Source organism: Nycticebus coucang, chromosome 4 (genome assembly GCF_027406575.1).
Source record: "Nycticebus coucang isolate mNycCou1 chromosome 4, mNycCou1.pri, whole genome shotgun sequence".
NCBI classification, from domain to species: Eukaryota; Metazoa; Chordata; class Mammalia; order Primates; family Lorisidae; genus Nycticebus; species Nycticebus coucang.
The window spans coordinates 72,626,158-72,914,515 of record NC_069783.1 but is presented as its reverse complement, the minus strand read 5'-3'; the positions used below and the strand labels follow the sequence as shown (position 1 = coordinate 72,914,515).

The 288,358-nt window shown below is 45.4% G+C and overlaps 5 protein-coding genes across 15 annotated transcripts in view; 3 read left to right on the top strand and 2 right to left on the bottom strand.

Moving 5' to 3' along the window:
• Positions 1–11,701, top strand: part of MOB1A (MOB kinase activator 1A) — a 23,334-nt gene extending 11,633 nt beyond the window's left edge. The window contains exons 3-6 of the mRNA XM_053587019.1: positions 2,143–2,236; positions 4,784–4,917; positions 5,859–6,022; positions 8,024–11,701. Of these exons, the coding sequence (XP_053442994.1) occupies positions 2,143–2,236; positions 4,784–4,917; positions 5,859–6,022; positions 8,024–8,101 (470 nt within the window). The 3' untranslated portion in view covers positions 8,102–11,701. The remainder of the gene's footprint in view (positions 1–2,142; positions 2,237–4,783; positions 4,918–5,858; positions 6,023–8,023) is intronic.
• Positions 11,702–15,953: 4,252 nt separating this feature from the next.
• On the top strand, positions 15,954–27,185 carry BOLA3 (bolA family member 3). Of its 2 annotated transcripts, XM_053587021.1 has the most exons (5): positions 15,960–16,113; positions 18,181–18,304; positions 20,325–20,413; positions 25,740–25,799; positions 26,944–27,055. In XM_053587021.1, the coding sequence occupies exons 1-4, from the start codon at positions 16,060–16,062 to the stop codon at positions 25,755–25,757; spliced, it is 285 nt and encodes a 94-aa protein (XP_053442996.1). In that variant the 5' UTR covers positions 15,960–16,059; the 3' UTR covers positions 25,758–25,799; positions 26,944–27,055. The 2 variants fall into 2 exon arrangements, with proteins under 2 accessions (XP_053442995.1, XP_053442996.1); XM_053587020.1 differs by lacking the exon at positions 25,740–25,799 and having other exon boundaries at positions 15,954–16,113; positions 26,944–27,185.
• A 32,816-nt stretch (positions 27,186–60,001) lies between these two features.
• TET3 (tet methylcytosine dioxygenase 3) lies at positions 60,002–185,366 on the bottom strand. Of its 6 annotated transcripts, none has more exons than XM_053587013.1 (11): positions 184,638–185,366; positions 165,832–165,885; positions 123,622–125,755; positions 96,605–96,695; positions 87,750–87,843; positions 79,673–79,881; positions 77,538–77,688; positions 75,468–75,557; positions 74,794–74,931; positions 68,577–68,913; positions 60,002–67,868 (listed from the first exon to the last, which is right to left on the bottom strand). In XM_053587013.1, exons 1-11 carry the CDS (start codon positions 184,938–184,940, stop codon positions 66,085–66,087), a joined length of 5,385 nt encoding a protein of 1,794 aa, XP_053442988.1. In that variant the 5' UTR covers positions 184,941–185,366; the 3' UTR covers positions 60,002–66,084. The 6 variants fall into 6 exon arrangements, with proteins under 6 accessions (XP_053442988.1, XP_053442989.1, XP_053442990.1 ...); XM_053587014.1 differs by having other exon boundaries at positions 68,595–68,913; XM_053587015.1 differs by having other exon boundaries at positions 79,715–79,881.
• A 6,129-nt stretch (positions 185,367–191,495) lies between these two features.
• LOC128583118 (60S ribosomal protein L36-like) lies at positions 191,496–191,829 on the top strand. Its single transcript, XM_053587022.1, has one exon. It carries the CDS (start codon positions 191,512–191,514, stop codon positions 191,827–191,829), a length of 318 nt encoding a protein of 105 aa, XP_053442997.1. The 5' UTR covers positions 191,496–191,511.
• A 53,664-nt stretch (positions 191,830–245,493) lies between these two features.
• On the bottom strand, positions 245,494–285,040 carry DGUOK (deoxyguanosine kinase). 5 transcript variants are annotated; one of them, XM_053588305.1, is made up of 7 exons: positions 284,826–285,034; positions 271,879–271,991; positions 265,865–266,052; positions 261,675–261,822; positions 249,467–249,582; positions 248,355–248,454; positions 245,494–245,533 (listed from the first exon to the last, which is right to left on the bottom strand). In XM_053588305.1, the coding sequence occupies exons 1-7, from the start codon at positions 284,965–284,967 to the stop codon at positions 245,507–245,509; spliced, it is 834 nt and encodes a 277-aa protein (XP_053444280.1). In that variant the 5' UTR covers positions 284,968–285,034; the 3' UTR covers positions 245,494–245,506. The 5 variants fall into 5 exon arrangements, with proteins under 5 accessions (XP_053444280.1, XP_053444279.1, XP_053444283.1 ...); XM_053588304.1 differs by lacking the exon at positions 245,494–245,533 and adding an exon at positions 247,563–247,920; XM_053588308.1 differs by lacking the exons at positions 245,494–245,533; positions 271,879–271,991 and adding an exon at positions 247,563–247,920 and having other exon boundaries at positions 284,826–285,040.
• Positions 285,041–288,358: the final 3,318 nt, after the last annotated feature.

Sequence of the window (288,358 nt, the reverse complement as noted above, 5' to 3'; positions counted from 1 at the left end):
AATCCTAGCATCTGGGAGGCTAAGGCAGGTAGATCACTTGAGCCTACGAGTTCGAGACAAGCCTGAGCCAGAGCAAGACCCTGTCTCTAAAAAAAAAAAATAGCTGGGCATGCCCATAGTGCAGTGGTTACAGTGCCAGCCACATACACCCAGGCTGGTGGGTTCAAACCCTGCCCGGGCCTGCTAAACAATGACAACTACCAAAAAAAAAAAAAAGCCAAGTGTTGTGGTGGGTGCCTATAGTCCCAGCTATTTGGGAGGCTGAGACAAGAGAATCACTTGAGCCCAAGAGATTAAGGTTGCTGTGAGTTGTGACTGCACAGCACTCCACTGAGGGTGACGTAGTGAGACTGACTCAAAAAAAAAAAAAAAAAAAATAGCTAGGTGTTATGGCAGGCGCCTGTAGTCCCAGCTACTTGAGAGGGTAAGACAAGAGAATTGCCTGAGCCTAAGACTTTGAGGTTGCTGTGAGCTGGGACTTCACGGCATTCTACAGAGGGTGACAAAGTGAGACTGTCTGAAAAAATTAAATAAATATAATAATAAACCCATTACATGTTAACATAAATATATTTTTATGAAAAATGACTACTTTCTGAAACAAACTTAGTGAGAAGTAGGGCATTATTTTATATTTTGCAAATTTTATTTGATGACAAGCTTAATAGCTATTTCTCGTATTTTCTTCTTCATTTAATCTATTGTGATATCACACATCATAGAACCTGTAGAAAAATTCGACCATACCCTCTGCAGAGAATGAGAATGAAAAGCTCAATTAAAATAGTTTTGCTCTCACAATTTCCTCTCTGAAACGGGATTACTGCACCAAAGTTTGAGAACAGCTACTTTAGACCAGCCACTACCTGGGCATACTCTGTTTTGATCACATATCAGATGCCTAAGTGTTGTATTATTTTCTTAGAAACATGGCTTATTAAGAGGAAGGATTATAAGTGAGGGAGTTTCGTAAAAATTTCCTTTTGGCAAGATGGAATTTTTTTTTATGTTTGCTTTTTAAGAAACTTGGAAAAGCCCTAGTTGAGTTTTAGATACTCCTTTAGTAGGAAACTGAAACTTTTTTTAAAACTTTCCAAGGCCTGTGTGGTTCTCATTGCTGTATACTTCATTCAGTTAAGCTTATTCCTCACCCCCTTCCTCTTCCATTTCTTCTAGATCTAGCTGAAGCTCCTTTAGGAATTACTTCCTGACTGTTTCACTCTGTGTGACTTTAGCTTTTATCTGAACTCTCTAGCACTTATTGTTGGCCTATGGATCCTGTCTTCCTGTGTCTTGTATTATTCCTTTTTTAATTTTGTCCTTTTGGTTAGCTGGAGACTTCAGGGCAATGGATTTTAGTCTGAAGTCTTTTTTTTATGGTCTCAATATCCCATAGGCCTCAGATGTTTATGATGAATTATATATTTTAAATGCCTGTAGATACAGCTGAATATATCGTCTCCCTCAGTATGTTCCACCATACTTTTTCTCTCTCTCTCTCTCTTCTTTTTTTTTGAGTCAGAATCTCCCTTTGTGGCCCATGGTAGAGTGCTATGGCTTCATAGCTCACAGCAACCTCAAACTCTTGGGCTCAAGTGATCTCCTTGCCTCAGCCTTCTGAGTAGTTGGGACTATAGGTGCTTGTCACAACACACGGCTGTTTTTTTTAGAGACGGGGCCTCGCTGTTGATCAGGCCAGTCTGAAACCTGTGAGCTCAGGCAATCCACCTGCCACTGTCTCCCAAGTACTGGGATTATAGGCATGAGCCACGACGCCCAGCCTTTTTTCTCTTTCTTAACATAGTTGGTATTGTCTGGTCCAAATTGATAAGAAACCATGGGATTTTTCCTTTCCTTTGATGTAATTATAATATATCTAATGCTGTCATAGTAATCATTAAAGTTAGAATTATCTCCAGTATTTTATTTTCCTGCTTATATGCTGAAGAAAAGCTTAGTACTATGTTAAAAATGTACTTTTTATAGGTGTGATGACTTAGAATTTATAGTATCATTATATTATTGAATCTTCCCAGAGTTCAGCCAAGAACTTAAATGCATTGTCCATTTTTCTTTAACTGAGAAGTCTTTCACATCTTGGGTTTACACAGACATTTTAATTGAATTCTATTATCTCTGCAGCTGTGGATTTCTTCAACCAGATCAACATGTTATATGGAACTATTACAGAATTCTGCACTGAAGCAAGTTGTCCAGTCATGTCTGCAGGTCCGAGGTACATACATATACTGCCTATTATGTAGATGTTTGGATTATTTTTATTTTATCACTAAATGATATAACTGAAATAATAAAGACTTTTTTATTTTTGAGACAGAGTCTCAAGCTGTTGCCCTGGGTAGAGTGCCATCACAGCTTACAGAAACCTCAAACTTTTGGACGTAAGCGATTCTCTTGCCTTAGCTTCCCAAGTAGCTGGGACTACAGGAGCCAGCCACAACACCCAGCTATTTTTTGGTTGTAGTTGTTGTTTGGCGGGCTGGGGCTGGATTCAAACCTTCCAGCTCTGGTGTATGTGGCTGGCACCCTAGCCGCTGAGCTACTGGCACTGAGCCAAGACTTTTTATTTTTATTATCTGTTTGCTTACATAAGGCAAGTCAATTTTATTAGTTCTTGAATGCTAACTTAAAGGCTTTAGTTATTGCTAAATATTTTGGTATGTGGGTACTCAGTGTTTCGATTTTATATTGTATCATAGTAAGTCTGAATTTTCTATTATAGGAGTAAAAGTGTAGAAATTTGAGTTATGTTTATCTTGCATCACAAAAGTCTTTTTCAAAAAAAAAAAAAAATTTTTTTTTTGAGACAGAGTCTTAAGCTGTCACCCTGCGTAGAGTGCTATGCCATCACAGCTCATGGCAACCTCAAACTCTTGGGCTTAAGTGATTTCTTGCCTCAGCCTCCCAAGTAGCTGGGACTACAGGTGCCCGCCACAATGCCTGGCTATTATTTTTGTTGCAGTTGTTGTTTTAGCTGGCCTGGCCAGGTTGGAATCCACCAGTCTCTGGTGCCCTACCCACTGAGCTATAGGCACCGCCTGCTTTTTCAATTTTAACATTTATGGTTCCCATTTCTAGCTTTTAAGTGAATTTCTTGGAATAGTTTTCAGTTGGCCTTTTAATATTTGATTGTTTTTCTTGTGCTTATTTAGTGTTAATTTAGAAGTAATTATCTGGTTTTAAAATGCTAGATTAAAAATATTTTGACTATAATACATTTCTAAAGAAATACTAAAAAAGAAATGGAACTCTTTTATCATTCATGTTAAATCAAGATGTGCTAGGATTCATTCTTGAAGTGTTTCCTTCTAGTCTTTTTTTTCTTATTGGCGGATCGTATGTGATGATAGATGGTATCAGGATGTTTGCCTCTCAGCCTGAGCCAAAAGTAGCTGGGCATTGTGGCGGTGCCTATAGTCCCAGCTACTTGGGAGGCTGAGGCAAGAGGATCACTTGAGCCCAAGAGTTTGAGGTTGCTGTGAGCTATGATGCCATGATACTCTACCCAGGGCAGCAAAGTGAGACTCTGTCTTTTTTTTTTTTTTTTTTTATAGAGACAGAGTCTCACTGTACCGCCCTCGGTAGAGTGCCGTGGCTTCACACAGCTCACAGCAACCTCTAACTCTTGGGCTTACGCAATTCTCTTGCCTCAGCCTCCCAGGCAGCTGGGACTACAGGCGCCTGCCACAACGCCCGGCTATTTTTTTGTTGCAGTTTGGCCGGGGCTGGGTTTGAACCCACCACCCTCGGTATATGGGGCCGGCGCCCTACTCGCTGAGCCACAGGCGCCGCCCGAGACTCTGTCTTAAAAAAAAAAGTTTGCCTCTAGAAAAGATAGTCTTTTCTGACTTTGCTACAGGTAGAGGAGGAACAAAGATCCTGAATGAGTTTTTGTACTATTTGTATTATAATATTTTAAGAGGAATGTTTATAGTATTTCATGTTAAGTTTTTTTTTTTTTTTTTTTTTTTTTGTAGAGACAGAGTCTCACTTTATGGCCCTCGGTAGAGTGCCGTGGCCTCACACAGCTCACAGCAACCTCCAACTCCTGGGCTTAAGCGATTCTCTTGCCTCAGCCTCCCAAGTAGCTGGGACTACAGGCGCCTGCCACAATGCCTGGCTATTTTTTGGTTGCAGTTTGGCCGGGGCCGGGTTTGAACCCGCCACCCTTGGTATATGGGGCCGGCACCTTACCGACTGAGCCACAGGCGCTGCCCTCATATTAAGTTTTATTCCTCAAACTTTAAAATAAAATAAATAGGAAAATTAAATGCTCTGAAGTTTTACATAAATCTTGTTAATATTTCTAGCTCAGCCAAGGTACGGGGAGAAATATGCATGTCAAAGGGTATTTCTCTAACACCCTATTCATGAAACATGTTTTATAATCTTGACTCCACTGCTGATAATAAATTGATAGCCGAGGATCCCAGAATGTAGTGGATCTATGAGCTCCTTACCTAGTCCTTAGCACCCTTCTGCCTTACAGACAGGAATCCAAATCCTTTATCTTTCCCTGGGTTGTGTTGTTTATAAAACATCTATTCTGGCATTCCCAGTTGCCACATTATCTCCCATTCTCTTCCAATTATAGCCAGCACATTTCAGAATAATTCTACAGGGTACTTGAATAGTAGAACTTTAGGTGACTTATTAAAGTTACACATAATTTGTATTGATAAAATGTGAGCCTGCTTTGATTACAAGTTATACGTTTGTTAATATTTTTGAAAACTTTATAAGTAAAACTTTTTTTCTCCAGATATGAATATCACTGGGCAGATGGTACTAATATTAAAAAGCCAATCAAATGTTCTGCTCCAAAATACATTGACTATTTGATGACTTGGGTTCAGGATCAGCTTGATGATGAAACTCTTTTTCCTTCTAAGATTGGTGAGTTCATGTTGTAGAAGTATTTTTCATTTTGAATGATAAATGTGTTCTTTTTAGCACTGTTACTTTAAAAAATATATAATAGGCTGCCACATTCTCCTATAAAAAGTTTGTACCAGGGTGTACTTTCGCCCATATTTGTGCCTGGTTGTATTTCTTCACCAACAGTGGTTATTTACTTTTTAATCTTTTCTGATTTGATTAAATAAATTTCTGTTTTAATGCACATTTTAAAAATATATATGAGATTTAGCATTTTTTTTGTTTGTTTTTGTTTTTGTATTTTTTATTATCATCATGTGTTTTCTGTTTATATCCTTTGTCCATTTCTATGTTAAGGATATTAGCTCTTTGTCATACATGATGTATGTATTTTTCTCCTGGTTGCCTTTTTGTCTTATTTTGTTCATGCGGTATTTTTGCTATATATAATGTTATTTTGTCCGTTAATCATTTGCTTTGTGACTTGGGTTTTATGTATTCTTTTTTGAGACAGAGTCTCACCACTCTTTCACCCTGGGTAGAATGCTGTGGCATCATATAGCTCACAACAACCTCAAACTCTTAGGCTCAAGTGATCCTCTTGTTTGAGCCTCCCAAGTAGCTGGAACTTTAGGCACTCACCACAACACCTGGCCCTTTTTCTATCTTTAGTAGAGATGGGTCCTTTGCTTAGGCTGGTCTCGAACTCCTGAGTTCAGGCAATCCACCTGGCCTCAAGTGATCCTCCTACCTTGGCCTCTTAAAGTACTAGAATTACAGGTGTGAACCACCATGCCTGGCCTTCCTTGCCTCTTAAAAAATATACAAAAATAGGCTTGTATGTCTTTGTAAACGTGTGTTTATGTGTTGCAGTTACTGATTGCTGTGTCTAAACTTTATACCATTAACCATTTAGTTAAATAAAGGACTAATTAAGATATATGTGTATTTGATTACAGGTGTCCCATTTCCCAAAAACTTTATGTCTGTGGCAAAGACCATTCTAAAGCGTCTGTTCAGGGTTTATGCCCATATTTATCATCAGCACTTTGATTCTGTGATGCAGCTGCAAGAGGAGGCTCACCTCAACACCTCCTTTAAGCACTTTATTTTCTTTGTTCAGGTAAGTTGAACCACATTGATGTCTTTATCTTTGACAGACTTATTTGGATTGGTACCTTTAATAAAGAGTGGAATGTAGAGGTAAGTATAAGCAAGACTTTTTTCTGATGTTTTGTTTTTTCCACATTGTTAACTTCATTCATGTGTGCAGCAACATAAAAGGCATCACCACCACCCTTTGGGCCTTCTTCCTCTGGCTTCCCAGGTCTCTAGTTAGGGTATATCACTCGGGGACATGGCCTGTTGCCTTTCTGAGCCCTTAGTTAAAATTGGAACATTCTTTTTGTTTGTTTGTTTGTTTGTTTGAGACAGGGTGTATAAAAGGTTTACTGCCCCAGAGGTGGCCACTATTAAAGGTTTAGTTTGTAGTTTTCAAGTAATTTCTATGTAAATTCCAATATATATACAGTTTTGTTTTTTAAGAGATAGGGTCTCTGCTACATTGCCCAGGCTAGAGTCCAGTGGTGTGTCTGCATGACTCACTGCAACTTACAACTCCAGGGCTTAAGCAGTCCTCCTTTCTTACTGTCCTGAGTACCTGGAACTACAGGCGCATCACTATACCAGGCTAATCTTTGTGGTTTTTGTAGAGATGTCATCTCACTCTTGCTCATGCTGATCTTGAAGTCCCAGAATGTTAGGATTACAAGTGTGAGCCACTGTGTTCAGCCCATATATACAGTTTTGATTTTAATGTTTAACACAGTAAGGATCATACTAATACCTAGAGTTGCTTTGGTAATAAGTCCCCTATTGTAAGGATATAAAAAAAAACCCTCAATATCTCCTGCCATACCCTCACAACACAGAATGCTTCTGTGACCTTATGTGTGGTGATGTTCAAGCAATCAGTTCTACAATGGACACCATATGGTTGTCCTCTAATTCAATTCCGTTCTGATTTTGTTTACCTGGAGGTAGGGTCAGATCCCACAAGTTGACTAGACTGTCACCTATACTTCTGACCAGTCAGCTATAAGTTAGGGTTTCCATGACTCCTTCTTTGGGTGCAGTTAATTTGTTAGAGCAGCTCAAAGAACTCAGGGATACATTTATTTACATTTGCCAGTATATTATGAAGGATATTACAAAGATACAGATGAACAGCTAGCTGGAAGAAACGCATAGGGCTAGATAGGAGAGAAGGGATGCAGAGCATTATGCCTTCTCCAGGCTCACCACCCTCCAGGAACTCCATGTGTTTAGCTATCTGGAAGATCTGTGAACCTTGTTCTTTTGGGTTTTTATGAAGTTTCTTTATTTGGCCAATATTGATTACATCATTGGCCATTGGTGATCAACTCAATCTTTAGCCTCTTTTCCCCAGAGGTGGAGGTGTGGGACTGACTGTCCCAACCCCCTCTAATCAAGCTTTGGTCTTTCCAGTGACCAGCCCCCATCCTGAATCTCTCTAAGGTCCGCCAAATACCAGTCATCTCATTAGCATACCAAAGACATTCTGGAGATTCCAAGGGTTTTAGGAACTATATGTCAGGACACAGGGGCAACCAAATATATGTCACAATGTCACATTTATATTCCTAAAATGAGAGTAAATAATCCTATTTTTAAAAGTTTACAGAAATTACTTCATCATTCTTTTGGGTTTCAGAAAATGAGATTGGTGGCACGGCACCTATAACTCAGTAGCTAGTGCGCCAGCCACATACACTGGAGATGGCTTGTTCAAATCCAGCCCGGGGCTGCCAAATAATGATAACTACAACAACAACAACAAAATAGCCAGGCGTTGTGGCGGGCACCTTTAGTCCCAGCTACTTGGGAGGCTGAGGCAAGAGAATCGCTTAAGCCCAAGAGTTTGAGGTTGCTGTGAGCTATGACACCACAGCTCTCTACCCAGGGCAACATAGTGAGACTCTGTCTCAAAAAAAAAAAGAAAGAAGGAAGGAAAATGAGATTGGGAATCTCATCTCTAAAAGACATTTAAAGAGTTTTAATTTTTTAGATTCATTTTTAAATTTTATTTTTCTTCTCTTTTTAGGAGTTTAATCTGATTGATAGGCGTGAATTGGCACCTCTTCAGGAATTAATTGAGAAACTTGGATCGAAAGACAGATAAATCTTTCTTCTAGAACACAGTTATCCTCTTGCTTCATCTCCTGCTAGAGCTATTTCATTGCTATCTATTATAGACTAGTGATACAAACTTTAACAAAACAAGATAAAAACATACATTGTCTACTGATAAAATTGTCCCAAAGGTAGGTTGGACTAATAGCTTCAGCGTGAGACTTTTAAGGCACAGCCAAATTTGATGTGTACTATGTAATCACTCCTGTTACTGTCGCAGTCATACTTGTTTGTAATATGGGACGACTAGCCTGTAGTTTGTTTCCTTATGATTCTTTTCCTCAAGAAAATGATTGAGTCTGTTTCAGGTGATGGCATAGTGGACTTTAAGAATTTCCACCAATAATTTATGAGTAAGTTTCCAGGACAAATTTCCTAATAACACAATCAGATTGATTTTGTTATTTTATAAATAGAAAATGTGTTTTCAAATTAACCTTAAGATTTAGAAAGTATCACTTTGAATAACATTTTAGTTTGAAGTTTGTATGCTAGTATTTTTATGGATAAGATATACATATATTTTTTCAAAATCCATGATTGTAGTTTAAATCATTATATGGCACATGTGAATGGGAATAAGCAGAACTATTTTCAAAGTGACTTATTTTTTAATCTTTATTTGGAATTTTATCCACACCTATCTAAATTATTAGGACTCTGTGTGTGTGTATCAGAAGTAATTTTTTTATAGCTTCTGAGGATGGTCTTATAGGTTTTTATTTTGAAAGGCTTTATTCAAATTAATTTAATATGTAGCTTTTGGCTAAGAAAAAGAAAACTTCCTCCAAAATATGACAAACTTAGGCCTCAGTGCCATTATTTTCCTTCATATTTTTTTTCAGATGCCTTGAAATTCTGGATAAGAGAATGGAACAAATTACTCAGAGTACTTGATTATTTTGTTTGCTTTTATTACAAAATTACTTCTATGTTTTTATTGTGACTTGAGCCTTATCTAAAAGTAGTGGAGAAATGCATGAACTTTATCCCAACAAGGATAAGACTTAAGGAAAACCACAAATAAGGAACCTTGAAGGTGTACACATTTTGTAACACAGCTAACAGTTTGGTGTGCTGCAGATTCTTTAGAGAGAGAGGGTGTGTGTCTGTGTGTGTGTGTGTGTTTATAGGAGACAAAATGGGAGGAATAAGTTAAAAAAAAAAAAATCTTCCTTCATTTTGTTAATATTCAAAGGATGGATTGAGCTCCCATAGGGGTTTTATCCAGTTTTAATTGTTTTTGAAATTCTTCTATTTCTATTGGGACAAAAGAACCTTCCCCTTTAGTGAAGAAAACACATCTATTTTTCATTTGGCTCCTCGGATTTAGTAAACTGTAGCTGGCTATTTAAATATACTGTGTCTCAATAAGTTATACTGGAGGACTTACCCGACTGGCAGAGCTTTTAAGTTCATGAGCATTCTGTTTCAGAGTTGTGGGTTTTCCAAAGTACTCATCAACCTCCTTGATGCTTTAATAAAGGTTAGTTTGATAGGATTCTGTTATTTTTTTATTCCACTAGACTATAAAGAAAAGAATTGCTTAGAAACTCCATTCTCAATTTCAATCAATTCTTAAATATACACAGAATTTTAAAGGAAATAAAACATTCAATCTAATTTAGGCTGAAACTATTACATCACTGAGGAATTGAAGAATGGGATGATCACTTAAGAAAAAAAGAGAAAAGCCCTCCATGAAATATTCCAAAATCCATGTTTTAAGCTTATTCAAAGTCCCAAATTCAGCCATTTCTGCATGTTTATGTTGATCATTTGTGAAACAAGAAAGCAGATTTCTAGATAGCACCTAGCATGTAACTGCCTTTTCAACGCTAAATTCTGTTGGCTTTACTTTTTTTTTTAAGTCTGCAAGGAACAAATTTATGTTTCTCAACTGGAGTTGTACTTTTAATCATCATTTCTGATATTTCAAAAGAGTTTTCACTTTACTCCATTTATTTTCAGTGGTGGAAATCCTCCCTTCATGACTAGGCTCCAAAACAAACCAAAGATGATCACATGCTAGGACAGTAGTAAAGGCAGCTTATAAATGGGACATAAATCAAAAAAATTGTTGCTAATTTTGAAACTAAGAATGTCCTTTCAAAAAAATAAAAACATAACCAGGTTCCCAAACCAGTCTGGTGTAAGCAACAATGTACCTAAACATTAGGGTCAATATTATTTGTTTACTTCTAAGGCCATGGAGTAGAGAGCAGAAGGAGAACTGGAGGAAAGGGACAGAATAAAAAGGGGATGGCACCTTCCTGACTTGGCTGGGGGCCACGAGTTTGAAGAAATCAGTCTCTCTTACTGACTGCTTTTGATTGATCTCCCCATGCCCAAGGTCTGCCGGCTCCACAGCACTTGTTCCCCTTCCCCTCCTAATCAGAAGACAGCTCCTCTAGGTGTCTGATCTCTACTGCTTACACATGATTACAGTCAAGGAGTGGAGAGTGTCTGCTAAATTAGACAGTTGATCCTATGGTGCTTTAATTTTCAGGCATTTTTAAAAACTTGGACAATGATGTACAGATTTTTTTTTTAATATTCAAACTTTCCTATACTAGAATTTGTGTATTGACAGCCAAATGTATCCTTTATTCTCTTTTCAGATTGTGAATAAAGTGATTTTACAGGGCTGCCAGCTAACAAAATATTCCTTTCTTCATAGATTGTAGAGCCCTAGCTCATACACCTGCTTACTTGAGAAATGCAAATTTGTATTCACCATGACTTTAATAACAAAGATGAAGTTTTTCTAGTAGTTCAGAGGCAAGATAAACAATCCTTTTAGAAATGTTATAGTTTTCTGATTATCCTCGTGGGCTTCTCTCTAATCAGTAAGATTACACTCGAAATAGAGCTTCTCTAACATGATGTCATTACCTCATAATCATTAACAAATTGGGCCCAAAGAGCCCCAAATATATCAGTCCTAGAAATGTGTTTCTAAGCAGCCCTAGTCATGGTGCTACTGCTTCCTTGTCACAGGAGACTGTCTCCTGTCTGTATGAAACCTTGGCCTGAAAAATGCTGGCATTGACATCAAACATTGAGCACCTTCAATAGGCAAATTACCCTCTCCCAAGTTCAGTTCAGAAAGTGGATTTGTTTTCTACTATTGTAGAATTCTGGCAAAGAGGGAAAATAGTAGTCCTTTGGTTATCCTATTTTGCATTCAGTTTTGATATCTTGTACTGTAAAAGGCTTTGGAGGACGATACTGCATGTGGTAGCAGTAATTTTATTAATGCAACTGCACTGAAATTCACTTCAGTTGTCTCTCATTATCAGATACTATTCCAAACAAGTATTCTGTAAACCCAAAGCAATTACCAGTTTGCTATAGACCTATTATAGAACAACATTCTTTGGTCTACATTAAAAATAGTTTTGCATAAGTTAGTCTTGGTTACCATCTAAAATATTTTTAAATGTTCTTTACATAAAAATTTATGTTGTATTTTTAAACCTTTTAGGGGCTTTATCTATTTTTCTAAGTCAGTTAACTGTACTTTTAAAGAAAGTATTTTTTATCTACTTTTGTAACTTCATCAGAATAAAATATATTGAAAGCAAAATATGACTGATTGTTTGTGTCTCAACATACTTATTTCTACTTAAACTTGATATTTTTGCAGGTTCTATGAATTTTTTAATACAGCTTAAATTTGGAAAGCTATCTTTGCCTATAATTTAGTAGGTAAAATGTTTTCTTAACCCTTACAAAAAGAGAAGTTCTTAAATGAGCTAAATATCTGGTACTACCAGGACTCACCTAAGAAACAAATGGTGCCTCTTATGATAGTGGCTAAAACCTTTCCCAGACGAAAGTAAGTTGTCTTCTTCCTACCATGCCAATCAAGTTCTGGACCTCTGGACCTTCCTGGTTTTGAGGTTGAGTAAGGGGAAGAGGGACTGGACTAGCTAATTTTCTGACCTTAAAATTGAGTACTCAGCATATAACCTTAAAACATGCCCCCACCGCCCCAAAGAGCCTTTTTTTGTTATTACAGAAGAAATATTTGTAGAGTTAAGTTTTGTTTTTTTTTTTTTTTGGTAGAGACAGAGTCTCACTTTATGGCCCTCAGTAGAGTGCCATGGCCTCACACAGCTCACAGCAACCTCCAACTCCCGGGCTTAGGCGATTCTCTTGCCTCAGCCTCCCGAGTAGCTGGGACTACAGGTGCCCGCCACAACGCCCGGCTATTTTTTGGTTGCAGTTTGGCCAGGGCCGGGTTTGAACCCGCCACCCTTGGTATATGGGGCGGGTGCCCTACCGACTGAGCCACAGGCGCCGGCCCTGTAGAGTTAAGTTTTGAAGGTTCACATTACAGATGCATTTTAGGTCTGTGTAAAATAGTAGTGGTAGAATTGTTTTGGCATTTTTTGAGTAGAGTTAAATTTTAAAACTTAATGAATGTGGTTGAATAGAACAGGTTAACGCTGTGTAAGACATGGGTAAGCTAGCAATCAGTTTTTAATTTCTTTAGACATTTTCAGTAAGCTTAAAATTGATAGCAAAAATGGTAAGTCTGAATCTAATGGCTAAGCCTTTGAAAGCTAGAGTAGTAGAATAACCCAGATAATCTTTGAGAGGGCCAGAGTCAGGCTTCTAATCTACTCAGGCAGAAACAATGTCCAAACCATGCCTTGGACCTCTCTAGCAAATACCGCATCAATGTTATCCCCACTTGGTATGGACACTGCAGCCTGCACAGTTATCACTGGCCACTAGATGTCAGTCTCTGCCACGTCGCCAGATAAAAGCTAGTTTTTGCAGGTAACCCTTTAGGTTATCTCATTTAATCCATACCCAGGGAAGTGGTGTGTTATTCAGACCCTGTCACAAAAGCTTGGACAAATTCAAAGAGTACATAGTAAGCCCTCTGTTTCTCTGGATTACATTTGTAGAAATTCTGTATGCTCAAGTATACTAGGAGGCACTGAAAAATAAAATGACTGCAATTAAAAATCATCCCAGGCGGCGCCTATGGCTCAGTGAGCAGGGCGCCGGCCCCATATTCCGAGGGTGGCGGGTTCATACCCGGCCCCGGCCAAACTGCAACAAAAAAATAGTCGGGCGTTGTGGCGGGCGCCTGTAGTCCCAGCTACTCGGGAGGCTGAGGCAGGAGAATCGCCTAAGCCCAGGAGTTGGAGGTTGCTGTGAGCTGTGTGACGCCACGGCACTCTACCGAGGGCAATAAAGTGAAACTCTGTCTCTACAAAAAAATATATAAAAAAAAAAAAACCATGAAAAAAAAAATCATCCCAGGGTTGGTGCCTGTGGCTCAGTGAGTAGGGTGCTAGCCCTATATACCAGAGGTGGTGAGTTCAAACCCTGCCCTGGCCAAAAACTGCAAAACAAAACAAAATAAATAAATAAAATATATAGAACAAAATGTTTAAAAAAAAAATCATCCCAATGAGGTTAAAAAAAAAAAAAAGATGCATACAAAGAAATCCTACCTAAGGAGTTTTCTGCAGTCAGCATATATGTAACTATTGTATACATGAAAGGTAGGAGTGATCATGGACGATAGAAGTGAGGGTAAGAGAATCTCAAGTTCACAGCAAAAAGTGCAGAAAGGACTGATTATTTCCTAGGAATAAAGGCATTTCACTTGTAACAAAGTAAATTACACCTTATACTTTCGTTGTAAGAAATTACACCTGAACTTTCATATTGAACAAATTTTGGAAGTCCAAGATTGTTTAGCATATCCTTTCCAAAAAGGTTCAATTCTAACTTGTGGAGCTCAAATTGCTAAACCTGTCAGTTCTGTTGAGTAATCCAGAGCATGCACTTTTTGTCCCATGCTGGCTGTTGACATAGATGACAAGCAAGGCTGTCCTCATGGAGCTTATAGACCAGAGGAAACAGACACATACATAAATTGATAGTTGTAAATGGCCTTAAGTGCAATAAAGGTGTGGTAAGCTGCAAGCACTTAAGCTTACTGTGGGATGGTCAGAGTGGCTCTCTGGAGAAGACAAGGCTTTAACTGGCTGAAAAAATGGGCAGTTGCATAATCAAACTCAGCTTGTGCAGACAAGTACAAGGAGTTCAATATTACTGAAAGGTGGTTTCATTTGGACAGGTAGATGGGGTTAAATCATACAAAAGAACTTACAGGTGATGGGGAGTCTGAAGAATTTTGAGTAGTAAATGTTTCCATTTCAGATGGCTCTGGCAGCCTTGTGGAAATGGTAGTGGGAGGAGGATGGGACCGGGAGTAGTTCAGAGGTACTACTCTGATAATGTGGACAATTTTTAAATTATGGAGAAAAGTAAAAAAGTACCATTTTCAATAAAGGAAAGGAGAAATTCTGCAAATACCAATCTGAGCACGACATATGACAAAGCCAACTAAACTGGATTTAGTGTTGATTTCCAAGTTGCACAAGCAAAGTCAAACACTTTTCTCCTCTTAGTTCTGCTTTCTTATGTGTCTACCCACATGGTTGCAAAGATGGTTGTCAGCAGCTCCGGATTTCTACCACCTTAGCAATACAATCGAAAAAGATCATTTAGCTCCAAAAAGTCTCTGGACGAACTTCTCACTGGTCTGGCTCAGCACATGTTGTCAACCCTAAACCAACCCCAAACAAACCCCTATCTGATTGGCCAGCCCTGGATCATTTTTCCACCTGGAACTGGAGAGGGGTCTTCCTCCCCTGAACCATGTGGTTTGAATAGCAACCTGGTGGTACACCACTACTAAACAATGGAAAAAATACTTTTGACAGTTGTAATTGGATCATTGACACTAATGAAGAAAAAAAACAAATTATCCCTATTGATACCAATGTAACTTTTAAGGAATCAAAAAATGTGGGAGAGGCTATTAATAATTTAAATTATGAAGGTCAGAACAAAAGTCACTCAATTAAGAGTGGAATAAGCATATTTTTAGTCAATCACTAAAGAACACTGAAGTCCAATCCACTCTAATGCAAGACTGAAAGAAAGGATTGATCGTAAAGGCCCAAATGCAATGGCAAAAAGCTAGTTAATTCTGAAGGTTACCGCCAGACTACAGGCTGCAAACAAATACAGATACAGAGAGGGCTTGGTTGAATTTTGGCTGCGACAAGGCTGGCAGTACTCCAGAGGTGGGTGGGTTTGCTTGCCCATCCATTCCTCACGGCCTCAGCTTCTCCTGCATTCTCCTAACTCCACAGCCTGTGGTCCCTGCTAGGCCGCCCGTGTTCTGTGACACAAAAACTTGGGGGTCATCCCAAGATACTTTCCCCACCCCGAACCCCATATCCAGTCACTATTCCATTAACCTCTCAAGTGTCTTAACCCACTCTTCCCACCCTCCTGTCACTGGCTTAGTTCACGTCCCTCAATTCTCACCGGGACCATTGCAGTAGCTTGGAATGTCTTTGTATCAAATTTCAGGCCCCTACAGTCCCGGCTCACAGGAGCCAGAGTGATCTTTCTAAAGCGCAAATCTGAAAACGACTGTCCCCCACCCGCACCCCCGTGAAATCCTCCCCGATCCCCTCTTACCTGGAGAGAAACCCGAGCTCCTCAGTTGAGAAGCCAGGCTGCGGGATGGGGAGTTGGGAATAGAGAAGTTCCATCAAGGGCAAGCGGGATATTCGAATGCGGGACAGTCAGTGTTGAACGCCGAGAACCTTGGAGTGTTTCTAAGCTGAGGAGGAAGGAGACGTTGGCCCTATGGTGGAACCAGGCCCCCGGGAGGGAGGAGGAGCCGTCGCCGGCTAGGGGAGAGTGCGAGGTCCCGCGGCCATCGCACGCCGAGCGCTGTGAGCTGGCGAGTCCCCGGGGCCCGCATAAAGCCAGGGCGGGGCAGAGCGGCCTCCGGGCGGCAGGGGGCGGCCTCGCGCGCCGCGCCGGCTCCACGTTCCTGCCTCCGCGCCTTGCGGGCAACACGGCGACCTCGGGCGGCGGGTCGCGTCACCGGGGATGGCAGCGTGGAGCCCGGCCGCGGCAGCGTCTCTGCTCCGCGGGATCCGCGGGGTGAGCGCGGGCGGGGGACCGGGCTGCTCACGCCAGGGCGGGAGCTGCGGAGGGGCCGCGGGGCTGGTCGCTATCAGGGCTGGAAGGCTGGCTCCCAGAGGGCCAGGCGCAGGGCCCGAGGGGCCTCCCTTCGCCTTCCCTCTTCGTGCATTCATTCACTCTCTGACAGCCGCATTCGCAGAAGTATCAGGCCCCGGAGCGCTCTGGGGGAGCTCCGGGGCAGGGAGGAGGTTGGGGGTCGGGGAAGGGGTGGACACGTGAGTAGACATAATACCTCGGTCACGAGATCAAGAAATGTTAATTTACCAAGCCGAAGACAGGGATCAGCCGGGAGTCAAGGGGTGGGCTGAGGGCACTGCAGATAGGGCTGGACCTTGGGGACTTTGGCTGGGCCTCTGACCTTGATCGTCCGCAAACCCCACACCGGAGTAGGAGCCCAGCAAGGTGCACTTCCCACTTAATCCCGATCTCTCCTGTTTTCTGGTTCATCCTTTGCCTCACCTCGTCCACTTCTTTCTCTTTCCACTTGCACCTGCCTCCCCCATGCATGAAGAGAGGATCTTCCACGCTGGTGACTTTTCAGAGTGGACAGCTGTCATTTGGGATGTTGTCAGTTGATTGTTCTGTAAAAGGCTGCCCACAGACCAGCCAAAACAAGAGAAAGGCTTCTCCCAAGGATTCTGAATGCTAACCACCCACACCCCTTAGTGATTGCCATTCTGCCTGCACTCAGCCTTTGTCCCCCAAGGTTCTGTCCCCACTCTGGCCCTCAGCAATCCTATTCAGGTCACATCATCAAGTTTCTGTCCTTCCATACAGCAGACAGTCTAACTCAGGACCTTTCTCCTGACCTGTGTCTGGACTGCTTGTCAGACACCGTGCAGGTGGCTGGCAACACGCACCTAAGCCAGTAGTTCCTATCTGCTCATTCATTCCTCTACTGTCAACAAGTGTCCCCAAGGGCCTCTTCTGGGGTCAGCCCTGGGATGTTGCTGGAACAGGACAGTCTCCGTCCTGGCCTTAAAGACCAGTGGTGAGCTGTTCCACAGCTCATTTTAAAGAGGGTTCTCTGAGATTCTGTAACATAAGACTCTGCTCCCGGCCATCAGGAAAGGCTTGAGGATGGACAGGACTGAGGGGTGAAGGGGCGGGGCTTTCAGCACCAGCACCCAAGTGTCCTCCCGCCTGCCATCCACATCCAGTCAGGGACATGTGCCTCGTCCTTCTTCCTTTGTAATACTTCTTACTCAGGCATCTTTCCTGACTAGCCCTGTAAGGCACTGTTTCCTGCAGGTTACCAAGAGCCCAGATCACATTACCTGGGGTCACATCCCAAATCTTTAGTCTGGCATTCAAGTCCTGCCACACTTAATTCCTGGTCTCCCATTCCAGCATATGCTTGACCCAGCCAAATGGCTACCGACCTGGTTTTCTGCTCCTTGCACCCAAGGGTTGACGTGTTCCACCAGAAGCACTGGCTCCCTGTAGTTTCCAAGGAGGGGGTGGTCATTGCCAATGGCAAATAATCTAAAAATGTTTGTTCTTCAGGTCATTTAATAGAATTTTGGCTCTTCTCCCCAGTCAGGATTGGTGTGTGCTACAAAAGCTAGCTGGCTTATTGAGCTGTGTGTCGTGAAGTTACTTCCCCCGGGGAGGGCATGGCATGATAATCAGGGCTAAGAAGTTTGTTATCTGGCCCCACCATTCAGGGCAGTGTGTGGCCAATGGCACAGCAGGCTACTAGGGCCTCTCTCCTGGCTCTGCATTTACTAATAATGGATCCAACCTTGGGCATGTTACTTAGTGCCTCAGTTTCCTCATTTATAAAACTGTCATCATAATAGTGTTTTTCTCACAGCATTATCATGAGGAATTAAACATCTATTGAATTACATTTGGGGCCTTGTCTATAGAGTCAAATTGAGTTATTTACAATCCCGGAAGGACTTACATGGACACCTGACACCACAGTCCCTCTGACTGGCCCATAGCAGTACAACCTCAGCCCAGCCTGGGGGCAGCACCATCTTGCTCTGGCCTGACCCTCTTGTCTCTGTTCTGTGGCAGCTGCCTCTTCTCCACTCTGTCAATCGGAAGTTTGCCTCCCAGACTGAGGGGGAGCTCAAAGTGACCCAAATTCTCAAAGAAAAGTTTCCTCGAGCTACAGCTATCAAAGTTACTGACATTTCAGGTAAGGTTTTCCCATCTTTCCCACAGAGCTTTGGTGAGATTTTGCCCTGTGGAGGAGGGGGCAGAGGCCAAGGGGCTTACAGCAGGGATTTTGCCACCCATGAGTAGCTTCTCAATACGTGTAGCTTTTACCCAGATGGAATTTGAGTGCCTTCACCAAATGGGGTGGAGGTGAGAATTCAGAAACCTCAGAGGGAAACTGGGGACAAGGGGACAGCTAGGAGGACTCAAGGTTGCCAGCCTGGCCCAGCTAGGACAAGGTCACTCTAAGTGCCCCTGGAGTTCAGGACCATAAGTCTTTTATTTGACAGCGAGATGGGCCTTAATCTAATTTCCTCACATTCTTCTGACACCCTAGAATGTCAGAGGTGGAGCAGACCCCAGGAGGGTTTTGTCCAACTGCCTTACTTTCCCCAGGAGGAGACGAGCCCAGAGAGGCCAAAGGACCTACCCAGTCCCTCGTGGGAAGGAGGCAGTAGAACTGGAACCAGAGCCAGGACCCAGGGCAGACTCCATCCTAAACCCAGTTATCAGGCCCCGTCTTTCTCAGGCAGCCAGTGGCATCTCGGAATTCAGCTGGCTGTGTTAGGAGCAGGCTGGAGAATCAGCTTCTGTACCTACGGGAAGGGGAAGACAGGGCCTTTATCCCGGCACACACATGGAGCAGTGTAGCTGTGGACAGCCAGATGAGCATCAGCCTGAATCTCTCCATACCCGCAGATGCTCTTTGCCACTCTGCATTGTCACGAGGGCTCACGGACTTCATTGAGAACATAGCATTTTAAGGATTTAGGAGAAAGTTTAGCAAGCAGATTTTATTCTGGAAACTAGAAAATTAATCAATCTAAAGATCTAGAATGGGGCGGCGCCTGTGGCTCAGTCGGTAAGGCGCCGGCCCCATATAACGAGGGTGGTGGGTTCAAACCCGGCCCCGGCCAAACTGCAACCAAAAAAAAAATAGCCGGGCATTGTGGCGGGCGCCTGTAGTCCCAGCTGCTCGGGAGGCTGAGGCAAGAGAATCGCTTAAGCCCAGGAGTTGGAGGTTGCTGTGAGCTGTGTGAGGCCACGGCACTCTACCGAAAAAAAAAAAAAAAAAAGATCTAGAGAGGGCACGGTAGGGTACCTGGGGCAATGCTAGGGCCTTGATGTCACCAGTCCTGCACCTCCCCAGGGCCAGGATGGGACTTGACCCCTTAATCTGGCTCTTCTCAACCCTAGACAGAATGCAGAAAGGGAATCAAGGCTGGATTTAATCAAAACTGGGGCTCCCATAGCGCATTATAAGAGAAGCAAAACTAAGCCTGTTGAGCAAATTGCATTTCTCATACAATGCCCTGGTGTTAACAGTGCAGGGGATGTTGTCATGCTAGAGCAGTCATCACAACAGCACCAGCTCGCCAGCCACATAGAGGCAAAGCTTGGGCAGGGATAGGGGGTCAAAAAGCTTCACCAAAAAGCTTCCTCCTTCCGAAGTCTAGGATGAAATCCTGGATGCTCCACTGTAGACCTGGAAAGCCCCAAGCAGCCCCGTGGCCAGTGCGTTTGCCATGTCCCTGTCTCTCTCATGTTCCCTTGCTCCTTTCTTTTGGATAGTTTTACACACAGTTTTCATACCAAATTGTAGTGTATTTTTGTTCTTTAAAAATACCAAGTGCTGGTCCTTTGGAAATTCAGTCCTGCCCACCTTCTGTGGCATTTGTTAGCTAGTAAAAGGAAACATTCTATAATACATCTCCTAGGTTTCCTGTGCTTTTGTGTCTTACTTTTCCTGTGAGAAGTGATAATCTGAGCAGTGCAGCTTCCTTGCAAAAGGAACAGTCCCTTTTGAGTTGAGGCAGCCTGTCAGGAGGAATAGGTGGTCACCTTGGAAGTCATGATCTTTTCCTAACAATCTCAGCAACTTTCCTTTGTGCTGAATAATAATATTCAGACCTTTGGATTGTGCAGTGCTTCAAGCACATGAGGGACCATGTCTGCCATAAGATAAGAATTGAAATGCTTTTGAATTGTGTTTATTTTAGGAGGCTGTGGGGCCATGTATGAGATTAAAATTGAATCAGAAGAATTTAAGGAGAAGAGAACTGTCCAGCAGCACCAGATGGTGAATCAGGTCAGTAGAGGCTGAAGTACTTCTTTGCCACGGGCCTTTAGCATCTAAAAGGGCCTGCCAAGCAGACTTCCTGTAAGTACAGTCTTTCTTTCCTAAGAATTTTACTATTTGTAAATTTCCTACAATTTTACTATTAGTCTTAGGAAAGAAAAATGCAATACTACAATCAGGCATACAGGACTTGAGACCTGAGAAAAATATAATCTGGGTCTATCTGGAATCAGATTGTGGGCAAATTTGAGTTTTCTTCAAAATTGAAGCCATCCAATTACTATTTTGCATTTCCTTGTATACTGCTACCAGTGTTTACTGTTATTGTCATATATTGATTAGTACGTCTAAACATAGTGCTAAGAGATAAATACTTTTATAAATTTGAAGATTTTTTTGTATGTGTGTGACAGAGTCTCACTTTGTCACCTTTGGTAGAATGCCGTGGCATCGCACCTCACAGCAACCTCAAACTCTTGGGCTTAAGTGATTCTCTTGCCTCAGCCTCCCAAGAAGCTGGAACTACAGCGACCTGCCACAACGCCCAGATATTTTTTTGTTGCAGTTATCATTGTTATTTTTTTTTGCTGGCCCGGGCCAGGTTTGACCCCGCCAGCCTCGGTGTATGTGGCCAGAGCCCCACCCACTGAGCTACACATGTCACCCGAAGATTTTTTTTTTATTAGCCTCTCTTTGGGACTGCTTTACAGATGGGTAAATTGATGCACAGCCTGACTGAGAACGGCTTCAGCTGCCCCAGACCCAGTGACAGAATGTTTGGGACCTGGGACAGTGTGTTCAACCAGACTTAAGGCCCAATTTATATATCCATGCTGATTTTATTTTTTTTTAGCCGGGGCTGGGTTTGAACCCGCCACCTCCGGCATATGGGACCAGCGCCCTACTCCTTGAGCCACAGGCGCCGCCCAAATTTTTTTTTTTTTTTTGTAGAGACAGAGTTTCACTTTATTGCCCTCGGTAGAGTGCTGTGGCGTCACACAGCTCACAGCAACCTCCAACTCCTGGGCTTAGGCGATTCTCCTGCCTCAGCCTCCCAAGTAGCTGGGACTACAGGCGCCCGCCACAACGCCCGGCTACTGATTTTATTTTTTTTAATTATTTTATTTTTGTTGTTGTTTTTGAGACTGACTGTCACTCTGTCATCCAGACTAGCATGCCATGGTGTCATCAGCAACCTCAAAACTTCTGGGTTCAAGTGATCCTCTGGCCTCAGCCTCCCCAATAACCAGGACTACAGGCATCTGACAATGCCCAGCAAAGTTTTCTAGTTTTTGTTTTTTTCTTGAGACAGAGTCTCACTTTGTTGCCCTGACTAGAGTGCAATGGCATCACAGCTCACAGCAACCTCAAACGCTTGAGCTCAAATGATTCTCTTGCCTCAGCCTCCCAAGTAATTGGGACTACAGGTGGCCCCCATAACGCTTGGCTATTTTTTTAGAGACAGGGTCTCACTGTTGCTCAGACTCATCTCAAACTTGTGAGCTCAGACTATCCACCCGCCTTAGTCTCCCAGAGTTCTGGGATTACAAGCATGAGCCACGATGCCCAGCCTGTTTTCTAGTTTTAGTGGAGACGTGGTCTTACTCTTGCTCAGGCTCCTCTGGAACTGCTGAGCTCAAGTGATCCTCCCTCCTCAGCTTCCCAGAGTGCTAGGATTACAGGTGGGAGTCACCACACCCGGCCATGCTGATTTTAATTGGAATTTATACCAGCTTTGACCCTTGGACCTGTGTCTGTAAACTCATCCCCTTCAGCAGGTATGTTTGACATCATTCTGGAAGCGCTTACATCTTGTGAATTCGTTTTATTTTTGTAAAGCATAGTGCTGGTCACAGGAATCTCTTCTGTGGCCCCTTGTACTTTGAGTTCAGGTGCCCAGACTGCTGTTGGGAGATCTCCCCTGTCCTCTGCATGCACCCTCCCCACTGGCTTCTCGCCTGCTGCATCTGGACCTTTGCCCAGATTGTACCTCCTACTGGGTCGCCCTTCCTCCCCTCTTCTGCCCAGCGCACATGCTGCCTTCCCTCCCACCTCGGCAGGGAATGAATGCCCTTCCACCCTCCAGCTCCCTCTTTTGGCTGCCAGTGTTTTCTTTTCTTTTCTTCTTCTTTTTTTTTTTTTTTTTTTGTTTGAGAGAGTCTCACTTTGTCACCCTCGGTAGAATACCATGCCATGGTGTCATAGCTCACAGCAACCTCAAACTCTTAGGCTCAAACGAGCCTCATGCCTCAGCCTCCCGTGGCGGTCTTGGCCTCCCAGGGATTACAGGCATGAGCCACCGTGCCTGGCCTGCCAGTGTTTTCTGGTCTTAGATCCTGGATACTTATGTCCCTGCTGTCTGTCCCTTGCAACAGGAGCCTTTGTGAACTGGTTCCCTTTGGCATCCCACTTTGTATTTCTCATGGAGCCTAGTCCTTCCCCCTGAATACAGCTGTAAGGTGTGCTGGTAAGTCTGAGCGCAGGCTGGAGTAGAATGGCAACCATCAGGCTCCTCCACCTGGTCTCTTTCCATCCCATGTAATCTCAGGAATTTGGATCAAAACTGAAGTCAAGATAAGGAAGACCTAACTGGCCCAGATCATCCCCAACCAGTGGGGCTTTATGTGTGTGTGGCAGAATGTTGCTCTTTCACCCTGGATAGAGTATAGTGGTATCATTATAGCTCACAGGGATTCCTGGGCTCCAGTGATCTTCCTGCTTCAATCTCCCAAGTAGCTGGGACTATAAGCAGGTGCCACCAGGCTTGGCTAAGTTTTCTATTTTTAGTAGCGATGGAGTCTCATTCTTTCTCAGGCTGAGGGCTTTGGGTTGGTTTTGATCTCAAACAGAATTACGCAGCCTCCCAATGTGACTAAGCTCCTGAGGTGCTGGCAATTTTAGTGTATCACTTGGCCTAAAGCCACAGTTAAAGTGGTTAAAGCACCACATTCTGGAGTTAGACTAACCACATTTCTTTTTTTTTTTGTAGAGACAGAGTCTCACTGTACCGCCCTCGGGTAGAGTGCCGTGGCGTCACACGGCTCATAGCAACCTCCAACTCTTGGGCTTACACGATTCTCTTGCCTCAGCCTCCCGAGCAGCTGGGACTACAGGCGCCCGCCACAACGCCCGGCTATTTTTTGGTTGCAGTTTGGCCGGGGCTGGGTTTGAACCCGCCACCCTCGGCATATGGGGCCGGCGCCCTACTCACTGAGCCACGGGCGCCACCCTAGACTAACCACATTTCAAATCTGGGCTTTGCCACTTTATAGCCATGTGACCTTGAGCAAGTTTTTCTACTTCCTTTTGCCTCAATTTCCTGATCTGCTACTGGGGAGAAATTATCTGGTTTCTGGCATGTCTAGATTCAGGGTCGTAAGCAGGTTCATATACTTGCTCTCTTTCATACTCTTTCTCTCTCTGAGCTTTCAGTCCTATGTGTTGGCTTCATTTTCTTTTCCTGGCTTTCTCTCCTTGGTGGGGAATGTGGCCCCCAGGCACCTCCCATTGATATTACTGCATAGTGACCCAAGAAACAAAGCTGTACTCTAAAAAAAATCCCAAAAGAGATTCTTTTTTTTTAATGTTTCCAGACGGAGCCTCACTGTGTTGCCCCAACTAAAGCGCAGTGACACAATCATAGCTTACTGCAACCTCAAACTTCTGGGCAGAAGTGATCCTCCCATCTTGGCCTCCCAAATAGCTGGAATTATGGGCATGAACCACTGTGCCAGCCTCCCAATTCTGACTGGCCCAGCTGGATCATATGCCATCCCTCAGCCAATCATAGGCTGGCCCAGTGCCATATAACTACCTCAGTATCAGACCAATTGATAGTCCCACCAGAAACAGAAAAGGAACTATTTACCAAGAGAAGGGAGATTGCTGACCAACTAGGGGGAAAAAGTGCCCATTGCCCTGTGGTTATCAGATTTTGGCCAGTGTAAAAGGACTTTGTTTCTTCCTCTGCACTGATTATAAACTTGAGAGGTCAAGCCTCCCCCTGATCTTGTAGCCTCTCTCCTGGTGCTTAAGGGGCTGAACATCTATTTGACTGTGGTGCCTTGTTCAGATTTGGGCCCTCAGACCATTTGTAGCCTTAAACAAGTCTCATAATTACTTTGTGATATTATTTCCTGTTCTGAAATAAAATTGACTAATTTGTATTAATTGGTATGGTTTTAAAGAACAGCTCATTTTTAAATGCTCATTACTGGCTCGGTGCCCATAGCACAGTGGCTATGGTGCTAGCCACGTATACCGAGGCTGGCAGGTTCAAACCCAGCCTGGGCCAGCTAAACAACAATGACAACTACAACAAAAAATAGCTGGGCGTTGTGGTGGGCACCTGTAGTCCCAGCTACTTGGGAGGCGGAGGCAAGAGGATTGCTTAAGCCCAAGAGTTTGAGGTTGCTGTGAGCTGTGATGCTACGGCAGTCTACCGAGGGTGACATAAGTGAGACTCTGTCTTAAAAAAAAAAAAAATGCTCATTACTCAAAGTACCAAAATATAGGAGACATCATCAGAGGATGGGTTGAAATGTGTGATACATCCATATAATGTACTTCTATGTCATTACAAACAAGAGTGAGAATCCCTTTATTGCCTAACATAGGAAACTCTCCAAGATAGATGGTTAGGGGGAAAAGTGTAGAGCAATGTTTGCAATGTTCACCATTTGTGTTTTTAAAAGGTAATGGGGGCTCGGCACCTGTAGCTCAAGCAGCTAGGGTGCCAGCCACATACATCAGAGCTGGCGGGTTCGAATCCAACCTGGGCCCACCAAACAACAGTGACAACTATAACAAAAAAATAGCCCAGCGTTGTGGCAGGCGCCTGTAGTCCCAGCTACTTGGGAGGCTGAGGCAAAAGGATCACTTAAGCCCAAGAGTTTGAGGTTGGCTCAGTGCCTGTGGCTCAAGCAGCTAAGGCACCAGCCACATACACCTGAGCTGGTGGGTTCAAATCCAGCCCAGGCCTGCCAAACAACAATAATGGCTGCAACCAAAAAAACAGCCGGGCGTTGTGGCAGGCGCCTGTGGTCCCAGCTACTTGGGAGGCTGAGGCAAGAGAATCGCTTAAGCCCAGGAGTTGGAGGTTGCTGTGAGCTGTAATGCCACAGCACTCTACCCAGGGCGACAGCTTGAGGCTCTGTCTCAAAAAAAAAAAAAAAAAAAAGAGTTTGAGGTTGCTGTGAGCTGTGACACTACGGCACTCTACCCAGGGCAACAGCTTGAGACTCTGTCTCAAAAAAAAAAAAAATTAATTAATTTTTTTAAAAAAAGGTAATGGGGTGGGATATATGTTCATATTAGCTTTTTTAAATCCCTGCAGAGATATATAAGAAACTAACAGCTGACCAGGGGCAGTGGCTCAGCACTCTTGCAGGCTAAGGTGAGTAGATGCTTGAACTCAGGAGTTTGAGACCAGCCTGACCAAGCATGGGACCCCATCTCTACTAAAATAGAAAATTATCCAGGTGTTGTAGCATGTACCTATAGTCCCAGCTACTTGGGTGGCTAAGGCGGGAGATCTCTTGACCCCAGGAATTTGAAGTTTCTGTGAGCTAGGCTGAGGTCACTGTACTCTAGCCTGGGTGACAGAGTGAGATTCTGTCTCAAAAAAAAAAAGGCCAGGCACAATTGCCAAGGTGGAGACCAGCCTGAGCAAGAGAAACACCCTGTCTCTACTTAAAATAGAAAAATTAGGCTCAGCGCCCATAGCACAGTAGTTACGGCGCTGACCACATACACTGAGGCTGGTGGGTTCGAGCCCAGCCAGGGCCAGCTAAAACAACAATGACATCTGCAACAAAGGGTAACCGGGTGTTGTGGCAGGCGCCTGTAGTCCCAGCTGCTTGGGAGGCTGAGGCAGGAGGGTCACTTAAGCCCAAGAGTTTGAGGTTACTGTGAGCTATGATGACACGGCATCTACTGAGGGTGACATGGTGAGACTCTGTCTCAAAAATAATAAAATAAAATAAAATAAAATAGAAAAATTGCAACAATTCTCTATTTGGAAATGGGGGAATGGCAGACAGGTCAGGGAAGGAGACTTCATTGGATGCCTTTTACACCTTTTGATTTTTAAGCCAATTTAGATGTTATTTATTCAAAAATATTAAAAATTATTTTCCAAAAAAGGGAAAAGTAAGCTTCCTTTTTATTTTTATGTTTTGAGACAGAATTTCAGTGGCATCAACCTAGCTCACAGAAACCTCAAACTCCTGGGTTTAAGTGATCCTCCTGCCTCAGCCTCCCGAGGAGCTGGGACTGCAGGTGCCAGCCACAAAGCCCGGCTGATTTTTCTAGCTTTAGTAGAGGTGGAGTCTCACTCTTGTTCAGGCTGGTCTCAAACTTCTGAGTTCAGGCAATCCTCCCAACCTAGCTTCCCAGAATGAGCCACTGTACCCAGCCAGAAAAGTTGCTTTAAAGTATGTAGTCGCCTTAAGATATAGAGCTATGTAAAATAACTCTCAGAGAATTACTGTAATCACTGTCAAATATACAAAAACTGACATACTCTTTTACTTCCTTAGGCACTAAAAGAAGAAATCAAAGGTATGCACGGATTGCGGATATTTACATCCATCCCCAAACACTGACCATGCCCTGGCTGTGTAGATGCTGCTACTTAAAAACTTGGATGAAACTTGACTGACACCATTCTTCTCTTGGCATTTGCCAAAAAATATATCTATTTTGTTCATAGACATTTCCATATTATAATTATAGAAGATATGTTATCTATTTAGATGTTAATTAAAGGTACCAGACAACTAAAGCTTTTGAAGAGTCATTAGTAATGCTTCAGGTTCCTTTATTTTGGAAGCAATGTCCTTGCACAAAGGGGTCTTATCACTGGACAGTCTGTTCTCCTGCTGCAGACAGGATGCAATGCCAGCTTTCGGTTCTGCTGTTCTGTTAGTAGAGTGCCATGGTGTCATAGCTCACAGCAACCTCCAACTCTTAGGCTCAGCCGAAGGAGTTGGCCTCGAAGAGATAGGGATCTGTCTTTGCTCAAGTTGGTCTCAAACTCATGAGCTCAAGCAATCTACCCACCTTCGCCTCCCAGAGTGTAGGATTACAGGCATGAGCCAATGCGCCTGGCCAAGAGATTTTCTTGTTTCTTCTCCTTTATGAAACTGCTCTGGCTTGGTAGCGCCCGTAGCTCATTCGGGAGGGTGCTGGCCACATACACCTAGGGTGGCGGTTTCGAACCCAGCCTGGGCCTGCTAAGCAACAATGACAACTGCAACCAAAAAATAGCCAGGCGTTGTGGCTGATGCCTGTAGTCCCAGCTACTTGGGAGGCTGAGGCAAGAGAATAGCTTAAGCCCAGGAGTTTGAGGTTACTGTGAGCTGTGATGCCATGCGCTCTACTTAGGGCAACAGCTTCAGACTCTGTCTCAAAAAAAAAATAAAAAAAGAAAAGAAAAAACTAAACTGCTTTGGCCTACAATCTTAGCAAAAGAAAGAAGAGCACCTTAGTTTTATCACCCTTGTTTTTCCTCCAAATTTTCCTCCAATAAGAATGATCTTAGACCCTCAATTTCCTCTTCTCTCTCTCTCTCTCTCCCTTCCTCTCTCCCTTTCCTCTTCCTTTCTCTTCCCTTCCCTTCTTTTTTGAGACAGATTCTTATTCTGTTGCCCTGGCTAGAGTGGCTAGAATATATGGATGGCATCATCATAGCTCACTGCAACCTCAAACTCCTGGGCTCAGGTGATCTTCCTGCCGCAGCCTCCCAGAATGCTAGGATTTATAGGCATGAGCCACCCACACCCAGCTGCTCAATTTCTTACATTCTGGGATAGATTCAGGATTTGGAGGGTGCCAGCATCTGGATCCCCTTTTTGTGTTTGAAGATCCTCCACCCTTTGCATCTAGGTAAAAGGCAGGACCCAACTCCCATGCTGGCAGCTAAAAAGAGCTGCTTTCCCACCTCCCTTGCAGCTATGGCACAGGCAGGTGACCTAGGCTCAGCCAACCAGATGGGTCTGCCCTGTGCTAGGGGAGCAAGTGACTGAGAAGCAGGGCAGCAGAGCATCCATTCCTGCAGCCATGTTGTGTTGAAGCATCTGTTAGTCTGGGCAGCAGTGGTGACAGCAGCCAAGTCAGTGTCATAAGCTGCAGTCTCTGGAGTCCATAGTACTGTTGCAGTATCTAGCTGTGCAGCATGATTTGGGCTCCAGCCACAGAGCCTTCCTTATTCCTTCCTGCTTTCAGAAACTGGTTCACCAGTGTTCTAGAAATTCTGTGATCACTCCCTTCTTTCACTAAATTCTTTGCTGTTCACATCAGCCAATGCCCCTGTCACTGCAGCAATGGAAGGGTGACCATCCACTCCTACCTCAAACCCTTCCTTTGTCTTTCATGGAACTGAACACCAGGTAAGGGGTCACTGTCAGTTCTAAAGGTACCACCCTAGGAAATGAGCATATATTGGTAGAACAACTTGGGTCGCTGGTTTTGGGGGCAGTACAAATTTCAATTATCTTTTTTTTTAGAGACAGAGTCTCACTTTATTACCCTCAGTAAAGTGCCATGGCGTCACACTGCTCACAGCAACCTGTAGCTCCTGGGCTTAGGCGATTCTCTTGCCTCAGCCTCCCAAGTAATTGGGACTACAGGCACCCGCCACAACGCCTGGCTATTTTTTGTTGTTGTTGCAGTTTGGCCAGGGCCAGGTTTGAACCCACCATCCTTGGTATATGGGGCTGGTGCCCTACTCACTGAGCCACAGGCGCCGTTCAAATTTCAATTATCTATTCACACTATACCCCCATTTTGTGGTTTAAAAATATTCTCCTCTACATAGGGCTTGGGAGGGATTGGTGTCCTGCCAAGACAGAGTTGCCTCTTAGATGTAATAGAATCTCTCGGTTGTGTTAGACCTGAGAAGACAGGACAAAAGTAAACCGCTTCTAAAACCCAGAGCCACCTCTGAAAGAGCTGACACATTGGCAGATAGGTGGTGTAGTGAGTAAACACTTAAGACTGGACTCTCAGAGGCCAGCAAAAAGGCAGTGGTCAGTGAAAAAGGAGAGACCACAAAATTAGACACACGTCAATTGCTTATGTGGAACCTGTATTCCTCTGAAAGGTGGGCTCGACATAGTGATCTGCTACTGAAGAATAGAACAAAGTGTCAGCCACGGTGGCTCACACCTCTAGCACTCTGGAGGCTGAGGTAGGTGGACTGCTTGAGCTCACAAGTTTGAGAGCAGCCTGAGCAAGAGCAAGACCCCATCTCTACCAAAAATAGAAAAACCGAGGCAAGAGGATCACTTGAGCCCAAGAGTTGGAGTTTGCTGTGAGCCATGATGATGCCATGGCACTCTACCCAGGGGAACAGCTTGAGACTCTGTCTTCAAAAAAAAAAAAAAAAAGAATAGAACAAAGTAGAAGTGATAGGCAGTTTCAGAGACTAGGTCAGAAAAGGCCCTTGACTTCCTCTCTGTGCTCTCCCTTGGATTCTTGCTGTGGGGGAAGGTAGCCACCAGGTAGTGAAGACACTCAAGCAGGAGAGGGCATTTGTGGCCAGGCGCGGTGGCTCATGCCTGTAATTCCAGCACTTGGGAGGCTGAGGTGGGTGGATTGCCTGAGCTCACAGGTTCGAGACCATCCTGAGCCAGAGAAAGACCCCATCTCTAAAAATAGCCAGATGTTCTGGTGGGTGCCTGTAATCCCAGCTACTTGGGAGGCTGAGGCAAGAGAATTGCTTGAGCCTAAGAGTATGAGGTTGCTGCGAACTATGACACCACGGCACTTCTACTGGGGGAAACAAAGAGAGACTCTGTCTCAAAAAAAAAAAAAAAAAAAAGAGAGAAGACCTTGTGAGAAACTGAAGCCTCCTACCAACAGCCAGCAAGGGATGGCAGCCTCTGCAAAGACAAGAGCCATGTGGGTGAGTCAACTTGGAAGTAGATCTTTTGGCCAGTCAAGTTTCTTCAGAAAACTGCAGCCTCAGCTGGCATCTTGTCTGCAACTTGAGCCAGAATCACCCAAACATGGCATTCCTCAAATTTCTGACCAATAATAAAACTGTAAGCTAAATAGAATGTTTGTTGTTTTTAGCTGCTAAGTTTGAGGTACATGTTTACGCAGCAATAGAAAACTAGCGCATGTTTGTGCATTACTGCAAGGACACTGGCGTCTCCCATATACTGAAGGAAGGGATGAAAGGCCAAACTGCAGAAAGGACAGGGGGACAGCTGAGTGTCAGGAGCAACAGTGACACCAGGTCTTCTCTTCACCTCCTGTTTGTCCCTATAGATCTGCTTTATTATCTCTCCTCCTGACTGGCATCTGTCATAAAGTGGTGACTTGACTGCCAGTAGCTGTTAATTTTTTTATCTTTTTATTTATTTGTTAATTTATCTTAAGACAGGGTCTCACTTTGTCACCAAGGCTACAGTACAGTGGCATCAACACGGCTCACAGCAACCTCAAACTCTTAGGCTCAAATGATCCTCCTGCCTCAGCCTCCTGAGTAACTGGGACTAAGGGTGCCTGACACCATGACCAGCTACATTTTTCTATTTTTTGTAGAGACAAGGTCTTGATCTTGCTCAGGCTGTATTTCTTTTTTTTTTTTTTTTAATTTCTGTATTTACTAATCTCTTCTGTATTGTTTCTTTCTTTTTTTTTTTTGAGACAGAGCCTCAAGCTGTTGCCCTGGGTAGAGTGCGGTGGCATCACAGCTCACAGCAACCTCAAACTCCTGGGCTCAAGCTATTCTCCTGCTTCTGCCTCCCAAGTAGCTGGGACTACAGGCGCCCGCCACAATGCCCAGCTATTTTTTGGTTGCAGCCGTCATTGTTGTTTGGCAGGCCAGGCTGGATTCGAACCCACCAGCTCAGATGTATGTGGCTGGCACCTTAGCCGCTTGAGCCACTGGCGCCAAGCCATTCTGTATCGTTTCAATTTTAGTTTATGTACTGCCAAGGCAAGCACCTTTTATTTCTTAAGAGATGGGGTCTTACTATGTTGTCTAGGCTGGTGTCAAACTCTTGGCCTTAACTAATCCTTTTGCCTTAGCTTCCCAATTAGCTGGCATTACAGGCATGAGCCACCATGCCTGGCCATTTTTATGCCTTCATGTTCAGGCCAGAGGGCGGACTTTCCCTCCAGGTTCCAGGGAAGGCCTCTGTTTAGCTCATCTTGAATCAGGAGCCACCCTGGATTAATCAGCTGGCATCCAGGAGGCATATAAAATTGCAGCCTCTCACTGGACTCTGGTTTGGAGTGGAGGGAGTAAGAGTTCCCAAAAGAAGTATGGGGTTCTGGGCGGCGCCTGTGGCTCAGTGAGTAGGGTGCCGGCCCCATATGCCGAGGGTGGCGGGTTCAAACCCAGCCCCGGCCAAACTGCAACCAAAAAATAGCTGGGCGTTGTGGCGGGTGCCTGTAGTCCCAGCTACTCGGGAGGCTGAGGCAAGAGAATCACTTAAGCCCAGGAGCTGGAGGTTACTGTGAGCTGTGTGATGCCACGGCACTCTACCAAGGGCCATAAAGTGAGACTCTGTCTCTACAAAAAAAAAAAAAAAGAAGTAGGGGGTTCTGTTCTCTAAAGGGCTGGGGGCAGATGTTCTTAACTGAAAGAAAGTTAGGTCTTAGTGGACCAGGCCTCCTACGGGTCTCCAGGGACCAAAGGATAGCAGACTCCTCCCCCTTTTGGGCCATGAAATGTGCAATCCTACCACTTTCCAAATGGCTGCTCCTAGTCTGGCAACAAGCAGCACCCCACCCCAGTTGTTCTTCCTCTAAAATTAAAAGGAAAGTTGGGAGAGGCATCACAGTGTTTCTTTTGAATTTGAGAGAGGATAGCCGAAAAGGGTCAGGTCTTGGAGAACAGGTCTTCTCAAGGACACCACAAGGATGCACCTGCAGTGTCCTCTCCATGGTGACTCAGCTCTTGGGAATTTCTAAACTTAACTTCCTGGAACTTGGAAATTTCCAAGTTCTGTGAAATCCTGTAGTTCTGTAGGGGCTAGAGTAGCATCTCTCGCTTGATTCAAACTGGCCAATGAGAAGGGTACCTGTGGGTTGGAACTTTTTAACTGTTGATAAAAAGGGAAAGACCAAGCCAGTCGGGGAGCTCGGCCATTTGGAATTCTTCTATGCCGTAAGCTCCTGGCTGGTGAATAAAGCCCTTCCTCTTATAAACGTGGTGTTTGGGTGCTCTTTCTCTCCGTTGGGCCTCATCTTCCTGCAACACTCTGATCAGAAAGCAGTCTGGTGAGCCTGTGGTCCCACTGAAAGGGTGGCATTGCTAAAATAACAGAAGAAAAATATCTAACCCCCCAATCTCTCACTAAACGCTAAGGTCAATCCTTTGAGCTCATATTTATTTCTGTTATTTTAGCAAGACCATGCTGTCACCCACGGGCCAGATTCCAATCACAGGGAGGACCTGAACACAGAGAGGCTAAGCTAAGGGGATGGGACAGGATTGGGCTTCCAGCCACTGCTGAGGAGCAGCAAGCAAATTCCACTCTGTGCTTCCCTGGGACAACTCCGTAAGAAACTCTGATGGCTTAGTCAGTAAGAGAAACCCCAACCCATATCACGTGCATTCTCACACCTTTCAGCTTTGCTGGGATGGCTGGAACTCCACTCTGATGAATGATCCCAACTTTTGTAGTATTTGCACTAACGCTGAAAAATCACACAGGATTCAGCTAAGAGTCAATGCTGTCTTTAGGCGCCTCATTTCAGGGAGCTGATATCATCTCTTAGCTTATGGTAAGTTACTCTGTGACCAGGAATTTTAAAAAGTGTTTATGTAAAGTTTTTTAGGAAAAGATGTTTATTAGAGAGGCAGATGAGAAGGTACCACTAAAAGATGCTACACAGATTATTTTCTTTTACAATAAAATTAGAAAGCAGAAATCATAATGACCATAGTCAAATAAAACTTAGTGAGAACCCCGTTGTCTCTTCAGTGAACAGCCAGCAGGGAATTTTAACTGGACCTCCTCTGAAGTTATTAAAAAAGGGTCATTGGGGAGCAGACAAAACAATTAAAAATACATAAAAGTAAAAAGCTGATGTTCAAATAATGCCTTTTAGTTTTGTTTTTTTTTTAATAATTGCCTTTATTGTTTTAGAACAGTTTTAAATTTACGGCAGTATTTTGAAGATAATAGAGTTCCCATACACCTGACATACAGCTTCCCTGATTATTAACATCTTACATTAGTATGGTACATTATAATTAATGAGCCAATAATACTACATTATTATTAATGAAAGCCCATCATTTATTCAGATTTCCTTAGGCTTTCCCTAGTGCCTTTTTTTTTTTTTTTTTAAGACAGGGTCTCACTCCATTGTTCAGGCTAGAGTGCAGTGACATTGTCATTGCTCACTGCAACCTAACACTTCTGGGCTCAAGCAATCCTCCTGCCTCAGCCTCCCAAGTAGCTGGGACTACAGATGCCCACCACACCCAAGTAATTTTCTTGTTTTTTGTAGAGATGGGGGTTATCATTCTTGCTGAGGCTAGTCAAACTCTTGCCCTAAATTAATCCTCCCTCCTCAGCCCTGCAAATTACTGGGATCATAGGCACGAGCCACTCACTGCACATGACCCCTTCTCTAGGCATCCCCTCCACATTACATTCAGCTATCATATCTCCCTGGCTCCTTCTGGTAGTGGCAGTTTCTCTGATTTTTCTTGTTTCTGGCAAGGCTTTAGTGTTTTCATAGCAGTCTATACAAATATATTCTTTTTTTTTTTTGTAGAGACAGAGTCTCACTGTACTGCCCTCGGGTAGAGTGCCGTGGCGTCACACGGCTCACAGCAACCTCTAACTCCTGAGCTTAAGCAATTCTCTTGCCTCAGCCTCCCAAGCAGCTGGGACTACAGGGGCCCGCCACAACGTCCGGCTATTTTTTTGTTGCAGTTTGGCTGGGGCTGGGTTTGAACCCGCCACCCTCAGCATATGGGGCCGGCGCCCTACTCACTGAGCCACAGGCGCCGCCCTACAAATATATTCTATGGGGGAACTGTGGGTGTGCTTAACAGACAGCAAGTTTGTTTGTTTGTTTATTTAGACAGAGTCTCACTTGTCACCCTCAGTAGAGTGCCCTTACATCACAGCTCACAGCAACCTCAAACTCTTGGGCTCAAGCGATTCTCTTGTCTCAGCCTCCCACTAGGACTACATGTGCCCACCACAACACATGGCTATTTTTAGAGACAGGGTCTGGCTCTTGCTTAGGCTGGTCTAAAACTGAGCTCAGGCAATCAACCTGCCTTGGCCTCCCAGAGTGCTAGGATTACAGGCATGAGCCACTGCACCCAGCCTTAGAAAGCAAATTTGAAAACAAAACCAAAACCACAAAAGAAGAAAGCCACAATCAGTTGAAAGTTGCTCTATTCCAAACATTTTGGGAGGCGTCAAATAATCACATTTTAGACACCACACTAGAAAAGTGCACTGGGATTATTAAAAATAAAACAACTGCCTTGAGTTATGGACATCAGGAAGCAGTAGATTTGCCCAAAGAGGATGAGTTTAAAGAGGACATTGTTTGAAGTGAGGTTTGGTAGATTTATAAATGTGGTTAGGGAGAAAAGTCTTCTACACGTGTATTATTAACCTATAAGTGTATCTCTAAAATAAAGGAAGAAAGCACAGATATTTCCTTCTTTAATCTAACAGAGAACTGCTAGAAGAAAATACAAACTACTTTGTGTAGAAACAGAAATTCCTGAGGCTTTCGGAAACGTTTCAGTGCTTTTTAGAATACCAGGCATTGAATAGAGGAACCGAGATTAGAAAATACCTTTACTTGTCACCATAGAGCAACTTTACTAGTCACCATCATTATATCTTCATCTGTTCTCAGAGCTGAGGCATAGGATTTAAATAATAATAAATTCATGCACATAAGCCCTCTCCCATACTTTATACACACCAAATGAGCTATTTTCTCTCTTTTTTTTTTTTTTTGAGACAGAGTTTCACTATGTTGGCCCCCGTAGAGTGCTGTGTCATCACAGCTCACAGCAACCTCAAATTCTTGGACTTAAGCGATTCTCTTGCCTCAGCCTCTCAAGTAGCTGGGACTACAGGTGCCCACTACAATGCCAGATTATTTTTTGGTTGTAGTTGTCATTGTTGTTTGGCAGACCCGGGTTCGAACCCACCAGCTCCAGTGTATGTGGCTGGCGCTCTATCCACTGAGCTATAGGCACTGAGCCCAAATGAGCTATTTCTAAATCAGATTTGTACAACTGTAAAGAAAAAAAATTCACAGAAGTTTTTAAGCTAAGCAATTTGCCATTTTAGGCTTTTTTGGTGTTTGCTTTCCTGGGTAGTTGGTCTGGAAATGAGTCCATCATCTGATAGGGTGGTCAAATTTCAGCATCTCCAGTCTCCCATTCACTTCCTTAAATGCCTAAAGTGGGTAATCTGTTAGTGCTAAAGGAACAGGAGAGCATTTGTGGTTCACTAGAACCAATCCCCATGGACTCCTGGTGGGCTGATTTCTTCCTACGATACTTAAAAAACAAGACTAGTAGCCTTATCAAAATCAAGTCAGTAAAGGCATTAATAGTTCAACACTTTTTAATTACAAACTATAAAAAAACTGTATAGCTGCAAATCAGCCTGTCATGAAGTAAAGGCCTTGTACAAGGTTAACTCACTGCTGGAACCTTGAAACAGGACCATTCAGAGGAACAAGCATGAGTCCCCCTGCCAACTCCTGATCCCCTGATTTGAATTTATGAAATGAGCCCATAATGGAGAGGCAAGAAGCTGCCTTTCCTAAGACTAAGCCTCAATCTGCCACTTTCCTTCTGACCCATTTATAGCTGGTTCTCTGAGATCTTTGCTTAGACCCTCATTACTGGGTACCATTCGTACTGGCTATGGTAGCTGCCTGTGCATGTGGCCAACTTCACTATCTATCCACCTGCTTCAGTGCCAATTTAAGAATGCAAATTTCTATGTGGCCAGATTTCTTTAAAGATGGAGAGGAATTTTTATTTTATTCTGGCTAAAGTTAATCATATTATTTTCTAAAGTGAGCCTTTATAGTCACTGCTTCTAAAAAATTCCAGCAAACTCAAAATTTAGATCTTAAAGATGCCGGTGATTTAAAAATCTATACAGATCTAGGATCAGTGTCAATGTGACTGTAGCTATTGCCACACTCCATTCTAGTTACATCTCCGTCCAGGGAAGTGAGAACTGAATACAATTCCCCTTGCCCCCAAACTTCCAGCTGAAGCAGAACCAAGGGATTGAGAAGAAGACAAGCACTGTGTTTTGTTTTGTTTTGTTTTGTTTTGTTTTGTTTTGTTTTTTAGAGACAGAGTCTCACTGTACCGCCCTCGGTAGAGTGTCGTGGCGTCACACGGCTCACAGCAACCTCGAGCTCTTGGGCTTACGCGATTCTCTTGCCTCAGCCTCCAGAGCAGCTGGGACTACAGGTGCCCGCCACAACGCCCGACTATTTTTTGGTTGCAGTTTGGCCGGGGCTGGGTTTGAACCCGCCACCCTCAGCATATGGGGCCGGCGTCCTACTCACTGAGCCACAGGTGCCGCCCGACAAGCACTGTATTTATATAAGCTTCTCTTTTCGCCATTAAAACAGATGATCTATCATGTCAGTCTGGTGGGGGGGAACATCAGTTGGTGTCACATGTAAAAACCAGCAAGTTAATTGACCAAACCTTCCCAGAATTCAGTTGGCTCTTGGGATCAAATACACATGACAGGACAATCATGACAAAAACAATGATCTTAACCACCTTTCAGGAAAGATAGAAAATTTCAGTACTTATTTCTGTACTAAAAAAAGGTTGAGATTTTATTTTGTTTGTGATTTCCTCTAAGTGAAAAATGGTAAAATTTAACAACCTAGCATAGTTCTATTGATTAAACTACAAAATACAACATTCTGGCCAGCAGATAAAGCTGGCACACCTGTAATCTTAGTACTCTGGGAGGCCAAGGCAGGTGGATCTCCTGAGCTCAGGAGTTGGAAACCAACCAGAGCAAAGCGAGACCCTGACTCCACTAAAAATAGAAAAACTAGCCATCTGTGTGGTGGGCTCCTGTAGTACCAGCTATTCAGGAGGCAGAGGCAAGAGGATCACATGAGCCCAAGAGACTGAGGTTGCTGTGAGCTATGATGTCACAGCACTCTACACAGGGGACCAAAGTGAGACTCTGTCTCAAAAAAAAAAAAAAAAAAGAGGGTGGCATCTGTGGCTCAAGGAGTAAGGCACCCCGTCCCATATGCCGGAGGTGGCGGGTTCAAACCCAGCCCCGGCCAAAAACCACAAAAAAAGAAAGAAAGAAAGAAATACATTCTAATACACTTCAATTTATGGTAGGGCTGAAGTCTTCTGCACCCCCATGATGCCATACTTTTTGAATCAGAAGGAATAGTTAGAAGTTAGAATCGAACTTTTTTGTTATTTATAGCTGCTGCCAAAAGAAGAAAAGTTTATCTGATTTCAAATAACACAGTAGTAAATTTAGCAATTGACAGCTTTCCATGTAAAACTTCATCTCAGCACAAGAAACCTGATTAGAGGCAAAACTAGCCAAGGAAAATTCAAGCCTACAATGCCTAAAAGTCCACTGTGAGGCTGTCCAAAATCTCATGTTATATCACAATGCTATCCACTCATCCATTATTTTGAAGAACTGCCTATAACAGTCACTATTGTGAGGAGAAAAACACCACATTTTTTTTTTGAGACAGTCTCACTTTGTCCCCCCCGTAGAGTGCTCTGGCCTCACAGCTCACAGCAACCTCTAACTCTTGAGCTCAAGTGATTTCTCTTGCCTTGCCTCCCAACTAGCTGGAACAACAGGCACCCACCACAACGCCTGGCTATGTTTTGTTTCTTTATTTGTTTTTTAGAGATGGGGTCTTACTCTATTTCAGGCTGGTCTTGAAGTTGTGAGCTCAGACAATCCACCCATCTCGGCCTCCCAAAATGCTGGTATTACAGGTGTGAGCCACCACACCAGGCCAAACTCCACAATTTTTTTTGGCTGGAGCTGGGTTTGAACCCGCCACCTCTGGCATATGAGGCCGGTGCCTTACTCCTTTGAGCCACAGGTGCCACCCCAAACTCCACAATTTTTTAAAATGTGATATTAAATATACATTTTTTTTTTTTTTTGTAGAGACAGAGTCTCACTTTATGACCCTCGGTAGAGTGCCGTGGCGTCACACAGCTCACAGCAACCTCCAACTCCTGGGCTTAAGCAATTCTCTTGCCTCAGCCTCCTGAGTAGCTGGGACTACAGGCGCCCGCCACAACGCCCGGCTAGTTTTTGGTTGCAGTTTGGCCGGGGCTGGGTTTGAACCCGCCACCCTCGGTATATGGGGCCGGCGCCCTACCGACTGAGCCACAGGCGCCACCCTTAAATATACATTTTAATACCTGTGACTTTTTTTTTTCCAAAATCAATTTTGACAAAGTAGGAACTGTTTTCATCTTCATTTATCCAAATGCAGATTCTCCCTTCACTTTTGTTTTCCTCCCTAACATACAGTGCCTCTGCCTCAACTACAGAAATGCTTCCTTCATTCTGACCTTCAAACATGTAGAGGGCTTTCCAAGTCCCCATGACAGGAAAGGGTTCTTTGTCATCAAATTCATTACCAAAATTCATAGCCTGGAACTCCTAACCTCACCCTCTCAACTGGCTCCTCTGTATATGTGGCACCTGAGTCCTCTTAGTCCTGTGCAAAGTTCTTTGGAGACTTGAGTTTTTGTACATTCTGCTCCTTTGTCAGGCCTGTTCACTTGGTAGCAATAGCCTACTTCAAACTCAGACAACCAGACTTCAAATTTCTGGGTCTCAAGTCATGGTTTCTTTATATTTTTGTCCATATTTAGTTAATTTGTGACCCAAACTGGCTGGGTCTGCTATTTGAAGATTCTTTAAGTAGATGTTTTTTTTTTTTTTTTTGTAGAGACAGAGTCTCACTTTATGGCCCTCGGTAGAGTGCTGTGGCCTCACACAGCTCACAGCAACCTCCAACTCCTGGGCTCAAGTGATTCTCTTGCCGCAGCCTCCCGAGCAGCTGGGACTACAGGCGCCCACCACAACACCCGGCTATTTTTTTGGTTGCAGTTTGGCCGCGGCTGGACTTGAACCCGCCACCCTCGGTATATGGGGCCGGTGCCCTACCCACTGAGCCCCAGGCGCCGCCCTCATTTAACTTCTTGATTATCCTTTGCTGCTTTTTCCTTCTCTGTTGAGGTGGGAGATCTCTGAAATCCTCTGGTGTCCCACCCCCACTTCAGACTTTTAAAGCAGCCCATGTGGGTTTGAGAATCATGAGCTCATTGATATAAACAGTTCCCTTTGATGCTTGGGAGACTTACTTATTTATTATTTATTTTTATGAACCGCCACAACTTTCCTTTGGATTTGTTACCACAATTGACCCCTTATTTACCTTCTCCTTAGAAATGTGAAAGACTATTTGCATGCACTGCATTTGCTGAGTGCAATCCTCAGATGTTTCCAGGAGGCTCAAACCCTGACTTGAAAGTTCACACTTTCACAATGTGCAGCATTACCGAGAGAGACCTTATGGAAGCGTTTTTTGTTTGTTTGTTTGTTTCTTTGAGACAGGGTCTCGAGCTGTTGCCCTTGGTACAGTGCGGGGGGGTCACAGCTCACAGCAACCTCAAACTCTTGGGCTCAAGTGATTCTTTTGCCTCATCCTCCCAAGTAGCTGGGACTACAGGTGCCTGCCACAACACCCAGCTATTTTTTTGTACTTGTTGTGGAACCCACCAGCCCCAGTGCACGTGGACGGCACCCTAACCACTGAGCTACAGGCACCGAGGCAGCAATTTGAATCAAGTACAAGAAACCTGAGTGAGACTGCAGAAAGGCTGACAAAGCAAAGCACTTTTGAGAAAATGATGCTGACATACATGTTTTTAAAAGTAGATGATGAAAAAGGCACACTAGCAAGCTCAGAAACGTCTCTAATCCAGAAGACACAACAGATTACTCATTAACTCTTCATGATTTTTGACCATGAGCTGCATGCATATTACCATCCTCATATTTCCAACATCTTTCGGAAAACACAAGAGAGGGGGGAGAGGAGGAACCTGAGCATCAGTTCTTAACCTGTGCAGAGGTTGCTCAGCTAGTGACAGCATCAATGGGGAATACTGGGTCAGAACAATAAAGACAGTAGAGTCAATTATCCGAAAAATGAAAATTGCAATGGAAGAGCTATCTCCTCTCCTGCTCTGGGCCTTGACCGTGGTCTGTAACTCCACAGTGATCTAGAAGTTCGAGTTCTCAAATAGGGTAACTTCGAGCTGCCTACCTTGATCGCTCACCTGGTTGACAGGGGGGAAAGGGAAGCTTCACATCCTGTACACCTGCGTTCTGCCTCCTAACAGTTCTTTTCCAGGTTGGTATGAGGTCAATCTCAGTGGTTTTCTTGATAAAAGTGACGAATGTCTCAAGAATATCAATTTCACGCTGTGGGTTTTCTAAGTTTTCAACTGATTCTCAGCTTCGGGTGCAAAGGCAGGCAAGGAGATACACCGGTCCCCACCCGGCCAGGCCAACCCGACTCGCCGCTCCGCCCCTTTGTGGCCCTCGCAGCTCCTCCTCCCCAGAGTGGCCTGAGGAAGCCGCTCGGCTCCCGCCGCCTCGCCACCAGCCCGCGCCCCCTGCGCTCTAACACGCGATCACCCGGCCCCTGCAAGCCCTGCAGCGCACACGCGCGTCCCTCCAGGGCAGGAACGCACAGCGCAGGGGGCCGGTCGGGACCGGGACGACGCTGGGGCCTAACACTGCCTGACCACGGCCCGGAAGCCCCGGGACCCCGGCAGACAGTCTCGCCGAGTGGTCGCCCCCTAGCGCAGCGGAGGTCCTGGGCCAGGTCCGGTTCGCGGCTACCGGAGGAGGAGCCTGGAGCCCCGCCCCGCAGAGAGAAGGGGCGCCCATGCTTGGTGCCCGCGCTCCTGTAATAACAGAGGCCTGGGGTGTTTAGTGGCCTTCCCTGCAGACACGTCAGGCCTGACCTCCCTCTCGGCCTCCCCTAAACTAAACTGTATCCTCTTCACCTCCTCACCCTCTTACCGGTAGAAATGAACCAAACACAAGCAAGGCATGTCACAAAATGAATGTGAAGTCAAGGTCCAGCATGAATTTGAGTGCCATGATCAGAGACTTCACTTCAAAGATACAATAGTATGAAATTTTATATTTAAATTGTTAACCAAAAGTTAGAAAGTGGTGTGTAGACAGTGCCTCAGAAGTATTGGATGTAGCTGACTTCTTGGGGGCTGGGGGTGGGGGTAGGGGAAGACAGGTTCTCACTACGTTTCCTAGGCTGGCCTTGAACTCTTGAGCCCAAGTAATCCTGGCTCCTCCTCCTCCAGAGCAGTTGGGATTGCAGGCAGGAGCTACCGAACCTTGCTTCTGTGGTCTTTTTTTTTTTTTTGTAGAGACAGAGTCTCACTGCAGCCTCACACAGCTCACAGAAACCTCTAACTCTTGGGCTTAGGCGATTCTCTTGCCTCAGCCTCCCGAGTAGCTGAGACTACAGGCGCCCGCCACAACGCCCGGCTATTTTGTTTTTTTTGTTGCAGTTTGGCCAGGGCTTGTTTGAACCCACCACCCTCGGCATATGGGGCCGGCGCCCTACTCACTGAGCCACAGGCGCCGCCGATGCTGCTTCTGTGGTCTTAATGCTACACGTTTGCCATATAAAACAAATGCTTGTGATTACAAGGTATATTTAATGATATCATTAACCTCAATTCAGGAAGGATATTTTTCAGTAAAACTTTGTAGAAGGAACTTTGTTCTAAGGATTCATAACTTGAATGGAAGTTAAAAACCCTTTGTTATTACTCCAAAATAGTTGCCAGGCTATAGCTATCTTTTATTTGTGTAAAACTTTAGCTTCCTCAAAAACCTAGAAGAACAAATTTAACAAAATAAATAAGGAAGGAAATAATAAGCATAAAAGTATAAATTAATGAGGTCAAAAATAAAAGATAGTAGAAATAATCAAAATGCTGGTTGTTTGAGAAAAATTAACAAAACAATAGGTGAACTGCCTAAGAAAAAAGACAAAAATACTAAATAAGAAGTGGCAAAATGCAACAACCATTGGAAGAGGAAATTTAAAAAAAAATAGACATTTCTTTGTTCAACTTCATGAAATACTTTTGAAAACATAAAATGAGTAATTTTTGAGGAAAGCACAATTTGCCAAAATTTACCCAAGATAGAAAGCATTAACAGACAAATCTCCATAAAATAATTCAGAAATTCATCAAATAATATTCCATATAAAGGATAACTCTATCAAATCTTTAAATACCAAATAATCCACGTAGGAGAGAGTGGAAAAAAAAACTCAAATCCAAAATGTGTTTCTATTCTCTGATTAAACAACAATCAAAATGGAAGAATTCTGTGACCAAATGTGTGGGACTTTCTCCCCTCCACCAGGCAAGCAATCAATACGGCAGTGGACACCAGCTGAGCTTCCTCTAATTTGATTCTGATACTCTCTACCTAGAGTTAGTGTCAGATTAGTTGAATTAATCTCTGTTGGTGGGCCTAACAAGGGCACACACTCATAAACCCTCTTCCAAAGCATTTAGCCCCAGTGGAGGGACAGGCTCCCGGGAGGTCTCCTGATTGGTCAGATTTCAAAGCTTCATTTGCATGAAAGGGGCACAGTGCTTTGGGGTGCATGCGTGTATGATGCTGCCTTGTCCGTTTTTAACACCTAATTTGCATTAACATGGACCAATCAAATTCTTAGCACCCTCTTTCCTGCCCTATGAAAGCAACAGTTACCTCAACCAGCCTTACAATTTATTAAACTTGAACTGTTCTGTTTCTTCCAGGAACCTGTGCAACATTCGTTCCTCCTGGGTGTGGACCAGGACTGTTCTGAAATGAGGGTCTTGTGACCTACAAGCTAAAAGGCAAGGGATGGCTGGGCAAGGTGGCTCATGCTTGTAATCCTAGCACTCTGGAAGCCAAGGCGGGTGGATCGCCTGGGCTCAGGAGTTGGAGACCAGCCTGAGCAAGACGGAGACTCCTGCCTCTACTAAAAATAGAAAAACCAGCTGGGCCTTGTGGCAGGCACCTGTAGTTCCAGCTACTAGGGAAGCTGAGGCCAGAGGATGGCTTGAGCCCAGGAGTTTGAGGTTGTTGTGAATATGATGCCATGGCACTCTACCAAGGGAGACAAAGTGAGACTGTGTCTCAAAATTAAAAAAAAAAAAAAGGCAAGGGACAAATAGAATCCTGTCTTGAGTTGGTGAAAGGAGTACAGAAGGTCAAAGACTGTTTTCTGAAGCCTGCTTCTAGGGCCTAAAGCATCCCAACATTATAACAAAAGACTATAACAAGGACTATAGGAGTTATGAGCCAGGAACTATGGATGAAAACCTATACACACACACACATGCCGCACCCACGGCACCACAGCCGTAGTGAGGCGGCGCTGTCCGCGTTTTAGAACGCTGGTAAGGAGGCTTGTGCTCCACGGAGCTTCGCCCCCAGCGACCCCTGCACAAACGGCATCAGAAACGGTGCTCACACACATATGCATATGTATATAGGTGCATGTACACATACTTGTATATATGTATGTGTGTGTAATATAATATCACAGTGTACTACATAAATTTTTTCAGAGATGGTCAGGTGCAGTGGCTCATGCCTGTAATCCCAGCACTCTGGGAGGCCCAGGCGAATGGACTGCTTCAGCTCACAGGTTCGTGACCAGGCTGAACAAGAGCAAGACCCCAACTCGAAAAATAGCTGGGCATTGTGGTGGGCACCTGTAGTCCCAGCTACTCGGAAGGCTGAAACAAGAGAATTGCTTGAGCCCAAGAGTTGGAGGTTGCTGTGAGCTACAATGCCACGGCACTCTACTGAGGGTGACAAAATGAGACTGTCTAAAAAAATATATTTTTTTAGAGATTAGAAAATGAAAAAAACCTGCCAAGTGTAAAGCAAATACAAAATTATTATGTATATCTGATGTAGCTATTACAAAAATGAAAACTATAAAGCAATCTCACTCAAGAATTAAACAAAATATTGTACTCTGAATTCAATAGTCCATTAAGGAGATGAATCATCATAATCAAGCAGGTTGTACAAAGTAAAAAAAGATCAGATATAGTTCGTATTTGGAAATCCATTAGTATAATTCACCATATTTTCCCTACATATGCCAAAAAGGCCTTTCAAAAAAATGTAACACCCATTCCTGATTTTCAAAAAAATGTTCAGTAAAATAGTAATTGATGGTTTGAGTATGGTGGGCTCAAGCCTGTAATCCCAGCATTTTGGGAGGCTAAGGCAGGAGGATCGCTTGAAGCCAGGAGTTCAAGACCAGCCTAAGCAGGTATGAGACCCTATCTCTAACAAAAAAAAAAAAAAAGGAAAGAAAGAAAACAACTTAAAAATTAGCCTGGTGTGGTGGTGTGCACCTACAGTCCCAGCTACTTAGAAGGCTGAGGTAGGTGGATCTGCCAAGCCCAAGAGTTTGAGGCTGCAGTGAGCTGTGATGAAGCCACTGCCCTTCAGCCTGGGCAACAGATCGAGACACTGTCTCCAAAAAAAAAGTGGCTCCTAGCACTCTGGGAGGCTGAGGCAGGTGGATTGCTTGAGCTCAGGCATTCGAGATTAGCCTGAGCAAAAGCGAGACCCCATCTGTACTAAAAAAAAAAATAATAATAAGCCTAGCCTTGTGGTGGGTGTCTATAGCCCCAGCTACTCAGGAGGCTGAGGTAGGAGGATCACTTGAACCCAGGAGTTTGAGGTTGGTGTGAGCTATGACACCAGGACACTCTACTCAGGGTAACAGAGTGAGCCTCTGTCTCAAAAAAAAAAAAAAAAAAAGTAATTGGTGGATATTTGTTAACTTGATAATACATATATATATATACATTCTAAGCCAGCATGTTAGTTAATGGGGATCAGGAACAAGGCAGGAACATCCATTATTTCCACTACTATTAATATTTAGCATTGTACTGGAATTACTAGCCAAAATAATTAGAAGAGAAAATAATTAGAGCATAAGAATTGGAAAAAGAGAGGTAAAACTATCGCTTGATGCAGATGACGTTGTATATCCAGAAATCCCAAAAAGAGTCTATTTTAAAGCTAACTCAAACAATAGAAGAATTCAGTGACGTAGCAATATATAAAATTAACACACAAAAATCAATAGCCTTCATATATTAAAAACAAAGACTAGTTAGAAGAATTACTGGGCTGCGCCTGTGGCTCAGTGAGCAGGGCGCCGGCCCCATATACCGAGGGTGGCGGGTTCAAACCCAGCCCCGGCCAACTGCAACCAAAAAATAGCTGGGCGTTGTGGCGGGCGCCTGTAGTCCCAGCTACTCGGGAAGCTGAGGCAGGAGAATCGCCTAAACCCAGGAGTTGGAGGTTGCTGTGAGCTGTGTGACACCGCGGCACTTTACCGAGGGCAATAAAGTGAAACTCTGTCTCTACAAAAAAAAATTAAAATAAAAAAAAAAGAAGAATTACTGAAAGAAAAAAACCATTTACAATGCAAACTAAAGAGATAAATCCTTAATTGAATGTTCGGTGCTGGTTTAAAAAAGATAAATACTTAAGAATAAATTTAACAGAAAATGTGTGAATCCCATATGGGGAAAATTTTAACACATCCTAAAATATACAGAAGCAGACTTGAGCAAATGGAAAATGTAATCTTATCCTAAGATAGAATGACTCAACAGCATAAAAATGTCAGTTCTACCTAAGTTAATTTATAAATTATAAATTTAATGTGACTCAAATAAAACTATTAGCAGTGTGTTTTTTTTCTGGCACTAGACAAGTTCATTCTAAAGTTCACATAGAAAGAAAAACATGTAAGAATAGCTGGGAAATTCCTGAAAAAGAAGAGCAATGATGAGGCACTAACCCTACTAGATGTTACAATATACTACACATATTAATATTAAATATAATTAATATGGAATATAAATATTAATATTAAAGTATACTATAAATATACTAAACTATTAATACAGTGACCTATTAGCACATGAAGAGACTGAGGAAGCTACAGTTGTCAAGACAGTGTGGTAATTATATAAGGATAGAAATATAGGTCAATGGAATAGACTTGAAGTCAGAAATCCTTACATTTATGGTTAATTGCCTTTCAACAAGGGTGCCAACACAATTCAATGGAGAAAAAATTGTCTTTTCAACAAATGGTATGGGGACCACTGGATAGTCATATACAAAACAAGAACATTGGACCCCTTCCTCACTCTGTATACAAAAATTAAGTCCAAATATTTCAAAGACCTAAATGTGAGAGCTAAAAATACAAAACTCTTAGAAAAAAAACATAGGAGTAGATTTTCATGACTTTGTTAGACAAAGTCTTCTTAAATATGTCACCAAAAGCACAAGTGACAAAAAATAAATAAATTGGATTTCATGAAAATAAAATACTTCTGTGCTTCAAGGGACACCATCAAGAAAAGTAAAAAAGGGTGGTGCCTGTGGCTCAGTGAGTAGGGTGCCGGCCCCATTTGCCGAGGGTGGCGGGTTCGGACCCAGCCCCGGCCAAACTGCAACAAAAAAATAGCCGGGTGCTGTGGCGGGCGCCTGTAGTCCCCGCTGCTCTGGAGGCTGAGGCAGGAGAATCGTGTAAGCCCGAGAGCTGGAGGTTGCTGTGAGCCGTGTGACACCACAGCACTCTACCGAGGGCGGTACAGTGAGACTCTGTCTCTACAAAAGAAAAAAAAAAAAAAAGTAAAAAAGACAACTCAGGGTGGCACCTGTGGCTCAGTGAGTAGGGCGCCGGCCCCATATACCGAGGGTGGCGGGTTCAAGCCCAGCCCCGGCCAAACTGCAACAAAAAAATAGCTGGGCGTTGTGGCGGGCGCCTGTAGTCCCAGCTGCTCCGGAGGCTGAGGCAAGAGAATCGCATAAGCCCAAGAGCTGGAGGTTGCTGTGAGCTGTGTAAGGTCATGGCACTCTACCGAGGGCAGTACAGTGAGACTCTGTCTCTACAAAAAGGAAAAAAAAAAAAAGACAACTCAGGGAATGGGGGAAAACGTTTGCATATCATGTATCCTATAAGGGACTTAGTTCCATTTGTCCCATGATATACAAGAAAAATATGCAAATGATCAGAGGTCTAAATGTTAAAAATGTAATCACCCAAGTACTAAAAGCAAGCATATATAAAGAATTCATACAATCCAGCAATAAAAGGTAAATAATCCAATTTTAAAATGAGCAAATATGTTGAACACATAAAGGCAAATAATCCAATTTAAAAATGAGCAAAGATTTGAACACATATTTCTCAAAGATACACGGATGTGGGGCAGCACCTGTGGCTCAAGGAGTAGGGTGCCGGTCCCATATGCCAGAGGTGGCAGGTTCAAACCTAGGCCTGGCCAAAAAAAAACCAAAAAAAAAAAAAAAAAAAACAAAGATACACGGATGACCCAAAAGCACAGGAAAATTATCTCAACAAGATTAGCCCTTAGGGAAAGGAATATCAAAACTACAATGAGATACCACTTTATACTCATTAGAATGTGTTGGTTATTATTAAAAATTTTTAAAAAGGATAATTGTGATGCAGAGAAATCAGAATCCTCATACATTGCTGGCAGAAGTGTAAAATGATACAGTCTCTTTGGAAAACAGTCTGGCACATTCTCAAATGGTGAAACAGAGAGTTATCATATGACCCAGCAATTCCACTCTGAGATATACAGCCAAGTGAGGTGAAAACATATGTCTGTGCAAAAAATTGCACATGAATGCTCATATAAGCTTTATAATTGCCAAAGAGTGGGAACAATCCAAATGTCCATGAAATGACGAATGGGTAAACAAAGGGTGGCATATTAATACAATGGAATATTATTAATCTGTAAAAAGGAATAAAGTACTAATACAGGCTACGATGTGGATGAGCCTTGTAAATATGCTAAGTGAAAGAAGCCAGATACAGAAAGCTACATGCTCTATGATTCCATTTATATAAAATGTCCAGAAAAGGAAATTCCATAGAAATAGAAAGTAACTGATAGGACAGAGATAGGGAGTGACTGCTAATGGGTATGGAGTTTCTTTTTTGTTGGGGGTGAGTGATGAAAATATCTTGGAAATTAGAAAGTGGTGATCCATGTACAACTGTGTGAATATGCCAAAAAACACTGACTTGTGTACCTTAAAAGGGTGAACTTCGTGGTATGTCAATTGTATCTCTATATATTTTTTAATGTATAAAAGGGGAGGGGAAGAGAGTGAAAAAGAACTCCATAAATTGATAACGAATTATTTCCAGGATACATTGTTAAGTTAAAAAAGCAAAGTACAATCAGCCAGGCACAGTGGTTTATACCTGTAATCCTAGCACTCTGGGAGGCCAAGGCGGAAGGATCACTTTAGCTCAGTAGTTAGGAGTTTGAGACCAGCCAGAGCAAGAGTGAGACCCCATTTCTACTAAAAATAGAAAAATTAGTTGGGTGTTCTGGTGAGTGTTTGTAGTGTGAGCCACTTTAGGAGGCTGAGGCAGGAAGATTGCTTGAACCCATGAATTTGAGGTTGCTGTGAACTAGGCTCATGCCGTGGCACTCTAACCTGGACAACAGAATGAGATTCTACCTTTAAAAAAAAAAATTCAAAATTATAATACCGAAAAAAAAAAAGAATTAATACTTTTTTTTTTTTTTGTGAGACAGAGTCTCACTATGTCACCCTCAGTAGAATGCTGTGGCTTCACAGCTCACAACAATCTCAAACTCTTGAGCTTAAATGATTCTCTTGCCTCAGCCTCCCAAGTAGCTGGAACTACAGGCATCCGTGACAACGCCCAGCTATTTTTCTGTTGCATTGTCATTGTTGATTTTAGCTGGCCCTGGCTGGGTTCGAACCTGCCAGCCTTGGTGTACGTGGCCGCTGCCCTACCCACTGAGCTACAGGAACCTCCAAGGATTAATACTTTTTAATTACCCTAATATATATCTTTTTTTTTTTTTTTGAGACAGAGTCTCACTTTGTCACTTTTACCTTTAATAGAGTGCTGTAGCATCATAGCTCATAGCAACCTCCAACTTTGGGCTCAAGTGATTCTCTTCCCTCAGCCTCCCAAGTAGCTGGGACTACAGCTATTGCACATGCACAGCTATTTTTTTAGAGACAGGGGTCTTGCTCAGGCTGGTCTTGAATCTGTGAGCTCAAAGCAATCCACCTGCCTCGGCCTCCCAGAGTGGAGGGTGGATCATCTGGGCTCAGGAGTTTGAGACCAGCCTGAGCAGAGTGAGATCCTGTCTCTACTAAAAAAAACAAAAATACAAAAACTAAAAATTAGATGGGTGAGTGACAGGTGCCTGTATTCCCAGCTACCCAGGAGATTGAGGCAAGAGGATTGCTTAAGCCCAGGAGTTTGAGGTTGCTGTGAGCTATGCCACCATAGTACTCTACCAAAGGTGACAAAGTGAGACTCTGTCTCAAAAAAAAAAAAAAAAATGGATCTTTGGACATTCATGTTCGATAGACTGTACAGGCAGCTCTATCTGCAGTGAGTCTATCTTCACTCACAGCTTATTGAAGAAGAAAGATACAAATAGGAAGAGTTGCAAACAAATGGATCATTAGAGCTGCCGTTTCAGTCATTGTCATTTCAGATGTACTGTTTAAGGCAGGATGCAGGCACAGCCCCACAGCCCTTCAGGAGGCTTGAAGAGCATGTCATGCTGTGTGAAATAAGCCGGAAACAAAAAGGCAAACGCTACGCGATTCCACTTACATGAGGTATGTAGAGTAGTCAAATACATAGAGACAGACAGTAGAACCGTCGCTGCCAAGGGCTGGGAAGTGTTGTTTAATGGGTACAGACTTTCAGTTTGGGATAAAAAAGAAGTTCTGGAGATGGCTGGTGTTTGATGATTACACAGTAAGAGTATAGCTAAGCCCACTGAATTGTACTTGAACATTTAACTCGAATGTGGCTAAAATGATCAATTTTGTCATGTATATTTTACCACAATAAAAAATAAGTTTAGGGTGGCGCCTGTGGCTCAGTCGGTAAGGCGCCGGTCCCATATACCGAGGGTGACGGGTTCAAACCCGGCCCCGGCCAAACTGCAACCAAAAAATAGCCAGGCGTTGTGGTGGGCGCCTGTAGTCCCAGCTACTCGGGAGGCTGAGGCAAGAGAATCGCTTAAGCCCAGGAGTTGGAGGTTGCTGTGAGCTGTGTGAGGCCACGGCACTCTACCGAGGGCCATAAAGTGAGACCCTGTCTCTACAAAAAAAATAAAAATAAAAATAAGTTTAAAAAACATGAAATGAACAAAGCAAAAGAAAAACCTCATTTTAAGCCAAATAACTTTTAAAGCATGCAGCTGAGTCTAAGTGTGTCAGAAGCTGAGCTGGATTAATTTGGCTATAGAATTTAATGCTTCTTAAATAGTAAGTAAAAAATGTGCAAACGTGAAGGTTAGATATTAAAACTAAGCAGTAACCACATCAATTGTTAGCGCTTAAAGATATGGGTCTTTATCAGAGCCCATAAAATGTACACCAAGTGAACCCTAATGTTAACCATGGACTTTAGTTAATAATAACCTATCGCTATTGGCTTATCAATTGTAACAAATATACGCACTAAAGTAAGATGTTAAATAAGGTGAGAAAGGGGGTGAGATGGTATATGGAAACTGTACTTCCTGCTCAATTTTTGTATAAACCCAAAGCTGCTCTAAAAATAGTCTCTTAGGTGGTGCCTGTGGCTCAGTGAGTAGGGTGCCAGTCCCATATACTGGAGGTGGCGGGTTCAAACCCTGCCCTGGCCAAAAACTGCAAAAAATAAAATAAAATTAAATTAAAATTAAAATAAATTTAAATAAAAAAATAGTCTCTTGATTTAAAAACCAAAAAAGTGTTGATTCATTTTTCCTCTTTTTTTTTTTTTTTTTTGCTGTGATGTTTATTTATTAGGTTAGCAATGGCATTGTTTTGAATTGCCAGCACAGGGGGATAATCAAAAGCAGCCCATCCTTTTAGTCCCCAGTGTCGTCCTCTGCCTGGAACTGCCAGGTGTCTGATCAGATCTCAGATGCTCCCTGCGCAAAGCTGAGCTCTAGCCTTTCTTTTCCCAGACTTGCCTTTCCCATAATTTGTTGTCTGTTAATGGCCAGTCTTTTCTTCCAGTTGTTCAGACCAAAGCTTTGGAGTCATCCTTGACTCTTCCTTTTGAGACCCACATCCAATTCCAAAACAAATTCTACCTACTTTCAAATTTACCTACTTTCAAAATGCATGCACATGGCTCAGCACCTGTAGCTCAGTGGCTAGGGTGCCAGCCACATACACTAGGGCTGGCAGGTTCGAACCTGGCCCAGGCCTGCCAAACAACGACAATTGGTGGGTACCTGTAGTCCCAGCTACTTGGGAGGCTGAGGCAAGAGAATTGCTTAAGCCCATAGAGTTTGAGGTTGCCATAGCACTCTACTGAGGGTGACATAGTGAGACTTTGTCTCAAAAAAAAGAAAAAATACATGCATAATCTGACCACTTTTTATCACCCCTATTGCTCCCAACCCCAGAGTACCCACTGGATTCTCTCACACACTCCCTGCTGGTCTCCTATGTGTCCTGTGTCCATTGGAAGTATCCCCTGCCCCTTCTTTGGCTGCTCCCCCTGGTGACCTCCCCAGTGTCTGAATTTCTGAGAGCCCCTCCCCAGCCGCCTCCTCCCTCCCTGGGGCAGCTCGCACACAGCCTGCTGACAGCATCATTTGGGTCCTGGGACCCAGACCTGGAATCCATCTCCTGCTAGGTATCTCCAACTCTGTTTTTGTTTTTTTTTTGTAGAGACAGAGTCTCACTGTACGGCCCTCGGGTAGAGTGCCGTGGCATCACACGGCTCACAGCAACCTCTAACTCTTGGGCTTACGCGATTCTCTTGCCTCAGCCTCCCGAGCAGCTGGGACTACAGGCGCCCACCACAATGCCCGGCTATTTTTCTGTTGCAGTTTGGCCGGGGCTGGGTCCGAACCCGCCACCCTTGGCGTATGGGGCCGGCGCCCTACTCACTGAGTCACAGGCGCTGCCCGGTATCTCCAACTCTTATATTCCAAATGGAGGAATGCTCATAAACTGTCTTAGAGAATGACACCACCACCCACCATCCTGGTACCCAACTCAGAAACCCAGGAGTCACCCTAACTTCTCCCCCTCTGCCCCTCCATATCCAATCACCAAGTCCTATCCTTTCCACCTCTACATGATCTCACTAGTCACTTTCCCACTCTCCTTGCCACCTTCACCCAGGTTTCTGGCTTAGCCTTGTGACGTCCAGCCTGGCCCCACCAATCCAGCCTTCTCAATTGAAGCTAACTTGCCTCTCCCTGTACAAACCCTCTCAGGGGTTCTCACTGCCAAATTCTCAGCAAGGTTCACAAGCCCTTCTTTGTCTAGCCCTGCCCACTTTCTCATCTCTTCCTGTCCTCTTCTCTTCTCTAGCACCAAAGGACTTTCATTTTCTTGGATGGTCTATACTCTCTCTTCTGGGCTTTTGTACACACTACCCCTTCTGCCTGGAGTGACCTCCCGTCACTTCTGCTGCCTGTTCCCTACTCAACCTTCGGCCACCCATGGGAGCTAATGACACAGTCATGGAATTTAACAACAGTTATCATATTGAGCCCTATAGCATGTCCCACACTGTATCAGGTGCTTTATAAGTCAGTTTATCACATTTTTACAGTAATCCTGAGAATTAAGTATAATCACTCCCATTTTACAAATGGGAAAACCAACATTCAGAGAAGCCAGGTGGATACATTGCTGGAGATCACAGCTTGTGGGGCAGAGCTGGTTCCTGGCTCCAGGTCTGTTCACGTCTCTAAGCTGAGCTCTCTCCTCTGACCTAGGAGACCCCTTGGCTTCAGGTTGTCTCCTCTAGAAGATCTTTCTGACCCTCTCACCTAGGCCTGGCTCCCTCCCTTGAGTTCCCACTGTCCCACCCCATGTAAACTCACCTGTTCACTCACCTCATGGACTTCAGCTGTTCCCACTCTCTGTCCCCAAAGGCAGGGCCTGGGTGTCATGGGAACAGCACCCAGCGCAAAACCTGCTGAGAGTGTGGTACTTGGTGCCCGCTGTCGAGTTTCTGGGTCTCAGGCCTGTGGCTGTGGGGCTGCAGCTTTTGCTCAGATTTCAAATGAAAACATGCCTGGAATCAAGAGGCCTTTGAACAAATGCTTCCATAGCTGATTAGGGCAAGAAGTTAATCTGCAGGACTCTCCTTTCTTGATGGAATGGGCTACAGCCTACTATACCTTGGAGACTTGAATTCTCATATGGTCTCGTTGAAAACATTTTTCTTCCCATAGATATTTGACCACTGATTCTGAAACATTTATTCTGTGTCCTTTGCTGGGAACTCCCAGTGTTCACAACAGGCAGTTCTGTGCTGTATTCTCAGAGTCTTTAATGGCTTCTTCCCCTGCCTATATTTTCTTTTTTTCTTTTCTTCCCATATATTTTCTTTCACGTCTACAGCTGTTTCCTGGTCTTCTACTTTTCTTATTCTGTTCTCTTAGCACCCTTTGTGTTTTAGGCTAGATAGGTATTATTGGGTCTGTTATCCAGTAATCATGCTTTTGTTTAGTAGGCAAGATGTTCTTAGCTTGGCACCTATAGCTCAAGCAGCTAAGGCGCCAGGCACATAGGCCAGAGCTGGTGGGTTCGAATCCAGCCAGGGCCGCCAAACAACAATGACAACTACAACCAAAAAATAGCCGGGCGTTGTGGCGGGCACCTGTAATCCCAGCTACTTGGGAGGCCGAGGCAAGAGAATCGCTTAAGCCCACGAGTTTGAGTTGCTGTGAGCTGTGATGCCACAGCACTCTACCCAGGGTGACAGCTTGAGACTCTTGTCTCAAAAAAAAAAAGATGTTCTTTTTAATCCTCTTGAAAGTAGATTGCAGTCACATTCTATCTCTTGTATTTCTTGGAAAGCACTCATTGCTGTCTCTGAATTCTTAATGTTTGTTGTTCTTTATGTAGTAAACCTTTTTACTTGGTTTCCTGTTTATTCATACTTGAGTAGAATCTTGCTGATCTTTTGATAATTTTCTTTATTTGGAGTTTATGTAAATATTTCAGTGACACAGTGTCATTACTGGCACTACCACCAGCTTGAGGCCCTCCGTATTTGAGAGGCTACTGGGGGAGGTGCACCAAGGAAGTAATTATATATATAAACATACCATGTGGCCTGCAGTGGTACTAAAGATGCAAGCTGAGGCCAGGTCTTTTGGGGCCATGGGAGAAAATTAAAATATTGTACTTTATCCTGAGCGCTATATTAAAGTGGGAATATTGAGGAGTGTTACAGGGAAATGGTATCATCTAATTTGGTTTTTAAAAAGATTATCTGGGTAAGGAGACTGGCTTTGGTGAGCTGGGCAGGGTGATCAAATTTGGGGGTTAGAGGGTATAGAATCCAAGCATTTCAAATAAAGATACCTGTTGAAAATGCTCTAAAGAACATAAGTCTTACCGCAGAACCACTTTGTTGTAACCTGTGTCCCATCCATAGTCCTGCAGGCTAAGCTCTGCCCTAAGCTCGGCTTGTGTGTAGATTCCCACCAATGAAGATAATATTTGTCCTTTGGTTACATAGGTCTTACGGCATGGAAGAAACAGGGGTATATTTGGATAAGGCACAGATATTGGCATCGGATGCACTTGGGCGTGAGTCTAGGTTTTGTCACTTCCTAGCTGATGGTCTTGAGCAAACCATTTCATCTTTCTGAATTGTTTCACTTTTAGATCGAAGTATGAGAGGCCTCTACCCTGGGCCCCTATCTTATAGGGCCCTGCTTTGGGCCTCCTACAGCATGGCCCTATACAAGGGGGAGAGGTGCCTATATCAGTGATTAAGGCTTACATGTTGTCTATAGGAACAAAGCCCCCAGAGATGTGTAGTGCACAGCCTGCACAACTGTACAATGTGGATTGCTAATAATAGTGGCAAAGAGAAGCAGGTTTGAGGTTAGTGAGGGGTGAGAATCTAGACTCAGCAGAATGTGACCAGGAAAATAGTGGGAAGTTTTGTAGGGAGTTGAGAGGTCAGTATTAGTTGTGTTAAGACTTTGGTCCTGCCAGATAGCTACCTAGAGCTATACAGTAGCCTAAACACATAAAGGAGGCTGAGCGAGGCATGGTTTTGGAAATCATTGGCATTAATGTCATAGTTGAGGCAGGGCGGCTCCCCAAGGCCTCAGGCTGTAGAGAAGGGTGAGTTGATTCTCTTGGGGTTGTGTTTAAAAGCCACAAAGGGGCCCCCGAGAAGGCTTCAGGATCTTGGGACAATGGAATGTTACTGGCTATGCAGCCCAGGAGCAGTTCCAAGGTTTCAGAGATCAGTGAGGATGAGGATCCTTGGTCTAGAAGACAGGTCTTTCTGGAGAACAAGGGGACAGGCAAGCAAGTGGTGTAGACGTTAAAGCCAGGGGACACTGGCAAGAATGTGGTGGTGATGAGTGGGAAAGTTATGAGCAGGAGGAAGTGTAGGCTCAGACCAAGGTGGGCCTGAGAGCACGTGAGGGGGAGAAACTGCAGAAAGGAGTGATGGGTGAAGTGTGTCCCACAGAGGAAGCACGTTAAGAGTGAAGCTGATGGGATGGGGTAGGGGGTGGGGTTCCAAGAAGTAGAGCTTAGTGTGCAGAGGAAAGGGTGAACATGGCCAGGTGTGGTGGCTCACATCTGTAATCCTAGCACTCTGGGAGGCTGAGGCAGGAGGATTGCTTGAACCCAGGAGTTTGAGGTTGCTGTGAGCTATGATGCCACAGCACTCTACCCAGAGCAACCGAGTGAGATTCCATCTCAAAAAAAAGGGGGGAGGTATGAACATAGAAGAAGATAGTTTGAGGTGTGGAGAGGAAAATTAGGCAAGCCAGGCAGGCCTGGGTTTGGGCTCCTCAGCAGAGCAGCACAGCAAAGCAGGACCCTGCCAAGACTTCCAGATGTGGGAGTGGGGCTGGGGCTGGAGGCGTCTAGACTTTGACAAAGCTTTGTCATTCAGGTCTTCCGTAGTGACCTCACGGCTCTGACAAGAACATACCCTGGGTTATAGGTGTTGGGTATGATTTCAGGGCTTTATTCCTCTCACACACTCATGAGCACCTATTATCTCCAGAGTACAGTGGGAGATAAAAGACACTAACAGCTCTCCAAGCTCAACAAGCCTACAAGAGCATCAGTAGGAGAACATGTAACAAGGCTTGGACTGAGTAGCGTAGCTGGAAGGGTAAACTTCATAGTTCAACAAAATGGAGGTTCAGAATAAGTAAAGAGGATGGGTTAAATAGTCCAATTAAGACAGGTAAATGTTAGGCTGCACACGGTGGCTCACACCTGTTAATACTAGCACTCTGGATGAGGCAGGAGGATCTCTTGAGCTCAGGAGTTGGGAGACCAGCAACAGCAAGAGCCTGTTTTCTCTAAAAATAACTAGAAAACTTAGCTGGGCATTGTGGTGTGTATCTGTAGTCCCAGTTACTGGAGAGGCAGAGGCAGGAGGATCACTTGAAGTTTCTGTGAGCTAAGCTGACATCACTGCCCTCTAGGCTGGGCAGAGTGAGGTTCTGTCTCAAAAAAAAGCTAAATGTCAATGCGAAGCATGAAAAAAAATTGCATAAAGACTGGGGTTGGGGCCTGATTTGGCAGTAGTTCACACAAGAAGTCACTGTGTGGTCTAAGACTAGCCTTGGACTCTTTTTTAGTGACCTGAAGTTTTGTCTACATCAAGAGTAATAATAGCTTTTATTACCTTTCATGTTCTAAATGCCTGGTACTTTTACTTCTATAGTATTTTTGTGATCCTATCAATCTTATGCAGTATTGTTAGCCTGTTTCGTAGACAAAATGACCTAAGAAGATAAATGGCTCATCTCATATCACACAATTAAGAAGTGAGGGAGCCATGTTTTTTTCAGAACATTAAGAGCTGTCAGTAAAACTCAGATACCTGAAAAGCTTTAGTAAATCTTGGCATGCATTAAAAGGGCATGTCCAGATCATGGGGCTCCTTGGTGTCTCTATGGTTGGCTTGCATCAGCCAGATCCCATTTGGAACAAGTTGTTCATTTTTAGAGATCTCCATGTGAATAATGATGCTCTGGGTGGGAACAGATGAAGGGTGATGGGGTTGGTGTGGTTAGGGTCTGAACCTGTTACAAGAAGGTTCAGGGAGTTAAGGGTGTAGTCATATGGTGGAGGGGGATTTACTGCGCTGCTTCTTTTTTTTTTTTTAGAGACAGAGTCTCACTTTATTGCCCTTGGTAGAGTGCCATGGCATCACACGGCTCACAGCAACCTCCAACTCCTGGGCTTAGGTGATTCTCTTGCCTCAGCCTCCCAAGTAGCTGGGACTACAGGTGCCCGCCACAACACCTGGCTATTTTTTTTGTTGTTGCAGTTTGTCTGGGGCTGGGTTTGAACCCACCACCCTCGGTATATGGGGCCAGCGCCCTACCCACTGAGCCACAGGCGCTGCCCTGCGCTGCTTCTTAAATTAGAAGAAATTCAGTGGGTAGGACTTACACGGAAGCAGATTTAGGTTAGTTCAATTTATAATTGTGGAAAGTCTGATTGCTTCTTGACTTTTGACTAAGATCAAGTGTAAAAAATCAGAAACATTGATAAATGCTTGTCTATAGGCAACTATTTAAAAAGTTAGAGCTTTGTATTAGTGATAAAGATATTTCAGGGAAAAAAGGATTACTATGTTGTATTATTGTATTTCATTTTAAAAGTGCATATACACATATGGTCATATTTACACAATATAGAAAATGTTTGCAACCAACGAGTGGCTTTCATGTGGTGCAATTTTAGATAATTTTAAAAAAACTTCTGTGTTCTGGCTCGGTGCCCATAGCACAGTGGTTACAGCGCCAGCCACATGCACCGAGGCTGGCAGGTTCGAACTCAGCCTGAGACAGCTAAACCAGGACAATTGCAACCACAACAACAAAATAGCCAGGCGTTGTGGCAGGCACCTGTAGTCCCAGCTACTCGGGAGGCTGAGGCAAGAGAATCGCTTAAGCCTAAGAGTTTGAGAATGCTATGATGCCACGGCACTCTACCAAGAGTGACGTAGTGAGACTCTGTCTCAAAAAACAAACAAAAACCGTGTCTTCTAAGCATTCCACATTTAACATGGAATTTGTATAAGAGATGAAGGTATATTTATAGCTAATCAATAGTGAAAACAGCCCTGGCTGAAGCAGGAATGTCTCCAGACCTTCCCTCAGGTCCTGCAGATGGGGTCACGAAGACACAGAACTAGGTCTCTCCCGCCCTCAAAAGAGGAAGAAGCAGTCTATAAAACAGTCCTGGCGTGGTGGGTGCCTGTAGTCCCACCTACTTGGGAGGCTGAGGCAAGAGACCTAAGCCCAGGAGTTGCAGGTTGCTGTGGGGTGTGATGCCATAGCACTCTACTGAGGGAGATAAAGTGAGACTCTGTCTCTAAAAACAAACAAAAACCAGTCCTGGCATGAGTTATGATCATGGAACCTTCAGTCAGATGCCCTCAGAGATGAGCTTCTTATCTAGAGCAATCTAATGGGATGTTGGCACATGGCTAAGCCTTCATTTTATTTTTTGAGGCAGTCTCAAGCTGTCACCCTGGGCAGCCTCTAACTCTTGGGCTTAAGCTATTGTCTTGCCTCATCCTCCCGAGTAGCTGGGTCTATAGGAACTCGCCACAATACCTGGCTATTTTTTTGGTTGGAGTTGTCATTGTTGCTTAGCAGACCCGAGCCAGGTTTGAACCCACCACCAAGGTGTATGTGGCCAGCGTCCTTGCCACCTGAGCTACGGGCACTGCGGCTAAGTCTTCATTGACACGGGATTGGTTTTCACTCAGAAACACTGGATTAATTTCAGTCGGATGTTTTAAGCAGGAGGAAAGAGAGAAAAAATGGCTCCTCCCCATTTACCCTTCTGTCTTCAAGAATTCACATTCCCTTTTCAAAACCAGCCACCAACAGAATTGCCAATCTGAGTTGGAAGAAGGTAGCTCCAGGCATAGGACCTTATGGGAAATCTTTCCCCAAGGACGTAAGACACCAAGGTTCCATATCTGCCCTTCCCTACTAGACTTAAGTTATCAGAACCAAACAAGGTTTAGTGATCCTTTACCAAAGGTAACATCAGAAGTTAATTTTAATGGGAGGGGAGTATCTCCAAGTGGAATGAAAAACAGGGACAAAAAGATAACAGAGAAAGAAAATAAAAAGGGAAACATAGGTGAGAAAAGGGCCATCTTTACTCTTCCCCTTTATACCTAGTTTTGACAACCAGCAGTCTTTGAACATTCCATTATCCAGGCAGCAGATCAAACAAGGACAGATCCTGCCATCGCTATATTAGTGCAGCTACTTGTGCAGCTACTACCTAGGTGGGAGGTGAGATCACAGAGTACCTGATGTAGCACAACCCAGTCCTGGTAGCTGGGGGAGGACGGAGGGAGGGAGGGAGAGAAAAAAGGACCCACACCGAATTTGAGTGCAAAAAATAAATATAAAATTTATTAAAACACCCACAATATTTTAAAGATACCAGGAGTAATACAGTTCACAAACCCAGTTGTTTGTGTAAATTATAATAAGATACAAATCAAAAAAGGATACATACTTGCAATTTCTAGGCACCCTAAAATTAAATTTACTGAAACACTGGGGAGAAGGGAGGGTCAGGAGGGGTAGCTCAGGAGGCAAACCAATAAAGTAGAAGGAAAAAATATTAACAAAAAGATAAAAATTATACAAAATAAAATTATCAGCATAAATTTACTGTACTAAGAATATCTACAGTTTAATAATACACATCCTATTGCCTTGAGACATTGCAAAAATCTACCATTCATCCATCAACCCCAGATAAACTTCATTTCAAGTAGCCACAGTTTACAAAGTCAAGACGGAATATTCAAGTATGGTTGTTAAGTTCACCTCCATTGGAAGCCAAGTAACCAAACAGGAATTCAAAGAGATAAGAAATAAAACACATCAAAAAGCTATAAGGGTTCTAGATTAAGTCTAACATATTAATATGCCACTATATGACCTGCCCTTGTTTCTTTAAGTGGAATACATGAAAAAGAAATGACATCACTCCTGTTTTTCTCCCCCCTTTTCCTCTCAAAAGAAAAAAAAAGGTATTGGAACCAATTAAATTTGGATTGCTCAAATGAGCCAATCAGTATTTTAATTTAAATCTCCACATGAAGAGTGATGAGTTACCCCTGAATGTCGGTAGTCAAAATGAGAAGAGGGAGCAAACAATACCACTACAAAAAGCATCCCTGATATCAGAATAGAAGCGAATGAGGAAGTAGGCCAAATTGCTTGCTGATTCTTAGGCAAAAAAAGCAACTTTAGACCTTGCATTTCTGTGCAGCGGTCTGCTCAGGGAGAAGCCTATTGCTCTGCTCTCGCCAGCAGCTCTGCAGAAGGAAGGGCTGGGAGCACCAGAGAGGGGCCCCCTGCACCTGTGGAGAAAGCTCTCTATGCGCTCATGGGTGTAGGGTTGTATAACCTATGCTGGGGGTATGCACCTCAAAATCATTATTTTGGTCCAGAGTATACTGAAGTTGGCCATGTCCTACAGCAGATGCAGCTGGCTAATGAAACTAGGTTCTGGGGGAGTCACTTAAAATGACAGCAACAATGACTGAGAAAGCTCAACGAGATGGGCATAAGAAATTCACATTTTATCCAAAAGCAAGAGTTAAAAAGAAAATGAAAGAGTCAACCATGCTCCTTCCTCTAGGCATTCTGCCATTTTAACTGCTGAAGAATGAAAAACAAAACCACCCCAGATTCTTCAAGGTCAAGTATGTTCACCAAAGGGACAACCTACAGGTCTCAGACCCTCACGGAATCTACTTTACTGAAGTTGTCACAATGTCCTGTTTTTGAGGTATTAAAAAAAAAATTGTGACAGTGGATGACACAAAATGGAGCTTCCTGTTGAGTTTTTAAAATAACTTCTGTGGACCCAAGAAGAACTTTAGATTAGCACCAACTAAAAAGCAGCCTCAGTGGCATCGAGTGCGCAAAGCAAACTCCTTCCTTGAGTCTGACTGAACACAAGGGATTACCAACAAGAGGCAGAAACGCACGCTGGGTCATGGGCTGTGAGGAGCAAAGAAGTGAAGCCCCTGGCCACTGTGCTCCTGGCTGGTGCCAGGCAAGGAAGGGCATCTCCCTGGTTTCCTTTGGCATGCCCTCAGGACTTCCAGAGATGTCTGCTTAGCACCCTGGGCTACAGGGGGGAAATGTGTTTCCCTGGCTATGAGAATGCCTGCCGTGCTAGAAGAGTTAGCAGTACCCAACCCTCCTTCCAGAAAACAAGACAATTAAACCCTAATCCCTCCACCTTTTCTTTTTCATTGGGCTTGAGAAGACAGGTATGCAATGAAAGCACCTGCCAAGCCAGGCCCCAGCTCACTTCCATCCATAGCGAGGGAGCTAGCTGCCTTCTCAACTTGCCTAGCTTTGGCCACCAAGGGAAGAACAGTAACACAAAACAAAAAACTGCTCAGAGCAGATTACAGCACGGTAAACAGGTCTAAAAAGACAGCACCAAAAGGGGTGGGTGGGGGGAGGAAGCCAAGAGAGACTGGAGCCACCTTGTTTTTGGTTGGTTGTGGTTTCAGAACGTTGATAGCACCTCAGCAAGACAGGACCAGGGACAGTCACATTAAAACACCATAGCACCATTTTATTTAGACTATTTCAATTCATAAAAATGCTTCCTAGTCCATAAAACACACTTCAGTAACAAAAGGAAAGAGACATTGGTTGAGGCACGTCAGGGGTATCATATAGTTTTCCACCAGCTTTGCCTTGGTTTGAGATCTTGTGGTGGTTAAACTTAAAAGTCAGGCTGGATTTCTCTCAATGAAATCAGGTTATGATCTACTCATCGTCAACCATCCTCTCACATCTACCACTGTTTGGTACAAAGCAATTAAGCTCTGCTACTGCTGTCCTTGCTTTAGAATCCCTTGCTCTGCAAACTGTTTCCAAAAGAGGCTGGTGGAAGGACCAAGAGGGGGAAGGGTGTTATCTCTTCCCATGCACACCATTGTCATCTTGGTGAGCAGGCAAAGCAGTACCCATGAAGCCAAGGTGTGGGAAACTCAGGCCCCCACTAAAACCAGACCCAACAACAAAAACAAAAACACCCAAATCCATGCAACACCTTTAGTCGAGATTTCTGATGGTTAGATAATGGTTTCTTGAGCTAGCACCAGTTATTTTGTGAGAACCTGCTGCAAAGCTATTTTTATTTAAAAAAATCTCAGCACAGAGCTTTGCAAGTAACTTCCCTTGAATGAAACAGGCAGGGAAAACAAAAAGCAAAAGAGGAACTGAATGTTTGCACTGTTGAGTGGATGGTATCCGCGGACAGGGCACACAGGGGAGAGGACTCTTAAGACCCCATCTTTTTCTGTTGCTATAATATTACTCCTAAAACTTGGTCATGCTGTTAGGTTCTTTAGTTGCAATGGCTTTATTTTTCTTCTCATGATAAAAATGTCTGTTAATCATCTTCAGGACTTAAAAAATGATAGTGCCAGTAAAAAATAAAAATTTGATTTTTTTTCTCTTTAAGAAACCTTCAGCAGCAAGGGCGAATAAAGAACTGTGCATAGTTACTTTTTAAATATATGTCTAAAGCATGCTAATTTCAATGACTGAGATTTGAGGTAGGTTATACATGTAGTATGTAAAAATCTAAAAATCAGCATGGGCTTGAGCATAGCAACAGCACCACCTAACTCTTGAAACACCACTGAGGGTTGGGGGACATCCAATGGAGACCACCTCTTGACTCGCCTCTCAGCAGCCTGTTTGCAAATCCAGAAATTTATGAACCAAGGCTGTTTGGGCTGGTGGGGGTGGGGGTGGGGGCAGACGTTGCATGCTTTTAGCTTGTATTGGTTGGTTTCTCCTTTCATCTAATGGCTTTGCTACCAAAGGGTGATGAGGGGAAGAGTATACTTAACATACATTAGGAAGATTCACACACACCAAGTATCAGAATCACCTGGGTTACACTCGGGATCTTCCAAACCAACAGCCAACCTGGGGCTTCCACGGGTCATACAGACGGTCACATTCTCCACATGTTTTGTAAAATATTGTATTTCTTGCTTAAGATCATTTAAAATGAAGTTTTCAAGGCACCCCCGCATCTACCTAAGCACGGAGTCAAATGAGACCTGCGTAAAAGTACTGATGCGATAAGCAAAATAGCATTTAAAGGACCCAATTTTCCTCGAAACTAGAAAATTAGCATGCTCATTAAAGACTCTGCTTCCTTTAGCTTGTCAGACTGAAGGTCAGAGGTTTTCCTATAAATCTGAGTTCTGAATAATTCTAAATCCTGATAAGCTCTTGGGTATTTATTTCAAAAGCAATAATATTTCATTTTTGTCCTGTAAAATAAATGCAACTTTACAGAATATGGTAAAAGTGGAGGATAGACAAAGCACGTTAAATATTCAGCTACTATTTACAATTTCTCCCACAATTACATGTTAAAACATACTTTTTCTTTTTCAAGTTGCTGTTTAAATCTAGGCAAAAGTGCTTAAAAAAATCTTTCACTATTTACATTTAAAACCAGACCACATAGATGCTCAGGACGTCTCACAGCAACTCTCCACCAGTGCTTCCAAACAGTTACAGCAAACATCCAGCAGGCTGGTTCTTAGCTCTTACACAAGGCACCTGGAAGCTCAGGAGCTTGCCTTTAGCATTGTCAACCTATTGCTAAACTCGGCAAAGACCCACCTCTGAATAAGACTGCTCTATAAATACCAGATGTTATCTTAGGGCTCGGTGGTCATTCACTGTGTGGCCACATTCCCCTGTGTGTCCTGATGAAGTCCCCCATTTACCACATGCATCCATGTGGGTAGCCTGATATCATTTCTGATAATACCACAGGAAAAACCAACACTCCAAGAAGTTAGACTTTGCTGTAGATGAGTGTTGCTTCCCCGTCTGGCCCAACCTCTCTTAACAATGTCACAAAAATTAAGCACCACATTCTCATTTCAAAGAACCAAATGAATGCACCAGAATTTTAGAAGGGGCATATTGAAGTGGGTGGAGAGGGTAGGAAGGAATAAAGAAAATGATCAAATGGAGAAACAAATGGCACCAATTTGGGAGGAACATCATAGCAACCTGCTGAAAAAGTTTGACTCTTGCACTTTAAAACTGTGAAGTGTAGGCCCCTGCCCTCACACGGTAGCATGGAGGGGTGGGCTCAGGTGTGAGGCATGCACCATTGTCCAATGTGGAAATCCAGGAATAAGGATAGATGGATTAACTGCTATTACACTGGTCTGCTGAGCTCCCTGCAGGATGCAACCTGCCCAAGAGTCAAGAGTCCCAGCACAATACTACAGCACCAGGCTCTGCACAGTGCAGCACAGCAGTGCACCAGCACCGTGCACAGAGCACTACCATGCACAGAGCACCGCTGGCTTTTCACAGCTTGGGTTCAACTTCCTGTTTTTAAAGATACAGTAGCCCTTTTTCAGTATTAGCATAGACTTTGGGGCCTTAAAAAAAAAATGCCACTGAGACAAATTCCTTAAGCCTAGGATGTACTGACTTGGCAACATGGTGGATGTGGCTTCCAAGAGCCTTACAACTCCAGCTCCATCATGAGGTGCTGCCTAGTGAACCATGACATAGTGTGACTTGGTAAAAAACAGACAGAGAGGATTCAGTGTGGAGACTAGCAAGCTTGAAGCTGTCTACTTCTAACCTGGTTTCTGGGGAAATCTACACCAGCATCTCCGGGGCCAGGCCTGGGATGCATCTGCCCCCTACGACTCCAAGCTAGAGGAGGGAAAGGGACCCCAGATGTTTTTTTCTATAGATTCTCCCATCCTACTGAGAGGACAGAGGCTGTCCTGAGGACTCCCTTCCCTGAAGGGAAGGTGTATCTGTCGGGAGGGTTGGACTGGGTGGCTACAATCTGCACTTGGCTCGTGAGGGGCAGATGGCTGAGGACCTTGTCAGCGCCCTAGAGGCTGAGCTCACTGGGCCCAGCAAGGCTGGGCATGGGTGAGCACTGCTGGCCTTTCCTGCCGATCCTTTACCATTACTATTGTCGCTTTAAAAAATCCAATAAATACACATTTTAAATGGAATTTAAAACTACTCCTTTGTGAAAGGACACTATAAACTTTCTTTTTCCATTATTGTGATATACAAGGATAGAGTTTTAAAAACAAAGAGAAAATAAAATCCCCCCCACACAAATGGGGGTGGAAAAAAACAAACAAACTTGGAGATATAAATATTAAGATCACGGAAAAAATCACCCGACAGCCGTAGTTTCTTCTTCAAAGTGCTGGGGACATGGGGGAAGGGAGGGGCGGGTCAGTTCTGAGGTTTGGACCATAAATACATATATATGATATGCGTATCTATATATGTATATATAGATAAAGACTTCTGCACCCCCAACCCGCCCCCAGGTGTAAGGGCAAAAGCACCACAGAGGCAGCTCGGGCCGGGCCCGACGCTGAGGTACGCTGGCTGCCGGCACCTAGATCCAGCGGCTGTAGGGGCCAGTGACCTTCGTGTAGGCGTAAGAGGACACGGTGACCGCCGAGTCTGTGGGCATGGCCAGCGCCTGCCGAGTGGGGACAAACCCCTTCTTCTCCTTCTGCTGGGGCTCTGCTACCATGGCACCGCCCCACTTGCGCTTCTTCCCATACAGCTTGGCCTCCTGCTGGCCCAGGCCCAGGCGGGCGGCCTCTTCCTCCCGCTCCCGTGCCCTCTCTGCCAGCTGCTTCATCTTGGCTTCCCAGAGGGCCAGTCCGTGATTGGGCTGGTTGAGGTTTTTGTGCTGGTAGAAGACCAGCGAGATGCGAGTGGGGTGGCAGCGGTTGGGTTTCTTGAGCGGCGTGGTGGCATGCAGCTCCCGGCGGGCACACTCGATGAGGATGGAGCCATGAGCAGGGGCCACAGCCACGCCACCAATGTTCTCGTCCAGGAAGTTGTGTTCGCTGTCTGACCACAGCTCCTCCTCCTCCTCCTCAGCACCAGCTCTGCTGGCCTTCTCCTCCTTTACTCCTCCCTTGCTAGAGGGCTCCTCAGCCGGCCCCTCCTCTAGGCCAAAGGGATCCCACAGCTTTTCCTCGGACTTCAGGGCCCCAAACAGCTTCTCACTGGAGCCCAAGGGCATGCTGAAGGACTGCCAGGCTTTGTCCAGGTGGCTTGCCCCTGGGGTCGGAATCCTTCCCTCCTCCCCCTTCATGGGGTTCCACAACTTGTCTTGGAACCCAGGACCACCTTTCAGAGCAGAACTGAAATCCCCTGCCCCTAGCCCCCATGGCTTCTCAGTCAGGCTGGGCCCAGTCAAGGCTGAGGTGTTGTTCCCAAACTTGCAAGGGCTCCATGGTTTCCCTCGCAGCCGTCCTCCAGGATGGGGCGATGACTGCTGTCTCTCACCAGAGAACAGCCCCCACTGGCCATCTGAGAAGTGGGAAGGGGTCAAGCAGCTGGCCCCAAAGGAACTGAGCTTGTCAGGGACGATGGCAGGGCTCTCTCCAGAAGGGAACACACCCCAGCTGCCACCCACACTGTTAGTCCTCTTGGGGGATAGGCTTGGGCCTCCTGCATACTGTCCCCAAAGGTGACTAGGGCCCCCATTCTGAGATGCCTCGGGCAGAGGTGTTCTGCCCATCTTACCAGGGTCTCTGGGCACAGATTCGGCTTGGATCAGTGGGTCTACTGGCTCTTGCTTGATGGATCTGTTGTAGCAGTTGGAGCTCTGAGCAAAGGGAGAAGGGTCCCTGGACACTGGGTGGATCTGGGGGGCCTTGGAAAGCAGATACTCCTTGGGGCCTGAATAAGCAGGCTGCTGGTGGTGAGAGGGGTGGTGGGTGTCTGTGGGAAGAGCCTGGCTGGGCAGCTCGGCAAACTCAGCACCACTGTAGGCCGGGCTCAGTCTGTTGTGCAGAGCATGGAGGTCTGGCTTCTTCTCAAAACTACCACTGCTGCCACTGTGCCCCCAGGCACCAGAACCCAGGAACTGAGAGGGGTAGATGGTGTTGCTGGATGGGAAGCTGTAGTAGCCAAAGGATGGGAGAGTATACTTGGAGTGAAACCCGTTGACGGGGGTCAGGCTGGGCTGTGCATAGTAGGAGTGGTAGGAATACACGCTGTTCATGCTGTATGGGTCGGAGGGCCGGCAGTTGCCCAGCACCGAGTAGCTCTCCACCACTGTGTTGCCACTGTACTTGAAGGAGCTAAAGTGGTTCTGCGGCTCTATCTTGAGGGAGGGCTTCAGGCTTTGCTGGGACAATCCACCCGTTAGCGATAAGCCTGGGAAAAAGAGAAGGCAAGATGGCGAAGGAGCAGCGAACCCCATAGCAGAGGACTAGGGATGGAATGCCCTCTTTCTTTGAGGAGTTTCCTCTTTGGGGATAGGCAGGGCAGGTGAAGTGCCAAGGCGATGCCCAAGTCTCGGCCTGGACTTGTTCGCTGGGTGCCAATAGCACAGGCCCAGCCCCACTCAACCCCATCCACAGCAGTTGGATGCTCTGAGCAAAGGGAGAAGGGTTCCTGGACACTGGGTGGATCTGGGGGGCCTTGGGAAGCAGATATTCCTTGGGGCCGGAATAAGTAGGCTGCTGGTGGTGAGAGGGGTGGTGGGTGTCCGTGGGAATAGCACGGCTGGGCAGCTGATCCCCCTTTACCAATGCCAGTGGTTCTCACTGAATGATTCCCACCCCCCACCCTGGCCTGGTGGAGATCACTGCAGGGATGGGCCTGGAGAACGGGAATTCAAGACACCTGACACATCCCCACGAGCCCTGAAGGAGAGGCTCAGCACTGCTCCTCCACCAAGTTCAGCTCCTTGCAGACACTGAGCCCTCTCTGGACTTGCTTCCCCAAGTGCCTCTCACCAGGTGTGGGATCCTTTCTGACTTGTAGGTACCTTTCTGACTAACATAATCAAGCAGAGGTCCCAATTCCTGACATAAGGTGGGAAATGGGGGTAGGGCAGGTTGGTGCCCTCTCCCCACAAACCTGGATCGGTTGAGACACCTGCCAGCTCCAGGGCCTCCTGCTTGATCTTCTCAGGAGTGCTTAGCTTCTCCTTCTGAAGCTTCTTCTTCTCAGCTGCTGCCTTCCTGGCTTCTAGCTGCCGCTGGCGACAAGACTTGGCAGGCTCAGGCAGGCGCCGGACCTCGCGGGGGAAGGAGGTGAGCACCTGGATGGCTCCGCTGCCCACCTTGGCGTTCTGGTTCTCCTCGCTGCCAAACTCATCGGTGTTGGCCATCTTGTACAGGGGGAGGACGTGCAGTTGCTCGTCTTCAGGGATCTTGCCCACGCAGCGATTATCCTCCTTGGTCAGGGTGCAGACCTGTTCCACGCAGGGTGGAGAGAGGACACAGGGATTGGAGAACTGAGTGCTGGGAGGGAGGCCTCTGATCACTCCAAATACACAACCTCGTCTCTCCCCCCACAGTCTGAATGCAAGCTAGCTCTGACATTCGCCACTATTCCCAGACTTCCGTAAGCACACATATCTTGGCTCAGTGAGGAGCAGCATCACCAGCTTCGAGTGTGTGCTCTCCAGCTTCCTATGCACATCATCCCATACAATCCTAGCAGGGCTGGGGCCACCAGGCCTGCTCTGCCCTCTGGTACAGAACTGCTGCCATTCACAACACCCCATGGGGCCGCAGACCTTCTACCATCATCCTCCTAGTTCTCAAACTGTGCTTGCTTCCTTTTGCTCTTAAAATATTTTTCTTTTTATTAGAAACTATGTGTTGGGTATAGAAAATTTAGGCTAGCAAGAAGAAAACAAAAATTGCTTCTTTAATCTCTACCACCCAAAAATTATCACTGTAAAATCTAGGGCCATATATTCATACTTAAGTACATAATTATCTTCTGGTAAATTCAAAGGATATGGTTGTTAATAAATTCACTTTTTCTCAACATAGTATGAATATTTCCTTGGGCCATAAATATTCTCCCAATGTGATTTAAAAGCTGTGCAAACAATTCTATATTGTTGTGTTATTTACTTTATTGATTATCAAATATTTCAAACTCATGTCCAATTTTTTCCCACCCTAATACCTTTTGAAATATCTTTTAACTAAATTTTCTAAGATGCTTAATTCCATGGAATAAATTCTGTGAAGTAGAACAGCCACATACTGCCAAAGCCTTCAAAAATGAGTTGGTTTTTCACTCACACCAGTAGAATGTGAGTTTCAACTTTCCTATTATTTTTGCCTATAATTTTCCTATTAATTTCTCTTAAAAGTTTTTGCTCAGTATTTTTTTTTTTTTTGAGACAGAGCCTCAAGTTGTCACCCTGGATAGAAGGCCATGGCATCACAGCTCACAGCAACCCCCAACTCCTGGGCTTAAGTGATTCTCCTGCCTCTCAACCCCCCAAGTATTTGGGACTACCAGCACCCGCCACAATGCCCGGTTATTTTTTGGTTGTAGTTGTCACTGTTTGGCAGGCCTGAGCTGGATTCGAACCCGCCAGCTCTGGTGTATGTGACTGGTGCCTTAGCCACTTGAGCTACAGGCGCTGAGCCAGTTTTTGCTCAGTATTATTAAAAGCTATCTTGTTGGTATACATTTCTCAACCAGGTTTGCTTTTTTTCCAACTTTACTCTCCACTCTACTTTTGTATTGACTTTTTTTTTTTTTTTTTTTAATTTTGAGGTAGGGTCTCACTCTGTCACTTAGACTGCAGTGGCAGAGCAGTCGTCACAGCTCCAATTCTTACCCTCAAGTGGTTCTCCTAAATAACTAAGATTACAGGTGTGAGCCTTATTTTCTATATTCTTGATGGTCTGGCACTCGGGATCTTGACTACTCCTCTCCAGGCTAATTTACAAAGTTAGTACACCTCTGATACATGATTGACTATCCATACCCCCAGTCATCTCCTCCATCAAACAAGTCAATAACCCTCTACCCCAAATCACGCCAGGTCCAGGTTCTCAGCAATTAGAAACCACCCATCGCCTGGACCATTTCTTCCCACAAAAACCCAATGAAGACTCAGAGGGTGGGAAGGAGACTCCAAGCCATGCTCTCCACTCTTCTTCAGCCTCCTGACCAACCCAGGTGCTTCCCACGTCTCCCCCAACCCCTAGAGTAGCACCTGTGCCTCCTGTTTCTAGAGATCTGTAAGCATAAACTTCTTTCTTCATGATAATCATTCAGGGTCTGCATAGCTTACCAAACCTGATTAAAACAAACCCTCAGTACACTGTCTTCCTTCTTTGGTAAGTTATATGCCTTTTGCTCATTTTCATATAAGACTTTTTATCATTTATAGTCATCTTTGTATATTATCATTCCTTTGTCATTCATTAGAAATACTGCAGCAATTGGAGCTCTGTGCACCACTAGCCACTGTTAGCACAACCATCCAGACACCTGAACGTAAATGCATGTGTGCACATGTACAGCTAGACACAATCCCACACATCCTACATACATGTTGTTCCATGATCTACTTTTCTTTAATCAAGGATAGCTCAAGTTACCCATTTGTATTAGCCTTTTGATTGTGGTGTTTTATCATTAAATAGTAACTTTACATTTTTATGACACCAACTTTACTATCACTCGGAGTTCTTCCTTTGCTGATGGCTCTACCCATCATATTTCTTTCCACACTATGCATGGGTCTTCAACTTAAATTGCTATGACCAAACTCTTGTGTACTTTCTGGGTTGGACTAACCATCAGTCTTGCTTCTTACCATTCTCTAAGCCCCAGTACCATAAACAATGGACTAACGGTAAAATGCAAAAGATAAGGCAGAAATTGTATTTCTATCTCTAACTTATAAAAGATACCTTTCAAATGTCAAAAGATATGGCCATCTCAACTAAAAAAAAAAAAAAAAATCACCAAGAGACATCAATAGGATATTCACAAAGATGAAATTAAAACAGGCAAAAAAATAGAAAAGTTCAATCTTTCTAGTAATTAAAAAAAATTAAAATGAGATATGTTTTGGCAATTAGGCATGCAAAGACTAAAAAGACTGACAAAATCCATTGTTTGCAAGTAAGCAGGAGAATTAGGACACTAAGCTTATAAGTGTTCAGTGTAATCTCAAGGAGGTCTCAAGGAGGTTACACAAAGATATAAAAAGGGTGGACCCTCCTCCAAGTTTATGGAACAGAAACTAGAATCTAAAGTGCTTACTGTCCATCAACACAGAACTGGTTAAATGATAGATACATGTATGTATATACATATATGTGTAGTCTCAGAAAATTAAGTCTATATCCATTGACAAAGAACACCTGAGTTACCCGTGAGTTAAGAAAAGCAGGTCAGAGAACAGTATGCATACATGATGTGATCTCATTTTGTAAAAAACATGATATAGCCATACCATCGAGTACACACATGCTGGTATGAATGGATGGTCATCAAACTGCTAACAGCAGTGTTTTCTCTACAAGATTTCAGGCAATCTTTTTAAATTTTATTTTTTGAGACAGACTCACTACAGTGCTGTGGCATTAGCCTAGCTGACAGCAACCTCAAACTCCTGAGTTCAAGCGATACTTCTGCCTCAGCCTCCTGAGTAGCTGTGACTACAGATACCTACCACAATACCTGGCTAATTTTTCTATTTTTCATAGAGATTGGGGGGGGGGGGTCTCTACTCCTGGTCTCAAATCTCTTGTGTTAGGTTCTCAGAGTGCTAGGATTATAAGCGTGAGCCACCATGCATAAACGTTATTTGAGACAGGGTCTCACCCTGTTTCTCGTGCAAGAGTGCAGTGGCATCATCATAGCTTCACTGCAGCCTTTAACTCCTGAGCAGAAGTGATCCCCCTGAGTAGCTTGGGACTACAGGTACATGCCACCACACCCAGGTATTTTTGTTTTTTGTAGAGACAGAAGCTGGCTATGTTGCTCAGGCTGATCTTGAACTCCTAGATTCAAGCAATCTTACTGCCTTGGCCTGCCAAGGTCCTGAGAATAAGGCTTGAATCACTTAAATAGGCACTCAGCCTATTTTTTATCTTATTAATTTTTTTTACAATGGTTATTGTTTAATTAGAAAAATGCCTTTCATTTTTGGAAAAACATTTTTTTTTCTTTTTACTCTAGAAACTCTAGAATCCAAATCTCCCACCGCCCCCTCCTTCCCTGTGTGTCTCTAGCCCTAGCGGTCCTGCCTTTCCTGTATATTTCAGCTAGAAACCCTTGCACTGGAGGGCAGGCACTGCCTGCTGCTTGTCTGACTTGGGCATGGAGATGGAAGACAGGTGGAGAAAGGAAATCCTAGGGAGGGGCCAGCAATCCCCAGGATCAGGAGCTAAAACCTTTTCAGATGTGCTACTGTCCTCGCCTCTTGTTCAGCCACAGCCAGGCCTGTCTGCTCAGAACCCAACTAACAAGCAGGCCAGAGCACTGTACCTTCCAGGACACCCCGCTAAGCCCTGACCTCCTCTCTGCAACATACACATACACAATCCTGGTGATCACACCCAGCCTCGTGATTTACCTGTGAACTCTGCTCTCCACAGCCTCCCTCACCCCTGCCTACTCCACACCCATGCCTATACCTCTAGCAGGCATATCAAAACAGAATTCTTGATTTTCCTCCCCAAACCTGGCCTTCCCCTGTTACACATCTCAGGAAATGCTCCCAACACTTGCCCACTTGTTCAAGCAAAAAACCTTGGCAAGGTCCTCTAGTCTTCTCTCTCCCATCGCCTATGGAGCCCATCAGCAACTCCTCTCAGAGGTCCTTTCAACATCATCTGACATCTGTTCCATTACACACCCAAGTCCTGCCTGAGTCCTGTCACCTCTGGCCTGGATGCCTGCCCACCTCCTCCTAACTTCTCTTTCCTCCTATTCTCTCCCCTCTGCCCCGCACCCATGATCACCATCACATGCTTCATCCTCCCCCTGCAACTGTCTAAGAGTACACTTTTACCGTTTTTTTTTTTTTTTTGAGACAGAGTCTCAAGATGTTGCCCTGGGTCCAACCTTTGGGCTCAAGTGATCCTCTTTCCTCAGTCCCCTCAGCAGGACTACAGGTGCCTGCTATAACACCCAGCTATTTTTTTTTAGAGATGAGGTCTTGCTCTGGCTCAGGCTGGTCTCCAACTCCTAAGCTCAGGCAATCCACCCACCTTGGCCTACCAGAGTGCTAGGATTACAGGTGTGAGCCACCACACCCAGCCTAAGAGTGCACTTTTAACTCTGTACTGTGATTCACCATTGCCTGGCTAAAATGCTCTCCAGAGGCTTCCCACCACACTCAGCAAAACCCAGAGCTCCCCTGGCCTTGGAAGCTCCCTTGTGGTCTCTGCCAGACTCTATGATCTCATTCTCCCTCTTCCCCACCTGCCTCATTGGCTTCCCGAACACACCCAGACTGCTCCTGTTCCAGGCCTCTGCCTGGGGCACCCCCTCCCCACACACTCTCACTTTATTCATTTCTCTGCTCAAATGCCCCCTTCCTCAGAGAGGCCTCTCCTCTAAAATAGCATCTCCTGGCCAGGTGCAGAGGCTCTTGCCTGTAATCCCAGTGGTTCAAAACCAACCCAAGGAAGAAGAGTGAGAGCCCCTACTAAAAATAGAAAATTTAGCCAGGCATTGTGGTGGGTGTCTGTAGTCCCAGCTACTCAGGAGGTTGAGGTAGGAGGATCACTTGAACCCACGAGTTTGAGCTATGAGCTAGGCTGACACCATAGCATTCTAGCCTGGGTGACAAAGTAAGAATGACTCTGTCTCAAGAAGAAAAAAAAAAAAAAAAAAAAAAAAGCGTCTCCTATCAGTTCAATCCCTTACTCTACTTCATTTCTTCTTCATGGCCTTCATTGCCACTGGACACTGCATCACATACTTGGGCAGGGACTTTGTGCATTTTAGCCCTCAGCAATCAAGAGCAATACCTGGTCAAAACTGGTACTCAGTAAACATTTGTTCAATAAATGAATTAAAGATTTGTTTGGATTTAAATCCAAGTGTCCACAGAGACTTGGAACCATGCTTTAGATAACTGGGAACTCCAAGTGTCCAGTGGACTGCATCTGTAGCATCTACCTAAGACACATGCTGGCCTTGTCCATTCACTTTGCAGGGCACCTCCCAGAGTGCTGGGTGTCCCGTCTCTATTCCCCTCCCTGCTCTCAGCCTGTCTTTCTGCACACACCATAGGCAGCTCCCCCTTCCTTGATCGCCCTGCAGGTGGGCTGTAGCCGGACCCAGGCCTCCTTACCACAGTGCACCCGTTGTAGAGGTTATGCTGGTCCTTGTGGGCGTGGGCACAGAAGTCCATGCAGGCTGTGACCCCTGCAAAGGGGCGCCCTTCCTTCAGCCCCAGACGGCAGTCGATTGCTATTTCCTCATTGGTCACCTATGGGGATGGTAAAGGAGAGCTGTTCCTGTGACCTGAGGTGAGTAGTCCTGATTCTGTTGGGGTGGGGAGGTGGGTCTTAGAGGGAGGGAGGTTAAGGATCATGGCTGCCTTGTACTTGGATGGCAGGAGGGAGGTTTTCTGGCTAAGAGCCCCCAGTTCCAAAAATGTTAGTTTCAGGCCCCTGTGGAAGTTGCTTCCACCTGGGTTGTCTCAAGTCCCCTGGGCTCATCTTGGGGATGCAGGGGTTGTCAGGGGATAGAAACTTGGGCCTTACCCATGGAAAATCAGACCTAAGGAGGTAGAGGATTACAAGGGGAAGGGGAGTCAAGACCAGGGACAGAGGTGAGATACTGAGGGATGCAGTCAGCTAGATGCAAACACGGGGGGCCTAATCAAAGAACTACATCATTGCTTTACATGCCTAGGCTGGGTTCTTCCCATAAAAGCACACAAGAACCCACCGTCTAGTGTCCCCACCGTCTAGTGTCCCCACTGCACAGAGCCTGGGCAGAGAAAGGCCTGGGGCCCACTACCTGGTTCTGATAGGCTTGAGGGGCCAGCCGCTTATACAGGGGTGCAACTTCGGTAGCCAGGTCCTGGAAACTCTTCCGGAGTACTTCTTCCTGCAGAGAGAAGAGCAGTCACACACACGCAAAGTGCCCTGCCCGGCATTACTCTGTACCCTGGCAATGAACTGCCATCCCAGGACCACCACAACGGTGTCACCGGAAAGGTGAGAAGTAAAGTGTCAATGGGTGTATTTACGGCATTCTTTTTGGGGCGGGGGTATGGGTACATGTCCATTTGGGAACCCTTTTCTCAGGAAAAGTCACTGCATGAAGGTATAGTCACCTTGGCTGCCCAACTCCTCCTTTTAGGCCCTAGCCCAGGCCTGAGCACAGGGACACAATTCATGAGGGAGAAAGGCAGGCAGGACAGACAAAACCAAGCACACAGAATTAGAAATGGAAGATGGAGACCAATGGCTCAGCTGCCAGCCACTTCCAACCAATCCAGCCAGGGCCAGCAGGGCTGAGCCACCTCCCTGGCTGTTTTCTAGATGCTGCCACCAGCATAGAGGACCTCAAGCCAGTATGAGGCTCCTGAGCTACAGAGAAACACAGGCCTGGATTTAAATCTTGCGTTCACTTTAGCCACATGGCCTTCAGCAAGCCACTCACTTATCTGTACAGTGAGGGCAGACAGATCACTGAGAGTGGTGAAATTATCTGAGACCAGGAGGTGCTTGGCACAGGTCCTAGCTAAGCTCACCGGAAGTGGTGGCTGTCAGAACAGGGAACGTATTTGTGAGACATTAAACCAAGGCCTCTTCATTCCTGGTAGTTCTTAGGTCAGTGGTTCTCAACCTGTGGGTCGTGACCCACAGGAACTGTATTAAAGGGCCACGGCATTAGAGGTTGAGAATCACTGTTTAGGTCCTGGTGACCCTGGGGTTCCTCTATTCACCAAAGCAACTGCATTTGCTGCTTTGGGGCGGTGGATAGTAGGTCCCAATTGTAAATAAAAGTCTAGTATCAAATTAGAATTAACTCCCACATAGTCTTAAAGCCACACAGTCTAAAGAAGGAGACCTAAATTTTAATGTTTTTCTTTTACTTATGAAGATCAAAGCTTAGATGTCAGAGCACAGAAGGTAATATGGGCTTTGGTGTGCAGAAGATGTTCCCAAGGAAATGTCCCTCCCCAAGGGGTGAGGCGGAAGCCCTTCTGGGACTAGGAGATAGAGATATGGAAGGTTGAGACTGGAATCAAGATGTTTGCCTGGACCCTAGAAAAGGGTCTGGGTACCCCAACTTCCCAGATGCTCAGGCAGGAAGGACATGGAATGAAGGAGAGCCCAAACAGGCTTGCATCTTCTTTATACTCAGCTCTGAGTGAAGACCACCTCTAAGGAGAGCCTTTATGACATGAGCAACAGGCAGAAACGGCAGGGAGCAGGGGGCCTAAGCTGACCTTCCTGGCTGCCTGAGCAGGGCCTCGTCCTGTTGTCATGGAGAAGTAGGGAGGCTCTGTGGGTGAGGTCCAGGAGAGGAGCCTGAGTGAGAAGACCTCCTGCTTAGTGGTTGTACTGTGTGGATGCCAGCCCGAGCCCAAAGACCAGGCCAGGCCCACAGCATGGAGACCACTGCCCAGAGACATCTGCCAGCAGCGAGGCAGGATGAGAGATGCCTTGGAAAGACCCAAAGGGTGGCCCAGATAGGAGGCTCCTCTTCCTATAGCACCCTTTACCCCCAGAAAGATATCCTGGGAAGAATAAAAGAAAGGAATAGCCCTCTGAGAGGGTCAAATTCTGATGAGGAATTTGAATATTTAGAACATTTGCCTTAAACAGATTAAGACTAGAAGAACCTTCGACTCTATAACTGGTAAGCTTAATTCTTCATACTTCATGCCTGTCCACATGCTGCACCCCTCTTGTTTCACAGCAAGATAAGGTCAGTTTAAAAAATAAAGTAAAGCAAGTTCCCCTTCCCATGTGTCTGAGTCATGGTGAGCCAGTCCTGCCTCCCAGTGGACTACTGAGACACCAGGCAGGAAAGGGTGGGAGGGATGGTCCCTGCATTCCCTGCAGCTCCACTCACCTCTTTGGGATTGTCCCCTGCGAGGCGGAACTTGCGAGGTGTCTTGCTCCGAGCGTATTTACAGCCATTGAAGTACATACTCCATGAGCAACCAAAGGAGAAGGAGGCACCGCAGGTGTTGGGGTCTTTGCCTTGGCAAGCGCAGGTCCGGCTGCAACATACATCACACAGGTCAGGCCTACAAATTCAACACTCTTATGTTCTGGACTCTTCCTCCTCCTTCAAGGGGTAGGACCGTAAGGCCTGGCATCCACCAGATACCCTGTAACTGGAACTCATCCGTCCCTGCCCCTGACCCCTTGCTCAAATTTCCTTGTGTAGAAAGTCAGCTCCAAGCAGCCTCCTCTGCCCTCACCAGGAGCCTGGAGGTTTAACCCAGAGTCTGCTGTTGGGAGAAGCACATGGGTTGTCTGAGATAAAGGGGAAGAACCTATTAAGGTTTATAGGTGAAAACCTATTAAGGTTTATACTTTTTCTTAACTCTAATATCTTCACTAGCTCCAACAGAGACCATACAAACAGGGAAATTATGTGAAACCCAGAGTTTGAACATGCCCATTTCCTATAGCCTAGATGCTGACAGGCCTTTCAACAAACACTGATAGGAAAATTCAGTGCTTAATAAAATCTAGAAACAACCCAAGTGCCCCTCACTGGGGAATGGATAAACACACTGCCATACATCCACACAGTGGAATACTACTTAGTGATAATAGGAATGAGCTACTGACACAGTGGTCATCAGAGATGAACCTCAAAAATGTTATGTTTGGGCTTGGTGCCTGTGGCTCAAGCGGCTAAGGTGTCAGCCACATACACCAGAGCCAGTGGGTTTGAATCCAGCCTAGGCCTGCCAAACAATGACAATTACAACCAAAAAATAGCCGGGCGTTGTGGCAGACACCTGTAGTCCCAGCTACTTGGGAGGCTGAAGCAAGAGAATCGTTTAAGCCCAGGAGTTGGAGGTTGCTGTGAGCTGTGATGCTACAGCAGTCTACCCAGAGTGACAGCTTGAGGCTCTGTCTCCAAAAAAAAAAGTTACATTTGGGGGAAAAAAGGTTACACACTGCACGATCCCATTTGTGGGACAACCATGCAAAGCAAACCAGAGACAGGAACACACAAGGAAATTTTGAGGGATGATACAACTATTCTGTATCTTAATTGTGACGTGGTAGCTACATGACTGTAAACATATACCAAAACTCTCTATAGTATACACCTAAAGGATAAAAAAAAAATTTTTTTTTGTTGAGATACAGTCTCACTCTGTCACCCTCAGTAGAGTACCATTGCATCATAGCTCACAGCTCAAACTCTTGGGCTCAAGTGACTCTTGCCTCAGCTTCCAGAGTAGCTGGGACTATAGGCATATACCACAATGCCCAGCTATGTTTAGAGACAAGATCTTACTCTAGTTCAGGCTGGTCTCGAACTCATGAGCTCAGGCAATCTGCCCACCTTGGCCTCCCAAAGTGCTGGGATTACAGGTGTGAGACACCATGTCCGGCCTAAAGGATAAATCTTATTGTAAATAAATAAACGTGCACCTTAGTTTAAAAAAAAAAAAAAAAAAATAGGAAAACCCTTAGGCCAGGCACGGAGGCTCACATCTGTAATCCTAGCCCTCTGGGAGGCCAAGGCAGGTGGATTGCTTGAGCTCAGAGTTTGAGACCAGACTGAGCAAGAAGCGAGACCCATCTCTACTAAAAATAGAAAAACTGAGGCAAGAGGATCACTTGAGCCAGAGGTAGAGGTTGCTATGAGCTATGACGCCACTGCACTCTACCCAGGGCAATAGCTTGAGACTGTCTCAAAAAAAAAAAAAAAAAATTAATTAATAGGAAAACCCAATAAGGGCAGGTTTTATAAATATCATCATCAATACCTTATATTTGAGAGGCACATATATGTACTGCCCCACACTTGTTGACATCATTATCATCGGGATAGTGATCTGGGCTTTAACAGTGAAGCTGAGCCACGTTAATGGTCTCTTTCGAGCCAGGGCCGAGAACCCAGATCAAGACCTCTGTGTGAGCATCTTCACACCCCACAGAGCTTTCCCTAGGGCTGACTGGGGTCCCTTTAACCCCTCACTGGGGCCCTCCCACACTCTGTGCCCTGCCACATACTCATCGTTGAGGCCGCATCTCCGGGTAGTGGGGTTCCCATACTTCCGGAGGGTGTCAGTGAGCTCCTGGTACAGGGTATCTCCAAGGCTACGGGGGATGCCCTCCCAGGCCAGGATGAGGATGACGATCACAGCGTTCTGGCAGTGGTGGCCTGCCCGGTGCCGCACCAGGCAGAGCAGCTTCTCCTCCAGCGTGTGCCTGCGGATCACCTGCAGAGACAAGGGGTGGCTCCATGAGTCAAAGGGGCCACCCATGCTCCTTTATGTGGGTGCCACCACCCATTTTCTGCCACACGAACCTGGGGGTGCAGGTCTTTAAGGCTATGTCCTGGGGGTGTTACAGTGTGGCAACAGTAACCACACAGACTAAGAGAACATATCTAACTAGGAAATGAAAAACAAAAGTTATAGGGCGGCGCCTATGGCTCAAAGGAGTAGGGCGCCGGTCCCATATGCTAGAGGTGGCAGGTTCAAACCCAGCCCTGGCCAAAAACTTCAAAAAAAAAAAAAAGGAAGAAAGAAAAGTTATAAATATATTTTTTGAGACAGAGTCTCACTTTGTCCCCCTTGGTAGAGTACCGTGGCATCATAACTCACAGCAACATCTAAATCTCGGGCTCAAGTGATTCCATTGCCTCAGTCTCCCATATAGTTGGGACTAGGGGCACCCACCACAACACCAAGCTATTTTTAGAGACAGGGTCTCGTTCATGCTCAGGTTGGTCTTGAACTCCTGAGCTCAGGCAATCTACCTGCCTCGGCCTCCCACAGTGCTAGGATTATAGGCATTAGCCACTCACCTGGCATAAAAGTTAATTTTTAAACAATGAAATAAACTATAAAGTATACATTATTGATGACCTAAACAGGCTTAGCAGGAAAAATACACTGATAATAAATATTGTAAATCAAAATGTAATCAGAGTTTGGTTTTTTTTGTCTATCTTTTTGAGACAAAGTCTTGCAGTGTCACCCAGGCTGAAGTAGCATAGTGTGGCCTCAGCTTAGCTGACAGCAACCTCAAACTCCTGGGCTCAAGTGTGATCCTCCTGTCTCAGCCTCCTGAGGCTCACACCACAATGTCAGCTTATTTTTCTATTTTTTTTTTTTTTTTAAGACAGTCTCACTTTGTCGCCCTCTGCAGAGTGCCTGTAGTCATAGCTCACAGCAATCTCAAACTATTGGGCTCAAGCAATTCTCTTGCCTCAGCCTCCATAGTAGATGGGACTACAGGCACACGAAATAATTCTCAGCTATTTTGTTGTTGTTACTGCTTGTTTATTTAGCAGGCCCAGGCCAGGTTTGAACCCATCGGCTCTGGTATATGTGGCTGGCACCCTAATCACTAAGCTATGGATACCGAGCCAATTTTTCTATTTTTAGTAGAGATGATGTCTTGATCAGGCTGGTCTCCACCTCCGGACTTCAAATAATCCTTTCTCCTTGACCTCCCAGAGTGCTAGGATTACAGCCATGAGCCACTGTGCCTGGCCACAGCCAAAGAATTTATGTTGTCTTAAAGCATTTGCAGATAAGATGCTGAATACCTGTGTGTTTTTAGTTAAAAAGCCAGGGGGTTGCCTGTGGAAAGCAGTTTAGTGGTTCCTCAGAAAGAATTGTTGTATGACCCAGCAATTCCACACCTAGGAATACCCTGGCGTACTGAGAGCAAGGACCCAGATCCTTGTACATCAAGTGCACAACAACATTATCCACAATAGCCAAACGGTGAATGGATTAAAAAACAGGGTATATCCACATAGTGGAGTATCATTCAGCTTTAAAACAGAATGAAATTCTGACATATTACAACATGAATAAATCTTAAAAACATGCTATACGAAATAAGTCAGACATAGAAGAGCAAATTTTGTCTGCCCCACCCATAGAGGTACCTAGAATAGTCACACTGATAAAGTAAGTTAGAGCTTATCAGGGGGCTGGAGGATCAGAGAATGGGGACTTGTTAATGGGCACGGAGTTTGAGATTACGAAAAAAGTTGGGAATAATCTGTGGTGACAGTTGCACAACAATGTGAATGCACGTAATACCACTGACCTATGCACTTAAAATAGTTAAAATGCTTCCTTTTTATGTTTACATATTTTGCCACATTAAAACAAATAGTGTAACATGCCAAAGCCACTGAACTGTACACATGAAATGGGTGAAATGTATGGCATGTGATTTACATCTCAATAAAGCTGTCAAGTAAGAAAAAGCAGAGGCCCAGACATGAACTGCTTCGTTTCTCAGATCTGGCCATTCCCTGGAACCAGGTCCTCATTCAACTCCCAAAACACTGTCCTGGCTCACACATAGGATGATGTATCAGGGCAAAGGGGTAGCTTAACTTCCCAGAGAAGAATCCCAATTCTGGGACCAGATAAGATATGCAGGCAGGGGCAGGGATGGGGAGATAAGGTCAGACTGAGGGGCAAGGCCTTGAGGAAGGGACACCATAAAGGACCATGAACTGAGGGCTGCTGCAAAGAGTATCACACTTTAGAAAGGGGTGGCAGAGAGTCAGGAGAAAGACTAGACAGGGACATCAGCTGGGGTGCCATTGAACAGAAGGGACTCCTGAGACATTTAGGAGAAAAAACTGACTTTAGGACCAGCTGACAACAGGGGCTGAGGACAGGGAAACATCTTAAGTGACATCCACATTTTATAGCTAGAGACTGGGTGGGGGTTGCTTACTGGCAAGTTAGCTGGGAGCATGCTGGGCATCCGAGTGGCTTCTCCAGGAGAACCTGGAGATGCCTGGGCTGCAGACATAGTCATGAGCAGGTCCACGCAGGTAGATGTCCAGAGGGGTAGCCAGGTAGGCAATACAAACACAGAAAGGGACCAGATACAAGCCTAGGACATGATGTGGACCACAGCAACGTGAAAGCCTTTGCCCATCAAAAGGGGGAAGCCAGGCCTTCCCCCATTGACCATTGCCTGGTGGGAATTCAAGGTTCCTGAGCCTAAATTCTTCCAATTTTGCAAAAATAAAAAAAAAAGGTAATCCAAATTTTTACATGAAATCTCCCCTTTCAAAAGGGTGAGCACAACATTTCTTTTATGAATTGTGGTAAAATATATATAACATATAATTTACCATTTCAACCATTTTGAGCATAGTTTAGTAGCATTAGGTACATTTATACTGTTATGCAACCCTCACCACCCATTTCTACAACTTTTTCATCTTGCAAAACTGAAACTCTGTTCATTAAACAATAACTCTCTATTCTCCCCTCCTGCCAGTCCCTGGCAACCACCAATCTACTTTCTGTCTTTGTGAATTTCACTGTTCTCAGTAAGTGGGATCATACCATATTTGTCCCTTTGTGATTGGCTTGTTTCATTTAGTGTAATGTCCTACACATGTTGTAGCATGGGCCAGGATTCCTTTCAAACTTTTTAAAAGTAGGCTGGGTATGGTGGCTCCTGCCTATAATCCTAGCATTCTGGGAGGTCAAGAGTTGGAGACCAGCTTGAACGCAGAGAGCGATCCTACTGATACTAAAAAAATAGAAAACTTAGCTAAGCATTATGGCACACATCTATAGTCCCAGCTACCCAGGAGACAGAGGCAGGAGGACTGCTTGAGCCCAGGAGTTTAGGGTTGCTGTGAACTAAATAGCACCATGACACTCTAGCCCAGGAACAGCATAGGACTCTGTCTCAAAAAACCAGAATAAAACCAACAAAAAAATTCTAAAAAATACTTTGCATGGGCGGCGCCTGTGGCTCAAGGAGTAGGGCGTGGGTCCCATATGCCAGAGGTGGTGGGTTCAAATCCAGCCCCGGCCAAAAACCACACACACACACACACAAAAAAAAATACTTTGCATGCTGAACAAAACACATCTCTGACCAAGAGTTCCTGCTTTGAGGCACAGTGATAATGGTGCTTCCCCAATGAAGCATCAACCACATCCTGATTTTTTTTAAAAACCGTATTTTGGGAATCAGTAACACATGAACACAGAATTAAAACAGACATGTGTTAAAAACTCCCTGTGTAGGCTAGGTGTCTATAGTTCAGTGGTTAGGGCACTGGCCACACACACTTGGGCTGGCAGGTTCAAACCCAGCCCGGGCCTGCTAGAACAACAGTGACAACTACAACAAAAAAGTAGCCGGTCATTGTGGCGGGTGCCTATAGGCCCAGCTACTTGGGAGGCTAAGGCAAGAGAATTGCTTAAGGACAAGAGTTCAAGGTTGCTGTGAGCTGTGACGTTACAGCACTCTACTGAGGGTGACACAGTGAGACTGTCACAAACAAACAAAAAAACCCAAAACTCCCTGTGCAATTGCTAGGCTTCCTGCAGATGAAGCTGGGCATATCATGGCATCGACACATACTTGTGGACACTGAGAAGTTAGCAGTCCCCATGACTAGAGTTTTAAAGGGACTACAGTCAAAATCTGTTCCCTGCCCAAGCCAGCTCACTGACCAACTGCACTCACAGGAGAAGTGTTCAGAGCACACCCAACCAGTCACAACTGTGACTGAGGCTATGCCATTTTGGTTTCCCGAATGGCAAACACTCAAATGTCATCAGGCACAAGTAGATAGTCTTCACCAGCCTATGGTACACTCAAAAAACTATAAGAAAACAGCAACATTCAAACATTCCTAAGAAGGAACCCAGCAGGATGAAATGCACAAAAGTGTAAAAGTCAAAGGCCAACAAAGGCATGAACACATCCATACCTGAGCATAGCCACAGAGACGATTCATTGTTCCATCACAGAATCAAACACTTCACCCAGTTTCTAGGCAGAAATTCCTGATCAGTGAACCACAAGAAGCACGAAACCAAACAGAAACCAAAATCCATCCTCCCATAATTCTCATCATGGTGCTTAGTCCCAACCTTCGCTGTTTTTCTGAGTAAGTCTGTTCCACCAGGTCCCCCTGGGCCTTTCAACCGCTGTGGTGGTTGTACCAGTGCCCACGTTGCTGTCCTCAGAGTCTGCTTCTGGCAGGCTTCCTTTATTCCTTCTACACCTCTGCAATGCTATCAGGGCCCCTCATTCCCACATTTTCAATCTTAAGGTAATTTGTACCTTAAAAATCAGATGACCATGGGGCTCTCTGGGACAGCCTACTGCTTTTTAGATCATTCTTTTAACATGCACATGTGCTGGGCACCCATGACGCACCTTAACTTTGTCCCCCAAACACTGGCCGGTCAGAGCAAGCCTATTCTACTTATAGCTGAAGGTACTGGCTAAGGGATGAGGGACAGGCTGCAGAGACATGAATACTGGCTGGAAAACCAAACTCAGGCTTCAGACACATGGCCAGGTAGATAAGGAAACCCAGAGATGGTGTCCACTCTCTCGTGGCCACAGAGAACTACTCTGGGCTTGATGCCACACTGTCACCAGAAATACCTGTCCTCAGCATTTCTGGGCCACTTTCCCAGTGGGGCAAGGAATACCCATCATTTAGCTTCCAGTGAAGATGGAACTCTTTACATAGAAAGACACAGGGTATTTGGCAGCTGTGTAGCTAAAAACAACATAAGTCCACCACTCCAAAGGAGATGACCAGAAAAGAAAAACAGAAAGTCCTCAGCACAGCCATTTTCATGCCACTGTAATACTTCTGTGATCTACAAACCATTTGCTATTGTCATAAAAAGTGATCACTTTCCTCTCCTTTTCTCTGCATTCATCAGACATGGGAATCTCCCACCTCTGCCAACATTGTCACTATGTCCAATCTATGCTCATCCACCAGGGCTCAGTCATAGCCATGAGCTATGTCTTCCTTTGATGTGACCTTGTTTGCCATGCTTCATGTGCTCTGTCTGGGTGTCTCTCCACAGGCCCCAGAAGACTGCTGAAAGGACCCGGTTCCTCCATCATTGTTCTGCTATCCTCCACCACCTCTGGCTGGCTGGTGCCAGACAAACGTGCTCTTCCCAGCCCACAGCAGAGCCACACAAGCCGTGGCTGGGGGCTAACGTTTTACTGTCTGTATCTAGGTTTCAAAGCACATTATCTTTTCTTTAATGCTATCCACTCAGCCAGATGTTCTTTCTTTAAGGAGCCAACTTTTATGAAGCTGGAAAAGTCCCTAACTCTGCCCTCTACCTGTGCCCTAAGGATTTTTTTTTTTTTTTTGAGACAGAGTCATATTATGTCGCCCTCGGTAGAGTGCGATGGCGTCACAGCTCACAGTAACCTCAAACTCTTGTGCTTAAGCAATTCTCTTGCCTCGGCCTCCCAAGTAGCTGGGACTACAGGCGCCTGCCACAAGGCCTGGCCATTTTTTGGTTGTAGTTGTCATTGTCGTTTGACAGGCTGGAGCTGGATTCGAACCAGCCAACTTCGGTGCATGTAGATGGCGCCCTAGCCAGTGAGCTACAGGCGCTGAGCCATGCCCTAAGGATCTTTGTTTTCATGCCCAGGACATTGAAATTCTTCAACTACATGAATTAGCAGAAGGGGACAGCTGGCACTGTAGCTGATGTCATGGTTCTGATAGATTCTCGGGGAGAGCTAACACCCCACCACAACCAGCTGCATCAGATCTCCTGTTGCAGTGAACGTCTCTCACGAGGGTGGGGCAACCTGCTTCTTCACATCTGTGACTGCACTAAGCACACGCCCAGATTATTTTCTTATGTATAATTCAGTAATGCTCACGAAAAATTGCTAACAATAGATATACCAGAGCTTAAGTTCAGACACCTTTTACTTTCATTAAACACAAAGATGGAAAAGCACAAGATAAAAATGAGCAGGTGTGCAGATGGACATGTGCTGACAAAGGTCATGTTACCAGTCTTCCTCATGCAAAGTCAGCGACGTGTGTTCCACCCTACCCTTTGCCCAGGTGATCCTCCTCACCAGGAATGCATCTACCTCTCCCCAGCCCGTTTAATATGGCCCCTAGGACTGGCCCTGTGCATACCCCTCTTCTTGGATATCCTCCCACTCAGAACTACAGTCCGCCTCGCAATAGTAACCTAAATTATTTCTGTCTCCACAACTTTGTTTGACATATGTCTAAGGCACCTTGAACACAGAAACAGCCCTCCGCCCCCACCGTGCCCTTCCCCTACAAAGCACTGGCACAGTGCTAAGCTCACAGGTGATGACAGACCTCGCTGTCACTCCTGAGCACTATTCTGCAGATGCATGTACTCTGCTATTTAAAGATCTTTCTGTGGCCTGGAAGAGCGAAGTCAGAGGGACTTTGTTTTGGTGACTTGGGGTCTGAGTCATTGAGGCTATCTCTGCTTAGGCTGCCTAGTAGGAAACAGGGGCTTAGAAGCCAGACAGGAGCAAGGCTGGTCTACAGGCATGCCCAGAAGCCCAGCCTCTTCCCTTGCGTTCCGTCTTAGCATGCTGGCCTCCAACTGCAGTCCTGGCCTCCAGGCAGGAGACAAGAGCACTGGCAGCTCCAAGAAACATGGAAGAGTGCTCAGTGCCTATAACTTAGCTGCTATTGCGCCAGCCACATACACCCAGGCTGGCAGGTTCGAAACCAGCCTGGCCCTGCCAAACAGTGACAACAAAAACAAAAAAAATAGCTGGGCATTGTGGCGGGCACCTGTAGTCCCAGCTACTTGGGAGGCTGAGGCAAAAGAATCACTTAAGCCCAGGAGTTTGAGGTTGCTGTGAGCTGTGATGCAATGGCACTCTACCGAGGGCAACATAGTAAAACTCTGTGTCAAAACAAACAAACAAACAAACAAACATAGATGAGGAAGGGGACTCAAACAGTCTGTAGTGGGGCCCAGTGGGGTAATGATAGCATCTCTACTTCCCCTTTACCTACTCCTGTGCCCTGAACCAGGGGGACAGTATGAGCTGGCTGTGATGACTACTATAGTCCTGAGGCCAGCCCAGGATCCAGGGACTGGCATTTAAACAAAATAAGGACAAACACTGAGGCTAGGAGAAAATGACCCTAACCAAGCACCTGACACCAGCTCCAATGTACACCTGGACAGTAAAAACGTCACTGCCTACGTCCCTGCCCCACCCCCAGCCCAGTCCTGCAGTCAGCTCATCTACACAAAGCAAGGAGGTGAAGAGGGTGAGACTGGACACTCACCCACTTTGCAATGGGGCAGCCGCGGGAGCTCTTCCCCTCCTTCCCGGTGTATATGACCTTCTCAATCCGAATGGCTTTTCCCTTCTCTCCATACCTGCAGAGGAAGACAGAAGCCACCATTAGCACAGGAAAACCCCATAAGAGAACAACTTTGGTAAGAAGGCAGGCTCAGTGGGCTTCAGTTTGGGTTTCTAGTTACTGTGGGGGCAACAGGGAAGAAAGAAGAAGGTTTAAATCAGAGATTCTCAACCTGTGGGTTGAGACCCACAGGAACTGCATTAAAGGACCACAGCATTAGGAAGGTCGAGAACCACTGGTGTAAGTGTTTATTCTGGGCTTATGGGTTCTGCAGACACAATGGCCACTTCTAAGTTCCCAGGCCCTGGAACTCTTCTCTGTTCCATCTCTGTTCCAGGGCAAAGAAGCACTCAAGCAGAACGTCCTGGATTATTACCTCTAAGCTTCCAGGAAGGGAACCAAAAGCCAAGGCTAAACATAGACCCCCTTAGTTGAGGCACTCTGAGAATTAGCTATTTATAAACATAGTAGAGGGCGGCGCCTGTGGCTCAGTGAGTAGGGTGCCGATCCCATATGCCGAGGGTGGCGGGTTCAAACCCAGCCCCCACCAAACTGTAACAAAAAATAGCAGGGCATTGTGGAGGGCGCCTGTAGTCCCAGCTACTGGGGAGGCTGAGGCAAGAGAATCACTTAAGCCCAGGAGCTGGAGGTTGCTGTGAGCTGTGATGCCATGACACTCTATCAAGGACGGTAAAGTGAGACTCTGTCTCTACAAAAAAAAAAAAAATATATATATATATATATGTGTGTGTGTGTGTGTATATATATATATATATATATATATATATATAAACATAGTAGATAAGAGAAAATAAATAAATGGGGGAAATCCTTAATCTTCTCTTTGAATAACCCCCAGCTGATGTCTGACCATGATGAGGACATAAAACTAAGGCTGGGGAGAAGGGATTCCACCAAGCACAAATGCTTGCTCCAAGGTTCCAGTAAACATACCTGGTTCCTGCACATACTCCCCACCCTGGCCCAAAATGTGTGCACATACACTCAGGACATCAGCACCTCAGGTCTCTGAGATGAGCTAATTGACCACTATATGTTCACAGGTGAGGAAGACACTATGGCCCCAGAGTTGAAGTGATTTGCCGAAGGCCACACAAGTATATGGCGGTAATAATGGTTAAATTATAGCTTCAGAGGTCAGACAGACTGGGTTTGAGTGCCAGCCCAGGCACTTTTTTGCTTAATAACTATAGTCAAATCACTGATCTTTTCTTAGCCTCAGTTTTCTCATTAGCAAAATGGAGATAAAAATGGGGCCAGGTGCAGTGGCTCACATCTGTAATTCCAGCACTCTGGGAAGCCAAGATGGGAGGATTGCTTGAAGCCAAGAGTTTGAGACCAGCTTTCATAACATGGCAAGACTTCAAATTCATCTCTACCAAAAGTTTTAAAATTAGCCAGTTGTTGTGGTACCTGCAACCTTAGCTACTCGGTTGGCTGAGGCAGGAGGATCAACTGAGCCTAGGAATTCCAGGTTGCAGTGAATTGTACCCTAGACTGGATGACAGAGTAAGACTATCTCTTTTTTATTTTTTTAAAAAAGCTCCTACCTCTTAGGCTAGGTAAAAATCAAATGATAACCCACATAAAGTACATTATTTGAAGTGCTTCAAAGTTCTTGGCATGAGGGAAGAACCTAATAAGTATTAATTATTTTTCATAATGAAAAAGCTATCTTTATTCAATCACTTTATTTTAGGTACAATATCACATCATCTGCAAATAATGGCCATTTGCCACCTTCTCCTTTTTGCTCTTTATACATCTACTCTGATCTCTCCTTCTACTGGCCAAGCACTTCTAAGGTAAAAACAGACTTCTTTGCTTCTCGACTTTACTGAAAATGTTTCCAACAATTCATTACAGATCATAAAGCTGGCTTTGGGAAAGAATGAAGGGTATCCTGCTGTAAGGATTTTTAATCAAAAATTGATTATTTTTATCAAATACATGATTGAATGTTTTCTTCTTTGACCAATTAACATGGTGTGCTATTTTAACAGATTGTCTAAATGAAACCATCCTTTTTTTCCATAATGAATCCAGTTTTATCCTACTCAACTTCTAGAAATCCCTACTTCACAATTAACCGTACAAGGCTGGGTGCAGTGGCTCAGGCCTGTAATACCAACACTCTGGGAGGCAGAGGCAGGTGGATCACTTGAGTTTAAAACTAGCCTGTGCAAGAGTGAGACCCTGCCTCTAAAAATAGCCAGGCGTGGTGGTGGATGGATGACTATAGTCCCAACTACTTGGGAGGCTGAGGCAAGAGGATTGCTTGGGCCCAAGAGTTTGAGGTAGCTGTGAGCTGTGATGCCATGGCACTCTACCACGGGCAAGAAAGTAAGACTCTGTCTCAAAAAGCAAAAGTAAATAAATAAAAATAACTGTTTCCAGATTTAGGAACAAGATATTCACTGTTGCATCAACAGAAAAATTATAAACAACTTAAACGTCCAGAGTAGGACTGGCTATAAGCTATAATAAATTTTATAGTAAAATCAACTTCTATACAATGGGAAACTACTGGCACCATCAATTAAGGCGGCTGGCCCCAGTGTAATCCTAGTACTCTGGGAGGCTGCAGCATCAGCATCCTGTGAGCTGGGAAGTTTGAGACTAGTCTGAGTAAGAGTGAGAACCTGATTCTACTAAAAATGGAGGAAAAAAAAAAAAAAAGGAAAGGAAAGGAAAGGGAAAACTATCCAGGAGTGGTGGCACATATCTGTAGCACTGGCTACTTGGTAGGCTGAGGCAAGAGATCACTTAAGCTCAAGAGTTTCAGGTTGCTGTGAGCTAGGCTGACACCATGGCACTCTATACTCTAGCCTAGGCAACAGAATGAGACTCTATCTACCCCTGTACCCCAAAATAGGCAGGCTTATATGTACTGACATGGATGGGAAGAAATTAAGTTGGGGGGGGACAGCAAGCAACAAACAGTGGTTGTACTTTGGTTGATCCCATCTGGTTCAAAATTTCTGTACATATACAAATGTATCTGTGTAAATGCTTAGAAAAGACTGAAAGATAAACTTTAGAGCTTTATTTACACTTAGACTTAAAAAAAAATCTTTTGTTTCATTTCTATAATTGAAAAAGAGAATCGCTTCTTGGCCTTTTGGGTAAGATCAAGTGAAAAAGAAAACCAAGATTTTCTTAAAATGCTTATCTACTACAGTTCCTTCGAATTCTATGTTCTCTATTTCACTCAAGATCTTAGCAAAGAGATGACCAGTGTTTCTGATAATTACAACATTAAAACTCTAAGGCTCTATTAGTCCCTTATAGAAAAGTGGAGCCAGGACTCTGTGGAGTTTATATAGCACGGTCTGGGTGAAGAGGAAAAAATCAGGTAGTGCTGCTTTTGTTTAGTCCCTGGACAACTTTCATTTCAGCAAACATTTATCAGGAAGCCACCCACGAGTGCAGGGCCTGGGCCCTTGGTGTGTCCTGGAGATCCCTGTCAGGAAGAACAGTCCAGAGAGACCATACTACTCTCACTGAGACAGAGGACTCTCATGTTCCTCACAGGAGGGTGAGCTGAGGACATGGACACTGGCTTTCCAATCAGGTCCTTCTCCCCCATCCTGCCCTTGCGAGAAACATGTCCTACAGTGAACTTCATGTAAGAAAGCAAATAAAAGCACCAAACACAGTCTGACCAACTAGATATAAAACAACAACAAAACAATAGAACTGTGTTTAAAGATAACCAAACAACACTTATGTCAGCTCTTTCTTTATTCTTTCTTTCTTTTTTTTTTTTGCAGTTTTTGGCCGGGGCTGGGTCTGAACCCACCATCTCTGGCATATGGGACTAGCATCATACTCCCTTGAGCCACAGGCACCGCCCACCAGTTCTTTCTTTTTAAATATCTTACTTTCTCATGAAGAGGCTCTAACAGTGTGTGTGTATACACACACACACACACAGACAAGCATATATTTATATTTATTTGAGACAGAATCTTGCTATATTGCCCAGGCTGGACTCAAACTCTCGGGCTCAAGTGAGCATCTCACCTCAGCCTCCCAAGTAGCTGGGACTACAGGTGTGTACCACCATGCCCAGCTACTTCTAATAAGTATATAAACTAACTTCTAGAATATAAACTAAGTCTACAAGGATAGGTTAAAACCTTATTCTAAAAGGTTAACTGAAAATCTTAGCCAGTGGTTCTCCAAGGGTAGTGCCAGGGTCAGCAAGACCAGTACCATCTGGGATTTGGCAGGAACAGAACACAGATTCTTGGGGTTCCACTGCAGACCTGCTGGGTCAGACTCTCGGGTGAGGCCCAGCCATCTGTGCTTCCATAAGCTCTCAGGAAATTCTGATGCCTGTTTAAGTTTGACATCCCCTTCTCTAAGCTGTGCTTCTTTAGTGTTATTTCTATCACACAGAAATGAGACGGGTTTGCCCAGAGCTCAGAGGACAGCGTTGGTTCTTCATTTCTAGAACAAGCATTTTAATGAGCTCCTAGGCTGCAAAGAATCCCTTTCCCAGATAGAGCACCTGAGGCTCAGGGCCATGCACCACTCTCAGATACAAGTTTAACAACTGACTCCAATTATCTATGACAATTAGAAACTGGGGACCCAGGAGGCATGAATCCTAAATTAGAATATTTTAGGATTTGCTTTCAACCTCCCCCTCCTTTCTCTAAACCTTACCAGAAAAGCTAAAAGCACTAATGTCTCCTTGATTTCAGTCTATTTCCCCTCTCTGCCTTTGGCCAACTCCTGAAAATAGAGTGGTCCTGAAGAGCAGGGGCAGAAAGAGAGAGGTCTAGAAAAGAGACAGCCTGGACAAACTAGATCCTAGCCAGGGGATTTATCTATCATTCATTCCTCTCTTTGTTCCAGGAAGGATTTTTAAAAGACATCTATAGGATAAAAAGAATAGGTAATAAAATCAAAGTAAAGGGGGAGTGGGGAAGATACCAATGGGGTCTTGTGTATGTTTGTGAGAGATGAACCTGGAACATCTGTCATATGAAAAACCAAAAGAGATGAGCCTGGAACATCTGTCATATGAAAACCAAAAAGCTATTAACGGCTTGTTAGGGTCATTTAAAAAAAAAAAAAAAAAAAAACAACCTCAGGAGTGAATCTAAATAGGCTCCCCGTGGGCCAAAGATGAGAAATTACCTTCCTCCTGATGGTGGTACACAAATCTGGCTCTAAGTTTACTAGCAGCCAATATAGAGATAGAAAGGCAATCTGTTCCACGATTTACAAGGTCCCTAAGATAAAAATAAACCAGTTGCTAAGGAAAAACACAAGTATTCCTGGTCTTGAGAGGAATTCCTCCCTTGGATCGGTTTACAGTTGGCTGTTATTTTTTAAAGCAATGTGGGGGGAGGGAAGGTTGGGGGAGAGAAGACAAATCTTAACTTTATCACTGTCTCTTGATTCCTGTTTCAAAATGTACTCTTCTGTAACTAAAAGTTGTTTAAGAGAGCTGTCTGGAAATATTATAAAATTATTACCAAAAACCACAAATTAAAAAAAAGAAGACGACGACTGCCCCAGATCAAACTTGTACATTTGACTCCCTTGGAGCAAATGATAGTGTCAAGATTCCTTTACAAAAGTCACTGCCCCAAATGCTGCCTGTCCCAACCTGAGAACCACAACATACACACAAGCAGGCATGGACAACACACGCAGTTTTTAGTTTGTTTCATTCTCACGGAATCAGAAGGGACCTTTTAAAATCAGGTTTGAATTCACTGATTGGGTCTTAACCAAATACTTTTCCGAGAGGCTATTCTGAATATAAATGTTTCCACATAGCATAGAAAATTAAGGGTGATTATCACAGATAACTGTCCTCCACACATCTTACTTTTTACTCATTCAGAGAAGCCATTAAAAATTGCGGTCCCTGTTACAGTGACAATACGATTAGTTTGGCTGCTCTGATCAGACAAAAGATGGCTCCCAAATCTGTGAGATCTCTAAGCCACTCAGCTTTCCACATATCTGTATGTGTATATATGGGCAAACATATGCTTAATTATATGACCGATTAACATATTTAATAATAAAGGCTAACATAATCTTACCCTTTATTATTAAAATTCTAGTGCTTGCTATTAAAAACAATCAGTGCATACATCTGAGGTAGATAATAACTGTCCACTCTTTCTGTAGTACTTATAACAAGCATTATGTGTTTTCCATATGTCAATTCAGTTTATTTTCACAACATTCCTGTGGCCAAGTATACTTTTATCATCATCTCTATTTTGCTGATAAGAGAACTGGGTCCGGTGCTGTGGCTCATGCCTGTAATCCCAGCACACTGGGAAGCCAAGTGGAGTGCCTGAGCTAAGGATTTCCAGACCAGTCTGAGCAAGAGTGAGACCTCATCTCTTAAAAAAACAGCTGTGGCAAGCACCAGTAGTCCCAACTACTCAGGAGGCTCAAACAAGAGGATTGCTTGAACCCAAGAGTTCGAGGTTGCTTTGAACTATGATACCATGGCACTAAAATCAGGACAACAGAGTGAGACTTGCAAGAAAGCGGAGAGAAAGGAAGGGAGGGTGGGAGGGAGACTGAGTCACAGAGGAGCAGAGCAACTTACCAAAGACTTAGCATTAAGTGGCAAGGCCAGAATTGAACCTTAGTCTGGCTACAAAATCCATATGCTCAGCCACCAAGCTATTACCTCTTCATAGACTATAATTCAGAGTATTTACTTCTCTTCTGTAGAAGAGCACAGAATTTTGGTTTCTGGGGGTTTTTTTTGAGACAGGGTCTAGCTAGCTAGGTTGCCCATGCTAGAAGCTAGAGTGCAGTGGTGTCATCATAGCTCACTACAACCTCCAACGCCTGGGCTCAACCAAATCTTACCTCTGAGTTGAGATCTGGGACTATAGGCACATCCCACCATTTCCGACTTTTTTTTTTTGTTTTTTGGAGATAGAGTCTCACTTTGTTGCCCTCAGTAGAGTGCCAGAGTGTCACAGTTTGCAGCAAACTCAGACTCTTGGGCTCAAGCAATTCTCTTGCCTCAGCCTCCCAAGCAGCTGGGACTACAGATGCCCATCCCGACACCAGTCTATTTTTTTTTTTTTTTTGACACCAGTCTATTTTTTAGAGACGGGGGTCTCACTCTGGCTCAGGCGGGTCTCAAAACGCCCGAACTCAAGCAATCTGCTGGCCTCAGCCTCCCAGAGTGCTAGGATTACACAGTGAGCCACCCTTGCCTGGGTGGCTTATTCTGTTGTTTTAATTTTTTCATAGAGATAACGGTCTTGCTATGTTGCTTAGGGTGCTCTCGAACTCCTGGTCTCAAGCAATTCTCTTGCCTCGGCCTTCCAAATTTCTGAGATTAAAGGCATAAGCCACTGTACCCTGTCTGATTTTAAAGTCTCCACTATATGAACTGCTTTAAAAAAAAAAAAAAATCCAAAACTATGAAATAAAAATTTTATAACCTTAAATTTATTTTTAGAGACAGAGTCTTACTATATCACCCTCGGTAGAGTGCCACGGCGTCACAGCTCACAGCAAGCTCAAACTCTTGGGTGCAAGCAATTCTCTTGCCTCAGCCTCCCAAGTAGCTGGGACTACAGGTGCCCACCACAATGACTGGCTATTTTTTTGTTGCAGTTGTCATTGTCGTCGTTTAGCAGCCCAGGCTGGGTTCATACCAGCCAGCCCTGGTGTATGTGGCTGGTGCCCTAACCACTGAGCAATGGGCACCTAGCCTATAGCCTTAAATTTAAACTGAGATCATTAATATAAACACATGATATATTTAATCATTAAGTAAATAACAAGAAAAAAAAATCCAGATTTGGGCGGCACCTGTGGCTCAGTGGGTGGGGCGCTGGCCCCATATACCGAGGGTGGTGGGTTCAAACCAGGCCCCAGCCAAACTGCAACAAAAAAATAGCCAGGTGTTGTGGTGGGCACCTGTAGTCCCAGCTACTCGGGAGGCTGAGGCAAGAGAATCGCCTAAAGCCAGGAGTTGGAGGGTGCTGTGAGCTGTGTGACGCCATGGCATTGTACCGAGGGTGATAACATTAAGACTCTGTCTCTACAAAAAAAAAAAAAAAATCCAGATTCAACATAGCTCTTTCTACTGAAATGGCCTAAAAACAACGAACCCATTATAGCAACAAATAACCTTATGTAGAGTCTGTTTTCCAACATTCAATAAATGTACATCGTGAGCCAGAGTATCTTGTCATGAGAAATCAGGGAAGTGATTAAGACTCTAGGGTCATATCAAAAGGACTCAAACCACTCAAATAGGCTCCTACGGGCCAAGGTGAAATACTACATTCCTCCTAATAGAGATACAAAACTATCGCCTATGCAGTAGTTTTAGAAAAACAAACACAAAACCAACAACTTGATTCCAATCAGGCCCTTAGATCTACCAATTTATAGGACATACAGAGGACACCTTAAACAAGTTAAATATTACCATGGGGAAGCTATCAGCAAAATTCAGGCTATAGGAAACTAACCCTATAGGATAGACTCATAGAACCACATTTCTCCAATAAAAGCATTTCAAGAATGAGGGGATATGTTGGACAGACCTATCGAAAGAAACAAACCCCAAAACAAGGAAAGTGAGAATTCCACATTCAACCTTCCATAATCTGGATATAAGATGTCCTTTCTACACTGTATGCTGCCTAGTACATGGCTATGAAAACTGACAGGTACTTAAAATCCATATTGCGTTAACAACACGCTCATTTCTCCTTGGACATCTGTTCATCACTCACCGCTCTTCCATGAGTTCCCGAATAGAGGCTACCGTGGGGCCAGATCCCAAGTGAGTATAATATGGACCTTCATCTTTCTCCACTATTTGTTCTGCAGAAACAGAGTAAACATTATTTGAAGGTATCAATTAGTAAACATTAATTTAGAAAGGCAAACCACCAACAGGAAAATTAATAGGCAGTTACTAAACAGGAAATCCACATTGCTTATAAACGTGTGAAATGTGTTCAACCTCCTTAAAAATCAGGAATACGAACTAAAACCATAATGAAACACCACTATACAAAGATCAAGTTGGCAAAAAAATTAAAATCTGATAAACCCAAGTGTTGGCGACCATGATCTAATCTTATAGCTTTGGAATTCAGCTTAACATTATCCAGTAAAGCTAAATAGTTGCATCCTGCATGACTCAGCAATTCCATTTTTAGATATATACTCTAGGCCTGGAGTCAGCAAGCTACTCTATTCCTAGCTGAACAATCCTCCCAAAGATCTGAAAACAGAGACTCAAATAGAAACCTATGCCACTATGTTCATACCCGCATTTATTCACCCCAAAGCAAAGGTGAAAACAATGTAAGTGTCTATCAATAGGTGACTAGATAAATAAAATGTGGTATATATTCGTATGATGAAAAATTACTTAGTCATTAAAAAAGGAATAAAGTTCTGGCATAGGGTAATACATGAAGGAACCTTGAAAATATTACGCTAAGTGAAATAAGCCAGACACAAAAGGACAAATACTATATGATTCCACTGATTATGAAATACCTACGAGAGACAAATTCATAGAGACAGACCGTAGATATCAAGGGCTGGGAAATGGTGAGTTCTTGCTTAACAAGTAGAGAGTTTCTGTTCAGTTTGATGAACATTTTGGAAATAGTAGGTGACAAGTGCACAACATTGTGAATGTAATTAATGGACCATCTACACATATACATATGATTTAAATGACAAATTTTATCTTGTATATATTTAATGACAATTTTTAAAAAGGACATAAAGTAGTGATACATGCTACAATGTGGATGAACCTTGAAAACATTATGTGAAATGAAAGATGCCAGATACAAAAAGGTCATCTGTTATAGGAGTCCATTCATAAAAAATATCCAGAATAGGTAAATCTATAAAAATAGAAAGCAGACTGGTGGTTGCCAGAGACTGGGGGCAGGAAGGAGGTATGGGGAGTAATTGCTTAATGGGTAAAAGGAGGGTTTTATTTTGGAGTGATGAAAGGGTTTTGGAACTTTGCATAACATTGTCAATGTATTCAATGCTACTGAAACGTTCACTCTAAAATAATTGGTTCTGGCTGGGCATGATGGTTCAACTAAGATCATGAGTTCAAGGCCAGTCTGAGCAAAAGTGAGACTGTGTCTCTACTAGTAACAGAAAAACTACCTGGGCATTATGGTGGGTATCTATCATCCCAGCTCTTCAGAAGGCTGAGGCAAAAGGATTGCTTGAGCCCAAAAATTTGAAGTTGCTTTGAGCTATGATGCCATGGCACTCAACCCAGGGCAACTGAGTGAGATGGTCTCAAAAAAAGATTAATTCTGTTATGTAAAGTTCACTCCAATTTTTAAAAAGTGAACAAGCCATTCATGTAATAACAGGCATGAATTTTAAATGAATTTTCCTAAGTCAAAGAAATCAGACCCAAAGGCTATATAAAAGTAACTTTGGAAAACAATGTTTTGACTGGATATGACAAGCTAAACAACAAAACAGAGTAGGTATACTGTACTATAGTTGGTAAGCCTGCTTCATGTCTAAGAAGACATGACAATTAAATGCAGAATTCTGCATTGGGTCCAATTACAGAATAAAGACCATCAGTGAGAAAACAGATAAAATCCCAAAAGTCCAGCCAGTCACACTGGCTCACATCTGTAATACTAGCACTCTGGGGGCGGTGCCTGTGGCTCAGTGGGTAGGGTGCTGGCCCCATATACTGAGGGTTGTGGGTTTGAACCCGACCCCGGCCAAACTACAACAAAAAAATAGCCGGGCATTGTGGTGGTTGCCTGTTAGTTCCAGCTATGCAGAAGGCTGAGGCAAGAGAATCGCCTAAGCCCAGGAGTTGGAAGTTGCTGTGAGCTGTGATGCCATAGCACTCTACGGAGGGTGATAAAGTGAGACTGTCTCAAAAAAAAAAAAAAAAATTATTATTGCAGCCCAATTCATAATAGCCAAGACATGGAAACAGCACAAGTGTCCATCGACCCATGAATGGATTAACAAATTGTGGTATATGTACACCATGGAATATTGTGCAGCCATAAAAAAGATGGAGACTTCACATCTTTTATGTTTACCTGGATGGAGCTGGAACATATTCTTCTTAGTAAAGTATCTCAAGAATGGAAAAAACATATCCAATGTACTCAATACTTCTATGAAATCAATATATAACCACCTACACACTCATACGAATAGCAAAACATGACCATGGTCCAGAAAGTAGAAGGGAAGAGGAGAGAAAGGGGAGGAGTGGGGTGATATGGGAGGAGGGAGGGTATTTGGGGGGACCTCACCTAATGTGCACGATGCAATGGTACATTTCAAAACTATTCAGAAATGAGTATAATTGTGATGGATGTGTTACTTAGTTCAATGTAAGCATTTCACATTGTATATCGAAGCAGTACCCTGAACCCCATAAATGCATCAATGTACAAAGTTATGATTTAATAAAAAATTAAAATTAAAAAATCTCCAAAGTCATCCTATGTACTCAATCTTGATATGAGGACAATTAATGACAATTAAGGTTATGGGGGGGGAGCAGAAAGAGGGATGGAGGGAGGGGGGTGGGGCCTTAGTGTGTGTCATACTTTATGGGGGCAAGACATGATTGCAAGAGGGACTTTACCTAACAATTGCAATCAGTGTAACTGGCTTATTGTACCCTCAATGAATCCCCAACAATAAAAAAAAAAATCTCCAAAGTCCGTAGTTAATAGTATTATGCCAATATTAATTTCTTCATTTTAAATATATCACAATAATGTAAGATATTTACATCAGAGGATGGTATATAAAAGCTATATAGGAACTCTGCACCAATTCTGCATCTCTCCTACAAATGTAAAATTTCAAAATAAAAAGTATTTCAAAAGTTACAAAAATAAAATTTTAATTAACAAAGAGAAAAACGGGCCAGGCAAGGTGGCTCCTGCCTATAATCCTAGCACTCAGAGAGGCCCAGACAGAAGATCACTTGAGCTCAGAGTTCAAGACCAGCCTGAGCCAAGAGTGAAAGGCTCATTTCTATCTAAATAGAAAAATTAGCTGGGTGTCATATCACGGCAGCTGTCTGTAGTCCCAGCTACTCAGGAGGCCGAGGCAGGAGAATCATTTGAATCCAGGAGTTTAAAATTGCAGTCAGCTGGATGATACTGTGGCACTCTAGTATGGGTGACAGAGTATGACTCTGTCTTACACACACACACACACACACACACACACGGCAGTGAGTCACGATTTGCTGATCCTGTCCTAGAAGAAACTTTAGACACACACATCAAAACACACATACCAGGATTTTCACCCCAACACTGTTCGCAATAGTCAAAACTAAAAACAACCTGCTGAATGTTTGTTTCCCCAGATTCATATGATGAAGCCTAGTCCCCAGTGTGATGGCAGTTAGAGGTGGGGCTTTGGAGAGGTAATTAGGTCAGAAGGGTAGAGCCCTAGTAAATGGGATTAATGCCCCAGGAAGAGGGCCCTCACCAGACACCAGATCTGCTGGTGCTTTGATTTTGGAATCCCAGCCTCCAGAACTGTAAGAAATAAACATTTGTTGTTTTAGCCACCCAGTTTATGGTATTTTTGTTATAGCAGCCCAAATTGACTTAAGATATAACCCATAGTCCAGCAACAATGGAATGGACAAACAAAACGTAGTAGTTATATAAGAGAACGTATCCAGCAATGAGAATCAACAACCTGCAACAACATAGAGAGTGAAGAAGCCCAAAAAAACACAGAATACAGTAAGATTGCATTTCGTTAATATTCAGTGGCAGGCTCAAGTAAACTTAGTCTTCAGAGAGCCATACTTAAAGTGATAAAAATTACTAGTTAAGATATAAAATTGAAGATAGTTAATGATTTTTGACCTATAAAAATGGCAATTTCTTATGGCTTGACCTTAATATAAAGAAAACCAAAGAAATCATTGTCACAAAAGTCAAGAGAGTGGTTACTTCTAGGGGATGGGAGAGGAATGTGATTAGGAAGGGTATACAAGGGACTCCTGGGGCGCTGGAAAGGAGCTATTTTTTGATGTAGGTGATAGTTTACAAAGCTGTGCACTTTATAAAATTTCATTAAACTATACATGTTTTGCGAACTTCCCTATGTACAGAAATCGCAATTTTTTAAATATAAAAAATAAATTTTGGGCAGCGCCTGTGGCTCAAGGAGTAGGGCACTGGTCCCATATGCCAGAGGTGGCAGGTTCAAACCCAGCCCCGGCCAAAAACCAAAAAAAAAATAAATAAATTTCAGACTGAGTATGGTGGCTCACGCCTATAATCCTAGCACCCTGTGAGGTCAAGGCAGGGTTGCTTGAGCTCAGGAGTTCAAGGCCAGCCTGAGCAAGAGCCAGACCCTATTTCTACTAAAAACGGAAAAATTAGTGGGGCGTGGTGGCACATTCCTTTTAAGCTCAGCTACTCAGGAGCCTGAGGCAAGAGAACCACTTGAGCCCAAAAGTCTGAGATGGCTGTGAGCTATGATGATGGCATTGTACTCCACCCTGGGTGACAGAGACTCCGTTTCCCATCCCAAAAAATTAATTTCATACCTATTTTATGCAAATCATTATGCTCAGCTTTAGTGGGATACAAGACAATACCAGATCGTTGCCTTTAAATAGTATGTGATCTATCTAGGTAGGCAACACCCCCACATAAGATATCTAATGACATTTCACATTAATGGGGAAAAATTAAATTTTCAATGCATGGTGTTAGGACAAGGGGAAAACGTTTGATCCATATTTAATACTTTACTCCCGAATGCCATTCTAAATGGTTCAAAGATTTAAATACAAAAAAAATTAAGCTATGCAAGTACAGGAAGGAAAAAATGGAAGTGTTTTTAAAAATAATCCTGGAGTAGGGAAGGTCTTTTCTAAGTAGAACATGAAATTCAGGAGCTACTTCTGCTCCCCAAATAAATAAAAGGTAAGTGCTCATGCCTATTAATTCCAATACTTTGGGAAGCTAAGGACAGAGGATCATCTGAGACTTGCCTTAGCAATATAGAAAGACCCCCATCTCTTAAATTGTAAAATTTAATCAGGCATAGTGACACACACCTGTAGTCCCAGGTACTTGGTAAACTGAGGTGGGAGGACTTAAGACTCCCATCTCTTAAATTGTAAAACTTAATCAGGCATAGTGACACACACCTGTAGTCCCAGGTACTTGGTAAGCTGAGGTGGGAGGATTGCTTGAGCCCAGGATTTTAAGGCTGCAGTTATGGTTGAGCCACCATACTCTAACCTGGGCAACAGAGCGAGACCCTGTCTCTAAAAACAAAATAAAAAAAAATAAAAGACAAAACCCTCATAAATTTAACTAAAGAAAACTCTGCAGTAGTAACTACCAAAAGTCAAGTTGAAAGATAAAGACCATACTACGGAGAGATACCTGGAACTCACACCAAACACTAATTTCCTTAATATATCAAGAGCTACTACAACTAAATAAGGTCAAATAACAAGAAAAAAATGAAAACAGGAACGATCATTCTTAGAGAAATGCAAATGGCCCAAACATAGCTAAAGCTACAAAGTTACAGTAAGATGCCATTTTTTCCCTTTCGTAAGAGTTATAATCAAAAGTCTGAAAACATTGTGTTGATGAAGGTATAGGAAAACAAGTGGTATAGAAAGCAATTTAGCAACATATGAATATTACAAATGCAGGCAGAGGCTGGTGGATTGCTTGAGCTCATGAGTTCAAGACCAGTTTGAACAAAAGTGAGACCCTAACTCTACTTAGAAAGAAAAACAAAAACAAAAAACAAATAGGCTCAAGGTGGCTCACGCCTGTAATCCTAAGCATTCTGGGAGGCGCAATCAGGTGAACTGCTTAAGCTCAGGAGTTTGAGAACAGCCTGAGAAAGAGCTCATCTCTACTAAAAATAGAAAAAAATAGCCAGGCATTGTAGTGGGTACCTGTAGTTCCAAGGGAGGCGGAGGCAAGGGGATTGCCTGAGCCGAAGAATTTGAGATTGTTGTGAACAGTGATGCCACGGCATTCTACTGAGGACAATTAAGACTGTCTCAAAAAATTAAAAAATAAAATATAATAAAAATACAAATGCACGGGCAGTGCCTATGGCTCAGTGAGTAGGGTGCTGGCCCATATACCGAGGGTGGTGGGTTCAAATCCGGCCCCAGACAAACTGCAACCAAAAAAAAAAAATAAAAAATAATAATAATAATAGCCAGGCATTGTGGCGGGCACTTGTAGTCCCAGCTACTCAGGAGGCCAAGGCAAGAGAATCGCCTATGCCCAAGAGCTGGAGGTTGCTGTGATGCCACAGCACTCTACCGAGGGCAATAAAGTAAGACTCTGTTACTTAAAAAAAAAACACACACACAAAAAAAAACTACAAATGCACAATCTGCTTCATTAGCAATTTCCAAGACTTTCAAATTTTTCAAAGAATTTAGTTGCAGAAATTTGGTTATGTTTGCATATGTCTAAAATGATATATTTAAAAAGAATATTGGGTGGCACCTGTGGCTCAAAGGGATAGAGCGCCAGTCCCATATGCTAGAGGTGGTGGGTTCAAACCCAACCCTGGCCAAAAACCACAAAAAAAAAAAAAATACACACTGCACTGCTGGATGTAATGGGAAAGTATCAGAAATAACCTAAAGACTAGTTGAAAACATTATGGCACATTAATATAATGAAATATTAAGCAGGTATCAAAGTGAAATAAGCAGCTCCAGATTGACTGACAGAAAATGACCTGTAAAATAGTTTGGGAGGGGGAATAAAACTCCATACATACTATGATACCGTTAGTGTACACATTGAACCATACACACATTTATGTCCACATGCAAGCATAAAGGTGTATACGTATGTCATTGCCAACACAAAGAACAGCAGAATAAGAGTAAATTTAAATTGAGTACACTTGGGGCGGCTCCTGTGGCTCAGTCGGTAAGGGGCCGGCCCCATATACCGAGGGTGGCGGGTTCAAACCTGGCCCGGCTGAACTGCAACCAAAAAATAGCTGGGTGTTGTGGCGGGCGCCTGTAGTCCCAGCTGCTCGGGAGGCTGAGGCAAGAGAATCGCTTAAGCCCAGGAGTTGGAGGTTGCTGTGAGCTGTGTGAGGCCACGGCACTCTACCGAGGGCAGTAAAGTGAGACTCTGTCTCTACAAAAAAAAAAAATTGAGTACACTTGTGTTCTGGCTTAAAAATGTTCAGCAACCAGTGTGTGCAGTCCAGCAGATAAACTGATTAAAGTTGCTTACCACTTACAGCTTCTACTCATGGAGGCTCTTCATCCCTCACTACCATCCTAGGTCAGGTTCTTGCCTGAATTGTTATCATGATCTCCTAACAGTAGGTCTCAGCCCCCCTTCTAAATCATCCAAGCCAATGCCACCAGTATACTTCCCAAACAGAAATCTGTTTCACACCACTTCCCATTGCTGATTCCACATCAGAAAGAATCCAAATTTCCAGAGCACAATCTATAATCCCCACCAGGCCACCTCTGGATACCTCCCGGCTCCTGCTCCAGCAGCCACTACGGGACTACTCAGTATCCCAGTCTTTAAACATGTTTTCTCATTGACAACAGTGCCTTCCTGTGTTCCAAAAATTAATTTCTTAAGGCTTAATTTCAATGTCACCTTTTCTTTGAAGCCCTAATGGATATTCTCAAGCTTGTTTTCCCTCTGGACTCCCACAGCACATTGTACACAATAGCAATAACAAAGCATGTATCATGCTACAGTACGTAACTATTAGTGTGACAGACCAACAAACAGATTTTTTTTTTTTTTTGGTAGAGACAGAGTTTTATTTTATCGCCCTTGGTAGAGTGCCATGGCGTCACACCGCTCACAGCAACCTCCAACTCCTGGGCTTAGGCGATTCTCCTGCCTCAGCCTCCCGAGTAGCTGGACTACAGGCGCCCGCCACAACACCCGGCTATTTTTTGGTTGCAGTTTGGCTGGGGCTGGGTTTGAACCCGTCACCCTCGGTATATGAGGCCAGCGCCCTGCTCACAGAGCCACAGGTGCCACCCCAACAAACAGATCTTGAAGACAAAGACCTGGGCAACTATGACTAGTCACCTTTCCAATCTAATCTCATGCCTTTGTGTGTAAAATACATAAAGGGCTTAGAGCTCTAGCTGGCGTATAACAACACTACAGGTAGCTACTGTTCCAGCTCTGCTGCCAAACAAATCCATGACTGTGGGCAAGTTACACAACCTTTATGAGCCTTAAAGTGGTTAGAATAATCTTTTGGGTTTTTTTAGAGACAGAGTCTCACTTTGTCGCCCTCGGTAGAGTGCTATGGCGTCACAGCTCACAGCAACCTCCAGCTCTTGTGCTTAGACGATTCTCATGCCTCAGCCTCCCAAGTAGCTGGGACTACAGGCGCCTGCTACAACGCCTGGCTATTTTTTGTTGCAGTTTGGCCAGGGCCAGGTTTGAACCTGCCACCCTTGGTATACGGGGCTGGTGCCTTACTCATGGAGCCATAGGTGCTGCCCATCAATAATGTTTTTATATAATAGAATTGTTGAGGATTCGAGGAGATGAAAGGTACAGTGCTTAAACATTTCATGAATGAATATTTTCAACTTAAGAGTTAAAATCTATTTGCTCCAAATATACATTATTTTGGACCAAAGAGGATTTACAGAAGGATGTGTGTGAAGAAGGGCAAGGAGGCAGCTGGGGGGAGCAAGAGGAGTGGGGAGGGAGCGAAAGAGTATGAGAATGTGGATGTTGGAGGTAGGGTCTGCAGGCTCTTTACAGGTGCTAGGAGACCACATGGTTTACTGAAAATAGAACATAAGAATATGCCAGAACTTCTGGGCTCTGTTCCAGTTTCTATTGTCTGGAGAAAATTTAAAGAAACAAATTGCCTGCAGGATCTTATGATGGAACTGGAACATAAAGCAGCTCTTGGTGACCACTTCTGTCCCAAATCAGAAAAACTCAGAACATACACAGCAGAAAAAAGGGCAGGCAGAAGAGATTTTCAAGGAGAAGATACAAACTAAGTCTTAGCAACCCCTTCCTGGCAGCTGCAAAGGAAGATGTGAAGATCTAAATCCAAGCCAACCTGGAAACTGGCTGGTGGGGTTTCTCAGGGAAGGCCACAAAACACAAACAGTGGGACATGGCTCTAAGTGCCAAACCAAACCAAAGCCACCTTGAGCGGTTTACAAGGCAGTCTGAGGAGTCTCTTAAAAGATTGTTTTAACTACATCCCTTTGCCTGAGGGTCTGAGGATATATATATATTCTATGGAAAAATCTGACTTACAAAGTATACTCAGTTATAAAGCTAGTACACAAGTACAAAATTAATCATCCTCAAATAAATTTTTACATATATATGATATATATTCTTATATATCTTGTGTGCATGTATAAATATACACAGTATCGTTATCAGTTTGTTATGTAAATGTCTCATTTTCATACAGTTTTCCCTTTATATAGTCACTGTTATATATAGTACTTAAAGGTTCCTGAACCAGGAACTAAAATAGTAAGCCTAAGACAAAGGACATACAATTTATATATGTATCAAAGAAGTAAAAACCCTGCACTGTTAAGTTTGAACTGTAAATATCACTATGAACTTGGGCCTGTTCACTCAAAGAACATAAAAGCAATGACACTCTGATAGCTGTAAGCACCACTAGCTGATTTTCATTTCTAAATGCCGTTATCTGCTAAAAGGAGCCAGGTGGTCTTGAGAGCAAAATGATTAACTTAAATTAGGAGAAGTACAATGGGTACCCTGGACATCTTGGGGGGGGGGGGGAGGAGCAAAGACGTGCTCAAAGAATGATTAAGGGTGGGGTTTGCCAAAAAGAGCACAGAAACTAGCCCAAACATGCTTCCCACTGGCCAAATTTGAGACTCTCTGAGCACAAAGGACTGTAACTAAAACAAACTTAGGCATATAAACATTCATGAGTCCATAATGATATTCAAAAAAAAGAAAAAAAAAGACAAACTCTCCTTTACCACCATTGGAGGTGATCCTTGCAACATTTGTTGCATGATTTTATTACATAACATTAAAAGAAAAACCCTGGGCTGGGTGCCATGGCTCATGCCTATAATCCTGACACTCTGGGAGGCTGAGGTGGGTGGATTATTTGAGCTCTGGAGTTCCAGACCAGTCTGAGCAAGAGCAAGACTCATCTCTAAAAGAACAGCCAGGGGTTGTGGCGGGTGCCTATAGTCCCAGCTACCTGGGAGGCTGAGGCAAGAGGCTGACTGAGCCCAGGAGTTGGAGGTTGCCATTAGCTATGGCACCACAGGAACTCTATTGAGGGCAACAAAGTGAGACTCTGTCTCCAAGAAAAAAAAAGAAAGAAAAGAAAAGAGAAAGCCTGTCACTTAAACCATGTTGATGCTATACATCTCACTTTTAAACTTGGTCAGATAGATGTATCATATCGTACATAGAAAGGAAAATGTAAGTTGAACACAGTAAATGGGTTGTTGCTTTGTAATACAGCTGACCTTTGAACAGCTCAGGGGTTAGGGGTGCCAACCCCCTGCATGGTCAAAATCATGCATACAACTTTTGACTTACCAAAGATTTAACTCTTAATATCCTACTGTTGATGGGAAGCCTTACCAATAAACGATCTATTAACACAATAATAGATTAGTTAATCCATTCATGATGCATCTTTTTCTTAATTTTTAATGTTTTTAAGCTTTATAGTTCATCACTGACTGTTTTCAAAATTATTGCCAATCTCCAAAAAACGTTCCAAGATATTTGCTGAAAAAAAATCTGCATGTAACTGGAGCCACACAGTTCAAACCTACATTGTTCAAGGGTCAACTGTAGCTTCTTCGCCAACCACAAACTTCAACTTTGCTAACATCAAATTTATTTCCAAAAGCTTAGTTTCCATGCCTTTATTGCACACATACTAACTTCTTGTTTCAATGCTGAATGATACTATACTAACTGTTTTGGGGTGGGGGTTCAACAAACCCTCCCCATGAGACTAGAGACTGTACCCTGCTAATTTATTTTCTAAATATGAAATATGAAAAGCTATGACCAAATTCATGTGTGTACAGGTGTCACATTGGCTGCCAGGCCAACAATTAGTGTAAACACCATTATTATAAGCTACACCTTGACTTCAGAAATCCTTTTTTTTTTTTTAAGACAGAGCCTCAAGCTGTCATCCTGGGTAGAGTGCTGTGGCATCACAGCTCATAGCAACCTCCAACTCCTGGACTCAAGTGATTCTCTTGCCTTTGCCTCCCAAGTAGCTGGGATTACAGGAATCTGCAACAACACCCGGCTATTTTTGGTTGTAGCTGTCATTGTTGTTTGGCAGGCCTGGGCTAGATTTGAACCCACCAGCTCAGGTGTATGTGGCTGGCACCTTAGCCACTTGAGCCACAGGCACCAAGCCCTGACTTCAGAAATCTTAAAAAGATTTTTTTGAAGTATATATACACAAACACACATCTTCCAATTAATAAAAGTTGATATTAATAATTATTAAACAAGAGTTGGATTAATAAGAGAAATTATGTATTATTGTGGCTTTATGCTAGAAGAAAGTAACCAAATAATGAAGAATAGTACTTCTTTTTTAGTAAAAACACTTAAAAGATTTACTGTCTTGGGCGGCGCCTGTGGCTCAGTGAGTAGGGCGCCGGCCCCATATACGGAGGGTGGTGGGTTCAAACCCGGCCCCGGCCAAACTGCAACCAAAAAAATAGCCGGGCGTTGTGGCGGGCGCCTGTAGTCCCAGCTACTTGGGAGGCTGAGGCAAGAGAATCGCTTAAGCCCAGGAGTTGGAGGTTGCTGTGAGCTGTGTGAGGCCACGGCACTCTACCGAGGGCCATAAAGTGAGACTCTGTCTCTACAAAAAAAAAAAAAAGATTTACTGTCTTAAAATTTTAAGCACACAATATGGTTCTGTCACTATGTTGCACAGTAGATCTCTAGAACTTATTCAAGTTGTACAACTGTAACTGCACATCCATTGAATTACTCCGCATTTCCCCTGCCCCATCCCTTACCAACCACCAGTCTATTTTCTACTTCCATTAAGTCTGATTATTTTAGAAACCTCGTGATATGAGGAATCATGCAGTGTTTGTCCTTGAGTGACTGACTTATTTCACTTAGCATCTCTTCTAAGTCTGTATTTAGAAAAATGCCAGGTGTTAAATGTAAAAAAAGAACAGAATTAGAAAACCATCATTTTGCAATCCCTGATGAAAAATTAATTTACTTAAGGACCATCAGTGGATATGAAACCACTCGATGAAATAGTGATGGGGAACTGAATAATCACATGGCAGCAAAGTATTGCCTCACAAATTACTTGCTGGATCAACTTGGCATCACTAACAGTAGGACAATCAGACATTCTAGATGTGATGTAATTCGAGGAGAATAGCATAATCCATTAAAAAAACTTTCACTTGGGCTTGGTGCAGTGGCTCACGCCTGTAATCCTAACACTCTGGAAGGTCAAGGCAGAAACAGACCAGCCCAAGCAAGACTGAGACCCTGGCTACTAAAAATAGAAAAATCGAGGCAAAAGGATTGCTTGAGCCCATGAATTTAAGGTTACTGTGAGCTATAATGATGCCACGACATTTTAGCCAGGCCCAGAGAGTGAGACTCTATCTCAAAAGAAAAAGAACTTTCACTTAAACCTAATCAAGTATTTAGATCTTTTAATCTGCCAGATATACAGGGATTCAGGAGTAAGTTAAACAACATCACAAACCAAAAACAGTGGCAGGACAATGTACAAGACAATCCGACCTGCTCTGTGGGTATGGAGTTACCTTTCCTTCCAACAGTGCTTCTGCCAAAACCACCAACTGTGGACTTACCCAATGCTGCATCTATGGCTATGGTATCCTGTATAGCACTGTGATTATAATTTACTCTGCAACTAAAAAACAAAACAAAACAAAACAAAACGTGGCAGTGGGTTTGTACTCACAGTGTGCCAGACAGGGGAAGATGCTTTGCAAGGATGGGGTAATGTTCCCTAAGAAGCTATATCTGCTCTATATTAATATACAGAGCAACCAGTATATGTTTTTTTTTTTGCAACCAAAATACAGTTTATTAACCTTCTTGGTTCTGTTTAATGCTACTAATCTTACATTCAATAGGTAAGTTTATCTTATTTACATTCATTGCTGTGTATTTGGTCTTCTGTCAAATATTTTCCATGTTTATATGTTTCCTTATTTTCTTTCCTATCTTTTGCTATAGGTTTTCTACTTTCTTTTATGCCCCCCACCAGCACTACTCCTTTTTAGAAAATTTATAGGGGTGGCACCTGTGGCTCAAGAAGTAGGGCGCCAGCCCCATATACTGGGTGGCAGGTTCAAACCCAGACCCGGCCAAAAAAAAAATAAAAATAAAATTTAAATTAAATAAATAAATGCTTTAAAAAAAAAAAAGAAAAGAAAATTTATAGGATGTGTTTGGAAACACAAATTATATTTTGAGAGAGAAAGAAGTTAGCACCTCTACAACTTCTCCCACCATCTTCCTTACACTGCCTTTGGCTTTCACAAGCATATTTAACAAGCTTATTTCTCCCTCTCTATTACATATTAAGATGTTTAATAGGGCAGCGCCTGTGGCTCAAGGAGTAGGGCGCCAGTCCCATATGCTGGAGGTGGCGGGTTCAAACCCAGCCCTGGCCAAAAACCACCAAAAAAAAAAAAAAAGATGTTTAACATAAAAATGAATTTATTTCTTTCCCTGATGCAAAGGTTTATGAAGAAATTTTATTTCAAGAAGAATACAAGTAAAAGCTATTTTGAAACATTGTAAAAAAAAAAATGGAAGTAAATGCATCACTTTTTGTTTAGGAAAATAATTATCAAAGTTAGTTAAATTTAGACTTTCTAGCTGGTCAGATTTAGTGTTCACTGTCAATCCTTTCATATTACAATTTCCTTCTCTATTATTTATTTTGATTCATCTCCAGAAAATGAGTTCCTATATATTTGAAAGTGTTTTTATGAAGACTTTACATACAAATGGTGACTTAACTGGATTGGGTATGGAATTCTTGGGCCAAACTTTTTATCTCAATACTCTACACTGAGGACTGCAATACTATATTCAACAATGGACTCATATCCAGAATAAAGAACCCTTACCAATGAACAAGAAAAAAACACCAACAGCAGAGAAATGGGCCAACTCTGCAAAAGGCAGCATATGAAATAGTGCTCAACCTCATTAGCCTCCAGGGAAATACCTGGTGATAAAGCCATGGTGATATACTATTAGTATTATACACCTACCACAATAGCAAAGACTAATGGCACCACTTGTTCGTGAGAAAGTACAGCAGCACTCTTGGGAGTCTAAGTTGTAACAATCGCTTTGGAAGAACCGATGGTACCTTCTAGAGCTGAACACACACAGTTAACTGTCCTAGATACAGCAAACACGAGCACATAAATGTCTACACAAATACACCAAGAGACACGTGTAAGGAAAGTCTCCTGTCAGCGTGATTCACAATAACTCCAGACTGGTAACAATCCAAAAGACCATCAGCGACCTAGAGAATAAGTGGTGGTATATTCATAAAATGGAATACTGCACAGCAATGAGAATGAAGAACAGACACTTCTACATGTAGGACAGATGAATGTTACAAACACGTTGCTGAGCGAAAGCCAGCATGTAAAGGAGTACAGACATACGTATGCACAATTCCACAAATACAAAGTTTAACAACAGGCAAAACTGACCAGCGTAGTCACCTTAGGACAGGGTTCGGCAAACTTAATTCTGTTAAGGGCCAGGCTGTGAACACTTTAGACTTTGAAGGTAATGCAGTCTCAGTACTTTGCTTGGCTGATGTAGTACAAAAGTAGCTCTAGGTAATATATAAACACTTATAAGCATGGCTATGGGCCCTGAAATGTAGACTTCATATAATTTTCACGAGTCATAAAATATTATTGATTTTTTTAAATCATTCTAAGATATAAAAACCATTTTTACCCATAGATATGGGCCAGATTTGATCTGCAGGCCAGTCTAGAGAAATGGATTGGGAGGGAGGGGGAGGTTCTGGAGTACAGATGAAGTTTTGTTCTGTTTATGTGGTGTATGCCTTCTGCAAAACTGTATTGAGCTGTACATACACTTAAGATTTACAGTGTAGGGCGGCGCCTGTGGCTCAGTGAGTAGGGCACCTGCCCCATATGCCGAAGGTGGTGGGTTCAAACCCAGCCCCGGCCAAACTGCAACAAAAAATAGCCGGGCGTTGTGGCGGGCGCCTGTAGTCCCAGCTGCTTGGGAGGCTGAGGCAAGAGAATCGCGTAAGCCCAAGAGTTAGAGGTTGCTGTGAGCCGTGTGACGCCACGGCACTCTACCCGAGGGCAGTATAGTGAGACTCTGTCTCTACAAAAAAAAAAAAAAAAAAAAAAAAGATTTACAGTGTAAATCTATACATGCATTTCAACAAAAAGAATGTTTTTAAAAAAGAATGTAAATCTATACATGTATTTCAATAAAAAGAATGTTTTTAAAAGTGCTCTTTAAAAGCTAAAGAAAAGGGCGGTGCCTGTGGCTCAGTCAGTAAGGCGCCGGCCCCATATACCGAGGGTGGCGGGTTCAAACCCAGCCCCGGCCAAACTGCAACAAAAAATAGCCGGGCGTTGTGGCGGGCGCCTGTAGTCCCAGCTGCTCGGGAGGCTGAGGCAAGAGAATCGCTTAAGCCCAGGAGTTGGAGGTTGCTGTGAGCTGGGTGAGGCCATGGCACTCTACCGAGGGCCATAAAGTGAGACTCTGTCTCTACAAAAAAAAAAAAAAAGCTAAAGAAAAGAAAGCCTTGTTTACAAAAATCAAGTAGATGTGATCAACTTGAGTTTTTGGTTAATTTGCAGGGATGTTTTTGGTTTTACAGGGTTGTTTTTAAGCCTCTGTTGCCCCAGGCTAGAAAGTAGATGTATCAGCTTGGCTCACAGCAACCTCAAAACTCCTCTTCAAGAGATCCTCTTACCTTGAGATCCTCCTGCCTTGGCCTCCCTGAGTAGCTAGCCCACCACAACGCCCCATTACTTTTTCCATTTTCTAATGATTCTATTTTTAGTAGAGATGGGTCTCACTCCTGCTGAGTCTGGCCTTAAACTCCTGAGCTCAAGTAAACTACTCCCACCTCAGTTTCTCAAGAGTCCTAGGATTACTGGCGTGAGCCACTGTGCCCAGCCTGTAAGTTCAATCAGGATCATTATTGTCAAATTGTACTCATTTTTCCTAAGATATAATTTCTTTTTTCATTCAGGGACGGTTCCCCCCCCCCCCAATCTCTGGCTCTTAACCTTTGTTGAGTTTGTTTTACACACTTTGCCGGGAACACCAATGAAGAATGTCCCTTACGTTCCTCCCAAATGCATGAATCCATATGTAAGATCCCTATTGTCTCCACCGATTATGATCATTTCTATGTTTTTTTCCTATTTCATAGTGATCTGTCAAGCCTGTCCTCCTCTACTTCCTCATCAATTTGCTTTTCTTGTAACTCTGATTCTGCTTTTTGCAGCTTCCAATGCACTTTTAAGAGCTTTGTAATGGCAGTTTTAGTCTGTAACTCTTCTGAATTTAATCCATAACTCTTTGTGACTTCCTTATAACTTCAACACCTCATCTTTCATTTCTGATTTCACAGTGAACATTTTCTTCAACTTTCCTGAAGGTATAAATAAATCAGCTGTTTAAAAAATTCTTGTATTTTCATAGTAAATGTTACATTAATCCCGCTTCTTCTCCCCCAGAATTTAAACAGGCACCACATTGGATTTTTGTTAGTTAATCTTTTGATAGGGAAGTTTAACTCTAGTTTCTTCGACTTGGCACAACTGACATTTTGGACCAGGTAATTCTGTGGGCGCTGTTCTGTGTGTTATAGAAGGCTGAAGCAGCATGTCTGGCTTCTGGATGCCAGTAGCATCACACCTATTACGACAACCAAAAATATCCTCCGACATTGCCAAATGTCCCCCAGGAGGAAAAGGACAAAATAGCCTTGAGTTGAAAGCCACTTGTCTAGAATCATTTATTCAAAAACAGAGTACAGTACTCTTTACTCCTATTTACCTAGACACTATTCAAATTCTTCCCCTAAAAATTATGTTAACTGGATGCTGCAGGGGTTTCAATTATTAGTTTGAAAGTTCAGTAGTCTGTGAGGGGATGGGAGGAATTGGCCTGATTGTGGACACTTGCAACTGGGAAATTACATCTCCAAGCACTCTGCTGGAGCCAAATTTGTTATGTGCAGAGGGCTGGGTTGTGCTCTGTTCTGATCAGGACAGACAGCAGAATTTTTGGTTCATTCCCTCAAAGAGGAGCAAGCTGGTTACTCTGATAAGACATCCAGTTAAAATAAAGCCTCATAGTGGGCAGGATTTTTGTTTGGTGGTTCAGCAAATATTTTTTCTCTCCACAGTGGCCTTTGTTTAGTACTGTGGGTCCTCAGCTGCAAAGCTGGCTCCTAGGGTATGGTTTCCCATCTCTCCAGCCAACTGTCCCCTCAGCCCACACCTATGCCCATGAAAAGGGAAAAGAAAGCGACCTGTTTCCACTCCCCACTTTCAGACAGCATGGCTTCAAGTTGGTCTCCAGTCTCTCTCTCTCCAAGTTGTGGGGCTCCTCTGGGCTTCCACTACTGTTTTTCTCAAGATTGGGAGTTACATACCCTAGTATCATCCTTTATTTTAATAACTTGATCTTAAACTGGCAGGCAGCCCTTGGAATTCATACTTTAAGATTGGGACTGTTCCCAAATTTCAGTTGATGAAACTTTCTCTTCTATTTTTGTGTCTTTTGGTTCTTTCACCACGTTTCAGGAAAGTTGTATTTTGCTACACTGCTAAGTCACCACTTTTCCTTTTAGTCCCCACGGTAGTATCTCTTCCTACTTCATAAAGGTACAGTGGCATAGCAGGGCAATGGCTCAACTCTTAAAGAAAACCCTGTTTTACGTTTCACCTTATCAGTGAGAGTAGTAGTAAAGTCCCCCCCTCCTCCCAAAAAAATACATAGTAGAAAGCTCTGGGGCAGAGCTCAAGAGAACAAAATTCAATTTTTGAGAAAATGCAAGTTATATGGCTCTAGGTGGTTTTCTTAACCCTGTGCACTTAATTTTATACTCATTAAAATAGAAAAATATGCCCTGTTCTACTTTTGCACTATTCTGGTGAGAGATAATGAAATGTATCCTTTCTGTTATCACACAAGAAACTACTCATTACTACCTAACAAAAAGAGGGAGCTTGGGCGGCGCCTGTGGCTCAGTGAGTAGGGCGCCAGCCCCATATGCCGAGGGTGGTGGGTTCAAACCCAGCCCCGGCCAAACTGCAACCAAAAAATAGCCGGGCGTTGTGGCGGGCGCCTGTAGTCCCAGCTGCTCGGGAGGCTGAGGCAAGAGAATCGCGTAAGCCCAAGAGTTAAGAGGTTGCTGTGAGCCGTGTGACGCCACGGCACTCTACCCGAGGGCGGTGCAGTGAGACTCTGTCTCTACAAAAAAAAAAAAAAAAAAAAAAAAAGAGGGAGCTCGCCCTGTTGCCCCAGGTGGACTGCAATGGTGCAATGGCATCATCATAGCTTGGCTGCAACCTTCAATGCCTGGGCTCTAGCAGGAATGCTTAATTACTAAATGAACATGAACCCCCCACACACACACTTTCCCAGTGAGGAAGCTTACAGCCAGGAATACTGTGTAGGAACACAACTGAGGCACCTGTTCTTTCTTAACACTGGTACAGAGAAATGGCCGTAAGTGGTGCACAATACATACGACTGTCAAATCATACAGTGTTTCTATTTGCTCTTCCCAAATAATCCCATGTAGTGCATCGGTGTTAGTACAGCTCCTCTTGTTTACACTGCTACCTGCAACGGGGTAATTTATAAAGTAAAGGTATTTCTTTCTTTCTTTTCTACAGTTATGGAGACTGAGAAATCCAGGAGCATATCTGGGACTTCTTGGTGGGGACTCTCTACAGAATCTCAAGGCTATGCAGGGCATGGGAGAGGGCTCAGCATGTTAGACTAGGACTCTTTTCCTCTTCTTATAAAGCCACCAGCCCCACTCCCTTGATAACGCATTAATCCATTCATTGGGTAGAGCCACTGTCACCCAATCACTTCTTAAAGGTCCCACACCTCTCAATACTGCTACACTAGGAATTAAATGTCCATCTAAGTTTCAGAAGGCACAAACATTCAAACGATAGCACTCCTGATGTAATTTTAGTGGACTTAAAGCTGAGTAGAGTAAGACTATGTAGCTAATTAGATTCCACTTCAGTTATCAGTTAATAACTGACAGCTAGCAAGATGCCGAACAGTCACAAATCCCCAGCAGTGGGCAGTAGACTAAGCCCTACCGTGGATCAGGTGTGTTAGATGATTTTTTTTTTTTTTTTTTTTTTTTTTTGAGGCAGAGCCTCAAGCTGTCACCCTGGGTAGAGTGCTGTGCCATCACAGCTCACAGCAACCTCCCACTCCTGGGCTTAAGCAATTCTCTTGCCTCAGCCTCCGAAGTAGCTGAGACTATAGGCTCCCACCACAGTGCCCGGCTATTTTTTTGTTGTAGTTGTCATTGTTGTTTGGCAGACCTGGACTGGGTTTGAACCTGCCAGTCCTGGTATACGTGTGGCTGGCACCCAAGCCGCTGAGCTACAGGCACTGAGCCAGCATCCTCAATTTCATTTTTTTTTTTTTTTTTTTTTGGGGGGATTTTGGCCGGGGCTAGGTTTGAACCCGCCACCTCTGGCATATGGGACCAGCGCCCTACTCCTTGAGCCACAGGCGCCGCCCAAGCATCCTCAATTTCTTTCACACCTTCTTCATAGGTTCCTGGTTGAAGTTCTTGCCCCTAAGTGTTGGTATGCTACCCAGGATTTCAGGGGTGTCTAACTTTTTTTATTTCTGTTGCACACTGGAAGATTAAGAGCTGTCTGAGCCACACATTAAATACAAAAAACGCTAAGAAAATCTGATGAGAAAAAAAAAGTTTTAAAAAGTGCTGTGTACAGGCCGGGTACAGTGGCTCATGCCTGTAATCCTAGTACTCTGGGAGGCCAAGGCAAATGGGTTGCCTTAGCTCACAGGTTCAAGACCAACCTGAGCCAGAGCGAGACCTCATCTCTAAAAATAGCTGGGCACTGTGGCAGGCACTTGTAGTCCCAGCTACTTGGGAGGCTGAGGCAAGAGAATCGCTTAAGCCCAAGAGTTTGAGGTTGCTGCGAGTGGTGATGCCACAGCACTCTACCAACAAAATCAGACTCCATCTCCAGGAAAAAAAAAAGTGCTGTGCATACTTTTCACAATATTCAACACCACAGATAAGCAAAACAGACCTCAAATAATCTGCATGCGACCTGTGGGCTATAGGTTTGTGCCTGAGCTGGTGAAATGATGACTGAAAATCTCAACTACCATCAGTTTGCCAAAGAACCTCCATTTCACAGATCGACAGACAGCAGATCCCACAGATGTCTCAAACACTGTATGTCCAGACTTGTTCCTCTCCTGTTACCTCTCATCCTGATGGATGGCAGCACCAACCCTCCAGTCGCCCAACCAGGAAGTCCAGAGTTGCCTGTGAATGCTCCTCCAGACTCCCACATCTGACTGGGCACTGAAGCAGGTGGTTCTCTTTTTCATTCTTTTTCTTATCCACCCTCCTCTCTTCCTTCCTACGCAAGGTCACTATCTTAGTGTAGGCACCCATTTTTCTTGCCTGAACTACACCTGAGCCTGCAAACTGGTTTCTCTGGCTTTGGTATCATCCCTTCTTCCCCCGAAACTCTCCTCTCCAGCCACTCCCAATCTTTCATCTTAACACACCAGTCACACCAGAATTACCAGAATTCCCCTCCAGTCTCTCAGCTTCACATCTTCACATGGTTTCTCATGTCCTTTTCAACTGAATAATCTTTATGTCTGTTTGAATGGCACTCACTCTCCCTATTAATCTATTAAACTTCTATTTATCCTTTAAACTCAACCAGATGTCTCCTCCTCCATAAAGTTCTGATATCTTCCTATTTGGGGTCAGACTCCTCACCTTTATATACCAATACTCTGATACTCCATTGTCTCCAAAAATATTTGAAAGATAAGAAGGTCCTCTTCATCTCAAACTGAATGTAAGGTGAAGTGCGATTTCTCATAAAAATAGAAACTTCAGGAAATAGACTTTACGTAATTATAAACAGAGATAACTTTGTGTTCCCCCCATTCAGGACTGTGGTCCCTACAATTACCTGGTAGACACTGCTATCAGCCACATTCGCTGGCACCCAGACTTCCACTGTGCTGTAGGCAAAGAAGATATTTTCTTTGTGGCCACTTCTTAGGACAAGATAATCAACTGGTTAAAAACGCAGCATTTTCCATGAAGGCACCCCTCATCTCCTGCTTTTGCTGTGATTTAGTCTCTCCAGCTTCCTGGTGGCTACTCCCCAGAGACATCAGGATAACACTTAAAAAATAACCCAGACAGCTTCCTCATCTACAAAATGATGACTGGATCTCAAAGGATGCTTTTCCCACTAAAAAGTCATTTGAATTCTTTCTCTGTCCTAAACTGGCTCCTCTTGGGAATTTCCCCATTACTGAAAATAGACAAAACACACAAGGGCCCTAGCAAAGAGCCTCTGCAGCTCACTGTCGTGTCTCTGATGACAGTGTTACAGGAGAGCTAGGTGGATCTCCAAAGTGTGCTTCAAAATATACCAAGCATATTCACGCTCACACATCCCCTGCAGTAATACAGAAAGTCAATTTGCATTAAAGTTTCTCAAAACTTTAAATATCATGCTATTATACCTTTTACAGAAAGGCATTCCCTCTCATATCGTCTATATTTAACTTCCTTGAAGTTTCAAGGGGTGCTTTTAATTCCAGTATTTTAAGATTCTGAGAACAAATCCGAACGAATCCATTCCATCTCTTCAGAAATTCATAATTTTAACATAAAGGTAAAACAATGCTCTTGGTGTTTGGGTTTTGGTTAACTGGAGATGCCTACATTAGCCAAAATTGCTTATTTGGCAAAAATTACCAAATAACTTGAATAGCCTTTTTTTTTCTATAACAATGTTTTAGTGCGGTGGCTCAGACCTGTAATTCTAGCACTCTGGGAGGCCGAGGCTGGTGGATTGCCCAAGCTCACGAGTTTGACACCAGCCTGATCAAGGAGACCTCATTTCTAAAAATAGCAGGGCATTGTGGTGGTTGCCTATACTCTCAGCTACCAGGGAGGCTGAGACAAGTGAACCGCTTGAACCCATGAGTTTGAGGTTGCTGTGAGTTATGATGCCATGGCACTCTACCCAGGGCAACAAAGTAAGACTCCGTTCCCCACCCCCAAAAAGAATGTTTTGTGTTTTTACAAAGTTATGCCCATAGTTTATTATCAATTGAGTCTCCAAATTTTACTGTCACTTCTGTTGAAAATTCTTTATGTACTAATCTGCAAGCTGTACCTTTCTTGCCATCACTGGTAAGGAATGAGGATTGTCCCATCTAATAATCCCACAGTGGCAGCGCCTGTAGCCCAGTGGGTAGGGCGCCAACCACATACACCTAGGCTGGTGGGTTCAAACCCAGCCCGGGCCAGCTAAACAACAATAACAACTGAAACAAACAAAACAATAATCCCACAGTGAGCACCTTTATTTCCAAGCCTTGTTCTGAGGCCAGATTCAGAGATTCAAATTCTATTTATGCTAGCTGAGGAAGGACCTGTCCAGACAATTCTGGAAAATGGGATGGCTTTTCTTAACACGAACCTCAGGGCCTTCAGAACCTGTTTCAGAGCAAATCTCTTCTTTTTGACTCTTCATCTACTACCCTTGTTTTAGTAGGACTTGTCCCCCAACTAACCCATTTCAATCACAGTAGGGCAAGCTGGTTAAGAGTCCAGCTGCCTAGATCCAAATCTCACTCTCACCATTGGTATGGCCTTGGTAAACTAATCTTTTGTTTCCTCATCATTGAAATGCAGCCACTGATAGTGCTCACCTTGTGTAGCTGTTAAGAGGATTAAATGAGGTGGTGACTATAAAGTACTTGGCACAAAGCCCTGAACAGAACAAGTGTTTCATAAATGCTATTATTACTGTTCTCAACACCTTCCTAACTAGTCTCCTTCCACAAGGTTATCTATCACCCTCTGTCATCCCTCTTTTATGCTACTTCAAAAGTAGCTCTTGATTATAAAATATATATTTCACTGTATAAAACTCAGAAAACATATGAGGGAAAAGTCACCCATAGTTTGACTAAAGAGACAATTGCTGTTGATATATTTCCTTCTAGTCTTCTTTAAGTTTTTAAACCTGAGATGGCCATTTACGTACTATTTGTTTCTGCAGCTTTCACCTAAGCATTTTTCTATAATTTAACATCTAACAACACAAGGTAGGTTTGGTTCCAACTCTTGAAATTAGATGCAAATATTTTATTTGGAGACAGGGTCTCACTCTGTTACCTGGGCTAGAATGTGGTAGTGTGATCAGAGCGTACTGCAGCTTCAAATTCCTGGCTTCAAACAACCCTGCCTTCCAAGTAGCTGGGACTACAGACTGTACCACCACGCCCAGTTTTTGTTTTTGTTTTTTTTGTACAGACAGCATCTCACTACGTTGCCCGTTGCCCAGGTTGGTCTTGAACTATTGGCTTCAAGTGATTCTCCCACCTTGGCCTCCCAAAGGGTTTAAGGTTTATAGGTGTGAGCCACCACACCTGCCCTAAGTATTTTCTTTAGATTAATTACAAATAAAATACAAACTGGAGCAATGGATGATTAGCAGCAATGGGATCTCCTGCTTCCCTCATCTCCTGCCTGCTGTCCACTATCCTTGCCCTCCCAGTCTGCTGACTCTGTCATTTCTGTTTCTCTGATGCTTAGTCTACTGCCTGCACTTTTGCTCACTGGCTTCAAGCTGAGATATATCCTCTTCTCGGGTCCAAGGAATGCAGGAGAACACTGTAGCTTCACGCCCACCCTGCAGCACGAGCCCTCTGTCCTGCAAGCTTGTTCCTTGCTTCTATGCTTATGCACTCCTTGGAGCAGCTGCCTTCCTGCCTCTACCCATCTGTGTTTGCTACAGTTCTCAAAATGCAGCTCTGAGCAAGGGTTTCCTAAATAAAACATTACCCCCCACAACAATAATCTAATTGGGGTTACTGGAGGGCATGCTTACAATTTAGCCACTCCCACATGGCAGCACAGGCTTCAGAGGTGGAGGCAGTCAGCAGACACTTGTTGCAAGGGCAATTGTTTCCTTATCTGTCTGTCTCCTTACTTAATCCACAAAGTCCTTCAGGGATGAACCTCTTCTCTTAATTGTTATCCTTATCAGTATATAAGCAGGACTAGGTAATCAGTAAATGACTAAAGGAACAGCCAACATTTTTGTCCTTTACAAAGTATATATTTTTACTTCTTTTTTTTCCTTGCCTTACTGGACTTGACAGGCATGATAAGCACTAACGCTCTGAAGTCCTATGTGCCCAACATGTTTCCAAGTGCTTTACAGATAGTAACTAATCCTCACAACAGCCCTGGTGAGGTAGGTACCCCGCCCTTTTGAGACAGAATTTCACTCCGTTGCTCAGGCTAGAGGGCCATGGCATCAGCCTCGCTCACAGGAACCTCAAACTCATGGGCTCAAGTGATCCTCCTGCCTCAGCCTCCCCGAGTATTTGGGGCTACAGACACAAACCACAACATCTGGCTACTTTTTTTCCTATTTTTAGTAGAGATAGGATCTTGCTCTTGCTTAGGCTGGTCTGGAACTCCCAATCTCAAATAATCCTCCTGCCTCAGGCTCCCAGAGTGCTGGGATTACAGGCTTGTGCCACTGTGCCCAGCCTAGAAGAAGGTACTATTACTATTTGCATCTCATGCATGAGGAAACAGAGACACTGACAGGTTATGAAAAGGACCTAAGTGCTCCCAGTTAGTGATAGTTGGAATTCAAATAGAAACTAGTTTGATCAAACATAATATCCATAACTAAATTAAACAATTAAAATAAGGATCAATTATAACTTAAGCACTATTGGTAAGGCTATTTCCTACCCTGGAGAAGGAAAACACCTAACAAGGTGATATAATAGGCATGGGACAGGCACACATAACAGACAAAAAGGCAAAAGCAGGGGGCCCAATTCTTACAATCAGAACAAGCTTCCCCATATCTACTGGGAAATTAGGAGCCTCAAGGGCATGCCATTACCAGCCATGTCTAAGAATGAACAGGGTTACTGGGGCCATACTTTCAGAGCACATTTGTTAGTGTCAGAAAGACCCTCCATACCTATCACCTCCAGACAGAAGTGCAGGGGCAATTTTTCCTTATTCCCCAAGTGACTCCTTGTCATCCAGCCCTCTGCTTTGTACCTCAGGAGTCTGGGGTGGCTGGAGTGGACAGAATAGTCCAGCTCCTCCCCACCGACTAGGGTGCAACATCTCAACAAATCACACAATTTATGCGATATTTACATATTTTAACAATTTTAAAGACGACCTTTTCCTCAATCCACTTGTGTACTATAAAAATCACAAGAATCCAATATGTTAATCGCCAGCAATGTGCTTTTCTGTCAACATCTGAAATGCACCTATCTTTTACAGAATGCCCCATAACAGCAGGGCAAGGGAGCTGAGCATGGGCCGGGATCTTACCATCACATCAGCAACCTCCTCCAAGGCATGGCACTTAACAGGGCCCAGGGCATGCTCTCACTCTCATCCCAGAAGGTAAGGTTTAGACACTGACTTGGCTCCTCAGCATGCCTATCATTGCTTCCACCACGACTTGCCGCTAACTGTGTCAAAACCTGTCATTCTGACCCCAATCCAGTTTCTCAGCTGCTTCAAACTCAGCTCACCCAAAGGCGACTCCCCAGCCCTCTTCCAAGTCTGTGTTCTAAGGGGACCCCACCCGCCACCAAAGCAGAAATGTCCCATCCTCTCCTCCTCAGGCCCTCCCCCAAGAGACCTTCCAGCTCTCTCTCTGCCACCCATGCTTCCAGGCCAGGCCCTTATTTCCTGCCTGGCTCACCACAACACCTTTCTTACCGGTCCCACATCAATCTATCCTCTAGCACAGGCAGAAGTCTTTTAAAAGCACAAGATGAGAGGGCATCATTTGCTTTAAAACCCATAAGAGTTCACTATCACACCAGTGGGGTCAAATCAAACTCTTGATCTTGGCTCCCTGGGCCGTATGGTCCCTGCCTACACCCCCACCCCCCAATGACAAGCCACCTTTTGTTCATTCCCAAACATCCCCTTTTGCTCTTGCCAGACCAAGACCTGTCCAAATAAGTTCCACCCTCCCCCAGCCACAAAGCTTTTGCCTGAGCTACTCCCTCTTCCTAGAATGTGTCCTTTCTACCTGACGGTCCTGCAGGGCTCAGCATAAGTACCAGCTCCTATGGGAAGTCCTCCATGATGCCTTCAACTAGATCTGTATGACAAAGCACCTGTGCTCACCTCCATTAACGTGGCATACACTGCACAGCATCACATCATTTCCGTGTCTTTTCCACTAGCCTGTAAGCTCATTTCTGTGTTCCCCAGGACCCAGTGTGTTACCTGGCACACAGTACATAATGGCCAAATGAAAGAGCCTAGAAATCTAAGCCCACCAGGCCACAGCCCTTTGCCTTCCCTGACACCCAGGCGGACTTACCGACGCAATCGCAGGTGGGGAACTCAGCCTGGGCTCTCTTGGCAGGTGTGTCCAGCAGATTCTTGGTGGGTGTATCCAGGTACTTAAGAGGTGACTCCAAAAAGCCAGTGAGGGTGGGTGTGAGTGGATTCTCAGCCTTGGTGGGTGTAGCCTCCTGGCCCCCCTCCTCTGAGTGGAAGCAGGTAGTTGAGAGCACAGTCACAGCCCCTGAAGACTCAATCTTGATTTGCTTGGGGGAGCGGGTAGCAAAAGGGCTCTCTTCGGCTGAGAGGCATGTTGGCTGGTTCTCAGGGTCCTGAATGGGTACAGAAGGGGGGCCGGGAAGCCCAAAGCTATCCCCAAATTCAGCCTCAAACTGCCGGATGAGCTCTTCCAGCTTATCATCAGCAGGGGGGAGAGGATCAGTGGAGCCTGGCTGCAGGGTTGCCATGGGGCTGGGGGACCTCATTTCCTGAGTAGGGGGCAGCAGGCTGTCCCTGGAGGGACTAGGTGCAAATAGCGCAAGAGAAGGTTCTGGGGTTAGGGGGACAGCAGAGCCCTGTGAGGCAGGCAGCAGGGTAGGTTGGGGAGCCTGCACGCCCTCAGAGGCTGTGGGCCTTATCCCTTCCAGGATGATTTGCCGGAGAGGCAGGAAGAGGGGCTGTGCTTCCCGCAGCCTGGACTTCTTTATCTGAATAGACTTTCGGACACTGGGCTTCATCCCAGGAGCACCTTTCTCTGCTCCCACAGGCCCCCCAGCTGGTGCCAGGGGCTTCTTCTTCTTCTCCTTGGGTGGTCTATCTGGAGGCCGTGGGGCAGTTGAGCTTGGTGGGGCCCACCATCCAGGAGCAGGAGGCTCTGAGGCAGAGGGGAAGGAGGCATCACGGGCCTGCTCTAGGAAGAGATTGCGCTTATGGTGGAGGTGCTGCTGCAAAGCCGTCTGGGCCTTCTGGTGGGTGTCTGGCTCCAAGGCCTCCCTCTGGAGAGCAGGGGCTGGGGCTGGGGCTGGGGCTGGGGCTGGGGCAGAAGAGGGTACCTCAACCTTGATCTTGGGTTTGGTAGGCAGGGCCTGGGGTTGCTTGAATACTGACTGGATGTAATCACTGGCATTGCCCAATAACTGCTCTAGTTCAGCCATGGGGTCTGGGCTTGGGCGGGGTGTGGGCCAGGAGTTTCGGGGAGTTGCTGGTGGGGTATCAGTGCCCCAGGCTTCAGGAAACTCAGTCCTAGGTGTTGCAGGAGGAAAGGCAGGGTTATCAGGAGCAAAAGATGGGTGCTCTTCAGGGGGAGCCACAGGCCATGAGGGTGCTGGGAGGTAAGACTGGGGAGACCTAAAAGGTGTGGGAGGGGACAAGGCCTCAGGAAGGGGACAAGAAGCCTGGGGGGTGGAATGAGATGGCTGGGGGAGGGCAGAAGAGAGCTGTGTGAGGGCCTCGATGGCAATGGCTGTCTGCAGGCTGATGTTTTTCTCCTTGGCGATGCTCAGGGCACTCTGGGACAAAGGCAGGCCCTCCGGGGGAGGCATCTGGGGGACCTCAGAGCTGGGGAGTGACTTCGTAGTTGGTGCTGGGAGGCCAGCCTCACCAGAAGGCAGAGGCCCTGGGAGTTGGGGCCGTTCCTCCCCTCCTTCCATGACCACAGACTTGATCTTCCCCTCCAGCCACTCGAGGTAGTCAGGGCATTCTGGGCCATCACAGTTGCAGTTGGGTGGTTTCATGCCATGCCGTGCAAGGACCAGGGCTGTCTGTAGTGTGTCAAGGTCTTCGGTGCCAGCAGAGCAGCCCTCAGTCCCTGGCCGGGGTCCCCCGCTGTTGTTCCCAGCCTCACGACTCATCTCACGGTTGAAGGTTTCATAGAGCCGGGTGCTAAGAGCCCCATAAGAGGACACAGCTTCGGCCACAGCCGAAAAGGCCACCAGATCATGGGCATCTTCCAGGCGAGCAGTGTGAGCTGGGCCTGGGGCAGCCTCCCAGTCAGGCTTCTGGTCTACCCGCCAAGGACCCCCAGCCCCCAGCAGACTGGGTCCAGCGGGCTCTCTAGCACCATTGACCGGCGCCCTTGAGGCGCTTAGCTGCTGGGAGTCCCCATGGTACACTGGCCCTGAGTCCATCTGACCTGGAACAGGTCCATCAACTGGGCTGAGCTCTGAGCCTGTCTAAAGAGAGAGAGAAGGGGGGGGAGGGAAAGGAAAAAAATGAACCACACTATTTGAAAAGCATTTCCCTACTTCACACCACTCAGATACACACCTAGACCTGGCTTTTCTCATTAGTCCTCTCTCTGGCACTTCATGAACCTCAACTCATCTTCCCACATCTCCACTACCTAAGCAAGCCTCACCAGCAGAAATGGAAAGAAGATCCATACGATCCCCTTAAAGAGAAGATCTTCGTGGGCAGTGCCTATGGCTCAGTAAGTAGAGTGCCAGCCACATATACCAAGGGTGGCGGGCTCGAACCTGGCCCCAGCCAAACTGCACCAACCAAAAAAAAAGAGAGAGAGAGAAGATCTTCGTGTGGAATTCTCAGTGTTGCTCAGACCATTTTAGAGCTTGAGATCACACTGATGAGGCTCTCCTGATACCAAGGACACACAATAAGGTCCTTAACTCAAAATGACCAAAGTCACACTAGTTTTTTGTCAGGAGGGAAAGAAAGCTAACCAAGCTTGCATGAGATTATGTACTGTACGTGTGAAGTGTGTGTGTAGGGTAGGTAAAGAACAGCATTGGTTAACAAATGCGGCCTGGAGCAGGGGTCACCCACAGCTTCCTGGTGGAAAGAACCCCCAGTTCTTTCCTTTCCCTGTTATTACTGTCCTCAGTTAGGCCAGACTGAGCTCAGAAAGCTCATTCCTGTGCAACCCCAGACCACTGGTGAGGAAGACACCAATGACCGGACACAATGTGCATTAAGTCCCACCCTGAGCCAGTCCTGCCAAAGACAACTGAGTTACTACTCAAAGAAAAATCAGGATTCTCCCAAGCCCGAGAGCCACCATCAATCTGGTGTCCGCAAGAGGGGAAGGAGTGGAGGGGAAGAAGACAAGGAGGGCCCAGCCCAGCAAGGTAAAAGCTAATACAAAGATGCGAAATTGAGTTTGCACGTTCATCCCTCAAGAAAGGAACGTTCTGAGATCAGCCTGAGCAATGACAAGACCCCATCTCTACAAAAAAAAAAAATAGAAAAATTATCCAAGCATGGTGGTGCATGTCTGTAGTCCAAGTTACTTGGGAAGTGAGTAAGGAGAACTGTTGGAGTCCAGGAGTTTGAGGTTGCAGCTAGCTATGATGATGCCACTACACTCTAGTCTGGGCACTAGAGACCCCATTTCAGAGAAAAGCTCTTCCTTACTGTAGAATGCCAAGGGGTGGGGGGACAGAAGGAAAGACTGAGATAGTCATCAAGGTAAAAGCTTGATGAGGTACTGGATACATGCAAGTTCTCAAAGCATCTCCTAGAAAATCACTTGATTACAATAGTAACTTTATAGCAGAGAAAAGTGATGGACACTCTTAACCAAGTGACCAAAGTTATCACCACTGCTAGTACTGGGACAAACCAACATCATGTGCCTCTTGATACGAGGCACTGGGGACTTGATACTACTACACGCAGAACTCTTGCCAAAGTGTATAACCTGAATCTAATCACAAGGAAACATGAGATAAACCCAAATTGAAGGGCAGTCTAGAACATACTTGAATTGTTCTCTTCAAAAATTTCAAAGTCAAGAAACACAATTTCTTTCAGCTTACACAAGCCCCCAAACAGAACAACTAAATGTTAGTTCATGAACTAGGTCTTAGATTGGGAGAAAATAGCAATAAAATACATTAGTGGGAGAAAATATGAAATTTGAATACGGATGTGCATAAGATAATATTCTGATTTGGATCATAAGAGGGTGTCTTTGCTCTTAAGACATACACACTGATATATATATACATATATCTCTTTTAGAGAGAGAAGTCTCATTTTATCGTCCTGGGTAGAGTGCCTCGGCATCACAGCTCACAGCAACCTCCAGCTCCTGGGCTTAGGTGATTCCCTTGCCTCAGCCTCTCGCCACAACATTGGCTATTTTCTGCTTCAGTTTGGCTGCGGCTGGGTTCGAACCCACCACCTTTGGTATATGTGGCCAGCACCCTACCCACTGAGCACAGGTGCCACCCAGTACCTCCTTGTTTTTATTTTGATCTTTTCTGGGGTTAGCCACATGTGGTAGGATATTCTCTCCTGATGCTGGGCTGCAGAAGCCAGCCCCTGCCCCCAGGCAGCTTCGCCATAACAAAGGTAAACCACTGATACGGTGCACTGCGCTGACAGTATTTCTTTGACTATTGTGCTATGTTTTGAAATGCCCATTTTCAACATATGATATTTGTAATTTATAACGGCTTTCTTGGGATGCAACCTCATCAAACTGAGGAACATTTGTATTTCCAAGTTTTAAAATTCTGTCAAAATTAAAAGCTAAAAAAGAAATTAGTGCTTTAGATAGAACATAAAATGTTTTAAGCAGATAGCTACAGTGATGCTAGTCCCAAGACTTGATCAGACATGGTCATCACAGGCTCCAAAGTGGCGCTGGAAACTGGGATATGGGTCAGCCCTGCAGGCCCCCACCTGCAATCCCTGCCTTCTTCTTCACTGCCCCCATTCTAGTCACAAAGAATCTTCACACTTTTCTAACAGATCATGTTCTCCGATGTCACTGACCTTTGTACATGCAGTCCTCACTGCCTGGAATGCCCTTCCCAGCCCCTTAAGAGGGCCGCTCTGGCTTATCCTTTAAGCATCAGGTCATCACCTCCTCCCCTACCTTTTTGTATTTTTTTTGAGACAGAGGCTGAAGCTGTTGCCCTGGGTAGATTGCTGTGGCATCATAGCTCACACAACCTCCAATTCCTAGGCTCAAGCGATTCTCCTGCCTCCACCTACCAAGTAGCTGGGACTACAGGCGCCCCTCACAACGCCCAGCAACCATCATTGTTGTTTGGCGGACCTGGGCTGGATTCGAACCCGCCAGCTCTGGTGTATGTGGCTGGAGCCTTAGTAGGTTGAACCACAGGAGCCAAGCCACTCCTCCCTACCTGGATGGCAGAATTACCTGTGGCTCCTTCCCCAGTTTCCATGGCATCCCTATTAGCACTTATCACATGCCACTCCTTTATCTGTTCAAGCAGATGCCTCCCCAACCAGATGGGAGCTCTTGCAGGGCACAGTTCAAATATGAATGGCCTCCGTGCCTCCTGCCCATAGCTGGTGCACAGTAATACACTCTCAGATGAATGAAAGGCCTCCCACCCCCCACTGGCCATGGATTATACCATCCTTTCCTTGACCTTGGTGGAAGACTATCTACCTTTCAGAAGTCTAGGAATGTGGCTGATCATTCAACATTCCCTGCCTTCTTTCTTAGAAAAGTAATATTGCTAACAAAGGCTACAGAATCTGAAATAGTCAAATTTTACTTGCTTATGTATAAAAGACAGAAGGATCACGCATAGCAAAGAAGAAACGAGAGAGAAGCATGGATTTATAAAAACAGTGTCAGGAAGACTAATGCTACATGAGCTGAGGCTTCCCCAAAATGGTCAAGACAACTAAAGGGGATTTTTAAAGTTATTTTTGGTGTGTGAATAAGAACAAGGAAGGGATAGGCTGGCTCTTGTGTCTCTGAATTCCCTGGGAAGGAAAATGCTTTGGGGGCCAAAAAGAGAAGAAAAGGAAAAGTAGACACAGATAGGAGGTATGTGAAGTGAACACTGGTGGGAGGATTTTAAGAAACTCTAAATTGGGTGGCGCCTGTGGCTCAGTTGAGTAGGGCACTGGCCCCATATGCCGAGGGTGGCGGGTTCAAACCCAGCCCCAGCCAAACTGCAACAAAAAAATAGCCGGGTGTTGTGGCGGGTGCTCAGGAGGCTGAGGCAAGAGAATCGCGTAAGCCCAAGAGTTAGAGGTTGCTGTGAGCCGTGTGACGCCATGGCACTCTACTCGAGGGCGGTACAGTGAGACTCTGTCTCTATAAAAAGAAAGAAAGAAACTCTAAATTGCAGTTTCCCACTGCTATGTTTCTCAACAGCTTTCAGTGATCCTGGAGAAAACTTGCAATGGGAAAAGGTGCCAACAGGAAAGAGAAGGGCAATTGTCTTTCCTAATCTTGAGTCCACTGAATTTGAGGACAGCCCCAGGTACAAGTCCTGAACGGGTAACTAAAGGAACCACAGGAGTCAGGTTCCACAAAAGGCCATCAACCTATCAGCATCCAACCAATCTCACTGTTTTGTGTCATGTGGTCACTGGACCAGTCTGTGGGGAGATACTATGGCTGACAGGTCACAAAGCCAAGGGCTTTGGGCCAAATCTGCCACAGATCTGTTTTAGTTGGCCTATGTGGTATTCTTGTTTTTGTATGTTTTGCCAACTTTCAAAAATTGAATTCCTACATGAAACCCAGATTTTCTTGAAGGTGCACACTTCTGCCTGCCAAATTTGTAACTTGAGCCGTGGCTGCCACAAAATACAGCTGCTCCAGTTCATCCTCAACTTCACCACTCCACACTGTTGAAACCAAGGCCAGTGTCAGGGATTACTTATTAATTGCCTGAATTAATTATCACTTCATTCACTTGTGTTACCTGCCAAGCCCCTGTAGGCTTTTGAGTTTGCAACTTGGGCTGTAGATGTTCAGGTTTCACAGGTCTGCTGTGACCCCTTTGAGGCCAGTGACAGTGAAGTACAGGCTAGAAGGGCTGGTTCAATACCGCTGATTAACTATGCTTAAAGGGTACAAGTGGTATCAATGGCGGAAGGGTCCGCAGTGGTCTGCCACAGAACTGTCCTGTTCAACACATTTATCACTTTACACTGTGATCCATTATGTACTTATCTATGACAAACTTTGCAAAATAATGCTTATCCTTACTAGTTGTATTAACATATCTTTCTTCCCCCCCGCCCCCACTTTTTATTTTTTGCAGTTTTTGGTCGGAGCCGGGTTTAAACCCGCTACCTCCAGCTGGTGTCCTACTCCTTGAGCCACAGGCGCCACTCTCCCTTTCTTTTTAATACAGATTATAACCTTCTAAGTTGATCCCGTAGTCCACTGACAGGTCCTGACCCATGGTGTGATACACGCAGCTGTGACCTGACCTGAACAGGCCCTGGAGCACAGTCAGAATCTGCCCCAGACAGTCCGAACTTGGACACAGGCTACACCTGTGGAGGCACATAGGAAATATAGGACAGTTCAAAACTGTAAAAGGGAAAAGGTCCCTTTTGGTTTTAAAGAAGATAAAACTCAAGAAGGTCTTCATTTGAAGGGAAAAGAATTAGACTTGTTTTGAGTGGCTTTATGGGATGGAATTAGAAAATGAGTAACGCCTTAGAGAGAACTCAGGTTCCATTTAGCAAAGAGTTTTCTTAATACTTAAAGATACTAAAAAATGCACCCAACCCAGTTCCCCAAACAATAAGAGCCAATAAGTTCTTATTAATTGGGATGCTAAAAAAGCCAAGACATTATTTGGCAATTTTTGGCAAGGAGGCAGGACAAAGTTGGAGAAGGCTGGAGGCCAGTTTAGGCCCTTTCAAAGTCACCACTCAGACATGCCCCAACTCTATAACTTGTTTTCCTATGATTTTCATTCCCCTCTAGGTACCAGCAAACACCACTGTGATGATGCTCTCACAGTCTGCTTCTGTCTGGACTTCTCAACTGTCCTCCACCTAGCTCCAACCCCTGGACACTACCACAAAAGCCCACTGAGAGTCACTTGTCTAAAACAGAACTGAACTCTCCCTCCCCACTTGCAATAGCTTCTTTCCCAACTTGTCTGTTTTTGCACTTACTAACCTTCCCAGCTCAACATTACCCAAGTTCTTCCAATATGCCCAGTCACCAGATCCTGACAATTCTAAATGTGAACTATTTCCCTATTCTATCGCCTCCCTTTCCATTCCTGCCCTCCCAATCAGGGACCTTCTGTGTTATGTACCCTTTTAAATTATCCCACCCAGGGCGGCACCTGTGGCTCAGTGAGTAGGGCACCGGCCCCATATACTGAGGGTGACAGATTCAAACCCAGCCTTGGCCAAACTGCAACAACAAAAAAAATAGCTGGGCATTGTAATGGGCGCCTGTAGTCCCAGCTACTCGGGAGGCTGAGGCAAGAGAATCACTTAAGCCCCGGAGTTGGAGGTTGCTGTGAGCAGTGTGATGCCTTGGCACTCTACCAAGGGCAATAAAGTGAGACTCTGTCTCTACAAAAAAAAAAAACCCACCCAACAATGACTCCTTTAAGCAACTCTATGCCCAAAGCTCCTCCCCATACACACACTCTTTTCTCCACCCTACAGTCTCTATTGTTGAGCATACCTTAGGCTCCCTTGAGACTCCCAGCTACCAACTTCATAACTCTTCCTCACAGCCACCTTGGCTTCAGCTCTCCCATTTTAAGCAGGCCATCTGTATGCATCAAAGGTTTACACTGTGTTTTCCGGAGATCACCACTCTAATCCCTCCACATCACATACTCTTCTTATGGTGCAGCATAGTACTTCTCCCACGGGGAGGTGGGTTCCACATTCCCTTCCCTTTGATCCTGATGGGCTTGTGACAATGGTGGAAATGACACTTACAAAGGCAAAACAGCTTCGGCCTGGTTCTCTTTTGGAGCCCAGCCACTATGCTGTGAGGAAGCCCAGGGAACTTTAGGAGTGGCTGAGCTGAGGTCCCAGCTAATAGCTCTCATTGATGGCCAAATATGTGGGTGAAGGAGTCCTTTGAGGATCCTATCCAGACATCAGTTACCTCTAGCTTTTAAATTTTCTCAGCTGAGACTGTAAACATGATGGAACAGAGACAAGCTACCCATACTGCATCATTTCTGATGTCCTGATTCACAGAATCCATGAGCATAATTGATTTTTTTTTTTTTTTTGAGACAGAGTTTCACTTTGTTGCCCTTGGTAGAGTGCTATGGCATCATAGCTCACAGCAACCTCAAACTCCTGGGCTCAAGTGATTCTCTTGCCTCAGTCTCCCAAGTAGGTGGGACTACAGATGCCTGTCACAACACCTGGCCTTTTTTTTCTTTCTTTTTTTTTTTTTTTTTTTTGAGACAGGGTCTTGCTCTGGGGCTCAGGCTGGTCTCGAACCCATGAGCTTAGGCAATCCACCTGCCTCAGCCTCCCACAGTGCTAGGATTACAGGTGTTAGCCACCCACGCCCAGCCATAATAAATGATTTTTAAATGCCTCTAAGTTTGGGAGTAGTTTGTTACATAACGATAGACCAGCCTGTATATTTTAACAAAGTATATACTGCTACCTGGGCAGGTGGTCATAGGAGTATCCAGAAAGGATTCATCACAAAGAACCTTTCGGAACGGGGCTGGAAAGATGGGCAATATTTTGGAAGATGGAGAAGAAGGAATTCTAGATGAAAGGAATGGCATGTGCAAAGGCCTGGCAGGCCTGGGAACTGGTAAAGTGAGTATATCTTGATCATAAAAGGAAGAGACAGGTGTGTGGATTACAGCCTAAATACTATTGTTTGTTAAGAACAGATTTACATTTGAGGAAGGGTATTCAGGTATCCCTGCTGAGGATGGAATGCAAGGTTCAAGGCTGGTGACCCAAAGTCCAGTTAGGAGACTAATGTAACTGCCCAGCGCAGTGACAATAGTGCCTGAACTAAGGCACCGGCAGACAAAAAGGGTTGAAATGTGGTTACAAAAATAAACGATTAAATGTGAGAGGTGGGACAAGGAGCAGCGTCCTTCTGAAAAGTCCTCTTTGACCAGTCTCACCTACCACAGGGCCCACCAGGGTCTATCATCACCCTGCACAGCCACATTCTATGAGGGATCTTTTCTTCAGAGTGTATGGCCAACTACACTACAAGCTCCTAGGGGACAAGGCTTCCATCACACCTTTAGAACCTGGTATAGTGCCCAAGATATGTTCAAAAAGATCTGCTGCCTCTTCTTCCAAAGGGAGCTGGCTGGTACAAGATTCGTCACCCCTATACTTTGAAAGGATGACCCACAGAAAATCTAGGCAAACTTGGTAATCTCTCTGCTATTATGATGCCCATCCATGCATGGCAGAGGTCTGCCTTTGACACAAAGGACTCGGGAACCTGGCAATGGGTCTCAGAACAGCCCACCATCACCCCCATCACCCTCCACAGAGAGCCCCCCCCCAAAAGATTCAGGGGCTGCCCTTTCCTACCCAACCCTGATCAGGTCTCTTTCTTGCCTCTCACAGAATCACTGAGAGGACTCTAAACTAGAGCCAGTCTTCCTCCAAGTTTGGAATATACTTTTACCATCTTGCGGCAGCTAGGATTTGATACGGAAATACTGAGGAGCTGGCAAACATTACTCAGGCAGAGAACAGTCCTTCCTAGATCCAAGTAGAGATCTAACCCTTTACCCTATTCCATGAAGAATTGACACATGCATATGTAGCAACACCACCCCTAGTCACAAGTCTCACCTGCAGAAGGCTCCAGGTCTTCCTCCAGGGGTCCAGGAACCTCTGTTGGAATGTGACCCAGGGTCACATTCCCTACCTGGTCAGGTCTCCCAACATCCCACCTGCCTGCTCCTCTACAGGCAAGTCCCTTCTCAGGTTCCCAAGTCCCCACAGCTAATCCCCCAGACATCTACAGGTACAAAACAGTAGCCTGCCCTTCTCACCCAAGAGGCTGGAAAAGCACAGAATTCCATCCCCAAAACCTCATTTGGTCAACAACACAGGGAAAGGTACAAAAAGGACACTAAGTTTGCCAGATCTTTCTTGACTCTCAACACACCAAAACCAGATCAACAATTCCCTATTAAAAGGGATAAAGCAGGAGAGAAGATAAAGAATTTTATCTTGAAAGAACAAAGTCCTCATTTGACCAGCCCTTCCTATGGACTCTAAGCAAGGCGAAGTCAGAAGAGGAACAGAATCCAGAGGGCTGTTCTGCTGACCGTCAGCAATTTGCACCATGTTAGAAGAAACATGTCCAAGAAGGTACTTTCAGCCAGAATGTACGAGTCTGTACGTAGCCAACCTGCACAGAGGCCAACAGCCCATCCTCTACAGTGGAGTCTCTGCTCCAAGAGAGAATTCTCACTCATCTCCAAGAGAATATAGTGGCTGCTCTCCACCCAGCTGGCCAATAAATCCCAACCACACACGTCACAGCTCAGCTCCTCTATCAACAGCAGCTGCTCCAGAGGTTGAATTTTCCAGCCTTACTCTTTCCCTCTGTCCTAGAGTTCAGTACCCACCTCCACACAAGGCCAATTCCTTCTTCCCCTCTACTGGATAGTCCTACTCCTTAATAGCAAAAGGGTTGTATTTATGGCAAATTTCTGTCTAGAATTCATCAATTATTCATCTCTTAAGAAGATTCTCCCCTCTTGAGATTGATGAAACCAATCCATGATTGTAGAGACTTTTAGGGGAACCCTTGCAGAGGATGGGCATATCTGCCTGTCTTTGCAGGAATAAGTGTGTACATGTGTACATCAGCTAGCCCAGTCCTGTGTCTGTACTCTCACCATCCAAACGCTCCCTCCCCCTCTGCAGAGAGCAAATCAAGGATGGTTACATTTAACTTCTTGAGACCATCATATGTCAGCCAAATTCTTGGATAAGGTGGGGAGTAGCTAGCCATTCATGTGATTATTATGGACATACTAGTAAAACATTTTAAATCTAAATTTTTTTCCTACTACAAAAACGGGCAAATTCAGATGTTTCAGTGGCCAGAGTGATACGTAACAAAAACGGGCCTCATTCTCAGAGGTCTTCGTATCTGGCAGAAGTACAAGACGTTGAGAAAGAAAGGAAAAGAGGAGGAGGAACCAGGAAAAGTCTCTATATAGCTCTAATGGAAGATCCTTACGACACGCTGCGTACCAGTCCAGTCACTGCATTCATTTCTGTTATTAATCAACACAAACTCCTACTACAGATGAGGACACTAAACACAGAGGTAACATTCCCAAGATCACACAATCCATAAGAGCATGGCCATTCGGAACTACTAAATACTCTTAATTTCACTTCAGGAAATATAAAAATAAGGCTCGGTGTCCACAGCACAGTGGTTACGGCGTCAGCCACATACCCGAGGCTGGCAGGTTCTAACGCAGCCTGGGCCAGCTAAACAACAATGACAACTACAACAAAAAGAATAGCCAGGGGCTCAGTGCCTGTAGCTCAAGTGGCTAAGGCGCCAGCCACATACACCTGAGCTGGCGGGTTTGAATCCAGCCTGGATCCGCCAAACAACAATGACGGCTGCAACCAAAAAATAGCCAGGCTAGTTATAGCAGATGCCTGTAGTCCCAGCTACTTGGGAGGCGGAGGCAGGAGAATAGCTTGAGCCCAGGAGTTGGAGGTTGCTGTGAGCTGTGATGCCACCGCACTCTACCCAGGGTTACAGCTTGAGGCTCTGTCTCCAAAAAAAAAAAAAAAATAGCCAGGCATTGTGGCAGGTGCCTGTAGTCCCAGCTCCTTGGGAGGCTGAGGCAAGAGAACTGCTTAAGCCCAAGAGGTGGAGGTTGCTGTGAGCTGTGACACCACAGCACTCTACCGAGGGCAACATAATGAGATTCTGTCTCAAAAAAGAGAAAAAGAAAAACTGAGGCAAAAGGATCACTTGAGCTGCTGTTAGATATGCGACTCTGGCCCATGCAGGATGGCCCCCCTCCCACACTGGCGGGCTGAAGCACAGCTGCAGGCGCTCTGCAGTCTCCCCCTCCGGCCTCTTGATCTGTGGCCAAGGAGCAGGATCCAACTCTCCTGACGGAAGCCCCTGCCTCAAGCAGCCGGTGGCAGCCCGGCCAGAGGCCAGCAGGGAGGAAATCAAGCCCGACCACATCTGAGGCCTGGCAAAAAAGTAGCAGCAGCTGCTCTGAAACAGCCAGCACACAAGAACCAGGTCAGGACGCGGAGGCGGCGCCTCAGCCAGACCCAGTAAGAGCCCCAATTCCCCCAACACACACACACAATCCTCCAGCAGCCACTGGGGCCATTGCCCAAGCCCTGCTGTGCAGGTTCCTGGGCCAAGAAAGCCCCTGTTAGTTCCCAGGGAGGTAGGGTACTCTACAGCTCCGCCCTCGGGTGCCTACTTCTTACCACCTACCTCCCACTCTGCGAGTCTAAAAGGAAATGAGGAAGCAAAGATTGCTAACACCACAGTCCCCTTACAGAAAGTCAGTACTTGGCTGATGGCCCCATGCACTTTCACTAAAGGGGCCCCAAATCCCTCAAAACCCACTGACAGTTCAGGTGTGTCAAAGGGACCAGGGCTGGAGGAGGAGGAGGAAGAAGACAGCAGCTAACAGTGTGCATGCTGTGTAAACTCTAAGTAAGTACTTTTATGTTTGCTGGTCTGTTTTAAGATGGGGAAAATAAATACTATTTGAAGTAAGGGAAACAGTGTTCAAAATATTGTCTACTTTAACAATTCCAATTCCATTAACAGTACACCCATATGCACACACACGAAATGCCAAGGGGAAATATGCAGAAATGAGGTCTCACTCTGTTGTTCCACTAGAGTATAATAAATTTATTTACTTATTGAGAAAAAGGGTCTCACTCTGTTGCCCAGGTTAGAGTCCAGTGGTATTATCATAGCTCACTTCAACCTCAAACTCCTGGGCTCAAGTGATCCTACTGCCTCAGCCTCCCAAGTAGCATAGACTACAGGCATCTACCACTCCTAGCTAATTTTTCTACTTTTAGTAGAGACAGCTCTGGCTTTTGCTCAGGCTGATCTTAAACTCCCCGCTTCAAGCAATCCTCCCAAAGTGCTAGGATCAAGGCGTGAGCTACCACTACCCTGCCCCACCACTTTTATGTTTAAATACAGCCTTCTGGCTGATTTGGTGGCTCATTCTCATTTTAAGATATCCCAGCATTCTGAGAGGCTGAGGTGGGTGGATTGCTTGAGCTCAGGAGTATGAGACCAGCCTGAGCAAGAATGAGACCCCCCCCCCCACCAACTCTACTAAAAATAGAAAAACTAGCCAGGCCTTATCGGGCGGCTATAGTCCCAGCCACTCGGGAGGCTGAGGCACAGAGGATCACCTGAGCCCAGAAGTTTGAGGTTGCTATGAGCTGTGATCACATCAAGGCACTTTACCTAAGTCAACAGCACGAGATTCTTTCCCAAACAAAAAATGTAACCTTCTAACAATTCTACATCCATCTTAGTGGGTGAGCAAATGAGGCACATCTGCCCTACGGCTCAAAATTGGTGAGTGGCAGCCTCTAATCCAATCCCAGAGTCAACACTGAATGCCCACGGCCTCCCTGGCTGCAGTACTCACATGGTTCTTTTGGAGAGTGAGATCCCACCTGTGCTCAATAATTATGCATGGATTTTAGCCTCTCACTAGAATCTCACTCATGAGAGTTTGTCCCAACTTTTTCCTTTCTCAGCGACTCAAGAAGATTTAATTTTTTCACCAAAAAATAATAATAATCTTTAAGTAACCATCAAAAAACCTAAAGGAAAATTTCTGGCAGAGGGGCATCTACTTAGCCATAAGACCAATTTCACACAGTAAACTAGGAACTGGCTGGGCAAGTTTGAGACCAGCCTGAGCAAGACGGAGACCCCCAACTCTACTAAACAGAGTTGGAGGAGGAACTGCCATTTAGGGAAGCCTGCTGCTATCCAGAAAGCAGTAAGTTAGGGAGCACAAAGAAATTCTCTTTATTTGGCTCGGCACCTGTAGCTCAGCAGCTAGGGCGCCAGTCACATACACGGGAGCTGGTGGATTCAAATCCAGCCTGGGCCTATCAAACAACAATGACGACTACAACCAAAAAATAGCTGAGTGTTGTGGCAGGCACCTGTAGTCCCAGCTACTTGGGAAGCTGAGGTAAGAGAATCACTTAAGCCTAAGAGTTGGAGGTTGCTGTGAGCTGTGATTTCACAGCACTCTACCAAGGGCGACACAGTGAGACTGTCTCCAAAAAAAAAAAAAAAATCTCTTTATCCTAAACCTCAATTCCTGAATTAAAAAAAAAAAAATCACACAGCATAAAGCCTCATTATCCACCAGTCACTGTTGGTTTGTTGAGCCCAACTAACTGAAAGATTTCAGTCTGGCACTAGTTCATCTGAAAGCCCAGTCTGCAATGCTGGAAAAAAAAGAACAGGAACCTCAGCCCCACGTACATCCCCGAGGGTCTCCATCCCTCTAGCCTCTCTGTTGTAGACCATCTACTCTCCTGCCCACCCTCACACCTCCCCCTCCCTAGGTTTTTGTGACCCTGCTGGATCCTGGCCTTCCTCCATTCTCCTTTTCCTCCTCTGTGCCCTCAACAGAACTGTTTTCATCACTCCTCCACTCTCCCTTCCTCACCACTTTCCAGGCTCCCTTGAAGACCTCTCCTCCACCCAAGGCCTCACCAGTCAGCCTTCACCAATAATCCCAAAGCTTCCTTCTTTGACTGCTCTCCAGCTACCAAACATTTCCACTTGGCAACAACTTAAGCCCAACACATTTAAAACCTAATTCAGTACCTTGACCCCCTTTTTTCTGGCAATTCCTCCTCTGGACATCCCTTTTATAAAAAATCAGGTTAGGGGCGGCGCCTGTGGCTCAGTGAGTAGGGCGCCGGCCCCATATGCCGAGGGTGGCGGGTTCAAACCCAGCCCCGGCCAAACTGCAACAACAACAAAAAAAAATAGCCAGGCGTTGTGGCAGGCGCCTGTAGTCCCAGCTGCTCGGGAGGCTGAGGCAAGAGAATCGCCTAAGCCCAAGAGTTAGAGGTTGCTGTGAGCCGTTGACGCCACGGCACTCTACCCGAGGGCGGTACAGTGAGACTCTGTCTGTACAAAAAAAAAAAAAAAAAAAAAATCAGGTTAGGAGCCATTCTCCTATGCATTGTGGCCCAAAACCTCCTCTAGTTGATGTCCTACCTCCTCCAAGTTTCCACAGACAAGCAAACCCGAGTCTTCTCAATTGTTCCTCTGTGGGCATTTCAGATCTGTCTTGTTTCAGTTTTCTCCTGGCTTCTCTCTCATAAGGACAAACACAGGAGGCTCTCCCTGACCAACCACTGCATGTCCCCTGATCTTAGCACACCACTGCTAGGTTCATATTCAATCTACTGAGCCTATCCCCCAACTCCCAGGTTGGGTGCCCTCTAATTCACAGCTTCAATTTTCTCTTTTGGTTCAAACAGTAAAAATAGATAAATGTCTACAGATAAGCAAATGAACAAAGTGATCATAATCAAGGGCAATAAGACTCTTCCATCCAACAGCGCTGTCCCTAGAAACTCGCTTATAAATTTACACCTAAAAAAATAATTTCTACACATCAGTGAAAACTGAAAATTTGGGTTTTTCCTTTTGAGAGAGTCTCACTTTGTTGCCCACAGTACAGTACTGTCGAATCACAGCTCACAGCAACCTCAAACTCTTGGGCTTAAGCAATTTTCTTGCCTCAGCCTCCCAAGTAGTTGGGACTACAGGCACCCGCCACCAATGCCTGGCTTTTTTTTTTTTTTTTGTAGAGACAGAGTCTCACTTTACGGCACTCACTAGAGTGCCGTGGCGTCACACGGCTCACAGCAACCTCCAGCTCTTGGGCTTATGCGATTCTCTTGCCTCAGCCTCCCGAGCAGCTGGGACTGCAGGCGCCCGCCACAACGCTCGGCTATTTTTTTGTTGTTGTTGCAGTTTGGCCGGGGCTGGGTTTGAACCCACCACCCTCGGCACATGGGGCCGGTGCCCTACTGAGCCACAGGCGCCGCCCATTTTTTTTTTTTTTTTTTAAGAGATGGGGTCTCGCTCTAGCTCAGGTAGCTCTTGAACTTGTGAGCTCAGGCAATCCACCTGTCTCAGCTTCCCAAGTGCTGGGATTATAAGCGTGAGCCACTGTGCCTGGCCTGAAAATGTTATAAGGGGAATGGTTTGGTAAACTATGATACAGTGCAACAGAATATTATACACTCATCTAAAACCCTAATTATAAACACCAAGAAAAAAAGTTGGATGAAACAGTAAGTAAAAATAGCAGAATACCATAACATATGAAAGTTATGATTGCAGCTATCCAAAACCATGCATGCAAATGAGAAAAGGCAGTTTTCTTAGAAAGTAAAAATAGAAATTGTAGCCCTAGAGAATTATAAATGTTATCTACTGATCCTGTTGGCATATATGATTATGTACTCATTAATTTATCCTTCCAACAAATATATATTTGGTGTTAACTTCTGGGACTAGAGATACCTTTGTGTAGTTACTGATGGGATATCAAAGGGAATAGAAACAGGCAATACCCTGGTGGATGACCCAACAGAATAAACAAAGGTCATAAAAATAGAATAAGGTGGTCCTGTAGGGTGGCTCATGCCTGTAATCCTAGCATCTGGGGAGGCTGAGGTGGGTAGACTGCTTGAGCTAATGAGAGTTCAACACCAGCCAGAGCAAAAAAAAAAGCAAGACCCTGTCTTTACTAAAAAGAGAAAAACTGAGGCAAGGAGATTGCTTGAGCCCAAGAGTTGGAGGTTGCTGTGCGTTACGACACCACAGCACTCTACCCAGGGCGAAGGCTGGGTCAAAAAAAAAAGAAAAAAATAGAAGAAAAAGAAAAGCTTCAGTAGAAGCTGCTGAGGAAGATAGGAGAATATGAAGTTAAAGTGGAAAATAAAGAGGTAAAAACAAAAAATTCCTACTGCCCAGAGGTGATGATAGTTTACATTCGATACTCTTTTTTTTTTAAACTATGCAATAAACAATTTACAAAACTGGGATCACCGAGTATATTCAGTGGCTTTTTTTTTTTTTGTAGAGACAGAGTCTCACTTTATGGCCCTCGGTAGAGTGCCATGGCCTCACACAGCTACAGCAACCTCCAACTCCTGGGCTCAAGCGATTCTCCTGCCTCAGCCTCCCGAGTAGCTGGGACTACAGGCGCCCGCCACAACGCCCAGCTATTTTTTGGTTGCAGTTTGGCCGAGGCCGGGTTTGAACCCGCCACCCTCGGTATATGGGGCCGGCGCCCTACCGACTGAACCACAGGCGCCGCCTGGCTTTTTTTTTTTTTAATACACTGTTTTTTGAAGGTACTTATGCCTAGTCTTTTTGTGTTTTTCTTTGAGACAGAGAAAGTACTCTGTCACTCTAGGTAAACTACCATGGCCTTATAGTTTACAGCAACCTCAAACTCTTGGGCTCAAGTGATCCTCTTGCCTCAACCTCCCAAATAACTGGCACTACAAGCACCTGCCACAATGCCTGGCAACTTTTTCTTTTTTTAGTAGAGATGGACCCCAACAGCGCTAGGATTACATATAGGCATGAGCCACCACCCCTGGCCTAAGGCTTTTTTTTTTAATTTTCACTTGTTATCCTTTTATTATCTTTAGGATCTTTAGTAGTATTCTCTTTTGTTCCTGATATTGGCAATGTGTATCTTCTTTTTTTTTTTTATTAAATCATAGCTGATATGATTTAATATGATTTGATATGATCATGGGGCATCACACACTAGCTTCATAAACCGTTTGACACTTTTCATCACACTGGTTGAAGGCTTTTTTCTTATATGCTAACTTCTTTCCTTACTATATCATAAGGGAAGCTCAAGCAATCTACACACCTCAGCCTCTCAGAGTGCTAGGATTACAGGCATGAGCCACCCTGCAGGGCCTTCTTATTCTATTTTTATGACCTCTCTTTATTCTTTTTTTGGCCCTCGGTAGAGTGCCGTGGCCTCACACAGCTCACAGCAACCTCCAACTCCTGGGCTTAAGCGATTCTCTTGCCTCAGCCTCCCGAGTAGCTGGGACTACAGGCGCCCACCACAACGCCCGGCTATTTTTTGGTTGTAGTTTGGCTGGGGCCGGGTTTGAACCCGCCACCCTCAGTATATGGGGCCGGCGCCCTACCGACTGAGCCACAGGCGCCGCCCATAACCTCTCTATTTCTGCTGGGTCATCCACCAGGGTATTTATTCCGTTTCTATAGTGTGCCCTTTGATATCCCATCAGTAACTACACATTTTCCCATATCATTAATTATTCTTCAAGAATTTCATTTTTAGGGCTGGATATAGTGGCTCATGCCTGTAATCCTAGCACTCCGGGAGGCTGAGGCAGGTACATTGCTTGAGCTCAGGAGTTTGAGACCAACCTGAGCAAGAGAAGACACCTCTCCTCCCCCAATATCTAGAAATAGCCAGGAATAGTGTGGTGGGTGCCGGTAGTCCCAGTTACTTGGGAGGCTGAGGCAGTAGGATCACTTGAGCCCAGGAATTTGAGGTTGCTGTGAGCTAAAGTGCCATGACACTACAGCAGGGGTCCTCAAACTACAGCCTGCGGGCCACATGAGGCGGTGTGATTGTACTTGTTCCTGTTTTGTTTACTTCAAAATAAGATATGTGCAGTGTGCATAGGAATTTGTTCATAGTTTTTTTTTAAACTATAGTCCGGCCATCCAACGATCTGAGGGACAGTGAACTGGCCCCCTGTTTAAAAAGTTTGAGGACCTCTGCTCTACACTAAGGGCAAAAAAGTGAGAAAAATGTAATTTCATTTTTAACAAGTACATTGTTTTTTTTGTTTGTGTGTTTGTTTTGTAGAGACAGAGTTTCACTTTATCACCCACCACAATAGAGTGCTGTGGCATCACACAGCTCACAGAAACCTCCAACTCCTGGGCTTAGGTGATTCCCTTGGCTCAGGCCTCCGGAATAGCTGGGACTACAGGCACCCGCCACAATGCCTGGCTATTTTTTTGTTGCAGTTTGGCCGGGGCTGGGCTTAAACCCGCCACCCTCGGTATATGGGGCCGGCGCCCTGCTCACTGAGCCACGGGTGCCACCCAACAAGTACATTGATTTTTCCTGGTGTAGGAAAAAAACATAGAGCCCCTGAAGTTGAATCTCTAGGTTTTCATGTTTTGCTACAATCCCGTGGCACATTTTGACCGTTGGAGATAGTTTTGTTCCTTCTCCCCTCAAGTCTGTTTGGGCTTATTATTCCGAGGACAGGTAGTACAACTAACTGGGCTGAATGGATGGACTCTGCTCACCCTAAAGGCTGTAGATAACCTTGTTAACAACAGACAGATTTTACTAGCATGAGAGTTCCATCTTATTTGGGTGACAATTTAAAAAGTAAGCCTTTGCTTCTCTGGAGACAACTGCCCCTTCAAAGACTGGAGGAGGAGCAGCAGCACCGGTGTCAGTTCTTGCATTGCCTCAGGTGACAATGATGAAGTCTCCAGGGTCCACTGTTTGAGAAACACCGGTCTTCAACATGTTCAACAAGAGACAAGCAGACTGAACACAAACACACCCAGCAGGATCTTGGACAGCACTTCTCTAAGTGTGGTCCATGGACCAGGACTGTCCTATATTTTCTTATCAGTCTGAGACAAGGTAAGTACAAAACCAGAGTGAACATTAACTTTAGAAACTTGTATTAGACATTGTCGTGGCATCTGAGCACACGATCATTTTTTTTTTTTTTTAATTTGGCCGGGGCTGGGTTTGAACCCGCCACCTCCGGCATATGGGACCAGCGCCCTACCCGCTGAGCCACAGGCACTGCCCATTTTTCTAATCATTCATTTCTAATGTATTTTACAAAATTATCAGTCCACAATGAATTTGGTATTTGGTTCATTTGTTCATTTGAGACAGTATGACACCCTTTGACACCCTTGGCAGAGTGCTGTGGCCTTATAACTCACAGCAACCTCAAACTCTTGGACTCAAATGATCCTCTTGCCTCAGCCTCCCGGGTACTGGGACTACAGGCATCCACCACAATGCCAGGCTGTTTTAATAGAGACAAGGTCTCGGCTGAGCTCAGGGAACCCACCCACTTAAGCCTCCCAAAGTGCTAGGATTATAGGTGTGAGCCACAGCACCTGACCTCGGATTTGATGTTTTAAAACCCTAGTTCCAGGGTGGCGCCTGTGGCTCAAATTACTAGGGCACCATCCCATATACCAGAGATGGCAGGTTCAAACCCAGCCCCAGTCAAAAACTGCAAACAAACAAACAAAAAAAAGGCCTAGTCCCGCTGGGCGCAGTGGCTCACATCTATAATTCCAGCACTGTGGGAGGCTGAGGTGGGAGGATTACTTGAGCTCAGGAATTTGAGGCTTGTCTGGGGGAGAGTAAGACCCCAACTCATAAAAAAATGGAAAAACCCAGCCCGGCGCCACAGTGAGCGCCTATAATCCCAGTGGCTTTGGAGGCTGAGGCAGCCCTGAGTCTGAGGTTACAGTGAGCTACGACGCCATTGTACTCTGCTCAGGGCATAGGGTAGAACTCTGTCTCAACAAAAATAAATAAATAAATAAAATTAAAATAAAAGCCTAGTCGCCTTCACCAGAAATTCTGAAGAACACTGATTTACATCATTTATATGTTTCACTTTGTTTTGTTTTGGGGCGGGGCTGGGTTTGAACCCGCCACCTCTGGTACATGGGGCTGATGCCCCACTCCTTTGAGCCACAGGCGCCGCCCACATCATATGTTAACCAATTCATGTGAGTAACCAATAAAAAATCTATAATGATCAATCAATCTATCTTATTTGGTACAAACATCTCAAAAACATGTATGGTACACCAAGACAATTCAAAGAGGAAACAATAGTCTAACAAATGATACTGGGACAAGTGGATGGCCACATGCAACAGAATGAATCTGAACCTTTGCCTCAGACCATATACAAAAAACGTGTTAAAATGTAAAGAAAACAATCTTCATTACTTGAATTAGGCAAGGGTTTCCTAGATGTGACACAAATAGAGCAAAGAACAAAAGATAAACTAGACTTGGGTCGCGACCCCTTTAGACTGCATTAAAGGTTCGAAGCATTAGGAAGGTTGAGAACCACTGCCCTAGACTGAAGACTAGGGGGCTTCCCACTTAGATTCCCCCCCTCCACTGCTGGAGGTTCTGTTCCCCAACCTTTGCTTATCAATCTTTACATCAATAAACTCTGTCCCGTTGCTTAAAAAAATGTTTAAAAAGGGCAGCACCTGTGGCTCAGTGGGTAGGGTGCCAGCCCCATATACAGAGGGTGGCAGGTTCGGACCCAGCCCATGCCAAACTGCAACAAAAAATAGCCAGGCTTACACACTTATACAAATGGCAAAACTTAACTATAGTCCAGAAAGTAGAAGGGAAGAGGGGAGAGAGGGGAGGGGTGGGGTGACATGGGAGAAGGGAGGGTATTTGGGGGGACCTCACCTAATTTTAGTGCATGATGCAATGGTACATTTCAAAACTATTCAGAAATGAGTATAATTGTGATGGATGTGTTACTTAGATCAATATAAGCATTTCACACTGTATACCGAAGCAGTACCCTGAACCCCATAAATGCATCAATGTACAAAGTTATGATTTAATAAAAAATAATTTTAAAAAAATAGCCCGGTGTTGTGGCAGGCGCCTATAGTCCCAGCTGCTTGGGAAGCTGAGGCAAGAGGATTGCCTAAGCCCAAGAGTTGGAGGTTGGAGGTTGCTGTGAGCTGTGACGCCACTGAACTTTACTGAGGGCAACAAAGTGCAACTCCATCTCAATAAATAAATAAATAATTACAAAATCCACACAATGGGAAAAAATATTTACAAAACATGTATCTGATAAGGAACTCATCTTTGTTAAGAAACTCTTGTAGGGCTTGACGCCTATAGCTCAAGCGGCTAAGGCACCAGCCACATACATCAGAGCTGGTGGGTTCAAATCCAGCCCAGGTCTGCCTACAACCAAAAAAATGGCTGGGCCTTGTGGCAGGCGTCTGTGGTCCCAGCTACTTGGGAGGCTGAGGCAAGAGAATTGCCTAAGCCCAGGAGTTGGAGGTTGCTATGAGTTGTGTTGACAACCCGGCACTCTACTGAGAGAGACAAAGTGAGACTTTTTTTTTTTTTTTTTTGTAAACAGAGAGAGAGAAATAGACGGGCGTTGTGGCCCATAGTCCTAGCTACTTGGGGGGCTGAGGCAAGAGGATCGCTTAAGCCCAAGAGTTGGGGTTGCTTTGAGTTGTGCCACCATGGTACTCAATCCAGGGCAACAGCTCAAAAAATAAATAAATGAAAGTGTGATACTGGTCACACAACTCTGAATATACTAAAAACCATATTGTAGACCTTTAATGGGTGAATTTCATGTTATACAAATATCTCAATAAAACTAATTTTTTTTAAATTAGAAAAAACCTTCATCTCTCTGTAAGAAGCTTTAAGACGGAAGCAGAAACTGAACACTAGGCTTAAGGAGGAAAAGGCTAAGCAAGAGAGCTCACCCTCAAAGAGGAAGGGAAAGGGGCAGAAGAAAGACAGGAGAATCAGTGAAAATGTTCTTTGCAACTCTCTCCAGAGATTCTCTCACCTTTTATTTTCCCACAGGGTTACAAGTGAAAGTGAAAACAGCAGGGGTAGGCCAGGTGTTGGTTCACACCTATAATCCTAGCACTTTGGAAGGCCAATCCTAGCACTGTGGGAGGCTGAGGTAGGTGGATGGCTTGAGCTTGAGTTTGAGACCAGCCTGTGCAAAAGTGAGACCAGTCTCTACTAAAAATAGAAAAACGGAGGCAAGTGGATGGCTTGAGCCCATGAGTTGGAGGTTGATGTGAGCTATGAGATCACAGCACTCTACCCAGGATGACAGCTTAAAACTCTGTCTCAAAAACAAACAAAAAAAAAAAAAAAAAAAGAAGGGGTCTTATCTCAGGAAAAGTGGAGTAATGGCCACCCCTGAAAGGAAAGAACAATGGATGGCCCTGAGGTCGGGAAATGCATGGGTAGGAGCCCCCAAAACCACTGTCGTCCAAGCAGCTAATCCAGCTGGGCAGACACAGAAATCTAATTTGGTTTAAGGCCCTTAATATTTAAAAAAAAAGAGAGAGGTGGAGTCTGCAAGAAATTCAGTAAAATAAAAGTGAGGCAAAGAATGTATATTAAGCAATAATCATGACCTTAAAAAACTAAATGCAAATTTGTTGGTTTTATGAACAAGAATTTTTCCACTACAATGTAAGAGGTCTGCTACTTTCAGATAACCTCACAATTATCTGCTAAGCACCACCCTTATGATTAAGGAACACTCTGGAACCTTGCAGAGTGTTTATTCCACTGCAGGAAGGACCTGGAATAGGTGGCCAGCTTCTGGGAACACATCTCAGTTAGGACACATCTCTGGCAGGGAATGAGCCACTGACTCTCTAAATTACTGGGGATAGGGTGAGTGTGGAGGTAGGGGTGAGGGAGGTGGTTAGAAGCCACACCCCCAACCTGAGGGTGTTACTCCTCTGAAAGCAGCAGCTGTGCCCCACCCAAAGTGGTGATCCTTGTTCTCAGGGAGAGGCAGTGGCCAGACCAGTTTTAAAGTCCCTCTCTCCCCAGCTATGGCCTTGATCACAGGCCAACACCAAACTAGCCAGGGCCTGGGTGGGGTAGGATGCTATAGCCTGGCATTGCAAACAAAGGACAAAGGGCAGTTCCCTGGGGAGCTGGGCCCAGCTCTACCTCTCTGCTGAGGACTTGGCTGATGATACAGAGCTGGTAGCTGAGTATTCACCTAGGAGCTATGAGAACACCTTTAGCAGAAAGTCCAGCTTCCCACCCAGCTCTTGTTATAAAAGCCCCAGGCAAATCATTTTACCTGTCTGGGCCACAAATTCCTCATCTGCCTAAAAAAATTTATTTAAAAATATCAGGAAAAAACTGAGAAGGTACTCCAAATTAAAGGAAACTTAAGAAAGACCACCGAACACAGTGTGTGATGAGGGTGTTATTCCCCTAAAAGGGGTTGTAACAATCAGAAAAATCTGAGTAAGGTCCATAGATTAGCTGATACCCACATCCACATTAGAGCTGTGATTTGGTTCCTTGTTCTGCGGTTATAGATGTGATTCTAGAAAACCTACATTCAAGTATTTAGAAGTAGGGCGGCGCCTGTGGCTCAAGGAGTAGGGCGCCGGTCCCATATGCCGGAGGTGGCGGGTTCAAACCCAGCCCCGGCCAAAAACCACAAAAAAAAAAAAAAAAAATAGAAGTAAAAGAGATCAGGTTTGCTATTTACTTTCAAATGTCTCAAAAAACTACTGAGAAAGAAAAGAATAAAGTAAACATAGTAAAACGTTAACACTGGAGAATCTAGACGAAGGGGATTCTCTGTACTATTCCTGCAGCTTTTCTGAAACCTAAAATTATGCCAAAATAAAAAATATTTTTTGGCCAGGCACAGCGACTCATGCCTATAATCCCAGCACTTTGGAGGCCAAGATGGGAGGATTGTTTGAGACCAGGAGTTTGAGGTTGCAGGGAGCTATGAACATACTACTGTACTCCACTCCAGCCTGGGCAACAGAGCAAAATGCCATCTCAATATAAATAAACATATAAAAAATATGTTTTAAAAGAGGGATATGACTGGCTGATCTCTAAGGCTCTTCCAATTTCTGTCAAGAGGTAATACTCTTCAACTTACAGATGAGTCACAGGAAACAGGATGAAGCAAGTGGTCGTTATCAAACCACTGGTCAGTGGCAATAGGAAGGCTCTTGAACTCAGGTTCTCTGACTTCAGACCATCTGTCCCCTCTCCACCAGACCCTAGCTCATCCAGCTCACTAGGGTAAGCCATAGACACCAGCGCAGGTATTAGATAAGAATTGCAGAGCAGAGGGCAAGGAAGAAAGGGGCCACCACTAGGACAGTCTTCCAGCTGGGCAGCACCCTGCAGAGGGCAAAGCTGTCAGGAAAGGCAGAGAGGTAGGGAACACCTACTCACCTCAGAAGACAACCTACCCCTCCCTGTACACACACAGGGGAACCCAGAAGGTGAACTGAAGCTCCAGGAGCCTGCACAAGTTCCAACCAAACACACAGGTCCACACAGAGCAGGGACTCACAACATGGACTGCCAAGCAGCAGAGCCCTGGAAAGGTGGCCTTCAAGCCCTTTGTAACCAAAAGAAACCCAAGGCCAGGCACAGTGGCTCACACTCATAACAACACTTTAGGAAGCAGAGACAGGAGGATTCAGGAGTTCCAGATCAGCCTGAGCAAGAACAAGACCCTGTTTCTACCAAAAAAAAAAAAAAAAAAAAAATTGAACAATTGGTCAGGCATGGTGGCTCATGGCTGGGAGGCCGAGGTGGGTAGACTGCCTGAGCTCACAGGTTCTAGACCAGCCTGAGCAAGAGTGAGACCCCTTTGCTAAAAACAGCTGGGTGATGTGGCAGGCACCCATAGTCCCAGCTACTTGGGAGGCTGAGGCAAGAGAATCACTTGAGCCCAAGAATTTGAGGTTGCTGTGAGCTATGATGTCACAGCACTCTACCAAGGGTGACAAAGTGAGATTCTTTCTAAAACAAAAACACCAGGCTGAGTATAGTGGGTCATGCCTGTAATCCTAGCACTCTGAGAGGCCGAGGAGTGTGGACTGCCCTGAACTCACAGGTTCAAGACCAGCCTCAGTAAGAACAAGACCCCATCTTGAAAACTAGCTGGGCATTGTGGCCGGCACCTATAGTCCCAGCTACTTGGGAGGCTGAGGCAAGAGAATCGTTTAAGCCCAGGAGTCTGAGGTTGCTGTGAACTATGATGCCATGGCATTGCACCCAGGGCAACAGCTTGAGACTGTCTAAAAAAAGGAAAGAAAGAAAGAAACCAGGTGAACCAAGGGTATCACAGGCTGGCAGGGGACAATGGACTCTTTCCACCTCCTGCATGTGGTCAGTGCCCCCCGCTCCTTGAAGAGCAACATGTAGACAAGGAAGACATGGGAGGGGGGAGGAGTGGCACAGGAGGGTAGGAACAGATTCTGTTCAACAGGTGAGCTAAAGCCCAGAGGAGCTCACTGCCGGAATGCACTACTGCTTCTGGAGAAGGCATTTGGAACAACTCCACCAGTTCACAGAGGTCCATCTGTCAGTTTCTGATCAGCACCCTGAGAAGGCAGCTCCTCTGGAACTGGCAGAGATACAGCTGTGGCTGCCAGGAGAGACCCCTCCCTCAGCCTGGGACCACCCAGCACGTGGAGAGAGGGAGACACTCATAGTCACTCACATGCTCCAGGTGGGCACCAACAGTCGGAGTACGATACCAACAGGAAAGGGTAGGGGCCACAACAGTACTTTCACACCCTCCTTAATCCCCCAACACTTCCCAGGTATGTCATTGTTCCCCAGAATTAAAAGAAACCAGCAAAGGAGCCAGAGAAGCTCCTCTGCCAACTGCCAAACAAGTCATGAGTGACCAGGAAGGGTCAGGCTAGCACAGACCTCCACTAAATGAGTAACGGTTTACTGCCATGGTCAAAGGAGAAAACTAACACACACTGAACCAGATGCACAACCCTTAAGGAGGGACTGGGGATCAGCTTACAATCCTCCCCGCAGCCTGCTTTAAAGCAGGTCAAGAGGCAGAAATCCTTAGGACCTCTGTCTAACAGCAGCAGAGATCCCAGGTCTCCAAGTCCATAACTCCATTCTGCTGGGGTGGGGTCGTGTGATCCTGGCCCTGCTAAGCAAGTAGACACTGCTTTCCTAGTCCCGGGAGTGGCAGAGACCGGAGCCCTAAGAATCTGGAGCCACTGCCAAGGGTGCAGGGCAGAGCAGCACACTCCAGACTGCTCCACCAAGAAATAGTTGTCTTTCATTCCCCTATTACAAATAAAGTTTAAGGTGGGCAAGATTAGCACATTGTTAGGAATAAACTCTACCTACGAAACACCTGAGGTGCACAGACTCTGGAGAAGAACAGTAGAGGGCAAAAGAAAGGCACTACCATAAGAAAGGAGTGCTGGCAATGACTGGGCACTTAGGTGTGGGGTCTATTCCACCAGCATTCTTTGCAAGGTCTGCTTACAGCCTTGGTGAGTCCCGAACCCCTAAGATAAGGTGACGAGCACGCCTGTAATCCTAGCACTTGAGAAGCCGAGGCAGGTGTATTGCCTGAGCTCATGGGTTAGAGATCAGGCTGAGCTAGAGCGAGACCTTGTCTTGGAAAAAAATAGCCAGGCGTTGTGGTGAGCACCTGTAGTCCTAGCTACTCAGGAGGCTGAGGCAAAAGAATTGCTTGAGCCCAAGAGTTTGAGGTTGTTGTGAGCTATGACACCAAGGTACTCTACCAAGGGTGACAATGTGAGAGGGTGACAATGTGAGAGACTATCTCCAAAAAAAAAAAAAAAAAAAGTTTGTTTTATGTCTTTTTTGTTTTTTAATTGTTGGGGATTCACTGAGGGTACAAGAAACCAGGTTACACTGATTGCATCTGTTAGGTAAAGTCCCTCTTATAATTGTGTTTTGTGCTATCTTCAGGTGTCTGAGAATCAAGAAAGCAGGCATCCCTACTAGTTAGTACTAATGAAGGTTAATGACAAGCAGGGTGGTGTCCCAGGGTAATATGAGTTGTGGGATCAGAGGGTTCCTCCCTAATGTCTGCATGCGGGAAAACGGCCCAGGACCTTCTTTATCCTGTGTGGACAAGGCAGGTGCCCCATCTGTTATCCAGATCATAGCCTACAGGGCTTGGAGCCAGGGCTTCTTCAGATTCTGATCTCTCCATGGGCCTGGGCTGTACATTTTAAAGAAATAAAACTCACCTTCTCTCATAAATCTGATTCCAAAGTGTTTATCAAAAGGATTTACTAAATGCCAGGCTTTGTGCCAGGTACTAGGGACAAGAAACTAAGATGAGCCCCCCACCACTAAGAACTCATGCTAGAGAGGTACAGACAAGGTGCTCTGGGGAATTGGAGAAAGGGGCAGGGGGTGTCAAGAGATGGCACAGAGCAACTGAGAACAGAAGCATTTCTAATATATCTGGAGATGAATTAAAAAGTGTCACAGAAAAGATCATATTAACAATAGCAGCAACAACAAAAGCTACAACATGCCTAGTAATAAATTTAAGAAATGTGTAAGATTCACATAAGAAAACTTTAAAACTTTGCTGAACTCCCAAAAAGACTAAAATAAGTGGAAATATAAACTTCCCTTTCTCATTATAAAGCTGTCTATTCTTCTCAAAATAACCTATAAGTTCTATGTGATTCTGACTGAAAAATCCCAGTATTTTTCACAGAACATGACAGGTCATTTATAAGCTTATCTAGAGAAGCAAATGCCAAGAGAAAGGCAGAGAAATGTGGACGAAGTATTTTCCTTTTTGGGGTGGGGGTGAGGGGCTGGGGGCAGAGACCCACTCTGTTGCCTTGGGTAGAGTGCTATCGTTCAAAGCAACCTCAAACTTGCATTCAAGTGATCCTCCTGCCTCAGCTACCCAAGTAGCTAGTGGCCACCTGGGTGAGTTTGAGGACATGTTAAATGAAATAACGTGTGCAGAAGATAACACTGTATGTTCTCATATGTGGGAGCCATAGCAGAGAGAACAGTGGTTACCAAAGGCGGGGAAAGGCAAAGAGGGAAGGGAAATAGCCAAAGATTAGTTAACAGATAAAAAAGTATAGCTAGATAGGAGGAGTAAGTTCTAGTACTCTACAGAAACTACAGTGACCATAAATTAACAATTTATTATTTTCACATAGCTGGCAAACCAGATTTTGAATGTTGCCAACACAGAGAAATGATAAATGTTTGAGGTGATGGAGGCACTAATTACCCTGATTTGATCATTACTCATTGTTTACATGTATCATAATATCACACTGGGCCTGCAGATGGTTTATGCCTATAATCCTAGCACTTTGAGAAGCTAAGGTAGGGGGTATCACTTGAGGTCAAGAGTTTGAAACCAGCCTGGGCAACACAGCCAAGACCCTTATCTCTACAAAAAGGTAGAAAAATTAGCCAGGCATGGTGGGGCACACCCATAGTATAAGGTTCAGGAGACTAAGTCAGGAGCCCAGAAATTCAAGGCTGCAGTGAACTATGATCATGCCACTGTACTTAAAGCCTGTGCAACACAGCAAGATCCTGTTACTTTAAAAAAAAATACTTGGGAAGCTGAGGCAGGAGAATCACTTAAGGTTAAAAGTTAGAGGTTGCTGTGAGCTGTGATGTTACCGCACTCTAAGGAGGGTCACATAGTGAGACTGTCTCAAAAAAAAAAAAAAAAAAAGACAGAGGCTGGTTGTGGTGGTTCATGCCTGCAATCCTAGTACTCAGTGAGGCTGAGGCAGGATGATCACCTGAGCTCAGGATTTTGAGGTTGCAATGAGCTATGATGATGCCACTGTCCTCCAACCAGGGTGACAGTGGGAGTCTCTGTCTCAATACATAAAGAAATAAGATATTTTTGACGTACCAAATTGGCAAAAATTAAAGACTAATAATTCCTTATTCAGTCTTAGTGGGAAAGTAAATGTTTTTGAGACAGATTCTCACTGTTGCCTTCGGTAGAGTGCCATGGCAACCTAAAATTCTTGGGTTCAGTATTCTCTTGCCTCATCCTCCCAAGTAGCTGGGAGTACAAGCGCCCACCATAACACACGGCTATTTTTAGAGAAGAGATCTGGCTCTTGCTCAGGCTAGTCTTGAACCTGTGAGCTCAGGCAATCCACCCACCTCGGCCTCCCAGAGCGCTAGAATTACAGGCGTGAGCCACCACACCTGGCCACATAAAGTATTTAAAGGTATTCTGGTAGAGAAGCTGAACCCTCCAGGAACAAAGCCAGCACACACTGCCGTACTATGGCCTGGCCTTTGTTCAACGCCATAGAAATTCTGGTAATAGGTACCCATTTCTTAATCCAGGTGCTGGATACATAGGTGTTCACTCTGAAAATTCACCAAGCTACAAACACAGTATGTGCTTTTCTTCTCTGTGTATTATCTACTTCAGTAAAGTAAGTTTGGGTTGTTTTTTTTTTTTTTTTTTTTTTTTTTTTTTGGGAGGTGGAGTTGTTTGTTTTGTTTGCTTTGAGACTCCTTCGCCATGAGTTAGGAGTGCTGTGGTGTCATCATAGCTCACAGCAACCTCAAACTCTTGGGCTCAAGGGATCCCCTGGCCTCAGCCTCCCAAGTAGCTAGGACTATAGGTGTGTGCCACCATACCCGACTTTTCTATTTTTAGTAGAGACAGGGTCTCCTTTTTGCTCAAGCTGGTCTTGAACTCCTGAGCTCAAGCAATCCATCCATCTTGGCCTCCCAAAGTACTGGAATTACAGGTGTGAGCCATCGTGCCAGGCAGTAAATTTTTAAAAAATTAAAAGCTAGGGTGGTACCTGTGGCTCAGTGAGTAGGGCGCCGGCCCCATATACTGAGGGTGGTGGGTTTGAACTTGGCCCCAGTCAAACTGCAACAAAAAATAGCCGGGCGTTGTGGCGGGTGCCTATAATCCCAGATACTCGGGACGCTGAGGCAAGAGAATCACCTAAGCCCAAGAGTTGGAGGTTGCTGTAAGCTGTGATGCCACAGCATTCTAGTGAGGGTGACAAAGTAAGACTTTGTCTTCTAAAAAAAAATTTAGAAAATAAAAATAAATAAAAAATTACAATAAAAAAAATTAAAAGCTAGGCTCAGGGCCCGTAGCACACTGGTTACGGTGCCAGCCACATGCACCAAGGCAGGCGGGTTTGAACCCAGCCCAGGCCAGCTAAACAATGACAACTGCAATAACAAAAAAAATAGGCAGGCATTGTGGCAGATGCCTATAATCCCAGCTACTTGGGAGGCGGAGGCAAGAGAATCTCTTAAGTCCAAGAGTTTGAGGTTGCTGTAAGCTGTGATACCTCAGCTAACAATGGTGACAAAGTGAATCTGTCTCAAAAAATAAAGTAGGCTCGGCACCTGTAGCTCAGCAGCTAGGATGCCAGCCACCTACACTGGAGCTGGCAGGTTTAAACTCAGCCTGGGCCAGCTAAACAACAATGACAATTGCAACAACAACAACAACAACAACAAAAAAAAAAATAGCTGGGCATTGTGGCAGGCACCTGTAGTCCTGGCTACTTGGGAGGCTGAAGCAAGAGAATTGCTTAAGCCCAAGAGCTACAGGTTGCTGTGAGCTGTGATGCCATAGCACTCTACCAAGGGCGACATAATGAGACTGTCACAAAAAGATAAATAAATAGGGCAGCACCTGTGGCTCAAGGAGTAGGTGCCGGCCCCATATACTAGAGGTGGCAGGTTCAAACTTGGCCCCAGCCAAAAACTGCAAAAAATAAATAAAAATACATGCATACATACACATATTACATAAAATAAAATAATTAAAAATGAGAAAACTCAGTTTCTATCATTTGCTTTAGAGTTTCCCTCTAAAATTCTGATTTTAATACCTGGCAACATGTGGATCAGTTTTATAGAATGGAACGTTCAATCCCATATTTTGCTTGACATAACACATCTGTCTCAATTTTTCCAGGCTCCATACTGATTATCACTAAAATTATCAATAGAAGAGAAAAGGTTTCTGGAGTAACCCAGGTGTGGGGGAGACACAGGAAGACTCAAACCAGATAAAGCAGCTGCTCTCAAGCTTCACTACAGATTAAAAATTGCTTGGGGCAGGGGATGGGGGGTGATATTTACCTGGCAGGAGATATCATGATCACAAATCACCTGGGAAGCTATGAAAAATGCTGGGCCAGGGCTCCTTTCCAGACCAGTGACATCACGCTCTCTACGACTAGGGCCCAGGCATTGATATTTTCTTTTTAAAAGGTTCTCAGATGATTAGGTGATTCTAATATGCACCTCAACCCCTAAACATGAGAACCATTAAACTAGCTGAACCAGAGGGACTGCCACTGGGAACTCTCTAGGCAAGTTGAAGCATGGCGCTGCCTGTCCTGATGGAAGCTATGAAGCATCTAGGTGAGAAGTGTTTATCTGGCACCCACCCAGGTCCTCCTCCATCTCCAGCTTCCCCCAGTCTCAGGCAGAGAACCCACAGGAGGCAATGATGCCCACATGGAGGAGGCAGCATCAGGAAAGAGGGAGAAAGGTTTTCCAGGCTTCCTAAGGGTTGGACATGGAACCCTGGCTTCTGGCTCCTAGCCAGGATACTGAGACTACTCTGGACCACTTGCTATCTCAGCCTTAAGATACATGCCACTGGCTTGGCGCCTATAGTTCAAGCTGCTAAGGCGCCAGCCACATATAACAGAGCTGGTGGTTTCGAATCCAGCCTGGGCCCACCAAACAACAATGACAACTAGAACCAAAAAATAGCTGGGCGTTGTGGCAGGCACCTGTAGTCCCAGCTACCTGGGAGGCTTAGGCAAGAGCATAGCTTAAGCCAAAGAGTTTGAGGTTGCTGTGAGCAGTGACACCACAGCATTCTACCCGGGCTGACAGCTTGAGACTCTGTCTCAAAAAAAAAAAAAAAAAAAAAAAAAAAAAAAAAAAAAAAAAGGTCTCACACCACTCTAACCACACAACCCCTGAGCTAAGTCCTAACTACTACTCAGGATCCAAATGACCCTTCTGGGAACCCACAGCCAGAAAATAAGAAGCCAAGGAAAATAATAGTGGGAGGAAAGGCCACAGGGCAGAGGTCAGCACACAGCTCAACCACCAGGTAGGACCCAACTCAGGGGAAAGTGGCAGGGCCAGTGAGGAGGGGGGGATGCCACATGGCCCATCTGCCCAGAGCTTGCAACACTAATACAGAGAGCCCCCCACACTGCCTTTAACACCAGCAGATAGCCATCTTGACCAGGCACCCCTTAGTATTTTACAAGCTCAGTGATTCTGACAGAATCCTTGGCCCGCTCTTCACAAAGTATCCCCTCAGAGGCCCTCTCTGCTTAGGCTAGAACTTACAGTTGAGCTCAAACAAGGGGTAGGCATGGGGATGGGCTGATGCCACCAACAGCATCCTAGAATGCAGAATGCAATGGCAGAGAGAAGGATCCACAGTGCCGAGAAAAAAGAATGGGCATCTCTTGGGCATTGCCTCCGGCACTGCACTGAAAATCCATTTCTGCATACCCTCCCCAGAGCTCAGGATGTATGTAGGGCAACAGCAATCCACCTAGTGAAGGCACAGTCTCCCCTCTCTGGGTCCAGCAGGGTCTGGTGCAATAGGGGGAACCTTCTGAATTACCACTTGAACTCATTCAAGTCAGCAGAGAAATGAATTGGCCCAATGATCACACCCAAGGCAGAAGGTATTGCAGAGGAAGTTGGTCTGGAATCCAGAGAGGGTTCTCAGCCCAGACCCCTCCTGGGGGCTCTCTCTGCCTCTGACAGTAGATGCTATCCTCTGTGGCTCTTCCCTTTTCTGCAGAATGGCCAGCAGGAGTCAGAGATGGAACCTCCCTGAGGTTCCCCAAGGTGGACTGGCAGGGAACAGCCCCTTCTGTAAACTCCATCTGCTCAGCAAGGCTGGGAACCAAGGCCTGCAGGCCAGAAAAACAGACTCCTGGGGATGGGGGTTTGGAGGAGGCAGTGAATGCAACAGAGTAGACAGGAGGCAGAGCAGAACTCAGTCCACAGGACATAGCGCTCAGAAGCAAGCTGAAACCCCTGCAATGCCTTTGTTCCTTCTGCAAAGCCCATGAGGTTAGGATTACACAGGAAAAATGCTGGGAGGCGGGGTTGAGAAATCCAATTACTTAAGCACCAAGGGCAAAAGAGTTCCAGGCCACAGAGGTAAATGGGATTTGCTTAGACCCTAATCTTTCTATCCTTGGAATTTTTGCCTCTTAAGGAAGGAACAGTTTGTAGCAAGACACTTATCTACCTCCCTCCCTCTCCACTATCCTCTAGGATGAGGTGTCCAGGATAGAAGGAAATTAGAATTTTTTGTCTAATCTTTAACATCTCAAGCAAAAACCCCAAGGATCCAAGTGGTGCCTGGAAACATCCTCAGTGGGTAGGGCGCCAGCCATATGCACCATGGCTGGCGGGTTCCAACCCAGCCCAGGCAAGCTAAACAATAATGACATAAGCAACAAAAATTAAAAAATAGCCAGGCATTGTGGTGAGCACCTATAGTCCCAGCTACTTGGGAGGCTGAGGCAAGAGAACTGCTCAAGCCCAAGAGTTTGAGGTTGCTGTAAGCTGTGATGCCATAGCACTCTACTGAGGGTGACATAATGAGACTGCCTCAAAAAAAAAAAAAAAAAAAAAAAAAAGATCCACAGCAGGAGGAAGCAGAGGAAAGATGGCCAAACTCAAGAGGTCAAAACTATCCGCATGTCTATCGTTATAGAAATCAGAGCAAGGTTTGTGATCAGCCACCAAAGGATAGAGGCTCCCCCTCTAGGTTATTAAGAGCCACAGAATAGAAAAAGCTCAAAAGTTAAGGTGCCCAGACTGTGGCAATGAAGCTTTAGTCCCTTGCAGAGCCCAAGTCCACATCAGCATCTACAGCAGGGGTCCTCAAACTACGGCCCACGGGCCACATGAGGTGGTGTGATTGTATTTGTTCCCGTTTTGCTTTTTTACTTCAAAATAAGATATGTGCAGTGTGCATAGGAATTTGTTCATAGTTGTTGTTTTTTTTTAAACTATAGTCCGGCCCTCCAACACTCTGAGGGACAGTGAACTGGCCCCCTGTTTTAAAAAGTTTGAGGACGCCTGATCTACAGGAAATGTGGCCTCCTCCTGAACTGCTTGTTTTCTCCCTACAAGTCATGCCCCTCACACACATACAGTACTGCCCTTTCAGATGGTTCACACTCCATCAGACTTCCAGAGGTGAAAGGGAAAGCAGGAGACATACTTATTATCCACAGAAACAGGGATGCAATTAAATCTTTTGAGGTGCTCTAAGAGAATCTCTCAGACAGAAAGATCTCTAATCTTCCAAGTGCTGGCTCTGTCCTAAAAACCAAGGGTATGGAAGAGTGGAAAAGCGATGTCCAAAAGGAGTGGAGAGGCATCAAAACAGAAATAATAGCCAGGCGTGGTGGCTCACACCTGTAATGCCAGCACTCTGGGAGGCCAAGTCGGATGGACTGCCTGAGCTCAGAGTAAGAGACCAGCCTAAGCTAGAGCAAGGCCCCACCTCTAAAAATAGCCGGCTGTTGTGGCAGGCACCTGTGGTAGTCCCAGCTACTTGGGAGGCTGAGGCAAGAGAATCGCTTGAGTCCATGAGTTTGAGGTTGCTGTGAGCTGTGACACCAGATCACTCTACCGAAGGTGACAAAGTGAAACTCTGTCTCCAAAAATATATATATATTTTTATATACATATGTTTTATTTTATTTTATACATAGTGTTTCTACTTTTCCATAGGTCAAAAACAGTGCTAAGATCATACACTTCTTGTACTAAAGAAAGCAAAGCCGTTCAGGGTATTTCCCATAAACTGTTTATCTATCACCCATCTGCCACAACATAAATTCAGGAACCATGAGGAAGCCTTAGAAACCGTTATAGCAATTTAAGGCTATCAGGCCATCTAAGAGCATGGTCACTAAACTCACCTCACTGAATGGCTCAAATGGTGCTGAACTCCTAAGGTGAGCTTCTCACTGGAAGCTGTGAGCTGGCTATGCAAAGTAGGAGTGTGTTTTAGTTTTGCATATTAAACACACATACACACCCTCCAAGAAACAAAAGCTCATCCTTCCTCAGATTTAGTTTGATTAAAGCTAATTTGGAAAAAAATAAAGAGGGAAAAAAACTAATTTGGACACCTTCCCTTTTCAGAGAAAGCTGAAGTCCACAAATTCAGACACAAAGTGATCTCACCATAGCAAACAACAAAACCTGAGAGTATCACCTGTACCCATTCTAAGATGCAAGGCAGAATACAAATGTCTATATACAATAACTAAGAAAATGCCATGAAGGCTACGTTGAACAGTTTGATGAGAATATTTCAGATTGTATATGAAACCAGCACATTGTACCCCCTGATTGCACTAATGTACAATAGCTATGATTTAACAATAAAAATAAATTAAAAAAAAAAAAAACCCAAAAGTAAGGTTAGAGTAGGAAATAGAGAAAAAAGAAACTGACAATACTGTGACAATGCAATTCTCACTCTCCTCCCCTCAAGCCAGTGGGTTTCAACAGAACCCCTGAAGAAGTCAGGGCTGTAGAAAGCATGCAGCCAATTTCAGGTTCAAGGTAAACTGCCGAGGCACAGTATTTCCTAGAAATACTGTTACCTAAATCTCAAACCCAACATATCTAAAGCTCACACCATCCTTCTATAAAACTAAGCTCCTTTCTCTGCCAGTCCATTTTCTGACCCCACTACCTTAATCTAGATCCCAGAAACACTAACTTACTGAAAATAAAACTGGTATGCTGATTCTTCTTCAAAGTCCCTTGAGGTTTGCTAAGCCAAAGAGAAAGCAAATGTGAAGAGCTGAGCACATCTGGGGCAAGGCGTTTTTGTCTGCCATGTGCAAGTTCACAACCCCAAACACAAAGTTAAGGTCAAGGGGTGGGGCGCCGGTCCCATATGCCGGAGGTGGTGGGTTCAAGCCCAGCCCTGGCCAAAAACCAAAAAAAAAAAAGTAGAGTCAACACATAAGAAACAAAACTGCCGTTGTGGCGGGTGCCTGTAGTCTCAGCTGCTCAGGAGGCTGAGGCAAGAGAATCGCTTGAGCCCAGGAGTTGGAGGCTGCTGTGAGCTGTGTGAGGCCATGGCACTCTACTGAGGGCCATAAAGTGAGACTCTGTCTCTACAAAAAAAAAAAAAAAAAAAAAAAAAAAAGAACTTTCTCTAAAGATGACAGACGAATGGCTAACAAACACATGAAAAAATGTTCATCATCTCTTTATATTAGAGAAATGCAAATCAAAACAACCCTGAGATATCATCTAACCCCAGTGAGAATGGCCCACATCACAAAATCTCAAATCTGCAGATGCTGGCGTGGATGTGGAGAGAAGGGAACACTTTTACACTGCTGGTGGGACTGCAAACTAGTACAACCTTTCTGGAAGGAAGTATGGAGAAACCTCAAAGCACTCAAGCTAGACCTCCCATTTGATCCTGCAATCCCATTACTGGGCATCTACCCAGAAGGAAAAAAATCCTTTTATCATAAGGACACTTGTACTAGACTGTTTACTGCAGCTCAATTTACAATCGCCAAAATGTGGAAACAGCCTAAATGCCCACCAACCCAGGAATGGATTAACAAGCTGTGGTATATGTATACCATGGAATACTATTCAGCCACTAAAAAAAATGGAGACTTTACATCCTTCGTATTAACCTGGATGGACGTGGAAGACATTATTCTTAGTAAAGCATCACGAGAATGGAGAAGCATGAATCCTATGTACTCAATTTTGATATGAGGACAATTAATGACAATTAAGGTTATGGGGGGGAAGCAGAAAGAGGGATGGAGGGAGGGGGTTGGGGCCTTGGTGTGTGTCACACTTTATGGGGGCAAGACATGATTGCAAGAGGGACTTTACCTAACAATTGCAATCAGTGTAACCTGGCTTATTGTACCCTCAATGAATCCCCAACAATAAAAAAAAAAAAAAAAAGAAAAAACTGCCAATGCCAGCTGTCCCATTTAAAGTTATAATTTGGGGGGTAATTTAGTCAATGTCTTTTACTTCCAGTGGTTTTGTGAGGATCAAATGATTTCTCTATTTTGTATACGTAACACTGTACCTAGAATATGGCAAATGCTCAGGCAATGTAGAAAGACAGAGGAAGAAAGGGAGATAAAGCAAACGGAGATGGGTTCACAGTCCTAGACAGCAGATAATCTTTGGATTTTAATCGTCCAAGCCATCCCTGCCTTCTATTTGCCTAAAGGCTTCCCAAACTAATCCAGTTCCTTCTCAGAAGCTGCAGAGATGCTGAGTCCTCAGCTAGCTGCCAGATGCTGGGTGTCAGAGGAAATGAGGCCAAAAGCCCAAGAGGTCCTGCAGGATAGGAAAGGGAAGACTTAAGAGGATTGGGAGACCCAAAAGCTGAGCAAAACCAAGGCCCCTCCCCACACTCCCTCTATCCCTGCCCCCGGCTTAGCAAGACCACAGAGCCCATTACCAAGCACTCAGGCCCCTCCTCACTGTGCCCAACAAGGGTGTGACAGCTCCAGGGCCCCTGCACCACCTTGGACAGGAAGGCCTGTCCCTTCAGCTCACTCACATGTGTATCTTGTAAAGAAGCTCTTTCTCCTTCTCCTATGACACTCAAAAAGGGTTGGTCATCAAGGAGGCAGAACTGAGCTCTGGGACTCAACTCCAGTTATCACTTCTTCCCCAAACTCAACTCTGAAAATCTCTTGGTTGGGTTCCTTTCTTGCTCTAGCTTGACACACTAACCTGCTTCCATACCTCCCTAAGTTGGCTGCTGCCTGTAGACAAGAGGTTACTCCCAAGTCCCTATAAAGAACTGGAGAGTGGGAAGGGCAGACAAGAAAGAACAAGCAGGAGTGACCTATAGCATATAGAAAGTAGAGAGTTATAGATCATTGACAACAGGGCATTTTTGCAGTGGCCAAAAGGAGAGACAGAAGGCAGAGATCCTGGGCACAGTCTCAAAATAGTTTCCAAACATCCTCAGCCAATTGAAGGTTCCCATGGGCCAAAGCGTGGGAGCCCAAAAGCAGGGCTGCTTGGTGCTCTCAGCACTGAGCACTCACTCAGGTCCAGGTTGCCAAGTAGGAGGCGGCAGCAACAGTATCTGCTATAGCACGTTACTTAGGATATTACAGGGTCAACATGGAGCATGCTGGTCACTGAAAGATTAACTTGCATTTATCAAGCTCAACTCTGCCTGTGCTAGGCACTCTGTGCACTCAGACATCATAGATATTCTTGAAAGCTTGGCAGGACTCAGCACATGTAGATGTACACATTCTCACTGGCTACTAGATACTATACACCCGTGGGGCTTACTCATGCTGCACCCATCTTATGAGACTACAAATTGACACCTCCTTCATCCTGTGTCCAGACTGTTGGCCTAATCTCAGAACAGGCTCACACACCAGACACATCTTATACCACAACCTGATAATAAAAGAAGATCTAGCAAAACTGCCTAATGTAGAGTAAATGGAACACCACAGCCATCTGGCCATCCAAGAAAACCCTGAGTAGGGAAAAGATGGCACCAGGGACGGGGACTCAGACCTAAGTGTTTGCTGGCAGTGCCCCAGCAAAGCTGAGAGGAAGCTGTGATTCTCAGACAAATGAACAATAAAAAACAAGCACAGACACACCTCAGAGCTTTAAGAACTCAGCAGGCCCAAGCCCTACTCTGAGAAAGAGGTAGGAAGAAGACTTGTTAGGAGAACTCCCTCCAGATTTTCGAACAGCGCCTTCCACATGCCCAAAGTACTAAGGGCTCGGGCTGGGAATCAGGCTGGAAGCCTCATGCAGGACTGCATAAAACTGGCCTCCATTCTGAGCCTGCAGAATGCATGCAGGGAGACCAGAGAACACACTTGGAAAGAGCTGAAGAGAAGCAGGTCTGCCAGCGAGAGCCATCACTACAGCAGGAGGAGGCGCTTTCCAGGAGGGGGTGCTTTGGGGAGTAAACAAACCTGCCAGCCATCCTCCCTCCCAGCAGAGGAAAGCTCTGGCTGACAAGGCTAGAGATCCAGAGGAGGGAGGGGACTGCCTGCTTCCTGAGCCCATCTGTCCTCTTCCCCTTGGCTTTCTTTCCCCAGGATGGGGGGCAGAACAGGTCTACTCTATAATTTCCAATTTCCGTGCCCACAGCCCTGCAACAACACATTCCTAGTGTGATTACAACTCCTCTAGTCAGCAATAGGAGACCAGGGAAAGAAGCAGAGGTGGAACCTGGGGGTTCTGCTCCAGAGAAGAGCATGGAAAAGTGTGGAATGAGAGATAGCTGGCATGAGGTGAGCTCACTGCTCTCTCCTCCCCACCCACAGCATTGCCAGTGTCAACCACCTCTGCTTGCCTCCGGGCCTCCCACAGGCTCATCACAGGTGAGCACCTACTACTCAGCAAAGCACACCCAGCTCCCCAGGGGGAATCGATGCCAATCGCTTCAGAAGCAAAATTCACACCCTCCTCCAAGCACTTCCTTGCTTCAAATTCCTTGGGATGAGGCCAAGGAACTACCCAGGCCTCCTCCTGATCCACCCTGCAGCCTCAAGCAGGAGCCCCCATCCCACGTGGAGAAGCACAGCCCTCCCTGCCAGCATCCCCGCCCAGTCACTAAGTGGCAGGATGCCACTTGCAGCACCTCCACAGAGCTTCCCACAGCTTTCCCAGGAGGCGGGAGGACTTCCAGGGAGGAGAGACTAAGAGCATCTGGGGACACTAGCAACTTGCCTACCTGCTACCCAAGCAACCAGGCTCCCCAGCTCCCCAAAGACTTCTGAAGCTGAGGAAGGAACAGGAATGGTATTCCTCTCTGTTAGGATAAGTTCCGTAAGACTTCCCCTGCCCACTTGTCCCCATACTCCTTTCCAGCCTCTCTGCTCTTGGTCTTGAGAGGCAGCCACACAGAGCTGACTTCTACTGTTTTCTCCACCCTGGGCCAGTAGAGGATACTGCTGAGTAATTCCAAACTCACGGCAGGTCCCTAGCCCTGAAAAGAAAGGCAAAGCCCAGGGAAACCTACTGATCTGGTCCCTGCCAACCTGGAAGGAATATCTTTGGTTTCCTCGTAATGGCAAATACTCCATGAGACTCTCCCCACTTTCCTGCCCCAAATATACCAGCCCCCGCCCTCAGACAACCACACAGAGCAGCTCAGTGCCCCTTCTCTGCTTCCCACGCACCTGGGAACACTCCCTTCCCAGTCCCCCAGACACCAAGCTGCACAGAGTAATAGCAGACGCCCAACGGATTCCCAGTCATGATGTTGCATCAGCCCCCACCCTACCCAAAATATCCTCACCCCCACCACCTCTTCTCTCCAGCCATCTCCATGGTGACAGCAGCATGACTAATGACACCCTATCAGCTTTAGCTTCAGACTCAGGAGCACAATTCTCCCTCCCCTTACCCCTACCCCCCAGGATTTCTGCAGATTGGATATAAACCAACAGTGCCAGGGAAATTCTCGAGAGATTTCCAGAGGCAGGGATGGGGAGTGGGCTGCATGTCTTAAAAAAAAAAAACAAAAAAAAAAACAGTTCAACAAACCAAACCCCAACTGCACCCAAACCATCCAGCTGAGAAAGCAAAAAGAATCCAAACAAAACCTACACAGGCCTGAGAATTCATTGGCCGCCCACACCCCCACCGCCCCTCCCCCTCAGCTGCTGCTATACACACAGTGGGAGATTAAGGGATCACCAGAGGAGACCCTTTATTTTTATCCAATCCAGACAAACACTTCACCACCACCACCACACACACACACGCGCACACACACACGGTACCTTGACAGCTCCCTGTCCCCACCGCCCGGCTCCTTCACCAGCTTTTATTTCCACCTGCAAAAGAAGCCAGAGAGACAGATGAACAAGGAAAGAAGCAAAGTCCTTCTGCTGCACCCCCCTCCCCACAACACCACTGAAGGGGCAGGAGGAGCGCGGGAAGGGAGGGGGCCTGGGAAAGAAAGGCTAATAGGGACCATCTTCCTGACTCCAGCTGCCGCCCAGAATCGGTGCTAATGGGCTCCTTGCCTTCACTGTGTTTTTGTTTTCGTTTCTCCTTTTTTGAACCCTCCCAACATCCAAGAAGACACTGTCCCTTCTGCCCGTGTGGGATCTGCCAGGCCCTCCTCGCCCTGCGCCCCTACCTCGGCCGGCCTCCTCTGGTGCATCGGCCGCCGGCGGGCCTCCCATTATCCCCGTGGAGGGAGCGCACGGAGGGAGGCACTGCAGAGGAGGCGGTGGCCAGCTGCCGGCTGCGCTCCCCTCCCCTCCCCTCTCCTCCCCGCCGGCAGGGCTGGTGTGCGAGGGGCGGCGCGCTCGCCAGCCAATCCCCGCGGCTAGCCCTGCCCCCGCCCGCGGACCTGCCCAGCCATAAGGCTGGGGCCACCGCGGAGGGTGCTGCGGAGCAGCGCTGGCTGCTTCCCAGGCCCACCGCTGCTTTAAGCAGACTGGGGGATCCCGGGCCACCCCCTATCCCCCTGCGGAAACCTCGAGGGTAATGCCCAGAAGGCGTCCTCTGCACCTCCAGGGTCAAAGATGACAGACTGCGCCTCGGGGTAGGGCAGAGGCTGGCGGGATTCCCACTACCACTCTCAACCCCAGCAGCATCCTTGCAGGCGGCTAGGACAGAACCAGGCCCTGCGATAAGAACAGGAGGCACAAGAGCCACTTTAATCCTCCCAAAAGAAGAAAAAGCCCAGGCAGCATGAACGTTCACCCTATTTTACAGATGAGAAGTCCAGCGAAGCAACTTTCCCAGGTGACACAGGTAAAAAAAAAAAAAAAAAAAAAAAAAAAAAAGCAGATCTGGGACACCAAGCCAGGGCTGCCTGGCTCTAAAGATACTACTTAACCATTATGCAGTTCTGTTCTTCCCTCCCTTCCTCCAATAGCCTAACACAGAAAACAGACTTCTTACAGCCCATACCTCCTATGGCTCAAAGCCTCACACCAAGCCAGCTTTGCCCTCCTCAACATGCAGACACCCAACCCTCACTCTAGAATCACTACCGCTGCTGCCGAAACATACCCCACCCAAGAGAACCTCCCCACAATAGCTTCTCTTCTCTTGAAGAGGCTACAAGAGGTACCAACAACACCCCAAGGGGCTCAGCAGACCTCAGGGCTTCCCATCTCCAGGAAAGGGGGGGGTGGCGCCTAGGTCCCAGGAGCTCTGGCCTTCTAGTTTCCAGACTCCAAGCCTTTGAGGGCTGCAACACCCAGAAGACAAAAGGAAAAGCAGGATGAAAAAGAACAAAGAGGGAGGGGAAGGTTCTGCAACCCATTCCTGGACTGAATTCCTGAGCACATCTTTCTCTGCCCCAATCCCCCCCACACCTAAACACTCAGAGCTTCCACCTCCCAGGAAGGTAACTTCCACACACTCTGGTGCCCACCAATTCCAGGCCCTAACACTGCCTGGCTGGTTGTAACTCACCTCTCTTAGCCTCTCCTTGCTCATCTGTAAAATTGAACTACACATAGGAGCTACTTCATAGAAGGATTCCTCCGAACAAATACAGCTGAATACCTGCCACACTGTGGGTGCTGCTAGCTACTAGCACTCTTAGTTTCTGAGAGAGCTCAGTGGGTGCTACTTCTCTTTCTCACAGATGAGTAAGCTGAGGCCAGAGGAGATGTGACTCATATAAGAGTAGTTAGGATGTATGAGAGCCTCAGAGCCTGTGATTCCTTCCTATTGCCCACTCCTCCCCGGGGCTCCAAGGGGTTACTCAGAACAGGATGAGCTGCCTTCAGAGAGTCAGGAAAGTTGGCCTCTGGTGAAGAAACAGCAGGAGGCACCAGGGTCCACACCTGCCTTCCCCTGGGGACATAGGGAAGCCCCACTGGGCTCCTCCCAGGGCAGAGAGGGGAGGCAAGTGACAAAGCATGCTAAAGAACAACATCCCAACCCATGGCTCAAGGTGGACAACTGGGCTTTTGCACCCCTCTACTCTATACCTTTGACCCAGGTGAGTGAAGTCCCAGTCCCTCCTTTGTCCCTCCTCCCAAGCCCCGCCCCCTCTACCTACCCCCCTCCCCCCCACACACACACACAGTCTGCTGCTGGATAAGAGAGATGCCCACTTTTCGGACACTAAAAAGCAGTCCTGTTGCTTCCAGGCTGCCACTGTCCACCAAGCCCCTGCTAGTACCAGGCCCTACGTCAACCACAACGTAGGAGCATCTCCTTTGACTTACTCCACACACAACTTCATCTCTTACAGGGCAACAGAAGGACTTACAGATGTTAAGTTACTTGCCATCAACACAACTGGTGAGTGATGGACTGGAATTCCGATCTCAACTCTAGGCCCTTCTCATCCTAATTCTCTAACCTCTCTCTACCAACTAGGCAAATGCAAAGAGAACTGAGGTCATTGAACCTGACAACTCCCCTTTAAGCTATGGATCTGACAACAGTAATGTCCTGCCTCTGAGACTTCCTGATGCTGCTCCTTCTGCCAGGATCCCCCTCCACCTGCCCTGCCAGCAAGCTAACGTCATACCAGGCTTAATCAAACATTGCCTCCCCTCTGCGTTTCTCAGACCATCAAGCACCCACGAGCATCACCCCCTCCTCCCAAGTCCTCACAGTACAGCGTACTGCCTCTTCCAAGGCACCAGCCACAAAGAAGTACAGTTATTTATTTACATGGCAGTCCTCCCCCACGTGGGCAGGGGCCCTGTCTTCCCCACTTTACTAGGCTCTGCACACCACTGGAATGTGCTGAGCTGAGTTTCTACACAAGGAGGGCAGAGAAGCAGTGGAGTGGGCACTGAGATGCAGAGGCCACTCTCTTAGCCTTCTCTCTGAGGTCCCTAAGGATCCAAGGGACACCTGCTGTCCTGGAAGGACAGGACCTGCCACACCTAAACTGTAGCCAAGTCTCAGACTTGTTCAGCCAGCACACAGGAGCCACAGAGCCAAAATTCCACCCCCCCAACCCCCCATCCCTGCTCAACCCATTTTGCGATGCTAACTCAGCCCTACCCCAACCACAGATCCCTGCACCCTGCTCTGCAGCAGCCTTGGCTACCCCAGTTCCCAAAGCAGTCCACCTGCTTCTGTCCCCACTCGCTCTGGCCTCATTCCCTCATCTGAGGCACCTACAACACCAAGGCTTGAAAGAGTCACAAAAACATATGTCAGGGCCCCTTCAGCTCCAGCCAGGACACTCTCCCCCATATAACCCTCTTCCCATCTTTATCTGTCCCTTTTCTACATTCCAGGCTTCACAGTGATCATCCCAGAGGTACCTGGGACTGCTATGCATGGAGGCCAAGGGTTTCTCCCCCACCATCCATCATGACCCCAGTCCCTTCTGCGCTCCCAGCAGGAGGAATATGGCCACAGCCTTCTCCACTGAGAGAGCTGAAGGGATTCACCCACTTTTTTTTAATTTTTATTTATTTATCTTTTTGTTGCAGTTTGGCCAGGGCCGGGTTTGAACCCACCAACCTCAGCATATGGGGCCGCACCCTTCTCACAGAACCACAGGAGTTGCCCGATTCACCCATTTTTTTTTTTTTTTTTGTAGAGACAGAGTCTCACTTTATGGACCTCAGTAGAGTGCCATGGCATCACACAGCTCACAGCAACCTCCAACTCCTGGGCTTAAGCGATTCTCTTGCCTCAGCCTCCCGAGTAGCTGGGACTACAGGCGCCCGCCACAACGCCCAGCTATTTTTTGGTTGCAGTTCAGCCAGAGCCGGGTTTGAACCCGCCATCCTCGGTATATGGGGCCGGCGCCTTACCAACTGAGCCACAGGCGCCGTCCCCAATTTACCCACTTTTAGACACACACATGCCCCAACACCAAGAACCTCAGGAACACAGATTCTCATAGGCCAGATGCCATACAAATATACATAGACCAGAGAATGAAGACACATTCAAATACACAGGGGGATTTTCAAGAGCATCAATCAAGCACCAAACCCACATCAAACCCCACACTTGCAGCATGATATACCATACCTTATTTAATCCTCAAACCAGTGTGACAGCAATTATTCAGGCACATTTTACAGATGGAGAAATTGGGATACAGAGGCTCAGCATTTTTCTTGCCCAAGGTCACACAGCTAGAAAATGACTTTCTCATCACCCTCTCTCCCTTGCATAGTACAGTCAGGTCTGCTCTGTGTAGCTCTATAATTTTCATATCCACCTACCTCTTCTGGAACGGGTAGAAGGACACAGGCTTCTCATCCTCCCTCACCATGGCTGTGTCCTGAATGAGGTCACTCTCCCTAGGGTTTCACTTCAAAGCTCGGTTCAAGCCCTGCTTCCTCCAGGAAGCTTTCTCCAGTTACCCCAGTCCTCTGCCAGCCGGCAGCACTTCTAACATTTCTCATCCGACACTTGATACTGCCATTTGTCCCTCTGTATGTCCTTCATCCCCAACCAGAATGACTGGAGTCATGCTTTTCCAAAGCCTTTGCAGGTTTTTACCCAACGATCACACACTAAAGGCACTTGGTATCAACTATGAGGGAAGTCTGTGACCTCCTTTCCTCGCCATCAAAGGATCCTGCCAAAAAAAAAAAAAAAATACCAACACCCCCTCCACCTTCAGAGTCTGTGTTTGAAGTCTCTGGTGTCCACGCATCAATTTCCACCCAAGTAATTGCCGCCCGTCACACATACACATCATCCCCTATATTTGAAACTCTTTGCGGTTGTCATGGGAACTGCCTTTGCCTTCATTCACTGATCAGGCTTCACAATTAGCTTTGGCAGCGGAAGTCTGTGTCAACAGCAATCCGGGCAATCTCAGGGAGGAAGCTGAGGAGGAACGGCAGCAGCAGCAAAGATGCTCCTCCTTGCAGATGGAGCCAAACCAGACTACCAAGGCACCCTGTGACCGAGGGGAATGGGTCAGAAGTAGTCAACAACTCCATCCTCACCCTTCTACACCAAAAAACCAGAATGCACCTGGGGCCTCCCATGTTGACGGCCAGCAGTTGACACTCTGCCTATACCTTACACTCTCTCCTAGATGCTTATGAGCTCTTAAACTCTGTGAACCTCATATCAAGGTCTCCTTACCCTCAGTTCAATAGCCTTGGACACCACCTGTCCCAGGACCCAACAAATAACAAGGAAACATATGCTATGGAGAAGGTGGGATATGAATACTTAGTTCAGAAACCTGAGGGCAGCCCTGGCAGAAGACTTCCAAGAGGAATTAACAAATGGTCTTGCTTTCCACCTCAAGGATCCTCAGGTGGCACCAGCAGTCTGTGTCCTTCCACACCCCGCCACCCGCCACAAGCATTCAAACAGCATCTCTAGGCACTGCAGACTCAAGAGACACGCCTCCCTACTCCTGGAAGTCCTTCCCCTCCTAGCCTTCCTTCACATGTCACAACAATGAAATTCTCAAGACATACTCCTTTCTTCCCAAAAGGGGACTAGGCCAGTCTCTGCCCTCAGGCATCACTCCCTTATAGCCCTACCAGGCTGTGCTATAATTGTTTCCTTGCTTGTTTCCCTCCCCAGACAGTGCTCATTAAGGACAGAGTTAACGCTTCCCCCTTCACTCTAAAACTCAGGCTCAGCATGGCGCCTTGCAATCAGTCAGTCCCAGGTGAGGTGTGCTGCATGAATGGGGCCTGGAGGGTCACTTGCATGTCCACAGGTCAAAGTAGATGATGTCCTCCCTCTGGAAAGTGAAGCAATGCCAGAGAGAGGCGCTGCTCCTCTCCAGTACAAGGGACTTTGTAGGTCCCAGGACACAAACTAAGAAGGTATCTCTCCCCCTTGTCATACTCACACTAGCTCTTCTCCCACTGCCCCTCAACAACCTCCACACGTGCTGCACCCATCCCATTCTGTAGCATGAACAGTGTAGACAGGACCCAGCCCTCCTCACAATAAGAGCCTGCTGTCCTGCTCTCTTCTGGGGCTCCAGGACCATTCCCAGCATCCTTAAGGGACCTGGGCATCCAGGACTTACCCTTAAAAGGCAGATCAATAAAAGATGAGAGAGAAAAAAAAAACAAAGAGCATCAGCTGATATTCTCCCCACAAAATAGCTGGGAAGTGGAGCAAACTCCAGTCGTCCAGAACTTAGTCACTTGTTTTTGATCCAGCATCTCTACACCTCCTTCCTCAGCTTCTCTGAGCACTAATTTGGAGGGCAGGGGGTTATGAGGGCACCCAAAGTCTAGCCAATGCCCCCAAATGACTCCATCCAATCAACTCCCCTTCCATTCTGAAAAGCTAGAACTGCTGCTCTAACAGCAGTGGAAAGTGCATGATTTTGTCCACTTACTTCCCAGGTAGGTGTGGAGGAAATGGAACAAAGCAACCGTTTTGGAATTTGTACAAATCATAGTCAGTGGAGCAGTAACAGAGCCATCCAAAAGTAGCCAGGCCCAGAGCCCACTGCTTTGTTCTACTCAAAGGGAGCAGGCAACTCCCAACCTATGGTCACCTTAAGACCAGCCAGTTACCCCTGCACTAGGCTGCTGGCTTTCGTTTTTACCCCACCTTCCTCAGTGATTAATAAAACCCCCAGGTTATCAGATTTCTTATGCAAACGTCATGAGACCAGACCACAGAGGGTTTTTCCAATCTTCGTATGACAGCAGCCTCCACCCTATACAAACACACTCAGGCAGAGACCCACAGCAACCCTACAGCACTGTCCCAGAAGCAGTCAGACAAGCTGCAGCAGGCTCAAAAGGAGGAAGAAGTCTTCCTTTCCAAGACCTCTCTCTGAGCATTCGACCCTCTGTCCATCAGACAGCTGTATAGAAATGATACAGATGGGCGGCACCTGTGGCTCAGTGAGTAGGGCGCCGGCCCCATATGCAGAGGGTGGCGGGTTCAAACCCAGCCCCGGCCAAACTGCAACAAAAAAATAGCCGGGTGCTATGGCGGGCACCTGTAGTCCCAGCTACTCGGGAGGCTGAGGCAAGAGAATCGCTTAAGCCCAGGAGCTGGAGGTTGCTGTGAGCTGTGTGATGCCACGGCACTCTACCAAGGGCCATAAAGTGAGACTCTTGTCTCTAAAAAAAAAAGAAATGATACAGACTAAGGCTGGGAGCAGTGGCTAATGCCTGTATTCCCAGCACTCTGGGAGACCGAGGCAGGTGAATTGCCTGAGCTCACGGGTTCAAGACCAGCTTGAACAAGAGCAAAACCCTGCCTCTAGAAATAGCTGGGTGTTGTGGCGGGCGCCTATAGCCCCAGCACTTGGTGAGGCAAGAAGAGTCTGAGGTTGCTGTGAGCTATGATGCTATGGCACTCCACCAAGAGTGACAAAGTGAGACTCTCAAAAGAAAAAAAAAAAGCTGGGTGCGGTGGCTCACACCTGTAATCCCAGCACTGTGGGAGGCTGAGGCAGGAGGACTGCTTGAGCTCAGGAGTTTGAGGCTTGTCTGAACAAGAGTGAGACTCGTAAAAAAAATTGAAAAACCCAGCCGGGCTCCATGGCAGGCGCCTGTAATCCCACCTTCAGAGGCTGAGGCAGCAGGATGCCCACAGCCTGAGTCTGAGGTGGCAGTGAGCTATAATCCCATTGCACTCTGCTCAGGGCATAGGGTAGAACTCTGTCTCGACAAAAAAAAAAAAAAAAAAAAAAAAAAAGAGAGAGAGAGAAAGGAGGGAGGGGTGGAGAATGGAAGAGCAGAGAGAGGGGAGAGAGAAAGGAGGGAGGGGTGGAGAATGGAAGAGCAGAGAGAGGGAAGGGGGGGGTGTGCCCCCCCTTTTGAGGGCAAGACACGATTACAAGAGGAACTTTGCCTAACAAATGCAATCAGGGTAATCTGCTTTATTGTACCCTCAATGAATCCCCAACAATAAAAAAAAAAAAAAAATGATAGGAGTAATCCTAGCACTCTGGGAGGTCAAGGCAGACAGATCACCCAAGCTCTGGAGTGAGAGCAGCCTGAGCAAAGTAAGAAACCTATCTCACTAAAAATGGGAAAATCTAGCCATCTTGTGGCAGGCACCTGTAGTCCCAGCTACTCAGAAGGCTGAGACAAGAGGATTGCTTGAGCCCAGGAGTATGTCCCCATGAAACTCAACCCCAGGGTGAGAGTCAGTCTATCTCAAGATAAAGAAAAAAAAGTGATGGGGAGTGGGGTGAGGGGGAGTAACAACTACTGAGACCTGGGATGTGGTCTTCCAACCCACTCAGTCACCACATTGCCTTTCCCAGAGACAACCCAAGACAGATGACTCTGGGTGGGGCCTATGAAGTTTGGGGCTAGAAATCAACAAGAGAAAGGTTCATTGGGGCTGCTGCTACTTAAGGCTGCAGGTGGGGAGGAGTCATTTCTCCTGCCACTAAGGATCAGCAGAGAGATCCTCTGGGTGAAGGGCCACACCTCACCCCTGTTGCTATTCTTTTCCCCCAAAGCAGATGAGTAAGTAGAGTAAAACACACTCGTGCCTTCAAGAAGCAGCAATGAGCTTTGCAGTGGGTTGGAACCCCAGAAAGTATTGTCCCCTTCTGCAAACCTCACCAATTAGGATCCTAAGCCAAAAAGCCCTAGGTAGCAGCCAACCTCACCTATTTTCCAAACTTAGGTGAGTATTCCAGGACCACACAGGGACACTCTCTGGTTAGCTTGCAGCACTGTCCAACAGAACTTTCTGCAGCAGTAGAAATGTTCTCCATCTGCACTGCACTGTCCAATACCTGAGCCACTAAACCAGGAGTGGTTGGCCAGCGCTTAAAAGGTAACAGTGTGACTAAGTTACTGATTTTTGTTTTTTTGAGACAAGAGTCTTACTCGGTTGCCCTGGGTAGAGTGCCATGGCTAAGGAACAGAAAATAGACGTGGCATCAAAAGACCACCAAATATGGATCCCTCCACCCTAATAGAGGAGTCACAACATCCCTCCCAGTCAGCACCCAGACACGCACAGGCACAGAGGACACAGTACCTTTCAGAGCTAACTCTTCAGTGTTAGAACAGCTGTCAATGTTAAATTCTCTTGTCTAACATGGGGTCGGTTGGTTTCACTCACTTATAAAACTGTGTACTCTTGGCTTGGCCACCCATAGTACAGTGGTTAGGGCGCCAGCCACGTACCCCAAGGACGGCAGTTTCAAACCCAGTCTGGGCCAGCTAAACAATGACAGCCACAACAAAAAATAGCCAGGTGTTGTGGTGGATGCCTATAGTCCAACTACTTGGAAGGTTGAGGCAAGAGAAATCACTTGAGCCCACGAGTTTGAGGTTGCTGTGAGCCGTGACACCATGGTATTCTACCCAGGGCAACATAGTAAGACTCTGTTTCCAAAAAAACAAAACAAAACAAAAAAACTATACACTCCTATTCCTGACAGAGCTGACCTCTCCCACACAAGATCTGCCTTAGTCTACGTTCCTCTACTCATTAACAAGCTGAACAGCCCCGTTTCCTTCGTTTGTCCTACATATGACCACTCCAACAGATTTCAAGATAGACTGTCAATATTCTTTAGTGTTTTCAGTTTTGTTTTTTCTGAGACAGAGTCTCCCTCTGTCACCTTGGTAGAGTGCCATGGCATCACAGCTCACAGCAACCTCAAACTCTTAGGCTCAAGCAATTCTCTTGACTCAGCTTCCTGAGTAGCTGTGACTACAGGCACCCAAGATAAAACCCAGGTATTTTTAGAGATGAGGTCTCACTCTTGCTGAGGCTGGTTTCAAACCTGTGAGCTCAGGCAATCCATCCACCTCAGCCTCCCAGATTGCTAGGATTACAGGCGTGAGCCACTTGCATTTGGCCTGTTTTCAGTCCTTTCTACCTGCTAGGAAGCCAGGATTCATGTATTTCTTTTTTAAAACAAGTATAGAACTTTGCATTTACCATGATTAAATCCCAATGAGTCTTGCTGGAACTCACTGTAGCCCCTTGTTCTGTAATTCAACTTAGTGACTGAATCGCCACCACTACACACCTACCCCACAGTTCTGACTTGCCTACTATCTACAAGTCATGAAAAGGGCACACAAGTAAATGGAGAAAGAATCAAATCCCCCTTCTGCTCCATAAACTTCTAGATGCTTCCATGAGACCCAAGATTCCATGGACACACCTCTCTGTATAACCAGCACCATCTACCGCTGTCTCTTATGGCTCCAACCTCCCAAATCAGGCTGCTGAGCAGCCAACATCTTCGGAGAGCCCTTTCCCAACTATTCTCAGACCACACAACACAAGTTCCTAAAGGGTTTTACCAATAACTTACTAAACCAGAAGGAAAATTCTAGAATAGGAAATTGGTCTTAAGAAATTTTTGTCTCTGGGTGGCACCTGTAGCTCAGTGGGAAGGGCACTGGCCACATACACCAAGGCTGGTGGGTTCGAACACGGCCCAGGCCAGCTAAAACAAAGACAACTTAAAAAAAATAATTAAATTAAAAAAAAAAATAGTCAGGCATTGTGGTGGGTGCCTGTAGTCCCAGCTACTTGGGAGGCTGAGGCAAGAGAATCTCTTGAGCCAAGTATCTGAGGTTGCTGTGAGCTGTGATAACACAGCACTCTACTGAGGGCGACAGCTTGCAACTGTTTCAAAAAATAAGTTTTTGTCTCCCTGGCTTATAGGCTAAAGAAATAGGTTGGATCTTCCTGTTTACCCTTGTTGGCAACTGGATTCTCTGCCTATTCATCACAACGGATTTCTGTCCCTTTCTTCATATCCTATACAATTCTCTAGTCACAGGAGTACTATAAACCAGTTCCTTAAATTCTCATGGGCATATACAAATCACTTGGAGATCTGGTTAAAGTGCAAGTTCTGATTCAGCAGACCTGGGGTAGGACTAGAGACTCCTCAGTTCTAATAAGCTCCCAGGTAATGCCAATGCTGCTGGGCCACTGAATAGCAAGGTGGAAGTGTTGCTATGAACCATTCAGGGGCCCCAAGACTCAGGTAAGAAATTTGCAATAGAAGAGTCCAGGTAGATGCTCATCATCAGCACCAGAAGGTTCATTGCTAACTACATATCAGATATACTTGAATATAATTTGGCCTATTTCGTCCACCCCAGACCGATTAAATAAAAATGATGGGGAGGGGTGCTGATTTGTTGCTTTTTTAAATTTCCAGGTGATGACAACATGGAACCCTTGACCTACCTAATTGATAAAAAAGACTGAACAGGGTAGTTACCAGTGCCCTTTCAGGATAACTTTAAGTCAAAAACCGGACCTCTGATCTGTATGGCAGGAGATACCATCATTTATTTGCAGAAGTCCAGATGTGTTACACTGACTGGGCTGCTTTGTAAAGAACCACAAACAGGGGCGGCGCCTGTGGCTCAGTGGGTAAGGCGCCGGCCCCATATACCGAGGGTGGTGGGTTCAAGCCCAGCCCCGGCTGAATTGCAACCAAAAAATAGCTGGGCGTTGTGGCGGGCGCCTGTAGTCCCAGCTACTCGGGAGGCTGAGGCAGGAGAATCGCTTGAGCCCAGGAGTTGGAGGTTGCTGTGAGCTGTGTGATGCCACGGCACTCTACCGAGGGCCATAAAGTGAGACTCTGTCTCTACAAAAAAAAAAAAAAAAAAAAAAAAAAAAAAGAACCACAAACAGGGACACCCAAAGTTTACCAATTACCTTTCTAAAATCTCACAAACCACCTTTTATTTATCTATTTACTTAGGAGACAGTCTCACTTTGTCACCCTCGGTAGAGTGCTGTGGCATCATAGCTCACAGCAACCTCAAACTCTTGAGCTCAAGTGATTCTCTTGCCTCTGTAGCTGGGACTACAGGCACCCACCATAACACCCAGCTATTTTTAGAAACAAAGTCTCCTCCTGGCTCAGACTGGTCTGAAATGTGTAAGCTCAGGCAATCCATCAGCCTCAGCCTCCCAGAGGGATAGGATTACAGACGTGATCCACCACACCTGGCCACAACCCACCTTTTAAACAATCTGTTCTGGAACTGTCAAAATTGACATCAAGCTAATGTTTATAATTTCCAAAATCTTTCAGAAATGGGACTTTTTGCCCATCTCTTGTCTTTTGGCTCATGTTTAATCATCGTCATTCCACAAAGATTGTAATTCTGAGAGTACATCTGAAGGTGCTCTGTAGGGAGCTAAAGACAGACTCGGGTAGAGCAGCTAGCTGGCTCTCAGTTCTTGACTTAACACCTAACACCACAGGGACCCAATGGCTGCTCACTTTCTCTGTCCCTAGTTATGTTCTCCAAAGTTGTGAGCCTACCTCTTCTTCCTGATTCTTGCTAGGAATACATAAAAGACATTGTCATGGGTTTCTACCATATTCAGCACATTCTGGCCACTGGACTTCCATATGCTCCTTTTGAGAGCTCAGACCACTTCTGAATCTGCCTTGAGTGCCACATATCCCACTTCATACGAAGAGTGTGGCCTTTTACCACCTGCATTCATGATACAACAGCCCATACAGCCACACAGAGGATTCAGTCCTTTCTCAGGCCCCCACTACCTTTCTCCTGAGGCCATCATTCAGGACTGTCCTATCACACTGTTCTATCAGCACTTCCTTTTTAAAAAGCAATCTTATGCCCCCCACCAACTTCCCTTTTAGTCTACAGCTATGGGGTTAAAAACTACTTGCATTTGAAAGACTATTTATTTATTTTTGCAGTTTTTGGCCAGGGCCAGGCTTGAACCTGCATATGAACCCACATACGGTGCTGGTGCCCTACTCCTTCAGCCACAGGCGCCACCCTTGAAAGACAATTTTCTAGGCTTCGGTGCCTGTGGCTCAAGCGGCTAAGGCACCAGCCACATACACCTGAGCTGGTGGGCTCGAATCCAGACCGGCCCACCAAACAACAATGACGGCTGCAACCAAAAAATAGCCGGGCGTTGTGGTGGGTGCCTGTGGTCCCAGCTATTTGGGAGGCGGAGGCATGAGAATTGCTTGAGCCCAGGAGTTGGAGGGTGCTGTGAGCTGTGATGCAACAGCACTCTACCCAGGGTGACAGCTTGAGGCTGTCTTAAAAAAAGAAAGAGGCCGGGCAGCACCTGTGGCACAACGGGGTAGGGTGCTGGCCCCATATGCTGGAGGTGGTGGGTTCGAACCCAGCCCGAGCCAAAAAAAAAAAAAAAAAGAAAGAAAGAGGCCGGGCATAGTGGCTCACATCTGTAGTCCCAGCGCTGTGGGAGGCCGAAGCGGGTGGATTGCCTGAGCTCAGAGGTTCGAGACCTGTAGGAACAGCAGTGAGCCAGAGTAAGAGCCAGTCTCTACCAACATCAAGAACATCGCCAGAGAAAAACAAAAAAGAGTACTTCAAACGAAGAATGAACAAGGAAGTTGAAATTAAAAAAAAAAAAAAGAAAGAAAGAAAGACAATTTTCTAAGGTCTATTACAGCAAACACTTCTTGCCGAAGGCCACCTCTCTGGCTTCACAAATGCTGAGTTTCCCTTCTCTAGCAGGGGTGTCCAACCCTTTGGCTTCTCTAGGCCACACTGGATGAAGAGCTGTTTTGGGCCACACATTACATATACAATACAAACACTGGTGTAGGAGAATGGTAAGTGCAGAGAGGGGAGGGGGGAGGGTAAGGGGGGGGGTCAATGTATATGGCACACCTTTTGGGAGCAAAACAATTATTAGCGGGACTTTAACAAATGCAATCAGTGTGACCTAATTCTTTGTACCCTCACTGAATCCCAAACAAAAAAATTCCTAAAAATAAAATAAAATAAAGCATACCTGGACCAGAAAAAATAAATAAATGAACAAAAGAAAGTCCCTGCATACTTGTGATATCTGCCACCACAGACAAGCAATAAAGTTTTCACGTCCACATGCAGCTCACAAGATGTAAGTTGGACACCCCTGTGTGAAAAGGCTCTCATCACTCTACTGCACCAGTCAATTCTCCCTTTGTTGCTGTGACTCAGGGCCAGCCTGAAAATCTGTCCCCTGCAGCCTCTCTCTTCAGAAAGGCAGAGCTCCCAGCATGCTGGGCAAGGATTCATCAGGTGTTCCAATATTGCTGAAAGATCCCGAATTCCAAAGAAGCTTCTCTCAAATCTGACAAAGAGATCTGTTTCATCCACTAAGTCCACCTGGCTGAGAGCTAAAGAATGTTCTCACACCATGTATCTTATCATTTCTCTCCTTTTCGCCCATAAGGTTCTCAGCCATGGTTCCAACCTTAAGTGTACATTTTTCTATACAAGTTTTTCTTCATGAAGTGTTCTCCTCTATCATTTATTTGCTTCCCTCGCCCAAGGCTTTCAGTCAAGCCAAGCACAGGGCTATGATAGTTCTTCTTGCATTTCCGTGTCCAGCCTCCTCCCCCAGCAAAGAGGCTGACAAACTCCCTTTCACCTGGCCCTGTAGTTCTGCCCTGAGGTTCTTCTATGAGCAAGCCAAGAGATGTCTTGAGATAAACATTTAACTTGTATTGCGTCTTTACAACACAGAGACTAATACACAGCTATTTATGCATAAAGATCAATTCTTCTGTAGACATTCTAGAAATGTTTTGTGTCCAGGCAGCACCTGTGGCTTAGGGGGTAGAAGGGCACCGGGCCCATCCACCAAGGGTGGCAGGTTCAAACCCGGCCCAGGACAAACTGCAAAAAAATAGTCAGGTGTTGTGGTAGCCTGTAGTCCCAGCTACTTGGGAGGCTGAGGCAAGAGAATCACGTAAGCCTAGGATCTGGAGATTGCTGTGAGCTGTGTGATGCCACAGCACTCTACTGAGGGTGATAAAGTGAGACACTGTCTCTACCGAAAGAAAGAAAAATGAAATGTTTTGTGTCACCATGCATTAATTACCTACCATATGCCAGACATTATGTATATTTTATCTCATTTAATCCTCACAATAACCCCTACAACAAAGGGTTACTCCCCCAACTTACAATTGAAAACCAACGCTGAAGAGATTGAGCACTAGTGGCCCAAGATAGTACCCACGCAGCCCTTAATTTGGGTACCAAGCCCTGCTATGCCTCACACACTCACCAAATCCTACTTTCTTCACTGTGCTACCAAGCCACCACTCAGGTAAAAAGAATGAAACCAGCCTCTGACCATCAGCCTAGGATCTAATTCTAAATCATTTCTAGAAGACCACATTCAAGATGTTACCTACAGCTACTGCCAACCTTATACAAAGAACCAAAGCAGCAGTCACCACCCTAGAGCAGGAAGACCCTTCCCTGGGGACCTGTCTTTAATCTTGAAATGCTACTCTTTTCTGAGTAGCAGGATTTCCTTGCACACACACACACACACCCGCCACACCAAAAGCCAACAGTGAAAAAGGAGCAGGGAAAATGGAAAACCCAAGATAATCTTCCCTCCCTTAAAAGGCAGCTATTGACAGCTCAAAGGAAGCTCCAAAGGCAGCTGGAAGAGGCAAAAACAGGATGGGAAGAAAAGGGTGATCAGGAATGGCACCACTCTAACAGAGAAAAGGAAATGCCAGGGAGCAGAGCAAGTACATGGTCTGACTTCTGAGAGGTTCCTAGAATACTGTATCCTTCCCTACCAGAAGAGTCAGGCACAAAACAATTTCCCCAACCCCTCTGCTACCCGCCTGCTAACATCTAATGGTCAACGTTCCAAGAAATCCCCAGCAGCTGCTAATTGCTGGGCTGGTCCTCAGAGTGCATCCACTCAGGCAGTGTCTCAGACACGTCCAAGCTTTACAACTATGCCAGAAATATGCCCATTAAATGTAGTGTAGCCTGAATACTGCCTAAATGGTGGCTCCCAGGCTTTCAACCTTGCTGGTCCAATTAAAAAAAAAAAAAAAACTGTGAAGACAAATACTATTTAGTATTCTGTATTTTAGCAAATAATGAAGATTTCTGAGAGAGAGGGTCTTGCTGTTTCCCCAAGCTAGACTGCAGTGGCACAAATCATAGATTATTGTACACTGAAACTCTTGGGCTCAAGCCAGCCTCCTGCATAGCTAGGGCTATATGCATGCTGGGACTATAGGCATGCATACCATGCCTGGCTAATTTTTCTATTTTTTGTAGAGATAAGGGTCTCACTATGTTGCCCAAGCTGGTCTTGAACTCCTGGCCTCTGGTGATCATCCCACCTCAGTCTCCCAGAGTGCTGAAATTACAGTTGTGAACCACTGTGCCCAGCCCAAATAAAGACTTAAAAAAAAAAAAAAACCAGCAGCGCCTGTGGCTCAGTCGGTAAGGCGCCGGCCCCATATACCGAGGGTGGCGGGTTCAAGCCCGGCCCCGGCCAAACTGCAACCAAAAAATAGCCGGGCATTGTGGCGGGTGCCTGTAGTCCCAGCTACTCGGGAGGCTGAGGCAAGAGAATCGCTTGAGCCCAGGAGTTGGAGGTTGCTGTGAGCTGTGTGAGGCCACGGAACTCTACTGAGGGCCATAAAGTAAGACTCTGTCTCTACCAAAAAAAAAAAAAAAAAAAACCTACTTCATATCGATACCATCACTTCATAAAAGAAAACACATTTTAAACATCAAGAAGTAGAAAAGATCTATCCTTAGAAAAAAGTACTGTTCTTTAAGTCAAAGAAAGTTAGCTTTATGGAGAAAACTCACCCCATTGTCTCCTTTCATCGTTTGTTTCAAAAAAAAAAAAAACTCTGGAGAACTCCACCAGAGCTCCACAGTATACAGATCAGTGTGTGTGCCCTGACTGGCCATCCAGCCAAATCTGACCTGACCCTGGGGCTTCGACAGGACAGCTGGCTATGGCAAGGTTTTGCAGGGATGCAGGCATCTCTCAACAGAATCATCTCTATATGTCAGCTAACCAGATCCACACTATCTTAACCAAGACAACCTGGTAGTTTACACACAAGGATGACAGGGGCCTGACTTCACTCCCAACCCCTTTCACTCAGGTATGCCCTGTTGTGTACAGTGTTTAAGTGACTCTTTTGGCAACAAGTGCCGCTGATTCCAAAAACATCTAGCCCAAAAAGCTCAATATCCTCACCTCTAGGTTTTGATTATGGGAGGAACTGAGACAAAAGGGTTTGGGGGGGGGGGGAGCAGATCTCATGCCTAGAAGTCTACCCCTGGTCCCACTCTCTTTCAATAGTGACCCACAGGGTCCAGGGCCAGAAGGATGCTAACTGCTCCCAACGCCAGCAACATAAATAAGCTGGACACTGCCTCACAGGCTGGGATGGGAAGCTATAGATATGATCCAGATGTCTGCTCTAACCAAGAGAGGGGGAAAAAAGGGCACCCAGTCTGCAGTCCCAGGGTCATGACATACAACTTCCACAAGGAGCTGAACAAGAGGTGGTGAGACAGGATAGAAACATCTAGTAACCCACTTCCCTGCCCCCAGTACTTGGATCTTTCTTCCTAGCCACAGGACCATAGCACAGCGCTGCACTCAGCGGTCAGGGAAACCCCGAGCACAAGACAGCAGCCAACTGCAGTCATAAGTGCCCTGGCCCTCAGATGCACAGCAGTTCCCAGTCCAGCTAGGAGGGGCTTCAAAATCCTTCAAGTACAACTCCCAAGGCGAAGAAGACAGGCACAAAGAGGTGGTCTGAGTTGTCTGGGCCTTTGGACAAAAGCGTGACAGAGCCGGGGGAGCCCTGCAGACAGCGCAGGCCTCCGTCTCTGTCCAGCGCCAATTCTGCTGCCTGGAGCAACCTCAGCGCTACACCACTCCTCCTAGGCTGCTCAACTTCGCTGTCCTTATTTCTGTCAACTCCCGGCCGTTGAGGCTGCCACCAATCTTGAGCCAGCACCAGAATGGAAAAGAAAGGCCAATGCATGGTCACTCTCCTTTTCCCTCCCACCCTCACTCTGATTGCTCTTATCCCAACTCTTCTTTCAACCCCCAAATAAAGAGAATGCTCCTCTGGGGTTGACATCGTCTCAGAAGTACATGGTTCATTTGCATGCTTAGTATTTGAGTGCCCACTACCTGCACCAAGTATTGTGCCAGGTCCTGGAACACAGATATAAAGTCATTGACTTCAAGAAGTATTCAGTACAATAGAGAAGCCCAAATTATGGGTTTCTCACTAAATTCCCAGTTTCAATTGACTCCCTTGCCATCTGAGAAAAAAATGATAGTACCCATGAAAAGATATAGGCAAACATAACTCCCCATAAGGGGAGCATAAAACCCCCGTTGCTCTAGAGCAGCTGTTCTCAACCTGTGGGTCATGACCCACAGGAACTGTCTTAAAGACTCGAGGCATTAGGAAGGTTGAGAATCACTGCTCTAGAGCTTTCTCTCCAAAACCATTAGCCTCCATCTCTTATCTGGCACTATCACTGCCCAAGTCACCCAAACATTAGTGTAACCTCAAAATACAACTTCTGAGTCTTCAAACAGCAGGACAAATTTCTAGAAATAAAGCCAGACATCTAATGCAAACATCAGAGATGAGAGTGCTAGCTCAGAGCCATCTGAGCCCCAGTAATATTCACACAAATTGTTAGCCTTGCTAAGGAATTCAAACCAGCTTCCCGTTATCAGTTACACTCCTATTCAAAGCTGGACCAACCAAGAGGATCAAAAATGGGAGAATAGGCTTAACCAGACAAGCTTTTAACAAGACCCCAGGGCTGTAGCAAGAAAATCTTAAAAAGTGACTCCTGAGTTACAGCACTCTTTAGGAAGGAGAAGGGTAGCCTAGCAAGGGCTAGCTTACCTCCTTGAGAAGTCCCACTTTTTTCTTCAGCACCTCACACTTGCGCAGTTTGCAGATCTGATGTGTGCGGCGGTTGGTACAGCTAGTGCAAGCCCCACAGTTTTCCAGCCGCCGGCAGGGCTCACAAGTACCACACCGTTTCCGTTTCTTTCGCCCATCTCCACCGCCTCGGAGTTGGGGCTCACTCCCGGTCACGGGCAGCCCAGGCCCCTGGAAGCCCCCTACCACCACCTGGCCCTGAGGGAAGTCATAAAGGCCTGGCAGGTCTGTTTGGACCGCCAGGGGCACCTGAAACTGGCTCATGCTGCTGCCAGAAGGGGGGGCATAGGTGCGAGGGTAGAATACAGTCCAGTTTCCTGCCGCCGGCAAAGGCCACCAACAGGTCCTTCTAAAAAGTCAAGAGTCTACAGGGATGCAGGCAAGTAAGTAGCTTCAGTCTCCCAGATGGGTGCCTCTTCTCCACCCCTCTTCACCTCCTCTGCAGCAGTCTGGCAAGGCTCGTTGGGGGCCACTCTCCCACCTGCCGGGACCCAGGATCTGGGGGAAGACACCAGCAGCAGCCCCTAGGGAAAGAATCATCTTGGCCGGGTGGGATCTTCACCCTCACCCACCCTGAACCCAGACATGAGGTAAGCAGGTGGATGTGTGGCAGGAGCAGGGCAGAGTGTGGGGCTTCTCCGCCTGGTATTTATTTCTCCTCCAGGGTCACGATGAGAGAGAAGGCAGTGCTGCCTGAAAGAAAGACCGAAAGGGGAAGCGCATCACTCAGGGTTCAGGGACAACTTCACGTGTTACCTCTTCCTGCCTCAGGGAAGAGGAAATGGGGGAAAGGGGTCTGCTCAAATGAAGTCCTGCCTAGAACCCCAGACAAGACGCACTCTGCACCTACTCCCTGTCTGAGAAAGGCGGCCTAAGGCCTGATGGGGTGCCGAGAGGGGCCTGGACGACGAATTCAAGGGGGTGGTCAAGGTGAAATTTCTAAGAAAGTTGCCCTCTGCTCCTCCAACACCGGCCAGTGAAAGTTCCACCAAAATTCCCCTACACGCCCCTCGCTGGAGGACACTAGGCCCTCCCCAAGAGACCAGAGCTTTCAAAATAAAGTTTGTTGAGAGCCCCGCTCAGCGGGGCTGTCCCAGCGCCCCCGGCACGGAAGCGGCCTGGAGGTGTGGGCGCGCCCGGGGAAGCCTGAGCCCGCTGCCCTGCCGCCCGAGGGCGGCCAGCCGGCCCGACGTGGGGGTGGGGGCTGCCAGCGCGGCCGAGGGGCCGAGGGGCCGAGGGGCCGCGGGGAGGGGGGCGCGCTCGAGCCGCGGGCCGGGCCGCGCGCACGCCGCAGCTCGGGCTCCTTTGTTCTGGGGCCTCGGCTGCTAGGCTCCGCAGCCCCCGCCCCGCCCCGCCCCGCCGCCCCCGCCCGGCTCCGCTACACTGTGACCCGTAGCACCCCCGCCCGATCCCCCGCAACAAAGTAGCTGTCCCCCCGTGGGCCCCGGGCCGGGCCCCCCCACGCCTCCTCGCCGCCCCTCCCCCACCCCGGAGCCGGAAAAGCACCGACTGCACCGACCTGCCCGCCGCCTCCGGGGCGGAGCGCACAAAGGGGCAAAGTTTCCCGGCCCGCGCCGCCGCCGCCACCACCGTCGCGGCCGCCGCCGCCGCCACCTGGGACGCCCGCCTCCCAGAGCGCCCGGCCCGGCCAAGCTCTGCGCGCGTAGCCCCCCGCCCGGGCCGAGGAGGGGACGACGCAGGAGGAAGGAAGAGGCAGCGGCGGCCGCGGCCGCGGCGGCAGCAGCAGCAGCAGCAGAAATGAAGGCGTCCGCGGGACTCCCCGCCCCCCGCGCGCCGCGGCACGTGCTCGCCCGGGGACTCCCCCGCCCGGGAGGGCGCGCACGTGCGGCCCGGCCGAGCCCCGCCGAGCCCTGCGGGCCCTGCCGCCGCCCCCTTCGCCGGCTCCCGGCCGCGCGAGGTGGGAGTCCTCGCAGCTGGGGAGGGGTCGGAGCGAGAGGCCTGCCAGTGGGTGGGGGCAGGGTCCGGCTCGGCCCCGCGTCTCTGCACCTGCAGTACCTCCCGCCCGCGGTGGGACCTCCCGGGACGCAACCGCCTCAGGCGGTGCTGCAGCCGGGGCCCCGCAAGGCGGGGTGGGGCACGCGGACCTCCCAACCCAGGCCCTCCGCTGGGCCGACCTCGGTGTCCCCACTTCCCGCCACTCCCTTCGGGCCGGAGCGGGTCAGGATACCCCTGGCGCTTGTGGGAGCCTTGAGCTCCGGGCCTGACTGACCCCCTACCCCGACAACTGCTAGCTCAGTACAATGGGGGACATCGCGCGTTTGCGTACCGAGTGAGCTTGGCTGGCAAGAAGGTGGGGGGGTGTTCGGGACAGAGGCTGCGGGGACTCTCGCAGGGGTCACGGCCGAGTGCCCTGCCTAGGTGTACCCCAGGGCCCTGCAATCGAAAGCCTCCCCCGCGCGGCTCTCGACTCTTTCGCGTCGAAAACAAAGACTAATCCGATACCCCCGCCCTGCCTCCCAGAGGTGAAACCGGCGCGTCGCACAGGGTAAACGAGAAGGACAGCCTTCAGGAGCGAGGCTCCGACAACCTCCGAGCGGGCAGTGGCACGACCGAACCCTAGAACCTGGCGCGGACACTTTGAAAAGTCACCCTGGGCTATGTTCCAGGCAGAGGCAAGGCGCAAAAATTTTTCCAAGTTGCTAAAGGGCTGGTTCTCTCAGCTGCTTTTTTTTTTTTTTTCCCCTCACCTGTTGTGCCGGCCAAGTTGAAATTCCAGGTTAAATTAATTCAACTCCACCCATCTGGCCTGACTGCCAGAATGGTGTCTACAGCTGCCATCCACCTACCTGGGTTGCAGGGGAGATGGTTGGGTCTCTGACACACACGCGCACACACATGGGCAAGTCCTGGCAGAAACAGCCACAGGGCGGACTGGCCTGACCAGTTTGGGCGGTGCTCACAGAGTCAGGTACCTGGCAGGCGTCCTCGCCCGGCAGAAGCTAATTCAGCCAGAACTGGGAAAAGAGCATTCGGCCGGCTATTTATAAGGGGGTGTGGGGGGAGGGAGTAACTGATCTAAAGTAGCTGTACCGAAAGCCCTGGGTAGTAGAAGCCTGGTTTCTGTCTGGAAGGCCTGATTTGACAGCCTGCTCCTGTGGCCAGGTTGTCAGCTGTGGGGTGGGTGGTGAATATGGCTGCAGTATCCACTTCCTACCGTGGCCTTGGAGAAGACTGAAGTTTCTGTTCGGGAAAGTAAGACTAGAACGAGGGAGAAAAACCAATCCAGTGTAATTTGCAATCAAACAGGAGAACAGGACTTGCAACCTTGTTTTTAATGTAATAGATTTTTAATGTTTCAAATAACTTTTTAATAAAAATATATTAAAGTGTGGAAAATACAGGTAATTAGAAGAAAAAAATGACCCAAATACAACTGTACTTAACTATTTGCCATATATCCTTCTAGCACTCTGTTTGTGGATTAGATTCCTTTTTTAAAAACATGGTTGTAGGCCTGGGCATGGTGGCTCATACCTATGATCCTAGCATTTGGGGAGGTTGAGGTGAGAGGATTGTTTGAGTCCGGGATGCTATCTCAAAGAAGAAAGATGGTTGTAATCACACTGATTATGCAATTCATCATCCATTTTTGCTTAACATTATAGCATGTGTATTTCCAATTTGTTGCATAATCTCCAGAAAGAGTGGCAACAAGGTGAAAAAGGCTGCTCAGCAGCAAGACAAAGCTGGTTTCCAGACCTGGTTCTGCCCCTTGCTGCCAGGGTGGCCTTGGACTAGGGACTACTCAACTCAGAATCCAAGTCAAGTACTTAAAATGGGGCTTACTAAATGACAACCATTATTACTATTTAGTCCGTACAACAACCTTGTGAGTAGGTACTATCATCAAACCCGTTTTACACCTAAGCAAACAGATGAACTTGTCCAAGGTCACTCAATTAGTTGTAGACTCAGAAATGCACCCAGCAGTTCTTTTGTATTCTAACTTTGTAAATGGCACCAGCAATTTACTGTGCCAGCTATCAGTAAAAGGGGTCATTTCAAACAGCCCTCCGACTTAGATGATTAGGTGAATGCTGGTTCCATTCCTGGGGTCAGAATACAGGAGGCCCCATTTGGAGGTGAGTGTGGTACTAAGGGTCCACATCTGTGTTTCTCCTATCAGTGAGCAGAGAGTGACACCTCAGGTGGGGAGGAGCTCATTAGGAGTGGACATGAAGAGAAAAAGGCTGCTAGAAAGAGCCCTGGGGCACACCAGCTCCTAAGGGACAGCAGCTGACAAAGAGCTGTCTGAGAAGAGGGAACCAGACCCTGCAGGAGAGCTGCTTGTCAATTCTCTCAACCACCTTCCTCCTGTTGCTCATTCCTTCTGCCTGGGGAAAACCCTTCTCCCACACCCCCAGCTGTCCGTTCCACCCGCCAAATTTCTAGTCATCCTGCCAGTCAGCATAAAGTGTCAGTTCTTCTATGAAACCTCCTCTTCCCCAGGTAGATGCCAGAGCCCCATTCACCCTCTACAGAAGCTTGACACTCCCTCCCCAGGAACATTTATCTCTATCTCGTCTCCGCTGTGATTGTTTGCATGTTTACTTTCTTGTTGCTATGAGCACTACCTTTTCACCTTTGTAACCCTAGACCTAGCACCCAATCATTGTATTGAATGAAGATGCAAGGTCAGTAGAGCCAGATCAATGAAACATCCCAGTAACACAGAGGACCTATTGACTTCTAAGTTTCTTTACTACCTACTTTCCAAGTTGGACAAACTCCTCAGGGGTGCCCAAAATAAAGCCCAGATTCCTCAGGTTCTGCCTTCAGGATCTCCAGCCTCCTGTGCTTGCCGCCCCTCAAGTGATCCTCTTGCCTCAGTTTTTCCATTATTTTTTTAATTAAATCATAAAGAGGTAGATCATGTATACATTTATGCATTTGTGGGGTACAATGTACTGATAGTCACAAGGTGCTCGGGGCAGGAGAACAGCTGGGGTGGAAGTGGAGTGAGAAGGTAGCCTCTCTAGTTGGGAGCAGTATTGGACAAGAGGCAGTGGTACCCACTGAGTCTCTGGACCAGCAGCATCACCATAACCTGGGACCTAGTTAGAAATGCAAGGTCTGAATCAGAAAACTCGGAGTGGAACCCCACAATCTGTTTTAACAAGCCCTTCAGGGGATGTCAAGTCTTAGAAGCAATGGACTAGAAGAAATAAGAGAGAAGGAAGTTCAGCACCTAGGTGGAGGCCAGGGTTAGAACAGTGGCACTTAAAGGAAATAGAATGAGAGGCTCCTATTAGAAGCCAGCTTGGTGAGCCCCATGCCCGATAGTCGAAGGTGGAGCCTCTTTTAGGCAATTGCTCCTGTAAGGTCACAGCCTGGCTGTGTGGCTGCCCCAAGGGCTAGAAAGGGAAATCTGCCCAGCAGGGGAGGAAGCCCCAAAGAACAGAGGGACGGCAGGGGGCGTTTCTTTGGACAGGAATGAGGATGGAGGTTGGGGCTGTGGAATTAAGAGAACTTCCAGCCCCATTGATAAACTGAAGTTGATTCAGCGCTAAGGCAAAGGGACTAGAAGCCATAATTGGATATGTGCATATGTGGGTCTTCAGGAAGTTAACTCTGTTGGGTTCTTGCTGAACCAGCTGATGACTGAATGTGAGTAACCTCCTCTGAGGTACTTGATCTCCATTCTTCTTTTCAGCTAAGCTAATTTATCCAAGGCCTTCCCATGGCTCACACCTGTAATCAAGGCACTCTGGGAGGCTGAGGTGGGTGGATTGCTCGAGATCAGGAGTTCCAGATCAGCCTGAGCAAGAGCCAGACCCCGTCTCTACTAAAAATAGATAAAACTTGTAATCCCAGCACTTGGGAGACCATGTCAGGGCGATTGCCTGAGCTCACAAGTTCGAGACCAGCCTGAGCAAGAGAAAGACACCCCCCCAATCTCAAAAAAACAGCCGGGCATTGTGGTGGGTGCCTATAGTCCCAGCTACTTGGGAGGCTGAAGCAAGAGAATCACTTAAGCCCAAGAGTTGGAGGTTGCTGTGAGCTGTGACAACACAGCACTCCACTGAGGGTGACAAAGTGAGACTCTGTCTCCAAAAAAATAAAATAAAAATAGATAAAACTAGCCAGGCATTATGGCAAGCACTTGTAGTCCCAACTACTTGGGAGGCTGAAGCAAGAGGATTGCCTGAGCCCAAGAATTTGAGTTTGGGCAGCGCTTGTGGCTCAGTCGGTAGGGCAGCGGGTTCAAACCCGGCCCCGGCCAAACTGCAACCAAAAAATAGCTGGGCGTTGTGGCGGGCGCCTGTAGTCCCAGCTGCTCGGGAGGCTGAGGCAAGAGAATCGCTTAAGCCCAGGAGTTGGAGGTTGCTGTGAGCTGTGTGATGCCATGGCACTCTACCGAGGACGATAAAGTGAGACCCTGTCTCTACAAAAAAAAAAAAAAAAAGAATTTGAGTTTGCTGTGAGCTATGACACCACACTATTCCTCTACCCAGGGCTATAGAGTAAGACTCTATCAAAAAAAAAAAGAAAAGGCCGGGCATGGTGGCTCACACCTGTAATCCTAGCACTTAGGAGGTGGGTGGATTTCATGAACTCACAGGTTCAAGACTAATTTGAGCCAGAGCGATACTCTGTCTCTAAAAGTAGCTAGGTGTTGTGGCTGGTGCCTATAATCCCAGCTATGTGGGAAACTGAGGCAAGAGAATCACTTAAGCCCAGGAGTTGAGGTTGCTGTGAGCTATGATGCCACAGCACTCTACCGAGGGTAACAAAATAGAGACTCTTTCTCAAAAAAAAAAAGAAAGAAAGAAAAGAAAGAAAAAAACGGGAGTTTCCCGCTGTTGTTGCAGCCATGGCTCTGCGCTACCTCATGGCCGTGGGTCTCAACAAGGGGCACAAGGTGACCAAGAACGTGAGCAAACCGAGGCACAGCCGCCGTCGCGGGCGTCTAACCAAACACACGAAGTTCGTGCGGGACATGATCCGAGAAGTATGTGGCTTTGCCCCGTATGAGCAGCATGCCATGGAGCTGCTCAAGGTCTCCAATGACAAATGGGCCCTCAAGTTCATAAAGAAAAGAGTGGGGACACACATCCGTGCTAAAAGGAAGCGGGAGGAGCTGAGCAACATCCTGGCCGCCATGAGGAAAGGAGCTGCCAAGAAGGACTGAAACCCCCTTCCCTCTGTGCACAATAAAACCTTTATAGATAAAAAAAAAAAAAAGAAAGAAAGAAAGAAAAAGAAAGAAAAAAAACATGAGATTTGGGTGGCGCCTGTGGCTTAGTGAGTAGGGTGCCGGTCCCATATGCCGGAGGTGGCGGGTTCAAACCCAGCCCCGGCCAAAAACCAAAAAAAAAAAAAAACATGAGATTTGTGATTTTTTACCTTTGGCAAAAATGTAAACATATAATAATGTTCAGGGCGGTGCCTGTGGCTCAAAGGAGTAGGGCACCAGCCCGATATACCACAGGTGATGGGTTCAAACCTGGCCCTGGGCAAAAAACTGCAAAAATAATAATAATAATGCTCATATCTGAGCTTAATGAGGTTCTTTATTTTGTTTCCTTTTCTTTTTTTTAAGGCAGTTTCTAGCTGTTGCCCAGAGTAGAGTGCTGTGCCATCATAGCTCACAGCAACTTCCCAACTCGTGCTCAAGCAATCCTTTTTTTTTTTTTGAGACAGAGTCTCACTATGTCGTCCTCAGTAGTGTGCTGTGGCATCACAGCTCACAGCATCCTCAAACTCTTGGGCTTAAGCGATTCTCTTGCCTCAGCCTCCCAGGTAGCTAGGATACAGGTGCCCGCCACAACACCTGGCTATTTTTTTTTTTATTTTTTATTTTTGTAGAGACAGAGTTTCACTTTATGGCCCTAGGTAGAGTGCCGTGGCATCACACAGCTCACAGCAAACTCCAACTCCTGGGCTTAAGCGATTCTCTGCCTCAGCCTCCCAAGTAGCTGGGACTACAGGCGCCCGCCACAACACCCGGCTATTTTTTTTGTTGTAGTTTGGCTGGGGCTGGGTTTGAACCCGCCACCCTCGGTATATGGGGCTGGCACCTTACCGACTGAGCCACAGGTGCCGCCTACCTGGCTATTTTTTTTTATTGCAGTTGTCATTGTTGTTTACCTGGCCCAGGCTGGTTTCAAACCCTTCAGCCTGGGTCTATGTGGCCAGCACCCTATTCACTGAGCCGCCCCTCAAGCAATCTTCTTGCCTCAGTTTTTCCATTATTTTTTTAATTAAATCATAAAGAGGTAGATCATGTATACATTTATGCATTTGTGGGGTACAATGTGCTGATTTCATATACAATTTGGAATGCTTACATCATACTGGTTAATGTAGTTTTTCTGTTTTTAGTAGAGACGGAGTCTTGCTTTTGCTCAGGCTGGTCTCGAAGAAATGAGCTCAAGAAATCCACCCTCCATGGCCTCCCAGAGTGCTAGGACTATAGGAATAATCCACCTCACCTGGCCCCCTAGGAGACTAGCTTTTTTTTTTTATGTCACCTTGGGTAGAGTGCCATAGCTTCACAGCTCACAGCAACCTCAAACTCTTGGGCGTAAGTGATTTTCTTGCCTCAGCTTCCCAAGTGTCTGGGACTACAGGTGCACACCACGACACCCAGCTATTTTTTTGTTGCAGTTGTCGTTGTTTAGCTGGCCTGGGCCAGCTTTGAACCTTTTATGACCAGTGCCTACAGTCCTAGCTCCTGGGGAAGCAGAGGCAGGAGTTTCTTTTGAGCCTAAGAGTTTGAGGTTGCTGTGAGCTATGATGCCATGGCACTCTACCCAGGGCAACAGAGTGAGACTCTGTCTCAAAAAAAGAAAAGAAGGCTCGGCGCCTATGGCTCAAGTGGCTAAGGCACCAGCCACATACACCTAAGGTGGCGGGTTCGAATCCAGCCCGGGCTCGCCAAACAACAATGATGGCTGCAACCAAAAAATAGCCAGGGCATTGTGGCGGGCGCCTGTGGTCCTAGCTACTTGAGAGGCGGAGGTAGGACAATCGCTTGAGCCCAGGAGTTTGAGGTTGCTGTGAGCTGTGTGATGCCACGGCACTCTACCGAGGGCCATAAAGTGAGACTCTGTCTCTACAAAAAAAAAAAAAAGAAAAATCTTAACTGAAAATCCTGGTTAACAACTCGTGGCTTTTGCATCACAATAATACACAAGCTCACACTGCAATGTCTATGAGAGAATTTTTAGCTGGTAAACAAAAACTATACGGGAACACCCTTCCTACTCACCTGATCAGGCCCCCAATGACTTTTTTTCTTTATCTGAAGATAAAAGAAATATTGAAAGGAAAACATATTGATGACATTCACGACATCAAGGATAATAAGACAACAGCTTTGATGGACTTTCCAGAAAGAGAGTTCCAATATTGCTCTGAAGGGTGGACTAGGTGCTGGCACCAATGCATAGCTTCCCAAGGGGAGTACTTTGAAGGTGACTAGTGATATTTATCAATGAAGTTTTTTTAGGATGAATTCACAAACTTAATCATCAGACCTTGAAATTTGTAAATAGAGAAAGAAATCCAGCAAAGGAAAGTACTCAGAGTTTATGTGGCACCGTGCACCTGCCTGCTAAAGGCAACCTCTAAAACAGCATAGCTGTGGCAGAAATGTTTCCTGTCTTCTTGCCATTAACTCCCACTCATCCTTCCTGGTTAAACTCAGGTGACACTACAGGAAGCCTTTGATGATCTCTCAAGACCGGGTAATTGGCTCACCAATCACATTATAGGTATGCCTTGGTCTGTCCCATTTGCTGGGCTAAGGAGAAGGACTACATTTTGTTCTATGCTGTTTGCTGTATAGAGAAGTTATGAGAGAAAGATGTCAGAATGGAGGCAGCAAGACCAGCTGAAGGCTATTGAAGAAAGCTAGCTGAGGAAGGCCGGGTGTGGTGGCTCACACCTGTAATCCTAGCACTCTGGAAGGCCGAGGCAGGTGGATTGCGTGAGCTCATGAATTCCAGATTGGCCTGAACAAGAGTGAGACCCTACCTCTAAAAAAAAATAGTTGAGCATTGTGGTGGGTGCCTGTAGTCCCAGTTACTTGGGAGGCTAAGACAAGAGAATCCCTTAAGCCCAAAGAGTTTGAGGTTGCTGTGAGCTATGATGCCACAGCACTCTACCTAGGGTGACAGTGAGACTCTGTCTCAAAAAAAAGAAAGAAAGAAAGACAGAAAAAAAGAAAGAAATCTAGCTAAGGAAAAACAAATGATGGTCTTCCTTCAGGTAGTGGAGGTGGGGATGGAGAGAAGTATGGAGAAAGATTTAGGCCTTGAGCAGTGTCTCCTAGCACTCTGTGAGGCTGAGGTGGGCGGATCCCCTAAGCTGATGAGTTTGAGACCATTCTGAGCTATAACAAGACCCAGTCTCTAAAAATAAAATAGCTAGTGTTGTGGTGGGCTCCTGTAGTCCCAGCTACTTGGGAGGATGAGGCAAGAGAGTCACTTAACACAAGAGTTTGAGGATCCTGTGAGCTGTGATAACACAGCACTCTACCAGGGGCAATAAAGTGAGATTCTGTCTCAAAAAAGACAGAAAGAAGGAAAGGTTTAGGGAAGGCGGTGCCTGTAGCTCAGTGGGTAGGATGCTGGCCACATATACCAAAGCTGCAAGGTTCAAACCCAGCCCAGGCCAGCTAAAACAACGATGACAACTACAACAACAACAACAACAAAAAAAAAAAAACAGCCAGGCATTGTGGCAGGCTCCTGTAGTCCCAGCTACTTGGGAGCCTGAGGCAAGAAAATTGCTTGAGTCCAAGAGTTACAGGTTGCTGTGAGCTGTGACACCATAGCACACTCATGACACCAGGGCAACAGCTTGAGAATCTGTCTCAAAAAAAAAGAAAGAAAGAAAAGAAAAGAAAGATTTAGGGAGTCCAGTCGGCAGGATGGGGTTGATTAAAATAGGAGACAGGGAGGGATGTTTGAGAAGAGCAATAGGGTGGAAAAGGGTACCAAGGAGCCCAGAGGAAGAGCAAGTGGATGAGTGAGGTCAGCAAGGACAAGTCCCATTTGAGGTGCCTGTGGGACATGCTGTCAAGGACACCCAGGAAGCAGCCCCTAGAGGAGCTGAGTGGGGAAAACTGGCTCAGATCAGAACCTATGATCTGCCTCTTGGTTAAACTTCAATAGCAAACTTCCAAGGAGGTCATCAATTTTTACAAAACTACTTGTAAAAAAAGAAGTGTGGAGGGAAGGGAAAACAAAATATGTAAGGAATAAAAGTGGTCCTGGCCTGAGCCAGTGCAAGACCTCATCTCTAAAAATAGCTGGGCCTTGTGCGGGCACCTATGGTCCCAGTTACTTGGGAGGCTGAAGCAAGAGAATCGCTTAGCCCAAGAGTTTGTTTTTTTTTGAGACAGAGCCTCAAGTTGTTGCCTTGGGTAGAGTGCTGTAGTGTCACAGCTCACAGCAACCTCAAACTTCTGGGCTCAAGTGATTCTCCTGCCTCCACCTCCCAAGTAGCTGGGACTATAGTTGCCCGCCACAATGCCCGGCTGTTTTTTGGTTGCAGCTGTCATTGTTGTTTTGGCGGGCTGGGCTGGATTCGAACCCACCAGCTCAGGTGTATGTGGCTGGCTCCTTAGCCGCTTGAACCACAGGCGCTGAGCCCTGGGTTATTTTTTGTTGCAGCCATCATTGTTGTTTGGTGGCCCGGGCTGGATTCAAACCTGCCAGCTCAGGTGTATGTGGCTGATGCCTTAGCTGTTAGAGCCAAGGTGCCGAGCCTGAGCCCAAGAGTTTGAGGTTGCTGTGAAGTGTAACACCATAGCACTCTACTGAGGGCAAAAAACTTGAGACTGTCTCAAAAAAAAAAAAAAAAATAGTGAAATTCTTGAACTACAACTCCTAGGAATCCATTCAAAACAGTGCTTTCTAGGGGGGCGCCTGTGGCTCAGTTGGTAAGGCGCCGGCCCCATATACCAAGGGTGGCGGGTTCAAACCTGGCCTCGGCTGAAGTGCAACCAAAAAATAGCTGGGCCTTGTGGCGGGCGCCTGTAGTCCTAGCTACTCGGGAGGCTGAGGCAAGAGAATTGCTTAAGCCCAGGAGTTGGAGGTTGCTGTGAGCTGTGTGATGCCACAGCACTCTACCGAGGGCCATAAAGTGAGACTCTGTCTCTACAAAAACAAACAAACAAAAAAAACACAGTGCTTTCTAGAAAGAGCTGAGCCAACCTAAAAGATTGGTTCAAGTTCATCAGGTTTTCCCTTGATCTTGTCTCCATATGCTGCTGAGTGAGAGCCTACTTGTCCCATCTTAGACTTGAACATGCTATCAACCCCTTTTGTGTTGGAGGCTTCCCTTCCCCATATCCTTTTATGGGTGAGGGTTGAGCCCCATAAAAAGGAACTTCACAGTGCAGGGACACAAGACCTCAGAGCCCCACCAAAGACCCTATTCTTCCCCTTGGACACTGTGCCTCTACCTGACATCTTCCCTTTTCTCTATACCAACATGCTCCCTCTGGCTGTCCAAGTTCCATCTTCAGCTCCTCAGTGTGCAAGTTTGTGACTAAATTCTCCCCTCTTGGCCTCCTTCCTATATGTAAAGATGGAGTTAAGGGTACCTCCTGTGCAGACTCCTATACAGAGGATCAAATGACCCAACCTATTGCAAAAGTCCTGTCTTAGACCTTGATGTAGAGTAGGCACTCAAACTATCCCATCCTTCCATCCCCATCTAGTCCCTTGATTCCTCTTCGCACTTATCAGAAAAATATTTTAACTATATGTAACTAAGGCAACCAGAGTTAAAAATACATACAATAATCAATGAAAACACTATGTGGTTACATAAGGTAACAGGATCTAAAGATGCCCACGATCAGACTTGGCACAGGTAGGAGCCCCTATTCAGCCTCCCAGTTGAAGAGGGCAATTCATTAAATGCCTCCACATTCAACTAGCACCAGGTCCTGCTGCTTCCATTCCAAACTGTCCAGAACTGGCCCCCTCATTATAGCCTGCTTCCCCTCCTCCCCTTACTCTGTGGTCACCTCCCTCACAGACATGGACTACATTGTTGCCTTTAATTCAGACTGCCTGGTCATGGGCAGTCCTCTCCAGAGTCCTAGAATTGAGATGATTGGCAGGGCCACTTGCAGCCAATCAAGAATAAAACTTTCAGACTCTTGCTATTCAAAGTGTGGTTCCTGGCTGGGGCTATACTGCAGCATCACGGAGTTTGTGGAACTGTACTATCTCAGCAGGCTCTGGGGCTACAAAATCAGAATCTGCATTTTAACAAGACCTCCAGGAGATTCATAGGTAAGCTAATAACTAAGAAGCTCTGCTATAGAAGCACTCAGAAGGTAAGGTTAGTGTGGAGTAAAAAGGGCACAGGCATCCCTCACAGAGCCAAGAGATACCTTCTTGGAACCACCTGCACTAATAGATTGACTCATTGCGGGTTACACTAGCACCATTCCCTGGGAAACACACTGTATTCCAAACATTGTACTATTTATCTACTAAACCAAGGAGGCAGATTATTAGCCAATGTTTCAGGCTTCTTGCTATTCTTTAGGGCCATTCCAATAGAGACATGACTAGGCTATGACCCACATCCAGGTGACGTTTAGCCATCTCAAAATACAATAAAACATGAATTTTAGCTCCAGCCTCTGAACAACAATCTAATTACTTGTAGTGAATCAAAACTCTGTAGGACAGAAAATAGTGTGTAAAGACAGAAAGAAGACACAGGGGAACTAACAGATCGGCCAAATAGGAGTTGTGCAGTGAACTGAGGGCACTTGAGAGAGGCAGTGGTGGGCACTCGACAGATCCACGGGCCCAGAAGCAGCCTTGTGGCTGCTAGAAAAAGGAGGAAGAGGGCGGCGCCTGTGGCTCAGTGAGCAGGGCGCCGGCCCCATGTACCGAGGGTGGCGGGTTCAAGCCCAGCCCCGGCCAAACTGCAACAAAAAAATGGCCGGGCGTTGTGGCGGGCGCCTGTAGTCCCAGCTGCTCGGGAGGCTGAGGCAGGAGAATCGCTTAAGCCCAGGAGTTGGAGGTTGCTGTGAGCTGTGTGACGCCACGGCACTGTACCGAGGGGCAATAAAGTGAAACTCTGTCTCTACAAAAAAAAAAAAAAATAGAAAAAGGAGGAAGAGCGCCGACAAGGTGTAGGAAGCTCTGAAGCAACCCATGAGGCCTGAGTGAAGAGCAGAGGTTTCCAAGTAGTAAGCACATGGCTAAGCTGTGTAGAAAACGAATGCAGTGGGCTTTTCCAAAAATGTCTCTGGCTTGGCACCTATAGCTCAGCAGCTAGGGTGCCAGCCACATACACCAGAGCTGGAGGGTTCGAATCCAGCTTGGGCCTGCCAAACAACAATGATAACTACAACCAAAAAATAGCCGGGCATTGTGGCTGGTGCCTGTAGCCCCAGCTATTTGGGAGGCTGAGGCAAAAGAATTGGTTAAGTCCAAGAGTTTGAGGTTGCTGTGAGCTGTGAAGCCATGGCACTCTATCCAGGGTGACATAGTGAGACTCTGTCTCAAAAAGGAAAAAAAAAGTCTCTGGGCACAAGGAGACAGTTACTCATGGGCCTTGAGAGTTTTCTTTAGAGATAAGCAGGTACATTCCTTTCAGCAGTATTCTTTTTTTTTTTTTTTTTTTTTTTTGTGGTTTTTGGCCGGGGCTGGGTTTGAACCCTCCACCTCCGGCATATGGGACCGGCGCCCTACTCCTTGAGCCACAGGCGCCGCCCTCCTTTCAGCAGTATTCTTGAGGTGCCAGGTCTGTCTGCTACTCTCTGTGGGTACTCCTGGGATTGGGGCAGGAACATTAACATTGAGAAAAAAAAAACCTCAGGATTGGGTTTGCCAGATTTAGCAAATAAAAATAAAGAATTTGGCTGGGCGCAGTGGCTCACGCCTGTAATCCTCAGGGAAGCCAAGGCGGGTGGATTGCTTGAGCTCACCAGTTTGAGACCAGCCTGAGCAAGAGTGAGACCCTAGGCTCGGCACCTGTAGCTCAAGCGGCTAAGGTGCTAGCCACATAACACCAGAGGTGGCAGGTTCAAATCCAGCCCAGGCCTGCCAAACAACAATGACAACTACAAGCAAAAAATAGCCGGGCATTGTGGTGGGTGCCTGTAGTCCCAGCTGCTTGGGAGGCTGAGGCAAGAGAATTGCTTAAGCCCAGGAGCTAGAGGTTGCTGTGAGCTGTGATGCCATAGCACTCTACCCAGGCTGATAGCTTGAGGCTCTGTCTCAAAAAAAAAAGAGTGAGACCCTGTCTCTACTAAAAATAGAAAAACTGAGGCAAGAGGATCCCTTGAGCCTGAGTTGGAGATTGCTGTGAGCTGTGACACCTTGGCACTCTACCTAGGGTGACAGCTTGAGACTCAGTCTCAAAAAAATAAAATAAATAAATAAAGAACTTGCTGTTGAATTTGACTGTTAAACAACAAATAACTTTTTAGTATACATATGTCCCAAATCCTACATGCCAGAGTAAACCTACTTGGGATTAGAGTATGTCCCCAAAGTGTTGAAACAAGGAAAATTTAGTTTGAAGGACAGTCTCCACCAGGAACTGGGAGAACCCAATAGTATAGTACCACCCTAAGACCTACCCTGTATTTTTGAATACAGGAAGAAAATGGGTTTTGTTAGTTTGGGGTGGGGCAATCTTTTGTTTGCTTTGTAAATTATTCAGCCCTACCTAGGTGGGAACTGCGAAGAGTTTTTTATATTACCTGTATTGGGTGGAGTAGTTCAAAGAATACATGGTACAAAAGTAATGTAGTTTGATAATTCCACAGCATGTTTCTGTAGGAGATAGACTGTTTCTTAGTCCAGAACAATAAAATCCTGCTTAAGTGGATAAAATGGCTTTGAGAGAGAGAGAGAAAGCGAGAGCTTTTTTTTTTTCTGAGATAGAGTCTCACTTTATCGCCCTCAGTAGAGTGCCGTGGCATCACAGCTCACTCACGGCAACCTCCAGCTCTTGGGCTTAAGTGATTCTCTTGCCTCAGCCTCCCAAGTAGATGGGACTACAGGCGCCCACCACAACACCTGGCTATTTTTTGTTGCAGTTTGGCCAGGGCTGGGTTTGACCGCGCCACCCTCGGTATATAGGGCTGGCGCCCTAGTCACTGAGCCACAGGCGCCACCCGAACACTTTTTTTTAAAGACACAGTCTCACTTTGTCACCCTCCGGTAGAGTGCCATGGAGGCGTCATAGCTCACAGCAACCTTTAACTCTTGGGCTCAAGTGATTCTCTTGCCTCAGCTTTCCAAGTAGCTGGGACTACAGGCACCTGCCACAAAGCCCAGCTATTTTTAGAGGCGAGGTCTTGCACTGGGTCAGGCTGTGAGCTTAGGCAATCCACCCACCTTGGCTTCCCAGAGTGTTGGGATTACAGGCGTGAGCCACGTTGTCTAGCTTTTTCTTTTTTGAGACAGGGTCTCACTATGTCACCCTGGGTAGAGTGCTGTGGCATCACAGTTCACAGCAACCTCAAACTCTTGGGCTTAAGTGATTCTCTTGCCTCAGCCTCCCGAGTAGCTGGAACTATAGGTGTTCTCCACAATGCCCAGATATTTTCTGTTGTTGTTGTTGCACTTGTCATTGTTTAGCAGGCCTAGGCCGGGTTCAAACCTGCCAGCCTGGGTGTATGTGGCTGGCACCCTAACCTCTGAGCTACAGGCACCGAACCTCTTAGTCTGGTCTTGAACTCCTGAACTCAAACAACCTTTTGGCCTTGACCTACCACAGTGCTAGGATTAGAGGCATGAGCCGCTAGGCCTGGCCAAATTGCTTGTATACAAATAGGCATTTATTCATTGAGACCTGCAGAAGAAGATGTTGGTAACTATTTACCTGATCAAGGAATATTTTGAAGCATAAGATTAATAAACCCTGGGTGACACCTGTGGCTCAGTGAGTAGGGCACCAGACCCATATACCAAAGGTGGTGGGTTCAAACCCAGCTCAGGTCAAACTGCAACAAAAAATAGCTGGGCATCCCAGGGGCAAGCTCGCACTTTATTCCTGCAGTAGTCACTGACTGGGGTGACCTGGCCCCCTCCCGGCTTAGAGATTGCCCCTTTTGATGCACTGATCCCATCCCAGGAACCCAACACAGCTCAGGATAACCCGGGAGGGGTGGGGGGATGGACTATAATTGATGGATTGACTAATTATGGAATTAAATTGAGCACAGCTTCAAAAAAAAAAAAAATAGCTGGGCATTGTGGCGGGTGCCTGTAGTCCCAGCTACTCGGGAGTCTGAAGCAAGAGAATTGCTTAAGCCCAAGAGTTGGAGGTTGCTGTGAGCTATAACTCTACAGCACTCTACTGAGGGTGACATAATAAGACTCTGTCTCAAAAATATAATAATAATAATAATAAACCCTTCTGTTTATCAATAAACAAAATTAAATGATAAACCTAGGGAAAATATTTACAAAACAAATGAGTAGGAAAGGCATTTGTATTATACTTTGTATGTAAGTAAAAGATGAACACACAAAAAGAAATAAAAGAACAAATGATGTGAACATTCACAAAGGAAGAAATAAAAATCGCCAAGAAAGATATAAAAAAAAAAAGTTAAAAAAAATTAATTAATTAATTAAAAAAAATCCCATCTCAATAATGATAATGAATATTATTATTCATGACATGTCACAAAATAAAAATACTCAGTTTTATGGAGAGTGTAATACTTTTTTTTTCTTTTTTTGTAGAGACAGAGTCTCACTTTGCCGCCCTCCATAGAGTGCCATGATGTCACAGGACTCACAGCAACCTCCATCTCTTGGGTTTCCGCGATTCTCCTGCCTCAATCTCCCGATGTAATACTTTTCTTTACCAAGATGTGCCACTGAAAGGACTCTAAACTACTATACCTTTCTAGGAAGCAATTTACCAATGGTTATCAAATCCTTAAAAATATGTATGCTGGGCCTGGCGCCTGTAGCTCAACCAGCTGGAGCAACAGCCACATACATGGAAGCTGGCGGGTTCGAATCCAGCCTGGGCCCACCGGACAACAATGATGACAACTACAACCAAAAAAAAAGAAAAAAAAGGGGCGGCACCCGTGGCTCAGTCGGTAGGGCGCCAGCCCCATATACCGAGGGTGGCGGGTTCAAACCCGGCCCTGGCCAAACTGCAACCAAAAAATAGCCGGGTGTTGTGGCGGGCACGTGTAGTCCCAGTTGCTCGGGAGGCTGAGGCAAGAGAATCGCTTAAGCCCAGGAGTTGGAGGTTGCTGTGAGCTGTGTGAGGCCACGGCACTCTACCAAGGGCTATAAAGTGAGACTCTGTCTCTATAAAAAAAAAAAAAAGAAGAAAGAAAAAGAAAAAGCCAGGCATTGTGGCAGGCACCTGTAAAGTCCCAGCTACTTGGGAGGCTGAGGCAAGAGAATCACTTAAGCCCAAGAGTTGGAAGTTGCTGTGAGCTATGACAACACAGCACTCTACTGGGGCGATAAAGTGAGACTCTGTCTCAAAAAAAAAAAAATGTATGCTGGCTGGGCATGGTGGGTCATGCCTGTAATCCTAGCACTGGGAGGCCAAGGTGGTGGATTCCCTGAGCTCAGGAGTTCCAGACCAGCCTGAGCAAGAGTGAGACCCAGTCTCTAAAAATAGCTGGGTGTTGTGGTGGGCCCAGATAGTCACAGCTACTTGGGAGGCTAAGGCAAGAGAATCACTTAAGCCCAAGAGTTGGAAGTTGCTGTGAGCTATGATGTCAAGGCACTCTACCAAGGGTGACAAAGTGAGACTCTGTCTCTAAAATAAATAAATAATAAAAAATAAAAATAGAGGGGCTGGTGCCTATGGCTCAAGGAGTAGGGAGCCGGCCCCATATATCAGGGGTGGCGGGTTCGAACTTGGCCCCGACCAAAACTGCATAAATAAATAAATTAATATAGAAAAACTAGCCATTAGAAATAGCCAGGTGTTAGGGCAGCGCCTGTGGCTCAGTCAGTAAGGCGCCGGCCCCATATACCGAGGGTGGTGGGTTCAAACCCGGCCCCGGCTGAACTGCAACCAAAAAATAGCTGGGCATTGTGGCGGGCGCCTGTAGTCCCAGCTACTCGGGAGGCTGAGGCAAGAGAATCGCTTAAGCCCAGGAGTTGGAGGTTGCTGTGAGCTGTGTGATGCCATGGCACTCTACCGAGGGCCATAAAGTGAGACTCTGTCTCTACAAAAAAAAAAGAAATAGCCAGGTGTTGTAGCTGGCACCTTTGCACCAGCTACTCAGGAGGCTGAGGCAACAGGATTGCTTGAGCCCAAGAGTTTGAGGTTGCTGTGAGCTGTGTGCTAGGGGACTCTACTGAGGGCAACAAGTAAGACTCTGTCTCAAAAAAAAAAAAAACGGCTCCGGGCCAGTGGCTCAAGTGGCTAAGGCGCCAGCCACATACACCTGAGATGGCAGGTTTGAATTCAACTCAGGCCTGCCAAACAATGGCTGCAACCAAAAAAATAGCTGGTCGTTGTGGCGGGCACCTGTAATCCCAGCTACTTGGGAGGCAGAGGCAGGAGAATCGCTTTAGCCCAGGAGTTGGAGGTTGCTGTGAGCTGTGATGCTACAGCACTCTACCCAGGGTGACAGCTTGAGGCTCTGTCTCAAAAAAAAAAAAAAAAAAAAGAAGGAAAAACTAGCCAGATGTGCTGGTGCACACCTGTAGTCCCAGCTACTAGGGAGACTAAGACAGAGATGTTAGCGTGGAGGTGGAGAAAAGAGCACATTTCTAGACTGCTGGTGGGAATGCACACTAATACATTCCTTCTGGAAGGATGTTTGGAGAATACTTAGAGATCTAAAAATAGACCTGCCATTCGATCCTATAATTCCTTTACTACGTATATACCCAGAAGACCAAAAATCAAATATAACAAAGACATCTGTACCAGAAGGTTTATTGCAGCCCAATTCATAATCGCTAAGTCATGGAAGAAGCCCAAGTGCCCATCAACCCAGGAATGGACTAGCAAATTGTGGTACATGTATACCATGGAATATTATGCAGCCTTGAAGAAAGATGGAGACTTTACCTCTTTCATGTTTACATGGAAGGAGCTGGAACATATTCTTCTTAGCAAAGTATCTCAGGAATGAAAGAAAAAGTATCCAATGTACTCAGCCCTACTATGAAGCTAATTTATAGCTTTCACATGAAGGCTATAACCCAACTGTAGCACAAGAATATGGGGAAAGGGCCAAGGGAGGGGAAGGGAGGGAGTAGGTTAGGGTGGAGTGAAGGTAATAGGTGGGGCCACACCTACGGTGCATCTTAGAATGGGTACAGGCAAAACTTACTAAATGCAGAATACAAATGTTACAATAACTAAGAAAATGCCATGAAGGCTACATTGAACAGTTTGATGAGAATATTTCAGATTGTATATGAAACCAGCACATTGTACCCCTTGATTGCACTAATGTACCTAGCTATGATTTAACAATAAAAAAATAGCACTGGGGGCAGTGTCTGTGGCTCAAAGGAGTAAGGCGCTGGCCCCATATGCTGGAGGTGCTGGGTTCAAACCCAGCCCCAGTCAGAAACTGCAAAAAAAAAAAAAAAAAAAAAGCACAATAAATGAAACTTATAATAAAAAAAAAAAAAAGCCTAGTGATTAAGGTGGTAGTCAAATGAGGTAAGATATTTTACTTTTTAAGTAAAGAGGTCACTTGTAAGGTACATATATATCTGTCTTGCTACTTACTATACTCCCAGTGTCTGGCACACAGGTGCTCTGTGTATTCTTATTGAATAGTGAACAGAGCCCACATCTACTAGGACCCATAAACTGGCTCCAAAGGTAACTCGGGAGAGGTTTTTGAGCAAAGGCAGCCTGGTTGGGACTAACAAATTCTAGCTTGTATGTTGATTAGAAGTCAATCCCGGCTCGGCACCTGTGGCTCAAGCGGCTAAGGCGCCAGCCACAGACACCTGAGCTGGCGCATTTGAATCCAGCCCTGGCCCGCCAAACAACAATGACAGCTGCAACCAAAAAATAGCTGGGCACTGTGGCGGGTGCCTGTAGTCCCAGCTACTTGGGAGGCAGAGGCAAGAGAATAGCTTGAGCCCAGGAGTTGGAGGTTGCTGTGAGCTGTGATGCCAGAGCACTCTACCCAGGGCGACAGCTTGAGGCTCTGTCTCAAAAAAAAAAAAAAAAAGAAGTCAATCACATCTCAGCGCCTGTAACACAGTGGTTACAGTACTGGCCACATATACCAAGGCTGGCGGGTTTGAACCCGACCTAGGCCAGCTAAACAACAATGACAACCACAACAAAAAATAGCTGGGCATTGTGGCAGGGGCCTGTAGTCCCAGCTACTTGGGAGGCTGAGGCAAGAGAATCACTTAAGCCCAAGAGTTGGAGGTTAATGTGAGCTGTGATGCCACGGCACTCTACCGGAGACGACATAGTAAGACTCTGTCTCAAAAAAAAAAAAAAAGGGGGCAGCTCCTGTGGCTCAAGGAGTAGGGTGCTGGCCCCATATACCAGAGGTGGTGGGTTCAAACCCAGCCCTGGCAAAAAAAAAAAAAAAAAAAAAAGGGCGGCACCTGTGGCTCAGTCGGTAAGGCACCGGCCCCATATACCGAGGGTGGCAGGTTCAAGCCCGGCCCTGGCCAAACTGCAACCAAAAAATAGCCGGGCGTTGTGGCGGGTACCTGTAGTCCCAGCTACTCGGAAGGCTGAGGCAAGAGAATTGCTTAAGCCCAGGAGTTGGAGGTTGCTGTGAGCTATGTGAGGCCACGGCACTCTACCCATAAAGTGAGACTCTGTCTCTACAAAAAAAAAAAAAAAGTCAATCTCTTTCCTTGATAAATATACTATGTCTGTAATAAGATACATTTGACCAAGGAGAAACTGCTGTAGTTCCTTCCATCCTTCTATCTTACTGCGGCTAATGCTGGATTTAGTCCCCTAAGGCAAGTGCTAATTAGTGACACTGGACAAATCCAGGCATTGTTGGAATTATTTTGCATTCCAACCCAATCCACAGAACATCCAAGTATGGTGTTGTTAATGAAGACAATGCCTTAGACATAACTCACTTTTTTGCACAAAGATTTCAAGACACTGACATTAATTCTGATATGCAAAATTAGCTGAGGTCCACATGTTCATGCCTTAATGAATTTGATGTGTACAGGGTTAAGCAGCTTACAGCCAGGACTGCAAGCTCTGGCCAGAAAGATCACTGGGATTGTTCCAGTTCTGCTGTTAACTAGCTGTGTTACCTGGGGGAAAACATGTATCTGTCTGTCCCTCTGTCTCTCTCTCACACACACACCCCTTGGTCTTTACTTCTTTATCTATACAATGATCTTGTACCATTAAAAGCATCCATTCTAAACTAAGCAGAAGAAAACAACAGTAGACACCCCACTGGCAAGATCCTGCCAAGGTAATAGATTTGGGAGCAGCAGAAGCCAGTACTAGCAGAGGCAAAGTCCCTGCTTTGAAGGAGGAAAAAAAGCCAATGCTCCTGGCAATGGAACTGAAGGGAACACACAGGCCATCTGAGGTCAAGTTCAGGGCGCACAGCCAGCCACCAGGCGAGAAGGAAGTGCAGCGAATGCCTGCCTGCTCTCCCAGCCCTCTACCTTCCAAGCACAAGTCCCTCACCCACCACTTTGCCAGTCGCTGAAGAGACCTCAAAGGCTCCTTTCTGACCTGAGTATTTTAACTCTGGCCTCAAAGACACAGCCCACACAGAGGTGCTGAAAGAAGCAGGTAAGAGAACAGCCTGAGCAACAGAGACCAGGCTGGCTTGTTTTGTTTCTTCCTAGCACTATATTTAAAACATTTGGGTGGTAGGACCAGGCGCAGTGGCTCAGGTCTGTAATCCCTTCACTCTGGGAGGCCAAGGTGGGTGGATTGCCTGAGCTCACAGGTTTGAGACCAGCCAGAGCAAGAGTGAGATCCCCGTCTCTAAAAATAGCCAGGCGTTGTGGCAGTGGATGCCCATAGTCCCAGCTGCTTGGGAGGTTTGGGCGAGAGAATCGCTTGAGCTCAAGAGCTTGAGGTTGCTGTGAGCTATGACACCATGACACTCTACTGAGGGCAACAAAGCGAGACCCTGTCCCAAAATAGATAAGTAAATAAATAAATAAAACAAAACATTTGGATGGGGTAGCTTATGCCTATAATCCTACCACTCTGGGAGTTGAAGGAGGGTGGATAGCTTGATCTCAGGAGTTCAAGATCAGCCTGAGCAAGAGCAGGACCCCGTCTCTACTAAAAATAGAAAAAATAAGACAAGTGTAGTGGCGGGTACTGGTAGTCCCAGATACTCAGGAGAGTGAGGTGTGAGGACCACTTGAGCCCAGAAGTTTGAGTTTGTTGCTGTGAGCTGTAATGACATTGCAGTCTAGCCCGGGCAACAGAGTGAGACTCTGCCTCAAAAAAATAATAAATAAAATAAAAGGCTGGGTGCAGTGGTTCACACCTGTAATCCTAGCACTCTGGGAGGCTGAGGTGGGTGGATTGCCTGAGCTCATGAATTTGAGACCAGCCTGAACAAATATTGAGACCCCCCCATCTCTACTAAAAATAGAAAAACTGAGGCAAGAGGATTGCTTGAGCCCAAGAGTTGGAGGTTGCTGTGAGTTATGATGCCACTGCACTCTACCCAGGGTGACAGCTCTTTTTGAGCTCTGTCTCAAAAAAAAAAAACAAAAAGAAAGAAAGAAAAAGAGAAAAAGAGCATTTCTCATTCCTTCAGTTTCTCCCTGGAGAGACTACCCTGTCCCAAGATACACAGGGCACTTTCTCAGCTTCCTGCCTTTGTTCATGGCATTAACTCCTAACTACCCTCAACCAACTCTTGCTCTAAAAATCCTTCTTCACGGCGGTGTCTGGGGCTCAGTGAGTAGAGCGCTAGCCCCATATACTGAGGGTGGTGGGTTCAAACCTGGCCCTGGCCAAACTGCAACAAAAAATAGCCAGGCATTGTGGCGGGTGCATGTAGTCCCAGCTACTTTGGAGGCGGAGGCAAGAGAATAGCTTAAGCCCAGGAGTTGGAGGTTGCTGTAAGCTGTGACAGCTCTCTAGACCCAGGGCGACAGCTTGAGGCTGTGTCTCAAAAAAAAAAAAAAATCACGTTAATCTTTATCTTAAACAACATAATCAGCATACCCCAGCATAATAAATAATAATCAGCTTTGGGGGCGGCGCCTGTGGCTCAGTGAGTAGGGCGCCAGCCCCATATGCCGAGGTTGGTGGGTTCAAACCCAGCCCCGGCCAAACTGCAACAAAAAAATAGCTGGGCATTGTGGCGGGCGCCTGTAGTCCCAGCTGCTCGGGAGGCTGAGGCAAGAGAATCGCATAAGCCCAAGAGTTAGAGGTTGCTGTGAGCCGTGTGACTCCATGGCACTCTACCCGAGGGCGGTACAGTGAGACTCTGTCTCTACAAAAAAAAAAAATAATAATCAGCTTTGGGCAGTGCCTATGGTTCAGTTGAGTAGGGCACCGCCCCATATACCAAGGGTGGTGGGTTCGAACCCTGCCCTGGCCAAACTGCAACAAAAAAAAAAGCCGGGCATTGTGGTGGGCACCTGTAGTCCCAGCTACTTGGGAGGCTGAGGCAAGAGAATCGCTTAAGCCCAAGAGTTTTGAGGTTTGAGCTATAGGCTGTGATGCCATAGCACTCTACTGTGGGTAACATAATAAGACTTGGTCTCAAAAAAATAAATAAATAAAATAAATAAATAAATAAATAAACACATAAATTTGCATTCTTTATTAAAAAAAAATTGGCTGGTGGCGCCTGTGGCTCAAGGAGTAGGGCGCCGGTCCCATATGCCAGAGGTGGCAGGTTCAAACCCAGCCCCTGCCAAAAACCACACACACACAAAAAATAAAATTTAAAAAAAAATTGGCTTTACTGGAACCTTTTATAAAGAATCTCAGTTTAGGCTTGGCGCCTGTGGCTCAAGCGGCTAAGGCGCCAGCCACATACACCTGAGCTGGTGGGTTCGAATCCAGCCTGGACCCACCAAACAACAATAACGGCTGTGACCAAAAAATATCCGGGTGTTGTGGCAGGCGCCTGTCCTCCCAGCTACTTGGGAGGCTGAGGCAAGAGAATCGCTTAAGCCCAGGAGTTGGAGGTTGCTGTTAGCTGTGATGCCACAGCACTCTACCCAGGGCAACAGCTTGAGGGTCTGTCTCAAAAAAAAAAAAAAAATCTCAGTTTAGACTTGAAAACTGTTTGCAAGCCAAGGTTTCATCTGTGTCATTAGATACCTGTATGCATTGGGTAAATTCCTCTTTTCTCGAGGTCCCAAAGCAACTTGGAGTGCTTGAACCTGTCAGAAAGTGACATTCTTTACTTACCACAGATCAAGAAATATTATTGATGACGTATCTGGCCAGTTTTTCCAAAGGGTTTTTTTTTTTTCTTTTTTTTGTAGAGACAAAGTCTCACTGCACCGCCCTTGGTAGAGTGCCGTGGCGTCACACAGCTCACAGCAACCTCCAACTCCTGGGCTTACGCAATTCTCTTGCCTCAGCCTCCCGAGCAGCTGGGACTACAGGCGCCCGCCACAACGCCCGGCTATTTTTTTGTTGTGGTTTGGCCGGGGCTGGGTTTGAACCCACCACCCTTGGCATATGGGACCGGCGCCCTACTCACTGAGCCATAGGCGCTGCCCGGGTTTTTTTTTTTTGAGACAGAGTCTCAAGCTGTCTCCCTGGGTAGAGTGCTGTGGCATCACAGCTCGCAGCAACCTCCAACTCCTAGGCTCAAGTGATTCTCCTGCCTCTGCCTCCCAAGTAGCTGGGACTATAGGCGCCTGCCACAACACCCAGCTATTTTTTGGTTGCAGTCGTTGTTGTTTGGCAAGCCCAGGCTGGATTCGAACCTGCCAGCTCAGGTGTATGTGGCTGGCGCCGTAGCCGCTTGAGCCACAGGTGCCAAGCCCCAAAGGGTTTTTTTATTGGCCTTATAAAGTCAACCTTAATTCCTTGACATATTCTGGACCCCTTTGAAAATATGTCATTTCAATCAAAGCTTTGGTAAAATAAGCAGTGTCTTTTATTGTGTCCTATAGAAGAAAGCAGATTCTTTTTTTCTGCAGTTTTTTGGCCGGGACTGGTTTTGAACCTGCCACCCTCAGCACATGGGGTCCGACCCCTACTCCTTGAGCCACAGGCGCCATCCAGAAAACAGAAACTTATTGAATTTATGCAAATAACTATATTATCAGAAATTAAGAAAACTTACCGGCTAGGCCCAGTGGCTCACGCCTGTTATCCTAGCACTCTGGGAGGCCAAGGCAGGTGGATTGCCTGAGCTCACGAATTTGAGACCAGCCTGAACAAGAGCAACACCCCTGTCTCTACTAAAAATAGAAAAACTGAGGCAAGAGGATTGCTTGAGCCCAAGATTTGGAGGTTGCTGTAAGCTATGACCCTGCAGCACTCTACCCAGGGTGACAGCTTGAGACTCTGTCTCAAAAAAAAGTCATAAAAATCAGCTCAGTTCCATGTAATTATTTTCTGTTCTGTTTGAGGTTAGGTTAGCAATACTCAAGGACATGTTAGCTTTCTTTTCTTTTCTTTTTCTTTTTTTTTTTTTTTTACAGACAGGGTCTCACTCAGTTGCCCTGGGAGTAAGTACCATGGCATCACAGCTCACAGCAACCTCAAACTCTTGTGCTCAAGTGATTCTCTTGCCTCAGCCTCCAGAGTAGCTTGGACTACAGACGCCGGCCACAATACCTAGCTATTTTATTTTTATTTTTTTTTTAGAGATGGGGTCTTGCTCTGGCTCAGGCTGGTCTTGAACTCCAGAGCTCAGGCAGTCCACTCACCTCGGCCTCCCAGGGTGCTAGGATTACAGGCGTGAGCCACTGTGCCCAGCTGACATGTTAGATTTCTAATTAAAGTCTGGGAAGTTTGCTTTCAGTCCAATGGTATGAAATCTCTAAAGCTATTAGAAATTTGTATTTGAGAGAACCTGCCAGCCTTTCCATTACTTTCCTTGAAGGACAAACTTTGGACTTAGTTAAAAACAAAAAAACACTTTCTGAGATGAATCACAAATTATTACTGATAGGCTCGGTGCCCATAACTCAGTGGTTAGGGCTCCAGCCACATGTACCAGGGCTGGTGGGTTCAAACCCAGCCCGGGCCAACTAAACAACAACAACAACAACAAAAATAGCGTTGTGGTGGGCACCTGTAGTCCCAGCTACTAACTAGGGAGGCTGAGGCAAGAGAATCTCTTGAGCCCAAGAGTTTGAGGTTGCTGTGAGCTTTGATGCCACAGCACTCTACCCAGGGCTACATAGTGAGACTCAGTCTCAAAAAAATAAATTATTACTGATAATATACACTAAGACATCAATATTTTATAATATTAGAACATATATGTATACATTCAAACATAATCCACAGAAAATTAAACACCATTTCATATTTGACAATGTTTCCTACACAGTTTTAACACTCTGAATAAGCCTAATATGTCTTTCATAGACTTTCAGTGGTCTTAATATTTCAAAAAGACCAAATTTAGGCTTGGCACCTGTAGCACAGTGGTTATGGTGCCAGCCACATATACCGAAGGTGGTGGGCTCGAACCTAGCCCAGGCCAGCTAACTAATAATGACAACTGCAACAACAAAAAAAATAGCTGGTCATTGTGGCAAGTGCCTGTAGCCCCAGCTACTTGGGAGGCTGAGGCGAGAGAATTGCTTAAGCCCAAGAGTTGGAGGTTGCTGTGAGCTGTGATCCACAGCACTCTACCCAGGGTGACATAGTGAGAGTCTGTCTCAAAAAAAAAAAAAGACCAAATTTAGAGTTTTGATTTTGGAAGGTTTGTCAGATATCAAAGGCTTAACACATTTGTTTAAATAGGATCACAAGTCAAAAGATTCTAAAGGTAATTTGGGAGATTATATGGGTATAAACATTAACCCTTTTTGAGTTTAGCTTCAGGTGCATGTTTTTTTGTTTTGTTTTGTTTTTTGTTTGTTTGTTTTAAACAGAGCCTCACTTTGTTGGCCTAGGTAGAATGCCATGGCATCATATCTTTTTTTTTTTTTTTGCCGGGGCTGGGTTTGAACCCGCCACCTCCAGCATATAGGACCAGCGCCCTACTCCTTGAGCCACAGGCGTCGCCCCAATGGCATCATATCTTACAGCAGTCTCAAACTCTTGGGCTCAATCAATTCTCTTGCCTCAGCCTTGTCAAGTAGTTGGGACTATAGGTGCCTACCACAAGGTCTGATTATTTTTTAGAGATGGGGGTCTTACACTTGCTCAGGCTGGTCTAGAACATGTGAGCTCAATCCACCCACTTCAACCTTCCAGAGTGCTAGGATTACAGGCGTGAGCCACCACATCCAGCTCAAGTTTAGCTTTTTATTTTTTATTTTTTATTTTCTATTATTTAGAGACAGAGTCTCACTTTGTCACCCTTGATAGAATGCCGTGGTGTCACAGGTCACAGCAACCTCCAGCTCTTCGGCTTAGGCAATTCTCTTGCCTCAGCCTCCTGAGTAGCTGGGACTATAGGTGCCAGCCACAACATCCGGCTATTTTTTGTTGCAGTTTAGCCAGGGTCAGGTTTGAACCTGCCAACCTCAGTACTATGGGACCGGCGCCCTACTCATTGAGCCACAAGCACCGCCCAAGTTTAGCTTTTTCCAGTTAGCCAAGACCCTAATACCTCACTTCTTTCAGGTCAGTTACTGAAAAGGTATTTAAAAATTTCTTATTCTCTACTAACAACATCAAAAACAGCCAGACGTTGTGGTGGGCGTCTGTAATCCCAGCTACTGGGGAGGCAATGGGGAAAGAGCATCGCCAGAGGAAGAAGAAAATGAACAAAAAAGAAAGAGTACTTCAAACGAAGAATGAACAAGCAAGCTGAAATTAAAAAAAAAAAAAAAATTTCTTGTAGTGTTATTTTTAAATTAAAGGGAAACAGGTAACTAAATTTTATAAATCATACCCGACTAGATCATATGCAAATTTCTTTTATTTATTTATTTATTTTTATTATTATTTTTTTTTTAGTAGAGACAGAGTCTCACTTTATGGCCCTCGGTAGAGTGCCATGGCATCACACAGCTCACAGCAACCTCCAACTCCTGGGCTTCAGCGATTCTCTTGCCTCAGCCTCCCGAGTAGCTGGGACTACAGGCACCCGCCACAACGCCCAGCTATTTTTTGGTTGCAGTTCAGCCAGGGCAGGGTTTAGAACCCGCCACCCTCGGTATATGGGGCTGGCGCCTTACTGACTGAGCCACATGCGCCGCCCTAGATCATATGCAAATTTCTTCACAAATTTCCTCTCAGGAGTTCTATTCAACCTGCATAGACAATCTATAACATGCTAAACTTTCTGTTTTGTCCTCCCTTTCACATTTCTTAAATAACAGTCATTCTATTTTAGGACAAAAGTTTACCACAAGGTTCTTTCTTTTTGTTTTTTTTTTTTTTTTTTTTGTAGAGGCAGAGTCTTACATTATCACCCTCAGTAGAGTACCGTGGCATCACACAGCTCACAGCAACCTCCAACTCCTGGGCTTAGGTGATTCTCTTGCCTCAGCCTCCCAAGTAAGCTGGAACTATAGGCGCCCGCCATAACACCTGGCTATTTTTTGATGCAGTTTGTCCAGGACCGGGTTTGAACCTGCCACCCTTGGTATATGGGGCCAGCGCCCTACCCACCGAGCCACAGGCGCCGCCCACTATACAAGATTCTTACACAATGCTATTTTCTTTTCTGTGTACGTTTTCTTCCCCACCCCCCAAAAAAACACTTTCCATAACCAAGATCACAATTTACTATAAAGTTAATCGTTCACTTAAGACTCAGTTTCCTAAACAATCTAAACAGATGTATTATATCTCACAAATAACTCAGAAGACATTTTATGAAACATGATATTACTTTTAAGCAATTTTAAGGTTACTGAAAATTGTTCTGAAATTACAACGTAGGCACCACTCCTGATGTCTTTCCTGGTCCTTCTAAGTCTCACATGGCCATGTGACATTTAAGATGGCTGCAAAGGACAGGACCTGTCTGTGTCCTTAATTCATTTACCAGGTACAAAGTTCAAGACAGAAAGCAGGAAGACTGGAGGGTTCAGTTTCTCCCAGAATAGCCAGGAGCAGAGTAGAAGAGACCCTGTGGGCTAGACTGTGCCCTGTAGATGCTGGCAAAAGTACCAAGAACATGTCCCTCAGCCTCACCACAGCTACCTGACTAGATCTCAGAATTCAGAGGCTCAAAATCTAGAACATAAGCTCACAGTCAAATCCAGCAAAATTTAAAAATATTACAGAGATAGCATTCTATAGTCTTTGTTTTGTTTTGTTTTGTTTGAGACAGGGTCTTGCTTTGTTGCCCGGGGTAGAGTGCCCTGGCATCATAGCATATGGCAACCTAAAACTCTTGGGTTTAAGTGATCCTCTTGCCTCAGCATCTCGAGTAGCTGGGACTGCAGGCACCCTCCACAACACCCAGCCAGTTTTTCTACTTTTAGGAGTGATGGGGTCTAGCTGGGCTTGGTGGCTCACGCCTGTAATCCCAGCACTGTGGGACGCTGAGGAGGGAGAATTGCTTGAGCTCAGGAGTTCGAGACTCACCTGAGAGAGAGTGAGATCCCGACTCATAAAAAATAGAAAAACCTAGCCGGGCGCCCCGACAAATGCCTGTAATCCCAGCGGCTTCCAGAGGCTGAGGCAGCAGCGGGATGCCCACAGCCCAAGTCTGAGTTTGCAGTGAACTATGATGCCATTGCACTCTGCTCAGGACATAGGGTGTAACTCTGTCCCAACCAAAAAAAAAAAAGAAGAAGAAGCAAAGAAATAAAAATAAAAAAAAATAAGCAAGTAGTGATGGGGTCTCACTCTTCCTCAGGCTGGTCTCAAACTCCTGAGCTCAAGCAATCCACCCATCTCAGCCTCCCAGAGTGCTAGGATTACAGGTGTGAGCCACAGTGCCCAGACAGGGGATTCTCTTTTAAATTAGAATGTTGTAATAGGTCACTGAGTTATGCTAATTATTGTTTTAAAGAAGAGTTAATGTGGGTGGCACCTGTGGCTCAGTGAGTAGGGCCCCATATGCCGAGGGTGGCGGGTTCAAACCCAGCCCCGGCCAAACTGCAATAAAAAAATAGCTGGGCGTTGTGGCGGGCACCTGTGGTCTCAGCTACTCGGGAGGCTGAGGCAAGAGAATCGCGTAAGCCCAAGAGTTAGAGGTTGCTGTGAGCCATGTGATGCCACTGGCACTCTACCTGAGGGCGGTACAGTGAGACTCTGTCTCTACAAAAAAAAAAAAAAAAGAAGAGTTAATGTAGTCTTCACTTTATTTTTATTTATTTATACATTTTTTGGAGACAGAGTCTCACTATGTTATCCTGGGCAGAGTGACGCAGTATCACAGCTCACAGCAACCTCAAACTCCTGGGCTCAAGCGATTCTCTTGCCTCAGCCTCCCAAGTAGCCAGGACTATAGGCGCCTGCCACAACGCCCGGGTATTTTTTGGTTGTAGTTGCCATTGTTGTTTGGAAAACTCTGGTCGGGTTTGAACCTGTCAGCCCTGGTGTATGTGGCTGGTGCCCTAGCTGCTGAGCTTTAAACTTTGAAGTTTTATAAGTAAAACTATAATTTTGAAAACAGAAGAATAGAATAGAATAGTCTTAGAGAGGCTACTCTCCCTGTTCTCGGAATTGCCGGCTTTTTGACAAAATGTGACAGACCTATCGTCCTCTCAACATACTGGCTGACAGTGACAGGCAGCTGGGCCCACTTGTCTAGTAACAATTTTATTTATCAAAAAATACCAAAGTCAACTGAACATAAAGGCATTTGAATCCTTTTCTGTTTTCCTGATAAAATATTTGATTTAAGTGCTTATTTTTTCTCTCTTTTTAAAAGCCAATTATTTAGAGTTTTGTTGCATATTTTGACAGTGAAATATCACAGACATGTGACATATACAGACACATAAACAGATATACAGACAGAAGCAGAATTTATTTGCTAGTTTTTTCTTTTTTGAGACAGTCTGACTTTGTCACACCCGGTAGAATGCTGTAGTGTCATAGCTCACAGCAACCTCAAACTCTTGGGCTTAAGCAATTCTCTTGCCTCAGCCTCCCAAGTAGCTGGGAGTACAGGCACCTACCACAACGCCTCACTGTTTTTAGAGACAAGGTCTTGCACTTGCTCAGGCTGGTCTTGAACCTGTGACCTTAGGCAATCCACCTGCCTCAGCCTCCCATAGTGCTAGGATTACAGGTATTACCACTGCACCAGGCCCTCAAACTATTAATTTTTTTTTTTTTTGTAGAGACAGAGTTTCACTTTATTGCCCTCGGTAGAGTGCCGTGGTGTCACACAGCTCACAGCAACCTCCAACTCCTGGGCTTAGGAGATTCTCCTGCCTCAGCCTCCCGAGTAGCTGGGACTACAGGCACCCGCCACAATGCCCGGCTATTTTTTTTTGTTGCAGTTTGGCAACAAACTTGGCTGGGTTTGAACCCGCTACCCTCGGTATATGGGGCCGGCGCCCTGCTCACTGAGCCACAGGAGCCGCCCAAACTATTAATTTTTTAATTACCTGACTTATTTTAACAGTTTACCTAGTTATCATTTTCAATTATTTTTCTGTTATCATTTTTACACCCTGTAAATTAGATATATTAATATAGTTTGAATTACTGCTTTCTTTTTCTTTTTTTGAGACAGAGTCACACTTTATCGCCCTTGGTAGAGTGTCATGGCATCCCAGCTCACAGCAATCTCTAACTCCTGGGCCTAGGTGATTCTCTTGCCTTAGCGTCCCATGCAGTTGAGACTACAGGCGCCTGCCACAATGCCCAACTATTTTCTGTTCCAGTTTGGCCAAGGTAGGGTTCAATCCCGCCACTCTCGGTATATGGGCGCCACTGAGCCACAGGCGTCTACCTGAATGACTGCTTTTTAACTCAAATTCTACCAAGAAAAAAAAAAACCTAAGTATTTTAACCAGACTTGTTATTTTAAACAATGTAACATCATTATAATAATTCAAAGATCCATTCAAAGGCCATTTTTGTCCAGAGTCACGATGATACATTGGCCAGACCCTCTTACAGTAAAATTTTGTTGCCTTTTTAGTTATAGGCAGGTACTCATACTGGGACCAATCCCACAGAATACCCCGCAATGGGCAGTCATTTGGGATTGAGGCCTGAGCTCCCATCATAAAGACTGGATACAGAAACACCAGATTTCTTGAGAACAAAACCAGAATCGATGAGGTCTAAAGTTCTCAGGCTGTAACTAGAATAAAGTAGTAAGTGGACCTTACTGATTAGTGACGGCAGGTGTGTGAGTGCAGAGCCCAAAGACTCTCAGGCGCAATCTCCTGACAGTGCTGCTAAGAGTGTTCAAGAACTGCACCCCCATGCCTGCCTGTCCAGGAGACCGCTAGGCTTCCCTGGTACAGCACTTACTAGAGCAGCACAGGGGTCCCTTCCTAGTCATCAGAAATGTTACCAGATGAAGAGGGTCCAGCCGCCTGTCACTGTCAGCCAAAATGCAAAGAGTGGGATAGGTCTAACAAACTTTGTCAGAAGGCCAGTGATTCTGGAAAACAATGGGAGTAGCTCACACCTGTAATTCTAGCACTCTAGGAAGCCAAGATGGGTGGATTGCCTGAGCTCACAGGGTCCAGACCAGCCTGAGCAAGTGCAAGAAGACCCCATCTCTAAAAAACATAGCCAAGTGTTGTGGTGCTCGCCTGTAGTCCCAGCTACTTGGGAGGCTGAGGCAAGAGAATCGCTAAAGCCCAACAATTTGACGTTGCTGTGAGCTTTGACGCCATTGCACTCTACTAAGGGTGACATAGTGAGACTGTCTCAAAAAAAAAAAAAAAAAGTGAGAATAGCCTCTTCAAGACTGTTCTGTTTTGGGCGGCACCTGTGGCTCAGTGAGCAGGGCGCCAACCCCATATACAGATGGTGGTGGGTTCAAACCCAGCCCCGGCCAAACTGCAACAAAAAAAAATAGCCGGGTGTTGTGGCAAGCGCCTGTAGTCCCAGCTACTGGGGAGGCTGAGGCAAGAGAATCGCCTAAACCCAGGAGCTGGAGGTTGCTATGAGCTGTGATGTCATGGCCTCTCTACCAAGGGTGATAAAGTGAGACTCTGTCTCTTAAAAAAAAAAAAAAGACTGTTCTGTTTTTCCATTTCCAAAATCACAGTTTTATTTATTTATTTTTAGAGACAGAGTCTCACTTTATCACCCTTAGTAGAGTGCTGTGGCGTCACATCTCACAGCAACCTCCAGCTCCTAGGCTTAGGCGATTCTCTTGCCTCAGCCTCCCAAGTAGCTGGGACACAGGTGCCCACCACAACGCACAGCTATTTTTTGTTGCAGTTTGGCTGGGGCCAGGTTTGAACCCACCACCCTTGGTATATGGGGCCAGCGCCCTACCCACTGAACCACAGGCGCCGCCCAAAATCACAATTTTATACATGAAAATTCAAAGTAAAAATCATGTTAATCTGTATCAGCAATAATCTGCATAACACATGACCCATAATAAATAATAATCAGCATTACCCATGACCCAGAATAATAACATTCCAATTCAAAAGTTAATCTCCTAGGCCAGGTGCAGTGGCTCACGCCTGGAATCTTAGCACTCTGGGAGGCTTCAGAGAGTGGATAGATTGAGCTCAGGAGTTCAAGACTAGCCTGAGCAAGAGCAAGATTCTGTACTAAAAATAGAAAAATCAGGACGGTGCCTGTGGCTCAAGGAGTAGGGTGCCGGCCCCATATACTGGAGATGGTGGGTTCAAACCCAGCCCCAGCCAAAAAAAAAACTGCAAAAAAATAAATAAATAAAAATAAAAATAGAAAAATCAGCCATGTGTCATGGGGCATCCCTATAGCCCCACGGGAGGCTGAGCCAAGAGGATCACTTGAGCTCAGGAGTTTGAGGTTGCTGTGAGCTATGATGATGCCACAGCACTCTACCTAGGGTATTGGAGTGAGACTCTGATTAAAAGAAAAAGTTAGGTTTGGCACCTGTGGCTCAAGCGGCTAAGGCACCAGCCACATACACCTGAGCTGGTGGGTTTGAATCCAGCTCGGGCCTGCCAACGAACAATGACGGCTGCAACCAAAAAATAGCTGGGCGTTGTTGAGGGTGCCTGTAGTCCCAGCTACTTGGGAGGTGGAGGCAGGAGAATCGCTTCAGCCCAGGAGTTGGAGGTTGCTGTGAGCTGTGATGCCACAGCACTTTACCCAGGGGGACAGCTTGAGGCTCTGTCTCAAAAAAAAAAAAAAAAGTCCCAGCTACTCGGGAGGCTGAGGCAAGAGAATCGCTTAAGCCCAGGAGTTGGAGGTTGCTGTGAGCTGTGTGAGGCCACGGCACTCTACCGAGGGCCATAAAGTGAGACTCTGTCTCTACAAAAAAAAAAAAAAAAAAAGTTACTCTCCTAAATCACTAACTCTAAACTACTCAAGATGTATACTTTTAGGTTAAAGTTGAATTTTAAAAATAGCAAGAATGGGGCAGCACCTGTGGCTCAAAGGGCTAGGGCGCTGGTCCCATATGCCAGAGGTGGTGGGTTCAAACCCAGCCCTGGCCAAAAAAACACACACACACACACAAAAAAAAATAGCAAGAAAGGGAGCTATGAGGTGAAGGTCACATAGGACCTAAACCGACCAGACCAGCTGTGTTGTCTCAGCACTAGCCTAAATGACTCCATCTTGTTCTCGCTGCATGTGCTTTCAGACTTGTCCAAGTTGCATTGCCTGCTAGTGGCCCAGCCAGGATTTGAACCCAGGTTTGTCTCATGCCTAAACCCAAGTCCTACATCTATTCCTTGTTATTTATTCATTTATATGGCAAGTATTTTGTGTTTTTTTTTTTTTTTTTGGCCGGGGCTGGGTTTGAACCCGCCACCTCCGGCATATGGGACCGGCGCCCTACCCCTTGAGCCACAGGCGCCGCCCCATATATGGCAAGTATTTTGAACATGAGACTGTCAGGACTTTGAAGATCATATTTCTTTTTTTTTTTTTTTTGACAGTCTCACTATGTTGCCCTCGGTAGAGAGCTATGGCATCACAGCTCACAGCAACCTCAAACTCTTGGGCTTAAGAAATTCTCTTGCTTCAGCCTCCTGAGTAGCTGGGACTACAGGTGCTTGCCACAACACCCGGCTATTTTTTTTTTTTTTTTTGAGACAGAGTCTCACTTTGTCGCCCTTGGTGAGTGCTGTGGTGTCACAGCTTACAGCAACCTCCAGCTCCTGGGCTTAGGCGATCCTCTTGCCTCAGCCTCCTAAGTAGCTGGGACTACAGGTGCCCGCCACAATGCCCAGCTATTTTTGTTACAATTTGGCCAGGGCTGGGTTTGAGCCCACCACCCTCGGGATATGGGGCCGGCGCCCTACTCAGTGAGCCACAGGTGCCGCCCTATTTTTTGGTTGCAGTTGTCATTGTTGCTTAGCAGGCTGGGGCTGGGCTGGAACCTGCCAGCCTCAGTATATGTGGCCGGTGCCCTACTCACTGAGTTATAGGCACCAAGTCCACCTTTCTTGTTTAGAAAACAAGGAACCTGGGCGGCGCCATATGCCGAGGGTGGCAGGTTCAAAGCCGGCCCTGGCCAAACTGCAACGAAAAAATAGCCGGGCGTTGTGGCGGGCGCCTGTAGTCCCAGCTGCTCGGGAGGCTGAGGCAAGAGAACCGCGTAAGCCCAAGAGTTAAGAGGTTGCTGTGAGCCGTGTGACACCACGGCACTCTACCCGAGGGCGGTACAGTGAGACTCTATGTCTCTACAAAAAAATAAATAAATAAATAAATAAAAAGAAAACAAGGAACCTAAGGACCACACCTACAGTGCATCTTACAAGGGAACGTGAAATTTACTAAGTGTAGAATATAAATGTCTTTTTTTTTTTTTTTTTGTAGAGACAGAGTCTCACTGTACCGCCCTCGGTAGAGTGCCGTGGCATCACACGGCTCACAGCAACCTCTAACTCTTGGGCTTACGCGATTCTCTTGCCTCAGCCTCCCGAGTAGCTGGGACTACAGGCACCCGCCACAGAGCCCGGCTATTTTTTTGTTGCAGTTTGGCCGGGGCCGGGTTTGAACCCGCCACCCTCGGTACATGGGGCCGGCGCCCTTACTCACTGAGCCACAGGCGCCGCCCAGAATATAAATGTCTTAACACTTAGTGTCTCCAAAGTGACCTCTGAGGATAAGCTCACAGCAACCATCCTCTTGGCTCAGCCTCCCGAGTAGCTGGTACTACAGGTGTGCTCCTTAACGCAATAACTAAGAAAATGCCGTGATCGCTTCTCGGCCTTCTCGGCTAAGATCAAGTGTAGAAAATGCCGTGAAGGCTATGTTAACCAGTTTGATAAAAATATTTCAAATTGTATATAAAACACATTGTATCCCCATGATTGCATTAATGTACACAGCTAAGATTTAATAAAAAAAGAGAGAGGGGCCTGGTGATTTGCCCAAGGTGACAGAACTTATTCCAATCTCCTTCACTGATCCTCCCACATGCCAGTGCCAGGGACCCAGGGACCACCTATTGTCTGCGGAGGTGCTCCTGTACCAGATAATATTTGCCTGGGGTCTCCAGCTGTAAGCCTGCAAACAGGGCTCCAAATTAGGCAAGAGAGAATGTTCCAACAAACTCAGAGCCACAGGATATATTAGCTCAGCTGTATACAAAGATAAAATCCTTCAGTTGCTTAAAGTTTATAGCTTTCTCATGTAAAGGAAATCTGAGGAGGTCAGTCCTGGCTGAAGTTGCAGTTCAATGGGAAAGAGCGTGGGGTGGGGGCATATTCTTTGTTTTTTACAATTCCCTCCTTATGAGACACTTGGTGTCTCCAAAGTGACCTCTGAGGACTATCTGGTGGGGGGCTCTGAGAGCAGAATCACAGGGATCAGACACTTCTGCCTTCTGTTTCTACCTTTCATTCTAAGGCTCTCACAGTCACATAATCCCATCTAGAGGCCAAGAGGCTGCTCAGAGCCCAGTATGAGCATGTTGCTGGCAGCATAAAGGGGTAAGGGCAGAGGATCTCCGAAACACGTTTCATTGCTTAATACAAGAGGCCTTCTCAGGCCTCCTTTCCTTCCTTCTTCCTATTTGTCTATTATTATTATTTATTTATTTATTTATTAATTTATTAAATCTATTTGTCTATTATTTACTGAACATTCCTGTGTGCCAGGCATTGGAGATACAAAGCGGGATAGGACATATTCTGAGGTTGGCGCCTGTGGCTTAAAGGAGTAGGACACTGGCCCCATATACCGGAGGTGGCAGGTTCAAACCCAGCCCTGGCCAAAACTGCACAAAAAAAAAAAAAGATTTTCTGAGCTTTAATAAATACACAAGAATGGCTCAGCGCCCATAGCACAGTGGTTATGGCGCCAGCCACATACACCAAGGGTGGCAGGTTTGAACCCAGCCTGGGCCAGTGAAACAATGACAGCTGCAACAAAAAAATAGCCAAGTGTTGTGGTGGGCACCTGTAGTCCCAGCTACTTGGGAGGCTGAGGCAAGAGAATCGCTTAAGCCCAAGAGTTTAAGGTTGCTGTGAGCTGTGATGCTATGGCACTCTATCCAGAGTGACATAGTGAGAATCTGTCTCAAAAAAATAATTTAAAAAGTGTAAGTAAAGATTTGAGAGGGTGGGGAGCTGCAAATGAATGAGATAGGGGTGGGCCTGAACTCATATCTGTGAACACATCTGGGGACATTGCAGGGTAGTTCAGATATCTGTGCCTCATAATCAGAGACACTGTCTGAACAATCACTCCTCTGTCTAAAACAGCAGATTATGGAGGCGGCATCTGTGGCTCAGGGAGTAGGGCGCCTGCCCCATATACCAGAGGTTCAAGCCCAGCCCTGGCCAAAAACTGCAAAAAAAAAAGGGCGGCGCCTGTGGCTCAGTGAGTAGGGCACTGGCCCCATATACCGGTTGAAACCCAGCCCCCGCCAAAATGCAGTAAAAAATAGCTCCGTGTTGTGGTGGGTGCCTGTAGTCCCAGCTACTCAGGAGGCTGAGGGAAGAGAATCGCCTAAGCCTAGGAGCTGGAGGTTGCTGTGAGCTTGTGACAAAGTGAGACTCTATCTCTAAAAAAAAAAAAAAAAAAAAAAAAAAATTAAAAAGCAGGCTCAGCGCCCATAGGTCTGTAAGTAGGGCACAGGCCACATGCACTGTGGCGTGTTGGAGCCCGGCCTGAGCCTGCTAAACAACAATGACAACTACAAAAACAGCAACAACAACAACAACAAAGACACAGGAAAAAGATCACTTCAGTGCTATGTGGTAAGTGCAACAGTAGGGTAAATGCAAAAGGCACTTAACAGGGGCGGTGCCTGTGGCTCAGTGAGCAGGGCGCCGGCCCCATATACCGAGGGTGGTGGGTTCAAACCCAGCCCCGGCCAAACTGCAACCAAAAAATAGCCGGGTGCTGTGGCGGGCGCCTGTAGTCCCAGCTGCTCGGGAGGCTGAGGCAAGAGAATCGCTTAAGCCCAGGAGTTGGAGGTTGCTGTGAGCTGTGTGAGGCCACGGCACTCTACCGAGGGCCATAAAGTAAGACTCTGTCTCTACAAAAAAAAAAAAAAGGCACTTAACAGGGGCACAGAGGTAAGGCACCTGACACAGCTGACCTGGGAGTCAGCCCAAGCTTCCCCAAGAGGGCAAACCCGAAGGACCAGGGCTTAGAGGATGACGTGCACTCCAGGGAGAGTGATCAACATGAGCAAAAGCAATGAGAGCAGCAAGGAGTGTGGGGACGGAGACAGTTTTATATAAACTTCAACAGAGGAAGGTTTGGAAGTGTGAACTAAACTAAAACTTCAAGGCTCTCACCTCTGTGGCTGACGGTACCCCCTTGGCCAAGAGGATCCCCCAAACTAAGTTGATAGCCATGAGACAGGAGATCTGACAAGCCTCATCATGCCCCCTCCCCTTCTTAGAGATGTCCTCTGTGACTCATTAACAAGACCTACCTGCAGGTCCTCAATATACACAACAACCCACCTGAATCAGTCTGAAACTTTGTTTCCAGTTAACAGACCCTTTGTCTAAAGCATTCCTTTTCTCTGACGCCTGGTCCTTCAGATAGAACATCTTTCAGCCAATTGTCACCTATATAACCTGTAAGCTCCCGATTCCAGATGTTCTTCTACCTTTTGGGACCAAACCCATGTATGTTTTCCATGTATTGATTTATGACCTCACCTGTAATCTCAATCTCTCTAAAATGTATAAAACCAAACTGCAACCCCACCACCTCAACTCTACTTGCTCAAGCCTTCTTGTGTGTGGCTCCAGGTCACTGTCCTCAAATTTGGCTCAGAATAAACCTAAATTGTTTATAGAGTATGGTTTCTTTTCCATTCACGGAAGGATGTGTGCCTGGTCAAAGCCCCAGGCGGGCGCCCAAAGGCATGTATTCTGGAGGAAATTAGTGGCGCTTGAAACCCTTTGGCTGCTGAGGGCTGCTGTAGTAGGGATTTGGAAAAGACGCTTTCAGAGTCAGAGATGCAGCAGGGACCTCTGAGGGGCCTGCCATGCTGCCGTGCCTTCCCCCACCCAACCAGGGAACTCCTCTGAGTTCCTTCAGAGGAGTTCCGGACACCTGGCTAGGCTAGGAGAGTGAATGGGCCACCTACTGAGAACAGTGGCCCACCAAGTGAGCCAGAGTAAAGAGGTGTTTTTGTTCCCTGTAGGATGGCATCTTAACACTTGTTCTTAAGTTGCTCTTCAGAAACCCCCACTGGGTGAAAAATGCAGATAATGGAGAAATTGAGGAATTGGACTCTGCCCTTAATTCTTTGTTCTAAATCCCCACCTCCCACCCTCCCACCACCACCAAGTCCTGTCACACCCATTTTTATGTTCCCTTCCCCTAAACCAAGAATTTCTGAATCGACCTAAATCCATCCCACTTCAGAATCGTCTACCTTTTGGGGCCAGACCCATGTATACCCTTCGTGTATTGACTTGCAATTTTGCCTGCCTTTAAAAGCCACGACTTGTAAGCTACTGGGGAGTTGAGTTGTTTTTTATTTTTTTTTTGAGACAGAGTCTCACTAGGTCACCCGAGGTAGAGTACCTGGCGTCACAGCTCACAGCAACCTCAAACTCTTGGGCTTAAGTGATTCTCTTGCCTCAGCCTCCCAAGTAGCTGGGACTACAGGCACCTGCCATAATGCCTGGCTATTTTTTTGTTGCATTTGTCATTGTTGTTTAGCTGGCCCGGGCTCGGTTGGAACCCACCAGCCTCGGTGCATGTGACCAGCGCCATAAACATTGTGCTATGGGCGCTGGGCCTGTTTGTTTTTTTCTTGAGATACAGTCTCACTCTGTCACCCTGGTTAGAGTACTGTGGCATCATAGCTCACAGCAACCTCAAACTCCTGGGCTCAAGTGACCCTCTTGCCTCCGCCTCCCAAGTAGCTGGGACTACAGGAACCTGCCATGAGACTCAGCTAGTTGTTTTTTTTTCTTTCTATTTAGTAAGGAGTCCCGCTTTTGCTCAGGCTGGAGAGTTGAGTTTAAGAGTTCCATGGCACCCTGCAAATAAAAATACTGCAATAGGTGGAGGAATCCCAGGTTGGCTTGGTAAAAAGAGCCTGAATGGGAGGCTGTTCTAAGAAAGGAGCAGACAGAAATGTAATGGGCAGCATGAGCAAGAGCAAGAGCAAGACCCTGTCTCTAAAAATAGCCCGGCGTTGTGGCGGGCACCTGTAGTCCTAGGTACTCAGGAGGCTGAGGCAAGAGAATCACTCCAGCCCAGAAGTTTGAGGTTGCTGTGAGCTGTGACGCCAGGCACTCTACCGCGGGTGACCTAGTGAGACTGTCTCAAAAAGAAAAGAAAGAAATGTTATGGGGAAAATTGGTACATGTGGCACCAAGTGATTGCCTGGATTTTCAGGATGAATGACATGGAGGAGTCAGAGGCTCCCACATTTCTAGGTGGAGTGGCTAAAGGGATTATGTGGTCACCACTGATAGAGAGAATAAAGAGTTTTCTTTTTCTTTTTCTTTATTTATTTTTGAGACAGAGCCTCAATGTTGCCCTGGGTAGAGTGCTGTAGCATCACAGCTCACAGCAATCTCCAACTCCTGGGCTCAAGTGATTCTCTTCCCTCAGCCTCCCAAGTAGCTGGGACTACAGGCGCCCACCACAATGCCTGGCTATTTTTTGGTTGCAGCCATCATTGTTGTTTGGCAGGCCCGGGCTGGATTTGAACCAACTAGCTCAGATGTATGTAGCTGGCGCCTTAGCCGCTTGAGCCACAGGTGCCGAGCCGAATACAGAGTTTTCTCCCAGAAACTTTTACAGCATTAGGAAATATCCCCAGCTTCAGAGTAGGATATATTCTGAAGGAGTAGGATATACCCTCCCCCATGTTGCCCTGTTTTTCTTTCTTTTTATTTATTTATTTATTGTTTTATTTTATTTTATTTTTTAGACTCTGTCTCACTTTATCGCCCTCTGTAAAGTGCTGTCATGTCACAGCTCACAGCAACCTTCAACTCCTGGGCGTAGGTGTTTCTCTTGCTTCAGCCTCCTGAGTAACTGGGACTACAGGCACCTGCCACAACACTCTGCTGTTTTTTTGTTGCAGTTTGGCCAGGACCGGGTTTGAACCCACCACTCTCAGTATATGGGGCAGGCAACCTACCCACTGAGCGACAAGCACCCATCTTATTTATTTATTTATTTATTTATTTTTGAGACAGAGCCTCAAGCTGTCGCCCTGGGTAGAGTGCTGTGGCATCACAGCTCACAGCAACCTCAGACTCCTGGGCTTAAGCAATTCTCTTGCCTCAGCCTCCCAAGTAGCTGACATTATAGGTGCCCCACCACAACACCCAGCTATTTTTTGGTTGCAGTTGTCATTGTTGTCTGGCAGGCCCGGGCTGGATTTGAACTCACCAGTTCTGGTGTATGTGGCTGGTGCCTTAGCCACTTGAGCTACAGGCACCAAACCTATTTATTTATTGTTTGATACAGAGTCTCACTATGTCACTGTTGGTTGTGCCGTAGCAGCACAGCTCACAGCAACCTCAAAGTCTTGGGCTTAAGCAATCCTCTTGCCTCAGCTGCCCATCACAACACCCAGCTATTTTTAGAGACAGGTCTCGCTCTAGCTGAGGCTGGTCTCGAACTCATAAACTCAGGCAATCCACCTGCCTCGGCCTCTCAAGTGCTGGGATTACAGGCTTGAGCCACCATGCCCAGCCTCTTTTTTTCTTTTTAATTTTTTTTTTTTTTTTTTTTCAGTCACAAACTCATCCTGTCTCCTGGCACAGTGATGTCATCATAGCTCACTGCAAACTCAAACTCCTGTGCTCAGGTGTTACCAAAGGAAGAGGGTCTAGCCACCTGTCACTGTCCAGCCAATATGCAGAGACAGGGTTTAGTCCAAACAAGCTTTGTTTGTTAGAATGCTAGTGATTCTGGAGAACAGTGAAAGTGGCCTCTCAATTCTGTTCTGCCTCAGTTACAATTCTGGTAATTTTCATAATGAAATACAAGGAAACCAACCTAGACAATTTTAACTTTATGTAATAGGAGACGGCATCAAAACAGTCTCCATTCTAACAATGCAAAATATTTAAAGAACAGAAAGGTGATTTTTATTTTAACAAAATATCTAAGACAGTCATCAGAGAAAACATCATATCATCAAAGTAACCTTTACCAATATCACAACCCCCATCATCTATGTGTGACTGCCTCCTCAGAGTCTCCTGAGATAAACATCCTCACAATCATAGTGAAACCTTAACTAGATAATCCGAGGGGGGTGGGGTGGGGGGAAAGAATGTGAGCTAAGCAGACTAGGTCAGCTGTACTGCTTCAGCTTAGTTTCTCAGACTCCATCTTGCAGATTGCTTTTCTGGCTTTACAAGCAATCCTTCTGCCTCAGCCTCCCAAGGTGATAGGATTACAGGCATGAGGCACCAGAGCTCAGCCTCCCTGTGTTGACCTTTTGCATGGCTTATCCTAAAGACGTGCACAGGGACCTTTTTCATTCTAAGATTGAATTCAAGTGCCCTCAGGAGATAAAATTGATGTTGGTCTAATGAATCAAATATGGGTACACGGCCTGTACCTCCAGGCCAAACCAAGCTGGAGTTTCATAATGTCACCTAAACCCCATGGTTCCTAATGTAAAGTGTGGCTCTAGAAAACCCTCTTCACACCTGTGATCCCAGCACTCTGGGAGGCTGAGGCAGGCGGATTGCCTGAGCTCACGAGTTCCAGACCAGCCTGAGCTAGAGTGAGACCCTGCCTCTAAAAATAAGATCAGCCTGAGCTACAGCAAGACCCCACCCCCAAAATAGCTGGGTGTTGTGGTGGGCGCCTGTAATCCCAGCTACTTGGGAGGCTGAGGCAAGAGAATTGCTGGAGCCCAGGAGTCTGAGGTTGTTGTGAGCTATGACGTCACAACACTCTACGGAGGGCAACTCTAGCTCAAAAAAAAAAAAAAACAAACAAACAAACAAAGAAAAAACACTGTACTAGAGTTTCGGGTCCATGGGGATCTTTTTGTGAAAGGAGTAGTCACACGGAGAATACAGTCTCAAACAGCCAGAGTAGACCCTTTCAGTGCCTTGCAAGTGATGGTATTGAAACTTAAGCTTCATCAGGTTACAGTAACTTTCTTTCTTTTTGTTAATGAGATCATAACTGTGTGCATTACTGCATTAATGTGGTGATTTTATATACAATTTGGAATGTTTACATCAAACTGGTTAACATATCATTCACCTCACTTATTTGTTGTGTTTAGACATTTATACTCTATTATTAATATATTTGAGATGTATGCTTGCAATATGCACAGTAGGTGTGGTCCTACCGATTACCCCCCCCACCACCACCGGTCCCTCCCACCCCTCCCACAGTAACTTTCTTCTATTTGCAAATAAGAACCATGACTAACTCTTTGGTGGCATGTCAGTCCACCAGAGTACATGGCTAAGGCAAATGCAGGGACTAGGAGAGGACAAATTCTGTTCAGAGGACAATAAAACCATTTAGCTAGAATGGAGGGGTAGAGAAAGAAGGTTGGAGGGTCCTCCAAACCCATTTAAAGAGATTGGTCAGCATCTAGTAAGGGGCAGTAACATATTTTTATTTATTTACTTTTATATATACATATTTTTTTGAGACAAAAATCTCACTTTGTCACACTCTGTAGAGTGCTATAGCATCACAACTCACAGCAACCTCAAACTCTTTGGCTCAAGTGCTCCTCTTGCCTCAACCTCTCAAGTAGCTGGGACTATAGGTGTCTGCCCAACACCCAGCTATTTTTAGAGACACTGTCTGGCTCTTGCTTAAGTTGGTCTCAAACTCCTGAGCTCAAGCAATGTACCCATCTTGGCTTCCCAGAATGCTAGGATTACAGACATGAGCTACTGTGCCTGGGCACTAGTTTTTCTACTAATGTCCTTTTTCTGTAGCAAGAGCCAATTCAGGATGCTACTTTGCATTTGGATGTCAATCTTTTAAAAGAAGATGATTAGCATGATTAAAGGTGTTTTAAGAGAAATTATAAGACAGCAAAGTAAAAAGTAAGCTAGGAAATGGGGCAGGAAGGCAAATGGTATTCCAGAACCTTTACCAAACTTCCAATGTATACTGATGCCCAATACCTGAAGGGGCTTAGGAAGGTGCAGTAGCCAAGAAGAGAAAATCTGGGCCCTGGATGCAGCTCTGCTTGTTTAGGGTCTTAGTGGGCCAAAGGTAGAGCTAGGACACACCTGGTGGCCTCTCCCTAGCAGTGCTGGCAAATTAGAAGGTCTTCACTGATTGGCTTAACATAAATATTAAATTAAACGTTAAAAAGTCCTTCTGCACAGGCCACCAAAGTGAGCTGATAATCCAGAGAGTCAGCCAAAGACATGCATGTTCTTCTTCTTTTCTAGAAGTCCAGTCTTATCTCCCTTACACATCAGTTTGGTGTGTGCAAGAGAACAGGCTCTGAGTCCCAATCTCCATCACTTACTGTGGGACTCCAGCTGAGTCACTTTGCTTCTCTGAGCTTCTGTTTTCAAACTGGGAAAAATGGGGGCTGTAAGCCTCCTGTGAAGAGGCGGGCATGATGGCTCACTCTTGTAATTCTAGCACTTTGGGAGGCAGGGGTGTGAGGTGTGCTTGAGGCTGGGGGTTTGAGACCAGCCTGAGCAAGAGTGAGACCCCATCCCTACGAAAAATAGTCCCAGCTACTTGGGAGCTGAGGCAGGAGGATCGCTTGAGCCCAGGAATTGGAGGTTGCAGTGAGGTATGATGACATCACTGCCCTCTAGCCAGTGGGACAGAGTGAGATCATAAGGTAGCTGTCACACCATTGGCATCCAACAATCATCAACTCCTTTGAGAATTTGAAGTTAGGGTCTGGACCTTTCATTTTCTTATATATTGTCATAGTGTTTAGCCCACAGAAGGCACTTCATAAATTGATGATTAGAATATGAAGCTCATAAATAACCCAATAACCTCCAAAAGGGAATACTGTGTGTCCAGTCACATAGTTCATTTATTTAGCAAGTCTGTCTTAGGCATTCACTAAATAGCAATAAATAAATGAATGCCAGGTATCAACAGAAAAGAAGCCATACTCCATAAAATTATTTAAAGAGGTTTATTCTGAGCCAAATTTGAGGACCATGACCTGGAGCCACATCCAAGAAGCCTTCAGCAACTGGACTCCTGGTGGTGGTGCAGTTTGGTTTTATACATTTTAGGGAGACAAGAATTACAGATAAAGTCATAAATCAGTAAGTGCTCTTGGTGCCTGTACATAGTTCAGTGGTTAGGGTGCTGGCCATATACACAGGGGCTGGCGGGTTCAAACCGGCCTGGGTCTGCTAAACAACAATGACAACTGCAATAAAAAAATACCTGGGTGTTGTGGTGGGCGCCTGTAGTCCCAGCTACTTGGGAGGCTGAGGCAAGAGAATCACTTGGGCCTGGGAGTCTGAGGTTGCTGTGAGCTATGACACCATAGCACTCTACCCAGGGTGGCAAAGTGAGACTCTGTCTCCATTTAAAAAAAAAAAAAAATCAGTAAGTCAAAGGCAAATATTGGTTTGGTTTCAAAAGGTCGGACATCTCAAAGTGTCTATGTGTGGGGGCTACAGGTTATAGGATAGTTTAAAGATTCTTTAGCTGATGATTGGCTGAAAGAGTTAGGCTTTGTCTAACAGACCAGTAGTCAGCAAAAGGGAATGCTTGAGTTAAGATAAGGGCCTGTTAATCAGAGACAAACAACAGGACCAGTGCCCAGACTCAAGTGGTTTGTTGTGTAGATCAAGGACCTGCAGGTATGTCTTGCACAACCTTAGACCTGTTAATGAGTCACAAAGAACATCTCTTAAAAGGGAGGGGGATAGGATGAGGCATGTCTGATTTCCTTTCTCATGGCTAGCAATTCAATTTGGGGGATCTCCTTGACCAAGATGGGGTGCAATCAGTCAGCCACTGGGTGGGGGAAGTCCTAACATTTTATTTTAGTTCACACAGCCTTGTGCTAAGTGACCAAGGCATGATGTGTTAAGAAGGTCAAAACTGGCCAAATGTGGTGGCTCCTGCCTGTAATCCTAGCATTCATGGGAGGCTGAGATGGGTGGATCACCTGAGCTCAGGAGTTTGAGACCAGCCTGAGCCAGAATGAGACCCTGTCTCTAAAAATAGCCAGGCATTGTGGCAGGCACCTGTAATCCTAGATACTCGGGAGGCTGAAGCAAGAGGATCCCTTGAGCCAAGAGTTTGAGGTTGCTGTGAGTTATGACACCATGGCCCTCTACCGATGGTGAAAAAGTGAGACTCTGTCTCAAAAAAGGAAAAAAAGAAAAAAACATGGAAGTGGCCCAGCATGGTGGCTCAGACCTGTAGTCCTGGAATTCCGAGAGGCCAAGGTGGGTGGATTGCTTGATCTTAGTAATTTGAGACCAGCCTAACCAAAAGTGAGAACCCTGTCTCTACTAAAAATGAAAAAATCAGCTGGGCATTGTAGGTACCTATAGTCCCAGCTACTTGGGAAGCTGAGGCATGAGGTTCTCTTGAGCCGAAGAGTTTGAGGTTGCTGTGAACTGTGATGACACCACAGAACTCTATCCAGGGTGACAGAGTGAGGCTTTTTCTACAAAAAAAAAAAAAAAAAAAATTATGGGACTTCTCCAACCTCCAAATAGGAGGGGTTGAGGGGCATCTCTATGGTGGCATGGGGCAAGAAGGCTCAGAAGCCCTGACGTGAGGCATAGCAGCCAGTAGTCATTTTTTTTCTTTGCAGTTTTTTGCCGGGGCCCAGCTTGAACCCGCCATACCCAGTGTATGGGGCCGGCGCCATCCTCCTTGAGCCACAGGCCCCGCTCCAGTAGTCCTTTTTGTACATTGTTTAGTTCAAGTGGCTTGGGGAAGAGATGATTCGTGGTCTTAGTAAGGGTGGAAATAGGAAAAAGAGCGTTCTGGTCACTCCTAGGCACTGTGACTGCTACAAAGGAAACTATGTTACCCCTATAAAAGAGGAGAGGTGGAATGAATGAATGTTGGGGAGTCAGAAACCTTCAATTAGAGAAACAAATTGGGATGCCGAGATTTGAGATTTCAAAGATGAACAGGCATAATATTGGTAAGAATGGATAAAATGGGGGGAGACAAATGTGGCTGTGCGGCTTCCAATGTGGTGAACTGCGTGAAGGGAGAAGCAAGAGAAGCAGCTTTGTTGGCTGGGAGGAGAGGGAAGGTAGTGGTGTCTGGGCGAGAGGAAAACTCCATTTCATACGCGTTGAATCCAGATAGTGGTGTCCAGAAATCCTATGGCTCTTTCTGTAAAAACCATCCTCCTGGGCGGCGCCTGTGGCTCAGCGGGTAGGGCGCCGGCCCCACATGCCGAGGGTGGTGCGTTCAAACCCGGCCCCGGCCAAACTGCAACAACAAAAAAAAATAGCCGGGCGTTGTGGCGGGCGCCTGTAGTCCCAGCTACTTGGGAGGCTGAGGCAAGAGAATCGCCTAAGCCTAGGAGTTGGAGGTTGCTGTGAGCTGTGTGACGCCACGGCACTCTACCGAGGGCGATAAAGTGAGACTCTGTCTCTACAAAAAAAAAAAAACAAAAAAAAAACCATCCTCCTGTTTGGGATTTGTTTGACACAATGAGAGTGGGGGATAATCTATAGGTGAAACAAGATTGGTCACAAGCAGATAACTGAAGTGGGTGAGAAATTAAAAATTAGCTCACACTGAGAAAGTGAAAAGCTGCCCTGAGATGCATCAGGCTGGGAGGATGGACTCAGGTAAAGCTATAAAGTTACCACCAAACAGGATTTCTCCCCAGGGTACTATGCAGCCGTAAAGTGTCATAAAGACCCTCTTCTTAGCCGGGCGTTGTGGCGGGCGCCTGTAGTCCCAGCTACTCCGGAGGCTGAGGCAAGAGAATCGCTTAAGCCCAGGAGTTGGAGGTTGCTGTGAGCTGTGTGAGGCCACGGCACTCTACCGAGGGCCATAAAGTGAGACTCTGTCTCTACAAAAAAAAAAAAAAAAAAAAAAGACCCCCTTCTTTGTTTGACTATTGCTTTCTGGCACAGAGAAACTTTGCTCTCTAAAATGGCAGACTATCAGAACCTTTGCTGTTTGAGATTATATCAGTAAAAATGAAACATCCCAGCTTTGCATAGACCCCTCCCACAGAGGGTCCCATACTCCTTTTGCCCACGGGGCCAGGACAGAGTTTAAAAAGAAAAAAAAAAAGAAACTTCCCTTTCTTTTTTTTTTGTTGCAGTTTGCCCGGGGCTGGGTTAGAACTCACCACCCTTGGTATATGGGACTGGCACCCTACTCACTGAGCCATAGGTGCCACCCCAAAACATCCCTTTCTTGTCTAGTCACTTTGACACAGAGAAGCAGTCTCGATTTCTTTCTTTTTTTTTTTTTGTAGAGACAGAGTCTCAGTGTACCGCCCTCGGGTAGAGTGCCGTGGCGTCACACGGCTCACAGCAACCTCTAACTCTTGGGCTTACGCGATCTCTTGCCTCAGCCTCCCGAGCAGCTGGGACTACAGGCGCCCGCCACAACGCCTGGCTATTTTTTTTGTTGTTGCAGTTTGGCCGGGGCTGGGTTTGAACCTGCCACCCTCGGCATATGGGGCTGGCGCCCTACTCACTGAGCCACAGGCGCCGCCCAGCAGTCTCGATTTCTAACTCAGGTTCAGAGCTTCACATAAGGGGCTTCTGAACACAGTATTCTATGGTTGTCCTTTTTATTTTTTCAGTTTTTTTGGCTAGGGCTGGATTTGAACCCCCCACCTCCGGTATATGGGGCTGGCGCCCTACTCCTTGAGGCACAGGTGCCGCCCTCTATGGTTGTCTTAACTTTATACTTTCTAAGGATATGCACCTGGTTCTACTTGTAGTTTAGAACAGATGTTGCAGATGCTTTAAACACAGTCCTGCTTTGGCCTATCCAAGTACTACTTTACTTAAATTTTACCTACATTCTACCCTTCCTCAAAATCTTATAACACTTATCTTTTCCTATTTGATGAGAAACCCCACAGTCCTTTGGTATGTGGTCTCCCGCATTGCAACAAGGTACTAAATCTTTGTCAAAATCCAAGTTTGTTCCTGGAGATTTTAGGCTGGTGGGGAAGATGGGTGTCAGGATATTACAGTGCTTTATACTATGTGGTATTCTCTCTGTTCTTTTTTTTTTTTTTTGTGGAGACAGAGTCTCACTGTACCGCCCTCGGGTAGAGTGCCGTGGCGTAACACGGCTCACAGCAACCTCTAACTCTTGGGTTTACGCGATTCTCTTGCCTCAGCCTCCCGAGCAGCTGGGACTACAGGCGCCCGCCACAACGCCCGGCTATTTTTCTGTTGCAGTTTGGCCTGGGCTGGGTCCGAACCCGCCACCCTCGGCATATGGGGCCGGCGCCCTACTCACTGAGCCACAGGCGCCGCCCTCTCTGTTCTTAAATATGATTAATATTTTCCATAAATTTCCCAAGTTCTTTCTCTCTCTCTCTTTTTTTTTTGAGACAGATTCTCACTTGCTCAGGCTTGGTAGAGTGCTGTGGCACCTTTGCTCACAGCAACCTTCAAACTCTTGGGTTCAAGTGATCCTCTTGTCTCAGTCTCTCAAGTAGCTGGGATTACAGGCACCCACTACAATTCCTGGCTATTTTTAGAGACAGGATCTCGCTCTGGCTCAGGCTGGTCTCCAATTTGTGAGCTCAGGCAATCCATCCGCCTCAACCTCCCAAATGCTGGGATTACAGGTGTGAGCCACAGCGCCTGGCCTCCCAAGTTCTTTTTTTTTTGATGACAGAGTTTCACTTTGTTGCCATGGTGTCACAGCTCACAGCAACCCCAAACTCTTGGGCTTAAGCGATTCTCTTGCCTTAGCTTCCCAAGTAACTGGAACTACTACCACCCACCATAACGCCTGGCTACTTTTTTTTTTTTTTTTTTGAGACAAAGTCTCACTTTGTCACCCTTGGCATGGTGCTGTGGCATCACAGCTCACAGCAACCTCAGACTCCTGGGCTTAAGCAATTCTCTTGTCTCAGCCTCCTAAATATCTGGGACTACAGGTGCCCACCATAATGCCTGGTTATTATTTTTTAAGAGACAGTCTCACTTTGTCGCCCTTGGTATGCCATGGCATCACAGTTTACAGCAACCTCCAGATCTTGGGCTTTGGCGATTCTCCTGCCTCAGCCTCCAGAGTAGCTGGGACTACAGGTGCCCGCCACAAGGCCCGGCTTTTTTTGTTGTTGTTGTTGTAGTTTGGCCAGGGCCAGGTTTGAACCTATCATCCTCAGTATTTGGGGCCAGCGCCCTACTCACTGAACCACAGGCGCCGCCCATACCTTGTTATTTTTAGACATGAAATTTTTCTCAACCTCAGGCTGGTCTCGAACCTGTGAGCTCAGGCACTCTGCCTTGGCCTCCCAGAGTGCTAGGATTATAGGCATGAGCCACCGCACCCAAACTCCCAGGTTCTTAAAAAGTTCTCATCTCATGATAGGAGGTCATGGTAGGAGTCACCATGACAATGCTTATCTGTAGAAAGAATATTAGCCACCCCCACACCCCCCGCTTGGATTACCTAGGTGGGCCCAGTGTAGTCACATGGGTCCCTAAAAACAGAGATGTTCTCCTGGCTGTCATCAGAGATGCAATGTTACTAGCTTTGAAAATGAAGGAAGGGGGCGGCGCCTGTGGCTCAGCGGGTAGGGCGCCGGTCCCATATGCCGGAGGTGGCGGGTTCAAACCCAGCCCCGGGCCAAATTAAAAAAAAAAAAAAAAAAAAAGAAAATGAAGGAAGGGGCCACTAGCCAAGGAATGTGGGCAGCCTCTAGAAGACAGAAAAGGTAAACAAAGAGATTCTCCTCTAGAACCTCCGGAAAGGAAAGCAGCCCTATTGATAATTTTAGTCCAGTGAGACCACATCAGAGTTCTGACCTACAAAGCCTATAAGATAATAAATTTGTGTTTTAAGCCACTACATTTGTGGTAATTTTTTTTGAGACAGAGTCTCAAGCCGTTACCCTTGGTAGAGTGTCATAGCATTACGGCTCACAGCAACCTCTAACTCTTGGGCTTAAGCGATTCTTTTGCCTCAGCCTCCCAAGTAACTGGGACTACAGGCACCCACTACAACGCCTGGCTATTTTTTTTGTTGTTGTTGTTGCAGTTGTCATTGTTATTTTAGCTGGCCTGGGCCAGGTTTCGAACCTGCCAGCCTCAGTATATGTGGCCAGCGCCCTAACCCACTGAGCTACAGGCACTACCCATTTGTGGTAATTTGATATGGCAGTAATAGAAAACTAACACAAAATCACCCAGAGGGAGTGGATAAAGTTAGAAATTAGCCAACAGTGCCTTGGGAACACCAACACTTCAGAGGATAGGAGAAAAGATAAGCTAGCCCAGGAGACAGAAAGAGAGCTATCAAGTGGTAGGTCAACAAAAGAGACCAAGGAAGGAGAAAAATTCCAAGGAGAAAGTGGTCCAGAGAATTTCAACTGCTTAAAGGGCATGTTATTGGCTTGGTGCCTGTAGCTCAAGTGGCTAAGGTTCCAGCCACATACACCAGAGCTGGCCTGATTTGGGTTCAAATCCAGCCCGGCCTGCCAAACAACAATGACAACTACAATAAAAAAAACCAGGGCATTGTGGCAGGTGCCTGTAGTCCCAGCTACTTGGGAGGCTGAGGCAAGAGAATCGCTTAAGCCCAGGAGTTGGAGGATGTGAGCTGTGACGCCATGGCACTCTACCCAGGGCGAGAGCTTGAGGCTCTGTCTCAAATATAAATAAATAAATAAAAATAAAAATAAATAAATAAACTGCATGTTATTTACTGGCTCATTTTTTCTGATTCTAGCATTTGCATGGATTCTAGCATTTGCATGGATTCTAGCCTGTTTCACATGAACCTATCACCTTCTCTCTCAAGTGAAAAGTCTTGAGAGTCTGAGAACTTTCACAACCTTGACCTGAGTTAAAAACTCACTGAAATTTGAATATTTGAATATTTGGTAATATTCAAATTCCAAACAGCAGGTTTTACCCCATTGTAAACCTCAAAGAAATGAAGCTATTTTTGTGTATTAATTGAGTTGACTCTGGGGGATGGCCCCAAAACAGAGTAGGAACAGTCACCCATACTGGCCTGACTATAGAATTGGAACCATTTTGGACAAAATGCTTAGCAGATACTGTGATTCCTGGTGCGACCTCAACTCCCCAGCAGCCCCTTTTATTTGTTTGTTCGTTTGCTTATTTATTTATTTGAGACAGAATCTCAAGTTGTCGCCCTGGGAAGAGTGCTGTGGCGTCACAGCTCGCAGCAGCCTCAAGCTCTTGGGCTTAAGCGATTCTCTTGCCTCGGCCTCTCAAGTAGCTGGGACTACAGGTGCCCGCCACAATGCCAGGCTATTCTTTTTGTTGTTGTTGTTGCAGTTGTCATTGTTTTAGCTGGCTTGGGCAGGGTTCAAACCCACCAGCCTCGGTGTATGTGGCCGGCACCTACCCACTGAGCTACAGGCACTGCCCAGCAACCCCTTTTATTTTTTATTTATTTATTTTTTTGTAGAGACAGAGTCTCACTTTATGGCCCTCGGTAGAGTGCCGTGGCCTCACACAGCTCACAGCAACCTCCAACTCCTGGGCTTAAGCGATTCTCTTGCCTCAGCCTCCCAACCCCTTTTATTTAGTTATGGTTTTTTTTGCAGTTTTTGGCCAGGGCTGCATTTGAACCCACCACCTCCGGCATACAGGGCTGGTGCTCTACCCCTTTGAGCCACAGGCACCGCCCAGCAGCCCCTTTTAAATCCAAGGTGTGCTAAGGTTTCATCCTGCCTTCCTGTTGTCCTAAACTCATATATATGTGTGTATATATGTGTGTATGTGTGTGTGTGTATAGGTATGTGTGTATATATATATACACACAAATATACATATATATGTATATATTACATATCTATATGTATATATTACATATCTATATGTGTATCTTTGTCAGTCAGGACTTAATACATATATAGATAGATAGATAGATAGATAGATAGATAGATAGATAGATAGATAGATAGGTTGGGTCCCCAACTAGCTAGAGTGTAAAGGCATCAGCCTATCTCACTCCAGCCTTCAACTCCGGGATCACGTGAACCTCTTGCCTCAGCTTCCCGAGTAGCTGGACTATAGGCACCCACCACCGTGACTGGCTAAGTTTTTTTTCTTTTTTTCGGAGACAGAGTCTCACTCTGCTGCCTACGCTAGAGCATGATGGTGTCAGCCTAGCTCACAGCCATCTCAAATTCCTGGGCTCAAGCCATCTTCTCGCCTTGGCCTCCAAGAGTGTTGGGATTACAGGCATGAACCCTGGTGCCCAGCCCTAATCCCTGTATTTTTAAGGGCTCCCCCTGAAGTCCAGAGGGTTCAAAATTACTGTTCCTCATTAAAATGTTTTCTCTCTACAGATGATCTCAGCTGCCAATTTGGAAGGAAATGGTAAATTATTTCACCCAGGTGAGACTGTTGATGGCTCTATCTCAGAGAATATTTATATTCTAAAAGATAATGTTACAAATGGAAAGAAATGCTGAATTTGTAGATTTTTAGGCTTTAAAACTAAGTGAAGAAATGTCAAAGAGAGGAGTGTACTGTTAAATTCTAAACTTACTGTCCTATCTGGCTTTGTCAGTCTGGATTTAATGCTTCATTCTTTTTTTTTTTTGTAGAGACAGAGTCTCACTGTACCGCCCTCGGGTAGAGTGCCGTGGCGTCACACGGCTCACAGCAACCTCTAACTCTTGGGCTTATGCGATTCTCTTGCCTCAGCCTCCCAAGCAGCTGGGACTACAGGCGCCCGCCACAACGCCTGGCTATTTTTTTGTTGCAGTTTTGGCAGGGGCTGGGTTTGAACCCGCCACCCTCGCCATATGGGGCCAGCACCCTGCTCACTGAGCCACAGGCGCCGCCCTAATGCTTCATTCTTACATGACTTCTTTCTCTGCTTGAATGTTCTATACTGTTCATTCTTTAGAATTCAAAAGAGTTGTCACTTTCTTAGGAAGACTGTCCCATATTATGTCAGTTCCTTCTGTTATAGGTACATTACACCTGTAGTTTTTTTTTTTTTTTGAGAGAGAGCCTCAAGCTGTCACCCTGGGTAGAGTGCCATGGCATCATAGCTCACAGCAACCTCCAACTCCTGGGCTCAAGTGATTCTCCTGCTTCCGCCTCCCAAGTAGCTGGGACTACAGGTGTCCGCAGCAACGCCTGGCTATTTTTTGGTTGCAGCCGGCATTGTTGTTTGGCGGGCCTTGGCTGGATTCAAACCCGCCAGCTCAGGTGTATGTGGCTGGTGCCTTAGCCGCTTGAGCCACAAGTGCCAAGCCACCTGTAGTTCTTTTGAAACACTGACCACCTGCAATTTCTTGTTTCTATCACCTTCCCTGTTAGATGACAAGTTCTCTGAGAAAAGGACAAGGGGTACCTCATTCGCTGTTATCTCCTTAGTACCTAGAGTATGGCAGATACTCATAAATATTTGATAATGATTAAAGAAATGAATAAAGGGCAGAGGGTCTACTGGTGACTTTACCTTAATGTTTCCTGGAAAAGTATATAGATATGAAATATTTGGGCCCTTCAAAATTAAATAGCTAAAACCAGGAAATTTCCCAAACACTTCAAATAGGCATGTGGTGGCTCAGACCTGTAATCCCAGCACTCTGGGAGACTGCAGTGGGTGGATTGCCTGAGCTCAGGAGGTTGAAACCAGCCTGAGCATGAGCAAGACTCCATCTCTACTAAAAATAGAAAAATTAGCTGGATGTGGTGGCAAATGCCTGTAATCCCAGCTACTCAGGAGGCTGAGGAAAGAGGATCACTTCAGCCCCAGAGTTTGAGGTTGCTGTGAGGTATGATGCCAGGGCACTCTAGCCTGGGGCAACAGCATGAAGTTCTGTCTCAAAAAAGCAAAACACTTCAAATACCTTGCCTTCATTTCTGGTCTTATCAAGAATCTGAAGCAGAAACCAGTACAAGAACAAGAGGGACAGGGTTTCTTTCTTTCTCTCTCTCTCTCTCTCTTTTTTTTCTTTTTGAGATAGAGTCTCACTCTCTTGCCCTGGGTAGAGTGTTATGATGTCATAGTGCACAGCAACCTCAAACTCTTGGGCTCAGGCAATCCTCTTGCCTCAGCTTCCACCAGTCGCTGGAACTACAGGCACCCTCTACAATGTTCAGCTAGTTTTTCTTTTTTTTTTGCAGTTTTTGGCTGGGGCTGGGTTTGAACCCGCCACCTCTGGCATATGGGGCTGGTGCCCTCCTCCTTTGAGCCACAGGTGCCACCCTGTTCAGCTAGTTTTTCTATCTTTATTTTTTATTTATTATTATGATTCGTATTTTTTTTAGAGACAGAGTCTCATTTTTTCGTCCTCAGTAGAGTGCTATGGCGTCACAGCTCACAGCAATCTCCAACTCCTGGGCTTAGGTGATCCTCTTGCCTCAGCCTCCCGAGTAGCTGGGACTACAGGCGCCCGCCAGAATGCCTGGCTGTTTTTTTTGTTGCAGTTTGGCCGGGGCCAGGTTTGAATCTGCCACCCTCGGTATATGGGGCCGGCGCCCTCCCCACTGAGCCACAGGCGCCACACTTTTCTCCATTTTTAGTAGAGATGGGGTCTTACTTTTTTGCTCAGGCTGGTCTCAAAACTCTTGAACTCAGGTGATCCACCTGCCTTGGTCTCCCAGAGTACTAGGATTACAGGCATGAGCCACTATGCCAGCCCTGGGACGTGTTTTCAACAGGGTGCTAAGACAGTTTCCACAGGAAAAAGAACTGTCTTTTCAACAAAGGGCGTTAGGACAACTGGCCATCCACATGAAAAAATGAAGTTCCCTTCCCTTATACCATATACAAAAATTAATTCAAAATGGATCACATGCCTAAATGTAAGAGCTAAAGCAAAAAGACTTTTTTTTGAGACAGAGCCTCAAGCTCTCGCCCTGGGTAGAGTGCCGTAGCATCACAGCTCACAGGAACCTCCAACTCCTGGGCTCAAGTGATTCTCCTGCCTCCCCCTCCCAAATAATTGGGACTACAGGCACCTGCCACAACGCCCAGCCATTTTTTGGTTGCAGCCGTCATTGTTGTTTTGCAGGCCTGGGCTGGATTCGAACCCGCCAGCTCCGGTGTATGTAGCTGGCACCCTAGCCGCTGAGCTACAGGCACTAAGCCTGAGACAGAGTCTCACTATGTTGTCCTCGATATAGTGCCATGGCATCACAGCTCACAGCCACGTCGAACTCTTAAGCTCAAGAGATCTTGCCTCAGCCTCCCAAGTAGCTAGGACTACAGGTGCCCGCCACAACACCTATTTTTTTTTTTTTTTTAGAGACAGTGTCTCACTTTATCACCCTTGGTAGAGTGCTATGACATCACAGTTCACAGCAACCTCCAACTCCTGGGTTTAGGCAATTCTCTTGCCTCAGCCTCCCCAGTAGCTGGGACTACAGGCACCTGCCACAACGCCCGGCTATTTTTTTTGTTGCAGTTTGGCCGGGGCTGGGTTTGAACCCACCACCATCAGTATATGGGGCCGGCGCCCTGCTCACTGAACCACAGGTGCCGCCCAACACCTGACTATTTTGTTGTGTTGTTGTTGGCAATCATCATTGTTTTTTAGCTGGCCTGGGCTGGGTCAAACCCACCAGCCCCGGTACATGAGGCCAGTGCCCTGACCACTGAGATACAGGCACCCAGCCTAGCCTTTTCCTTTAGATATGGGGTCTTGCTCTTGCTCAGGCTGGTCTGGAACTCCTGAGTTCAAGCAATCCATCTGCCTCAGCTTTCCACAGTCCTAGAATTATAGGCATGAGCCACTGTGCCAGGCTTAGAGAACTATTTATAAATCATATGAGAGATAAGGCACTTGCACCCAGACTACATACACATACACACACACACACACACACATATATTTTCACTTTATCACCCTTGGTATAGTGCCGTGGCATCTCAGTTCACAGCAACCTCCAACTCTGGGCTTAGGCGATTCTCCTGCCTCTACCTCCAAAGTAGCTGGGACTACAGGCACCTGCCACAACGCCCGGCTATTTTTTTATTGCAGTTTGGCCGGGGCTGGGTTGGAAACTACCACGCTCTGCATATGGGGCCGGCACCCTACCCACTGAGCCACAGGTGTCACCCAGCATATAAAACTCGACAATAGAAGGCCCAATAATCCAAATCAAAATTGGAGAAAGGATTTGAATAGACATTTTTTTTAATTTAATTAATTTATTTATTTTTGCAGTTTTTTTTTTTTTGGCCCAGGCTGGGTTTGAACCCATCACCTCCGGCATATGGGACTGGTGCCCTACCCCTTTGAGCCACAGGCACCGCCCCTGAATAGACATTTTTCTAAATAAGATATACAAATGACCAATAACCACTGGAAAAATGCTCAACATTGGGTGGTGCCCATGGCTCAGTGAGTGCGGCACCCCACATGCACCAGGGCTGGTGGGTTCGAACCCAGCCAGGGCCTGATAAACAAAAAAACAGCCGGATGCTGTGGCAGCCACCTGTAGTCCCAGCTACTTGGGAGGCTGAGGTAAGAGTATCACTTAAGCCCAAGAGTTTGAGGTTGCTTTGAGGTATGACACTACAGCACTGTACCGAGAGCCACAGAGTGAGACTCTGTCTCAATAAAATAAACAAGAATGAAAAGAAAAATGCTCAACATTGGCTTGGCGCCCATACCACAGTGGTTACAGTGCTAGACACATACACCAAGGCTATGGGTTCAAACCCAGCCCGGGCTAGCTAAACAACAAGGACAAATGCAACAAAAAATAGCTGGGCATTGTGGAAGGTGCCTGTAGTCCCAGCTACTTGGGAGGCTGAGGCAAAAGAATCACTTAAGCCCAAGAATTTGAGGTTGCTGTAAGCTGTGATGCTATGCTATGGCACTCTACCAAGGGCAACGTAGTGAGACTGTGTCTCAGAAAAAAAGAGGCTCAGCACCTGTGGCTAAAGCAGCTAAGGCACCAGCCACATACACCTGAGCTGGCGGGTTCGAATCTAGCCTGGACCTGCCAAACAACAATGATGGCTGCAACCAAAAAAATAGCCAGGCATTGTGGCAGGTGCCTGTAGTCCCAGCTACTTGGGAGGTGGAGGCAGGAGAATTGCTTAAGCCCAGGAGTTGGAGGTTGCTGTGAGCTGTGATGTCACGCTACTCTACCCAGGGTGACAGCTTGAGGCTCTGTCTCAAAAAATTAAGAAAAAAAAAAAAATACCAGCCCGGCATTGTGGTGGGTACCTGTAGCCCCAGCTATGCAAGAGGATTATTTGAGCCCAAGAGTTTCAGGTTGCTGGGAGCTATGATGCCATGCCATACCCTATCCAGGGTACAGAGTGAGACTTGGTCCCTCCCGCCTAAAAAAAAAAAAAGAAAAAAAGGAAAACTTTTGCTAAGTAAAAGAAGCCAGTTACAGAATACTACGTATTATGATTCTGTTTATGTGAAAAGTCAAGAATAGTCAAATCTATAGAGACAGAAAATAGATTGGTGGCTGCCCAGGACTGGGAGTTGGGAGGAGAAAGCTTAGGGAATGGGAAATGGGGTAAGGACTCTGCGCTTCCTTTTGGATAATGAAAATGTTCTGGAATTGTGGTGTCAGTTGTATAATCCAATTATTTTTTTATTTTTATTTATTTATTTTTTTTTGTGGAGACAAGAGTCTTACTTTACCGCCCTTGGTAGAGTGCCATGACGTCACAGGACTCACAGCAACCTCCAACTCTTGGGTTCAAGCCATCCTCTTGTCTCAGTTTTTCTATTTTTGGTAGAGATAGGGTCTTGCTTTTGCTCAGGCTGGTTTCGAACTTGTGAGCTCATTTAGTGCCCAATTCAATGGATTCTTTTTTTTTTTTTTTTTTGTAGAGACATAGTCTCACTTTATGGCCCTCGGTAGAGTGCCGTGGCCTCACACAGCTCACAGCAACCTCCAACTTAAGCGATTCTCTTGCCTCAGCCTCCCGAGTAGCTGGGACTACAGGCGCCCGCCACAACGCCCGGCTATTTTTTGGTTGCAGTTTGGCCGGGGCCGGGCTTGAACCCATCACCCTCGGTATATGGGGCCAGCACCCTACCAACTGAGCCACAGGCGCCGCCCAATGGATTCTTTTTTATTTTTATTTTTTGGCAGTTTTTGGCCAGGGCTGGGTTTGAACCTGCCACCTCTGGTATATGGGGCTGGCGCCCCACTCCTTGGGCCACATGTGCCACCCCAAGGTTACAGATTCTTTACAAAGGTCTTTACCTGTGGGAAAGAGAAAAATCAAAAGTTAAATTCCCCATTTTTAGCAGACTATTCAATAGTCTACCCACAATGCAGACATAGCCAAGCCCATAGGTTTTTGTTAGGAGAAGAAATGTGAACAGGTCAGGGTCATGCAGCACCAAGTAGAGGAGCTAGGAACAGAGTCCAGAAGTCTAATTTCCTAAGTTTTTGAATTGGGCACTAAATGAGAGAATTGTATGTGAATTATGTATCAATAAAGCTGCTAAAAAGGGCGGCGCCTGTGGCTCAGTCGGTAAGGTGCCAGCCCCATATACCGAGGGTGGCGGGTTCAAACCCGGCCCTGGCCAAACTGCAACCAAAAAATAGCCGGGCGTTGTGGCGGGCGCCTGTGGTCCCAGCTACTCGGGAGGCTGAGGCAAGAGAATTGCTTAAGCCCAGGAGTTGGAGGTTGCTGTGAGCTGGGTGAGGCCACGGCACTCTACCGAGGGCCATAAAGTGAGACTCTGTCTCTACAAAAAAAAAAAAAAAGCTGCTAAAAATGTTTTGTTTTTTTTTTTGGGCCGGGGCTGGGTTTGAACCCGCCACCTCCGGCATATGGGACCGGCGCCCTACTCCTTGAGCCACAGGCGCCGCCCTTTTAAACTTTTTTTTTTTTGCAGTTTTTGGCCAGGGCTTGCTAAAAATTTTTTTAATAAGTGTGATAAAGAAATTGCTGAACTTGGCCATGCATAGCTCACACCTGTAATCCTAGCACTCTGGGAGGCTAAGGCTGGTGGATTGCTTGAGCTCACAAGTTTGAAACCAGCCTGAGCAAAAGCAAGACCGTATCTCTACCAAAAATAGAAAAACTGAGGCAAGAGGATGGCTTGAACCCAAGAGTTGGAGGTTGCTGTGAGCTATGATGCCATAGCACTTTACCCAGGGCGACAGCTAGAGACTCTGTAAAAAATTGCTGAACTTGGGCAGCGCCTGTGGCTCAAGGAGTAGGGCGCCGGTCCCATATGCTGGAGGTGGTGGGTTCAAACCTAGCCCCAGCCAAAATAAAAAAAAAAAAATTGCTGAACTTTTATAACACCTATTTGTTAGTAACAAATTTCACACTCATTTTCCACAAGCATAAAGGACAGAAACACAGATTTCTGTCTTCTGGGACACTTGCCTGCTTAACTGTCATGGGCCAGTGTAGGAAATCTGTTGCTGGTGAATCACAGCTTGTAGGTTTTTTTTTTTTTTTTTTGAGACAGAGCCTCAAGCTGTCAGCCTGGGTAGAGTGCTGTGGCATCACAGCTCACAGCAACCTCAAATTCCTGGGCTCAAGTGATTCTCCTGCCTCAGCCTCCCAAGCAGCTGGTGGGACTAAAGGCGCCTGCCACAACGCCCGGCTATTGTTTTGGTTGCAGCTGTCATTGTTGTTTGCCAGGCCCGGGCTAGATTCCAACCTGCCAGCTCAGGTTTATATGGCTGGAGCATTAGCCGCTTGAGCCACAGGTGCTGAGCTGGGTTTTTCATTTTTTTATGAGTTGGGGTCTCACTCTAGCTCAGGGAAGTCTTGAACTCCTAAGCTCAAGCAATTCTCCCTCCTTAGCCTCCCACAGTGCTGGGATTACAGGCATGAGCCACCGTGCCTGGTAACTTTTGGATTTTTGATGTTATTTCCCTTCTTTTGGCTAGGTTCTTTATTTCTAGAACAAAAAACTAAATCCCCCACTACTACCCCCCATTTCAAGAGTGGCAGATGGGAAGAGGTAAAGAAGCTTCCTGGAGTTTGCGCTCCATTTCCTATCTCTGGGGGCTCACACTTGAGCTCCTACCCTCTCCTAAATGACTTTATTTCCTTTCATGCATGGCAGGGCTTGGTTTAGGGTTCCAGGAGCAGTTCCTGCTGTGCAATGTCAGAGGAACAAGTGAACACACAGGAAATATGGTTGGTGAAGGATGTAAGAAGAAAGGCTAATTTTCTCAGGTGAAAATTGCTGGTCCAGAGCAGAGTTCAGAGTAGGCACCAATATATACATGCTGAAATAAATGAACAACTAGATTAGAAAAATAAGCAAAACATAAGTAAACTTTATTTTCAAAGTCTTTGAGATACAGAAGAAGAAAAAGGCATAGTCTGAAGCTAACACAAACCATCCCCCAAGAGTGTTACAGTACTCTAGGGGAGAAAGGGGCTGGGGATGGAAAGGTGGGTGGGAGATGCAACATTTTTCTAGCTTCAGAGAGTCCGAGAGCCCAGATCAAAGCCAGAACATTATGGTATTGGTTATAGATCCTTTTTTTTTTTTTGGCAGTTTTTGGCCAGGGCTGGGTTTGAACTTGCCACCTCTGGTATATGGGGCTGGCGCCCTACTCCTTGGGCCACAGGTGCCACCCCAAGTTTACAGATTCTTTACAAAGGTCTTTACCTGTGGGAAAGAGAAAAATCAAAAGTTAAATTCCCCATTTTTAGCAGACTATTCAATAGTCTACCCACAATGCAGACGTAGCCAAGCCTATAGGTTTTGGTTAGGAGAAAAAATGTGAACAGGTCAGGGTCATGCAGCACCAAGTAGAGGAGCTGGGAACAGAGTCCAGAAGTCTAATTTCCTAAGTTTTAGAATACCTTCGAGGAGAAAGTAAGCTGGCAAGGATGTGTTACCAGTCAATTATTTAGAAATTATTAGCCCAATATACTTTAGAGAGTAGGGATTATTGTAATTTGTACAAGATCCCACAGGCTTTGGAGCATGAAATGCAATATGAGATGTAAAGCACAAGACCCATTGTTTTGAACTTCATTTGAAGCAAAGGCCAGAAAGATAAAAGTACACTAGAGAGCAGGAGTTACAGTCCTTCCCACCTTTCTCATGAGTTCTTCTTGTTTGGTTACCTCTTCAGAAAAATCATCATTGACATCCAACACCAGCACAGGAATATTCTGCAGAGTCTCAAAGTGGGGCCTATGAAAAGTGTGAATGTTTGGGACAGAAAAAAAGAAAAGAAACTTGAGCCAAGCTTCAAATGCCCACCATGCTCAGAGAACAGATCTAAATCCATGTGGCTTCTCAATAAAACTGCATGTAAACAGCACTTTAAAAAACGAATTCAATAAAGCTGCCTGGAAAGAAAAAGGTTGAGATTTCTCGCAGGGGTCCTCAAACTATGGCCCGCGGGCCACATGAGGTGGTGTGAATGTATTTGTTCCTGTTTTGTTTTTTTTACTTAAAAATAAGATATGTGCAGTGTGCATAGGAGTTCGTTCATAGTTTTTTTTTAAACTATAGTCCGGCCATCCAACGGTCTGAGGGACAGTGAACTGGCCCCCTGTTTAAAAAGTTTGAGGATCCCTGGGAGAGTGACACTAAAGGTCAGAGCTCCAAACTTTTTAAATGGACAACCAGCCAAGCCTGAAGAAAGGAAAGGCAGAAACTCAGAATGTAAACTTACTAAACCTGACATTTCTCTAACATTTTCAGCCCTTCACCCTGAGCCAACTATCACCATCAATCACAATGTTCAATCTAGAGAAAAGAAAGGAAAGAAAAAAGAAAGGGGAAAGGAAAGGGAAAGGGGAAGGAGAAAGAGGAAAGGAAGAAAGCAAGCTGGAGAAACAGAATCTAACAAAAAGTCTCTTGGAATGTACAGATTATATTCAATATTAAATTTCTGAGTTGGAAAATGCTTGATATTTCCAACCACTTCCAGTACATTCCAAACTTTCCTATGGGGCTGCATGCTCAACTTCTTGTTTTTTTTTTTTTTTTTGTAGAGACAGAGTCTCAGTGTACCGCCCTCGGGTAGAGTGCCGTGGCGTCACACGGCTCACAGCAACCTCTTAACTCTTGGGCTTACGCGATTCTCTTGCCTCAGCCTCCCAAGCAGCTGGGACTACAGGCGCCCGAACTTCTTGTTTTTAACAACTTGCTGTAGGGAGGCAGCTCTCTCTTTAAATACACTCTTTTCTCCACTCACTTAGTTGTCTTGTGAATAAACCAGGCTTCGTGTTGACCATGAAGCTGTTCAAGATAGGCCAGCTCAATTCCTTTTTCTTCCTCTCTGGCCCTCAGGTACAGTCTCTCCAAACAAACCTAAAAGACAATCCCCAGGTCACAGTGAGCTCACTTGCTGTTTGGACTGTTACAAGGCAATCTTAGGGGAGCTATGAGACCCACTCATAATGTTTATCTTGGGCATTACAAGCCACAACTTTGCTTCTGCTGTCTTTTTTTTTATTCAACTAGGAGTCCTCCAACTTTTTAAACAGGGAGCCAGTTCACTGTCACTCAGGCAGTTGGAGGGCTGGACTATAGTTAAAAAAAAAAACAAAAAAACTATGAACAAATTCCTATGCATACTGCACATATCTTATTTTGAAGTAAAAAAACAAAACAGGAACAAATACAATCACACCGCCTGATGTGGCCTGCGGGCTGTGGTTTGAGGACCCCTGAACTAGAGGATCTACACCATTCTCTCTCCACTTTCAGCTTAAACTTGCTCTTCTTTTGAAGTATTCTAAGTTAGTTAATGGCAAACATCATCCACTCAGTTATCCAAGGCAGGGGCCTAAAATGTTCCTTCTTTTTTCTCCTCCCAACCACATTTAGGAAGTCACTAAATTCTCTGTAATCTCTCTCTGGTTGGTTCTCTCTTCGCCTCTCCTCTCACCTCTGCTCTAGTCAGGTCCTCATCATTTTTCACCTGGCAGGATGACGCTATGCTTCCTGGAGGCAGAGAAGTATATGAAAAGAGCAAAGCCTTGAGGTCAGAAAGTCTAGGAGTAAATTCCTGCCTTTATCATGCACTAGTGGTGCACTCCTTGTGGGCTTCAATTTCCCATAGGACACTGAGGATTCACCGAGGGAGCATTTATCAAGCTCCTGGCAAAAGCTGTTCTCTTCCTCCGGTGTGTGTTCCCCTTCAGCCCACCCTTCCACAGTACTGCAAACTAATAGCATTATGTTTCTTGCTTAAAATCCTCTATAGGTGGGCGGCACCTGTGGCTCAGTCGGTAAGGCGCTGGCCCCATATACCGAGGGTGGTGGGTTCAAACCCGGCCCTGGCCAAACTGCAACCAAAAAATAGCCGGGCGTTGTGGCGGGCGCCTGTAGTCCCAGCTACTCGGGAGGCTGAGGCAAGAGAATCGCTTAAGCCCAGGAGTTGGAGGTTGCTGTGAGCTGTGTGAGGCCACGGCACTCTACCGAGGGCCATAAAGTGAGACTGTCTCTACAAAAAAAAAAAAAAATCCTCTATAGGCTCCATACTGTCTACAGCCATAACCCGAGGGTTCAAGGAAGTATGAGTAGTAGCATATTTATAAAGTGGTAAGTAATTTGAAATGTCTCTTTCATATCATAGCAAATATGCACTCTGCAACAGAATGCAAAATTGCATAGGTCAAAGATAAAACAAAGTAGTGAAAAAAAAAAGTGAGGTTTGAAGCTAACTCTCCTACCCTCCCCCTCTGCAGAGAGTGCACATAATTCTATACTGCATTCAGTTGGAAGGAAAATGTGACCCACAGTAGCTCAGAAAGATGTCTTTTTTAGCTGTCACATAAGGCCACTCCTACTTCTCAACTTCCTTAGCTCCTTTCTCCTGGATTCAACTGCTTTAGCCAGATCTAACCTCCTTCTTGAGGGACAGGACAAACTCTCTCATGCCACAAAACTTTTGCTCCAAATGTCTGTTTTGCTTAAATTGCTCTCATTCCTCTGTCTGCCTGGCAAACATTTCATTATTCAATGTCATCTGTCCTGGAAGAATAGACTAACCCACTGATTCAGGACTTTTCTCTTTCAAATACTTAAAACTTAATTCCCCAATGTAGTGTATAATATTCCCAAAGACTTGGGGTATTTGATGTTTCCCACTTATCTTTCCTTTTTTTATTGTTGGGGATTCATTGAGGGTACAATAAGCCAGGTTACACTGATTGCAATTGTTAGGTAAAGTCCCTCTTGCAATCATGTCTTGCCCCCATAAAGTGTGACACACACCAAGGCCCCACCCCTCTCCCTCCTTCCCTCTCTCTGCTTCCCCCCCCATGACCTTAATTGTCATTAATTGTCCTCATATCAAAATTGAGTACATAGGATTCATGCTTCTCCATTCTTGTAATGCTTTACTAAGAATAATGTCTTCCACTTCCATCCAGGTTAATATGAAGGATGTGAAGTCTCCATTTTTTTTAATAGCTGAATAGTATTCCATGGTATACATATACCACAGCTTGTTAATCCATTCCTGGGTTGGTGGGCATTTAGGCTGCTTCCACATTTTGGCGATTGTAAATTGAGCTGCAATAAACAGTCTAGTACAAGTGTCCTTATGATAAAAGGATTTTTTTCCTTCTGGGTAGATGCCCAGTAATGGGATTGCAGGATCAAATGGGAGGTCTAGCTTGAGTGCTTTGAGGTTTCTCCATACTTCCTTCCAGAAAGGTTGTACTAGTTTGCAGTCCCACCAGCAGTGTAAAAGTGTTCCCTTCTCTCCACATCCATGCCAGCATCTGCAGTTTTGAGATTTTGTGATGTGGGCCATTCTCACTGGGGTTAGATGATATCTCAGGGTTGTTTTGATTTGCATTTCTCTAATATAAAGAGATGATGAACATTTTTTCATGTGTTTGTTAGCCATTCGTCTGTCATCTTTAGAGAAGGTTCTATTCATGTCTCTTGCCCATTGATTTATGGGATTGTTGGCTTTTTTCATGTGGATTAATTTGAGTTCTCTATAGATCCTAGTTATCAAGCTTTTGTCTGATTGAAAATATGCAAATATCCTTTCCCATTGTGTAGGTTGTCTCTTTGCTTTGGTTATTGTCTCCTTAGCTGTACAGAAGCTTTTCAGTTTAATGAAGTCCCATTTATTTATTTTTGTTGTTGTTGCAATTGCCATGGCAGTCTTCTTCATGAAGTCTTTCCCCAGGCCAATATCTTCCAGTGTTTTTCCTATACTTTCTTGGAGGATTTTTATTGTTTCATGCCTTAAATTTAAGTCCTTTATCCATCTTGAATCAATTTTTGTGAGTGGGGAAAGGTGTGAGTCCAGTTTCAGTCTTTCACATGTAGATATCCAGTTCTCCCAACACCATTTATTGAATAGGGAGTCTTTCCCCCAAGATATGTTCTTGTTTGGTTTATCGAAGATTAGGTGGCTGTAAGATATTAGTTTCATTTCTTGGTTTTCCATTCGATTCCAAGTGTCTATGTCTCTGTTTTTGTGCCAGTACCATGCTGTCTTGACCACTATGGCTTTGTAGTACAGACTAAAATCTGGTATGCTGATGCCCCTAGCTTTGTTTTTATTACTAAGAACTGCCTTAGCTATACGGGGTTTTTTCCGGTTCCATACAAAACGCAGAATCATTTTCTCCAAATCTTGAAAGTACGATGTTGGTATTTTGATAGGAATGGCATTGAATAGGTAGATTGCTTTGCGAAGTATAGACATTTTAACAATGTTGATTCTTCCCATCCATGAGCATGGTATGTTCTTCCATTTGTTAGTATCCTCTGCTATTTCCTTTCTGAGGATTTCATAATTTTCTTTCTTTCTTTTTTTTTGTAGAGACAGAGTCTCACTTTATGGCCCTCAGTAGAGTGCCATGGCATCACATAGCTCACAGCAACCTCCAACTCCTGGGCTTAAGCGATTATCTTGCCTCAGCCTCCCGAGTAGCTGGGACTACACGTGCCCACCACAACGCCCAGCTATTTTTTGGTTGCAGTTTGGCCGGGGTTGGGTTTGAACCTGCCACCCTCTGTATATGGGGCTGGCGCCCTACCGACTGAGCCACAGGCGCTGCCCCATAATTTTCTTTATAGAGGTCCTTCAGCTCCTTCGTTAGGTATGTTCCTAGGTATTTCATTTTCTTTGAAACTATGGGGAAGGGAGTTGTGTCCTTAATTAGCTTCTCACCTTGACTGTTATTGGTGCATACAAAGGCTACTGACTTGTGGACATTGATTTTATATCCTGAAACATTACTGTATTTTTTGATGACTTCTAGGAGTCTTGTGGTTGAGTCTTTGGGGTTCTCTAAGTATAAGATCTTGTCGTCAGCAAAGAGGGAGAGTTTGACCTCCTCTGCTCCCATTTGGATTCCCTTTATTTTCTTGTCTTGCCTAATTGTATTGGCTAGAACTTCCAGCACTATGTTGAATAGTAAAGGTGACAGAGGACAACCTTGTCTGGTTCCAGTTCTAAGAGGAAAAGCTTTCAGTTTTACTCCATTCAGTAAAATATTAGCTGTGGGTTTGTCATAGATAGCTTCATAGATAGTTTTAGAAATGTGCCACCTATGCCTATACTCTTCAGTGTTCTAATTAGAAAAGGATGCTGGAGGGCGGCGCCTGTGGCTCAGTCAGTAGGGCGCCGGCCCCATATACCGAGGGTCGCGGGTTCAAGCCCGGCCCCGGCCAAACTGCAACCAAAAAATAGCCGGGCGTTGTGGCGGGCGCCTGTAGTCCCAGCTACTCGGGAGGCTGAGGCAAGAGAATCGCTTGAGCCCAGGAGTTGGAGGTTGCTGTGAGCTGTGTGAGGCCATGGCACTCTACCGAGGGCCATAAAGTGAGACTCTGTCTCTACAAAAAAAAAAAAAAAAAAAAAAAAAAAAAAGAAAAGGATGCTGGATTTTATCAAATGCTTTTTCTGCATCTAATGAGAGGATCATGTGATCTTTATTTTTGCCTCTGTTAATATGGTGGATAACGTTTATGGACTTGCGTATGTTAAACCAGCCTTGCATCCCTGGGATGAAGCCTACTTGATCATGATGAATGACTTTTTGATGATAAGCTGTAATCTATTGGCTAGGATTTTGTTGAGAATTTTTGCATCTATATTCATGAGTGAGATTGGTCTGAAATTCTCCTTGTTTGGGTCTTTTCCTGGTTTTGGTATCAGGGTGATGTTAGCTTCATAGAATGTGTTGGGGAGGATTCCTTCTTCCTCAATTTTTTGGAATAATTTCTGCAGTACAGGAATAAGCTCTTCCTTGAAGGTTTGATAGAATTCTGGAGTGAAGCCATCTGGACCAGGGCATTTTTTGGTTGGAAGATTTTTTATTGTTTCTTTGATCTCAGTGCTTGAAATTGGTCCATTCAGGAGCTCTATTTCTTCCTGGCTGAGTCTAGGGAGAGGGTGTGATTCCAAATATTGATCCATTTCCTTCACATTGTCAAATTTCTGGGCATAGAGTTTCTGGTAGTATTCAGAGATGATCTCTTGTATCTCTGTGGGATCAGTTGTTATTTCCCCTTTATCATTTCTGATTGAGGTTACTAGAGATTTTACTTTTCTATTTCTCGTTAGTCTGGCCAATGGTTTATCTATTTTATTTATTTTTTCAAAAAACCAACTCCTTGTGTCATTAATTTTCTGAATGATTCTTTTGTTTTCAATTTCATTGATCTCTGATTTGATTTTGGATATTTCTTTTCTTCTACTGAGTTTAGGCTTAGATTGTTCTTCTTTTTCCAATTCCATAAGATGGCTTGTGAGATTGTTGATGCGCTGTCTTTCTGTTTTTCGAATGTAGGCATCTAAAGCGATGAATTTTCCTCTCAAAACTGCTTTTGCAGTATCCCACAGGTTTTGGTAGCTTGTGTCTTCATTGTTGTTATGCTCAAGGAAGTGAATGATTTCCTGTTTTATTTCTTCCTGCACCCGTCTGTTATTCAACAGAAGATTGTTTAATTTCCATGCCTTTGGGTGGAGTAGAGCGTTTTTGTTAAGAGTTGAGTTCCACCTTTAGTGCCTTATGGTCTGAGAAGATACAAGGTAAAATTTCAATTCTTTTGATTCTGTTGATATTTGTTTTGTGTCCCAGGATATGATCAATTTTGGAGAATGTTCCATGGGGTGATGAGAAGAATGTATATTCTTTATCTTTGGGATGGAGTGTTCTATATGCGTCTATCAAGCACAGTTGTTCTAGGGTCTCATTTAAATCTCTTACATCTTTGTTTAATTTCTGTTTATAGGATCTGTCCAGCTCTGTAAGAGGAGTGTTGAAGTCCCTTGTTATTATGGTATTATCAGATATCATATTGCTCAGACTGAGTAAGGTCTGTTTCAAGAATCTGGGAGCATTTAAATTGGGTGCATAAATATTTAGAATTGAAACATCTTCTTTTTTTTTTTTTTTTTTTTGTAGAGACAGAGTCTCACTGTACCGCCCTCGGGTAGAGTGCCATGGCGTCACAAGGCTCACAGCAACCTCTAACTCAGGCTTACACGATTCTCTTGCCTCAGCCTCCCGAACAGCTGGGACTACAGGCGCCCGCCACAACGCCCGGCTATTTTTTTGTTGCAGTTTGGCCGGGGCTGGGTTTGAACCCGCCACCCTCGGCATATGGGGCTGGCGCCCTACTCACTGAGCCACAGGCGCCGCCCTGAAACATCTTCTTGTTGTATTTTTCCCTTGACCAATATAAAGTGACCATCTTTGTCTTTTTTGACTTTAGTTGCTTTAAATCCACATGAATCTGAAGATAAGATTGCAACTCCTCTTTTCGTCTGAATGCCATTTGCCTGAAAAGTTGTCTTCCAACCCTTGACTCAGAGCTTTAATTTGTCTTTTGAAGCCAGGTGTGTTTCTTGCAGACAGCAAATGGATGGCTTGTGTTTTTTAATCCAGTCAGCCAATCTATGTCTCTTCAGTGGGGAATTCAAGACATTAACATTTATTGAGATAATTGATAAGTGTGGTAGTATTCTATTCATCTTATTTTGTGAGAGTCCATTGCTTAATTTTATCTTTTGCATCAGTGTGGAGGTTAGGTTCTGTCCTTTAATTTCTGGGTTCTTACTTTGCTGCTGATCCATTGTGGTGGTCAGTGTGCAGAACAGGTTGAAGTATTTCCTGTAGAGCTGGTCTTGTTGTGGCGAATTTCCCCAATGTTTGTATATCCATAAATGATTTGATTTCTCCGTCAATTTTGAAGCTTAGCTTAGCAGGGTACAGAATTCTGGGCTGGGAATTGTTCTGTTTAAGTAGATTAAAGGTAGATGACCATTTTCTTCTTGCTTGGAAAGTTTCATTAGAGAAGTCTGCAGTCACTCTGATGGATTTGCCCCTGTAGGTCAACTGGCGCTTACTCCTGGCAGCTTGCAGAATCTTTTCTTTTGTCTTGACTTTGGACAGGTTCATCACAATGTGTCTTGGAGAAGCTTGGTTAGAGTTGAGGCGACCTCTAACTCTTGGGCTTACGCGATTCTCTTGCCTCAGCCTCCCGAGTAGCTGGTACTACAGACGCCCGCCAGAACGCCCGGCTATTTTTTTGTTGCTGTTGTTGCAGTTTGGCCGGGGCCGTGTTTGAACCCGCCACCCTCGGCATATGGGGCCGGCGCCCTACTCACTGAGCCACAGGCGCCGCCCTCCATTGCATCTTTAAGTTCCCTGATTTACTGTTTCAGTTCCTTCAGCTCTGCTATATCCTTTTTATAGTCTTCATATCGTTCATCTCTTATTTGATTCTGTTTTTGGATTTCCTTTTGGTTATTTTCCACTTTATTAGCAGTTTCCTTCATTGTTTCCATCATTTCTTTCATTGTTTCGAACATGTGTATTCTAAATTCCCTTTCTGTCATTCCTGGCTATTTTGTTGCAGTTGCCACTGCTGTTTTAGCTGGCTGGGGCCGGGTTCAAACCCACCATTCTCAGTATATGGGGCTGGCGCTCTGCCCACTGAGGCACAGGTGCCACCCTTCCTTTTTACAATTAATTTGCTTAATAGAGCAAATGATTTCCCCCAGAAGTCTAAGAAAACTATTTTAAGTATTTGGTGTAATTCTTGCTTTACTGATATATTTATAACAACTTAAAAAAAAAACTTCACCCTCAGTCTTCAGTGGGAAAACACACCTGAAACATGAACAGGACAGTGTAGTTACAAATGGCAGGAGAGGGACCCATTCCAATCTTCTCCTTAACCTGCCCCACCCAGGAGCAAAGCTGTGGTTCTGATTGTTGGAGTGAGACAGGACAGGAATCGGACAGTGACTGCTACTGTACCTCCAAGCCCCAAACGCAGGTGCCATTTGTTCCGCTGCATCTGCGTGCTATCTTTGTGCTGTGACAGTCCCAGGCAGGGCCTGGATTTTTATTTTTTTTTTAAGCAGAGTCTCACTTTGTCACCCTTGATAGAGTGCTGTGGCATCATAGCTCACAGCAATCTCTAATTCTTCAGCTCAAGCAATTCTCTTGCCTCAGCCTCCCAAGTAGCTGGGACTACATGCACCCACCACAATGCCCAGCCATTTTTAGAGACGGGGTCTTGCTCTGGCACAGGCTGGTCTCGAACTTGTGAACTCAGGCAATCTACCTGCCTTGGCCTCCCAGAGTGCTGGGATTACAGGTGTGAACCATCACACCTGGCTTGCTTGCTTTTTAGAAGTCAGAGAAAAATGGGTGGGAAGGAATGGAAGGTCCTATTGAGGACCACCTTACATTTTCCAAATTCAGGATTTAGCAAGGTTTTGCATTAGACTACTGGACACTCACACAATTTTTTACATACAAATATTTTAACTTCTGCTCTTCCCTTCGGCATAGACACCTCTGAATTTCACAGAAGAGGTCAAGGGTGATTTCATGGAAGGAATATGAGTATTCCTGGGTTCTTAGATTTAATACCATCAAAATAGCACTAAAATCTCCATCCAATTCCAAAATGAATAAGCTATTTTTCTTTTCTGCCATTAAGCTGCAATAATTCTTCAACTCTCCTCATGCTACCCCGGCAGAAATACTTCAATCAGTCTTTTCAAAAAGATAAATAATAATAAATAATCACCATCTCCATCTGCTATGATTTGTGTACCGCAGAATTCATGTGTTAGAAATTTGGTCCTAGGCAGCGCCTGTGGCTCAAAGGGGTAGGGCACCGGCCCCACATGCCGGAGGTGGTGGGTTCAAACCCAGCCCTGGCCAAAAAAAACTGCAAAAAAAAAAGTATCCAATGTACTCAGTACTACTGTGAAACCAATTAATAATAACTCACACTTGCATATGAAAAATGAAACACAACTTTAGGCTATGATGAAGGAGGGAAGGGGAGGGCGAGGGATGGGGAGAGGGTGGGAGGGATAGTAGGGGATAGTAGGGGGACCACAACTATGGAGCACATTGCAAGTACAAGTTGGTTCTATCATGTGTAGAACACAAATGTCCTAATGCTATAATTGTGTAAATGAGATGAAAGTTATGCTGATTAGTATGATGTAAGCACTCCAATTTGTACAAATAATCAACACACTGAAATGGGCATAAATGTATTTATGATCTATGTACAAAAGACTTAATTAAAAAAAAAAAAAAAAGAAATTTGGTCCCTAGTGTAGTGATGTTGGGAAATGGTGCCTTTAAGAAGTGATTAGGTCATTAAGAGGGATTAGTGTCACTCTGGGGATTGGGTTAATTCTCAAAGGAGTGTGTTAGCAGGCTGTTATAAAGTAGGCTACCCCTCATAGCCTGTACTTTTGTATGTGTCCGATTCTACTTCTGCTTATCCATTATGTTATGATGCAGCACAAGGCCCTTACCAGAAGCTGACCAGACATGGCTGCCCAATCTTGGACTTTCCAGCCTCCAGAACTTATGAGCCAAAATAAACTTCTCTTCTTCTTTTTTAATTTTTATTATTTTTTTGGAGACAGAGTCTCAAGCTGTCACCCTGGGTAGAGTGCCATGGCGTCATAGCTCACAGCAACCTCAAACTCCTGGGCTTAGGTGATTCTCTTGCCTCAGCCTCTCAAGTAGCTGGGTATTTTTTTTGTTGCAGTTTTCATTGTTGTTTTAGGTGGCCCGGGTGGGTTCAAACCTATACCACCCTTGGTGTATGTGGCCGGCACCCTGCTGACTGGGCTATGGGCGCCGCCTAATCTTCTTTTCTTGATAAATTATCCAGTCTCAGGTGTTCCACAATAGCAACAGAAAATGGACTAAGACATCATCCCTGCCCCCTTCTCACAAGGTCATTCAGAGTATACAAAGGAGAAAAGTGAGGGAGAATTTCTTGTTTTCCTTGCTGGGTCTCAGTGTCCAGTCCAAACTCCACTCCCCTAAAACAAGAGTCTCTGTAGCTGGCCAAGCAGCCTGCTTCACTCCCAGGAATGAGTCAGTCCACTTCCTCCTTTGCTCCTTCCCAACACTGTCTTCATGGCGCCAAGTTGAATGTGCTGAAGTTCTGTTTCTTTTGGAAAAGTTTAGGTCAGCACTCTCATTTCTCCTAATGCTCAACCTCCAGTTTCTTTCAGGCCAGCTAACCCACAACCCCTACAGGAAACCTGTCACCTCTTCAAACTGCAACCAAATCTTCACTCAGCACAACTCCACGACACTCTCATACCTTCTTGGCCTGTGCCATGCGCCCTCATGGGGGGGCTACTCAGCTACTTTGAGCTGTGTATTCAAGAAGGGACTCCTCTTCTCTCATCACTGATACCAATCCTTACCCCTAAAGTATAATCACCTTCATAATTTGCATGTTCTATTCCCGTTCCCAGGCAATGAAGACTACTAAGGGAAGTTACATTTAGACTACTAAAAGTGACCCACCCGGTCAAGTTATAATCAATACATCTAACTTCATTTTGATTCTGTTTTTTGTTTCGTTCTGAGACAGGGTCTCATTCCATTGCCTAGAGTGCAGTGGCATCATTGATAGATCATCACAACCTCAGGTTTCTGGGCTCACGTGATCCTCCTGCTTTGGCTTCCCAAAGTACTAGGACTACCACTTTTTACCACCCTACCCTGCCAGCTTGGTTCCTTTCATGAAGGGTTCTCAGCCCTCTGGCCTCACTGAATCTCCAATTCAGTTTCACTTTAAACCTTAGATCCTGTTTATTTCTGTACTATCTCTTATTCTCTGCTATAGTCCAACTAGTCCAACTTTTACTTCATAATCTTCAGAAACTCCTGACACAAAGACCCCAATGTGTGGTCACTGTCACGATCAAGGGCCTCTTTCCCAGCTGTTATTTTCCTGAGGCAAGGCCCTTGTTCCCAATCTGTGTGATGTGGGCTCTCCCACTCTTCCTCTGAGTCTGCTCAGTCTGCTCTCAGGCCCCTTCTGCCCACAAGGCTCAGTCCCATCTCTAAAATGCCTGGCCTTTAGCCTGAAGACAGCTTTCCCTTCTAAGGAAAGTTGACATTTACGTAGTATATGCAGTATATCTGACATTTGACTATACTTTGGATATATGTCTTAAAAGCTGAGAGCAATACAATCTCTCAAAAAATACCTCTAAGGTTCCAGGGACTGCCCAGGGTCACTGCCAGTCAGCAGAGGCCAAGGACACAAGCTCTCTCTAGAAACTTCAGTGCTCCTGCCATGACAGCATCCTACCATGTGCCAACTAGCTCTGAAATCCAAGTCAGAGTCACAAAGTACAACTTATGTAGTCCTTCCTGCCTTGCCAGTGGTATTGAGGTTCAAAAAAGGGTTATAAATTAGAGCAGTATCAGGAGGAGGTGAAGAAACCCTCCTTCTCTTCCTCCCCACATCCTATCCAGGAAACCATTAAGGCCACTGTGGATGCTGATGACCCCACAAGAGAGGAAGAGGAGCTGAGGCAACTGGCTACCGGTCAGAGTGTTCGACCTACAAACCCTGAGCAATAAAGATAAAGTCAATTTGCTCTGTGTTGCTACATCAAGAGGGACTCTTCAATACACAGTCAATTGCCTTAGCATACTGCTGCACAAAGCCTGAGGGAAGCAGGGTGCTCAAGGTCAGGATGGGAAGATGTTTACCCACTGCTCTCCATGCACTACATAATGCCCACATTCTATTTTATTCTTTCTTTTTTTTAGAGACAGAGTCTCACTTTCTCACCCTCAGTAGAGTGCGATGGTGTCACAGCTCACAGCAACCTCCAGCTCTTGGGCTTAGGCAATTCTCTTGCTTCAGCCTCCTGAGTAGCTGGGACTATAGGCAGCCACCACAACACTTGGCTATATGTTTTTTTGCTATTGTTGCAGTTTGGCCAGGGCTGGGTTCGAACCCGGCACCCTCGGTATATGGGGCTGGCTCCCTACTCACTGAGCCACAGGCGCCACCCAATGCCCGCACTCTAATTTCTCCCCGCAGAAAATCAGGGGCGTGGAGAATGTCACCTCTTAGGTTTCATAAGGCCCTGAAGTCTAAGGCTTTAGCTTCTGCATTACCTGAGGAGTAGCCTGGAGGTAGATGAAGCCATGTAATTTGAGCCGGCTGGCAAACTCCTGCACGAGAAAAGAATGCCAGTCTTGATAGATATGCCATTCGATGTCACAGAGGGAACCATTTTCAAAAAGATTCTTTGCAAAGATATACCTGGTCGGAAATGTAAGTGGGATGGGAATGGGGGGAAGAGGGGGGAGAATGGGAAATGGAATGAAAGGCACAAGAGAGAAGCAGAAAAAAAAATCAATAACTTGTTCCATGTCTGTTCAAACCACTTAGCCTTTCCAGCTCTTCATCAATCTTTAAGAAATGTGAATTCTTAACCTGTATTTTCCTCCTTACTCAACACTAAGATAGGAAATAGCATCTAGACTTTAGAGGCTGAAATCACACCTTTCCAGGTAGATTAATTCACTGGAAGAAAGAGGACACTAGAAGAGAATGTCATTGGTCCCTAACAACATTCTCTGCTAGATACCAGTTGGAACATACAGCAAATGGTATAGGTAAATTTGAACTTTTGAGATTTCCTCACTATTATTATTATATTAAGGCCAAAAAAGAAAAAAAAAAGTTAATCTAGTATAATGACACCCACTACATTTCACTTAAGGACTGAGGGTGTCTAAGTTTCCAGGCTGCTAAACCATTCTTTTGTCTAGATGAGAAGTGGAGAAGGAACCATTTTTACGTGGTACCAGCAAGGAAGCAAGAAATGCATTTCCTGTTAACTTCAGTATTACTAAGAAAGCAGACTCTTCTCCAAAGTACAAATGAGCTCTTATTTGCTTGATTCTTCTGCTGCTAAACTTCTAATTCAGATAAAAGAAACCTAAAACTAAAAGTCAAACTAACTTTGCCCCTTGCTTACTTCCACAACAAAAGAGCATTTGGTAAATAGGAAATCAGAGCTGAACAGAAACTATGGTTTCAGAAGGGTAAGTTCTGCTTTGAAAACTCAGGCAACTTAATACAAAACACAATTTATACCCTAAACAATGAGCTCCAGTTTCTAAGGCAACAATGAGCAATTGGCCACTTCCGAGAAAATGAAATTCAGAAACGATGTGTACAAATGGTTCAGGGAAATGAGGACTACAAGGCTGTGTCACCCTTAAGAGAATAGGTTCCATGGTAACATTCCAGGGTCTGACCCTGGCTGCAACATTCAATAGTTATGTCACTTTTAGCAAGTCCCCTAAACTCCCTCCGCCTGTTGCTGTGATGACTTGTATATAATATACATAAAGTGCTAAGAAGAGTGATTGGCACGTAGTAGTCAAGATTTCTTAGTTGTTACTATAACTGCTTTTTGCTAGGCTATGAAGAAGGCAACTTAAAAGACAAGAAGGAAAATTTCCCAGTCTGGAATGGTTTAGTACCCTGTTTCCCTGAAAATAAGACAGTGTCTTATTTTAAGGTGTGCTCCCAAAGATGTGCTAGGTCTTATTTTCAGGGGACGTCTTATCTTTCCTGTAAGTAGGTCTTATTTTCAGAGGATGTCTTATTTTCGGGGAAACAGGGTAGCTATACTCATAGTTTAGCTCAAGGTAACCAAGGAAAAGATTATATTTATAACTTAAGTTCTGAAAAATGTTTTCAGCCTCTTCATATTAAGTAGATGATGAAATTAAGATCTCATAAGGGAAATTAAAGATTTGTTAATAAGCTCTATGAAAGGGGCTCTCGGCTGCCAGGTGTGGTGGCTCACTCCTATAATCCTAGCACTTCAGGAGGTTGAAGCAGGAGGATAGCTTGAGGTCAGGTGTTTGAGAGCAGCCTGAGCAAGAGTGAGAACCCATCTCTAAAAAAAATAGAAAAATAAGCCCAGCATGGTGGTAAAGCCTGTAGTCCAGTTACTTGGGAGGCTGAGGCAGGAGGATCACTTGCACTTGAGTCGCAGTGAGCTATTATGACACCACTGCACTCTAGCCTGGGCTACTGAGCGAGACTCTATCTCAAAAAGGGGGAGGGTCTTGCCTCTGAAGAACGAGCACGTCCTTTATTTCTCCTAAGCTGGTGGGGATGAAGAGAGAGTAGGTAGGAAGTGGCTGTGCTGAGAGCTAATGGGGAGGGAACTACCACAGACTGCAAGCGGGGGGCAGGGGGAAAGAACAGGCCTTAAGGACCCAGGAGTTGGGTCCTCTGCTCTAAAACCATGTACTAATGTTTCCTTTAACTCAAACATAAAAGACTTCGAGTTCTTCCCTGTAATCCACTCATAGGTGTGAGCATATGTTTAGATCTCCATTAGACTAGGATCCAGATGAGGCCAGGGACTGGGTCCTCCTTACTCACTATGGTAGCCCCAGGGCCAGGCCTGGTGCCTGAACATAGGAGACATTTAATAAATCTATGCTGAACAAATAAGGTTTGAATTATCCTCAGGATTAGAATTTGTAATTGGTTATCCTTTCTGTCTAAAAATGCACTCTCTGAAGAAAGTACCCACAATGTACTAGCTGCCCATAATGTAATCAGTTCTTATTGCTTCCTTTACAAGAAAATGCTAAGATATGTGTAGCTGCTTCTTCTTTTTTTTTTTTTTTGAGACAGAGTCTCACTTTGTCACCCTCAGTAGAGTGCCCTAGTGTTATAGCTCACAGCAACCTCAAACTCTTGGGGTCAAGTGGTCTTCTTGCTTCAGCCTCCCAAGTAGCTGGGACTACAAGCTCCTGCCACAACACCTGGCTATATTTATTTATTTATTTATTTTTTAGAGACAGAGTTTTATTTTGTCGCCCTCGGTAGAGTGCCCTGGAGTAACAGCTCACAGCAACCTCCAGCTCTTGGGCTTAGGCGATTCTCTTGCCTCAGCTTCGCGAGTAGCTGGGACCACAGACGACGGCCACAACGCCCAGCTATTTTTTTGTTGCAGTTTGGCCAGGGCTGGGTTTGAACCTGCCACCCTTGGTACATGGGGCTGGTGCCCTACTCACTGAGCCACAGGCACCGCCCACACCCAGCTATTTTTAGAGACGGGGTCTCCCTCTGGTTGAGGCTGGTCTTGAACCTGTGAACTTAGGCAATCCACCCTGCCTTGGCCTCCTAGAGTGCTAGGATTACAAGTGTGAGCACCGCCTCTGGCATTAAGAACACATTTCTAATTAAAAAAAAAACATTTCTACTTCTCTGCTTTCCTCTGAGGGGGTCTCCTGTGCCTACCTCACTAAGGGGCTAGAAATCAAAGGACAGACTATGACAATGTTTCCAGTCAACCCAGGTGGTTATATGTAATGCACCTTCCTAGTCCGTGAGGGGAATATCTTGGGAGAGGAGAGAGGAAAACAGATAATAGCATATCTAATAGCTGAAAAAAAACTAAAACCTATAGGCCAGTCATTTGTGATTCATGTATTTAGTTTTTATAAAAAGTAAGTTCTGGGCGGTGCCTGTGGCTCAAGGAGTAGGGCGCCGGTCCCATATGCCAGAGGTGGTGGGTTCAAACCCAGCCCCTGCCAAAAAACCAAAAAAAAAAAAAAAAAAAAGTAAGTTCTTTCCTGGGATCTGTAGAGAAGGAATGTGTAATTTGTAGGTTTTTTTTTTTTTTGTAGAGACAGAGTCTCACTTAATCATCCCTGGTAGAATACCATGGCCTCACACAGCTCACAGCAACCTCCAACTCCAGGGCTTAGGTGATTCTCTTGCCTCAGCCTCCTGAGTAGCTGGGACTACAGGCGCCTGCGAAATGCCTGGCTATTTTTTGCTGCAGATTGGCGGGGGCCGGGGTCAAACCTGCCACCCTTGGTATATGGGGCCGGTGCCCTGCCCACTGAGCCACAGGTGCTGCCCTGTCTGCTTTTTTCTTAAAGGTGACAACCAACCACTGATTCATTTGGTTTCTAAAACAAACACTGTTACCTAAGCGCCTACTGTGTGCCTTTTATGAAGTGATGGTTATACTAAGTAGCTACCAGCTTGCCTCTATGCCTAAAAATAAGGAAGAATAAAGTACTAAGTGGTAATATAAGACATCCAATACATTCAAATTATGAAAAACACAATTTCTTTTTCTTCACGAATGTGATAACTTTGTAGAATTACAACTCTAAACAAATCTATATAGTGCTTTCTTTAAAAAAAGATGACAATTTTTCAAAGTTCAATTTTCAACGACTAGAGCAGTGCAAGGCCTGTCAAGAAGAACCGAGCTACTTGAGGCTTATGACTGATGGAGGGCTTGATGTCTTACCTGTCACTGTACACAGACCTCTCAAAGATCTGTACTGGTTTCTTGGCCTGCAAAAGGTTTTCAGGAAAGGGCTCCAGCTGTATTTTCAGGCGGCTCATAAAGGAAACTGTTTGGAACGTGTAAGACCATCGTGCCGGCTCCCGGTACATCATATCCAGCAAGTTTCCAATGCTTTGGGTGGCAGAGCCCTACAGGGAGGTTATAAAAGAAGAGAATTTCCCAGAAGGCATATTTACTCTGTGGTGTACATGTTCCCCTTACCTCCTGTAAGCAGGCTTTCTAATCGATGAAGGAAGGAAGTTTGAAAGTTTCCTTCCACTACAAAGATACAATCAGATCCCCCATTTTAGTTGAAGTTACATAATTAGGGAAGAGATTTTCCTACCATTTTAGTCAAGAAGTTGACAGGAGGTGACATGCCACCTTCAATATAACAGAGAAGAGCAGAGGAAGAACCATACATAGAATTAACACAGTCACCAACTGATGCATTTATTTTTATTTATTTTTTATTTTTATTTTTTGTAGAGACAGAGTCTCACTTTATGGCCCTCGGTAGAGTGCCGTGGCCTCACCCAGCTCACAGCAACCTCCAACTCCTGGGCTTAAGCGATTCTCTTGCCTCAGCCTCCCGAGTAGCTGGGACTACAGGTGCCCGCCACAACACCCGGCTATTTTTTGGTTGCAGTTTGGCCAGGGCCGGGTTTGAACCCGCCACCCTCGGTATATGGGGCCGGCACCCTACTGACTGAGCCACAGGTGCCGCCCCCAACTGATGCATTTATTTGTACAGTCAGTCTGGGGAGGAGTTAACAATCAACAACCATTTAAAAGTCTACTTTGAATCAAATCTTTCCACTGTAACACTATGTTGCCTCTCTTTCAGGCTTCCATCTCTGAGTATTTCTTTATAAAATTTCAAGGCAGACAAGAAAGGAACTGATTATTTGACAAGCAACCAACCAACCGACCAAATAAAATTCTATGTCTTTCATAGAAGGGCTACACAACCAAACAAACAAAAACAAAATTCATCTCCTCTAAAGACTTTATGAAACGTAATTTGAAGAGCTTCACTGTGCATGTAGGCACAAGTGTTGGATACTCAGGAGACTTGGACTGATTTCTGGGTTTGCCGCTGAATATATGCAAAAGTGACTTTCCTAATCACCGTTATCTAAAGCCCTACGTGGATGAAGTGCTATGTGAGCCAGGTGCTATAAAGTATATAGAAAAAGGAGCTAACATTTATTTCAGCCTTCACTGTACTGTTATCTCTTTTAATTTTCAAAACAGCTTCAAGAGGTAGGTACTGTTGTCATACCCATTTTTCAGCAGGGAAAATCCACTCACAGATTGTCACTTGTCCAATGTCTCATGGTGAGTAAGTACTGAAGGGACTCAAGCCTTTAACCTCTTCATTCTAATACCTCTCCAGATGAAGGTAAACAAGACGTGGTTCCTGAACTCAAAGAGCTCACTATGCAAAAGGGAAGTAGTGACAAGGATATAAAGAGCTAGAATGTAAGGCAGAAATGTGACAAAGAGGTGATCACATTTGGTGGAGAGAATCTTGGGACATTTCTAGAAGAAAATTGGCATTAAGTTGGGAAATAACTGGGTATCACGGGTCACGCCTATAATCCTAGCCCTCTTGGGAGGCCGAGGTGGGTGGATTGCTTCAGCTTAGGGGTTTGAGACCAGCCTGAGCAAGAGCGAGACCCCATCTCTACTAAAAACAGGACAAATTAGCCAGGCATTCTAGGGGCACCTGTAGTCCCAGTTACTCTGGAGGCTGAGGCAAGAAGATCCCTTGAACAGGGATGAGTTTGAGGTTTCTATAAGCTATGATGCCATGGCACTTTTCCTAGGGCAACAGAGTGAGACTCTGTCTCAAAAAAAAAAAAAAAAAAGAGGGTTGGTGCCCACAGCTCAGCAGTTAGGGAGCCAGCCACATGTACCAGCACTGGTGGGTTCCAACCCAGCCAGAGCCTGCTGAAAATAAACAAACAAAAATACAGTCGGGTGTTGTGAGAGGCACCTGTAGTCCCAGCTACTTGGGAGGTTGAGGCAAGAGAATCGCTTGAGCCTAAAAGTTTAAGGTTGCTGTGAGCTGTGAAACCACGGCACTCTACCGAGGGTGACATAGTAATGCTCTGTCTCAAAAAAAAAAAAAAAAAATTGATATGTCTTACAATCTATGGCATCAGAGAAATGATAAAAGATGTCATATCAAACCTCATGCCTTGGCTTGACGCATGTGGCTCAAGCAGCTAAGGCGCCAGCCACATACACCAGAGCTGGTAGGTTCAAATCCAGCCCCGGCCTGCCAAACAATGACAATTGCAACCAAAAAATAACTGGGCATTGTGGCGGGCGCCTGTGGTCCCAGCTACTTGGGAGGCTGAGGCAAGAGAATTACTTAAGCCCAGGAGTTTGAGGATTCTGTGAGCTATGATGCCACAGCACTCTGCCCAGGGGGACAACTTGAGGATCTGTCTTAAAACAAACAAACAAACAAACAAACAAAAAACCTCATGCCTTACAGATAACCTTCTTAAAAGTCCACAGCACATTTACCAAAATTGGTAAACTATGAAGAAAATTTCAGTAAGGCTCCCAGATTAAAAACTGTATTAGCTAGTTTGTCTCACCATAACAAAACAAAACCAATACAAGAATAACACACACACAAAATCTACTCAACAATGTAAAATACCTTTTTTTTTGAGACAGAGCCTCAAGCTGTTGCCCTGGGTAGAGTGCTGTCGCATCACAGCTCACAGCAACCTCCAACTCCAGGGCTCAAGTGATTCTCCTGTCTCCATTTCCCAAGTAGCTGGAACTATAGGCGTCTGCCACAACACTCGGCTATTTTGTTGTTGTTGTTGTTGTTGCAGCTGCCATTGTTGTTTCGCAGGCCCGGGCTGGATTCGAATCTGCCAGCTCAGGTGTATGTGGCTGGCTCCTTAGCCGCTTGAGCCACAGGCACTGAGCCTAAAATACCTTTAAAATAACTCTTATGCAAAAAATAAGTCAAAACTACAATTATAAACTATTTAGACCAGTGGTTCTCAACCTTCCTAATCCCGCTGCCCTTTAATACAGTTCCTGTGGGTCGCAACCCACAGGTTGAGAATCGCTGATTTAGACAGTTTAGTTAAAACCTTACACATCAAATCTTGAGACAGAGCCAAAGCTTATTATCTCAAAGAAAATTCTCTGTTGCAAATGCTTTTATTATTAAGATAGGGGAAAAAATGCCAGGCATGGTGGCTCATGCCTGTAATCTTATAGTCTAGGAGGCCAAGGCAGGTGGATTGCTCAAACTCAGGAGTTTGAGATCAGCCTGAGTAAGAGGGAGACCCTGTTTCTAAAAAGTAGCAGGTATTGTGGTGGGTGCCTATAGCCCCAGCTACTGGGGAGGCTGAGGCAAGAGGATCTCTTGAGCCGAAGAGTTTGAGGTTGCTGTGAGCTATGATGTCGTGACACTCTACCAAGGGTGACAGAGTGAGAATGTCTCAAAAATTTTTTTTGTTTATAATAGGAAGAAATTAGAAAACTAAATATTCAAAATAGAGGATTGGATAAGTAAATGATAACATTTTACATTATGCAACCATTCAAATGACATTACTGTGAAGATGACCTCAAATATAAATGGCATGCCAATGGCAATCACAGTTTCTGCTTTAAATTGCAAATGTACATATATTAAAGATTTTATACATTTATGTTAATTCTATCCATTTTCTCCTTTGTAGAAAGACATCTAAAAGTACAAAAATAACCATATCACCTCTGGATAATGGGATTATAGAAATATTAGTTTTCAATCACTGCCTAACAAATCATGCCAAAATTAAGTGGCTTAAACAAAAAACAATCATTATCTCAGTTTCTATGGGACAGGAATTTGAGTGGGTGGTTGTACCCCAGGGTTTCTCATGAAGTTTCCATCAAGATGTTAGCTGAGGATACAGTCATCTGACAGCTGGATTGGGACTGAAGCCTCCACCTCCAGGAAGACTCACTTAGGTACCTGAGCACAGGAGACCACAGTTCCTTGCTGTGTGGGCCTCTTGAAGGGCTACTTTATGACATGGCAGGTGGCTCCACCCAAAGTAAGGCAGAAGCTAGAAATGTTTTTTATGACCTACTCTAGAAAGTCACACTCTGGTATTTCTGCTACATTCTATTCATTAGAAATAGGTTACTGGTGGGCGGTGCCTGTGGCTCAGTCGGTAAGGCACCGGCCCCATATACCGAGGGTGGCGGGTTCAAACCCGGCCTCGGCCAAACTGCAACCAAAAAATAGCCGGGTGTTGTGGCAGGCGCCTGTAGTCCCAGCTACTCGGGAGGCAAGAGAATCGCTTAAGCCCAGGAGTTGGAGGTTGCTGTGAGCTGTGTGAGGCCGCGGCACTTTACCGAGGGCCATAAAGTGAGACTCTGTCTCTACAAAAAAAAAAAAAAAATAGGTTACTGGGCCTGAACAAAATGAGACCCTGTCTCTATCTACAATAGAAATAATTAGCCAGGAATTGTGGTGGGTGCCTCTAGTTCCAGCTACTCAGGAGGCTAAAGCAGGAGGATCACTTAAACCCAGGAAAATGAGGTTGCTGAGAGCTAGGCTCATGCCATAGCAGATTGAGATTCTATCTCAAAAAACAAACAATAACAAGAGAAAAATGGGATCTAGAATAAGTTCCATGATACTGTGTACCATTTAGACTATATACAGAATGTGTCATATTCAGCTCTGAGTACCATTCTTAGTAATTTCTTTCTTTTCTTTTTTTTTTCTTTTTGTAGAGACAGAGTCTCACTTTATTGCCCTCTACTACAGTACAGTGCTGTAGTGTCACAGCTTACAGCAACCTACAACTCCTGGGCTTAGGTGATTCTCTTGCCTCAGGCTCCCGAGTAGCTGGGACTACAGGCGCCTGCCACAATACCTGGCTATTTTTTTGTTGTTGCTGTTGTTGCAATTTGGCTGAGGTGGAGTTTGAACCTGCCACCCTCGGTATATGGGGCTGGTACCCTACCCACTGAGCCACAGGCACCGCCCCATTCTTAGTAATTTCTAAGTGGAAAATAAACAAATTAGAAATCATCACTTAGACAAAGTTACTTCAGAATGATAAACCTGGAGGAAAATTAGAAGTGTTTGGCTTTAAAGAGAGAAGACATGAGGGAGAGAAAGAGCAGGCAAATCATTGCCTTCAGTTATATATAGGGTTGAGTGTGGAAAAGTCACAAGACTTAGGAGGCAGAACCTACCCAATGAGTCAGAGTCACAGGGGTGCAACATGGCTCAGACCAAGGCAGAAGAGTCTAACAATTAGAGTATGACAAACAAGAATGAGCCATTCAGGTGGAGGCGGAGTTCATGGAGCCTGAGGTAGCACAGTGCTACCTCTTAAGGTCCACGTCCAAATTGGTCCTTCCCTATTCGCACTGATGTGAATAGTGCTGAAACCAACTCCATGGCCTTTGACAAAGCAGCAGACATGACACCAGGGCCTGAGCCATGGGGTGTAAGTGAAATACACAGTGTTTGGAATAGTATGGTGCCTGGCATGTTATGTCTGCACTAACTCAAAGTGAGACAGAATCCTCTCCAAGGTCTCTTCTAATTTTGACACTTTATACAGAAGTTAAAATCGCTATAACTATTACTTCTGATGATCATCTTCAGTAATAAAAATACACATACTTAAAGGTAGGAATGACAGAATTCATCTTTAAAGACATAAATAGTTGGATATGCTTTGGGAAACCACAAAGAACAGAGGCTGTCACTTACATAGACACATAAAAACCACAAAAATTAAAACTAAATATATTCAAATAAGTCATATCCTCTCTGGTGCATGTGGTCTGTTTTCTGGGATGAAGCTATTTTAAAAAGGAGACTCAAACTGGGCTACTTCACCCACTCAGAGCAAATTAAATTATTACAATTAGATTACTCATCCATGCCTGCCAGCTACCCACCACAACCAGAAACTTACTTTTTGTGTGCCAAGGGCCTGGATATTCTGCCATGTTGCTACAGGTTCTGTAGCTATGTGCCACTCTGGGTAAGTTTTCGTGAGTAACTTCACAAAGGTGGACTTTCCCACAGCTGCAATGCAAATGGCATGCATTGGGATGCTTCCCAAATTAGGGTTAAAGGAGAAGGCTGTTACCAAACTCTACCACAAATGCCTAATTCAAGGGAACAAGGATCAACTTTTCTATTGTAATTTCAATACTCTATCATTGTAAGACTCATGTCAGGCCATGATAATCAAAGTTACCACAATGAATACGGGCAAAAGGGAGGTAAAATTCCCCCAAGATTTGATTTGCAATTTCCAGAGGCAAAGAGATTTTAGTATCAGTTGAAAATGTAATAGAACCATCCAAAAGTACATGAAACCAGCTAAATGAAGTGTACAGCTTACGTCACAGTTCTATTTGTTCTATGTCTGTGTCAAAGTAACAAGTTTATCAATATAAAAAGTGAAAATGACTACAACCCTCATTCATTCAACAAATCTAACAAATATTCACAGAGTGCTGACTGGATTGTCAGGCACTGGGGGTACAATGCTAAACAAAACATAGAATGGATTTTGCCTATCAGAGAGCTTACACAGGTGATAGATAATGAACAAACACACAATTAAGTACTAACGAATTGAGTTAAATGTTAGGAAAGAAAAATGCAGGTTGGCTCTAATGTAGCTCAGGAAGTGAGGGAAGGCTCCTCTGAAAAACTGACATCTGAAGTAAGACTCCAAAGATAATAACCCATGCAGTGTGAGTACCATGAACAAAGGCCTGGAAGAGAGAAAGAACTTGGCACACAAAAGACAGAAGTAAGAAGCCCCAGGGAAGCCAGTATGGCTACAGCATGGGTAAGTGATGGGAGCTGGCTTAAGATGAGCATGGCCATGCAGACAGGTAGTTCAGGGCTAGGTCACACAGGGCCTTTGTAGCCATGGTTAGAAGTCTGAATTCTATCCTATGGGCAATGGGAAGTCAGTGACAACAGCTTTTAAGTAGGGAAATTACAAGATTTCTCTTTCTTTTTTTTTTTTTTTTTTTGTGGAGACAGAGTCTCACTTTATGGCCCTTGAGAGAGTGCCGTGGCATCACACAGCTCACAGCAACCTCCAGTTCCTGGGCTTAAGTGATTCTCTCGCCTCAGCCTCCCAAGTAGCTGGGACTACAGGCACCCACCACAGCACCCGGCTATTTTTTTGTTGCAGTTTGGCCGGGGCCGGGTTTGAACCCACCACCTTCGGCATATGAGGCTGGAGCCCCACTCACTGAGCCACAGGTGCTGCCCTCTCATTTTTTTTTTTTTGCATTTTTTTTTTTTTTTTGGCCGGGGCTGGGTTTGAACCCGCCACCTCCGGCATATGGGGCCAGCGCCCTACTCCTTGAGCCATAGGCGCTGCTCCAGATTCCTCTCATTTTTAAAAGATCACTCCACTAGCTGTGTAAGAATGGGCAGAAGCAGAAGCAGACAGACTAGCCAAAAAACAATAGAAGCTTGGATCGGGGTGATGACCAGGAAAGTAGTTGTTGCTTTGAGAAATATTTGGAGATGAAATATTCATGTTATCTTTTCCTATTTACCTGACTTATACCTCCCTGAGCTCCAGACACACTATTCAAAAGCTCTCCAGACAGATCCACTTGCACATCCCACAAACACCTCAAAGTCACTATATTCTTTCAATGAATTTACCACCTTTCCCAAAAAACGGAGCTTCCTCCTGTATCCCAGACTTCAGAGTATGGTGGCACCAACAACTGTCAGAGCTTCTTTCTCTTCTGCCAAACTTTAAGCAGCCATCAAGTCCTTTTGCACTTGTTTTTAAGTATTTCCCATTTGTCCTTTTAACTCTCTTTCCCCTCTATGCTCAAGACCAAGCTCTCATCATCTCTCACCTGACTTCAGCTTATTTTCTCTCTAATCCATTCTCCATACTTTAGCCACATTGAACATGACATAACACTGTTTAAAATCCTTTGACAGTTCCTTACTGCCTTCATGACAAAATCTAAGTCCTTTACTATGATCTGAGATACAAGATCTAACCCCTACACATACCTCTCTGGCTTCACCTATGCACCTGCTGGACTAAACTCCTTGCAGGTCCAACCATCTCATGTTCCCTCTTGCAGACGTGACTTTGTATATGATTTCTCATTTCCTGGAGCACCTCTTCTCCTCACCTGACCAACTCCTACTCAGTCTTAAATGTTCTGCTCAGATGTACCTCCTATGTGAAGGTCGATGCCTCTAAGCTGGGTTATCTAACCCTCCTTAGTGCTTGGCCTGGTAGTCAGGGTAAGATGCGACCACTGCAGAGATGGGGCTCCTGCAGGGTAGAAAACAAATTCTAGCCTAATGACCTAGCTGAATGAATAAAACACACGACATGTAATAATTTCACTTCCCTCTGAAACCTACATTTGTGAAAACCCAAAAAATGGCTGTAGAGGCTCAATCTCCTCTATCAGAAGTGGTCTTTTTCTCAAGAGAAAGAACAAGGGCAACCTCCCAGTCAATTCTATCAGCCACTCAGGATTACTGATCAGGAGTGCTGATGTCTCAGCACAAGAGCCCACACATCCAATATTATGTGACATTTACTACACACCACCCCAACTCCTCTCTGAATAGACGGGTGAGAACAACATGAATTTGTGCATTTTGTACAGTCATGCTCATCTCTCAGTCCCCACCTCCACCCAACTTGCAGTACCTTTTAACATTTGCTCAGCCTCTGCTCTTCCCACACATCAATGATTAAATGCCCTCCCCTGCTCTTCTAGGCCTATCTCTAAATCCTTTGCCTACCAAGCTTACAGTCCTACCTCTTCCATGAAGTTCAGAACTTCTCTAGCTCACACTGAATTCCTACCATACTGATTAGTTACTAATTACTTGAGTTTGTATATTATCAGATACCTGACTACTCTGAATAGGCCCTAACTTAAAATATTTGGTCCAGGTGGTCAATATTTAGATCGCAGGTTGGTTAATAAGTCTAACCCATCGTCTCTGCCTATAGACAGAAAAGTTATTTTAATTACTATGAAGAGATAAAGGTAGATGATTCGTCAGATGGCTGTGATTGAATAATTGTTAGAATTACTTCAATTTTAAAGAAGTTAACAATTATGCAAAACAAAACTGTTGCATATGTAAAGAGCTCTGACGGTTAGGGAGAGCATACTTCACCTCAGAGGTCAGACATTACTGGTTCATTAACGGCAGTCAGGACACTGAGAAACTGACTCATGCAACTTAAACACACAAACCCCAGAAAGCAAACAAATACATGTAATGGAAAATACATAGTTTCAATGACTGGAACAATCACATATAATATCCAAGGCACCATGTACCCCACACCCTATTACAAGGCTTCTGGAAAGCCAGTTTAATAATCAGAAGTCAGCTTCAACACAGAATGACAAATGCCGGTGGAAGGTCCTGAGAGCTGTGCCAGCCACATTGCTGGGGCTCTGACAGTCTAGATAATTCAAGACAGCAGTATTTCTTTTCTTTCTTTGGAGACAGAGTCTCACTCTGTTGCCCAGGCTAGAATGTCATGGCATCAGCTTAGCTCACAGCAACCTCCAACTCCTGGGCTCAAGTGATCCTTCCACCTCAGCCTCCCAAGTAGCTGTACAGGCACATGCCATAATGTCCGCTAATTTTTCTATTTTAGTAGAGATGGGGTTTCACTTTTGCTCAGGCTCATCTGGAACCCCTGAGCTCAAAGGATCCTCTCATCTCAGCCCTGGCCTCTCAGAGTGCTAGGATTACATGTGTGAGCCACCCATGCCTGGTCCAGATTAACTGTTATCTTTCAATACAGTCTTTTTTTTTGAGACAGAGCCTCAAGCTCTCGCCCTGGGTAGAGTGCCGTAGCATCACAGCTCACAGCAACCTCCAACTCCTGGACTCAAGTGATCCTCTTGTCTCCGCCTCCCAAGTAGCTGGGACTACAGGCACCCACAACAACGCCCGGCTATTTTTTGGTTGCAGCCGTCATTGTTGTTTGGCGGGCCCAGGTTGGATTCAAACCCACCAGCTCAGGTGTATGTGGCTGGCGCCTTAGCCGCTTGAGCCACAGGCGCTGAGCCCTTTTAATATATTCTTATCATCAACCTTCCCTTAAGGCCTTGGCTATCAGTGTTATATGTGCCAAGTTTAAAAAAAAAGGTGGGTGATACTTTCTTAGAATTTCTTACTTCAACATGTTGATTTTTATTAGCTCTAGGATTATCATTCTACAAGCTGGACTAAAGAGTTCTATTATTTTTTTATTTTTTGTAGAGACAGATTCTCACTTTATGGCCCTCAGTAGAATGCCATGGCATCATACAGCTCACAGCAACCTCCAACTCCTGGGCTTAAGTGATTCTCTTGCCTCAGCCTCCCAAGTAGCTTTTGACTACAGGCGCCCGCCACGACGCCCAGCTATTTTTTTGGTTGCAGTACAGCTGGGGCCGGGTTTGAACTCGCCACCCTCAGTATATGGGGCCGGGGCCTTACCGACTGAGCCACAGGCGCCGCCCTAAAGAGTTCTATTATTAATGTTCATCTTTTCCTAAGCCATGGTTTTCTCTCCCCACCAATTTTTATATAAATTACAATGTCTGTTATAGCTATATAATACTAAAATCTAGTCGTAGTGTCCAATTAACACTCAAAATAATATATTCTATTATTTTAAGTTTAATACAGTTGTATTTCACAGGAGCTTCTTCAGTATACTATCACCTACAGGCAACTTCTTCTCTTGAACAAGATGGAAAATTATGAGAAAAAATTCAGTTGTAAAATCCTTTACCAAAGTCAAAGGCAGTAAATATAAAATGATTATCTTTTTAAAAAAAATTTTCCAAAGAAAATTTAGTCTTTATTTCAGGAACTATATTTGATTTTTCAGTCAGTCGACAGATGTTTATGGTGTAGGTACTATAACTAATATGAACTAGGCTAGAGTTTGCCCTCAAGGAACTTATACAACACTGAGACTAAGTACCCAGGACCAAATGGGTTCTGAGCCTAAAAGCGTTCTAGGCAAAACAAATAAAAACCAGTCAGTAGGCTTAAAAGAAAATGTATATATTTTACCTTGATTCTTTTCATGAGAAACTGTTTATACACACACACACACACACACACAAAAAAAAAAAAAAAAAAAAAAGAAAGAATAAGAAAAAAATTCCTCACAGCTTCCAGAGTATGATCCAACATTATTTGTTCAGCACAAAAGACCCTCACAGACCCGGCATGCCTTCCTCCTCCACTCTGCCTACCAGGTGATTCATCCTTCCAATTGTTGCCTTCTCTGTGAAGGCTCTTTGAACTCTCTCCAGCTCTACTTCATCCCTAGACAGAGTTAATTACTGCCTGTTCTGGTTTACCAAAGTATTACACTGTAATTATTTGTTCACATGTCACTCTTTACAGCTAGACTGGGAACTCATGTTTTCAAGATACAGAATGAACCTCATTCCCTTTGCATCCTGAGTATCTAGCCAGGTACTGAGAAAAAAGATAGATGGAACGAAGTGAACCACAGAAAAGAAAGAATGCACTCTACAGTGTTTGAAATAAATGGCTTCTTTCTTCCCTCAGGATTCCTTACCCAATTGTTTTACTCAATAAAAGTAAAAGACACATATTAGTTGGTGTGTGACACACCTCTTGGGGATGGGACACAATTACTTATAAGAGGGACTTTACCTAACAATTGCAAGCATTGTAACCTGGTTCTTTGTACTCTTAATGATTCCCCCCGCCCCCAAAAAGGGCACATATTAGTGATGTTAAATCACTAACTTTGAATGCTAGAGGAAGCACGTTATTAAGGAAGCCCTCTGCTTTATATACAAGTCTCTGGACTAAAAAGTGTAAAACCGTTTCCTCTTCTCTGGTTGCATCTTTGAAAATAAAAAGCGAGAATGCTCTGAATTGACTCACTGACAATATTTCACACAGCAATCCTTTCTTCAATTTGGGTTTGGAATCATACAATGACTGGCTTGGGAAGACAATACAAGTTAGTGATGAACAGTCTTAAAAGACGAGTTCGGTGGCTGTTGCAGTAATCTTATTTTTAGATTTTCAGTGATTCTAGGTACAAAGTTTTTGCCTTTCAATCACACATTGCATATGGCTTCATAAGTCATGCTAGATGTCATTAGTTGCTACTTCACTGATCCTCTTTCCTTACATGTCGCTGTCTGCACCTTCAGAATCATAACAGGAGCTTCTTAAATATATATTGCCTCTAGGCATTTTCTTCTCTTGAACAAGATGGAAAATAATGAGAAAAAATTCAGTTCTAAAATCCTTTACCAAAGTCAAAGGCAGTAAATATAAAATAATTATCTTTTAAAAATAAATTCTTCCAGGCGGCGCCTGTGGCTCTGTCAGTGAGGCACAGGCCCCATATACCGAGGATGGCGGGTTCAAGCCCGGCCCCAGCCAAACTGCAACAAAAAAATAGCTGGGCACTGGGGTGGGCGCCTGTAGTCCCAGCTACTCCAGAGGCTGAGGCAAGACAATCACCTAAGCCCAGGAGTTGGAGGTTGCTGTGAGCTGTGTGATGCCACGGCACTCCACCGAGGGCCATAAAGTGAGACTCTGTCTCTACAAAAAAAAAAAAAAATTCTTGCAAAGAAAATTTAGTCTTTATTTCAGGAACTACATGTGATGTTTCACTCAGTCAATAGATGTTTTATGGAGTATGTACTATAACTAATATGAATATGAATAAACTGAAGGAATACAAGAAAAGCCCCTCTAAACACACTTAACTTCAGTTAGAATAGGAGTTCACCTTCCCTGCTTAGGTTTCCTGAATAGGTATGTACTCTCAATCTGGTTGTTTAGGGATGCCACTATTAGAATTAAGAATCAAGAATCACTAATTCTTGATTTAAAAAGTAGTTTAATCTATTCCCTCTGTGGGTACCAATGATTAACTTCCACATGAATATCACAGCACAGAATTTAACAATCTGGTAAACACTGAATGAATACAAGTAATCTGGCAGGGGGTTAGGTGCCAGTGACACAAGTGGTTCTGACCCAGGGAAGATGATGAATGTACAATCTCCAAAGTCAAGTGCAGCAGCAGTTCTGAGTACAGAACCTTATGTCAGCCCACAGAGGAGGCAGTGACTAATTCTGTCTGGAAAGTGTCATCAGGGTGTGTGGGGTGATGAAGAGTAGTGGAGATGAAAGTAAAAAGAGTCAGATTAAGGACCCCTAGTCCACTTGGCATCACCTATTTCTTGGGCAACTGTACTTCCAAAGCTTCAACAATTACCCCACAGTGGGCTGCCACATCTGAAATCTCAGCTCCCACCTCCAGAACTTCCTGACTTCAGGTGTATGTTTTGTTGTTTTTTTGAGACAGAGTCTCACTTTGTCACCCCTTGGTAGAGTGCCATGACATCATATTTCATAGCAACCTCAAACTCCTGGGCGTAAGTGGTTCTGTTGCCTCAGCCTCCCAAGTAGTTGGGACTACAGGCGCCCACCACAGTGCCTGGCTATTTTTTTTTTTTTTTTTTGTAGAGACAGAGTCTCACTTTATGGCCCTTGGTAGAGTGCCGTGGCCTCATACAGCTCACAGCAACCTCCAACTCCTGGGCTTAAGCGATTCTCTTGCCTCAGCCTCCCGAGCAACTGGGACTACAGGCGCCTGCCACAACGCCCAGCTATGTTTTGGTTGCAGTTCAGCCGGGGCCGGGTTTGAACCCACCACCCTTGGTATGTGGGGCCAGCGCCTTACCTACTGAGTCACAGGCACCGTCCTATTTTTTTTTTTTTTTTTAAGAGATGAGGTCTCGCTTTGGCTCATGCTGGTCTTAAACTTGTGTGCTCAGGCAATCCATCCATCTCGGCCCCCTAAGTGCTGGGATTATAGGCGTAAGCCACTGTGCCCAGCCTTCAGGTGCATGTTTCAATCTGCCTCAGGACATCCATCTCTGTATGCCTCACAGATCACCCTTATTTCCCCAGACTGCCTCTTCATTTCCACACTTAGCTTTTAGAGTCAGCATCCAAATTATAGACCTCAGTGTTGTCCTCCTGAGCTCCCCTTCATCCCTCACCTCCAAGTGGCCACCATCTCCTATCAATCTCACTTCTAAAATCTCTTTCAAACCATCATTTCTCTGTCCCTCCACTCCTTCTGTTCTGGCCTGCATCTTTCCTCCAATTACTACAATAGCCACGAAACTAGTCTATATATTCTAAAAATGTTCTAATTCCTTTATTAATTCAACCAATAAACAAGATGCAAGGGACTATGGGGATTGCAGCAAACAAGACACACAAAGAAAGCATCTGCTTTGTGAAGCCTTCTTTCTTTTTTTTTTTGTAGAGACAGAATCTCACTTTATAGCCCTCGGTAGAGTGCCATGGCATCACACAGCTCACAGCAACCACCAACTCCTGGGCTTAAGCGATTCTCTTGCCTGAGCCTCCCGAGTAGCTGGGACTACAGGCACCCGCCACAATGCCCAGCTATTTTTTGGTTGCAGTTCAGCCGGGGCCGGGTTTGAACCCACCACCCTCAGTATATGGGGCCGGCGCCTTACCGACTGAGCCACAGGCACCGCCCTGTGAAGCCTTCTTTCAACTCACTCATTCTAGCCAATTTCCTTTAAAAATTAATCTGGTAGGCTCGGCATTAAACTCCTTACATGGTCCACAAGGCTCTTCAATATATGGCAAATCCTACCCTTCTAACCTCTTGTTCTGCCACCCTCTCACAGGTCCCCCAAACTCCAGGCACATCCAACTACTTCTCTTTTATTAAAACTATACGTGTTTCTTCAGTCTTCAGCAAATTTTATTTCTAGTGCCTGGAACACTCTTTTTCCTCTTCATCACCTTAGGAATTCCTGCCCCAGGGATTCTGAGTTTCCATGCCCAATCACAAATCTTATTAAACAGTATGGTAATATTATATTTAGAGTATATTTCTCTCACTTAGTTGTGAGCTCCTTGAAGGACAGGAGCCATATCCCATACACTTCTGTGCTTAGGTGGGTAGACTCATAGTAGGATCTCAGTAAACCTCTGTTGCACGGGAAAGCAAGAAAGAAGCATAGAAATCTGGCTAGGTTAGGAAGCAGAGGTCAGGAAAAAGGGATAGGGAGTTCACACTTCACCTGATGACCTGTCCAAAGCACTTATTTTGTGAAGTACCATGGTTCTTTCTCTGAGCTCAAAGGACAGAGCTTCCCTTAGGGGTGTATTTCACAAAATACAGAGCAGAACACCTTTAAATAATACCACCAGGCAGGTAGCAGGATCCTCCTTTCTCATTCCTTTCAGTGTTTCTGATTTGGCTGGAGAAAAACACAAAGTCATGTCACTTTAAATTTATGACCACTAGGGCGGCGCCTGTGGCTCAGTGAGCAGGGTGCCGGCCCCATATGCCAAGGGTGGCGGGTTCAAACCCAGCCCCGGCCAAACTGCAACAAAAAAATAGCCGGGCGTTGTGGCGGGCGCCTGTAGTCCCAGCTACTCGGGAAGCTGAGGCAGGAGAATCACCTAAGCCCAGGAGTTGGAGGTTGCTGTGAGCCATGTGACGCCACGGCACTCTACCGAGGGCAATAAAGTAAAACTCTGTCTCTACAAAAAAAAAAAAAAAAAAATTTATGACCACTAACTTCAAGTGGTCAGCAACTAAAAAGTTCTCTTGCTCACTCAATAGACTACGTTGTGGCTCTCTCCTTGAACTCCCCCTTAGCTAATGATCTTTCTTCCTCTTTCACTGTGAAAACTGACATGACCAAAAAACTTTCCCCAAGTTCCCACCACATCCATTCAAGCTGGTACTCACATTTTGCCATCCCTGCTGTCACTAGAGATAAAGCCTCTTAACTAAGGCTAACATCTTTTCACTAGGCTAACAGATCCCATTCTTTCTGGCTTACTTAAAAATCACTCCCCCAATTCTATTCCTCTCCTGATTCACCCATTTCCTCCCTTTTCTTCTAGACCATTTCCGTCAGCTTACAAACATGCTCTAATTCCTCTCACAAAAAGAAAAAAAATGTTTAGATTCTCAAACATGCTTCTAATTTCAGCTACCACTTCATGACTGCCCTTTCTAGGAAAACTTCCAGATAGTTGTCTTAACCCACTGTCTCCAATTCCTCACCTCCCATTCTCCTTGAACTTATGCCAATCAAGCTGCTCTTACCACTCCTAAAACTTATTTTTTAAGTTCACCAAAGACCTTCATTTACTTAAACAGTATAACACAGTTGATCATTTCTTGCCTCTGAGCATTTTCTTCACTTGGCTTTCAGATTAGTTCTTGTTTTTGAGACAGAGTCTCAAGCTGTCGCCCTGGGTAGAGTGCCATGATGTCATAGCTCACAGCAACCTCCAACTTGGGCTCAAGCAATGCTCTTGCCTCAATTTTTCTTTTTTTATCTTTTGAGTCAGAGTCTCAAGCTACAGTCCTGGGTAGAGTGCTGTGGCATCACAGCTGACAGCAACCTCCAACTCTTGGGCTCAAGTGATCTTCCTGCCTAAATTTTTCTATTTTTAGTGGAGACAGGGGTCTCGCTTTTGCTCAGCCTAGTCTCAGACTCATGAGCTCAAGCCATCTACCTGCCTCGGCTTCCCAGAGTGCTGGGATTACAGGTAGGAGCCACCATGCCTGACCTCTCTTGTTTAGTTATTCCTTCTCAGTCTCCTCTGTTGGTTCAGTCCCATCTCCCAACCTCTGAACATTTACATGCCCCAGGCCTCAGTCCTTTTCATCAAATGCGTATCATCTCCTTGCTTTAAATACATTTGCATTTATAGCTCCAGTACAGGAAAAGTCTGAATTCAGGACGCGTATACCCAACTGCCTACTCAACACCTCCACCTGGATATTAATAGGCATATAAAAAAACCACCACACTTAAAACCAAAATCTTGAACCACACATATCTGTTCTCAGTCTTTTCCATTTAAGAAAATTGGAACTCCCATCTTTCAAGCTGCTCAAGCCAAAATAATTGAAGTAATCATTGACCCCCATCTTTATACACTCTATATTCAATTTGTCATAAAATTCATTTGGCTCTACATAAAATGTTAACTAGAATCCAATCACTTCTCAAGACTTCCACTATAAAATTCCACTTAAAATGTAACTAAATTCTAGTTAAAATGTAACTAGAATCCAATCACTTCTCACCACTTTCACATAATATGACTTATCACACTTGTTACTGCAGTATCTCTTAACTAACATCTACTTTCAGCCTATCAGCCAGAGGTAACCTTTTTATAATCTACGTCAGACCATGTCACTATAAATCCTCAAACCTTCCAGTGGCTTCTCATCTCTATCAGATGAAAAACCCATGATAAGGCCTATACAATCTGGCCACCCCTCATTCTCTGACCTCACTTCCCTCCATTCCCTTCCTTGCTCACTCAATTCCAGCCACAATAGTTTCCCTCCTAGTCCCTGAACTTTCCCCTTAGGGCCTTTCTACTTTGCTTTGTAACATCCTATTCCCAGGTATCCAGATGATTCGCTCCCTTACCTTCTTCAGGTTTTTGCTCAAATGTCTCTTTTCTCAGTGAGGGCTTGTTCGATTACCCTATTTAAAATGACAACTTCTCTTAATCTATTATCCCTTATGGCTTAATTTATGTTGTTTATTGTCTATCTTGCCCTATTACGAGTTCCAGGAGAACAGAGATTATTATTTGTTCTGCCCACAGCTGTACCCTCAGGGCCAAGAACAGTGTGCGGGCATACAGATGTGGCTCAAAGGGTGATTTGTTGAAATGAGAACTTTTGCTGTTAGAGTATCTTCAGTACTCAACACTTGCTAATCCCCTTTCAAAGCCCTGTGCCTTAGCAGGTGAAAGTGTTGAGTCAGGATTTAGTAACATTAAATTTTAAGAAATGTTTTGGTTTCACTTTGCTTTTTGGTTACTTTTTATTTAAGATACTGGGTTTCCACTCTTTTTTTTTTTGAAACAGAGTCTCACTGTCAGCCTCAGTAGAGTGCTGTAGCATCACAGCTCAGCAACCTCCAGCTCTTGGGCTAGGGCGATTCTCTTGCCTCAGGCTCCCAAGTTGCTGGGACTACAGTAGCCCGCCACAATGTCCGGCTATTTTTGTTGCAGTTGTCACTGCTGTTTTAGCAAGCTGGGGCTGGGGTTTGAACCAGTCACCCTCGGTATATGGGGCCGGCGCCCTATCCACTGAGTCACAGGCGCCACCCCAGGGTTTCCACTCTTGCAGCACAATTATTTTTAACACATTTTTTTTAAGTTTTAAAAAGTGAGTTCCTTCTAAGAAAAAACTTCAGAAATTGCAACTAGCACAGGACATTGCAAAAATAGTGATAGTGGTATTTATATGACTTAAGTTTAGAAACTCTTTCAGAAGAGGGATGCCAGATAAAATACAAGACTCCCGGTTAAATGTGAACTTTAGGTAATTTTTTTTTTTTTTTTTTTAGTATATGTCCTAAATACTGCATGGGACACACCAAAACTTATTTGTTATCTTAAATTCTATTTTTTAATTGGGCATTAAATTAAAAAAACAATTCTGCAAAATCTGGCGACCCTATCTTAGGAGAACAAGGAAATTGCACCCTGATTGTTGTATCCATTTCAATCTATTAGGACAAATCAGTTAAAATTCTTGTCCTATTTACCTACTGCGGGTCCCTGTGGGCGGGTACGGAGGGTCCGAAAAACCAAAAAGGCAAAGACCCGCAGTGCATTCTGGGAGGAGAAAGGCCCAGGCATCCTAGAACAAGCCCGCCAGCATCATCAGATAAGGAGGGGGAGGACAGGGTTCTGGGCCCAGCTCCCTTTCCCAGCCTCTCAGTCTCCCGCGTGGCGGAGGCCAAGGCATGGCAGCCGCTTTCTGGGCCTTACCGATGTTGCCTTCGATGGACAGCCTTCGGGGCCCGCACCCCGCATGTAGGCCCCTGGAAGAGGGAGCGCCCTCGAGTGGGCTCTGGGCCATGTGACAAAACGGTGCGCGAATTCGACTTAGAAAGACGCGGCCCGCAGCCATCCCACCCACGAGTAGCACAGCTATCACTTCCGTAAAGAGTATTTCCGCTCTAGGTACAGCTGTTCCCGCACGCCAGCGCGCCTCTGACGTCAAGAGATCGGCAGGCAGGAAGTGGGTGGAGTTGAACTGACAGGGAGGGAGGGGCCCAAGGGACCGCTTTGTTCTCGCGATGTTGTACAGAAATGTAGCGAAACGTAAGTCTTGCAGTTCTCGGGTGCTGGAGGCTATTATTTGGAGTTGCCCCTTTGGGGTCTCGTTCCATTGCTTTTGTTCGCTGGACAAAAAGCATTTTAAAAGATCCTGCAGCCATCCCACGCCGCGACACACCTCATTTTTGTATAATTTTAAAGTAAATTATAGTATTTAACTAAAGGACAAAACAAAATAATTGTAGTTCTAAAAGAGGTTTCTTTTTTTTCTCAGGTGTGTGTTGTCTGTTTTTGTCTCTCCTGGAAATTTGGAATTGGGACCAGGAAAATACAACATATTGGGGAGCAGAATTACCTCCCAATTACTCAGGAGAATGAGGCCACTTCCTATTCCTGGGGTGTTGTCAGATACTCCTAGGTATACATGCAAAAGAAACGCATATTTTTCTTTATCAAAAGACATGCAATATTCCTAATGAACACTATTCAGTATGGTTTAAATCTAGAAACTCCCAAACATCCATCAATAATAGAAGGAATAAAATACATTGTGGTATAGTGACATAACTGGAATACTATATAGCAGATATCCTCAAACTTTTTAAACAGGGGGCCAATTCACTGTCCCTCAGACTGTTGGAGGGCCGGACTATAGTTTAAAAAAAAAACTATGAACAAATTCCTATGCACACTGCACATATCTTATTTTGAAGTAAAAAACAGGCAAAACTAATTTCTGCCTGTTCTTTGTATAAATGGAATTATATAGTAAGTACTTCTTTCATTTAGCATAATATCTAATCCAGGTTGTATGAAGTAGCTATAGTTCATTCATTCTCCTTGCTATATAGCAGGCGTCCTCAAACTGTGGTAGGCAGGCCATGTGAATTGTATTTGTTCCCGTTTTGTTTTTTACTTCCCCAATATGCCCCTGCTTTCTATCTTCTTGCCAACTCCTAAGCCAGGATGATGACATTGAGGTCCCTGCACTTCCCCACTGGGCTCCCCTGTCTTCAAATGGGCATGTCTGCGAAGGCTCCTGGACCAGGTAGGATCTAACTGGGAGTGTGAAGGCTGGGACTTGGCTAGGTGGAAAGAAAGTGCACAGGCAGAAGAAAGGACTAGTTCTGCCACCAGCTCACTGGGAAGCCTACTAAATTAGCTTTAAAATGGGGAAGACAATAGCACCTGCTTTATAAGGATTTTTGGTGAGGATTAAAAGAGGAAATCTATGTAAAACTCTTAATCCAGTACCGAGCATGTTGTAAGCACTCAATAAATGTTAACTGTTATTATTATTCCCTTTTTCTCATAGTATTTTGTGGTTGTCTTTCTTTTACCTCATAACATTGTCTTGTCTGTATGTGTCTATCCCGGTCTTTATATGGGGAGACCCTGATGGGCAGGAATCATCTTTGTGGAAAACACAAATCCCAGTGGCCTTACCCAGCAATTCTGGATGTCAAAAATTCAGTAAGTACTTATAAAATTAAGCAGAACTGACCAAAGACAGGAGGTGGGGAGAAATAAATAAGAATGGAGGGAAGGAGGAGAAGGAGGAAGAAGAGGAAAGGGAGAAAAAGAAAATATCCTTCTTAAGAGTGCTGCTTCTTTATTAATTAATTTGTTTTTTGTTTATATGTGACATAGTCTCACTCTGTTGCCCAGGCCGAGAGTGCCATGACCTTAGCCTCGCTCACAGCAACCTCAAACTCTCACTCTCTTTCTATTTCATTTCATTTCATTTTTGAGATAGAGTCTCACTATGTTGCCCTTGGTAGAGTGCGGTGGTGTCACAGCTGACAGCAACCTCAAACCCTTGGGCTTAAGTGATTCTCTTGCCTCAGCCTCCCAAGTAGACTACAGGCACCTGTCACAACGCCTGGCTATTTTTTTGTTGTTGCAGTTCTCATTGTTGTTTTAGCTGTCCCAGGCCGGGTTCGAACCTGCCAGCCTCAGTGCATGTGGCCGATGCTGTAACCACTGTGCTATGGTCACTGAGCATCACTCTCTCTCTCTCTTTTTTTTAAATCTTGAGACAGAGTCTCACTCCATCTCCCTGGGTAGAGTGCCGTGGCATCATCGTACCTGACAGCAACCTCAAACTCTTTTTTTTTTTAATTTTTATTATTATTTTTTTTAATTCCCATTTTTTTCTCATTTTATTTATTTATTTATGTTTTGTAGAGACAAAGTCTCACTTTATTGCCCTCGGTAGAGTGCTGTGGCGTCACAGATCACAGCGACCTCCAGCTCCTGGGCTTAGGCGATTCTCCTGCCCCAGCCTCCCAAGTAGCTGGGACCACAGGCACCACCCACAATGCCCGGCTATTTTTTGTTGCAGTTTGGCTGGGGCCGGGTTTGAACCCACCACCCTCGGCATATGGGGCCAGTGCCCTACTCACTGAGCCACAGGCGCCGCCCAGCAACCTCAAACTCTTAAGCTCAAGAGATCTTCTTGCCTCAGCCTCCCAAGTAGCTGGGACTACAGGCATGCATGACCATGCCTGGCTAGTTTATATATATATATATATACTTTTTTTTTTTTTTTGAGACAGAGCCTCAAGCTCTCGCCCTGGGTAGAGTGCTGTAGCATCACAGCTAACAGCAACCTCCAACTCCTGGGCTAAAGCCATTCTCCTGCCTCCGCCTCCCAAGTAGCTGGGATTACAGGCACCCGCCACAACGCCTGGCTATTTTTTGGTTGCAGATGTCATTGTTGTTTGGCAGGCCTGGGCTGGATTTGAACCCGCCAGCTCAGGTGTATGTGGCTGGCACCTTTGCCGCTTAAGCCACAGGCGCCAAGCCTATTGTTTCTATTTTTAGTATAGATATAGTTTTGCTCTTGCTCAGGTTGGTCTCAAACTCATGAGCTCAAGCAATCCACCTGCCTCAGCCTCCCAGACTGTTAGGATTACAGGTGTGAGCCACTGCACCTAGTCTTCAAACTCTTGATTAATTTTCAAAATACAACCTAATCCTCAATGACAAAAGACCTCATAGAGTCCTTAAGCCCACTATAACCTTTATTCTTGTAAGTTACAATAGCATTGTGTTTGAAGTAGTCACATGTCGTATCCCATAAGCCTCATGTCATGACTCTGTGTTCATGTCCTCTAGTGTATTATCCTTGAGTACAAGGACTTACATCAGAGAAAGTCCATGTTTCTTAACCCTCCATGAGTCATCTCATCTTCATCCTTACTCATGTTAAGGGAAAGGGAGACAAGAGGGCTTAGTAG

Bases quoted from the DNA above. Each gene is read 5' to 3' on its own strand.
- LOC128583118 (XM_053587022.1), top strand. From the start codon at position 191,512: ATGGCTCTGCGCTACCTCATGGCCGTGGGTCTCAACAAGGGGCACAAG.
- DGUOK (XM_053588305.1), bottom strand. From the start codon at position 284,967: ATGGCTGCGGGCCGCGTCTTTCTAAGTCGAATTCGCGCACCGTTTTGT. The intron at 271,992-284,825 runs GTAAGGCCCAGA...TTTGCATTGCAG, and splicing joins GTCCATCGAAGGCAACATCG to CTGTGGGAAAGTCCACCTTT. The intron at 248,455-249,466 runs GTGAGTGGAGAA...CACTTTTCATAG, and splicing joins TTTATTCACAAGACAACTAA to GCCCCACTTTGAGACTCTGC.
- BOLA3 (XM_053587020.1), top strand. From the start codon at position 16,060: ATGGCAGCGTGGAGCCCGGCCGCGGCAGCGTCTCTGCTCCGCGGGATC. The intron at 16,114-18,180 runs GTGAGCGCGGGC...GTTCTGTGGCAG, and splicing joins TGCTCCGCGGGATCCGCGGG to CTGCCTCTTCTCCACTCTGT. The intron at 18,305-20,324 runs GTAAGGTTTTCC...TGTTTATTTTAG, and splicing joins CAAAGTTACTGACATTTCAG to GAGGCTGTGGGGCCATGTAT.
- TET3 (XM_053587013.1), bottom strand. From the start codon at position 184,940: ATGAGCCAGTTTCAGGTGCCCCTGGCGGTCCAAACAGACCTGCCAGGC. The intron at 75,558-77,537 runs GTGAGTGGAGCT...TTCTCTCTGCAG, and splicing joins CAGGGGACAATCCCAAAGAG to GAAGAAGTACTCCGGAAGAG. The intron at 67,869-68,576 runs GTTTGTGGGGAG...TCTTTTTCCCAG, and splicing joins AGGTGTCTCAACCGATCCAG to GCTTATCGCTAACGGGTGGA.